This window comes from Physella acuta, unplaced genomic scaffold, assembly GCF_028476545.2.
Source record: "Physella acuta isolate Inbredline_101_S28 unplaced genomic scaffold, ASM2847654v3 ptg000669l, whole genome shotgun sequence".
Classification (NCBI taxonomy): domain Eukaryota; kingdom Metazoa; phylum Mollusca; class Gastropoda; family Physidae; genus Physella; species Physella acuta.
In genome coordinates, this window is record NW_026732188.1 from 15,428 (window position 1) to 303,376 (window position 287,949).

At 37.9% G+C, this 287,949-nt stretch overlaps 25 protein-coding genes and 2 long non-coding RNA genes across 44 annotated transcripts; 8 read left to right on the top strand and 19 right to left on the bottom strand.

Moving 5' to 3' along the window:
- The first annotated feature begins 9,570 nt into the window (after positions 1 to 9,570).
- LOC131949017 (fucolectin-5-like) lies at positions 9,571 to 16,539 on the top strand. Its single transcript, XM_059310773.1, has 4 exons — positions 9,571 to 9,726; positions 10,757 to 10,945; positions 15,595 to 15,834; positions 16,457 to 16,539. Exons 2-4 carry the CDS (start codon positions 10,765 to 10,767, stop codon positions 16,537 to 16,539), a joined length of 504 nt encoding a protein of 167 aa, XP_059166756.1. The 5' UTR covers positions 9,571 to 9,726; positions 10,757 to 10,764.
- A 54-nt stretch (positions 16,540 to 16,593) lies between these two features.
- On the top strand, positions 16,594 to 20,401 carry LOC131949001 (multiple epidermal growth factor-like domains protein 6). The gene is made up of 7 exons (XM_059310752.1): positions 16,594 to 16,658; positions 16,879 to 17,084; positions 18,030 to 18,173; positions 18,472 to 18,606; positions 18,920 to 19,054; positions 19,353 to 19,508; positions 20,093 to 20,401. Exons 1-7 carry the CDS (start codon positions 16,594 to 16,596, stop codon positions 20,191 to 20,193), a joined length of 942 nt encoding a protein of 313 aa, XP_059166735.1. The 3' UTR covers positions 20,194 to 20,401.
- Positions 20,402 to 27,325: 6,924 nt separating this feature from the next.
- LOC131949003 (fucolectin-1-like) lies at positions 27,326 to 28,946 on the top strand. Its single transcript, XM_059310753.1, has 3 exons — positions 27,326 to 27,458; positions 27,803 to 27,988; positions 28,666 to 28,946. Exons 1-3 carry the CDS (start codon positions 27,401 to 27,403, stop codon positions 28,944 to 28,946), a joined length of 525 nt encoding a protein of 174 aa, XP_059166736.1. The 5' UTR covers positions 27,326 to 27,400.
- Positions 28,947 to 29,530: 584 nt separating this feature from the next.
- Positions 29,531 to 45,095, top strand: LOC131949004 (uncharacterized). Its single transcript, XM_059310754.1, has 24 exons — positions 29,531 to 29,722; positions 29,986 to 30,129; positions 30,642 to 30,776; positions 31,034 to 31,168; positions 31,342 to 31,479; positions 31,900 to 31,993; positions 32,310 to 32,416; positions 33,292 to 33,443; positions 33,734 to 33,821; positions 34,307 to 34,383; positions 35,582 to 35,618; positions 36,290 to 36,378; positions 36,686 to 36,805; positions 37,239 to 37,384; positions 37,918 to 38,053; positions 38,499 to 38,645; positions 39,419 to 39,812; positions 40,194 to 40,261; positions 40,429 to 40,563; positions 40,655 to 40,798; positions 41,130 to 41,260; positions 41,940 to 42,075; positions 43,470 to 43,643; positions 43,926 to 45,095. The coding sequence occupies exons 1-24, from the start codon at positions 29,560 to 29,562 to the stop codon at positions 43,953 to 43,955; spliced, it is 3,120 nt and encodes a 1,039-aa protein (XP_059166737.1). The 5' UTR covers positions 29,531 to 29,559; the 3' UTR covers positions 43,956 to 45,095.
- A 4,038-nt stretch (positions 45,096 to 49,133) lies between these two features.
- LOC131949005 (uncharacterized) lies at positions 49,134 to 54,256 on the top strand. The gene is made up of 7 exons (XM_059310755.1): positions 49,134 to 49,422; positions 49,863 to 49,947; positions 50,928 to 51,056; positions 51,328 to 51,465; positions 51,723 to 51,914; positions 53,688 to 53,906; positions 54,252 to 54,256. The coding sequence occupies exons 2-7, from the start codon at positions 49,863 to 49,865 to the stop codon at positions 54,254 to 54,256; spliced, it is 768 nt and encodes a 255-aa protein (XP_059166738.1). The 5' UTR covers positions 49,134 to 49,422.
- Positions 54,257 to 58,126: 3,870 nt separating this feature from the next.
- On the top strand, positions 58,127 to 64,053 carry LOC131949006 (receptor-type tyrosine-protein phosphatase alpha-like). Its single transcript, XM_059310757.1, has 8 exons — positions 58,127 to 58,196; positions 60,904 to 60,940; positions 61,044 to 61,132; positions 61,515 to 61,634; positions 62,359 to 62,504; positions 62,730 to 62,865; positions 63,296 to 63,442; positions 63,886 to 64,053. The coding sequence occupies exons 3-8, from the start codon at positions 61,079 to 61,081 to the stop codon at positions 64,051 to 64,053; spliced, it is 771 nt and encodes a 256-aa protein (XP_059166740.1). The 5' UTR covers positions 58,127 to 58,196; positions 60,904 to 60,940; positions 61,044 to 61,078.
- Positions 64,054 to 66,114: 2,061 nt separating this feature from the next.
- Positions 66,115 to 72,137, top strand: LOC131949019 (tyrosine-protein phosphatase non-receptor type 23-like). The gene is made up of 6 exons (XM_059310777.1): positions 66,115 to 66,243; positions 66,335 to 66,478; positions 66,781 to 66,911; positions 67,709 to 67,844; positions 68,550 to 68,723; positions 71,526 to 72,137. The coding sequence occupies exons 1-6, from the start codon at positions 66,133 to 66,135 to the stop codon at positions 71,538 to 71,540; spliced, it is 711 nt and encodes a 236-aa protein (XP_059166760.1). The 5' UTR covers positions 66,115 to 66,132; the 3' UTR covers positions 71,541 to 72,137.
- Positions 72,138 to 74,674: 2,537 nt separating this feature from the next.
- Positions 74,675 to 78,183, bottom strand: LOC131949026 (uncharacterized). Its single transcript, XR_009388106.1, has 3 exons — positions 78,087 to 78,183; positions 76,177 to 76,368; positions 74,675 to 75,103 (listed from the first exon to the last, which is right to left on the bottom strand). It is a non-coding gene; the product is annotated as an uncharacterized LOC131949026 (long non-coding RNA).
- A 1,878-nt stretch (positions 78,184 to 80,061) lies between these two features.
- Positions 80,062 to 83,000, bottom strand: LOC131949021 (uncharacterized). Its single transcript, XR_009388104.1, has 3 exons — positions 82,764 to 83,000; positions 81,199 to 81,543; positions 80,062 to 80,315 (listed from the first exon to the last, which is right to left on the bottom strand). It is a non-coding gene; the product is annotated as an uncharacterized LOC131949021 (long non-coding RNA).
- Positions 83,001 to 84,951: 1,951 nt separating this feature from the next.
- On the bottom strand, positions 84,952 to 90,527 carry LOC131948998 (protein Gawky). The gene is made up of 3 exons (XM_059310748.1): positions 90,413 to 90,527; positions 87,192 to 87,871; positions 84,952 to 85,808 (listed from the first exon to the last, which is right to left on the bottom strand). The coding sequence occupies exons 2-3, from the start codon at positions 87,851 to 87,853 to the stop codon at positions 85,676 to 85,678; spliced, it is 795 nt and encodes a 264-aa protein (XP_059166731.1). The 5' UTR covers positions 87,854 to 87,871; positions 90,413 to 90,527; the 3' UTR covers positions 84,952 to 85,675.
- A 226-nt stretch (positions 90,528 to 90,753) lies between these two features.
- Positions 90,754 to 91,914, bottom strand: LOC131949007 (uncharacterized protein DDB_G0290685-like). The gene has a single exon (XM_059310758.1). The coding sequence runs from the start codon at positions 91,912 to 91,914 to the stop codon at positions 90,754 to 90,756; it is 1,161 nt and encodes a 386-aa protein (XP_059166741.1).
- A 10,277-nt stretch (positions 91,915 to 102,191) lies between these two features.
- Positions 102,192 to 107,979, bottom strand: LOC131949025 (uncharacterized). The gene is made up of 5 exons (XM_059310784.1): positions 107,855 to 107,979; positions 106,999 to 107,175; positions 105,914 to 106,071; positions 104,071 to 104,217; positions 102,192 to 102,622 (listed from the first exon to the last, which is right to left on the bottom strand). Exons 1-5 carry the CDS (start codon positions 107,855 to 107,857, stop codon positions 102,604 to 102,606), a joined length of 504 nt encoding a protein of 167 aa, XP_059166767.1. The 5' UTR covers positions 107,858 to 107,979; the 3' UTR covers positions 102,192 to 102,603.
- A 2,092-nt stretch (positions 107,980 to 110,071) lies between these two features.
- On the bottom strand, positions 110,072 to 114,221 carry LOC131949027 (mucin-7). 5 transcript variants are annotated; one of them, XM_059310788.1, is made up of 3 exons: positions 114,138 to 114,221; positions 112,084 to 113,005; positions 110,072 to 110,911 (listed from the first exon to the last, which is right to left on the bottom strand). In XM_059310788.1, exons 2-3 carry the CDS (start codon positions 113,001 to 113,003, stop codon positions 110,836 to 110,838), a joined length of 996 nt encoding a protein of 331 aa, XP_059166771.1. In that variant the 5' UTR covers positions 113,004 to 113,005; positions 114,138 to 114,221; the 3' UTR covers positions 110,072 to 110,835. The 5 variants fall into 5 exon arrangements, with proteins under 5 accessions (XP_059166771.1, XP_059166770.1, XP_059166769.1 ...); XM_059310787.1 differs by having other exon boundaries at positions 112,084 to 113,041; positions 114,138 to 114,206; XM_059310786.1 differs by having other exon boundaries at positions 112,084 to 113,041; positions 114,079 to 114,158.
- An 833-nt stretch (positions 114,222 to 115,054) lies between these two features.
- On the bottom strand, positions 115,055 to 119,279 carry LOC131949016 (uncharacterized). The gene is made up of 3 exons (XM_059310772.1): positions 119,195 to 119,279; positions 117,075 to 117,199; positions 115,055 to 116,276 (listed from the first exon to the last, which is right to left on the bottom strand). The coding sequence occupies exons 2-3, from the start codon at positions 117,109 to 117,111 to the stop codon at positions 115,930 to 115,932; spliced, it is 384 nt and encodes a 127-aa protein (XP_059166755.1). The 5' UTR covers positions 117,112 to 117,199; positions 119,195 to 119,279; the 3' UTR covers positions 115,055 to 115,929.
- Positions 119,280 to 120,889: 1,610 nt separating this feature from the next.
- Positions 120,890 to 124,700, bottom strand: LOC131949015 (circumsporozoite protein-like). 2 transcript variants are annotated; one of them, XM_059310770.1, is made up of 3 exons: positions 124,645 to 124,700; positions 123,003 to 123,761; positions 120,890 to 121,163 (listed from the first exon to the last, which is right to left on the bottom strand). In XM_059310770.1, exons 2-3 carry the CDS (start codon positions 123,722 to 123,724, stop codon positions 121,100 to 121,102), a joined length of 786 nt encoding a protein of 261 aa, XP_059166753.1. In that variant the 5' UTR covers positions 123,725 to 123,761; positions 124,645 to 124,700; the 3' UTR covers positions 120,890 to 121,099. The 2 variants fall into 2 exon arrangements, with proteins under 2 accessions (XP_059166753.1, XP_059166754.1); XM_059310771.1 differs by having other exon boundaries at positions 123,003 to 123,734; positions 124,645 to 124,689.
- Positions 124,701 to 126,030: 1,330 nt separating this feature from the next.
- On the bottom strand, positions 126,031 to 127,068 carry LOC131949008 (cysteinyl leukotriene receptor 1-like). The gene has a single exon (XM_059310759.1). It carries the CDS (start codon positions 127,066 to 127,068, stop codon positions 126,031 to 126,033), a length of 1,038 nt encoding a protein of 345 aa, XP_059166742.1.
- Positions 127,069 to 130,186: 3,118 nt separating this feature from the next.
- LOC131949029 (putative leucine-rich repeat-containing protein DDB_G0290503) lies at positions 130,187 to 132,754 on the bottom strand. 3 transcript variants are annotated; one of them, XM_059310792.1, is made up of 2 exons: positions 132,676 to 132,754; positions 130,187 to 131,553 (listed from the first exon to the last, which is right to left on the bottom strand). In XM_059310792.1, exon 2 carries the CDS (start codon positions 131,539 to 131,541, stop codon positions 130,408 to 130,410), a length of 1,134 nt encoding a protein of 377 aa, XP_059166775.1. In that variant the 5' UTR covers positions 131,542 to 131,553; positions 132,676 to 132,754; the 3' UTR covers positions 130,187 to 130,407. The 3 variants fall into 3 exon arrangements, with proteins under 3 accessions (XP_059166775.1, XP_059166774.1, XP_059166773.1); XM_059310791.1 differs by having other exon boundaries at positions 130,187 to 131,556; XM_059310790.1 differs by having other exon boundaries at positions 130,187 to 131,556; positions 132,633 to 132,754.
- A 2,504-nt stretch (positions 132,755 to 135,258) lies between these two features.
- LOC131949011 (uncharacterized) lies at positions 135,259 to 139,035 on the bottom strand. The gene is made up of 3 exons (XM_059310762.1): positions 138,936 to 139,035; positions 137,443 to 137,707; positions 135,259 to 136,439 (listed from the first exon to the last, which is right to left on the bottom strand). Exons 2-3 carry the CDS (start codon positions 137,660 to 137,662, stop codon positions 135,838 to 135,840), a joined length of 822 nt encoding a protein of 273 aa, XP_059166745.1. The 5' UTR covers positions 137,663 to 137,707; positions 138,936 to 139,035; the 3' UTR covers positions 135,259 to 135,837.
- Positions 139,036 to 140,830: 1,795 nt separating this feature from the next.
- LOC131949012 (uncharacterized) lies at positions 140,831 to 152,022 on the top strand. Of its 4 annotated transcripts, none has more exons than XM_059310763.1 (14): positions 140,831 to 141,040; positions 142,141 to 142,271; positions 143,524 to 143,643; positions 144,021 to 144,143; positions 145,265 to 145,368; positions 145,575 to 145,624; positions 145,715 to 145,935; positions 146,941 to 146,998; positions 147,382 to 147,549; positions 148,383 to 148,481; positions 149,899 to 150,101; positions 150,237 to 150,399; positions 151,033 to 151,218; positions 151,404 to 152,022. In XM_059310763.1, the coding sequence occupies exons 1-14, from the start codon at positions 141,013 to 141,015 to the stop codon at positions 151,430 to 151,432; spliced, it is 1,683 nt and encodes a 560-aa protein (XP_059166746.1). In that variant the 5' UTR covers positions 140,831 to 141,012; the 3' UTR covers positions 151,433 to 152,022. The 4 variants fall into 4 exon arrangements, with proteins under 4 accessions (XP_059166746.1, XP_059166748.1, XP_059166747.1 ...); XM_059310765.1 differs by having other exon boundaries at positions 145,766 to 145,935; XM_059310764.1 differs by having other exon boundaries at positions 143,527 to 143,643.
- Positions 152,023 to 164,330: 12,308 nt separating this feature from the next.
- On the bottom strand, positions 164,331 to 168,597 carry LOC131949014 (uncharacterized). Of its 2 annotated transcripts, none has more exons than XM_059310767.1 (4): positions 168,505 to 168,597; positions 166,277 to 166,376; positions 165,584 to 165,821; positions 164,331 to 165,258 (listed from the first exon to the last, which is right to left on the bottom strand). In XM_059310767.1, exons 3-4 carry the CDS (start codon positions 165,783 to 165,785, stop codon positions 164,936 to 164,938), a joined length of 525 nt encoding a protein of 174 aa, XP_059166750.1. In that variant the 5' UTR covers positions 165,786 to 165,821; positions 166,277 to 166,376; positions 168,505 to 168,597; the 3' UTR covers positions 164,331 to 164,935. The 2 variants fall into 2 exon arrangements, with proteins under 2 accessions (XP_059166750.1, XP_059166751.1); XM_059310768.1 differs by having other exon boundaries at positions 168,473 to 168,597.
- A 2,544-nt stretch (positions 168,598 to 171,141) lies between these two features.
- On the bottom strand, positions 171,142 to 177,991 carry LOC131949000 (uncharacterized). Of its 2 annotated transcripts, none has more exons than XM_059310750.1 (3): positions 177,915 to 177,991; positions 173,219 to 174,145; positions 171,142 to 171,338 (listed from the first exon to the last, which is right to left on the bottom strand). In XM_059310750.1, exons 1-3 carry the CDS (start codon positions 177,929 to 177,931, stop codon positions 171,221 to 171,223), a joined length of 1,062 nt encoding a protein of 353 aa, XP_059166733.1. In that variant the 5' UTR covers positions 177,932 to 177,991; the 3' UTR covers positions 171,142 to 171,220. The 2 variants fall into 2 exon arrangements, with proteins under 2 accessions (XP_059166733.1, XP_059166734.1); XM_059310751.1 differs by lacking the exon at positions 177,915 to 177,991 and adding an exon at positions 175,237 to 175,294.
- Positions 177,992 to 180,336: 2,345 nt separating this feature from the next.
- LOC131949009 (histone H3.v1) lies at positions 180,337 to 183,806 on the bottom strand. Its single transcript, XM_059310760.1, has 3 exons — positions 183,427 to 183,806; positions 182,222 to 183,019; positions 180,337 to 181,045 (listed from the first exon to the last, which is right to left on the bottom strand). The coding sequence occupies exons 1-2, from the start codon at positions 183,804 to 183,806 to the stop codon at positions 182,224 to 182,226; spliced, it is 1,176 nt and encodes a 391-aa protein (XP_059166743.1). The 3' UTR covers positions 180,337 to 181,045; positions 182,222 to 182,223.
- Positions 183,807 to 196,370: 12,564 nt separating this feature from the next.
- Positions 196,371 to 199,557, bottom strand: LOC131948999 (uncharacterized). The gene is made up of 3 exons (XM_059310749.1): positions 199,457 to 199,557; positions 198,827 to 199,266; positions 196,371 to 197,214 (listed from the first exon to the last, which is right to left on the bottom strand). The coding sequence occupies exons 2-3, from the start codon at positions 199,225 to 199,227 to the stop codon at positions 196,710 to 196,712; spliced, it is 906 nt and encodes a 301-aa protein (XP_059166732.1). The 5' UTR covers positions 199,228 to 199,266; positions 199,457 to 199,557; the 3' UTR covers positions 196,371 to 196,709.
- Positions 199,558 to 208,152: 8,595 nt separating this feature from the next.
- Positions 208,153 to 211,571, bottom strand: LOC131949018 (uncharacterized). Of its 3 annotated transcripts, none has more exons than XM_059310775.1 (3): positions 211,514 to 211,571; positions 210,480 to 210,691; positions 208,153 to 209,547 (listed from the first exon to the last, which is right to left on the bottom strand). In XM_059310775.1, exons 2-3 carry the CDS (start codon positions 210,683 to 210,685, stop codon positions 209,157 to 209,159), a joined length of 597 nt encoding a protein of 198 aa, XP_059166758.1. In that variant the 5' UTR covers positions 210,686 to 210,691; positions 211,514 to 211,571; the 3' UTR covers positions 208,153 to 209,156. The 3 variants fall into 3 exon arrangements, with proteins under 3 accessions (XP_059166758.1, XP_059166759.1, XP_059166757.1); XM_059310776.1 differs by having other exon boundaries at positions 210,480 to 210,659; positions 211,514 to 211,560; XM_059310774.1 differs by lacking the exon at positions 211,514 to 211,571 and having other exon boundaries at positions 210,480 to 210,714.
- A 7,026-nt stretch (positions 211,572 to 218,597) lies between these two features.
- Positions 218,598 to 224,206, bottom strand: LOC131948996 (nucleoprotein TPR). 2 transcript variants are annotated; one of them, XM_059310744.1, is made up of 4 exons: positions 224,125 to 224,206; positions 221,163 to 221,614; positions 219,536 to 220,118; positions 218,598 to 219,068 (listed from the first exon to the last, which is right to left on the bottom strand). In XM_059310744.1, the coding sequence occupies exons 2-3, from the start codon at positions 221,576 to 221,578 to the stop codon at positions 219,557 to 219,559; spliced, it is 978 nt and encodes a 325-aa protein (XP_059166727.1). In that variant the 5' UTR covers positions 221,579 to 221,614; positions 224,125 to 224,206; the 3' UTR covers positions 218,598 to 219,068; positions 219,536 to 219,556. The 2 variants fall into 2 exon arrangements, with proteins under 2 accessions (XP_059166727.1, XP_059166729.1); XM_059310746.1 differs by lacking the exon at positions 224,125 to 224,206 and adding an exon at positions 223,999 to 224,086.
- Positions 224,207 to 233,222: 9,016 nt separating this feature from the next.
- On the bottom strand, positions 233,223 to 236,163 carry LOC131949030 (uncharacterized). Of its 2 annotated transcripts, none has more exons than XM_059310794.1 (3): positions 236,120 to 236,163; positions 234,481 to 234,813; positions 233,223 to 233,632 (listed from the first exon to the last, which is right to left on the bottom strand). In XM_059310794.1, the coding sequence occupies exons 2-3, from the start codon at positions 234,774 to 234,776 to the stop codon at positions 233,248 to 233,250; spliced, it is 681 nt and encodes a 226-aa protein (XP_059166777.1). In that variant the 5' UTR covers positions 234,777 to 234,813; positions 236,120 to 236,163; the 3' UTR covers positions 233,223 to 233,247. The 2 variants fall into 2 exon arrangements, with proteins under 2 accessions (XP_059166777.1, XP_059166778.1); XM_059310795.1 differs by lacking the exon at positions 236,120 to 236,163 and adding an exon at positions 236,070 to 236,115.
- Positions 236,164 to 239,026: 2,863 nt separating this feature from the next.
- LOC131949024 (uncharacterized protein DDB_G0288805) lies at positions 239,027 to 245,145 on the bottom strand. Of its 2 annotated transcripts, none has more exons than XM_059310782.1 (4): positions 245,098 to 245,145; positions 242,341 to 242,966; positions 240,901 to 241,495; positions 239,027 to 239,601 (listed from the first exon to the last, which is right to left on the bottom strand). In XM_059310782.1, the coding sequence occupies exons 2-3, from the start codon at positions 242,925 to 242,927 to the stop codon at positions 240,907 to 240,909; spliced, it is 1,176 nt and encodes a 391-aa protein (XP_059166765.1). In that variant the 5' UTR covers positions 242,928 to 242,966; positions 245,098 to 245,145; the 3' UTR covers positions 239,027 to 239,601; positions 240,901 to 240,906. The 2 variants fall into 2 exon arrangements, with proteins under 2 accessions (XP_059166765.1, XP_059166766.1); XM_059310783.1 differs by lacking the exon at positions 245,098 to 245,145 and adding an exon at positions 244,987 to 245,050.
- Positions 245,146 to 287,949: the final 42,804 nt, after the last annotated feature.

Here is a 287,949-nt window from a genome sequence, read left to right on the forward strand (position 1 = left end):
AACCTGGTTCGATAGTCGGAGTAGAGTTCATATTTCCTACAACCACCAAGCCCTACCGTTATAAAAAATATCGAGGTACACTTTTATATAGTTTTAAACAGATAGAGCGAATACTGCATAGACGCTACTCACTGATATATTTTTTCTTAAGAACACGTTTGTCGAAAAAATGTGTTAATTTAATGTGAAGTTGAGACCATCTTAGTCGGGTCGGCAAAACTTAAGATTGCTAAAAAGTATCGAGTTCGAACCCCGGGCAGACGAGGCTCGATACCTGGGTGCAGCAACTAGAAAACAACTGCTGCCTTGTAGATTGTTCTTTGATGGACAAAAGCTATGGACGCTATTCCTGAAGAAAAACAGGCTGAAATCGGAGGCAACGGTCTATATGGCACATAACATGTTGACACGTAACACGTAATTGTGTTGGAGGATATCCCGTCAAAAATTACAATTATGAATGAAGGAGAAGAATGTTATGTACCATCATTACAGGAAAAAAGTGTAAGAGAATTGTTCTTTAGTAATCGAAGTAAGTGTAACTGATTCTTTGAATCGATACTAAATTGACAAGTGTGAGATATATTTGAAACTAATTGGAAACTGTTTGACCGAAATGGGGTCGGGCTGGGTTACATGACAGAGTAGGCAATAACGTTGGACACGGAGTTACCTAGTAAAGCGGGACAATAAAGTGGGAGTATTACCTCGTAAGTGGAGACAATAAGAGTGAAGGGAGACAATAAATTGGGACGAGACTTTACTTAGTAAGGGGAGAAAATAAAGTCGAACAAGGCGTTACCTAGTAACATTGCCCGAACTGTAAATGCCGTGTAAATGGATCCAATCGATTTACAGCAACGTGACACCGGCCACCGTTTCCTGCCATTTAATTATCTCCCTTTGTTCTAGGAACTGAAAACGAGATTAACACTAACTTGTCTCAGCAGTCGGCACGTGAGTTGTAAAGTAGCGTGAAGCGATTTATATCACGTAACTACAGTTAAATAGTCTGGTTAATTAACTTAATTGGTATGTCTCATATATATATATATATATATATATATATATATATATATATATTTGTATGTATCTTTGTATATATATATATATGTTATATGTATATACACACACATATATATATAGGCCTATATATGTATATATATATATATATATATATATATATATATATATATATATATATATATATATATATATATATATATATCAATGTGTTTGTAAGCTTACAGCGTATGTTTTGTCTATGTGGCAAACAGATTTAACAATATCTTAACGTAAAACCTTCGTTGTTCTTCTGTTGAATAGTAGTTCTTTGTGGTTTTAACGGTTACCTTTTAAAGCTGAACCTACAACAGAGAAGTTTTTAAAAAAAGATACAAACACTACCTGTATCAGAACTTTTGATACAATGTGATACACGGGACTGTAATTGTATTCGACGACAGACATACACACTATATACATTAGTGGTTGAATGGACATAAGAATGGACGTGAATAATTGTATTGTAGACGTTAAACACGACTTAGTGACTTGATCTGGGACGCTGAGATTTTTCAACCTTTTCCTAAAGGTAAAGTAAGTGCCATAGAAACTTTTTTGTCTTGCAAATAGTATAATTAATAGAATCAACCTGGCAGCCACGCATATACGTATATATATATATATATATATATATATATATATATATATATATATATATATATATATATATATATATATATATATATATATATATATATATATAAATATATATATATATATATATATATATATATATATATATATATATATATATATATAAACATGTACTTGTACATTGAATGACACTAAACAGGCTAAATCAAGTGCCAGAACAAATGTTTTATAAGAAACGAATTTTCTCAAAGGATACATTTTCACAAGAATTAATGCCCTAAGCGAACCGAAGCTTCCAAAAAAATAAATGCCTACATTGAACAACCCCTCACATGAACTTATTCCTTAAATGAACAACTGCTCACATAAACAAATGCCGACATGGACATAAAAAAAACATACTCACATGTAGCGCTAGAAATAAAAAGCAGAGGATGAGAGGAGTTGTGGCCCTTGAGATAACTCACTCGTGTAACCGCTTTTGTTGACAGGCAGGGGCAGACAACCAGCTGACGACCTGCAGACGACCAGCCGCTCTCGCGCGTGCTGTGACGTCTTGTTCCACCAGCAGTTCCAGGATCTGGCAGAGTCCATGACGTCAGAAGATTTAAGATGGCGGGGTTGTTGTCCTGTCGCAACATGGTATAGGCGGGCTAATTAGTCAGGTGTCCTACAGGACTGGGTGGACGGTATAGGACACGGAGGAATGTAGTAGACACCATCTTATGGTAAAGGCTGACGTACTACTGCCCAACCCGGAACCAGTTTCTCTCTGGCATCTCTTCTCTGCCACGAATATAGCTGCCTGAAGTATGTCAACTAATTCCAGAGTAAATATCACATGATGATATTCGATGTGAAACAGTAGCGAACAATACTTTGACCGAGTAAAATAAAACGTCGATCTCCTTATTTTAAATACCTATACATCTAAGCATTAATAGTTATAAATAGTTTTAACATACAACGTAATATCTACAGTGGTGTGGAGATAGACAGTAGTTAAAACAGAATTTGAAGACACCAAAATTATGGGGGCTTGCAGGTTGATCATGGAGCTTCTGCTGACCACACTCCACAATGAAATATATTTATTTAGTACTGCTTAAGCTCAGGTTAAAATTCAATTTTACCATTGTGACAAAATAATATCATTCGTGTATCTTACACCTATACTAAACTAGTTAGAAATATTAATGACTCTAAAAATATAATACAGCGATATTGTCAGTGATATTATCAGTGATATTGATGGTGATATTGACAGTGATATTGGCAAAACTACTGACATTGACCAATACTTAAGGGTCGGCGTGTCTCGAGTTCGAATCCTCGGGCAGATGAGGCTCGTTAGCTGGGGGCAGCCACTCTTCTAGGAGAGACAACTCCAAAATCAATCAACTGCTGCCTTGTAGTTTGTTCTTGGATGGACAAAGGCATGGAAGCAAATCCAAAAAGAAAAGCAGGCTGAAATCGGAGTCAATGGCCTCAATGGCGCATAACAAGTTGACACGTATCCTTAATTGTGTTGGAGGCGTGGTCGAGTCGGCAAAAGCTCATGGTTGATAAATTCGAAAAAAGTCTCGAGTTCAAACCCTCTGGCAGATAGACTCGATCCCTTCCAACACTAAAAATTAAGAACGAAGAAGAAGAAGAGGAAAGAAGACCAATACTATATGCATGGAATTCACCAAGTTACCTAGTCATTGTTTTCCTCAGAGAAGATGTTTGTGCACTTTCCACGTATTCTAGGACCTTGAAGCAAACAACCTGTGTAGGAGTAGGGGACAAAAAACCGACATCCAAAAGGCCGACAAGATAAAAGGCCGACATCAACAAAAGACTGATAAAAAAAGGCCAAACCATATGGCCAAAAAACCCACATGGACGACACACATACACACATTAAAATACTGATATAGAAAAATAAGGGCTACTTCATAGCTCCTCTCTTGACAACCATCGAAGAACGAAGTCAATGGCTGGCGCATTATCGCCCACATTCAAGTGAAGAGTGAAGAAACGATGGTAAATTATAAGACGAACAATTGGGTCCATGCTCTCCTTATAAGGTGGACACCAAAATATGTCATATGTCATATTCAACCCACCTTCAACGCCTTAATATTATATTATAGTACGATGTTTAAAGCGTTGAAAGTGGGTAGGGGAAGGAGGGGCTAGTTGACGCAAGCAAAGGGTAAAAAAGTACCAAAGCTGCTACAGTGTTTTTATTTCTCTTATTTAAAATAAAAAATTTTTTTTAGCTTGTTTAATGTAAAGTACATTACTCATTTCACAAGTTCTTTCAATGAGTTTATCGTTCACATTTTCATAACATATACGAAGGTAAACTGCTCTATGACATTTACAACCGATTTTTTTTTCTTCAAAACAATTAGGAATAAACAGGTTTTAAGCAATATTTGCATGACCTGTATAGCTGCTGTCTTCTGACCTACAATACTAATCACTACAGGGAAAATGTAACGACAGCTTTCACAGTTTTAGTATATGAACCAAAAAAGAAATAGCAAGAGTTACACGGTAAAATAATGTTTTTGTCAATAAAAGTAACACTTCTAGACTCAAATGTTACGAAGGCAGATGTTAGCCTTATGCAGGACCACCATTCTGGAGTCCAAGGTTTTTCTTTCTTTCGGTTATCTCCCTTAATCTCGATGTATCAATTTTATTACTCCCCTTTGTCCGATCATTTCATTTTGTGAATTTCTTCAGTCAACTTTCTAGTTTCGGTGATTTCAAACAGAAGACGTAAAAACACGGGGGGGGGGGGGGGGGGGGGAGGAGGGGGAGGGAAGGGGGGTGGTAATCGGGCACGCCAAATGCTACGCTTGCATACGCTTCTTGTTGTTCAGCAGTATCAATATGTGGTTTATTTACAGCATGTATACGTCTAGTCAAGTGTCATACAGGACTGGGCGGGACATTGGCGAATTGTGCATGCGTACGTTTACCACACAATAAAACAAAAATGTTTCGAAAACAGCAATAATCACAAACCATATAGAGTTATTTCACTATGACGTTAAATAACCAAACATCGATTTGTACAGTCGAGAAGTTTCAATGATGCATTAAAAACCCTGCTGTAGTTTTACCAGCACTTATGTTAAGACTCCAGAATTTAATAGTGTAATAAAAACATGTTTTTAGTATGGCTTGCAACTACACTTTAAAAATTAATAATTGTAAACACGCTGATAAAAAAATCAGTGGCGTGCCTTGAAATCCCACCAAGAAAAGGCCATGGGGTCTGAGGTGAAGTCCTTTCCCCAAACGATTTCCAGCATAATCAGTTACTACCAAACTGAAGAATAAAACAGGCAAACGACGAGGAAATCGGGATGTATAACAATTTTGAAGCTATCCAAAACACAACAGAGCTGCTGATCACAAGTTGCTGACAAGGCTGTTTGACTGCAAAGAAAAAACATTTACATTGACGAACCCGCAGCTAACGGGATGGATGTCATGCTCCCCACTCAGCCACCACATTACATATCAATCTATATAAAATGAATTTTAAATCGCGACCCGGCTACAGTGGTTGATGGTGCGGTCTCCTGCAAAACGTATTGGTGGGAAACAGATTGCGGGATTGAGTTTACCCCGGTTTAAAAAAAAAATTTCTTCCAGTTATTCCTGAGTTAAGTACACTCATTGAACGCCAAAATGCTCTAAAACACACAGTGTGGAGATTGTGGAGGGATTTCGGTCGATTCTAATTGAAACTGCATATAACTGCACACTGAAAACAGACGGTGTAGAAAGTAAGGGAAGCAAAGCAAGGCTCCAAGTCCTGAGACCAGATAATCAACCGAATAGAGAAAAGTAATTTCAATAGCAGGTGGAACTGACGGTTAGTTCCTCTTGTGAAGAGAGGTAAAATTAATACTCGTGTTGGATTAGCCTAGTCCCCCGTGCCTACGGTCGGCACGCCACTGAAATAACACTCAGATAGTGTTTATATTGCCCGGAATATGACAATCTAGGCATAGCTTTACATTTGTTTCTGAAAGTAATGTTAATGGGTATGGTTTAAATATTCTAAGTTCTAAACAACCATCAGATGGCGCTGTTTAAATATGTGTGGGTATTTTATGTCGCCTTGTGCTACAATATGTTCATTACAGACGGTAAGATAATTAGAGAAGATGTGGTACTGTCATTTACTTTTTTATACGTCTTTAGGTCATCACTAGAGTGTTGTCATAGGAGGCGTACGGGCGTGTTTGCTAGTTACTCATACTGTAAACTTTCCATAGGTTGTCGATCAATGTGTATTTCATTATCGTGTTACAAGACTTTCAAAAAGAGAAAAATTTGATTTCATTTGAAATCAACTACTAACTATATTTCAAACAATTTTTGTTTAAAGCAAAGAGAGAGAGAGAGAGAGAGAGAGAGAGAGAGAGAGAGAGAGAGAGAGAGAGAGAGAGAGAGAGAGAGAGAGAGAGAGAGAGAGGAGGGGAAGAGGTTAATATAAAACGGTTATTAGCACATGTGAACACTCAGATATTTGTATTATTTATACAAGTAATAGGCATACTGTATACAAGTAATAGGCATACTGTCTAGCTTCGCTTAGGTTTTCAAAAAAGTTGTGAAATTGAATGATTAATTAATAGGTGATTTGCTGTTATGTGAAATGCTTAGGGCCTGAATTTATTCAGTGGGGTACTTTTATTGTAGCCATAAATTGATGGAATATTCGCAAACTTATTACTCGCAAGGTTATTAGAACTGAAAGGGCCTTCATAAAAATTATCAATCAAATATTATACTAAATTACTTTTACAATTAATTTTACAATTTTAATACAATACAAAGCTTAAGTTATAACAAAATATCCATTTAAAACAATGCTACACTTTATGATTTTTGTTTTTTCTTAAAAAGAGTATACAAAATATTAAAAAATTGTTACATTAAAAAGTTACCTCCCCTGTTCATAGACCAAATGACCAGATCTCGTATAATGAGAATTTCACTCGCAGTCATTTTTAGCCCTCTTAGACGGCTTTGATACTGACCAACAGTTTTTCCATACGGCCCAGTCATCTATAGAGGTGTATGCAAAAAATTAGCCAGTTATACAAAGAGTAAGTACCCTAAAATTTGTGTAGAAATTACCCTGTTTTCCCCATAAAATACAAAATTTATATAGGGAAATACAACTGGTCAGTTTTGACCCCTTTGCGAAGTTTTCCCAGATATGCCGAGTTTTTTGCGACACCCCAAGGCGTTCTCCTACCACCTCACAAAATTTCAAGGGGGGTCGTCGTCGGAATTTTTTTTTCGTAATAGAGATCATATAAAGAGAATTTCACTCGCGGTCACTTTTTAGCCCTCGTCGAGGGCTTTGAGTCAAACCGACATGTCTGTCCTACGGCTAAGCCATTTACCTATAAGCATGCCAAAAATTAGCCAGATGTAAAGAGGGTAAGTGCCCTAAATTCCGTTTTGAAATTACCCTCTGTTTTTCCTATAAAATACAAAGATTATATAGGAAAATACGACTGGTCAGTTTTGACCCATTTCCCGATTTTTCCCGGACATGGCGAGTTTTTTTTGACACCCCAAGGCGTTCTCCTACCACCTCACAAAATATCAAGGGGGGTCGTCGGAGGAATTTTTTTTTCGAAATAGAGCTCATATAAAGAGAATTTCACTCGCGGTCACTTTTTAGCCCTCGTCGAGGGCTTTGAGTGAACCCTACATGTCTTCCCTACGGCCAAGCCATTTATATATAAGCATGCCAAAAATTAGCCAGATATACTGAGTTTAAGTACCCTAAAGTCTGCGTTGAAATGACCCTATGTTTTTCCCATAAAATACAAAGATTATATAGGGAAATACAACTGGTCAGTTTTGACCCCTTTACGAAGTTTTCCCAGATATGCCGAGTTTTTTGTGACACCCCAAGGCGTTCTCCTACCACCTCACAAAATATCAAAGGGGGTCGTCGGAGGAAATTTTTTTTCGTAATAGAGATCATATAAAGAGAATTTCACTCGCGGTCACTTTTTAGCCCTCGTCGAGGGCGTTGGGTGAACCCGACAGATCTGCCCTACGGCCAAGCCATTTACCTATAAGCATGCCAAAAATTAGCCAGATATACGGAGTTAAAGTACCCAATAGTCTGCGTTGAAATGACCCTCTGTTTTCCCATAAAATACAAAGATTATATAGGGAAATACAACTGGTCAGTTTTGACCCCTTTATGAAGTTTTCCCAGATATGCCGAGTTTCAAGGGGGGTCGTCGGAGGAAATTTTTTTTCGTACTATAGCCCATATAAGGCGCCGGTCAGTCGAGGTCAGTTATGACCCCCTCCCCGTGGACTTTTCGGCAGACCGTCACCGTCCCTCGTGTTCTAACGCCCCGAGGCACCATCGTGCCAAATTTGACGCGCCTGCGGCGCCGGGAAGTGCCCTATCAGGCACTTGACCATTTTGCTTTATATATATATAGATGTTAGCATAAGTTAGGAAGAATATATATATATATATATATATATATATATATATATATATATATATATATATATATATATATATCTTATAAAACAGCTTGTCAGAACCGATGGTTCGGACCCAACTTGGAGTACAAATGTCACTGCACCAACAACAGTTGTGACTGTGCCGGCAGATGTACCGGCGGTGCTATATGTAGCAGAGGATGGTTTGGTCCAGCTTGTCAGTACCGTACGTATGTAGCTCGCTCACTCACTCACTCACTCACTCACTCACTCACTCACTCACTCACTCACTCACTCACTCACTCACTCACTCACTCACTCACTCACTCACTCACTCACTCACTCACTCACTCACTCACTCACTCACTCACTCACTCACTCACTCACTCACTCACTCACTCACTCACTCACTCACTCACTCACTCACTCACTCACTCACTCACTCACTCACTCACTCACTCACTCACTCACTCACTCACTCACTCACTCACTCACTCACTCACTCACTCACTCACTCACTCACTCACTCACTCACTCACTCACTCACTCACTCACTCACTCACTCACTCACTCACTCACTCACTCACTCACTCACTCACTCACTCACTCACTCACTCACTCACTCACTCACTCACTCACTCACTCACTCACTCACTCACTCACTCACTCACTCACTCACTCACTCACTCACTCACTCACTCACTCACTCACTCACTCACTCACTCACTCACTCACTCACTCACTCACTCACTCACTCACTCACTCACTCACTCACTCACTCACTCACTCACTCACTCACTCACTCACTCACTCACTCACTCACTCACTCACTCACTCACTCACTCACTCACTCACTCACTCACTCACTCACTCACTCACTCACTCACTCACTCACTCACTCACTCACTCACTCACTCACTCACTCACTCACTCACTCACTCACTCACTCACTCACTCACTCACTCACTCACTCACTCACTCACTCACTCACTCACTCACTCTCACTCTCTCTCTCTCCCTCTCTCTCTGTATATATATATATATATATATATATATATATATATATATATATATATCTTGTAAGTCTATTAGTATAAATATATTTATCTAGCATGTTATTTTACGGAAAGACAGTAAAAGGTCTTTTCGCGTTATTAGGTTCGTTTTAGTTTTTCTGACATCGCTAAATTTGACATTATTTTAAATTCTTATTTAATTTAAAATCGTATTTAATCTGTTTCATATTTGTAAATAAATTTTATTAGCTTGTTAATTACTGAGTATTGTTTATTTGTTATAGTTCTATATTAGGTTAAAACCATTTTGCTTTTCTACACCGATCAAGTTGTGTTCAAGGGAAGTTGGGTTCTAATTAGATATATCTCAACACCTTTTGTCCAGAGGACTTGTCTGTGTTGGCCGACATTACTGCTGACAGCACAAAAGACACAAGTGTTTTGGTAGATGGAGATATTGATACTTGTGTTACGGCGACTACGATAAATGTTACATGGAGTCGAGCCTATCCCATCACATGGATACGTGTACAAAGTTTCGATCAGTGTAAGTTTACGTTTATAGTATAAAATACTTGAGTATAAGCTTTAATTCAAAGCACATACACATACACACATGCAAGCACAAACAAACATTGATTAGAATCGCACGTGTAGCAAATTGAATAAGTTAAGAATATAAAATGTATGTCTGATGACGTAAAGAGAGTGAATGTACGTGTGGAAAAAGTTAGTAATATATGGATAATACTGTAGATATTCGCAATAAATGTTGTCTTACCTTAGCAATAAATTTACTATACCTATGTCTGTTTTTTTTTGTGTACTCAAATTTCTAGAATTCTATAATAACATTGTGGTAAAGGGGGTCAACACTAGAACTTTAAAAGCAAGAGTGGAGTAGTTGAGGCTAAGTTGTCCGGAAAATAAATAGCAGCGTTCCCCTCCCGACACATTTTTATATTGCGTTATCTTTCATCAAAGACTGGGGATCGTTGCCTATAAAATCACGGATCGCAATTTATAATTGTAATATGCACAAAAAAAAAAAAAAAAAAAAAAAATCGGAACAGTCAATTAAAAAACAATATCGGACGACGTGGTCGAATGGTAGGAGTCTCGAGTTCAAATCCCGGTTCCAGGTTCAAGGCCGTAGATCTTCCGTGAGTTGACCTAGCTGCTCTAATGGGTACCTAGCTTACGTTAGAGAAAGTAAAGGCGGCCTCTGCTGATCACAGTATCTCTTCATAAGTTGAGATCACAGAAAAGATGAATTTTACTTCCTATGACCCATCAGTTTCTAAAGGGTACTTTACTTATTACTTACCTAATTAAATAAAATCATTAAAAAATCAGTCCACCCCTGTTTAAAGCAATAAAATCTTGTTTTACTGTATTATCCCACACAATTACAGCAATAAATAATAACACATGTATTAAATATCTCTTAACAACTAGCTTCTAAATGCAATAAAATAAAATACATTTTCTATCCTGAGTTGTAATTGTAAAGAATGGTGGTCGTTGAAATGTATTGAAGATGCTTCACGAGAGAAACTCATTTTTACAAAACTTAGCTCACAGTATGGCTGTGAAGTTCAAGAAAAGCTCTAGCGATTTCACGCTGATCACTTGTGATAAAGAAACAGTTTACAAGTCAGATAATGGAACGGTGGATTTTGTCTGCGAATTACAATTTCCCGTAGTGGCTATGTCTGTCTCATTCACAGCTAGCACTGTGGTCTGTTCTATTTACATCAGTGGAGGTGAGTACGTTATGATGATCACATTGTCTTTTGTTAATTTGGAAATTTCATTATAATAAACAATATACTTACACTTTTCAAAACGTTGCCGCTGACAATGCAATCATACCATTGCAAAAAAGTGTACCTTGAGATATTTTTCTTAGAATACATTCTCTGAGATATTTAGACAGAGATATTTAGTTTGATATATTTTGTCTTAAAATATATTGTTTGTGATATTTTATCGTATAACGTATCTGAGATATTTATTCTTTAGAATTCGATTTAAATTAAATCAGGTTGGAAATACGATATTTTTGCATTCTTATTAGAAAGAATGCGCTGTATTAGAAATGGGTTAACACTGAACAACATGATTCAACTACAACCCAGCCGCATATTGACATTGCGACCTAAGAAATGCTTGTAAAAATTAAACGGGAGTGATCGCCTCCAACCTTTCGAGTGTATTAATTCTATTTTAAAATTCGCGTAGACAAAAAATAATTGGACAAAACTGAACGCAAACAAAGTGTGTATAATAGAGCGGAATATTAGGTATTTGTAAAGAAAATATTGATTCATTTAAAAAAAGTTTATATAATTAACTAATAAAGTAATACTTATGTCACAATGCATTGTCTTAGATTCTTGACCTTCGTAAAAAAGTTTGAAAGAAATCAAACCTGTAGAAGAGATCGCAAATCAGCTAGACCGAAGAATCACGATACAAAAATTCTTTAGAGCCCATGACGTGCTTTCAGGTGACTTGACGCACCATGGGTCCCCCGTGAGCATCAAAGCGCCAACATTAGTTTTAAAGAGAACTCTACACTAGGAACACGGAGTCAGACGTTAACCGATAATTTAACCTAACAGGGGTCATACCCAGCGCCCCTGCGGCAGAGGCGGAACTAGAAAAAACAGGCCCCCCCGCAGAATTTTTTTTTGGGCCCCTATATATATATATATATATATATATATATATATATATATATATATATATATATATATATATATATATATATATATATATATATATATATATATATATATATATATATATATATATATATATATATATATATATATGGAAAACATGGGTCGCTTTAAATTAAAAAAAAATTCCATCTGGTACACGAATAAATCAGAGGTTTTCCAACACACGAGCTGGCCCCTTTCAGTTTTCCAAGTGAGAAGCACAAACTCTCTAAATCTAGTCCAACACACCAAACTGAGGCTTTCATCAAAACGTTACCAACCGTGTGCCCTGTTTTCCAGAAGTTGAATTAAATGTTAACAATGTCGGCAGTTCATTTCTTGGATCTTAGGGCTCGGGTTTGTCCACACTACCAACTAGACACGCCAAGGCATGCTGTAAGTCCCTCGGCGACGGCCCAGGTGTCAGGGGAGTCACGGGGCTCTTGGAGCTACCGGTTACATTACTGCACGGGTGATGGGTGCAACACATTGTTTCTTCCGGCAGAGCTCCCCCCCCCCTCCCCTCCCCCGAAAACAGTCTACCCTGGAAGAAACATTGGTGCGACACCTAATTAGATTTAGTCATCGAGTGTTGTAGCGAGACTTATTCCTAGTGTTGTGGGAACTTTTAATCGACTGTCTGTGGGGGCCAACTTGATCATATGTGATGCGCTCAGGATGACACTGCCGCCGGTTGTATTCAAGTAGTACATCCGCTTATGCAGGATCTTCGGGCGTTAAATCACATATTTCCGTTAGGCGTCCGCACTCCAATATGGGGTCATCCATAAATGACGTCACGCTTTTTTTGACGATTTTTACCTCCCCCTCCCCCTCCCCTCCGTCACACGTCGTCACAAAAAGCCAGACCCCCCCCCCCTAAAATGACGTCACGCCTCAACCTACAATCCCCCTCAAAATTGCAGTTGAATTTTTTTAAAACATCGATATTTTTCCAAAATCTTGTCTAAACTATTACAATTTATTAAAACAGTTATCTAAAACGCGAAATAACGTCTAAAATTCGTATTCTAACATTGCTTTTTATAATGCAAAAATGTGACGTCGCAACATCTGAACCCCCCCCCCCCTCGCCCTCATCACACATCGTCACAAAATTACGGACCCCCCCCCCCCCTCCCCCCTACGAGTGTGACGTCATTTATGGATGACCCCTATGTACAAATGTTAGGCCTATGACAGAAACCTTTGCGGGGCTGTACTCAACAGCTTCCCAAGTTTTCATGGCGATTGGGTGAATGATGCAGTAATGCATAATAGACAGAAAAATGTTTTTCACATGTACAACTGTATGTGGCCAGGTCACGCGTTGGATAACCTTCTGATTTAGGGGAGGGGGGGGGGACTAACAAAAAGCCAGACCCTCACACACCCCCACCTCAATGACGTCATTTATAAATAGTAATTGACTATTAATAATGTTCAATTAATTCTAAACGTTCTAATTAATTTCTAAATAATTATATAAATATATATAAAAAATAATCTTACCTGCCCTGTTTTGTGAATTAGATGTGCCTAATACTATGAAAGTAAATTAATGTCTGTTGACTAGATCTAGTGCTGTCTAGTGTCTGACAAAATGTGCTGAAGTGGTGAATCGTACGGTTAGGAAGTAGTTCATAAACGATACATTTATCTCCTCGATACTTGTGAGGTTGAGAAAGAGGGATGGGATAGGGTTCGGCTCGGGAAAAAACTTGAAAGAGACAACAAAATGCCGCAAAGAAAAACCGCGCATCATGAAAGCCCACTTCATGTGTAGCGGCTTTTCGTGCTATGGACTTTGTTGTTTTTTAAAAAGAATTTTGCCGGCGACAGCGTGTGTTTGATTGTAGGGAAATAGAACTCGGCCTTGACGATGGTTAAAAAATACAACTATAAATAACTCTTTTAAATATGTAAAAAATGTGTCGACAATTTTTTAACCCCCTTTTTGGTCCCCATCCCCTGCCCCACCCGCCACAGTACACTTTGGATGATCGGTCAAACAGTTACGTGTCCTCTATTTAGCTATTAAAAGGGGGGGGGGGGGGAACGAGTCAAAGAAGTCATTCAAATTTGAAGAGTTACCTATATTTTACACTAGTTTGTGTAATGGATTTTATCTTTTGCGGAAGAGCGTGTATAGTGACTGTAAAATAAAGATAATCGTACCGCAGCTACAGTGTTTTTCTTTTACAAACCAAATATTAAGGCAAAAAATGCACGAAAATTAAATTCAAAATTTTTAAAAATATTAATTTTAATCAGCCGTGGGCCCCTAAACGGCTTGCCCCCCCCCCCCCCCCCCTGCCGCGCATTGCGGGGTCTGGCGGGACTGTAGTTCCGCCCCTGTTCATCAGGTAAATGAACAACTACTGACTAGTGTCTTTAACAAAATGTGCAGAAGTGGTCAGTTTACAGTTCAGTAGTTCATAGACGGTTCGTTAATCTATGCATTACATCTTATTGTAAGAGTAAGGGTGTGGTGAGGGGTAGAGGGGAGGGGTAGGGGTAGGGGTGAGAGGGGGGGGGGGAAGGGGAGAGAGTTGGGAAGGTTCACTGGAAGGGGACAAGAAAGCGCCGATAAACATCTACATCAATAGTGCCGACTTTTTCCGGTCGTCTAGAAGACCAGGATAGTCGCCGCAACATTTCCCCAGCCCGATTTCAAAGCGTGCCGGCACAGTCAAATTTCAGATGTTTCGCTACAAGTTTATTGATACAGTTGTTAAAGTAAAAATGAACGCAATTATAAATGTATGAGATCGAAATAAATAATTATATTTTTTGTAGAATTCAGGCCAGTAGTTTAAACACACAATCATAGATATGTATTTTAATAATGTAAACAATATAACAATGCTTTTTTGTTCTCCTAATCGACGCCACTAAAAAGAACGGTAGGCTACGTCTTTGAAGTTGTCTATATGTCTGGCCGTCTCTCGAGCTATAGTCTGTGCATTTTTCTCAAAGACGTTTGCCGACTATCGTGTTTGTTTGTAACTGTAGAAGAAAGATAACTCGACCTCCACCTAATTTTTTTTTAAATTTTTTAAATTTTTTTTAAAATAATTTAGCCAGGATTTTTGGGCCCCCAATCGGTCTGGGCCCCCCCGCATTGCGGGGTCTGGCGGCACTGTAGTTCCGCCCCTGCCCTGCGGTAGTGTAACAGGGGGCTCCAGGAAGCGCACCGCGAAGTCCTTCACGCCTGATTGGTCGTCGTGGTGTGTTCTATCTCACTATTACGCAGGGTGATTAACCTACACTCACGGCTTTCATACAGCATGTCTAGAAGCAGGGGCGTAGCGAGGGGGGGGGGGGTCGGGGGTGCGGACCGCACCGGGTGACACCATTTAGGGGGGTGACACCAAGGCAAAAAATAGCAAAATATATAGAGAAAAACTCGAGGGGGGGTGCAAATCGAAAGTTTGAGGGGGGGGGGTGCAAATCTAAAATTTGAAAGTTTGTCCCTGGGAAGGGTCTCTATGCCTCTGGGGGGGGGGGGGGGGGGTGACACCATTAAGTGCCGCACCGGGTGACACCCGACCTCGCTACGCCACTGTCTAGAAGTCATTGTGACTCACTTACAAGCCCTATTATGAATAACCATTCTCCATCACATTTTAGCACACATTTTTTATAATTCAAACAATGACATTTGAAAACACTCCCTCACCCAGGAAGAAATGTGGCACTGAAGCAGCCTGCCGAACAGTCTAGCCTCTACACGGGTCTCTACAGGCAAGGAATCTACGGCCTGGCACCGTATGCCGTAGACGGCAACACCAACAGTTCCTGGAACAGCAGTTCCTGCACTCACACATCAGACGATGACCTTAATCCGTACTGGAAGGTCACGTTTATAAAACCTTATCTGGTCAACAGATATGTTATATTCAACCGATTCGACCCGTTGCCAGGTGAATGTCTTAATTACAATTTTAATATAAGAAATTTTGTTTTCTCCGTAATTTATTTCTTCACATTTTTTTATTCATACTTAGCACGGTCTTTTGGTGCAATAATATATATATATATATATATATATATATATATATATATATATATATATATATATATATATATATATATATATATATATATATATATATATATATATGCGTATATTTTATTAACAGGGTATTTTACCCACTCAACATCTGATGTGACATTAAATAATTTAATAATATTTTCAAATATCACTGTCACCATTATAACATTTATAGGAGCTTCTAAAAAAAATATGTCATAATTAAGTGAGGCAAAAATTGTAGGGATTGTCTATAAATTATGGAAATCACAATATTTGTTTATATATAAATAATTGGTTACATATTCATTTAAATAAAACAAATGTTAAAAGAAAGAATATGTAAGCTAATGGTGTCAAGGTATTCATTCAACCATTTCAAAAGCAGAAACTTTAAAAAAATCAAACCAAATTAAAAAAAATTATAAACCATTTTTAATTCATGCATGCTATATAACGCACATAATTCCGAAATACTGTCACAACTGTCTCGTTCTGGCTGACAATTGAAGCTAATGACTCTAATCCAAACGTCTTTAAGTTGGGATCCCGGGCTCAGATCTGTAAGGAGTCCCTCACTCCACCCAGCTCTTAGAGTTAGGGAAAGTAAAGGCGGGTGGTCATAGCACTGAACACATTATCCCCTAGTATGCCGAGGTCACTGAAACAGATGAACTCTACTTCATTTTTCCCCATGTGTATTGGGAACGAAAGGTGAAAGAGGAAGATAAATTATGCTAAAGACAAGTGTTCCTCATCAAGACATCTGGTCTTCCTATTTCACAGCATAATCCACTAAAACATCGTTATAAAAATAGTTCATTGGAAGTTCTCTCGATTCTTTTAAAGCCCGAATATTTCCATATACAATAATTCCGTTTAAGCATAGCCAGGATAAACTGTAATTTCTCATAGACGGCCAAAACAACACAAGATGCTGCCATCAACGGCTTCAAGGATTTTCGCTTCAAACTGTATCGTCCGACAACTCGACCGTGTTTAGCTTTAGAGACACGGAGCCGGAGCCGCAGCTTGTGTACACTGTGACCGGCTCTCCCCATAAAGCTGGAGCCGTGTGGATACAGCCGAGGTCTGCCCCCAGAAGAATTCTCACACTGTGTGAGGTCCAGGTCTTTGGAGGTACTCATCTTTGCTCTTGACATGTTTTTCCATTATACTTAGTTTCTTTTTTATTGGATGTGATATTACTACATATATTATGACTGCTGAGTGTAATACTATGTATGTATATGTATGTATAGCTCCTTTTGCTACTCGTGAATAAATGAATTTGCGCCCAGAGATTGAGATAATACTTTCTTTTGTAAAATTATAGTGTTTAAACTAATTTCTTACCCACAATGATATGTCTTTTAATTAAAATATAATATGAAAGAAAGTTAGTAATTTCAGAATTCTGCTAATTTCTCGTGTTTGTTAATTATATTTCTGTGTTGTTTCAGACGTGCTGCCTTTAATGAGTTATAATACCCTGAGCATGTATTATTCATACACCGCCTAGGTGTAGCTTTATGTCTCAAAAATTATCTTATAGACCAACTGTGCTCAATCATCATCACATTTGCCTGTCATTACCGCCAGATTAAGTTCTTTCCAGTTCCACCGGTCTTGGGCAACATTCCTTACAGTTAGTCCGGTTCTTGTCAGTTGTTGTCCTGCTGTTCGCCTCCACGTCTCACTTGGCATTCACTATCTACTTTTTCCTTGCAGTGTCAAATTCATCTCTGTGATATTATCTGATCTCATCCTTTATGCATGGCCTACCAAGATTTTACTTTGAATAGACTTTCATTTTCATTTCTATATGTAAAGCTGGAGAAGGTATTGGGGCTCTGAATTCTTTTTATTATTCACAGGCTCTTAGTTTAGAAGGAATCCAATGATCGGATAGTAACGTGGGTTGCTGCAGTCATTAGCATATTATATAAAACAACGGGCCTGATTTTCCTCTACTGCAGTTACTGATTCCATTGTCTTTAAATAAGAAAACCATTTTAAATAAAGATATGTAGTTTAAGCTATTAACAACATGGCTTCTATAAAAGCGCCCCCCCCACTCCCCAGATTCCTTGTGTGCCGCAGGTTACTATGGACTGGACTGTCAGCAACACTGTAACTGTGCTGGTCCAGCAAGTACATGTTTTATTGCCACTGGCTCATGTATGGACGGCTGTAGACCAGGGTACCAGGGCGAGGACTGTAGTCAGGGTGAGTAGACACGGGTAGATAGGCACTAGGCAACGTACGTACGTACTGGCTAATGTAAATAGGCACAAGTCAGAGTCCTGGAGTTAAATCAGACAACACTACCCTTAAAGATGTGTTGCAACTACTACGTTTTGGTGACATTACTATGAAGTTGGATATAGAAGTTTGGATGTCATGAAAAAAGTAATGTGAATAATAATTGATTAAATCTCCGCATATTATATAAATACTTCAATATCATAAAGATGACTAAGGTAAGAAGAATAATTCATTCATACATGAACCTTTCTTCATTTAGCCTGTAGACCTGGGCGGTGGGGAAAAGATTGTGCACAAATTTGCAGCTCTGCTTGTGCGGAACAGTCATGTGACCACGTAACAGGTGTGTGTGACAGGGGGTGTGTGGGGGCACTGCCTCCCCTCTGCGCCACAGGTAAGAAAGATTCGCTGTTTGGTGATCCTACAAAATCTGATATTATTATGTATTGCTCAAATCTAAATTTTTTCGGAAACTATTTACATTCACAAAGTCATAAAGCTAGCAACTTTTGTGCTCCCATTCAATAACCCTCTAAACATATTCACCCCCCCCCCCTCCATGCCCATTATCAATTTTTAATCGTCCACGGCATAAACCCCCTGGACATAAATCGACAACTGAGACCTACATACGGAAATCCAATTTTAATCTCTAATCCACCTATACCAAATTCACTGCATAGTCTTCTCCTCACCCCCTCCCCCAGAATGTGAACAAGGCTACTATGGAACCAACTGCACCCTCGAATGCCCGCCCCACTGTAAAGATGGCGCTTGCAACATGAGCTCAGGGTCGTGTCCCCACTGTGAGCCTGGCTACACGGGGGACTTCTGCACTCAAGGTTTTAAACATTCACATTTTATTACACACTAATCTTAGATCGGATCTGGTAAAATAAATAATAATAATTAAAAAAAAAACTGTTTAAAGGCATCCACAAAATGATTTTAAAAAATTGTTAAGTAATTCGCTCCGTTATGTAATGGAAGCACATCTTACACATAGAGCACGAAATTTTGTTTAGATTTTTAAGCTTGAAAGTAAGCAGGCCATTTTATTCATAGTTAAATTTGATACGACATGCGAAAATAAAATGTGCACTGAATCAAATTAAAAACTTTTCTAAAATATTTTATAAGTATGCCCAGATAAAATGTTTGGTCCGGCATGTTTACACCGGTGTAGTGACCACTGTCAGACTGACACTCTTGGACGACTGGAAGTTTGTCATCACGTGACAGGAACTTGCATTCTGGGATGTCATGATGGCTATGAAGGCTTCAATTGTACAAAAGGTATGCGGAGCCTCAAAATTAGGCATTTTCTCCGTTTTATAAACTTACTGCTATTTAAGTATACAATTACATACATTAAAAGCTACCCCCACGCTTGGTGAGTTTACATTTTATGTAGGCCTATATCGTTTTCTTTTGTTTTATAAAGTTGGATGTTAATACAATGCTAATACAATGCTAACATATAAATAATTTACTTAAAAACTTAAAAACTTAAAAAAGGGTTGTCTTTCCGAAACAACGTTTTTACCATTGTTTCCCGCTATCATATTATATTTTCATGCTATTAAAAAAGATGTTACTGGTGCGCGAGTTCCCATTTACGTCTGCTTCACAGTTTCTTCCAGCATTCCACCCCCCCCCCCCGTTAACAAAAAGGAATTCAGAAAGAAATATAACACTTAAACCAGTGTTCGCCCCCCCCCTCCTCGGAAAATTTAGTCCGCACCCCCCCCCCTCCTGAAAATATCAAGTGCCTTCCTGGACAAAAATGTCTGGAAGAAACACTGGTCTGCTTGCTACACAACTTTGGAAAAGTGATTTCAACTTAATTAAATGTGTAATTTACAATCTCTCATCAACAGCAACTGAGACACATCCCTTGACGTCTGTTTTTATTGGAGTCAGCGTCAGTGTAGGTGGCAGCGTCAGTACTGTGTTTAACACCAGTTGGCCTATAGGCTAATGATTAAAACCCACCGCAATGTACTGAATCAAGGATGACGAGATGGAATGTAAATAGAAAAATACAGCTACGAAACTTTCGGAAAGTTTAGAAATCTCAAAGATTAATTACTCGTGTGTTTTGATTTTCTTTTACAAATAATTTTACTTGGATCTGTGATACTCTTTAAATGTAATGTTGAGAATTATATCTCACTGTTGCTTATATCTTAACAAAAAAATAAATCACTGTTTAACCTTTTATAACTAAATAAAATATGTATTATTCCAATTTTTTCGGTTAAAGTATAAAGTTTAAATTTTGATGTTAAGAATAAAATAAAAACCCAAACATACTTAAAAATAAAATAATTTCGGCCATACACGTATAAATCTATATTAAAAAAACCCAGCAGGGTATGAAATATTTTCAAAAAATACTTACACTAACCCTCAATACTGACCACTACTGGACAACATGGATGACCAACTTGTGGTATACTTTGTAATATACCTGAGTACACTCTTAGAAACCTGGCTACAGAAAGCATTCATCATCATAGCGTATTGTATATAAAAAAAAAAAACACCTTTTAACTCAAATCATGATTTGTTTCTTAGGTGATCTCCCTTTGTCCAAACAAAGTATCACGCGTACGTCATAATTACGTCCCCATCTGAGTTGCATAATCACAAAATAAAAACAATAAATTAAAAAAACTCTAATTGTCATATATACATTAGATAAATTATAAAATCAATATGCTTGACGAGCAGTGTTTTCAACTAATATTGGCTCTATAGAATTCAACACCAACTGCTTTAATGCAGACCAGTGGCGTAGCTAGGATTTTTGGGCCCCTATGCAAAAAGTGTTAGGGGGCTTCTCAGAAGTGTAGCGACCCTTCCCGGCGACCGGGGACAAACTTTCGATTTGCACCCCCCCTCAGATTTTCGATTTGCACCCCCCTCCCTCAAACTTTCGATTTGCACCCCCCCTCAGACTTTCGAAAAAGGGCCCCTATTTGCCTTGGGCCCCTATGCCTTGCTTACGCTAGCTTTACGGTAGCTACGTCACTGATGCAGACATTACACTAGATACAAGTCACCAAATGAGCAACATATAAACACTTTGATTCTAATCTCTAACATTCGAAAATGGAACTTTGGACATAAAGAAAAGTTAGGTTTTCTATAAGCCCTATCTATTTGTCTGAAGAGCCCTCTGTGGCTCCGAGAGTTGGTACTTTCCCATTATTCTAGGAGAAGGGAAACTGATACACGCACTGATTTGACATCGTAAGCATAACTTATCAGCCGAAAAAAAAACACATACACGCCTATATATGTAAATATGTATATATATATATATATATATATATATATATATATATATATATATATATATATATATATATATATATATATATATATATATATATATATACATATATATAATGTGACAGGAAAAATGAGTACACACCAAGTGGCTAACCACGAATAACACATGAGTTGTGGTTTCAAGTGTTGAACCTTGTACATGCAGCCATACGGAAGTTGAATGAAGGACGGGCCACTGCATTACAGACTCTGTACTTAAGCATCCTTGCGATCACATTCTGTTACAAATTTACATCCTTTAACCTTTCATTCACTCTTTCTAACAACTCTGCTCACATTTACCCAAATAATGTTACAAAATGAGTTTAAAAATGTATATATATATATATATATATATATATATATATATATATATATATATATATATATATATATATATATATATATATAGTAGAAAGAAAACCCAGAAATAGTTCCAATCTAATATCCTGACTTTTTTTCATAGAATCCGGTTCAAACAACAATTATTTATTTTTGTTTTCTCGGTAAAAAAAAACCGCCGCATTTGTAATCGTGACTCGACTTTAGCGGTTTAACATTTGTTTTACTTACTTAAAACACAATTAGCAATGTCACATCACCCACTTGAACACATGAATTAATTACCTGACCTTGATAAATCCACCCCACCCAATCAAACACATGCATTAATAACTGGACATAGATTAAATTATAAAAATAAAACCTACAAATAACATCATTGGGAGAAAAAAAAACAGCGGCAATTTTCAACCTAAACAAATACAAATGTTCGTTTCAAAGTTTCTTAAAGAGCTCTACAAATTACCATAAGTTTAGTTGGATCTCGGACTGAAAGTCTCTAGAATCGAATCACTGGCTAGAGACACTACAGCGATCTATTGATTACCTAGCTCTGATTGATTTCTGTCTTAAGTCGGGAAAAGTAAACTGGAATAATAAATAGCTTGGTCGCCAGATTAATGTTACACTAAATCAATTTTTGGTCATTTTTTAGATTTTTGATCACTTAATCAACTTTTACTCACTTGTCTTTAGTTGTGCGTGTGAAGTTGCTATTTATAAACTGAATCATGCTTAGTGGATGTAGGTCTATTTATGAAAGATTAGGATGAACTAAAACAAGGAACTAAATTAAAGCAACGAAACAAAGAACTTTGAGTCTAGTTAAATGAGTTTCTGTTTCTGTCCCAACACACACACAACAGAAATCTCAAGTAGGTTGTTAATGATATATAGTGTGTAGCTGTTCTCCCACCCAGTGTGGTGTGTAGCTGTGTTACCCGAACTTACGTGTGTAGATGGGCTACCACCCGCTGGTGTTAGTAGCTAAAGTTTTGTGTGTGCTGTGTTGTTCAATAAACCTACAAAAAAATACTTTAAAATGGACTGTATAGAGTTGAATTAAGGGTGTGGTAGTCTACATTAATTCTAGGAAATTAGTTCTCGTTTCACCATTCTCCCCCCTCCCCTTAGTGCTGTTTGTGTTTGAGTACTTCGTGCATCGCACTAGATAACAAAAAGTGTTTCCGGTTTTTTAATGCGTTAAATAGATCTAGACGTTTTCGTGGACAGATAGGCAATCAGTGCGTGGAAATGTAGTAGTTTCATCTCTAAACAAAGCTGAACCTTTCATCGCTTGACGAAAGTTCTAAGAAAACTCGAGGGAGCGGCAGAACAGACTTGGCTGGTATCAGAAGACTGTTGCTTTCTTATAGTCATATCAAGTGGATGGAGCTATGGATTTTTGACTGTGTCAAGCGAATTCAATTGGATTGTTTAATTGTTTGTTTAATTTAGAGTAGGAAATTTTACATGCAACTTTTAGGTTACTTGTATGATTTAGTAAAAGTAAAGTTTCGCGTTCGGACACGGCGGTCAATAAAACAGGTGAAGTAGAGTTCATTTGTTTCCATGACATCGGCATATGAAGGGAGGCATGGTCAGTTATTTCCCGAGCCGCCTTTGCTTTTCTTACGTAAGTCAGGTACTCATCAAAGCTGAGTTGGCTCTGGGAAACAGTCGTGCCCGCTACCTACCGACAAACAAATTGAGTCATTAACAAGAACTCGGTGTTGTTTTCTTGTTGGGGTCTGGTGATTTACAGGTAATTAAGTAAGCGTCCGATTATTCAGTTTTATCCTGGTTTGTATATATATATATATATATATATATATATATATATATATATATATATATATATATATATATATATATGTATATATATATGTCCATTAGGTTGTCCGCCGATAATGAAAATAATTATGTCTACATTGCTGCTTTTTGTTCTGGCAACCAAGTTTGTGTATCTGGCTCTCGCTGGTGATATACGAGGTAAATAATAAAGTGACATTTTCACCCAGGTAAAGGTTGAAGTGACAATTTAATATAGGTAAATGATGAAGTGACAATTTAATCCGGGTAAATAAAAAGTGACAATTTAATCCAGGTAAATACACAGTGACAATTTAACCAGGTAAATAAAAGTGATAACTCTTTACTGATGGTGTCTCTTTTACCTATAGGGTGCCCGAGTGGTTGGTTTGGTGACACCTGTATGTACAAGTGCCACTGTCAGACAAAAGATACCTGTCACAAATGTGATAGCAACTGTGAAAAAGGCTGGTTCGGTCCAGCGTGCCAGTTTGGTATGTTGTCAGTCTTCATTTCATCATACGTTTATCATTCTTAGGTCATCAGTTTATCCATTCTCCGTCCATCATACGTTTATCATTCTTAGGTCATCAGTTTATCCATTCTCCGTCCATCATACGTTTATCATTCTTAAGTCATCAGTTTATCCATTCTCCGTCCATCATACGTTTATCATTCTTAAGTCATCAGTTTATCCATTCTCCGTCCATCATACGTTTATCATTCTTAAGTCATCAGTTTATCCATTCTCCGTCCATCATACGTTAATCATTCTTAAGTCATCAGTTTATCCATTCTCCGTCCATCATACGTTAATCATTCTTAAGTCATCAGTTTATCCATTCTCCGTCCATCATACGTTAATCATTCTTAAGTCATCAGTTTATCCATTCTCCGTCCATCATACGTTTATCATTCTTAAGTCATCAGTTTATCCATTCTCCGTCCATCATACGTTTATCATTCTTAAGTCATCAGTTTATCCATTCTCCGTCCATCATACGTTAATCATTCTTAAGTCATCAGTTTATCCATTCTCCGTCCATCATACGTTAATCATTCTTAAGTCATCAGTTTATCCATTCTCCGTCCATCATACGTTAATCATTCTTAAGTCATCAGTTTATCCATTCTCCGTCCATCATACGTTAATCATTCTTAAGTCATCAGTTTATCCATTCTCCGTCCATCATACGTTTATCATTCTTAAGTCATCAGTTTATCCATTCTCCGTCCATCATACGTTAATCATTCTTAAGTCATCAGTTTATCCATTCTCCGTCCATCATACGTTAATCATTCTTAAGTCATCAGTTTATCCATTCTCCGTCCATCATACGTTTATCATTCTTAAGTCATCAGTTTATCCATTCTCCGTCCATCATACGTTTATCATTCTTAAGTCATCAGTTTATCCATTCTCCGTCCATCATACGTTTATCATTCTTAAGTCGTCAGTTTATCCATTCTCCGTCCATCATACGTTTATCATTCTTAAGTGATCAGTTTATCCATTCTCCGTCCATCATACGTTTATCATTCTTAAGTGATCAGTTTATCCATTCTCCGTCCATCATACGTTTATCATTCTTAAGTCGTCAGTTTATCCATTCTCCGTCCATCATACGTTTATCATTCTTAAGTGATCAGTTTATCCATTCTCCGTCCATCATACGTTAATCATTCTTAAGTCGTCAGTTTATCCATTCTCCGTCCATCATACGTTTATCATTCTTAAGTGATCAGTTTATCCATTCTCCGTCCATCATACGTTTATCATTCTTAAGTCGTCAGTTTATCCATTCTCCGTCCATCATACGTTTATCATTCTTAAGTCGTCAGTTTATCCATTCTCCGTTCATCATACGTTTATCATTCTTAAGTGATCAGTTTATCCATTCTCCGTCCATCATACGTTTATCATTCTTAAGTCGTCAGTTTATCCATTCTCCGTCCATCATACGTTTATCATTCTTAAGTCATCAGTTTATCCATTCTCCGTCCATCATACGTTTATCATTCTTAAGTCATCAGTTTATCCATTCTCCGTCCATCATACGTTTATCATTCTTAAGTCGTCAGTTTATCCATTCTCCGTCCATCATACGTTTATCATTCTTAAGTCATCAGTTTATCCATTCTCCGTCCATCATACGTTTATCATTCTTAAGTCATCAGTTTATCCATTCTCCGTCCATCATACGTTAATCATTCTTAAGTCATCAGTTTATCCATTCTCCGTCCATCATACGTTAATCATTCTTAAGTCATCAGTTTATCCATTCTCCGTCCATCATACGTTAATCATTCTTAAGTCGTCAGTTTATCCATTCTCCGTCCATCATACGTTTATCATTCTTAAGTCATCAGTTTATCCATTCTCCGTCCATCATACGTTAATCATTCTTAAGTCGTCAGTTTATCCATTCTCCGTCCATCATACGTTTATCATTCTTAAGTCGTCAGTTTATCCATTCTCCGTCCATCATACGTTTATCATTCTTAAGTCGTCAGTTTATCCATTCTCCGTCCATCATACGTTTATCATTCTTAAGTCATCAGTTTATCCATTCTCCGTCCATCATACGTTTATCATTCTTAAGTCGTCAGTTTATCCATTCTCCGTCCATCATACGTTAATCATTCTTAAGTCGTCAGTTTATCCATTCTCCGTCCATCATACGTTTATCATTCTTAAGTCATCAGTTTATCCATTCTCCGTCCATCATACGTTTATCATTCTTAAGTCATCAGTTTATCCATTCTCCGTCCATCATACGTTAATCATTCTTAAGTCATCAGTTTATCCATTCTCCGTCCATCATACGTTTATCATTCTTAAGTCGTCAGCTTATCCATTCTCCGTCCATCATACGTTTATCATTCTTAAGTCGTCAGTTTATCCATTCTCCGTCCATCATACGTTTATCATTCTTAAGTCGTCAGTTTATCCATTCTCCGTCCATCATACGTTTATCATTCTTAAGTCGTCAGTTTATCCATTCTCCGTCCATCATACGTTAATCATTCTTAAGTCATCAGTTTATCCATTCTCCGTCCATCATACGTTTATCATTTTTAGGTTATCAGATTATCATCTGTCCATCACCTTTCAACTATGCGTCAATTATTTATCCATCTTACGTTCATTCTTCACCCATCGTATTTTCATCGTAAAGTGCCAACCGGCAAATCGGTAATCAATAACCTGTCATTAGTCAATTATCTTTGCGATTATTAACCAATCACTTGTATATATTGAAAAGTATTCAATCAACAAGTCGTCTTTCTGTCAGTCTTTAAGTTCTTTAACCCATTTTGAGTACATCCTTATTTCACAATCGTAAAGTGTCTAACCACATTTTACAATCGTAAAGTAACTGACCAAATTTCACACACATAAAGTGTCTAACCACATTTCACGAGTGTATAATCGCATTTCACGAACATAAAGTGTCTAATCGCATTTCACAATGACCAACCACATTTCACAATCATTAAGTATCTAGCCATATTTCACATAATTTAAAAATGCCAATATTAAATAGGACATTCAACTTTGATCAATTTTTTCCCGACGATCTTGATATTTTGACATTGTTACAGTGGACTTGGCTCAATCGGCGACAACACCACCTCAACCTACAGGGACAGCTGGAGACCAATGCAGTCATTCAGCTTTAAGGGACTTTACAATGCAATGGTCAACACCACAACGTTTCTCTTGGTTGAGACTGATCTTCAAACAAGGAGGTAACTAAAGCACTTTCGTTTTTAACTATGTTACTTTAACGATCTTCAAATAATAAAGATTACACTTCAACTTTAAAACCAGCCATACCCTGGGTGATATAGCATTTAGTATTTAATTAAATAATCATGAAACAAATATACTTTCTATAATCTTTGTAATTGAACATATTTTTATTTTATTTTTCAATACAAAAATATCATAATATCGTTCTAAATTTATATAGAGTCTCCAAAAGCATGTTTAATAGTGTACTGTTTTAGCACAGTTAGTAACCCTGATAGCTCAGTAGTAGTGACTGGTTAATTTCTCGTAGAAAAGTGTTGAACCGGGTCTAAAATTAAAGTTCCAGATTCTATCGACGACCTGAAGATCGTTTTTCGTCACTCACAAAACACCAACTGTCAGAATAGAAAGATGGCAGTAGTGAATGACAGGACGATTGACATTCACTGTGACACATGTCAGTTCCAAGAGCTTGTGTTCTCTGGGGCAGCATTGGTGGATCTGTGTAGAGTGCACATCAGTGGAGGTACTCATCTAGACACATGCACTTGAATATGTCTGTTTTAAGAGATTTTTGAACTCATAAAAACATCATTAATAACATTTTCACAAATGTTCTGACCCTTTAGAATTTGTTTCTATCATTTTATATGTGTGTCTGTTCTAACATCTTAGAATTTTTATAAAACATCGCATGCTTTATTTTATAAGAGTGTCTGTTCACACATCTATACAAGCTTGAGGGTTTAAAAAAATGAAAACAATTGTGAAACCTTATTTTGTTGAGTTTTTTCACCTTGAAAATTTAATTTATTCAAAATATGATTATGCAATATTTCATATTATAAATTTTAGAACTTAAATTTTTGTTTTTCACTGAAAAATATAACGTCACTTTATAAGCTAAAAAAGTTGAAATAATTATTTAAAAAAATTTAAAACCTGAACTCCAAAAAAAAATCATAATTTTAACCATTGAAATCCCAACACAGTGTACTAATTTTAACCCTTGTACTCCGTATACTGAGTACTATTAAACCTTTTACTCACAATACAGAGTCATAATTTTAGCTCTTGAACCTTCAGAACAGAGTACTAATGTTAACCCTTGAACCCAGAACCCCTGTCCTCCCAATACAGAGTACAAATTTTAACCCCTGAACTCCCAACAAAGATTACTAATTTAACCCTTGAACTCCCCAGGGCGAAACGTGGCCCTCAAGCAGCCGACATCACAAAGAAGCAACTACTCCGACAACGTGTGTAACGAAATGTGTTCCCTGTCGGGGAACGCTGTAGACGGGAACACAGACAGTAACTTGTACAGTCGGAGCTGTACTCACACGGACATCAGAGAGGCACGTCCATGGTGGAGGCTCGAGTTTACTCACCCCAAGGTCGTGACCAAGGTCGCGTTATACAACAGACATCGTAAGTTGGTTGTCTGGTGTGGTGGTGGCTCCGTGGTCGTGAGGTTGTTGTGATGAAGAGACAGTGGATTGTTTGTTTTTAGATATGTCTTTACGATAACGTAGAGAAAAAAAATAGCGTTGCAATGTGGCAAACGGTATTAGGTATAAAAAGGTCGACATTTGCTAGGATTGGATCACACATACATCTTATAACTTTAAATAATATAAAGACTGAAAAACTTTAGCAGGCTCACTTTAGGGAACTAAGGGTATATTGTTGACCACACTATCCCCCTGTATGTCTTGCAGTGTTTCTTTCAAACATTTTTCTTGGGGGGGGGGGGGGCACTTGATTAGCTGAGACGGAGGCAGGGGACATACCCCCCTCACCCAAGAAATGCCTGAAAGAAACCTTGATACCATGATCTTGAAACAAATGTACTCTACGACATCTGTCCCGTAAGTATTGGGTACCAACGGGAAAGAAGTTTAGCAGGAGCCGGTGTTGAATTGTGTTGTTGTAGCTCAAAGTCCTGTTGATGTGCTACGGCTGAACTGTGGGGGTTGTAAGTTAGCTATAGGAGCAGTGTAGACAAGGTATCAGTAAAACAAACCACGATAAAATTAATGTCATTTTTTTCACCTTATAGCACACGCGGAGCGGCTAGATAAGTTTTCGCTCTCGATGTTTACCAAAGAAAATCAGGCGATATTTAACTACACAGAGACTAGACAAGGATCTGCACCATCCTACACTGTATTGACCCCCGGGATTACACCTGTATCGTCCGCTAAAATCACGGCCTCTGGGAAAATTTTAACACTGTGTGAGGTAGAAGTGTTTGGAGGTTTGTGGATGGGTTGGACCCCATATCTTAAACTTTCATGTTATTAAAACCGTTATTAAAGCTAGCAACCTACTGGGTGAGCTTCAAACCTTTAATGTAATTAAAACCTCTTAAAAATTAAAATCTAAAACCTTCTGTTAAAACCATAAGTAACCATTCAAATAAGCCCAGTAAACTCATGAACACAACGTTAAGCAAATTAGGTTTTGTTAAAGTTTTCATTCAAACTTGATAATAAACAAAACATGAACCATTTGTACCAGATTCGGTGTGTCAACACGGACGGTTTGGTCGAGAGTGTGAACACACCTGCAACTGTGCCAACCAATCAGAAACCTGCTTTGTCAGTACCGGCGGATGTCCTTCTGGTTGTGCGGAAGGGTTTGTGGGTGAGAGGTGTGACGTAGGTGAGTTCTACATTTAATTAGCAATTATTTTGTAGAATGTGTAGGGCATACAAATATGACAACATAGAAACCTAGTGTCAGCCTGAGCTTTTGTGTTTAGGCTCAGCTGATCTACATAACAGAAATTAAGTAAATGTAACCCATATAACAGCAGAGGATAAGGTAAACTTAACCTATTTGCAACTAATGGAGACAGGAGTATAGGTGCGATATATATGAATCACTGAACGTGATATATTCAATCAACACGTGTATAGGGTGAGTACAGCTCACAAATTAGTAAAAGAGAGGATGTCTGGAAATAGAAGGTAACTCACCAAAACACAACGCATCTTGCTGAACACAACGCATCTTGCTGCGACAATTTTAACGACACGAGACCACTCTAATGAAGAATCTAACACTGTATTTAAACGTCTGACAGTATAAGTCAACTTACCAAAACAGAACGTATGTAATTGAGACAGACCACCCTAATGCAGACTCAACACTGTATTTAACTACATTTACAGCATGTGCTGACAGATTCTATGGCCCTCAGTGCAAGAACAGCTGCAGTGATTTATGTCTGGACAACAAGTGTCATCATGTCAATGGCAGCTGTCATGCATGTCATGTTGGCAAGCAAGGGGACGCCTGTAACCGCAGTAAGGATCCTGTTAACAAATCTTACACTCCTGACAGCGTTGTCTGTATATAAAGACACATCACATCATCACATAAAGCACAACTAGCTAACAGTTATATCCCAATGCTATGTTGTTTTTATTTACACTGAATATACTTGAAATAAAGTAGCATTCAATTAGTATCCGATCCCTAATGATAAACTGGTTTGGACTATGTTGTATCGTAGACCCCTAGAGGAAGGTCATGCTGACCAGGTACCTGTTTGACCTTTCAGATTGTGATGATTCTTTCTACGGCGTGAACTGTGCCCAGAGATGTACTGAGGCATGCAAGAACCGGCTGTGTGACACCATCAGTGGACACTGTAGGGACTGTCCTGCGGGGAGGCATGGGGACCTTTGTCAACATGGTCAGCAAGATATATATATGTATATATATATATAAATATATATATATATATATATATATATATATATATATATATATATATATATATATATATATATATATATATATATATATACATATAAATATAAATATCGTTCTTCTGTTAACTGATCTAGTTTCTTGTGATCTGAACAGAATGTGATGAAGGTACATACGGCGACAACTGCAGCCAAAACTGTAGCTCTAGATGCCGACACGGACACTGTGACCACACCAACGGGACCTGTCTCAGCGGGTGCTTGTCTGGGTTTCAGGGAGACTTTTGTGACCGGGGTACTGGACCTAAGTTTGTTTTAATTAGCGTTCATTAAGCTGATTGGAATATGGCTACTAGAACAATTACTTAACGGACACAATTAAAATGATGACATGGTGTTTCAGCCAGCACTAAGTGAACACCATACTTTCAGAGTAATTCAATACAACACGATTGAACTGATCACGTAAAATAATTAAACAAATACGGGTTTCGAGCTTTGTTAATTTGTTTATTTAAAAATAATTGCTTCATACTTTGCTATTTTTCTGCTTCATACTTCACCCATAGTACTGTTTTATAATTTACCACTGTTCTGCATCAAACTTTACCATACATCTGCTTCATACTTTACAATTGTTCTGCTTTATACTTTACCATTGTTATGGGAAAAGTTGTGATAACTGAATGTTTTTTTTTTAAAAATCTATTTTCAGCTGTATCCGCTGATCCGTTCATAATGCTGTTAATATTTGGTGGCTCAATCAGCGGCTTAATCCTAATCCTAACAGTATCGTTAATCACCTGCTGGTAACTCATTTTTCAATATTCCCTCTCGTGGTTTCATCCTAATCCTTACAGCTACAGTCATAACCCGCTAGATACTAAACCTTCTAGACTTTGTGTGTGTGTGTGTGTTTGTGTGTGTGTGTGTGTTTGTGTGTGTGTGAGTGTGTGTGTGTGTGTGTGAGTATGTGTGTGAGTATGTGTGCGTGTGTGTTTTACAAACGATACAAGCCACTGGTCAAACTTGATAAAGGTTTGAACAACAAATTCCATGCACCCCTCGAGCCGTACAATGGTGTAAACGTCAACTTTTATATCATGTTCTTGTCTTGTACGCTAGGAGGTGCAGGAGAATGAGACAGACGAAGAAAGACAAGTCTCTACTACAGGACATGGAACTAACTGATCTCAATGTCTCCATGAGACACAAGACCAAACACGTTCGAGGTAAACTTTTGTTACATATTGTATTATGTAAATGTTTGTTACTGTTGTTAAAGGTAAACTTTTGTTACAGTTTGGTGGTAAACATTTGTTACACATTGTCATAGGTAAATGTTTGTAGCAACTGTTCGAGGTAAACATTTGTTACACATAATTGTCATAGGTAAATGTTTGTAGCAACTGTTAGAGGTAAACATTTGAAACTTATCTCGTCTAACTCACCTTGCCATCCTTACCGTACGACTAATTCTAACCGGAGCCCAACCAACAGCTGCACCGTTCTGTTACTATCCTCTACGATCTAAAAAGGACCTGACACAGGCATTGAATTTCATAATTATAACAGAAAACGGTGTCTTTTACTTTCAAAGTTTTTTACAATATTAAGTTATGTGGTCTCTTATTTGTCGTTGTTCCACTGCGTGGGCACACATCTTTCAATCCTTTAGGCTCTACATTCAACGGAGGGATTTTGGTGCCTGAATCACTACTTTCCACCCAGGCTTATTATCTGTTTTTCGCCACGTCTGGTGTAGGTCAATCTCCACGTCAAAAAGCCGTCTTAGTCTAGACCCGTCTTGTGGTATTTTACGTTTGTGTTACGCTATGGACAGGGGTCTGAGTGTTATTTCTAAAACTTTGAATCATTTCCTTGGAGGTGAATTCAAGAGGCCCACAAAACTCATTGTTTTGTCACAATGTAGTATATCGAAAAAGATTTTAGGTGACTATTTTCAACCAATAGCTGTTTCACTTATTGCTACTAATTCCGTTTCCTTAAACAACATATACAGATATATTTTGTAAAGAACTAACTAATATGAGAGTATTAAAATGAATATTTAGCAGTGCCAACCGTTTGTGTCTACCTAATTTAGTGTTACCAGAAAAATCGTCTAAAGATTCCAGCCAAAGTGCCTTGGACCACGCTAACAGTGCCATACAGTATGGTGCAACAGCAATACACATGGACAGCTTCAACAGCTACATGCTGACTCACAATAAGGACTTTTTGGTCACACAATTTGAGGTAATGTCGCCTTTCACTCAATGTAAGGTAATGTCGTCTTTCTCACAATTTGAGGTAATGTCGCCTTTCTCACAATTTGAGGTAATGTCATTTATCTCACAAAATCAGAACGCTAAAGCGCTGGTTCGAATACACGCTGGTTCTCTGTTAAATAATGCAGAAAAATAACATTTCCACAAATCTTCGTCTTCATTTTGTGAGCCAAATAAAGTTTTTGAGAAGGCCTATCTCCCCCCCCCCCCCACCTAATATACCCCTCTGGTTTCGAACCCTGACCTTGTTTGTTCCAGAACATCCCACAGAACGTGACGGCCACGACAAATGTTGGACTGAGCAGTGAGAACAGGGGCAAGAACTTCACGAGAAACATCTGTGCTTGTGAGTACTGTCATTAGATGACATGTTGACATTTCTCAAGATGACATCTGGACATTTCTCAAGATGCCATATAGAGATTTTAAGGGGCTGTATTTTATTAAATGACATAATGACATTAGCTTAGAGTCTTTTTTAACGACATTTTGAAGTTTTCATGAGGACATTTTCGTTACAAAATATGTTTACGTATATTTTACACTGGAGAGTTGTTAGTTTTACGTCCTCCCCCACTCTATCTATACATGGGAATACTTATGTGTGCCTGTGTGTGTATGTGTGTGTGTGTATGTGATTGTATGTGTTTAGAAATTCAGCCATATAAAACACAGAATTAACCATGACACTAACCATGCCTTTAACCAAACACGCGGTGTGTTAACTCTAACCAATTCCTAACTTTAACCAAACACGCGGTGTGTTAACTCTAACCAATTCCTAACTTTAACCAAACACGCGGTGTGTTAACTCTAACCAATTCCTAACAGACGACCACTCCCGTGTTAAACTCAAGACCAAAAATGACAAGAAAAAATCTGATTACATCAACGCTTCTTACATACAGGTAAGCGTTTTTTTTTGTTTGAATGTAAGCAATAATGACCTACCTAAACTCTACTGACCTACAAATATTTGAGAACAACATATTGTAATATTTATCGCGAGAACAATTCGTTTTACTGCGCTAAAGTACGTGTCCACAGATAATTAAAACATTAAATACGGCAACAAATTGGTAGGATTGCAGACTGGACACCTGCAATTCGAAAGTCGCTAGTTAGGACCTCAGGCCAACAAGAAAGTAATGCCCGACTGTCAATCAGATATTCCCGTGGGGGTCAGGGCTATGACAGCACACCCAGGAATATGTCCTGACATAACGGGTAGACACGGAATAAAAATAAGTTAATAAAAAGTCTAGTGACAATTTAAGCGCAATTTCCTTATGTTATCTAAAAATAGATATAATGCTGGGGTGCATTCAAGCTAGGAGAACGATCGGTTTGTAGGTGTTTATGTAATTTAAAAAAATTGTTAGTAACCGAACGAAAGAATATTTTTGAAAACTTTCTTCAGCAATATTGTTCTAAATTATGGCAGGAATCGATTGGTAAATGTTTCAAGTCGCTAAGTGGTCTGGTTGCCAAGATATGGGCCAAAAACTGCATTTTTTCGAGTTTTTTTGGCTTTTCTGGGAAATCCAGGAAGGAATTCCGGGAATTTTTTGACCCACAATCATCCTCGGAACTTGCTTAACATATTTGCTTTTGGAACTAGTCCTCGATATAGCTTCGTTGAGGAGGAGATACCACTTAAAGCTGCGGACACACATCCATCCATTCATACATCCAGAAATGACGAGTTAATAATCGCAATTGTTCGTATGGAAATTGCGCTAAAAATCATGTTGGAAAAAAAACGACATTGATGGACATTACAGCTTAGGACACACAAGACATGATTTAATTATTGTTTTATTGTTGCCTGTTTTGTTTCAAGCGTAATGACTTTATCAGATATTAGAGTAACTGTATCAGGTAATATAGTGACTTTATCAGATATTATAGTGATTATATCAAATATTATAGTGACTTTATCAGATATTGTTATTATCACTTTTTAAAACTTTTTTCGCTTAACTTCACATACAATATTTGGTATATCAGAAGCTAAATATCTCGGAAAAAAGACAATTAGTTACGGTGTATTTTTAGACAAAAATTGTAAACGGTTGCAGTAGTAATGTTCCTGTTTTGTTTTAGAGTTCATCGAACAAATCAATCTACATCGCCTCTCAAGGTAATCCAAATTTTATTTTAATCAAAAGCATGAAGCATGACTAGTCTGTAGTTTAATGCGATTTAATTTACCTAATTTAATAAATAACTACAGCATGTACCGAACTTTCCTTTTCCATTGATAACATCATCTGTACCCTGATATATGGGCAACATCTGTCTGTGATGTACATTCAGGGGCGTAGCGAGGGGGGGGGCGGGGGGTGCGGACCGCACCGGGTGACACCATTTAGGGGGGTGACACCAAGGCAAAAAATAGCAAAATATATAGAGAAAAACTCGAGGGGGGGGGGTGCAAATCGAAAGTTTGAGGGGGGGGGGGTGCAAATCGAAAACTTGAGGGGGGTGCAAATCGAAAGTTTGAGGGGGGGGGGGGTGAAAATCGAAAATTTGAAAGTTTGTCCCTGGGAAGGGTATCTATGCCTCTGGGGGGGGGGGGGGGGGGTGACACCATTAAGTGCCGCACCGGGTGACACCCAACCTCGCTACGCCACTGTGTACATTGCTTATAGTTCCAGTAATAAATTGTTTAATACAAGTTAGATGAACATTGTATGTAGTCCCAGTATTAAATCGTTTAATACAAGTTAGATGTACATTGTTTATAGTCCCAGTATTAAATCGTTCAATACAAGTTAGAAGGACAATCATAAGAGTTGTTTCCCCTCACAGCCCCCACCAAAACCAGCGTCATAGAGTTTGTACGGATGTTGTGGGAACAGAAGGTGGAGAAGGTTGTCATGTTGGTCTCTGAGCATCACGTGAGTACTGGCTGATGTCATTCAGGTGACGTCAGTTTTCATGGGCGGGGACATGCTGTCGATGACTGTCAAGTGGTTTTGATTGCGCTTAATTCTATCACAAAACGTTTGATTTCTCGACATTTGACATTAGAAGACGATAATACCTAAACCTAATTTAGATGGGGAATAGTTTTGATTAAAAGAAACGAAGAATCGCTAAATTTACGTGAAATTGCGTTTCTGATATTTCTAAACATGTATAATATGTTGAGTGATGCTGTATTGAATGGTATGACGTCATGCTAATTACCTGTGATGACCTCAGGAAAAATTAGAGAAGTACTGGCGTGATGACGGGGACATTGTGTTTGGTGACGTCAGAGTCAGGCTAGCCAGTAGCCAGGTCTTTGCTGACTTTACTGTCCGTAGGCTGGAGCTTAATAAGGTAAGTAATGGAGTTTAATGGGAGCTTAATAAGGTAGGCAATGGAGCTTAGTGGGAGCTTAATAAGGTAGGAAATGGAGTTTAGTGGGAGCTTAATCGGTAGGCAATGGAGTTTAGTATTAGCTTATTAGGAGCTTAATAAGGTAGGCAATGGAGCTTAGCGGGACCTTAATAAGGTAGGAAATGGAGTTTAGTGGGAGCTTAATAAGATAGCCAATGGAGTTTAGTGGAAGCTTAATAAGGTAGGCGATGAGGTCAATTGGGAGCTTAATAAGGTAGGCAATGGACTTTAGTGAACTTAGGCTGAAGCTTAATAAGGTAGGCAATAGAGTTTAGTGGGAGCTTAATAATTAGGATAATTAGATCTTTTTAAAGCATTAAAAATTTATACCTACGTGTCTTGTATTTTTAACGCGCATGCATCAACGACACAGAGAGAGAAGCCGCTTCACATTGTCCTACAATATCACTACACCGCCTGGCCGGATAAAGGAATCCCGCCATCTTTGTGGAGTCTGGTCGATTTCCAGCAGAGAGTGACGTCATATCCGTCATGTAGGCCAACCCTGGTTCACTGCAGGTGAGTTGAGTCAAACAAAATATTTCCCACTAAACAGTGGCGTAGCTAGGGTTCCTTCTATCTCCTGCTGACCTGCTTGGGTGCGTTAACCAAGTGACCACCGCATGCATGAAACGTCCTCTAGAAAACTCGTTGAATTCAGACTACTTTTATAAAAAAAAATGATAAAAGAATAAAGTAATATATATCCTTATTCCACTTTCCTTCTCTTGTGCCAATAAGCTTACAGAGCAGGTTATTTAATACTGGAATTGGAATATGGGGATGGAGTTGAGACATTTGTTAGTAAACTCAGCTGGTTTAAAACTGAAAATTATTGGACTACACAGATTTTGGGAGATTAACGCAAATAATCTAAGAGATTATGAAAAAATGTTTTAAAATAATCTTCTCGCAAAATGATAAATCGCTACATCTTAATGAGTATTTATTCAACATGGTTATAAACGAAAATCTTAAAGTCATGTTAAGAGAGTTTAGATTAAAGTAGATAAAAAACCACAATGTATGTTTGTTCTTTGGTTTCTTTATAGTGGGGGCGTGGCCAACACAGGGACGTTTATCGCCCTTGAACTGATCCTACACGACATTAAGTCCACTGGCTACATGGACTTCTTCAACACAATATGGCGGCTACGTCAGGACCGGATGCACATGGTACAAACTGCGGTGAGTCTATAACGACAGATCTGACGAGAAGAGATATCACCCTTTCATTTTGTCGCCGTATTTAAAAAAAAAATCTTTATGGGTAATAAATTACAGTATTACATCAACGCTAGCTGGCAGGAGAGGAAAGGTAAGATATTCACATAAAAATAATTGTGGACTTGAGGTTCAATCTAAACTTCAAAGTTCACCACGCTAGGATCAAATTGTTGACCCATAAAATACAAATGATTAATTTAGAAGATAAAGCACCACGAGCTATTGACCACGTGAGGTCTGGGTAATGACAAGCACTTACAATACACATTTACGTACATCTTCTTCCATAAGGTTCTACAGATAAACACACTAACCCATACCCTAACAGATAAACACACTAACCCTAACAGATACACACACTAACCCTAACAGATACACACACTAACCCTAACCCCACTTACCACAGGAGCAGTACATCTTCCTCCATAAGGTGGTACAGGTGGCCGTGTTGTGTGCCGGTACAAATGTCCAGACAGAAGATGTCCAAGACAGGACATCAAGAATGGACATGAGGACATTCTCAGGACTGACCTACGCCGAGAAGGAGTTTACGGTAAACATTCCAATTTCAAGTTCTAATGAAAATATTTAATTTGAAAGCTATTTCAATCACAAAATAAAAATAAAATACCCTTCTAAACCAGAAGGTGGGGGATGGGGGGGGGGGGGACGAGGGACGGATGGGTTGGGCAGACGAGTTTGATAGCCAACCTCCAAAGTCCTTAGTTCGGTCCTCGGACAGATGAGATCGATAGCTGAGACGACAACTTATCTTTGGAGAGACAACTCCACCATCAAACAACTATTGCCCTGCATCTTGTTCTTGGTTAGACAATGGCTGTGGTAGCAAATACAAAAAGAAAAGCAGGCTGAAGTCGGAGTCAATGGTGGAAATGGCGCTTAACAAGTTGCCACGTAATTGTTGAGGAGGAAATCTTCGGCATTATATAATTCAGAACGAAGAAGAAGGAAAACTAGACGGCCCGGGAGAGTGTGGGGTGAAGTAGAGTCCAAATGTGTTTCTAGCCTCGGTGTATGAAAGGATACTGTGGACAGCACCAGTCTCAGTCACCCGGACTGGAGTCAAGCACTTTTTATTTCTAGTATCGGTCTTCATTAAACATATACGTCAAGGCTTCACAACGACCAGTACACAACTATATGGCACACTGTTAGAACCGAATTTTAAAACTCCACTTTTGTATTAGAATATAATCACGCTAGGTACGGGAATAAAACTAAATATTTTTAGTTACGGTTCTAAAATATCGCTGGTGATTATCTACACAGGCGGTGTGTAACTGTATCATAGATTTTGTTCCACAGGCGGTGTGTAACTGTATCATAGACGGCAGCAACTACCTGAAAGGCAACAGAAAAAGTCGGATCAGCCGTTACCTGCATCAGCTGGTGGATGAGACAAGTTTACACGGCAGGTCTTACACCCAGGCACAAGGTAATCAGTTTACACCCAGGCACAAGGTAATCTGTTTACACGGCAGGCTTTACACTCAGGCACCAGGTAACCAGTTTACACCCAGGCACAAGGTAATCAGTTTACACGGCAGGCTTTACACTCAGGCACCAGGTAACCAGTTTACACCCAGGCACAAGGTAATCAGTTTACACGGCAGGCTTTACACTCAGGCACCAGGTAACCAGTTTACACCCAGGCACAAGGTAATCAGTTTACACGGCAGGCTTTACACTCAGGCACCAGGTAACCAGTTTACACAGGAGGGCTTGCACTCAAGGTAACCAGTTTACACTCAGGCACCATGTAATCAGTTTACACCCTGGCACCAGGTAACCAGTTTATATAAGCTGTTTACCAAATTTACCTGTAAAATAAAGTGAACTGCATGCATGACTACGTTGTCACAGTTAAGCTCGTTTGTTTCTTACAACACAAATAAAACAAAATATTCAAATTAGATTCAATAGACAAAAACCGTGAAAAACGATTTTAATATTTACCTATACTGAAAGCGTAAACATAATATTTCACTATAAATATTTCAATATTCATACTACAAAGAAATGGTTTATACAATACTATATTTTTTTTTTACTTCTAATGAATAAACCTTCAATTTGGCAGGGTATAAAGTAAATTTGTCTGGCCAATACCGAAAAAGTGCAGATAACAAGAGCGTGATTCTACTTCCGGTAAGAAGAGTCGTGTTGTCAGGGATAAAGTGGGTTGAGGGGGATGTGGGGTGTGAACAGCGGATGAATGGAATTCGTTATCAGAGTATGCCTACGTCACACATATGGGTGTGAATAAAATTAAACCATTCCCGTGGTCAATGATACAAATATTAACTTTTGAACAGAGCTTAACCAAACCAAATCAGCATATGTTAACACCTTTACCTGTGGACACACCTGTGACAAACTTCTGGACGCTGGTGCTACAGCATCGGATCACGGTCATCATAGCGTTCGAACCTCGAGACTCGGACAAACAGGTGACGTCACCTTCTTGTAACTATGGAAACACAATGTTGTCTGGTAAATTACATTGTAAAATACTTATATTTGATTGACTGTGTTAATTAGGTGGTCAGTCACTATCTGCCGGCCAGCAAGAACGAGGTCATCCACTGCGACCAAATGGACGTGGAGGCAGGAACGATAACCACAGGTCCCTACTGGCAGGAACACAAACTGACCATCACATTACGTCACAAGAAAAAAACAAAGGTCTGATCACTGTGTCCATGTCTGATTATAAATATAGTGTCAATGTTATATTTTATGCACTAAAACATTCTCGAGATTTAGAAAATAAAGGTCTGATCATTCTGTTAATGGGGAACTGAGTGGCACAGCGATAGAGAGCTAGACTGCTAACCTGAAAGTTAGAATCCGGGTTCAAGTCAGTTGACCAAGCTTTGATGGGTACTCACGTTAAGGAAAGTAAAGACGACTGGGCATAGTGCTGACCACAATATCCCTTCATATGCCGAGGTCACACAAACAGGTTAACTCTCACGAAACGTCTTTTAAATAAACGTAGTCTTTCTCTCACCAGGCATATGACAAGTACCACGTGACCCACTACAAATACACAGACGACATCTTCAACCCTGAGAGTGTTCTGGCATTCATTGAACGCGTGAGGCTGGGTTCGGATCAACATGAGAAGATCATGTTCACTGGTCTGTGAGTAGATGTTAAGAAAAACATTGTCTTGAATTAACTTCTCTCTGTTCCTACTTTAGTTCTTTCGTGTTCTTCTTCGTTCTAAATTCTAGTGTTGGAAAAGTTTCCCCTCCAACACAATTAAGTGTATGCGCCATATAGGCCGTTGACTCCGATTTCAGCCTGCTTTTCTTTTGGGATTTCCTTCCATAGCCTTCGTCCACCTACAACAGTTGTTTAATTTTGGAGTTGTCTCTTCCAGAAGAGTTGCTGTACCCAGCTATCAAGCCTCATCTGCCCAAGGGTTCGAACTCGAGACTTCGGTTTAGCAACCATGAGCTTTACCGACTCGACCACTCCGACCCTGATCTTTCATCGTTTTAAGACAATGTTTTACAAAGCCTGGGTAGAACAAAAAAGTTTCAATGTTTTCCTCTGTAGACATCATAGTCTGATCAGGTACTTGAATGTTTCCCTCTGTAGACATCATAGTCTGATCAGGTACTTGAATGTTTCCCTCTGTAGACATCATAGTCTGATCAGGTACTTGAATGTTTCCCTCTGTAGACATCATAGTCTGATCAGGTACTTGAATGTTTCCCTCTGTAGACATCATAGTCTGATCAGGTACTTGAATGTTTCCCTCTGTAGACATCATAGTTAGATCGGTTACTTGAATGTTTCCCTCTGTGACTTCCAGGAGCGGAGCAGAAGAGAGCGGCCTGTTGTATGTGCTGACCTCCTTACTGGACCGGCTGGACAACGACAACTGTATCAACATCCCCCTGCTGGTTGGTGCCGTCAAGTCGTGTCATCTACAGGTCATTCCCACGCTGGTAAGGTCTTTATCTAGGTCAGCAGGTCATTCCCACGCTGGTAAGGTCTTTATCCAGGTCAGTAGGTCATTCCCACGCTGGTAAGGTCTTTCTCTAGGTCAGTAGGTCATTCCCACGCTCGTAAGGTCTTTATCTAGGTCAGTAGGTCATTCCCACGCTGGTAAGGTCTTTCTCTAGGTCAGAAGGTCATTCCCACGCTGGTAAGGTCTTTCTCTAGGTCAACAGGTCATTCCCACGCTCGTAAGGTCTTTCTTTAGGTCAACAGGTCATTCCCACGCTGGTAAGGTCTTTATCTAGGTCAGTAGGTCATTCCCACACTGGTAAGGTCTTTCTCTAGGTCAACAGGTCATTCCCACACTGGTAAGGTCTTTATCTAGGTCAGCAGGTCATTCCCACACTGGTAAGGTCTTTATCTAGGTCTAGGTCAGCAGGTCATTCCCACGATGGTAAGGTCTTTCTCTAGGTCAACAGGTCATTCCCACGCTGGTAAGGTATTTATCTAGGTCAGCAGGTCATTTCCACGCTGGTAAGGTCTTTATCTAGGTCAGCAGGTCATTCCCACGCTGGTAAGGTCTTTCTCTAGCTCAACTAGTCACATTGGCAAGGTCTTTTGTTTGGCCAGTATTCTAAAGTCATAATAAAAAATAAAATCTTTCTCTAGTTCAATATTCTAGCCTCAAATAAACATTGATAAGGTCTTTTTCTAGGTCATACCTGAGCAGGTATTTTTATCTAGGTCTGCAGATTATACTCAATCTAATGAGGTCTTTATCTAAGTCAGTTATTTAAAGTTATATCCAAGTTGGTAAGGTCTTCTTTTCGGCTACATTTTAAGGTAGTGAGGTCTTTTTCTAGACCAACAGGTCATATTTCTTCCAACTGCAGCTAAACGTTTTGGAAGCGGTACCTTTTAATTAAGGTCATAACCATGGCTGTGAGGTCTTTCGTCAGGTTAACCCCAACCTTTTTAGGTCATAACCAGCTTAGGTCATAACCAAACTGCTCTCCATTTTTATGATAGTCAATATAATCAGTGGCGTAGGCAGAGGGGGGGTTAGGGGGGGTCATAACCCCCCCCCCCATAGACCCCTCGGTATAGATATATAAAGTATGAAGGGGGTGTAAATCGAAAGTTTGAGGGGGGGGGGTGCAAATCGAAAGTTTGAGTGGGGGGTGCAAATCGAAAGTTTGAGGGGGGGGGGATGCAAATCGAAAGTTTGAGGGGGGGGGGGGTGCAAATCGAAAGTTTGAGGGGGGGGGGATGCAAATCGAAAGTTTGTCCCCGGGTAAAAATTGGAACCCCCCCCCCCCCCCCCCCCCCTTGAGACGATCCTGGCTACGCCACTGAATATAATATTAAAACATACCAGTATAGTTCTATGTCTTTTTTCTAGGACTACTACAAAGTACTGTACAAGGTGGTCAACTTGTATGTTGAGAGCCTGTTGTCCAGCAGTGGACAGTCGTGTCGACCAGTGAGTGCCTACATTCAGATGACGTCACCCGTGTGGAACTTGAGACCGCCAGAGACAGAAAATATTTACGCCAACACGGAACCTGTGTACATGGTAAAATATTCTCGGCATTCATAGAAAATATTTACGCCAACACGGAACCTGTGTACATGGTAAAATATTCTCGGCATTCACTGTATGAGTTATGTTTGGTGGAGTGATTGCTATTTACGCCAACACGGAACCTGTGTACATGGTAAAATATTCTCGGCATTCACTGTATGAGTTTTGTTTGGTAGAGTGGCTTCAATGAGGCTAATTTTTAAGTTGAACAATACATCTAACATTATATGACTTAAGATTGTATTGAAAAAACTTTACAATTTCTTTTTATAGACTGCTGGGTGTCCTGTGGTGCGAATTTGAGAACTGGTGAAGAACTTTTCATGCCATTCAGTGTTGGATTTATAAGAGGGCCATCCAGTGTTGGATTTATAAGAGGACTACCCAATGTTGGATTTATAAGAGGGCCATCCAATGTTTGATTTATAAGAGGGCCATCCAGTGGTTGATTTATAAGAGGGCCATCCAGTGTTGGATTTATAAGAGGGCCATCCAGTAGTTGATTTACAAAAGGGACATTCATTATTGGATGTGAAAGAGGACATTTGTGGATCGTCATCAAACTTATTGGCGGCCATCCTATGGTAGAGACAACCGGGGCCATCCTGTGTTGCGTATACTTGGGGCCACCCGTGTTTGTTTAATGTGCTCGGGGCCATTCCGTTTTACATTTACTTGGCGCTATCCCTTGTTGCGAGTACTCGCATTAAGAAATATATAGGAATACAGGAGTAGCCTAGGTAGTGCACTAAACTAGGAGCTAAACTAGGAGCCAGCAGAAGTGTCACATACCTATGTTCCAGTTACCGTACCATGATGAATACACTCTGAACTCTTCCATTTTGAATAGAGGGTAGCGTGTTCGAGTCGGTAAAGCTCATGGTTGCTAAACCGATGTCTCGAGTTCGAACCTTCGGGCAGATGAGGCTTAATAACTTGGGACAGCCACTCTTCTAGAAGAGACAAATCCAAAATCAAACAACTGCTGCCTTGTAGTTTGTTCTTGGTTGGACAAGGGCTATGGAAGCAAAGCCAAAAAGAAAAGCAGGCTCAAATTGGAGTCAACGGCCTTTAAGATGCATAGATCAGTTGACAGGTAATACTTAATTGTGTTGGAGGGAATCCCTTCCTATACTTAAAGTAAGTACAAAGAAGAAGAAGATTGAATCACGACTGTCAAATGTTCCAATGTGTTCGTTTTTAGCAAGTTTTGTTTTCTTACAAATTTCTGTTTTTTAATTTTTTGAATTAAGAAAAGTACATTTTCATGAGTGGCTGGACAGCACAAAATTGCCGACTCTCAAAGTTAAACCTGTGTGCTGAATCCTCTGGTACAAGATACTTGTGGTAAAGATACCCAGTCATTAGTTGTCTCAAGACTGCAGATATTTTTGTTCGATTGTAATGTAACTGATACATTTATTATTTCAATATGATGATGAATTGAACTTTTTGTCATACTTGTAAAATAAAATAAATTAAAATGCCCTTTGTTTTTTATTACTTAAATTACAAAGCTCTAAAAACTAAATATAACTGAATATTTAAGTAAGTTAGTTCTAATAAAAAAAAGCAAAATTAATCATAACTTAGAAAACAATTTAATCAATTAAAGAAATACATGTCCCTGTTGAACGTATGTTCCCTGACAGTTTGAACGTATGTTCCCTGACAGTTTGAACGTATGTTCCCTGACAGTTTGAACGAATGTTCCCTGACAGTGCAATCTTTAGGGATACTTGAACTAGAGGCGTTAGGGACATCAGCTGTGTGCTATCACCCGACACGGTAATCAAGTACAACACACTCAAGCTATATATCTGGAGCTAGTGATCGCAATCATAATTAAACATATACATAGATCTAGCACATATAAATATAAATCATGCTAACTAGACTGATTTGTAAAGTTCCATTTTCGAACCAGACGGTCCATGAAATAGACTTCACCTTTTCTATAGCATCGGTAAATGAAGGGGTAGCATTGTCAGCACTATGCCAAGCCGCCTTTACTTTCCTTAACGTGGGTCAGGTACTCATTAGAGCTGGTTAGACTCAGTGACGTTATACTGACTTGAACCTGGATTCGAACTCGATACTTTCGGGTTAGCAGTCTAGCGCTCTATCCAGAGGCCGCGGAGAAAGGGAATGAATTTGTAAAGTTTCATCTACAAGACACCTAAAACACCTGTGTTTGAATAAGGAAATTGAAAAATTATACATTCACACACATATAAACTCACACATACACACGAACACACACACACGAACACACACATGCATGTATCTAAGTTCCCTCAAAGATGAGCTTTCACTTTCTGTGAGTTCAAGGATCATAATCAAAGTAATTATATCATCAAGTTGGCTACACTTCAGCTTAAAACAGTTTGGTGAGTCATTAGTATCGTTTCCTACATGCTACCCACAGACCGAAACTCATTCAAACACAACAGAGTGGTATTGAAGTGTTCCACATCTGTTTTTTTATTTGGTTCGTTTCAGATGTAAAGGGTTAAAGTCTCAAGGATGTTTTAGATAGTAATGTAAAGATGAATTGTCGGTTGTTTATATTTAAAATCGTGCAACATCATCACGGGTAGCTGGAGTTATGAAATCAATTTTAGCGTGTATTTGGATGTATTAGGTCAAGTTTTAGCGAGTATTTGGATGTCTTTAGTCAAGTTTTAGCGTGTATTTGGGTATTAAGTCAATTTTTAGCGTGTGTATTTGGATTTATTAGGTCAAGTTTTAGCGTGTATTTGGATGTATTAAGTCAAGTTTTAGCGTGTATTTGGGTATTAAGTCAATTTTTAGCGTGTGTATTTGGATTTATTAGGTCAAGTTTTAGCGTGTATTTGGATGTATTAAGTCAAGTTTTAGCGTGTATTTGGGTATTAAGTCAAGTTTTAGCGTGTATTTGGGTATTAAGTCAATTTTAGCGTGTGTATTTGGATGTATTAGGTCAAGTTTTAGCGTGTATTTAGATGTATTAAGTCAAGTTTTAGCGTGTATTTGGATGTATTAAGTCAAGTTTTAGCGTGTATTTGGATGTATTAGGTCAAATTTTAGCGTGTGTATTTGGATGTATTAGGTCAAGTTTTAGCGTGTATTTAGATGTATTAAGTCAAGTTTTAGCGTGTATTTGGATGTATTAAGTCAAGTTTTAGCGTGTATTTGGGTATTAAGTCAAGTTTTAGCGTGTATTTGGATGTATTAAGTCAAGTTTTAGCGTGTATTTGGGTATTAAGTCAATTTTAGCGTGTGTATTTGGATGTATTAGGTCAAGTTTTAGCGTGTATTTAGATGTATTAAGTCAAGTTTTAGCGTGTATTTGGATGTATTAAGTCAAGTTTTAGCGTGTATTTGGATGTATTAGGTCAAGTTTTAGCGTGTGTATTTGGATGTATTAAGTCAGGTTTTAGCGTGTATTTGGGTGTATTAAGTAGTCAAGTTTTAGCGTGTATTTGGGTGTATTAAGTCAAGTTTTAGCGTGTGTATTTGGATGTATTAAGTCAGGTTTAGCGTGTAACCTAGTTGGATGTATTAAGTCAGTTTTAGCGTGTATTTGGATGTATTAAGTCAAGTTTTAACGTGTTTATTCGAATGTATTACGTCAAGTTTTAGCGTGTGTATTTGGATGTATTACGTCAAGTTTTAGCGTGTTTGGGTGTATTAAGTTAAGTTTTAGCGTGTATTTGGATGTATTACGTCAAGTTTTAGCGTGTATTTGGATGTATTAGGTCGTTTTAGCGTGTATTTGGATGTATTAAGTCAAGTGTTAGCGTGTATTTGGGTGTATTTAGTCAAGTTTTAGCGTGTATTTGTGTGTATTAAGTCAAATTTTAGTGTGTATTTAGATGTATTAAGTCATGTTTTAGCTTTTTGTTGAGATATTTACTTTTAATATATGAATTCCCCAGTCCTGGAAATGTCTGTTTTGTGAACATTTCTTTTTGTTAGTAACTTTATTCACCTATTGATAAATAACGTCTTTAAAAAAAAAGTTTGTACCTAACCTCGCTGGTTTAACGGTCGACTGAAAGCCAAACAAACAAGATTTTGGTTTTAAATAACGCTGTGATTGGCACACATCAAAGAAGGAAATAAAACAAATTTCCAAGAAATTTACAGCTGGATTCATGCGTAGTCGTGAAAAAACGTTCCACTTTCTATAACGGAACATGTCTTACAACTAGAACATTACATCTGACGCCGTGTGTGGATGAGTAGCCGTTTTTAGTTTGTCAGTTTATTTGTTTGTGGATTTGTGGCAAATCTGGTAACTCAATTTTAGACCATTTGTATTAAATAACATTTTAAATTCTTCAGATACCTTCTTCTTCAATGACAATGCAAGATTATCTAATTTGTAATCTAATCAGATCGACAATTTAATTTTAAAATTACTGCATAAAATAATAAAAGGGGAGATAAGATATAAACAGTGGCGTCGCTAGGTGGGGTGTCACCCTGTGCTGCACTTCGTGGTGTCACCCCCCCCCAAGAAACAATATATACATATATATATATATATATATGTATATATATATATATATATATATATATATATATATATATATATATGCAACTGGCAACAAGCATTTTTCTTCTGTACTTTTTGCTATTTTTGCCATGGCGTAACCCCTCTAAATGGTGTCTACCGGTGCGGTCCGCACCCCCCCCCCCCCCGCCCCGCCGTCGCTACGCCTCTGGATATAAAACTAGCGGGCAATCGTTTGATCAGTTGACTTTCGTGGGTGAACTGTTCGTCACGGTTGGCTGATTTCTTGCCCTACCGTCAACCACGAGCTTAGTTGAGACGAATAACTAAATAACTAAAATTATTGGTAAATTGGTTTAGTAAATATTTTTATGTCGTTGTCTATGCAGTGTCAACTTCATTTTGAATAAATGACTAAAAAGTGGAAAATGAAACAATTATTACAAAGAACTTTATAATAACAAGCTTTTAAATGCTTTGAAAATAAAAAAATATAACTAACGTGGATTTATAGACAATCACGATCCGACATGTATGAAATAACAGGACCGCATAATTTGCTTTCGTTAATAAAAGCTTTGGTCGTTAAAATATTTAATAGATCTCACTTTCTTTAATAAAATCTTTCGCTAAAATTTGTAAGCGATCTCACGAGCTACCAAATATTTTATAAAGAAAGCAAATTTAAAATTATAATCGCATTTTAAAGCTTGTCATTAAGTTTTTAAATAATTGTTTTATTAATGGTTTTCTTTGTACCAGCGTAAGTAGGTCTGGGTGGGAACATACTCAAGTGGATTTTAAAAGCGGAAATAAATTAAATTAATAGCACGACGTAGACCTTGTAGTTTCTGGTAAAGCATTTATTTTAAGAATCAACTAAGGCGTGTTGTAAGTAACTACAAATTACACTACAAAACACTGCATGATAGCACGTAGTAAACCACAAAGCACGCATTATCTTTTCAGATATTTAAAAATAAAGATGTGTTGTTATAGATATGATGAAGATTTCACAATAGAACACTTGTTTTCTTAACACAAGTATAAAGACTTTCATAAAGCTAAGTTAACATTGAGAGTAAAGTGTCAGTCTAGCAGAAAACTGATGGATACACACTGGATGAGTGGATTATTTGTGGATATACACTCGGAGTCTAATAATACACAAGGCAGTGATCAAATCATGAAAGATATAAAGTGACGCTGGAATATGTATTGGATCAAATTATCAAAGATATAAAGTGACGCCTGAAATAAATTCAAAAGGTAAATGTTTGAACACTGTTTTTTTTTTAAATTTTGCTTTTCAAAATTCGATCTTTCAGCTGGATATAAGAACAGTATTTTCAGTATACATTGACAAGAAAGAACAGGTAAGAGGGTCACTTCTTACCCACCCTACGTGCCCGACACCCGACCTTGACATTGGTACTACTGACCATGACTTGCCCATCTCTTTTCTTCTCTCATACAATATAGTAAAATAAGATACAACATGATAAAATATGATAAAACATGATACAACATAATAAAATATTATAAAACAGGATATTCATTTGTTACAACAGGAAACGATGCGATACTCTGATACACTATGATACAATAAAATACATCATACAACATGATATAACTGGTATTATATAGAAGGATACATAACTACCCCTTGTTTAGGCTCCTTACTGTACATGGTCTCAGCTATTTTGCAGATGGTACTCCCGACGCCAACAGATGTTTTAGTCTCTGTCCTCACCTGCTATCTCCTGTCTGTGGCTATTGCAGGGCAACTATCAGGTACATTTTAGGAACTTTTTACAGTGGTAACAGTTAACGATTAGATAGTTAATCTATAGAGGTATTGTCGATTGTGGTGTTGCCAATAGTGGTATTTCCAATGGTGGTATTTCCAATGGTGGTATTTTCAATGGTATTGCACATTGTGGTATTGCCTATGGTAGTATTGCAGATGACGTATTACCTATGGTGGTATTGCCTATGGTGGTATTTCCAATGGTAGTATTGCCTATGGTGGTATTGCCTATGGTGGTATTTAGAATGGTGTTATTTCCAATGGTATTACCGATAGTGGTATTTCCAATGGTGGTATTTCCAATGGTGGTATTGTCAATGGTAGTGTTGCATATGGTTGTATTGCCTATGATAGTATTGCAGATGATGTATTGCCAATGGTAGTATTGACAACGGTGGTATTGCCAATGGTGGTATTATATCTATATAAAAATGTTTTTGTAATACCGGTTGTTGTGATTACACCAATAACTTTAGAAAGATACCTAAGATTTGATTTAAATATAAACTAAAATCTTCCAAAGCAAAAGTCTTCAAGGGGACAGAGTGGTATAGCGGTAGAGAGCTGGACTTCTAACCGTATGTCTCGAGTTCGAATCCGAGTTTAAGTCAGTAGACCGTCCCTGAGTCCACCCAACTCAGATGGGTACTAACTCACGTTAGGGAAAGTAAAGGTGGCGGGGCATAGTGCTGACCACACTATATCTTCATATGCCGAGGTCACAGAAACAAGTGAACTCTACTTCATTTTCCCTATATGCCGTCAGGTTTGCAAAGGGAACTTTACTTTTTTTAAAAGTCTTCAAAGTACTTGAAACTTTAAAACTAGTTTAACAAAGTCTGTAAAACAAAATACCATTGAATAAGACATGTTCGTAACTTGAAGCATGCGAACATAGAAACAAATTGATTAAGCTAAAGTTGATCCTTGAAATTTTGCCTGACCGTTCACTGTGTCATGTCAGGTGTGTGTCAGTACGGCTGGTTCGGTCAGGCGTGTCAGTACAAATGTCACTGTCAAAAAGACGAATGTCACAACGGCTACTGCCCTCTGGGCTGTGGGAAGGGATGGTTCGGTCCGCAATGTCAGTTTGGTAAGTTGACCATTTGTTGAGGCCCACAATGTCAGTTTAATAAGTTGACCAGATGTGTAGTTACATTATATCAGATGTAATTACATTACATCAGACGTAGTTAGATTATACCAAATGTAATTAGATTATACCAGATGTAATTAAATTATACCAGATGTGGTTAGATTACACCAGATGTAATTACACGATACCAAACTTTCTACTTCGGTTTGTTAATCGAATATGTAAAGTACCGCTAACTGGTCATGTGACCAATATTTTTCAACAACAGCTGACTTGCTCCAGACAGCAACTGACCAGTACTGGGCCACTGACAGATGTCCTGTAGATAAACTTTTTGAAAATGTCAGCATTCGATGGAATAGGACGCAAACATTCTCGTGGTTAAGGTTAATGTTTAGGTTCAAAGGTAACGTATTAAAATAATTTGCTCTATCTGGTAGTTGTGTTTTTTTACTAAAAAAGTTCAACTTTGCGATGTGCTTTAGAGTGTAAATTTAACACGCATCATTAGCTACATTTATAGAAACTTAATCATATCTTACTTAAGTAACATTTGTTATAGTTCAGTCAATATTTGTGTAAATTACTGCCAGTCTTTAAGCATGAGGACTACTATACATTACCTGGGCATGTTTTGTCTAGAACCTTCTAATCATCTTGAAGTTCCAGATTCAATTGGCGATTTGCAGATCGTTTTCAATCAGACATCGAACAGTGCCACCGGCTGCCAGGATAAGAAGATGTCAAAAGTGAATGACAGGACGATTGACATCTACTGTGACATCAGCATTGTTGATGACATTGTTGTATCAGGGGAGGGGCTGGAGGATCTGTGTAGAGTTTACATAAGTGGAGGTACCAATGATCATTTGCTGCTCAAGCCTTTATAACAACATATGTTGTTAAATGAAAGCTCTTTTTAAATAGTTAAAAAAAAATTAACTTAAAAAAAATAGTGTTTTTACTTTTTTAAGATTTAAAAAAACTTTTTCAATTTAACCATCTTTATTGTTATTCCCACTAAACAATCCTCTAAATTTTCTTTTAAAACTAATGTTTTCTTACTGGGGCAATCATGATTGATAAAATTCAAAGTCCTGAGTTCGAACCTCGGGTAGACGATGGTTGATTGCTGTTGACAGGAACCCATCTAGGGGAGAAACTAAAAATGTCAATTAACTAATGCCCGATTGTTAGTTGTTCCATGGACAAAAACTACTGAAGCATTGCAAAAATTAAGCATTACTTAATGTGCTTTTATCTCGGCCGTTTTATTGTCGGCTCGAAATTATGGGATAGCAAGATCGAAGATGATTCACGTGACGATAAGTAATTTTCGATAAAACCTTTAGGTTGTCCAAGTAGTATCCCACTCACATAATTTGAAACCTTTGACTTAAGTACGTCTTCAGTCATACGAAAAGTAGACTCAATAACTTTTTAAATAAATCAGTTTAACTTTTTTTACTTTCTCGTATATACGAAGTATAGAGAAAGTATTGTATTAGTGCACAAAAATCACTTGAAATTTTAACAATTTTCACCGTATTACACCTCAGTCCTTCATCACATCCGAAGTATAGAGGACTTATTTTAATCGGGCAAAAATTATCAATCCAGATTTATCAAAATTAAGAGGTTTTATGCGTAATCCAGTCTGAAAAACTGGGCTTTGCAATTCTGTCCGTATGTCTGTGTGTCTGTTTGTCTGTGTGTGTCTGTGTGTAAACACGATTACTTGAGTACCGTTACAGCTAGGTTGATGAAATTTCATATATAAGTATTTTATCAAAATCGTAGATCCGTATCAACATTTGAGCGATTTCCGATAACCGGAAGTGGTACTTTTTCTACTTTGAATTTTTCAAAAGCCTATAACTCGAGTACTATTTCAGATAGATAAATGAAATTTCACATGTAAGTATAAGATCTAATTCTCTACTTTCTGGTAAATTTTGAGTAATTTCCGTTGACCGGAAGTAGTAATTTACGCTACTTCCGATTTCTCAAAAAACGAATGTAAATTTTTAAAGTACTAATAATATTGCGCACTATTATGCACCTTTTTTATTTGGCGTAAGATGAATAACTGCAGGCACAATTTTGGTGTAGCATTCACCATTCATACCCAAACGTAAAATTGATTGACTTTTCTAGAATAGATTTTCAACACTATTCTCCGATTGAAAACAAAATTAAGAAATTAATTGAATGTTGATAATAACATAGGGTGGCGTTAACAAAACCTTAACAGGGAGTGTTTGGTAAATAGCATGCAATTTTACTCATTGTATTAAAACATTTATCAAGAGTAGTTCATAAGTAAGTCTCCTAGAACATCTTATTTTAGTGCTTATTAATTTCCATACTAATATCGGCTTTTTAATTCTATGGGGGTCGCGGGTCACTGGCCTAGTTCATAAGTAAGTCTCCTAGAACATCTTATTTTAGTGCTTATTAATTTCCATACTAATATCGGCTTTTTAATTCTATGGGGGTCGCGGGTCACTAACATTTTATAAAAGGGGATCGCCACTCGAAAAAGTTTAGGAACCACTGCTTTAGAAGGCACATGTAGATAAGTTACCTTTGTGACTAGACTTTAGGACGTACCCGCCAATTCACCAGGCCGAAATCTGGCGCTCAGGCAGATGACGTCACAGATATCCAACTACACTAGTCCAGTTCACACATCTGTGGCCGCCAACTCCGTAGACGGCAACCTAGCGAATAGCTTCTTCTCCAACAGCTGCAGCCATACCATGGAGAATACATGGAACCCCTGGTGGAGGGTGGAGTTTCCCCACCCCGGGGTGGTGACCCGGGTAGTGGTGTACAACAGGGATGGTGAGTTGTTTTTTTTAACTTTTTGGTGGTGAGATAGGGATAGTTTTTTTAATTTGTGGTGGTAGGCGATAGGGATAGTGGTTGTTTTTTTTTTAAGTTTGTGGTTGTAGGTGATAGGGACGGTGAATTGAGGAAAAACATATTACTTAAGTTACTAACTTATTGATTTTATTAGGTTTAACTTGAATGCAAATTTAAAAACAGTGTACACGGATTCTATTTTAGTAATGTAAGTGGATTTAGAAACGCTGGAACATATGGGGGTGGTAGGATTGGGGTTGTACACTTGTGAGGATTGTATGATTGTGGCTGTAAAGTGTGATGATTGTATGATTGTTGCTACAGAGTGATAGGCCTGTATGCTTGGTGTTGAAGCGTGGATCTGGATCCGGTGAATTTATAACTTACTACATTCTGTAGTACACTCGACATTACATCTGTATCCCCCCCCCCTCCAGAGTACCCGGAGCGGCTAGATAATTTTGCGCTATCGATGTTTACCAAAGAGAATCAGGCGATATTTAACTACACAGAGACTAGACAAGGATCTGCACCATCCTACACTGTATTGACCCCCGGGATTAAACCCGTATCGTCCGCTAAAATCACAGCCGCTGGGAACATTTTAACACTGTGTGAGGTCGAGATTTTTGGAGGTTTGTGGATTAGTCTCAGCAAGCTAATTAATTGTTAAACTTTCGCTTTTTTAATTAAAAAAATAGGTAAAAACAACATTAAAAAATAAAAACTACAAAACAATGGTAAAATAAAATCTTTATCATTTTCTATCTTAGTTTCATTTTCTAATCTGGCTAAAATTTCAGTTAATAACATCATTACTTTAATTTACATTAAAACAAAATACATTACTGTACATTAAAACCACATACATTAATGCACATTAAAACATTTATGTTAAACAAAATACATTAGAGTAAAACAACATACATTAATATACATTAAAACAAAATACATTAATGTAAAACAAAATTCATTACTTACATTTAAACAAATTAATGAGAGTTGTAACTATTAAAACCTAGCTACACATGAGTGCATAATTTCATTATATACAGTATTGCATATAAACTTCTTTGGAACTCGAGGTCCATGATGGAGTACAGTTCATATTTTTCTTGACCCCAGCATATATTAAAGGGAAATGTGATCAGCACTTCGCAAAGCGCATTTCCTTCTCCTAGCACAACTTAGGTACCCATTAGAACTGGGTGGACTCAGGGACGTTCTACTGAATTGGACCCGGATTTGAACTCGAGACTTTCGTGATACGAGACTAGCGTTCTACCGCTTAGACCACGCAGTCCCATAATTCCAATTCCAGTCAAATATTTACAACCATTTGTACCAGATTCAGTGTGTCGCCATGGACGGTTTGGTCGAGACTGTGAACACACCTGCAACTGTGCCAACCAATCAGAAACCTGCTTTGTCAGTACCGGCGGATGTCTTTCTGGTTGTGCGGATGGGTTTGTGGGTGAGAGGTGTGACGTAGGTGAGTGACGTCATGTCAGTAGAGTGCCCTACCTGTACGGCCTAACATTTTTTTATCACGTTCCTAAAAATTAATTTGTGAAACGTTATACTGCAGTTAAAATAAAGACTCAAAATACATGTATTGATTGGGCTTTTGTTTGGCTATTATTTCATGAAATACGTTGAAACCCATGTATTCAAGACAAAATACCATGAGGCATATAATGTGTCATAAAATGTTACCTGAAAATTAGACTTTATCGGGAATGACTACTTGAATAGTTTGCCTGTTTTCAACACCAACTTACCTACCGTCAATAATGAGTAGTTTGACTGTTTTCAACACCAACTTACCTACCCTCAATATTTTAATTTCAGCTATACCAATCCAACTGATACATCTCATTGTGATAGTTGGTATTTCCACATGTGGCCTAATCCTAACCATAACGGCCATAATCTTAATCCACTGGTAATTATACATCTCTTTCTATAATCTCTAACACGACAAATACAAACCCTAAATAACCGCCAGTTTCAACACATTTTATATTGATTTAAGAGAATGTCTTGTACGCTAGGCGGTGCAGGAGAATGAGACAGATGAAGAAAGACAAGTCTCTACTACAGGACATTGAACTCACTGATCTCAATGTCTCCATGAGACACACGACGAAACGTGTTCGAGGTAAACTTTTGATGCACAATGTCATAGGTAAAATTTTGTTACACATTGTCACAGGTGAAATTTTGTTACACATTGTCACAGGTAAACTTTTGTTACACATTGTCACAGGCTAACTTTTGTTACTTACTGTCACAGGTAAACTTTTGTTACACATTGTCACAGGCTAACTTTTGTTACTTACTGTCACAGGTAAAATTTTGTTACACATTGTCACATGTAAACATTTGTTACAAATTGTCACAGGTAAGCTTTTGTTACACATTGTCACAGGTTAACTGTTGTTACACAATGTCACATGTAAACTTTTGTTACAAAATGTCACATGTAAACTTTTGTTACAAAATGTCACAGGTAAACTTTTGTTACACATTGTCACAGGTAAGCTTTTGTTACACATTGTCACAGGTTAACTGTTGTTACACAATGTCACATGTAAACTTTTGTTACAAAATGTCACAGGTAAACTTTTGTTACACTTTGTCACAAGTAAACATTTGTTACAGAGGTAGTTAGGTGGTAAACTTTGTAACAGAAGTTAGTGATAAATATCGTCAGATTTTATTGTTAAATATTGTCACAGTAGTTGGTGGTAAAATGAGTACCAAAAGTTGTAGGTAAACTTGACAACACTCTAGCTTAGTTTAATTGATACTCGAATAAATGAGAACCAGCACAGCTAAGCTTCTAACATCCGTCTTCGCACACACACACACACACATACACACACATACATGACAAAGATATGAGTTTCACATATTGCATTGAACCTGGGGGTAGGCCAATATTAAACCCAGCCTTATTTTCTGAAACTACAGCTTTGAACACAAGAGTATGGTTATACAAATGTGAATAAAGTTAACTTTATAATACAGAGTATGGCAAATGTAGGACTATATCTATTCACACAAAAATATTAAATTAACTTTTATAATGGATTGTAAAGAATTTTTTTCCCAACTTCAGTGTTGCCGGAAAGACCGCCTGAAGATTCCAGCCAAAGTACCGTGGACCACGCCATCACCACCACACAGTTTGGTGCTACAGCAATACACAAGGACAGCTTCAACAGCTACATGCTGACTCACAATAAGGACTTTTTGGTCACACAATTTGAGGTAATGTCGTCTTTCTCACGATTTGAGGTTATGTCGTCTTTCTCACAATTTGAGGTTATGTCGTCTTTATCACAATTTGAGGTAATGTCATCTTTATCACAATTTGAGGTAATGTCGTCTTTCTAACAATTTGAGGTAATGTCGCCTTTCTCACAATTTAAGGTAATGTCTTCATTATCATAATTTAAGGTAATGTCGTCTTTCTCACAATTTGAGGTAATGTCGTCTTTTTCACGATTTGAGGTAATGTCGTCTTTCTCACAATTTGAGGTAATTTATTTCCCCACAATGTGAAATAGTTTTAAAACAACCACCGTCGAACATGTGTTGGATTTAAAATTTTTCAAATTGACACTTCGTCTTATGACCTAATGTTCAAAGCACAATAGAAAGCCTGAAAAAAAACAACTAGCCACACTACTACGCCCCAAGTGGTTTCGAACCCCGACCTTGTTTGTTCCAGAACATCCCACAGAACGTGACGGCCACGACAAATGTTGGACTGAGCAGTGAGAACAGGAGCAAGAACTTCACGCGAAACATCTGTGCTTGTGAGTACTGTCATTAGATGACATGTTGACATTTCTTTAGATGACATCTGGACATTAATTTCTTTACATGACATGTTGACATTTCTTTAGATGACATGTTGACATTATCATAGGTAATTCTTGTAGAAGAGATCTTGACATTGCAATTGAGACAGTTACATAGTAAAAGAAAAATTCAACTAGGAACATTTACAATAGAAGAAATGTTCAGGGTTGCATACGAGAGCACATGACAAATACTTCATTGAACTAAACACAAGTTCAGATAATCAATTAAATCAATCAAATCAATTAAATCAATTAAATCAATTAAATCAATTAAATCAATTAAATCAATCAAATCATTCAAATCCTGTCCATTACAGACGACCACTCCCGTGTAAAACTCAAGACAAAAAATGACAAGAAAAAATCTGATTACATTAACGCTTCTTACATACAGGTAAGTGGTTTTTCATATAAAAATCTAGGATTAGTAATTTAATTATCTTAAATATACAATTATGTCCAGATAATATTTCCATTTTGCAACACCGGATCATTAAATACACGAACAAATTTTCTGCGTTAGAAACATATTAGCGAATTACATGAAATCTACTTTTTTAGCAAGGTTAAATAAAAATAAAAATTAAATTGTAAAAAGCAAATTTCATTTTTTTACTTTTTGATGTACATGTTAATAGTGTATTTAAGAAAAAAAAAAGACTGATAAGACAAATTTAATTTAACCATTAAAAATAATATTTTCATAGACTCTGATAATTTTAATTACACTACAATTTATCAACAGTAAAATTAAATTTAGCTCAAATAAATCGTTAGAAGAAAGAATTAATAATAAAAATTGTTGTTTTGAAATTAAAATTTTACACTTAAATTGAAAGAATTATTTTAAATTTATTGTCGTACGGTATTAAATTCCTGTTTAAATTTAAAACAAAATATATGGTCAAAGGGGGACAAACATTAAATTGTCTCAGGTCATGGTTACTATGCTTTAAATATTTTGAATCATGGTTATCCATCTTCAAATTTTAAAACAGAAAATATACGGTCAAAGGGGGACAACCATGAAATTGTCTCATAAAATAGTTTAGTCGTGGTTACTTCGCTTAAACATTTTGATTTGTATTTCGGGGAGGGGGGGGGGGGGAGAGTTATTTATAGAATTAAGCACAATACTCAATGAATATCACATAATTAGATTTAGATAATCTCATTTTACTCTTAACAACTTTTACTCTTAACACTCAGAGAGTGCTAAACCTAAATAATAATTAACCTTTAATGTTAAACAAAAAATAGTACAGAAAATTTAATTTTTTAAAGACATTACAGACTGATCGAAAATAATTATTAACGTCAGAAATATTTATGTTGGCTGTTGGGGGCGACGGTCCATTAAAAAAAATTTAAAACCACCTTAGAATCTTTTTACTCAATCCTTATTTTAAGGCCTCACAATTTTAAAAAATGCTTATGGTTAACAATAAGATAAATCTAAATTCTGCTTTATGTTGACTATAAATAGTTAGTTTTTTCTTCAAGAAAAATTTATCAGTTTTGATATTTGTTTTGATATTCATAAAAAAAACTTTAATGAGCGAGATAACCTAGGTTTTCCTGCGGTGGAAATTAATTTCATGTTTGTTCCCCTTTGACCACAAAATTGTGTTTTATTTCTTTTTTCCGCAACGAAGATAATACAATAAAAACATGATTATTTATGAGAGCAAAACAGCATCTTTCAGGTTTTGACATTTGTTTTGATATTCATATGAAAAAAAATCTTTAATAAGCGAGATAACCTCGGCTTTCCTGCTATTGAAAATAATTTCCTGTTTGTTCCCCTTTGACCAATCATATGAAAACAAAAATCTTTAATAAGCGAGATAACCTCGGCATTCTTGCGATTAAAAATAATTTCATATTTGTTCCCCTTTGACCACAAAATAGTGTTTTATTTCTTTTTCCGCAAAGATGATAATACAATAAAAACATGATTATTTATGTGAGCAAAACAGCATCTTTCAGGTTTTGATATTTGTTTTGATATTCATATGACATAAAAAAAAAATCTGCAATAAGCGAGATAACCTCGGCTTTCCTGTGATTGAAAATAATTCCATGTTTGTTCCCCTTTGACCACACAATTGTGTTTTATTTCTTTTCCGCAAAGACGATATAATACAATAAAAATACGATACAACAAAAACATGAATATTTATGTGAGCAAAACAGCATCTTTCAGGTTTTGATATTTGTTTTGATATTCATATGACAAAAAAAAATCTTCAATAAGCGAGATAACCTCGGCGTTCCTGCGATGGAAAATAATTTCATGTTTGTTCCCCTTTGACCACAAAATTGTGTTTTATTTCTTGTTCCGCAGAGACGATAAAAACATGATTATTTATGTGAACAAAGCAAAACTTGTGTTTTATTTCTTTTCCGCAAGGACGATATAATACAATAAAAATACGATACAACAAAAACATGAATATTTGTGTGAGCAAAACAGCATCTTTCAGGTTTTGATATTTGTTTTGATATTCATATGACAAAGAAAAAAAAATCTGTAATAACCGAGATAATCTCGGCTTTCCTGTGATGGAAAATAATTTCATGCTTGTTTCCCTTTGACCACAAAATTGTGTTATTTCTTTTTTTCGCAGAGACTATAAACATGATTATTTATCTTACCAAAACAGCATCCGCCAGGCTAATTTAAAAAATTAAAGAAATAAGAATGTATGAAAATCTAGAATGTACATTAATCACAATTTGCATATGTGAGCTTGAACACTTCTCCAGGTGTTTGGGGGTTTCGCAATTTAATGAAACGTCGTTTTTGTAATATATTTGCCATCTCCTTTTTTTAAAAATGTATTATTGATCTCAATTTTTTAGAAACTATAATTGTGAGCATGAAATACATTTTGATAGGTAATTAATTAAATTAAATAACAGTTCTAAATATATATTATTATTACTTTATTAGGGGGTCATCCATAAATGAAGCACTGATTTTAATGACGTGTCAACATTATTTTTTTGGCTGATTATTTTTTTAGTACTATATTATATCCCTACATTTTTTTAATTCTATATCCTCTTATAATTTTGTAGTCTGATTTACTTTTCAGGCCTCCTCAAATAAAATAGCTTACATCGCTTCACAAGGTAAAAGATTTTAGACTGCTTTCCCCGTTACTGTTTGTTTTGTTTGGTTATACATTGATTGAACTGTGTTTGGAATACATAGAAGAGTTGTTTCCCCTTCCAGCCCCCACCAAAACCAGCGTCATAGAGTTTGTACGGATGTTGTGGGAGCAGAAGGTGGAGAAGGTTGTCATGTTGGTCTCTGAGCATCACGTGAGTACTGGGTGACGTCATTCATGTAAACATTGTATACGTTCTGATAGACACTGAGACAAAACTGCTATTGTTTTAGTTGTCAGTTTATTCAGTGATTTGATAAACTTTTTAAACTTTCGTTAATAAACTTATGCGCAAACCTATAAAACATCGAAAGGATCGTAAACAGCTATCGCTAGAAGAATCATGTTTCAAATATTTTTCTTCTTAGAAATTTTATTATGCTAAGGAAAAATTCATAATTTATATTTTAACTTTTAAAATACATTATGGTTAAAAAATCGAAATTTAACAAAAAACTTGCAAAACATTAGTTTACGAGTTAGTGATGCTGTATTGAATGGTATGACGTCATGCTAATTACCTGTGATGACCTCAGGAAAAATTAGAGAAGTACTGGCGTGATGACGGGGACATTGTGTTTGGTGACGTCAGAGTCAGGCTAGCCAGTAGCCAGGTCTTTGCTGACTTTACTGTCCGTAGGCTGGAGCTTAATAAGGTAGGCAATGGAGTTTAATGGGAGCTTAATAAGGTAGGCAATGGAGTTTAGTGGGAGTTTAATAAGGTAGGCAATGGAGTTTAGTTGGAGCTTAATAAGGTAGGCAGTGGAGCTTAGTGGGAGCTTAATTAAGGTAGGCAATGGAGTTTAGTGTGAGCATAACAAGGTAGGAAATGGACCTTAGTCGGAGCTTAATAAGGTAGGCAATGGATTTTACTGGGAGCTTTATAAGGTAGGCCATGGAGTTTAGTGGGAGCTTAATAAGGTAGGCAATGGAGTTTAGTGGGAGCTTAATAAGGTAGGTAAGGGAGTTTATTGGGAGCTTAAATAGGTTGACGCTGGAGTTTATTGAGAGCTTAACAAGGTAGGTTATGTAATTTATAGGAAGCTTAACAATGTAGGTAATGGACTACATGGAGCTTAGCAGCATAGGCTATTAGTTTTATTAGGAGCTTTACAAGGTTTGCGTTGACGTATATTGGGAGTTTAATTAAAGGTGGAGGAAATTGAAAATGGAGTTTACTGTGGGTTAAACAACGTTGGCGATACATTTCTTGTGGGAGCTTAATGAAAATATTATTCGTTTCACGAGGACCTTCGTGTGTTAATATTTAAGTATGTTTTTCAATGTCCGGCTAAAACCAACAAATATTTTAAACTAAAGCTAATACAACACATCTCACTAATTCTAAACATGTGTAACACGCTTTCGTCTATGTGGTAGAGAGAGAAGCCGCTTCACACTGTCCTACAATATCACTACACCGCCTGGCCGGATAAGGAAGTCCCGCCATCTTTGTGGAGTCTGGTCGATTTCCAGCAGAGAGTGACGTCATATCCGTCATGTAGGCCTACCCTAGTTCACTGCGGGTGAGTAGAGGTGCCAGAATCCCAAACTATAGCGGAAGTGGGTTATGGCTTCTGAAGCAGTATTTGGGGTGGTGTTGGAAGAGGTGTTTAATTTGAAGTGGGTAGGGCGAATACTCGAGGTTTTTTTTTTCTCTTTTTTTAAAAATAAGCAATAGGCCTACCTCTCTTAACTTGTTTTTAAAATATGTATTTTCATTCAAAAAGAAATACATTTATTTTATTTAGTGGGGGCGTGGCCAACACAGGCACGTTTATCGCCCTTGAACTGATCCTACACGACATTAAGTCCACTGGCTACATGGACTTCTTCAACACAATATGGCGGCTACGTCAGGACCGGATGCACATGGTACACACCGCGGTGAGTCTATAACGACAGATCTGATTGGATGAATTCCCTTAATATATGGGATTAATTAATTAACAGATAAACACACTAAACCTTACAGATAAACACACTAACCCTAACAGATAAACACACTAACCCTAACAGGTAAACACACTAACCCTAACAGATAAACACACTAACCCTAACAGATAAACACACTAACCCTAACAGATAAACACACTAACCCTATAAGATAAACACACTAACCCTAACAGGTAAACACACTAACCTTAACAGATAAACACACTAACCCTAACAGATAAACACACTAACCCTAACATATAAACACACTAACCCTAACAGATAAACACACTAACCCTAACATATAAACACACTAACCCTAACAGATAAACACACTAACCCTAACAGATACACACACTAACCCTAACCCCACTTACCACAGGAGCAGTACATCTTCCTCCATAAGGTGGTACAGGTCGCCGTGTTGTGTGCCGGTACAAATGTCCAGACAGAAGATGTCCAGGACAGGACATCAAGGCTGGACATGAGGACATTCTCCGGATTGACCTACGCCGAGAAGGAGTTTACGGTAAACATTCCAATTTCAAGACGCACACACAAAGCCTTTTTCTTGAAAATAATTTCACGTATAAAAGTTCAGTTCCCTTCTCAGATAAGACATTCAAAATGGCAGGGTGAGTTCATCTGTTTTTCTGTGCACGGCGGCGCATGAAAGTATAGTGTGGGTAGAAGCATGTCTTGCTGTCTTTATTTTTCCAGAGTTAAGGCCCATTATTTTATTACTTGCAGCACAGTGTCTTCTAGAAACCATTTTATTTCGGGGTCACAGGGTTAGGTAACCTTTCATTTTAGGCCCCACAAATATCTGGGTATACGATATATAACAAAGTTGTTCCATCTGTTATTAACTTTAATCACACGTTTTGAAAAATTATTGAAGTGATGCCATTGTTCAATGTTTTTGTTTACTATGGTAAAGAATTTTGTCTTACAATGTATTTTGTTCCACAGGCGGTGTGTAACTGTATCATAGACGGCAGCAACTACTTGAAAGGCAACAGAAAAAGTCGGGTCAGCCGTTACCTGCATCAGCTGGTGGATGAAACCAGTTTACACGGCAGGTCTTACACTCAGGCACCAGGTAACCAGTTTACACGGCAGGTCTTACACTCAAGGTAACCAGTTTACACGGCAGGTCTTACACTCAGGCATCAGGTAACCAGTTTACACGGCAGGTCTTACACTCAGGCATCAGGTAACCAGTTTACATGGCAGGTTTTACACTCAGGCATCAAGTAATTTAGTTTACACTAAGACATCAGGTAATCAGTTTACACTCAGGCACCAGGTAATCCACCTACAGAATCTGTAAATGTAAAGTAATATACTCACAGATTCTGTAAGTGTAAGCTAAAATACCCACACCTGTAAGTGTAAGATAATCTTCCTACATAATCTGAGTACTACATTTAGCTATGTAGTCGGCAGGGCTTAACTCGACTATAATGTAGATATTTACTCTGTATTAAACCAACAACAGTGCAGATATTTACTGTGTATTAAACAAAGCCATCAATATGTCGCTATTTTAACACCTCAAAAACTGGCACAGTTGCTACACATTTGGTATATTCACTAATGTTTTAGGGGTCGGCGTGGTCGAGTCGGTAAACCAAAATGACTCGAGTTCGAACCCTCAGGCAGATGAGGCTCGTTAGCTGGGGACAGCCACTCTTCTAGGAGAGACAACTCCAAAATTAAAACAACTGCTGCCTTGTAGTTTGTTCTTGGTTGGACAAAGGCTATGGAAGCAAATCCAAAAAGAAAAGCAGGCTGAAATCGGAGTCAATGGCCTCAATGGCGCATAACCAGTTGACACGTAACGCTTAATTGTGTTGGAGGTGTGGTCGAGTCGGCAAAAAGCTCATGGTTGATAAATTCGAACAAAGTCTCGAGTTCAAACCCACTGGCAGATAAATCTCGATCCCCTTCAACACTAATAATTAAGAACGAAGAAGAAGAAAGAAGACTAATGTTTTTCTCAAGTATGAGGTTTTTCTTTTTTTCTTTTTTTTTTTTTTGGAAAATGGCAGCTCTGTATTGTAGTTTTTTTATTTTTGTTTTTAATTTTAAATTTTGACAAGAATTGACGTCGGTGCTTTCAAATACTTTTCGTCGATTCGAAACAAATCTTACAAATGTAATATAATTACTGTCTGGTATTCTTGAAGAGTTTTACTGTAAAACTATTGTTTTGTTTATGTGTCAGGTTGTTTTTAACATCTGCCAAATTGTTTTACCGTAAAACTTTAATGTTTTGTATATCTACCAAGTTGTTTCACCTTAAAACTTCGATGTTTTGTATATCTGTCAAGTTGTTTCACTTTAAAACTTCGATGTTTTGTATATCTGCCAAGTTGTTTCACCTTAAAACTTCGATGTTTTGTATATCTGTCAAGTTGTTTCACTTTAAAACTTCGATGTTTTGTATATCTGCCAAGTTGTTTCACCTTAAAACTTCGATGTTTTGTATATCTGTCAAGTTGTTTCACTTTAAAACTTCGATGTTTTGTATATCTGCCAAGTTGTTTCACCTTAAAACTTCGATGTTTTGTATATCTGTCAAGTTGTTTCACTTTAAAACTTCGATGTTTTGTATATCTACCAAGTTGTTTCACCTTAAAACTTCGATGTTTTGTATATCTGTCAAGTTGTTTCACTTTAAAACTTCGATGTTTTGTATATCTGCCAAGTTGTTTCACCTTAAAACTTCGATGTTTTGTATATCTGTCAAGTTGTTTCACTTTAAAACTTCGATGTTTTGTATATCTGCCAAGTTGTTTCACCTTAAAACTTCGATGTTTTGTATATCTAGCAGGTTGTACGCGATCCAAAGTATCTTGGAGCGGTAGAAAAAGTGGAGGTAACTGCAACATCATTCTACTTTCGGTAAGTGCGGCGTTAGAGTTTAATGGGGGTTTTGTGGTAAAGGGGAGTGGTATTTTTAAAGTGGTTTGTAATGGCGACAGTTTTGTAATGATTGGGTTTGTGTTTAAATTATAGTGATAGTATTGTAGTGATTAGATTTTTGTTTAAATTATGGTGACAGTATTGTAATGATTAGATTTGTGTTTAAATTATGGAGACAGTTTTGTAATGATTAGATTTGTGTTTAAATTATGGCGACAGTATTATATTTGTGTTTAAATTTTGCTATTGTATTTTTGCCTAAAGAGCTTAACCAGGCCGAATCAGCATATGTTAACACCTTTACCTGTGGACACACCTGTGACAAACTTCTGGACACTGGTGCTACAGCACCGGGTTACGGTCATCATAGCGTTCGAACCTCGAGACTCGGACAAACAGGTGACGTCACACTCTTGTAACTATGGAAACACAATGTCGTCTGGGAAATTACATTGTAAAATACTTATATTTGATTGACTGTGTTAATTAGGTGGTCAGTCACTATCTGCCGGCCAGCAAGAACGAGGTCATCCACTGCGACCAAATGGACGTGGAGGCAGGAACGATAACCACAGGTCCCTACTGGCAGGAACACAAACTGACCATCATATTACGTCACAAGAAAAAAACAAAGGTCTGATCACTATGTCCATGTTATATTCTATGCACTAATACATCCTTTAGATTTTAAGTATTGTGTTAAAATTAAAAGTCTTGAAAACGAAGTAAAGCCAAAGGAGATTTATCTTGAAAGATCTGAACTAAACACCACAAACAATCACATTACGTAATAAATAGAAAGTAAAAGGTCTAATCTTTGTGTTTATATGGTTTTATATCTATCAAACATTCTTATATTTTCAAATAACGTGTTAGTAATACATAAGCAAATCGCTAAATAATTTTAACACTACTGTTTTAATAAACTGTTCCCAGGCGTATGACAAGTACCACGTGACCCACTACAAATACACAGACGACATCTTCAACCCTGAGAGTGTTCTGGCATTCATTCAACGCGTGAGACTGGGTTCGGATCAACATGAGAAGATCATGTTCACTTGTCTGTGAGTCCATATCGTCCGTTTAGCGTGGTTTAGCGTGGTTTAACGTTAGTTTTATTTTAAGGGTAAGGTGTCAATGACCATCACTGCATGTCAATAGGTGTGGACTGGCTGTGCCCAAGAGGCCCAGGGAAGTTTGTTTAAGGTGCCCCCAACCCCAGATTGAAATTTTCATTGTGCATTTTTTTTTCTCCACCCAAGCCTAAATGTTACGCCTTACAAGCGATTAAAAACAATTCAAAAATTTAATAGAACTATTACAGCACCTTTACTGTTGGCTCACCGAGATTTTTTCCTGGAAGAAAGGCGGCAAGTCCAGAGCTAAATAGCAAATACATATTTAATCATTGCGCCCCCCTTATATGAGTAACTCTTCACTACAGGAAAGCGAAAATGCATCATACTATTTCAAATTTCAAATTTTCATAAGGTTATACATGGAATCTCCATTTATATTCCATTATAGATAGATATTATATCATGATACAAAAAATATCCAACAGGGGGTGTGGCGCCCCTCTGACACTCTCCCTAGCTGCGCCACTGATTAACATTCACACGTTAAGCTTATCCCCCTCTGTAGACATCATAGTCTGATCGGTTACTTGAATGTTTCACTCTGTAGACATCAGAGTCTGATCAGGTACTTCAATGTTTCCCTCTGTAGACATCATAGTCTGATCAGGTACTTCAATGTTTCCCTCTGTAGACATCATAGTCTGATCAGGTACTTCAATGTTTCCCTCTGTAGACATCATAGTCTGATCAGGTACTTGAATGTTTCCCTCTGTGACTTCCAGGAGTGGAGCAGAAGAGAGCGGCCTGTTGTATGTGCTGACCTCCTTACTGGACCGGCTGGACAACGACAACTGTATCAACATCCCCCTGCTGGTTGGTGCCGTCAAGTCGTCTCATCTACAGGTCATTCCCACGCTGGTAAGGTCTTTATCTAGGTCAGCAGGTCATATTCCCACGCTGGTAAGGTCTTTCTCTAGGTCAACAGGTCATATTCCCACGCTGGTAAGGTCTTTCTCTAGGTCAGTAGGTCATTCCCACGCTGGTAAGGTCTTTATCTAGGTCAGCAGGTCATTCCCACGCTGGTAAGGTCTTTATCTAGGTCAACAGGTCATTCCCACGCTGGTAAGGTCTTTCTCTAGGTCAACAGGTCATTCCCACGCTGGTAAGGTCTTTCTCTAGGTCAGCAGGTCATTCCCAAGCTGGTAAGGTCTTTATCTAGGTCAGCAGGTCATTCCCACGCTGGTAAGGTCTTTTGTTTGGTCTGTATTCTAAAAACATAATCAAAATGGTAAGACATTATTAGGTCATCAACGCTGATAAAAACAGGTTTTCTCTGACCAAAAGGTTATTATTTCAGCCAACATTAATTTATGCCATTAATGTGGATGTTTTATCCAACCAATTAAGACATGTGTACTTCGACTTTGTCCCATTATTGGCCATTTTTAAATGGCGTTACGAACCTCGTGAAGTAGTGTTCCCCTGCATTTGTGACCTTGGTTTATAATGGGATTGTGCGGCCATTACAAGATCCGAACTCGAGAATTTCATGTTAGCAGTTGAACGCTCTACCATTTGACCACTCCGTCCCTATGTTTGTATCAAAACGTGTTTCATCGTCAGGACTACTACAAAGTACTGTACAAGGTGGTCAACCTGTATGTCGAGAGCCTGTTGTCCAGCAGTGGTCAGTCGTGCCGGGCTGTCAGCACCTACATCCAGATGACGTCACCATTGTACGACCAGAGACCGCACGAGACAGAAAACATTTACGCCAACATCCAATCCATTTACGCGGTAAGACATTCTCTTGTTGGACTGTTGGAGACATCTAGACATTCTCTTGTTGGACTGTAGGAGACATCTAGACATTCTCTTGTTGGACTGTAGGAGACATCTAGACATTCTCTTGTTGGACTGTAGGAGACATCTAGACATTCTATTGTTGGACTGTTGGAGACATCTAGACATTCTATTGTTGGACTGTTGGAGACATCTAGACATTCTCTTGTTGGACTGTAGGAGACATCTAGACATTCTCTTGTTGGACTGTTGGAGACATCTAGACATTCTCTTGTTGGACTGTAGGAGACATCTAAACATTCTCTTGTTGGACTGTAGGAGACATCTAGACATTCTATTGTTGGACTGTTGGAGACATCTAGACATTCTCTTGTTGGACTGTTGGAGACATCTAGACATTCTCTTTTTGATCTGCTGGAGACATCTAGACATTCTCTTGTTGGACTGTTGGAGACATCTAGACATTCTCTTGTTGGACTGCTGGAGACATCTAGACATTCTCTTGTTGGACTGTAGGAGACATCTAGACATTCTATTGTTGGACTGTTGGAGACATCTAGACATTCTCTTGTTGGACTGTTGGAGACATCTAGACATTCTCTTTTTGATCTGCTGGAGACATCTAGACATTCTCTTGTTGGACTGTTGGAGACATCTAGACATTCTCTTTTTGATCTGCTGGAGACATCTAGACATTCTCTTGTTGGACTGCTGGAGACATCTAGACTTTCTCTTGTTGGACTGTTGGAGACATCTAGACATTCTCTTTTTGATCTGCTGGAGACATCTAGACATTCTCTTGTTGGACTGTAGGAGACATCTAGACATTCTCTTTTTGATCTGCTGGAGACATCTAGACATTCTCTTGTTGGACTGCTGGAGACATCTAGACTTTCTCTTGTTGGACTGTTGGAGACATCTAGACATTCTCTTTTTGATCTGCTGGAGACATCTAGACATTCTCTTGTTGGACTGTTGGAGACATCTAGACATTCTCTTTTTGATCTGCTGGAGACATCTAGACATTCTCTTGTTGGACTGTTGGAGACATCTAGACATTCTCTTTTTGATCTGCTGGAGACATCTAGACATTCTCTTGTTGGACTGCTGGAGACATCTAGACATTCTTTTGTTGGACTGCTGGAGACATCTAGACATTCTCTTGTTGGACTGTTGGAGACATCTAGACATTCTCTTTTTGATCTGCTGGAGACATCTAGACATTCTCTTGTTGGACTGCTGGAGACATCTAGACATTCTTTTGTTGGACTGCTGGAGACATCTAGACATTCTCTTGTTGGACTGTAGGAGACATCTAGACATTCTATTGTTGGACTGTTGGAGACATCTAGACATTCTCTTGTTGGACTGTTGGAGACATCTAGACATTCTCTTTTTGATCTGCTGGAGACATCTAGACATTCTCTTGTTGGACTGTTGGAGACATCTAGACATTCTCTTTTTGATCTGCTGGAGACATCTAGACATTCTCTTGTTGGACTGCTGGAGACATCTAGACTTTCTCTTGTTGGACTGTTGGAGACATCTAGACATTCTCTTTTTGATCTGCTGGAGACATCTAGACATTCTCTTGTTGGACTGTTGGAGACATCTAGACATTCTCTTTTTGATCTGCTGGAGACATCTAGACATTCTCTTGTTGGACTGTTGGAGACATCTAGACATTCTCTTTTTGATCTGCTGGAGACATCTAGACTTTCTCTTGTTGGACTGTTGGAGACATCTAGACATTCTCTTTTTGATCTGCTGGAGACATCTAGACATTCTCTTGTTGGACTGTTGGAGACATCTAGACATTCTCTTTTTGATCTGCTGGAGACATCTAGACATTCTCTTGTTGGACTGTTGGAGACATCTAGACATTCTCTTTTTGATCTGCTGGAGACATCTAGACATTCTCTTGTTGGACTGCTGGAGACATCTAGATATTCTTTTGTTGGACTGCTGGAGACATCTAGACATTCTCTTGTTGGACTGTTGGAGACATCTAGACATTCTCTTTTTGATCTGCTGGAGACATCTAGACATTCTCTTGTTGGACTGCTGGAGACATCTAGACATTCTTTTGTTGGACTGCTGGAGACATCTAGACATTCTCTTGTTGGACTGCTGGAGACATCTAGACATTCTCTTGTTGGACTGCTGGAGACATCTAGACATTCTCTTGTTGGACTGCTGGAGACAGACATTCTTGCACTCTTGTTTAGTGCAAATATAGGGAGAATGTATTGTAAAGAATATAAATGTTTTAACTTTATGTAATGCAATATTTTGGCTACCGTTGTTAAAATCTACATATAAAGATTTACAAGGGCTGAAAAAAAAAATTAATTTATAAGTGCTGGCAGTTGAAAGTCCTGGTGAAGTAGAGTTCACTTGTTATTTTGATCTGCTCATACTGGTATTGTGTGGTCAGAACAATTCTATCTTAATTAAATTATCTAGCTCGACTCAGGTACTCATTGAAGCTGAGTCGGCTCATGGGCGGACTACGGGGTTAGCTCGGGGGGCAAACTCGTCTATCTTTTAAAAAATTGACGAATCAGTGAAAAGTTTACACATTTAAACATATTTATACATAATGGCGTAATTAAAATGACAAGTGACTTAATTTACTCTTTACGTTTAACTTTAATTATAGGAAATACAAGTAATTTGGAAAGTACATCGTATACATTATTGACAGCATTAACCTTCTTGTTCTAACTAGTAGTCTCACGTTTCAGACTTCTAGAAAGAGCTTTAGTCTAAATTGTATTTCTTATTTTGTTTTAGACTCCAACACAATAGATTCAGGGCAATAGACTGATTGAGGTTGATGAAGAAACAAATCAAAACAAAAACCAACAAAAGCCTGCTGCAAACTTCAACCTACAACCTCGCCTATTGTCTTTTCCATTTATAGTTACAAGTGACTTTTTAAAAATTCAATAATGAGTTGTTTTTTTACTACGTATAATTCTTAATGGGCACATGTTTAGCATGAATTAATAAAAGGGACGTGAATAGTAAGGCATCTTTTGATCATTCTCTCTGATTAAATATCATATACATATTACAAATAAAGTAGTTAAATCATTAAATTATAAATAACCTGTAGCAGACCCCCCCCCAACTTGCCCACCAGCTAAATGCTTAGTTTGTAAAGCTAGTCTTTAGAAAGCTTTTGGATGGGAAGCGTTTAATGAAATATGCATCTTAAAAATGAACGACTCTCCTTCAAGTGTAGTTGTTGCACAAAGGTCAGCACTTCTATTTATTATTTTGTCTTACCTAGTTCGATCTTCTCTAGATACTTATTCGACTTCTGTTTGCCGCGATATTTGCTCTTCTAATTGCTTCGCTATCGATTCGTTAATTGAATGAAAATGATTTTACTATAATTAAAACTGGAATTAAATCGAGGAATACTTGGGTTTTGTTTTTGTTATTTACTAAAACAGGTGGGCTGTAAGTGTATGCTTGTGTGCCTACGTGCGTGGGTATGACTGTGTATGTGTATGAGTGGACGACAGTAAAAGCGTATACCTACCTTTGTTACGCCAGGACTTATATGACTGTGTGTGTGTGTGTGAGTGGACGTGAGTAAAAGCGTATACCTACCTTTGTTACGCCAGGCCTTATATGACTGTGTGTGTGTGTGAGTGGACGACAGTAAAAGCGTATACCTACCTTTGTTACGCCAGGCCTTATATGACTGTATGTGTGTGTGTGAGTGGACGACAGTAAAAGCGTATACCTACCTTTGTTACGCCAGGCCTTATATGACTGTGTGTGTGTGTGAGTGGACGACAGTAAAAGCGTATACCTACCTTTGTTACGCCAGGCCTTATATGACTGTGTGTGTGTGTGAGTGGACGACAGTAAAAGCGTATACCTACCTTTGTTACGCCAGGCCTTATAACCACCCCAGTACAACCAATAGTTTGGATGTGAAGGTCAGTTCATCGGGGTCTCTTCTAGGTCTTGTCCCTCTAGAACAGATCGGTTCAGTTCTAAAATGGTGCTTGAGTTGTCATGGAACAGCATAACTTTCTAGTCTACTAGACAGTCTAGTCCAGCGGTTTGTCTAGTCTAACTTGGTGGTCAAGTCTAGCTTCAACGTGTCTAGTCTAGTCTCAATGTGTCAAGTCTAGTCTCAGTGTGTCTAGCCTAGTCTCAATGTGTCAAGTCTAGTCTCAGTGTAGTCTAGTCTCAGTGTGTCTAGTCTAGTCTCAGTGTGTCTAGTCTAGTCTCAGTGTGTCTAGTCTAGTCTCAGTGCGTCTAGTCTAACTTGGTGGTCAAGTCTAGCCTCAACGTGTCTAGTCTAGTCTCAATGTGTCAAGTCTAGTCTCAGTGTGTCAAGTCTAGTCTCAGTGTGTCTAGTCTAGTCTCAGTGTGTCTAGTCTAGTCTCAGTGCGTCTAGTCTAACTTGGTGGTCAAGTCTAGCCTCAACGTGTCTAGTCTAGTCTCAATGTGTCAAGTCTAGTCTCAGTGTGTCAAGTCTAGTCTCAGTGCGTCTAGTCTAACTTGGTGGTCAAGTCTAGCCTCAACGTGTCTAGTCTAGTCTCAATGTGTCAAGTCTAGTCTCAGTGTGTCTAGCCTAGTCTCAATGTGTCAAGTCTAGTCTCAGTGTGTCAAGTCTAGTCTCAGTGTGTCTAGTCTAGTCTCAGTGTGTCAAGTCTAGTCTCAGTGTGTCAAGTCTAGTCTCAGTGTGTCTAGCCTAGTCTCAATGTGTCAAGTCTAGTCTCAGTGTGTCTAGTCTAGTCTCAGTGTGTCTAGTCTCAGTGTGTCATGTCTAGTCTCAGTGTGTCTAGTCTAGTCTCAGTGTGTCTAGTCTCAGTGTGTCAAGTCTAGTCTCAGTGTGTCTAGTCTCAGTGTGTCATGTCTAGTCTCAGTGTGTCAAGTCTAGTCTCAGTGTGTCAAGTCTAGTCTCAGTGTGTCTAGTCTAGTCTCAGTGTGTCAAGTCTAGTCTCATTGTGTCTAGTCTCAGTGTGTCATGTCTAGTCTCAATGTGTCAAGTCTAGTCTCAGTGTGTCAAGTCTAGTCTCAGTGTGTCTAGTCTCAGTGTGTCATGTCTAGTCTCAATGTGTCAAGTCTAGTCTCAGTGTGTCAAGTCTAGTCTCAGTGTGTCTAGTCTAGTCTCAGTGTGTCTAGTCTCAGTGTGTCAAGTCTAGTCTCAGTGTGTCTAGTCTCAGTGTGTCATGTCTAGTCTCAGTGTGTCAAGTCTAGTCTCAGTGTGTCAAGTCTAGTCTCAGTGTGTCTAGTCTCAGTGTGTCAAGTCTAGTCTCAGTGTGTCAAGTCTAGTCTCAGTGTGTCATGTCTAGTCTCAGTGTGTCAAGTCTAGTCTCAGTGTGTCAAGTCTAGTCTCAGTGTGTCTAGTCTAGTCTCAGTGTGTCAAGTCTAGTCTCAGTGTGTCTAGTCTAGTCTCAGTGTGTCAAGTCTAGTCTCAGTGTGTCTAGTCTCAGTGTGTCATGTCTAGTCTCAGTGTGTCAAGTCTAGTCTCAGTGTGTCAAGTCTAGTCTCAGTGTGTCATGTCTAGTCTCAGTGTGTCTAGTCTCAGTGTGTCGTGTCTAGTCTCAGTGTGTCAAGTCTAGTCTCAGTGTGTCAAGTCTAGTCTCAGTGTGTCAAGTCTAGTCTCAGTGTGTCTAGTCTCAGTGTGTCATGTCTAGTCTCAGTGTGTCAAGTCTAGTCTCAGTGTGTCAAGTCTAGTCTCAATGTGTCAAGTCTAGTCTCAGTGTGTCTAGTCTCAGTGTGTCTAGTCTAGTCTCAGTGTGTCATGTCTAGTCTCAGTGTGTCAAGTCTAGTCTCGGTGTGTCCAGTCTAACCTGGTGGTCAAGTCATGACCTGGTCTGTCAAAGTCAATCAGATGTCCACGTGACCGTCATCCCTACAAACATTTCAAAAGAAAACAATCACTCAAACACTATTGTATTAACGTCAAGTTTTATTTTGACAAGTGATGGAACAGATTACTGTCAAAATACACGACTTAAATCTGAAGTCTGCACGACACATTATTTTAGCATGGTCTAGCCTATACCCTCACCATATTCGGTTACCTAGAATTACATACCAATTGGTAGACATTTGTTATCGTCGGTGTGTGTTCATTTGTGCGTGTATCTGTATGCGTTTGTATGTGCGTCTGTGTCGGTCAGCGTGTGCGTCTATATGTGTTTCTATGAATGTGTCTGTGTACATACATATATTATAAAAAAAAATATATCAACATTTATAGAGTAGAATGCATCCAAAAGAACGAGCAGATGAACCTTGACCCATCAACCAAAGGTCCTTAGTTCGAGCCTCCATGACCGTCATTCCTTGTCTTCTTGTTATAGGTTTCACTTTCATCATCACATGGATGTTGTCTGGTGGGTGGGGGGGGGGGGGGGGTAGGAGAGGACAAAACATCAATTAGAAATTATGGTATGGGTAGTACAATGTTTGGTTGGAGACAATGGAACTGTATTACAAGGGTGTGTAAAGCGCCTGGTCTGACGTAAGTAATTGACACATGGCTAACACACTCGAGCTTGAGTACCCATGCAGGGTATAAAATTAACAGAAAGATTGATGGTTTTATAAGTATAAACTAATAGAAAAAACAACCATTAGGTGCGGAAACGCGATTAAATCTAAGGTTAATGTAAACAGCAATAACCCAGCAGCAAACCCAACACACCAACACCAGCACCAACCCAACACACCAACACCAGCACCAACACCAACACCAGCACCAACCCAACACACCAACACCAGCACCAACCCAACACACCAACACCAGCACCAACCCAACACACCAACACCAGCACCAACCCAACACACCAACACCAGCACCAACACCAGCACCAACACCAACACCAGCACCAACCCAACACACCAACACCAGCACCAACCCAACACATCAAATCCAGCACCAACCCAACACATCAACATCAGCACCAACCCAACACATCAACACCAGCACCAACCCAACACATCAACACCAGCACCAACCCAACACATCAACACCAGCACCAACACCAGCACCAGCACCAACCCAACACGTCAAATCCAGCACCAACCCAACACATCAACACCTCTATGGTGTGAGCTGCCTTTTTCTGGTCGTGGCTTGTCTGGGGTGGGTGTGTGAACTTCCTTTTTCTGGGCGTGGCTTGTCTAGGGTGGGTGTGTGAGCTGCCTTTTTCTGGGCGTGGCTTGTCTGGGGTGGGTGTGTGAACTTCCTTTTTCTGGGCGTGGCTTGTCTGGGGTGGGTGTATGAGCTGCCTTTTTCTGGTCGTGGCTTGTCTAGGGTGGGTGTGTGAGCTGCCTATTTCTGGTCGTGGCTTGTCTGGGGTGGGTGTGTGAGCTGTCTTTTTCTGGGCGTGGCTTGTTTGGGGTGGGTGTGTGAGGTACCTTTTTCTTGGCGTGGCTTATCTGGGGTGGGTGTGTAAGGTACCTTTTTCTGGGCGGGGCTTGTCTGGGGTGGGAGCCAGAAAGGGGGGTGTCCCCGTGGTTGCCGCCGTTGATGTAGGTCGTCTTGCCGTCGTTGACAAACACAACATCAGGACCTTTAGAATGTTCTGGAGCTGCTTCACATGACCCGACCATTTCGTTCGCTTGCACTTCAAAGATCCACAATCTTGTAAAACTATCAATATATACTGATATAATCATAAATATATATATATATATATATATATATATATATATATATATATATATATATATATATATATATAATTTCCATATTATTTCGTTTACCCCACCCCAACTCCCTCTCCTGCTAGTTGCACTAATTAAACTTATTGGTTGGTTTCAACGTCATACTTCAAAAGACCTTGTAGCATCTACAACACTTATTCAAAATACATAATACAGTGTGTGTGTCTGTGATCCTTGATTAAAGTGAATTCATAAGGTAAGCAAACAGCAAGCTTTAAAACGCCCGAGCTAGAATTGCCAACTGAAAATGTCGAGATATAGGCCTAGCCTCTATTGGCACTGTAAAGCTGTATCAAACAGGTACTGGATATGAAACCTCCACTCTTTGACGCAAGGTTTAGCACTAATGTATGGTTCTTCTCTTGTCTCATCTAAGTCAAACTTTATCTGCCTCAAGGATTATAAATGAAGTGGGATAAAAGGGTCCTAAATTACGCTATCCAATACAAGTTTCAAACACAACAACATAAATAAAACATTTGCTGTAAAAATACTTGTTCTGAATTAAAGGAAACAAAACAGAACATAGCTAAAACAGATATTCCCCCCCCCCCCAACAGTCCAGTTTTTTCTTATAATACTGAAATTCCATAGTCTCAATTGTTCTTCACAATATACTTGCAATAACATTGTGGTTTTTTATTTTATTTTCAGATAACATAAACGTAGCAATAGTTGAAAAAAAAAGGTAAAAGTGTTTTGTTTTGTTGTATTTAGCAAAAAATTCCCTGTTATGAAAACATAAATGCGAGAAAGAAAATATCGTAGAGAGTTTTCCGGTGGCGGAATTTTAAATACTTTCGACAGTATATGTGCGCGAGATGCGTTTCTTTCATTGTTTTCTGCCGTGTTTTACCTCAGTCGTCATTCCCTTGTCACCTTTGTCATTACCGTCAGACATCATCCCTGCCATTAAACCCTGCCAATAAACCCTGACATTAAACCCTGACAATAAACCCTGCCAATAAACCCTAACATTAAACCCTGCCATTAAACCCTGCCATTAAACCCTGCCATTAAACCCTGCAATTAAACCCTGCAATTAAACCCTACAATTAAACCCTGCAATTAAACCCTGCAATTAAACCCTTTTATTAAACCCTGCCATTAAACCCTGCCTTTAAACCCGGCCATTAAACCCTAACATTAAATCCTACCATTAAACCCTGCGATTAAACCCTGCCATTAAACCCTGCCATTAAACCCTGCCATTAAACCCTGACATTAAACCCTGACATTAAACCCTGAAATTTATCCTTGACACTACTCATGACATTGCACATTTACACTACCCCCTAATGTTTGTCACAATCTCCCTTTCACTAACTACCCCTGATACCTGTTACAATCCCCTGTCACAACCCCTGATATCTGTTACAATCCCCTGTCACAACCCCTGAATTAGCTGTCTTCTACTACCCACAGATATAGTTTATACAAGGCACTAATAGCTGAGGGTATAGCAAGGAAAAAAACACAGTGTTAACGTCGCTTGACTTCCAGCCATGATATAAACACCACCCCAACCAAGAACATGCCATTTGGTAAAGACAATTACATAATCACAATTTTAAAACGTACTTGTCGTTCCAATATTGTTAACAAACAAACTAAGAGTTTATACATTCAACACAACAAGCTTACTTTATAATCGTTTCATTGTAAACAACTGTAAAACAGAACTATTTCCGTCTATCAGAAATTTTTTGTCGTCATGTCTTTTGTGTGCGCAATTGGTGCGCTTTGTTTTCCAACAAACACATTTACATTCCTGCACATTCATTTCAAACAAGTTAGACACCCACATGGGATAACTATCTATAGTAACATTTTTGGTTATTAATTTTTTAAGTAAACCCAATTTTTAAATAGACAAAAAAGGGTTGGTTGTTCGCAGTCGAGCATTTTAAAAACGGCGGAAATTCAAAATTCATACACCAGATAAAGCGCGAGTGAGCTTCCATTAATTTTCTCTTTTATTCGTACATTCTTATATAACGGTATGGTTTGTTCCATACTTCTATACACCTCTGGCAACATTCCACTGGAAATACCATCCCAAACATTGCTGTTACTTGAGAATATTTATCTGTGTCAAGTTCTGTTGACTAGCCCCCGAGTTATGCCAAATCTAGCCCCGAGTGATCCCAAATCTAGCCTTGAGTTATGCCAAATCTAGCCTTGAGTTATCCCAAATCTAGCCTTGAGTTATGCCAAATCTAGCCTTGAGTTATCCCAAATCTAGCCAAGAGTTATCCCAAATCTAGCCAAGAGTTATCCCAAATCTAGCCTTGGATTATCCCAAATCTAGTCCCGAGTTATCCCAAATCTAGCCCCGAGTTATCCCAAATCTAGCCCCGAGTTATCCTAAATCTAGCCTCGAGTTATCCCAAATCTAGCCCCGAGTTATCCCAAATCTAGCCACAAGTTATCCCAAATCTAGCCTTGAGTTATGCCAAATCTAGCCTCGAGTTATCCCAAATCTAGCCCCGAGTTATTCCAAATCTAGCCCCAAGTTATCCCAACATCTAGCCTTGAGTTATGCCAAATCTAGCCCCGAGTTATCCCAAATCTAGCCTCGAGTTATCCCAAATCTAGCCTTGAGTTATGCCAAATCTAGCCTTGAGTTATCCCAAATCTAGCCCCGAGTTATCCCAAATCTAGCCCCGAGTTATCCCAAATTTAGCCTTGAGTTATCCCAAATCTAGCCTTGAATTATGCCAAATCTAGCCTTGAGTTATGCCAAATCTAGCCTCGAGTTATCCCAAATCTAGCCCCGAGTTATGCCAAATCTAGCCCCGAGTTATCCCAAATCTAGCCCCGAGTTATCCCAAATCTAGCCCCGAGTTATCCCAAATCTAGCCCCGAGTTATCCCAAATCTAGCCTTGAGTTATCCCAAATCTAGCCCCGAGTTATCCCAAATCTAGCTAAGAGTTATCCCAAATCTAGCCTTGAGTTATGCCAAATCTAGCCCCGAGTTATCCCAAATCTAGCCCCGAGTTATCCCAAATCTAGCCTTGAGTTATGCCAAATCTAGCCTTGAGTTATCCCAAATCTAGCCCCGAGTTATCCCAAATCTAGCCCCGAGTTATCCCAAATCTAGCCTCGAGTTATGCCAAATCTAGCCTTGAGTTATCCTAAATCTAGCCTTGAGTTATGCCAAATCTAGCCCCGAGTTATCCCAAATCTAGCCTTGAGTTATCCCAAATCTAGCCTTGAGTTATGCCAAATCTAGCCTTGAGTTATCCCAAACCTTGGCCCCAGTTATCTCAAATCTAGTACCTAGTTATTCCAAATCTAGCCTTGAGTTATCCCAAGCCTAGCCTAGAGTTATGTCACATCCAGCTTGTTATGCCAATTCTAGCTCCGAGCGGTAGAGCGTGCCACTGCTAACCTTAACGTCTCGAGTTCGAATCACCGGCCCGAGTCCGTAGGTTGCACCTTAGTCATTCTCTCTGACCACACTATCTCCTCTTATGCCGAGGTCACAGAAACAGGTGAGCTCTACTTCATCTTCCCCTCGGATCACCAAATGTGAAACTGTAACTACCAGCCTGGGTTCAGACACACATATAAAGACACAAATCTATACATTTTATTCATGGATTTATTTTTTATATCAAATGTTTTTATCTTTTACAGTTTCTGAAGGGGGTGAAATGTGCGTACGACTATGTGTCAATGTTTATCTGTGAATGAGACTGTATATACATCTGCATGTTTGTGCCTGTGTCTGTGTACGCGTAGGTGTACAAGCGTACACAAAAATATCAACATTTTAGAGTAGAATGCATCCAACAGATAGAGCAGATTAACCTTGACCCTTCAACCAATTGTCCTTAGCTCGAGCCTCCATGACCGTCGTTCCTCGTCTGCTTGTTGTATGTGGAGTAGAGGAGGACAACAAATAATTAGACATTTTTGACAGTACAATGTACAGAGTGAGAGAATAGAACTATTTTATTAGATAGTGTTATGTAGGTCTACCAGATCTGCTGTAAGTAATTGACAAAAGACAGAAAAGCGCGCCGTTTTGCTGTAAAAGGTCTAACAAGGATAAGTGGCGTCTGCATTACTGAGGTCATGATAGAATATGAAACACGTTTTGTGACAGTTCTATGTGACAGTTCTATGTGACAGTTGTATGTGACAGTTCTATGTGGCAGTTCTATGTGGCAGTTCTATGTGACAGTTCTATGTGACAGTTGTGACAGTTCTATGTGACAGTTCTATGTGACAGTTCTATGTGACAGTTCTATGTGACAGTTCTATGTGACAGTTCTATGTGACAGTTCTATGTGACAGTTCTATGTGACAGTTCTATGTGGCAACTGCAGCTTTTGGGTCTGGTCGCTAGAAATGTGTAGGTAGATATTGTTAGAGGCAATCTTTGTTTTCATAATGTATAATATACAACGTTAGAGATGTGCAAAGACATAATTTTATAGGCGATCTTTGTTTTCAGAATTTAAAATATACATGGTTAGAAAGACATATAATGTTATCTGCTATCTTTGTTATGAGAATTTAAAAATATACAAATATACAAAGCGAAGAACTACGCATATTTGACACATAATACATATAATGAAATATTAAACTACAAGTATTGTTAAAGAAACTTGTCTTTTACTTTAAAGTAAAACAGACAGACGAACAGACAGACGGGCGGACCTACGGACGGACGGACGGAACAAAAAGCATTAAAAACAGAAAGGCAGAAAAACAGTAATGAAAATGTTTTTCTTTACGTACGTTGATGTTAACGGTACAAGGCGCCCCGTTGATGATGTTGGAGAAGATACTCGCATGTACCCGGCTGTTGTTTTCAGCCCTTGGATGGGACGCGTGGGCATCATCGTCAACAACAAATGTAGTCTGCCCATCATTGATGAACACATTCTTCTTTGGATCTGGTTTAGGTACACTGGTTTTCATAGCATTTAATCCGGCCCTAAGCCCCGCCTCCATTGGCCTAAGCCCCGCCTCCATTGCTCTGAGCCCCGCCTCCATTGGCCTAAGCCCAGCCTTCAGTACTCTTAATCCCGCCTTCATTTGCCTGAATTCCGGCTCCATTCTACTTGTTCCGAAACTATTAAACTTTCGAGAAAATACATTTCTGTTAATTCATGCATAAACTATCTGTGTATTTAACGTTAGTAATATTTAAGTTATGTAGGAAGTATTTAGAAAATACAAAAATCTTTGTGAATAAAACACATTTTTTAAAATATCAATAAGGCAATAGTGTAACGTAAAAGTAAGGTTTGTAACTTGAATTTTTAAAAGTTATTACTGGGTTTAAGAATTCAATTAGGATAGGGTCATGATTAGAATCACAGAGTGGAGGGAAATGCCGGGATTTGGGTTTACAGTATGTCTCAGTGAGGGATTTTCAAGGTCAAGACGTTTGCTAAATTTACTATTTTAATTAAGGTTTTGAGTTTTCAATTGTAATACCTTTTGCAGAAAATGGCTGCTGAAAAGAAGAACAGGGTAACGCCGGGCTAGTGATTATTCATCTGTTAAGATGAATCATGGGCATTAACTCATGACACTACCCAACATTAATTACACAAAACGACTTTGACTCATCTTAATCTACTCATTATGGAACGGCGTGGCCTAGAGCTCTAGACATCTAAGCCCGAAAGTCTCAAGTTCGAATACGGGTTCGTCAGTGGAACGCCCCTGAGTCCACACAGCTCTGATGGGTACCTAACTCCGGTTTTAGAAAGTAAAGACGAATGGGCATAGTGTTGACCACATTATCACTTCATATACTGAGGTCAAGAAACCTTTGAACTCTACTTTATCTGCCCAATGGATCTTTAGGTCTAAAGTGGTATCTCTAACATCTCATTACTCCAAACAGAGGGTCATGACATTACCCTCTCTTTTGAAAGACTACCCACTCCTCGTCACATACGGCCCTACCGAATACCACGATTACTTCTTATGCTTCTTGTAACACCATATGGAAATAATTTAAAAATAACTAGATCTACATTCAAAAGATTTTCAGTCTCCATTGTAAAGGCTCGACCTTTGGGTCTGTCTCAGTATCTAGTTCAACCGTCGGTTTAGTTCGACCTTCGTGTCTGCCTCAGGATCTAGTTCAACCGTCGGTTTAGTTCGACCGTTGTGTCTCGAAGTGTGAGTGAGAGGGTAATGCCTTGACCCAGTCACCCAACATTGCGAAAAGACAAGACCCATGATTTTCTTACTGTGAAACAACAACTCCTCCCTCACCAATTACTTAACTACTGTAACAAACTAAATATTTGTGTCACGATTCCTGAAAATAAAACATACCCTACCATTCAAGAAATTTGGTTTGCTTTCTCAAACACGGTGTATGAAGCCACTAGGTTGATGCATTTCTCGTGCGTTTCTTTACAAGACTTTCTGGTGCGTTTATTTACAAACGGTTTATGGTGGGTTTATTTACACACGGTTTATGGTGCGTTTATTTACAAACGGTTTATGGTGGGTTTATTTACTAACGGTTTATGTTGCGTTTCTATACAAGACTTTCTGGTGCGTTTATTTACAAACGGTTTATTGTGCGTTTCTTTACAAGACTTTCTGGTGCGTTTATTTACAAACGGTTTATGGTGCGTTTCTTTACAAGACTTTCTGGAGCGTTTATTTACAAGCAGTTTCTGGTGCGTTTATTTACAAGCAGTTTCTGGTGCGTTTATTTACAAACGGTTTATGGTGCGTTTCTTTACAAGACTTTCTGATGCGTTTATTTACAAACGGTTTATGGTCTGTTTATTTATAAGCGTTTCTGGTGCGTTTATTTACAAGCATTTCTAGCAGTGATGTAGGTCTAGTCAAATCTAGAACGTATGTGTCTATGGCAGGGGTCGGCAACCTTTTGAGACGGAAGAGCCATATGTTACAATTTTCAAAATTTCTCAGTTTTTAAAGAGCCACTAACATTTTTTCCAATATTTTATTATTTGATTAGGGTTAGGTAAATAAATTTGATTATTTATTTAAAATAAATATCTTTAAATATGAAATAATATTTCATCACATAAAAACATACACTTATTTTGCCAGAATAATGACATCAGTAATTAAAAAACAAAAATATAGAACTATCCCAATCCACTTGAGAAGCAGTTGACTTTTTTTTATACGGACATCACCGGCTCAGGGAGTGTATCCTATTAGTCAGGCAGGCCTCAACACGGCAAACTCCGACTAAGTGGCTTGAATATCGGTTTGATTGCCGTGTATCTGTCGCTTCTGTCCTTTGGTTCTCACCAGGCTTATCTTCCACCCCACTGAACGCAGGGTAAACTCATGCCCCACCGTCCAGTATCCGGCTCGACAGTAGGTAGCTAATAGCTAAAAAAACTACGTCACTCACGCCAAATTAATGATTATGCATTCTGAATAAGCTAACATTCCCCATTAATGGTATTCGAAAAAGTCGGCACTTGGGCGGTGGCAAGCATGGAATAGTTGCCACGGGGCTCGCTACAGCGAGGCTGTGAGCTGGACTTAGTGCCCAAGTGACTGTCCGTATACTTTCTACTGCACATATTCTCTCTGCTCTCTGATGAGTTTTTTTTTCTTCTGTTTAAACTTGTGTTTCTTTACTGATATGTGACTAGTCTATGTGCCTAGTTTTCACTGATATGTGACTAGTCTATCACTTCTTCATCTTCGTCTTCGTTCTTAATTATTAGCGTTGAAGGGGATCGAGAGTTATCTGCCAGTGGATTTGAACTCGAGACTTTTTCGAATTTATCAACCATGAGCTTTTTGCCGACTCGACCACGCCTTCAATACAATTAAGCGTTACGTGTCAACTGGTTATGCGCAATTGAGGCCATTGACTCCGATTTCAGCCTGCTTTTCTTTTTGGATTTGCTTCCATAGCCTTTGTCCAACCAAGAACAAGCTACAGGGCAGCAGTTGTTTGATTTTGGAGTTGTCTCTCCTAGAAGAGTGGCTGTTCCCAGCTAACGAGCATCATCTACCCGTGGGATCGAACTCGAGACTTTTCGGTTTAGCAACCATGAGCTTTACCGACTCGACCACGCCGACCCCTAGTTTTCACTGATATGTGACTAGTCTGCCTAATTTTCACTATGTGACTAAACTATGTGCCTGGTTTCACTGATATGTGACTAGACTATGTGCATAGTTTTTACTGATATGTGACTAGTCTACATTGTTTCTTCCAGGCATCACTTCCTTGAAGAAAGAATACCCCCCCCCCCACCAAACGAAATGGAAATTTATATAGAAAAAAAATATTTTTACAAAATGTCCCCCATCACCGAAAATATCAAGTGCCCCCCCCCCCCCGGAGAAAAAAAGGCTGGAAAAAACACTGCTAGTCTCTGTTTCTAGTATAAACTTATCTGGCACTGTTTCTATTCTAAACAAATCTATCAACAAATGATGAGTATAGTATTAAGAAATCTCACATTCATCAGAACAGTCAGTGATACAAAAAAATCACATAAGAAATGTTAGGTTCACGTACAGTTTAATTTATGACGGGAGGTGGAACAGACCACAAGCAGGCATACACACATTCCCACCTCGCACGCGTGACCGAATTATTTTTGTAATAATTAGGCTTGACTTTCAGCATGGTATGTGCATTGTAATAATTAAGCAAGCCATGCTAGTGTAGTCAGTATGTAAATTTAACACATGGTTCAGCCGGAGAATGCGTCAGTGTATGTGTATATAAGCCTGTGTTTATTATTATGTGTGTCTGTATGCATGTGCATGAATCTGTATCCACGTCCGACTAAGCTTGTACGCGTACTTGTAAGTGTATATGAATTTGTCTGTTTGGGTGTCCATCCCTATGTGTGTCTGTATGTGTGTCTGTTGTGTGTCTGTATGTGTGTCTGTTTGGGTGTCCGTATGTGTGCTAGATGTGTGTCTAGATGTGTATCCTTATATGTGTCTGTGTGTGTGTCTGTATATGTGTCTGTAAGTGTGTTTGTATATGTGTCTAGATGTGCGTCTAAATGTGTATCCTTATATGTGTCTATGTTTATATGTGTGTCTGTATATGTGTCTAGATGTGCGTCTAAATGTATATCCTTATGTGTCTGTATGTGTGTCTACATGTGTGTCTGTATATTTTTCTGTATGTGTCTAAGTATGCGAGTCTGTGAGCTTGTATGTGAGTCTAGTCGCTGTGTGTCTATGTGCGTGAATGTCTGGATGAGCTACTACTGGCACGAGTTTATGAAAGGTTAAACATAGACAGCCAATCATCCGAATACTCTTCCGAGGAGTCAGACTGCCAGTAGTTCCCGTTAGTGTCCACTCTGGTTCTCTTGGCACTTGATTCACTCTGGGCCTGGTTGGTCGAGGGTCTGGTCAGGTTGAAGGATTGGAAAAAAACAACAAAAAAATAATCATACACATCGGAAGATAAGAGTTTTTGTATGTTGTATTGGTCATTATGCGATGTGCATGATATTCTATTAAAGAATGATCAATGGTAAGCAATATGTGGCCGCAGATCTTCACTCTAGAACTCTAGACGCTACTAGATCATAAGTCATACAAGACCACACGATCTCAGCATAAACAATGTCAAAATATCCTACTCACATATCTCAAGGGTAAGAATCTTTTCAAAAGTTTCATTTTTATTTTAATTCAATATTTTGTGTAAAACAGAATCGAGAGCATCTGTTTAAATGTATACATTGATTCAAAGTAACATATTATTTTCTACAACAATTTTCATAAATGAACAATGTTTTGGACATATTTTTAAAACAGAAATATAAAGGTAGGAAAAGAAAGGGCTTCTACAGGGGAAAGCACTAAGTAAGATAAAATGATCAAAATAATAAAATCGGTTGCCTCCTCTTGGCTAAACTGCCACCACTTATCAACAAAATGACTGTAAACAAACAGCAGATTAAAGTAGATAACCTACGTCTAGAAATTCTACAATATCTTTTCAGACCTATCGTTCGATAGTAAAGATGAAGTCGAGTTGACCTGTTTGAATGAGATGCATGTAATAATGTTTTGACTTACTCCGTTCAAGTGATTTCATGTATATATTATTTAGGGAATTTCAGAATGTACCCCATGAAAAATATGTAAACAATAGAAAAAGGAAACAACGTCGGCCATTGCTGCATGGTCTTGTTTCAAAAACATTTTCTATCTCGTGAAATAACTCATTAAAAAAAAAGAAAGAAAAATGAACGAACAGATAGACAAACATATTGCACGGGCAGACAGGCAAACAGGCTGACAGGCAGACAGCCGGACAGTCAGGCAGGCAGTCAGACAGCCGGACAGTCAGGCAGGCAGTCAGATAGCCGGACTGTCGGACAGGCAGTCAGACAGCCGGACAGTCAGACAGGCAGTCAGACAGCCGGAAGTCAGGCAGGCAGTCAGACAGCCGGACAGTCAGGCAGGCAGAGAGTCAGGCAGGCAGTCAGACAGGCAGTCAGACAGCCGGACAGTCGGACAGGCAGTCAGACAGCCGGACAGTTAGGCAGGCAGTCAGACAGCCGGACAGTCAGGCAGGCAGTCAGACAGCCGGACAGTCAGGCAGGCAGTCAGACAGCCGGACAGTCAGGCAGGCAGTCAGACAGCCGGACAGTCAGACAGGCAGAGAGTCAGGCAGGCTGACGGACAGGCTCAACAGACGGACGGACAGGCAGACAGGTAGACGGCAGGATCGATGAAGGAGAGACAGATATACAGACTGACAAAATTCTGTTACCTACCTCTTCGTCCCACTGTTCACAACAGTCACATTTCCGGTGCCGGTGCTATAAATAGAAGTATCATTTTCGTCACAGTAAATGACAGTCTTGCCTCCGGTCTGGATGATACTGCAGCTACCTCTATTATTGACAACTGTCATGTTTCTTCCGTTGTTGAAAATGCTCCCCATTCCTGGTACATTGATATTGACACATTGGGTGCCTGCGCCAAAATTGTTGAAAGATGTACCATTTCCTGAGGTGGTGTAGGTAAATTGGGCAGATGGAGAAGTGCCGGTTCCCGCGCCACTATAGGATGTGTAAATCCCCGAAAAGTTTTGTCCGTTGGTGAAAGATTTACCGTTTCCTGATGTGGTGTAGGTAAATTGGCCAGGTCGAAAAGTGCCGGCGCGTGCACCATCATGGGTTATTTTAATCCCCGAAAAGGTGAAAGATTTCCCGTTTCCCGATCCAGGCTTGGTATAGGTAGATTTGTCGCTTTGAGCGGTGCCGTCGACTGGGTCGCTGTCGTTTGGTTTGCGTTTAATGTGCGATGTTTTGCCGTCGTTGACAAACGTCATCGAATTAGGTGCCAGATCTCCTCTCATAGACGCGGAAGCCGCTCTCTTGGCCCTTGCACGTGCTTCCATTGACCGCGTGCCAGATTTAATTGAATCTTCCATTATACCTGCAATGTAAACCTAAAAAACACACCAATACATCAAAAATCAATATATAGGCTGTTATTAAAAAATGCGATGATGTATTGTACCACAATATTTACAATATTTATTTATTCAACAGATGTTTACGACAGATTCTTAAGATACAATAGCCAGAAATTTTTTAAATAAATGCCTGGGGCAAACAACAAGCCAACAGCTTATTGACAGAGACATTTGAGCCAGCTAATGGGGATGGATGGGGCATGCCAGGAGAAGGGGAGATGATAACATCGAGAGGCTAGTGTTAGTCTGGAACAAGGGTTCCCTGGAGAGGGTCACTTGACAGAGAGGCTAGGGGTGCTGTGTTGACGCGGGCACAACTACAAAGATTTGTCTAGTGGGGAGGTGTGGCTACAGGACTTTGCTCTTCATGAGCCTAACGGAAAAAGTCAAGTCAATTATAAGGAGATATCAAAGTTAAGAAACATTACCAGAATTATATGATTATGCCAAATAAAAAAGTATGAAAAACACAAAAAGTTTTTTTTTGTTGCATTGCCGTTACAATATAATTTGGAACAGGGTAAAGGCCGTAGTTAAGATAAGGTCTAGGAGTGGTTTGTGTCGTGGTTAGGGTCAAAGTCTAGGAGTGGTTTGTGTCATGGTTAGGGTCAAGGTCTAGGAGTGGTTTGTGTCGTGGTTAGGGTCAAGGTCTAGGAGTGGGTTGTGTCGTGGTTAGGGTCAAGGTCTAGGAGTGGTTTGTGTCATGGTTAGGGTCAAGGTCTAGGAGTGGTTTGTGTCATGGTTAGGGTCAAGGTCTAGGAGTGGTTAGTGTCGTGGTTAGGGTCAAGGTCCAGGAGTGGTTTGTGTCGTGGTTAGGGTCAAGGTCTAGGAGTGGTTTGTGTCAAGATAAGGTCTAGGAGTGGTTTGTGTCGTGGTAAGGGTCAAGGTCTAGGAGTGGTTTGTGTCAAGATAAGGACTAGGAGTGGTTTGTGTCAAGATAAGATCTAGGAGTGGTTTGTGTCAAGATATGGTCTAGGAGTGGTTTGTGTCGTGGTAAGGGTCAAGGTCTAGGAGTGGTTTGTGTCAAGATAAGGACTAGGAGTGGTTTGTGTCAAGATAAGGACTAGGAGTGGTTTGTGTCAAGATAAGATCTAGGAGTGGTTTGTGTCAAGATAAGGTCTAGGAGTGGTTTGTGTCATGGTTAGGGTCAAGGTCTAGGAGTGGTTTGTGTCGTGGTTAGGGTCAAGGTCTAGGAGTGGTTTGTGTCGTGGTTAGGGTCAAGGTCTAGGAGTGGTTTGTGTCGTGGTTAGGGTCAAGGTCTAGGAGTGGTTTGTGTCAAGATAAGTCTAGGAGTGGTTTGTGTCAAGATAAGGTCTAGGAGTGGTTTGTGTCAAGATAAGGTCTAGGAGTGGTTTGTGTCATGGTTAGGGTCAAGGTCTAGGAGTGGTTTGTGTCAAGATAAGGTCTAGGTGTGGTTTTTGTCGTGGTTAGGGTCAAGGTCTAGGAGTGGTTTGTGTCGTGGTTATGGTCAAGGTCTAGGAGTGGTTTGTGTCCATATATGGATTGTTTGAACACATTCCTTTGTAGAGCAATGATGGAAGCAGTGCCATCAAATAACCTTCTGTTATTACCCCCTGATTTCCCGCTTTCATTAACCTTAAGTGAACATCAATTAACCTTCTGATATCACTCAAAAAATTACCTGTTTTAATTAACCTTAGGTGAGTGTAGAGTAGGTTAGTGTAGGGTAGGTTAGTGTAGTGTAGGTTAGTGTAGTGTAGGTTAGTGTAGGTTAGTGTAGTGTAGGTTATTGTTGGGTAGGTTAGTGTAAGGGTAGGTTAGTGTAAGTTAGCGTAGGTTAGCGTAGATTAGTGTAGAGTAGTTTAGTGTAGTGTAGGTGAGTGTAGTGTAGTGTAGGTTAGTGCAATGTAGGTTAGTGTAGTGTAGGTTGGTGTAGTGTAGGTTAGTGTAGTGTAGGTTAGTGTAGTGTAGGTTAGTGTATTGTAGGTTGGTGTAGTGTAGGTTAGTGTAGTGTAGGTGAGTGTAGTGTAGTGTAGTGTAGGTTAGTGTTGTGTAGGTTAGTGCGGTGTAGGTTAGTGTAGTGTAGGTTATACCGTGTTGTGTAGTTCTGTAGCCACCGTATGCTATATATATGTCTACATGTGTCACTTATTTAGAATAGACTGTGTTTAGTGTGTGTGAATAGTTTTTACAGCCTTTAAATTTCGATCTAATGTTGCCTGAGTCTTCTATTTTGTAACCACTTTGTGGTGTCTGTCTTATATGTTTCTCAGCACATTAGAAAACTCGTAAAGACGTGTCCGTGTGTTCACAACAGTGTTATAGATAGCCTCTATCTACAGCTAGATCTAGATCTAGATCTATATGGTTATAAATATAATAGTGGGAGTTTGGGTAAACATGAAGTATAAGGACAAGGTCACAAGGAGGGCAGTGTGGATAATATTTTAAAGATAACTATAAAAAAAAAGCACTGCACCCACCTACGACATATTTTATTTTTGAAAAATCCCTTAAATATTTAGTGTAACAGTTCCCAAAAAGAATACTTACTTTAAAATCTATATACCAAATTGCAGGGAAGTAACATCTGGTTTCAATACTATTTGTATAATGACGTCATGTTCATAATGTGTTCCTGTCGCATATTCTGGTGCGCTTTCTTAACATCACACTTTGGTGCACTTTCTTAACATCACACTTTGGTGCACTTTCTTAACATCACACTCTCGATGCACTTTTTTTTACACGAACACCCATCTCTGGTACTCACCATCATTCACAATTTATTGCCTACTCATTAATTAAGTTAGAGCAGCACATTAGAATAATACGATATTTGGATATCATGAGTCATGGAGGTGTGTCCAGCTTTGTCTAAGGTGTGTCCATCTTTAAGTGTGCTGTGTCCATCTTTTTCTGATGTGTATCCATCTTTTACTCAGATGTGTCTTTGTCTGATGTGTGTCTATCATTGTCTGATTGTGTCCGGCTTTGTCTGATGTGTGTCCATATTTGCCAGATGTGTGTCCATCATTGCTTGATATGTGTCCAGCTTTGTCATTGGTGTGTTGATCTTTGTCTGGTGTGTGTCCATATTTGCCAGACGTGTGTCCATCTTTGTCATCCTTGTGTCCATCTTTGTCTGAGATGTGTCCATCTTTGTCATTGGTGTGTCTAGCTTTGTCATTGGTGTGTTCGTCTTTGTCATTGGTGTGTTCATCTTTGTCTAAGGTGTGTCCATTTTTGTTAGAGGTGTGTCCATCTTTGTCATTGGTGTGTCCATCTTTGTCATCCTTGTGTCCATCTTTGTCTGAGATGTGTCCATCTTTGTCATTGGTGTGTCTAGCTTTGTCATTGGTGTGTTCATCTTTGTCATCCTTGTGTCCATCTTTGTCTGAGATGTGTCCATCTTTGTCATTGTTGTGTCCATCTGTGTCATTGGTGTGTTCATCTTTGTCATTGGTGTGTTCATGTTTGTCTGAGGTGTGTCCTTCTTTGTTAGAGGTGTGTCCATCTTTGTCATTGGTGTGTCCATCTTTGTCATTGGTGTGTCCATCTTTGTCAGAGGTGTCCTTTGTCATTGGTGTGTCCATCTTTGTCATTGGTGTGTCCATCTTTGTCAGAGTTGTGTCCAGGTTTGTCATTGGTGTGTCCATCTGTGTCATTGGTGTGTTCATCTTTGTAATTGGTGTGTTCATCTTTGTCTGAGGTGTGTCCATCTTTGTTAGAGGTGTGTCCATCTTTGTCATTGGTGTGTCCATCTTTGTCATTGGTGTGTCCATCTTTGTCAGAGGTGTGTCCTTTGTCATTGGTGTGTCCATCTTTGTCATTGGTGTGTCCATCTTTGTTAGAGGTGTGTCCATCTTTGTCATTGGTGTGTCTATCTTTGTCATTGGTGTGTCCATCTTTGTTAGAGGTGTGTCCATCTTTGTCATTGGTGTTTCCACCTTTGTCAGAGGTGTGTCCAGCTTTGTCATTGGTGTTTCCACCTTTGTCATTGGTGTGTCCATCTTTGTTAGAGGTGTGTCCATCTTTGTCATTGGTGTGTCCATCTTTGTCAGAGGTGTGTCTAGCTTTGTCTGATGTGTGTTCATATTTGTCTGTGGTGTGTCCAGCTTTATCTAAGGTGTTTTCATCTTTGTGTGTGCTGTCTCCAGCTTTGTCTGAGGTGTGTCCAGCTTTGAGGTGTGTCCAGATTTGTCTGATGTGTGTCCATCTTTGTCTCAGGTGTTACCATTTTTTTCTCAGAAGTGTCCAGTTTTGTCCGAAGTGTGTCTATTTTTTTTTCTCATGTGTCCAGCTTTGTCAGAGTTGTGTTCATCTTTGTCTGAGGCGTGTCCAGCTTTTCCTGACGTGTGTCCAGCTTTGTCAGATTTGTCTTAAGTGTGTCCAGCTATGTCATTGGTGTGTCCAGATTTGTCCTATGTGTATCTAATTTAATCCTTGGTGTTTCCAGATTTAACCTAGGTGTGTCCATCTTTGTCTGAGGTGTGTCCAGCTGTCTGATGTGTGTCCATCATTGTCTGATGTGTGTCCAGCTTTGTCTGGGGAGTGTCCATCTTTGCCAGACGCGTGTCCAACTTTGTCTCGGGTGTGTCCATTTTTTCTCAGACGTCTCCAGTTTTGTCTGAAGTGTGCCCAATGTTTTCTCAGATGTGTCCATCTTTTTGTGAGGTGCGTCAATTTTTGTCTGAGGTGTTTCCATCTTTGTCAGAGGTGTGTCCATCATTTTGTGAAGTGTGTCCATCTTTTTTTGAGGTGTCCAGCTTTCTTTGAGGTTTTTCCAGCATTGTTAAAGATGCGTCCGTTTAGTCCAAGATGTATCCATCTTTCACCGGCGGGATAAACCTACACGATACACGCCTCTATTCAACACGTTTGAAAAAAAAATCAGCCAAAAGATATGCTTTATTTATAGTTTATTTTGATATGAGATGAAATGAATGACAAACAATGTATTGGACTCTCAATTTAATATAAGCTGTGTCTTTCGCCCTACCATTCTGTTTTCCAGCCCATTCATCTTTTATTTAGTCGGTGTGTGTGTGTTTGTCTAAGTGCAAGTCTTAATGTGAATCAAACTAGACAGTGATGTAAATATACGAGACACGTATGCGTCACTGATCAGAGGAGTCATCAGAGGAGCCTTCATTTCTTGCACCACTTGTAAACTGCCTGGTTTCGTAAAATAGTGGGGTGGGGGGAGGTAACAGGAAAACAATTATTTTAGAGATGTGTTTTGTGTTTGAGAAAATAAAACAGTTAAAAAGGCAAGGATAAAAAGACAAATAGACAAGCAAACAACAAGCAGTTAAGCAACTATTTACACATACCGATCTTGTTTATTACAGTCGAACGACAGGTTCCCTGGGCCAGTGATTTCTTCGACGTACGTCCCGATGTGGTTGACGTGAATACCTTTACTTGCTAAGCGCTTCTTTAGGTTAGGGGAGGGGGGTCCATTAATTACCCTGATCTTTCGTGAAGAGCTCGACTTGGTTTGTTTGTCGTTTGAGCTGGTTGGGAGAACACGTAATTTTTTTTTGACAATTTGAAAGGTTGGTCTTTTGATTCTCAGGGTATGCCCCATCCATCCCCATTGGCTGGCTTTAATGTCTCTGTTGGCTTGTTGTTTGCCACAGGTAGGTCTTTTAATTTTTTTGGTAAGGATAGGTAAGTGTGATAAGGCAAGATTTAAATAAAGGTCGTAATATAGGCCAGAGGTAAAATAGTGTAGGTCAGCTAGACATTGGTCAAGCAGAACCAATAGAATGAAAGCGAAACGAAATAACCGCTCACGTGAGACGGTCAGCTGTCCACGGAAGCGTCAGTTGGCTCTAGAATTTGGACATTGGAACGTGCAGGGGAAAGTCGAGAATTAGCAGCAGCGTAGTTAGATAGTTAAGTGTAGAAAGCATTTGCAGTCGGAGTAGAGATCAAGGATTGTTCGGAGATAGTTCAAATAGTTGAAGTTATGTAGAGTATGGTAGGGTAGGAGATTGATTATGCGCAAATAAAGAAATATTATAGTATATTTTAAAATGGATTTGTGATTAATTTAACACACTGTGCCAGGCTAAAGAGGATTTTAATAAGGCGATCCCCGGAACAAGAATATATTATAGTACACATTACGATGTCTGAATAATATATATCAAAATTACGGCACCACTTTAAAAAACTGCTAGATTGAATGGTAGAGCGTACCACTGCTATGGTAGAGCGTACCACTGCTATGGTAGAGTGTACCACTGCTATGGTAGAGCGTACCACTGCTATGGTAGAGTGTACCACTGCTATGGTAGAGCGTACCACTGCTATGGTAGAGCGTACCACTGCTATGGTAGAGTGTACCACTGCTATGGTAGTACCACTTCTATGGTAGAGTATACCACTGCTATGGTAGTACCACTGCTATGGTAGAGCGTACCACTGCTATGGTAGAGCGTACCACTGCTATGGTAGAGTGTACCACTGCTATGGTAGTACCACTTCTATGGTAGAGTATACCACTGCTATGGTAGTACCACTGCTATGGTAGAGCGTACCACTGCTATGGTAGAGCGTACCACTGCTATGGTAGAGCGTACCACTGCTATGGTAGAGCGTACCACTGCTAAGGTAGTACCACTGCTATGGTAGAGCGTACCACTGCTATGGTAGAGCGTACCACTGCTATGGTAGAGCGTACCACTGCTATGGTAGAGCGTACCACTGCTATGGTAGAGTGTACCACTGCTATGGTAGTACCACTGCTATGGTAGAGCGTACCACTGCTATGGTAGAGCGTACCACTGCTATGGTAGAGTGTACCACTGCTATGGTAGAGCGTACCACTGCTATGGTAGAGCGTACCACTGCTATGGTAGAGCGTACCACTGCTATGGTAGAGTGTACCACTGCTATGGTAGAGCGTACCACTGCTATGGTAGAGTGTACCACTGCTATGGTAGAGCGTACCACTGCTATGGTAGAGTGTACCACTGCTATGGTAGAGCGTACCACTGCTATGGTAGAGTGTACCACTGCTATGGTAGAGCGTACCACTGCTATGGTAGAGCGTACCACTGCTATGGTAGAGCGTACCACTGCTATGGTAGAGTGTACCACTGCTATGGTAGTACCACTGCTATGGTAGAGCGTACCACTGCTATGGTAGAGCGTACCACTGCTATGGTAGAGTGTACCACTGCTATGGTAGAGCGTACCACTGCTATGGTAGAGTGTACCACTGCTATGGTAGTACCACTGCTATGGTAGAGCGTACCACTGCTATGGTAGAGCGTACCACTGCTATGGTAGAGTGTACCACTGCTATGGTAGAGCGTACCACTGCTATGGTAGAGCGTACCACTGCTATGGTAGAGTGTACCACTGCTATGGTAGAGCGTACCACTGCTATGGTAGAGCGTACCACTGCTATGGTAGAGCGTACCACTGCTATGGTAGAGTGTACCACTGCTATGGTAGAGCGTACCACTGCTATGGTAGTACCACTGCTATGGTAGTACCACTGCTATGGTTGTACCACTGCTATGGTAGAGTGTACCACTGCTATGGTAGTACCACTGCTATGGTAGAGTGTACCACTGCTATGGTAGAGCGTACCACTGCTATGGTAGAGCGTACCACTGCTATGGTAGAGTGTACCACTGCTATGGTAGTACCACTGCTATGGTAGTACCACTGCTATGGTTGTACCACTGCTATGGTAGAGTGTACCACTGCTATGGTAGTACCACTGCTATGGTTGTACCACTGCTATGGTAGAGTGTACCACTGCTATGGTAGTACCACTGCTATGGTAGTACCACTGCTATGGTAGAGTGTACCACTGCTATGGTAGAGCGTACCACTGCTATGGTAGAGTGTACTACTGCTATGGTAGAGCGTACCACTGCTATGGTAGAGTGTACCACTGCTATGGTAGTACCACTGCTATGGTAGTACCACTGCTATGGTAGTACCACTGCTATGGTAGTACCATTGCTATGGTAGAGCGTACCACTGCTATGGTAGAGCGTACCACTGCTATGGTAGAGCGTACCACTGCTATGGTAGAGTGTACCACTGCTATGGTAGTACCACTGCTATGGTAGTACCACTGCTATGGTAGTACCACTGCTATGGTAGTACCACTGCTATGGTAGTACCACTGCTATGGTAGAGCGTACCACTGCTATGGTAGAGCGTACCACTGCTATGGTAGAGCGTACCACTGCTATGGTAGAGTGTACCACTGCTATGGTAGTACCACTGCTATGGTAGAGCGTACCACTGCTATGGTAGAGCGTACCACTGCTATGGTAGTACCACTGCTATGGTAGAGTGTACCACTGCTATGGTAGTACCAATGCTATGGTAGAGCGTACCACTGCTATGGTAGAGCGTACCACTGCTATGGTTGTACCACTGCTATGGTAGAGCGTACCACTGCTAAGGTAGTACTACTTCTATGGTAGAGCGTACCACTGCTATGGTAGAGTGTACCACTGCTATGGTAGAGCGTACCACTGCTATGGTAGTACCACTTCTATGGTAGAGTATACCACTGCTATGGTAGAGCGTACCACTGCTATGGTAGAGCGTACCACTGCTATGGTAGAGTGTACCACTGCTATGGTAGTACCACTGCTATGGTAGAGTGTACCACTGCTATGGTAGAGTGTACCACTGCTATGGTAGAGCGTACCACTGCTATGGTAGTACCACTGCTATGCTAGTACCATTGCTATGGTAGAGCGTACCACTGCTATGGTAGTACCACTGCTATGGTAGAGCGTACCACTGCTATGGTAGAGTGTACCACTGCTATGGTAGAGCGTACCACTGCTATGGTAGAGCGTACCACTGCTATGGTAGAGTGTACCACTGCTATGGTAGTACCACTGCTATGGTAGAGTGTACCACTGCTATGGTAGAGTGTACCACTGCTATGGTAGAGCGTACCACTGCTATGGTAGAGTGTACCACTGCTATGGTAGTGCGTGCCACTGCTATGGTTGTACCACTGCTATGGTAGTACCACTGCTATGGTAGAGCTTACCACTGCTATGGTAGAGCGTACCACTGCTAAACTGAAAGTGTGGATCCCGATCTCGCTTCCGTTTGCATGATGTCTCATAGTCCACTCAGCTCTGATGGGTACCTGACCACGTTAGACCCTACGGACTTATACCGCATCTAAACAAACAGACAGACAGACCGACCAACATTTTAAAACCTACCGTCTTATACTTATACCGCCGGAGCCCATTGTAACAGTTCCACCTGCGACGTGTTCAATGTAATTTCCTACTCGGCCAAAATTCATGGTGACTCGCGGAGTCGGTCTGGCACGTAGAGTGGGACCTTCATAAGACTCTAGTCTCATTTTCTTCGGTCCAGTTTTTTGTTTCGTTTCATCTAGGGACCTAGTGGATTAGTCAAGAAAACGTAAACATAATTCGATACTCTGTTGATAATTACCTTTCAAGTAAAAAGAGAACATGTAACTCATATTGAAACATTTCAACGCAGTCAGAAACAGAGTTACTGTTGTTGGATTTTTTTTTAATCAAGAAAACAAAATATAAAAGAACGACGAATCTTTTGAAATTCTACGATCAAATCTAAATATTATGAAAAGAGTAGAGACAATATAATATTTATTTTATTTACAGTGTTTTTTTTTAAACAGAACATGGCATTTTAAATTATATGTTACGTCAGTTTCACAAAAACGATACACTTGAAGTGAAGAAATGAGCAGAAACTATCGATTGTTAACAGCAAGCAAGATGCTGCAATTATATCGGGCACAGTATAATTCGTTATAAACCAAAGGTGACGAAAGATTTTGTACATACTATTGTTAAAATAAACGTAACCCTATTATCCAATTAAAGTACAGCACCAGTGATTGCTAGTAATGTTTTTTAACAGTGATTATGTGAAGTGATTTAAACGTCAAAGTACACTTTAGTTCCAGACTAGTAAAGTTTAACCGTGTCTTGTTTACCTGGGTTTATGAAAGTAAGGTCACCACTATGCCCTGTACCCTTCACTTTATTAAAGTACGTTTTAAAGCTGAATGGGCTCAGTGAAGATGGAACTACCAAAAATCTTCTTCTTTTTTGCCTTTATCAACTCCTAACGGAGCAAAGACCATTTTAAACATACTTCCATGCTTGTATGTCCTTTGCTTTATTTCTCCATTTGTTTGCAACTCGTTCCAATAACATCCCGTCTTTTTTTCAATCCCCCTACACCATTTGCTTTTGGTTCTCCAGCTTTGTCTGTGGGTCCTATGGCATACCTTGTCTAATACTTGTTGACTGTTGCATGAACGTATATGCCTACCAAATTCTTGTCTCCTATGCCAAAGTCCTTGCTCCAATTTGATTACCCTTTCGAAAATGTTGATGAACAAGTTTACATTTTCTTGTAGCCGTAAGCAGCCAGTTGTAAAAAAAAAAAAAAAAAAAAAAACTCTTGTCCAAGTCGCCATTTTTAAATCGCTCCCTTTCAGATTTTTCTAAGACCAAAAACCATTATCTACTCTCATTAGCTAGGCTTATTTCCCTATCAGATTTTTCTAAGACCAAAAACCATTATCTTCTCTCATTAGTTAGGCTTATTTCCCTAGAGCACCAAATATTTTTAAGCGAAGAGAACGCTTGACCTTCTGTAATGTTGTTTTGATTTACTTTAGCGATAAATTAGAAAGGCCATGGAACCGACAGCGTGGCTATCACAGCACTTGACCCAGAAGCTAGGGAATACAGACAGACACACGGACAGACACACGGGCAGACGCACAGACAGAAACACAGACAGACGCACACACAGACAGACACACAGACAGACAGACACACAGACAGACGCACAGACAGACAGACAGACACACACATCCGTACCTTTTCCGGGATGCTGAGCTATTTCTGATAATACGATCATACGTGGCCGCTGCGGCGCTATCGCTAACAAATGTCGTTTGTCCATCATTGACAAAAACCTTGTGAGCCTCGGTACCATCAGAAGGTGCCGCTGCCGGGGCGTCGCTAAGGTCTGTCGTGGACCTTGATGTCTTGGAGGATCCTTCCATCTCGCTTAGAAAAACAAAAGTAACAAATTATTTAACAATCAAAATGGTTTGCTTGTTACTACTAATTAAGAGAGCTACTTAGTATATGGAAGCAAGTCTAAAGAATTGACTGAATGGTATAAAAACGATGAACAGCATAAAGACTGTGAATAGTATATTGCTGTGAATTATATATATATATATATATATATATATATATATATATATATATATATATATATACTGTATACTGTATACTGTGAATGGCCTAAAGACTATGAATGGCATAATTTTTGCGAATAGCGAAAAGACTGAATAGTGATAGAGACTGTGAATAGTGAAAAGACTGTGTAGTATAAAGACTGATGATGGAAATGACGGAATAGCAAAAAGACTGAGAATAGCATAAAGACTTAAAATTGGAAAAAAAACCTGTAAATAGCATAAATACTGTGATTAGCATATGGACATTGAATAGTATAAAGACGTTATACAGACACCTAGCGGTAGAGCAAAAAGCAAGTGTCGAGTTCGAATCCGGGTTCAAGTTATTAGAACGTCCCTGTGTCCACCCAGCTCTGAAGGGTACCTAACTTACATAAAAGAAAGTAAAGGCGGCTGGGCGTAGTGCTGACAACCTTATCTGTTCACATGCCGAGGTCACAGAAAGACGTGAACTCTACTTCACTTGATCTAGATCTAGATTTACTTCTAGTTTTCTAGATCTAGATCTAGATTCTAGATCTAGATCTAGAGATCTAGATTCTAGATCTAGATCTAATAGTAGATAATCTAGAACTAGACCTAGACTATATCTAACTAGATCTAGATAGCAAGTGGGGGGGGGGATTTTTCAGTCAGTGCAGTAATGTTGATATGTTTATCGTTTTGATAAACACAACAATGTTTGTAGATCTACATCCAACTATTATGAAAACAAACACAAACTTACTTTGTTTTCCTTCAACTTTCCGATCGTTCAGGGTTGATGTACGACGTCATCGTGTTCATTAAGCGTCGTTTTATTTGGTGCGCTTTCTGGATCGCACAATTCATTTCGTGTGCATTGATAAATTAAAGGCATCTGACTTGTTGAACTCTCGAAAAGGGGGGGGGGGGGGGGGGGTATATGGTTTGATAAAATCGTGTGCAGTTGTATTGAATAAATTATGATAGTCAGTAAGTTGTAAGAATACAAACATGATTCTGGCTGTTTTATCAGTGTTGAACAATTTTCAATATTTTTTGAGTAATTAATATTTTAGTCTACAGTGTGTAAAGCAATGTCCCCAATAGTGTCCTCAGTGTGTCAATGCCCATATGTGTGTCCTCACATTGTGTCAAGCAATGTCCCCAAATCTGTCCTCACTGTGTCAATGTCCTTATGTGTGTCCTCACAGTGTGTCGCTGGTGTCTTTAGTGTGTCCTCAATGTGTCCGGCTTTATCAAGCATTAACCCCCCTCCCCCACACTTCTTTTTTTTTCACTCACAACCTCCCATTCACTCACCACACCCCATTCACTCACCACACCCCGTTCACTCTCCTCACCCCATTCACTCTCCACACCCCATTCACTCTCCACACCCCTTCACACACCACACCCCATTCACACACCACACCCCATTCACTCACCACACCCCATTCACTCTCTACACCCCATTCACTCACCACACCCCATTCACTCACCACACCCCATTCACTCACCACACCCCATTCACTCTCCACACCCCATTCACTCACCACACCCCATTCACTCACTACACCCCATTCACTCACCACATCCCATTCACTCACCACACCCCATTCACTCACCACACCCCATTCACTCACCACACCCCATTCACTCACCACACCCCATTCACTCACCACACCTTCATTCACTCACCACACCCCATTCACTCTCCACACCCCATTCACTCACCACACCCCATTCACTCACCACACCCCATTCACTCTCCACACCCCATTCACTCACCACACCTTCATTCACTCACAACACCCCATTCACTCACCACACCCCATTCACTCACCACACCTTCATTCACTCACCACACCCCATTCACTCATCACACCTTCATTCACTCACAACACCCCATTCACTCACCACTCCCCATTCACTCACCACACCCCATTCACTCACCACACCTTCATTCACTCACAACACCCCATTCACTCACCACACCCCATTCACTCACCACACCTTCGTTCACTCACCACACCTTCATTCACTCACCACACCCCATTCACTAACCACGCCTTCATTCACTCACCACACCCCATTCACTCACCACACCCCATTCACTCACCACACCCCATTCACTCACCAAACCCCATTCACTCACTACACCCCATTCACTCACCACACCTTCATTCACTTACCACGCCTTCATTCACTCACCACACCCCATTCACTCACCACGGCCCATTCACTCACAACACCCCATTCACTCACCAAACCCCATTCACTCACTACACCCCATTCACTCACCACACCTTCATTCACTTACCACGCCTTCATTCACTCACCACACCCCATTCACTCACCACACCCCATTCACTCACCACAATTTCATTCACTTACCACGCCTTCATTCACTCACCACACTTTCATTCACTTACCACGCCTTCATTCACTCACCACACCTTCATTCACTTACCACACCTTCATTCACTTACCACGCCTTCATTCACTCACCACACCTTCATTCACTTACCACGCCTTCATTCACTCACCACACCCCATTCATTCACCACACCTTCATTCACTTACCACGCCTTCATTCACTCACCACACCTTCATTCACTTACCACGCCTTCATTCACTCACCACACCCCATTCACTCACCACACCCCATTCACTCACCACACCCCATTCACTCACCACATCCCATTCACTCACCACACCCCATTCACTCACCACACCCCATTCACTCACCACACCCCATTCACTCACCACACCCCATTCACTCACCACACCTTTATTCACTCACCACACCTTCATTCACTCACCACACCTTCATTCACTCACCACACCTTCATTCACTCACCACACCCCATTCACTCACCACACCCCATTCATTCACCACACCTTCATTCACTCACCACACCTTCATTCACTCACCACACCCCATTCACTCACCACACCCCATTCATTCACCACACCCCATTCACTCACCACGCCACCATTCGCACCATTGAAAAATTAAAACAATCCAAAATACACATGTTTTATTCACAGTTTTTTTTGACGTGAGATGGCATTGTCCACATTCAAATAAACATTCACATTTTTATTGCCTCTGCCTAGACCTTTAGTTCTCATTTTCTGCCTCTTCGTCATCTACTCTTGTTTTAGCACCATTTTCTCTTCACATTCATTTCACTACGATACATTAATTTTGAGTTAATTGCAAGCCTGCCAATCACAATAATCTCTCAACCAGAGAATTAAAATATTGTGGGTATATGAAAGTAACTAGTCTAACTCTAACCAAACAAGACACGTTTTCTCTATAATGGTCTTGTGATGGTGCGCATACATCTCTGACACTGGTAGCTCAAAGAAATGGGTCTTATATGTTTCTAGGTTCTTGAAATTTCGGCGAAATGATTAGATAACCATCTCAAACTGCAGAATATTTTATTCTCTGGGCTACAGTGGATGCAGAGAATATCTACAAGAATGGCTTTGTTCTGTGAATAGAAATAGAGACAAGAAAAACTTTTCAATTACTAGGTACTAGGCGTGAAAAAAAAGTTTCTTTCAAGCATATCTTGAGGCAGATGGGAAGGGGAGCACTCCCCCCTCCCGTCGGTATAGAATTTATATAACCAATATATACTTCAACGGGAAATTGAAGTCCATTCCCCTAAAAGTTTTAAATGCTTTTGCATCCCCCCTACAAAAATGTCAGAAAGAAACATCTTTTGTGTTTATCTGTTAACATTGTAACATTGGATTAACTAAACTTACATGATAACACGCATTTTATTTACACCTTGTTCTCTAAGTGTTAACACATGTATTAACTCACCAGCCAATGAAAATCGAATCGTTTAGGCTTGCTTAAAGCGTTTAGCACTTAGACTAATACACATAGGTAGATGTTACTATTATATACGTGTATTACCGACTACAAATATGACAGTACCGGCTACGTTTGTGTGAGAATTTTTACCACCTACGTGAATAATGTAGTACCGCCTTCCAGAGTTTTTTCCAGGCATCTCCTCGTGGGGGAGGGGCAGAGCCCACCCCGAAAAACATTTACCGCCCTTCCCCCGAACAAAATAGAATTTAAATATATACTTTTACCAGTGTCCCGCCTCCACCTCCACCCTCTCTTCCCCCCCCCCCTTCCCCAAAGTTTCAAGTACCCTCGCTCGGAGAAAGAAGTCTACGTGTGAGTGGGTGTTTATGTATGCGTGTGCATGTGTACGTGTATATGTGTGTGTGTAAGAACTAGTACGACTCGTATACTTGTATGGGGAACACGACATTGCCCCCGGAGAAATAACCCGCCTGTCAATTACCCACCACCCAGTAGGACATTACCCCCTCTCCCCCCCCCCCCCGGACAGGTTTAGGGTTAGAGTTAGGGCTATGGCTATGGCTAGAATAAGGGCTAGGGTTAGGGTTAGGCTTAAACCAATGTCTAGCGTTGGTTTTGGTTGTGTGTTAAGTTTTAGGCTGATGTGAATGCTTAGGTTTTGGTCTTTTTCTTAAAGTTAGGATTAAAGTAGTATATAGGTATAGAATCCTAGTTAGAGTTAGGAGGGGGGTGGGGGTATTTTACAGGGTGGTAATTGACAGGGGGTAATTGCTCCGGGGGTAAATACTGTGGAGGGGGGAAGTCCGGGGAGGAGGTAATGTCCTGCAGCCCTCGCATGTTGCACTTAGTACCGCCCATATATCCGTGTGACTTAGTACTATCTGACCTGACAACTTTTACGGATGTATATATATATATATATATATATATATATATATATATATATATATATATATGTGTGTGTGTGTGTGTGTGTGACTGAGAAGGCTGCGTGTAGGTGTTAGTGCGACATAGTACCGCCTATGTGTGTAGTCTTGTACCCCTACGTATATATTCTAGTACTTCCTATGTGTGTGGGTGAGCACGTACCTATACAAGTAGATGGAGTGAGACATCAAGCCTAAGGCTAGCAGCAGCTTCAAGACGTCCCGGAATGAAAACAGCTGACCATGGCTTAAAGTGGTTGTGATATAGGCCATCACACTGGGCAAGGCGTAAAAGATGGGCACCCAGACACTGACAGAGAGACATGACACATCATAGACTTACAGCCAAATACTGACAGAGAGACATGACACATCATAGAATCGACTTAGATGAACAGCCAAATACTGACAGAGAGACATGACACATCATAGAATCGACATAGATGGGCAGCCAAATACTGACAGAGAGACATGACACATCATAGAATCGACATAGATGGACAGCCAAATACTGACAGAGAGACATGACACATCATAGAATCGACATAGATGGACAGCCAAATACTGACAGAGAGACATGACACATCATAGAATCGACATAGATGGGCAGCCAAATACTGACAGAGAGACATGACACATCATAAAATCGACATAGATGAACAGCCAAATACTGACAGAGAGATATGACACATCATAGAATCGACATAGATGGACAGCCAAATACTGACAGAGAGACATGACACATCATAGAATCGACATAGATGGACAGCCAAATACTGACAGAGAGACATGACACATCATAGAAACGACATAGATGGACAGCCAAATACTGACAGAGAGACATGACACATCATAGAAACGACATAGATGGACAGCCAAATACTGACAGAGAGACATGACACATCATATAATCGACATAGATGAACAGCCAGACACTGACAGAGAGACATGACACATCATAGAATCGACTTAGATGAAAAGTCAGACACTGATAGAGTGACATGACACATCATAGACTTACAGCCAAATACTGACAGAGAGACATGACACATCATAGAATCGACATAGATGGACAGCCAAATACTGATAAAATGGCTCAAAATAATATGGCCATTTGGTTATTGTGCTTTGAAAATCCAAGCACATAGCAGCAAAATATGAAGAACCAAATGTTGCCGATGTATCAGATTCCCTCTCTCCACACACCTGATGTACCCAAGGGCAGGGGCGTAGCGAGGGGGGGGGGGGGGGCGGGGGGTGCGGACCGCACCGGGTGACACCATTTAGGGGGGTGACACCAAGGCAAAAAATAGCAAAATATATAGAGAAAAACTTGGGGGGGGGGGTGCAAATCGAAAGTTTGAGGGGTGGGGGTGCAAATCGAAAACTTGAAAGTTTGTCCCCGGGAAGGGTCGCAACGCCTCTGAAGAGGTGACACCATTAAGTGCCGCACCGGGTGACACCCGACCTCGCTACGCCACTGCCCAAGGGACAGGACGTTACCTGTACAGCTTGGAATCAGCTATATCGCAGAAGCTGTCGTAAGGAAACCAGAGCGGGTAATCCTATCGCCCAAATGGGCTACAATCCTGTTTGGTTTCAGAGTTCTCTCTTTGATGGGTTGCTGTCCCAAGCTAATGAGCTTTATCTGCCCGGAGTTTTTTTACTCACGACTTAGGAGTCAGCAACCATGCGCTTACCCGCCCAAACACGTCAACTAAAGGCATTGACAGAGTGACAAAGAAACACGGTACGTCGCACATTGCCTGTCCCCCCCCCCTCCCCACCCCCCCCCCCCCCCCCGACACTGAAACTATAATGCAATAAGTGTGCACCCGCCAAAAGAGTTGGACTAAACATTGACCTTTTTACTGTGTCACTCATTTCTATGAGATCATTATCTGACAGAATTTAATGGTCACAATACAACACCACTATCACTATCAGTCATGAAATGACATTCTGATTACCGTACTTCATCATGGTCTGGTAAATCATCAACTTACAACATCATGAAGAGGATGGGTACGGCGTAGAAGAACGTGAAGACGACAAGAGTCTTCAGAAATGACTCGTCAAACATCCGGTACCACGCCCAGCGTCGCAGCATCTTCTCGACCCACATCATAAGGAAGATGGTGTCCGTCCAGGCTAGTATCGGGTACTGGGAATGGTGGAGTGGTGGGATGGTGGATTCAACACTAACAGCGTTACACATGTATATTGACTGTAGCAGATACACGTAGAAAAAGGAACTTATATTATACTAAATCACATCCACTCATATGCAGCTACACACACCGTGTGGTACTCACGGTCACACGTGCATGTGAACACATACGCACATCTATATTCGCATACATAAACGTGTGAACACCTACACTAATGCAAATACGTGTGCACGCATACGATCATTGTCCTTCGAACATTCAAGAGCTTAAATACGCACATTAATCTGTGCTCACACAAGAAAATACGCACTCACTTTAACCTATGCACACTTGTACACACATACGCACAATAACTTAATCACACGTGCAAATTAAACTATACGCACATGTGCAAGTATACGCACATTAAGCCTCGCACACACACATATGCACACATACACATATTAACTTACGCACACATACGCAAATTAAACTGCACACACATGTGTATGCATACGCGCATTAAGCCTCGCACACAAATGTGCACTTTAACGGACATTAACTTCCGCACACATGTATACACACAAACGCACATAAATGACACGTATGCACACAAACGCACATAAATGACACGTATGCACAAAAACGCACATAAATAACACGTATGCACACAAACGCACATATATGACACGTATGCACACAAACGCACATAAATGACACGTACGCACAGAAACGCACATAAATGACACGTATGCTCACAAACGCACATAAATGACACGTATGCACACAAACGCACATAAATGACACGTATGCACACAAACGCACATAAATGACACGTATGCACATAAACGCACATAAATGACACGTATGCACAGAAACGCACAGAAATGACACGTATGCACACAAACGCGCATAAACCACACGTATGCACACAAACGCACGTAAACGACGTAGCCGATGATGTGCGGGTTGATGCAGAGAGCGATGATGAGGCCCAGCTCGTACGTTCTGATACCCAACTTCTCGATGGTCAACAGGAGGGTCAGCGGCGCCACCAGGTTCCAGAACACAGCAGACATGCTAGGCGTCTGGGGCGTCACCAGGCCAGGGCTCGGCACCTTACGAGGGGGGTGGGGAGTGGACGGATGAGGAGGGAGGGGTTACAGGAATGTGAGCACATTTTGGAGAGTTTATGGATCACAGGTGTGTTATATAGGGTTAACTCGTATGTTGTGTAGGGTTAACTCGTGTGTTGTGTAGGGTCACTGGTGTGTTGTGTAGTGTCACTGGTGTGTTGTGTAGTGTCACTGGTGTGTTGTGTAGGGTCACTGGTGTGTTGTGTAGGGGTCATTGGGGTGTCGCTGGTGATAGATCAGTCATTAGCTAAACCTACATATTAGTATTATTACCTACATGTAACCACTACCCAGACCATGTAACCACTTTCCTAACCATATAATCACTACGCTAACCCTGTAGTTAAACCAGCCCGACCTAAACTTAAATCCACTCCTCACAACAACCCGCCATATATAATCTGACCATCATGGGTTGCAAGTCTGCAGCATAGTACAATGACGTTATAGTCCTGAATCATTACCTCACTGTTATTTCTTAGCGATTTCATTTCCTTTACATTTATGTTTATGAAGGTAGTATTACGCTTAAAGGTAATTTAACCTCAAATCTATTCTAAACTCTCAGTCTCACCCAATCCCACTAACCAAATCATCAATATCAAATGTCAGTTTATTATTTATGAAAAAGTTTAAATTGATCTAGTCAGCTGAACATTACCATCTTGACCCTAGAGATGTATTTTTTCCTTTGTTTCCTTAAAAATATGTAATGTTCCACGGTTTATTTGTTCAACAATTTCTCCCAATAATTTGTCTTACGCGGATGGCACTATTTCTTAAACCGGAAATCTGTCTGTAACTTAAAATTGAGTAGTAAAAAAAAGAAAGGAACAAAAAAGATCTTAATTGATCATTACATTAAGTTTCTTTTTATTCCAGCACTATTGAATATATTTTACTAATAACGGTTTAAAAATTCAAATTTCAATATTTATTAACTTGCTTTTTATGATTTATTTCGCTTTAAACATACAACCATAATATATGCGCCCCTTGGTGCATTTCGGTGCTTATTTCCTAAATATTGCGTTGAACATTTATTTTTAAACATAAGACGCAGTCGCCGCGTAAAATTTATAGTAAAACATCGATCAAATAAAGTTTATTGTAAAATAAAATAATCCTATACAGTGTTTTGTAAAAAAAAAAATATCCAATATAAGTTATAAACATTATAATAAATATGTTTATATATGTACGATTCATTGCGTAATTTTTGTTGCACTATCTCACCCCCCTCCCCAATTACAGTGCATGTACATGTATGTACACATCATGAACGGCGTGTTGTACTCTCAAATAAGAGAATATTTTCAAACACTTCTACACTGGTATATAGAACCATAACCTAATAGTCGATAGGTCAAAACTAAAAAACGCACATCGTAAAAGCAAACAAATACTGGCTTGGCACATTAAAAGGCACACAAACAGTGGCGTAGGCAGGGAGGGGTTAGGGGGGGGGGGTCATAAAATCGAAAGTTTGAGAGGGGTGCAAATCGAAAGTTTGAGGGGGGGTGCAAATCGAAAGTTTGAGGGGGGGGGGTGCAAATCGAAAGTTTGAGGGGGGGGGGGTGCAAATCGAAAGTTTGTCCCCGGGTAAAAATTGGAACCCCTCCCCCCCTTGAGACGATCCTGGCTACGCCACTGCACACAAATGACTGACGTGACACATTGAAAAACAAATGACTGACGTGACACCACATTGAAAAGCAAACAAATGACGTGACACATTAAAAAGTAAACAAATGACGTGACACATTGAAAAGTAAACAAATGACGTGACACATTGAAAAGTAAACAAATGACGTGACACATTGAAAAGTAAACAAATGACGTGACACGTTGAAAAGCAAACAAATGACTGACGTGACACATTGAAAAAACAAACAAATCATTGACGTGACACATTGAAAAACAAACAAATCACTGACGTGACGCATTGAAAAACAAACAAATCACTGACGTGACACATTGAAAAACAAATGACTGACGTGACACATATTTACGCTTACTTAATACTAAACCCACACAAAGTTGCACCGACACAAAGGTAGGACAACACGAACTTAAACCCCCACATATTTAAACCCCCACAAATTTAAACCCACTTAAAAATACATACCAGTTACACATTATTTTACTTTTTAGTAATGTAAGTGGATTGAAAAAAACGGCAGTTGATAGATGTAGTAGTGAATCTTCTTTTTCTTAATTCTAATGATGGAATATTCCCTCCAACACAAGTATTACGTGTCAACTGGTTATGCGTCTTATAGGCCGTTGACTCCGATTTCAGCCTGTTTTTCTTTTTAGATTTGCTTCCATAGCCTTTGTCCAACTAAGAACAAACTACACGGCAACAGTTATTTGATTTTTTAGTTGTCCCTCCTAGAAGAGTTGCTGTCCCCAGTTATCGAACCTCATCTGATCGGGGGTTCAAACTCGGAAATTTTCGGTTCAGCAACCACGTTTTTTTTTTACATTTGATGCAGCTTTTGTCCCCCCCCCCCCCCCCCCACTTTGATTTGGAACTTAAGGTCGCCATGGTCCCAGAGTAAGCTCAACTCTATTTTGTGCCCTATTCAACGTCAGGTAATTAGGGCACTTGACAGCTAGACCGAAAGTCTCGAGTTCGGATCTCGGTTCCGACTTGTAATTGTAGGTTGTCCCTGAGTCCACTCAGCTCTGATGGATACCTGACCCACGTTAGAGAAAAATAAAGGCATCTGGACAGTACTTACCTCAACATCCCTTCACATGCCGAGGTAAATAAAAATGTGAACTATACTTCAGTAGCCCTATAGCTCGCTAGGTCTAAGATAGGAACATTACGTAACAAATATAATAATTAACAAAAACATTATAAAAATAAATTGGTTTTATTTTCTATTATTTCATATAAAATTAAGATAAAATATAAAAGATAAAAATAAAATTGAAAATGTTTTTAGGTGTATAGAAGTCTATAAATTGTACGCGTAGTCGTCTTGTCGTAGCATACAACGATTTTTGTACCTACATCTTTAGCTGTCTTTTACCTCTAAATAAATTACATTGTGACTAGTCTTTACCACGCTCTTTATCATGCACAATTGTTGAAGTTATTTTAAGCAACAGGGAATACATGTAGGGCACAGTGTATTTATCAACGTGAGACTGTGGGCGAGTGTATCGGTGCGTGTGTATATGTACGTGTGTATAGGTGTGTATAGGTGTGTGTATTTGTGTGTATAGGTGTGTGTATCTGTGTGTATAGGTGTGTGTATAGGTTCGGTGTGTGTATAGGTACAGGAGTATAAGTGGGTGCATAGGTGTTTGTATGTGTGGGTATAGGTGTGGGTATAGACGCGTGTATTTCTTTGTGTATGTGTGTGTGTATATGTGGATATAGGTGTGTAGGTGTATATGCGTGCATTTAAGCAGGTGCATAAAATTATGTGTGTGTGTGTGTGGGGGGGGGGGGTGACTGACTATTATCCACTAAGCATCAGGCAGCAGAAGCATAAATTATACATGTGTCACTTAAAGCACAATGGATAATACAGTTATCACATATTTATGTAATAAACTAAGCTCTAAGACGACTGTCCTACTATCTGTCTGTATCCATTTGAATATCTGTAGCACTTGACTCTTTTATAGTCCATCGTGTCGTGTCCTCTTTGAACCCAGCGAGCCAGTGGTGTCCTTACCCTCCTGATTTGAGAGTAATCTGCTTGTTTGGGACATTAGCACAGGGGGGGGGGGGAGTTAAAAATGGTATAGGTAAACATTTTGAGAAAATCGGATTATGTACTTTGTAGTACTCTGTTTACATCTGAAAAATCAAATATAATTTGTTTGGGAAATCTAGGGACGGTGTGGTTGAAGGGTAAAGCTTACGATTGCTAACCCAAAAGTCTTGAGTTCAGATCCCCGGCTCATGTTTGTAGTACGACCCTGAGAGCACCCAGCTCTGATTGGTTCCTGACTCACGTTAGGGAAACTAAGGCGGCTGGGCATAGTGCTCACACTATCTCTAGGTATGCCGAGGTCATTGAAACAAATAGAATCAGCTTATTCTGCCCCATGTGCCTTGGGCATGATTGGGAGGCGAGGTTCATCAGAAAAATAACAAGTATATTATTGGCAGCATCAAGGATTTTGTCAGCGGTATCTTACAAATAACAAGTCTTTTGTCAGCGGTATCTTACAAATAACAAGTCTTTTGTCAGCGGTATTTTACAAATGACAAGCCTTTTATCAGCTGTATCTTACAAATTAAAAGTCTTTTGTTGTCAGTATCAGAAAAAATGACAGGTTAAAACGATTTTATAAATGCCACTTTTGTTTATCGCGACACATTATAAATCTTTAATGTTTTAATTTTAAAAAATTCTCTACATAAGAAGTATAGGCTATGCTTGACTAATACACACAATTTTACACATAGAACTTTTAATATTTGATGCTAATGTTGTCACCCGCGTGGCTTGCTAATTAGTTCTTTTAATCAGCACTAGACCCCATGACCTTATGTTGTAATGATGTTAATTTTCCATAACAAAATAATTTAGAATGACTATTTAACTGACATTCGGGTTAGACTGGGATAAGTTAGCATATCCCAACTACGAAATCCCAACACTAGGTTATAGAGCGAACAATGAGACACACGGAGTGGCATAGCGGTAGGTCTCGAGTTCGAATCCCTGAGTCTACCCAGCTCTGATGGGTACCTAACTCACGTTAGGGAAAGTAAAGCGGCTGGGCATAGTGCTGACCACACTATCTCTTCATATGCCGAGGTCACCGAAACAAGTGAACTCTACCTCACTTGCCCCATAAACCGTCAGGTTTGAAAGGGATCTTTTTAATGAGACACACAAGAAATTATAAACATACCTCTTTCTACTGTCTCCGGTAGACTCTTCGTCGTCGTGTCGTACGCCTTCAATACGTGTGCTGGAGAAATTTCCCGCGTTGCTCACCAATGTATTGCTGGAATTTCCGACGCCCTTAATAACAGTTTTATTGAAATTTCCGGTTCCACTGACGTAAGTGTTGCTACCACATCCCGTGCCACTGATCATGGTGGTGTTGAAATTACCACAGCTGTTGATGAGGGTGTTGTTCACATCGCCGTTGCCGTTATCGTAAATGTTTTCAAAATTCCCGGAAGCATTGATTTCAATTTTGCAATTACTCTTTGAGCCGCTGATAAAAATGTAGTTGAAGTTCCCGCTGCAGCGGATATAAATGGTGTTGCCGCTCCCAGAGCCGTCGACTATCACTTTGTTGAAGTTACCACTGCCGCTTAAGTAGATGGTGTTGTTCGTTCCCGTGCCTTTGAAGCAGGTGGTGTTGAAATTTCCGGTTTCCCGGTGAACTATGGTGTTCTTCCCGGCGACGGTCTTAACTGTATTGGCATTTTGTTGTGTTGCTGGCATTTGGAGCGGCGTCGCCGATGAAAGTGCTATGGACATGGGAAGTGGTGCCGTATTTTTCAGTGCTGTTGACATGGGTGGTGGTGCCGTATTTTTCAGTGCTGTTGACATGGCCGGTGGTGCTGTAGCTTTCAGCGCTGTGGACATGGGTTGCGGTGCCGTATTTTTCAGTGCTGTTGACATGGGTGGTGGTGCTGTAGTTTTCAGTGCTACTGGTGGTGGTGCTGCTTTAAGTGCAGAAGACGCTAGCAGTACTGTTGTAAGACCAGTAGACATAGGTGGTTGTGTCACATCTGATGCGTTCGATACTCCTGGTGGTGCCGTTGTTAAGTGTGGTGGGGCCACATCTTGTTCCGTTGTTATATTTCGTATTTTCATCTCTGTAGAGTTGATAGCAAATGTTCCACCACAGTAATCTAAAATATTATATATATATATGATTATATATTGAGCAATAAAATTTGTAGTTTTTATTAAATATATAATGAAACTTTCTACTAGCAGAAAACAAACAGCTGTTTTATTAAACCATCCTATCAGTGAAAATGACATGATCCAGACTTGTAGGCTTATCCTTTCGAGCCATCGTCTCCATTTGTTGTGATGGCTAAGAGGTTCTTTACCGAGTTATAGAAATTGGGAGATTATATAATTAGGGTTAAAACTATTTTTTTTTAAAAATGTGATGCATTTTATTTAAATATAAATTAGGGTTACATATAGATATTCGGCAGAGTAATGTAAAAATGTAAATGTAATGTAAAAATATTTTGATTTTTCTTATATACAGTGCACACTGATACATAAACTAGACGGCACAATTTGTTATCGATGTTTGGAGTGGATTTGTGTTAGGGTCAGGATAGGATTAGGGTTAGTGCAGATCAGAGCTTAACTTAGAGCTTAGGACTGGATGCCTATGGTTAATGATGTTCAAGCAGTCCGAACAAAACTGGTTTCAGAAGTTAAAGCCTATTTAATTCTGTATTTCAAAATATTCCAATAACTAATTTCTAAAACTTCAACTATAGTTTAATTTAGTACGATTTTTAAAAAGTTTTAGTTTACGTTATGAGCCTAGTCAATAGCCAATAGTCTGACCATGAGAGAGAATCTAGATCTAGATCTAGAATCTAGTTTCTGCTACATTTAATCACGCTTTTCTATCCAATCAAGAACATGTATTTAATTTTAATTTTTAACATGTTTTCATTTTAGCTATTTAAACTGAAAAGGAAAGGCATATTTCGTTAAAAATCTCTCTTAAAATTTAAGTTGAAACACTTTACTTAAACGATACTAAAACGAAATAACCTAAATCTAGATCTACTTATCTACAAACAAATACTAAAACCAAATAACCTACTTATCTAGAAGATGAATCCATTGCCTTGTACAAACAATTTAATACTAAAACCAAAGAACCTTCTTATCTAGAAGATGAATCCATTACCTTGTAGAAACAAATACTAAAACCAAAGAATCTACTTATCTAGAAGATGAAGCCATTACCTTGTAGAAACAACTGGTTGCTCCCTTACGTCAACAAGTTGAAATCAGCTTCAAGACGCGCTAACGGTGCCATTTGGTGCGATTTGGTGCGATTTTCACATCTTGGGTAGACTAGAATCTGTGAAGGCTACTGTACTTATCTAAATGACAAGAATAGAAAACTTAAGATTGTCACGTTTACACGATTTTGACCGGACACAGTCAATCACTTCTACCGGACCAATTTCTTAAAACTTTTCACATGTGAAGACTCGATGACAACGCAATATGACATAGTGATTATGGAAGCCGAAACGAAGAATAACGAAGACATTAGAACAGTTTAGAGCAGTGGTTCTTAACCTGGGTTCGATCGAGCCCCAGGGGTTTGGCGAGTCAGTCTCAGGGCTTAGGCGTAGGTTAAGACACACACCCGACTCATATGATTCACTATCGGATTTTTGTCAGTGTTGACATACTATTAAGAAGGGTTCGATGTATGCGTATATGTTTGTGATGGGATTCGTTACCCTTACCTTAACCCTATAACTACCACTACCACTACCCCTAACTATAACTATAACTATAACCCTAACTCTAACCGTAACCCTAACCCTAACCCTAACACTAACCCTTACTCTAACACTAACCCTATCTCTAACCGTAACTCTAACCCTAACCCTAACACTAACCCTATCTCTAACCGTAACCCCGTTTTCTGATGTAGTTTGCCCACATACGAACAGACCCGTGTCCTCCCTAACCTCCCCGCCCTATTATATTCCTGACACTACTGAATGAACCTACACAACATTGACTTGAACATCACTCAGACTACTTCATTAAGCATTAATCAGCATGAAATCAACAGAAAATCTAAACAATAATTAAACAAGATTTAAATAGAACTCGAAAAAAGACCCTGCAAATTTCGAGTTTTTACTTTTTATTGCTGAATCAACAGTTAGTCATAGGGAGAAACAGTTTTTATTTAGTAAACTTGTTTGGGAGAAAAGGTTTTTTCTTAGTGAACTTGTTTGGGAGAAACAGTTTTTTCTTAGTGAACTTGTTTGGGAGAAACAGTTTTTACTTAGTGAACTTTTTGAGAAACAGTTTTACTTAGTGAACTTTGGGAGTAACAGTTTTTACTTAGTCAACTTTGGGAGAAACAGTTTTTAATTAGTGAACTTGTTTGGGAGAAACAGTTTTTATTTAGTTAACTTGTTTGGGAGAAACAGTTTTTACTTAGAGAATTTGTTTGGGAGAAATAGTTTTTATTTAATGAACTTGTTTGGGAGACACAGTTTTTCCTTTAGTAATTCGTTTCTGAACCCCAAAGACATTTTTGTTAAAAGATGTATTACTACTTCAGCATCACTCCCCAAAACTTTCGATAATTACCTAACTAGAAATTGGTTTTTACAAATTATTTCACTAGAGTACAGCAATCTAGTTTTCAGCAGATTACAATTAACTTATCTTTCTGGACAGCTAGTTACGTGTAGAGGATGCCTTAGTTTTAAACACAAGAAAAATTCTTTTTGTATACCCCTGTTAAAACACCAGAAAGGTTGTTTATGTGTTTATATTAAAATTTAGTTGCAGTGGCGTCATAAGGCTCACTGGTGTAACTTACGGCATTCAGGATTATCAGTGCTAATCCGGTAGTGTTCATCTTATTTAAACCGTGTAGGTTGTGAAAATCCTGACCTTTATGGTACACTACACGTTGGGGTGGGGGGTGGGGGTGGAGATAATCCTTGTTTTGTTATAATGTTTACAATGTGAGTGCTATCTGAACCAAATATGATATTTACAAGTTATTAAGCGCTTGTAACATCATAACCAGGCCCGCTATCATGCTGAACAACATCAATGCTATAGCAAAAACATCTGCAAGCGTGTACACCGGATAGAAGTCACTGGAGCAGGCGGTGTTTCTGTCGTTAATGATGCTGATGTTGATTGGTATGCTGGTGCATGCAGGAGGTCTGGCAGCTGGTAACTGGGCTTTGGAGTTGACTTGTGGCGCTGGGGCCAAGTCTTGATAGATGGCGTCCACTTCTTGCATTAGGTTTTCCATTTGTCGTAGAGTCTTTTCTACCAAGTCTTCCATCTGCTGCATGCGTTTATCCAAAGATGTCTTCATTTTACGTGTGGCTGAAAGTTATTTATAAACATTAACATTTGAAGCAGTATGTTCTGTTATACTCGTACATGTACTCTTGCACCTGCACCTGCACCTGTGCATACGCCTACGAATACGCCTACGCCTACGCCAACGCCTACACGTACATCTGCACCTGCACCTATACATGCTCATGCACGTACACGTACACTTACACTTGCACTTACACTTACACTTGCACTTGCACTTGCACTTGCACTTGCACTTACACTTACACTTACACTCACACTCACACTCACACTCACACTCACACTCACACTCACACTCACACTCACACTCACACTCACACTCACACATACACTCACACTCACACTCACACTCACACTCACACTCACACTCACACTCACACTCACACTCACACTCACACTCACACTCACACTCACACTCACACTCACACTCACACTCACACTCACACTCACACTTACACTTACACTTTCACTTACACTTACACTTACACTTACTTAATAAGAGTATTATTTCTTTTATTAGGGACTGAACGAAGTGTGCACAAAAAAAATCCACTTTATATCAACAATAAATAAGTTTTACACAAATATAGTATGTGGCAGGGACGTAGTGGGGTGTTAGATTGCACGAAAGTTCAAGTCTTTGTTTAGAGACACCAGGGATGCTGAAGCTCGCTTGTCCGGGATATCTGCTATTTAGTGGCGGGGTAGGACCTCCGTAACCAAGCAACTTGCTGCTTTGCAGATTTTCGTACCTAGTCAGCTGGTATACGCCATAAGCTAGAATATTTAAATCAAGCTCACCTTTCTTGGTTGGTTTGGTTCGTTTTGAAGTCTGCATGTTTTCAGGTACCTGCAACGGGTTGTGGGACTTCGGTAAGTGGACCAAGATATTGACTGTCACACTAAACACAGGAATCTTCTAGAATCTGAGGGGAAACAATTCAGGTGGTCTAAAACAGAAACACTGGCCAGGCTTTGTTTACTTTATTAAACGTCTTTTACTGACTGTCTATTGAACTAGAAATTTGTTAAATAGTCTAATGTTTAAAAGACTGTTAAATAGACTATACGAACAAAACCACAAAGAAATTAAGGTATTCTTTTAAACAAAGAGGTCAGTAAGGAGATGAAGTAGAGTTTATTTTAATCTATGACCTTGACATATTAAGGACTAATTTGGTCAGTTCGATTTGTGGGGGGGGGGGGGGGTGAAAGTTGTCTAAAACAGAAACACTGGCCAGGCTTTGTTTACTTTAAAGGTCTTTTACTGACTATTGAACTAGAAATTTGTTATATAGACTCTACGAGCTAAACCACAAAGACATTAAGTTCTTTTTTTTTTACACTCATAGGTCACTAAGGCGGTGAAGTAGAGTTCATCCTAATCTATGACCATGGAAATTTGGTCAGTTCGAATTCTAGGGGGGGGGGGGGAGTGGTTGAAAACTGTAGACCTATAACACGGGAATTCTCGAGGTCGATTACCGTAATTGATAGTGTTGGGCAGAGGCGTCGTGAGGCGGGGGAGGGGGGGATGCAGACCGCGCCGGGTGACACCATTGGGGGGGGGGGGTGACACAAAGACAAAAAAAATTGCAAGATAAATAGAATAAGTGTTTTTCACCAGTTCGACGAATGGTTAGAGTTTAAGAACACCATGACATTAACATTCAAACTCCAGAGAAAACAATGATACAACTAGCTGTTTTAACATAGTATTAAATGTGAACGCATTAAAGCAGGGGTGGGGGAGTGTAACACCAACTGCAAAATTTACGGGAAAAAAGGTGGATGGGGGGTGACACCATAAGGTGCCGCACAAGATGACACCCGACCTAGCTACGCCACTGATGTAGGGTGATCTTAGTCCTACCGACCTGTGATGGGTGTCTGACTTAAAATCTATGCGAACCCTACATTTAATCCTGATACACACCGTTCACAAAGAAACTGTCCCACGCTTTGTATTTTATAAACACTCAAAATTAAAACGATTCAGTGTGTTGTTGTCAGCGTTTGTTTTTCTAATACAAAATCCGATGTTTCTTTACGCGATCATTAGGAGCAGCTCCGACTTCGACCATGACAAAACCAGTCTCATGGGTCGTTAGTGTTGACATGGATAAAAATGTTTTATTATATTTTGTAATCAAAGCGACCGTAAAAAAACGTGTCTGAAAATAATTCAGAAGTTTAATATTTGTTATAAAAGATGCAACCCTTGAAAATAACTTGTTACGGTTAGGGTTATATTTCATTTTATCTATTTAAAACCTGAAGTTTCATTTTTGTAAAAAAACAACAACATTGATTGGCTGTGCTAGAACTCGTGATTGATTTTCTGAATAACTCCACCTCATAAAAAACTCATGGTAATTTTAAACTCGAAACATTTCCAATACAGTTGTAAGTAAAATTAATTTTTAATCACAATACCTAGTTTAGACTTTAAAAAAAATTATGTGATATATAGATCTATAATCAAACAATTGTTTCTCGATTTTCTTTATAAAGTTTGTATAATTGCTGAAATAACTAAAAACACGAAATATATCCAATCTTTAGTAAAGTCCAACAAAAATCAAAACACTCAGATTTGCATAACTATATGTATTTAAATAACATCGTACTTGATTTTTAAAATATTCTATGGGCCTTTCGAAAAGTTCTGCGACTATTCTCGATTGGGTCCATTCAAGCCGTACTTCCGGCATGCCTTGGATATACGTAAACAAACCCGGAAATTGCTTAAACAAATGCCATTGTAAAAGTAGAACGCCGTTTTAACTAGAGTCGAGATCTTATTAACTATGTTTTTTGTTAATTAAGTGAAGAACGCATTTTAAATATCATGCATTTAGACCTAAATTCCCAATTACACAAATAATATCACGGTGATTTTATTAGAAAACAGCGCTTACTTTATGTTAATTCAGCTTCAGGAAAAGAAACTTTGGACTTGAAAATTCCCCCCAACCCTAATAAACTACAGCAAGGTTTGTGACATCATGTTCACTATGCGGTCTTGTTGCACTTTTTCCCGATAAAAACTTTTATTCACATTAAAATTTAAAGATTAGGGAAAACATGGCTCTCTTTAACGTGTATTAAATATTTCAAATGATTATTGTTTATTTTAAAATATAAATAGGCACAAAAATTTAAGTTAAGAACCGATTAATATAATAAGTCTATATACGACAGTACATAAATATAACTAGAAGTAAATACTATTAATATATCTTAATAATAGAATACACTAATTTATAATATTTGAATAGGGACATACGCAGTTATTAAAAGTTATAAAAACAGCAGTATATTAATAGGCCTTTATTTTATAAATTCATTTTATTTTCTTGTCTTTAGTACATAGCTTATAAAAACCTTGTTCTCATTCACGATTTTGTTTTATATTATTTTAACAAATCGCATATGTAAAGAAATGATCCATTAATTCCATTAAACTGTTTGGATTCTCGAAGTAGAGGTATGGATTGAATTCAGAGTTTTTAAACTAGTATCTATGATCTTAATATAACTTTATATATATATATATATATATATATATATATATATATATATATATATATATATATATATATATATATATATATATATATATATATATGTGTGTGTGTGTGTGTGTGTGTCTGCATGTCCAAGCTTAAGCTATAAAATGATATTGTCGAGCTTGCCTCACGGCTCTAGTTTACGACCCATTGATTTTTTTAAGTGTCTAAAATATTTTGTATCTCAACATTCTACCCACATTGACAGACATACATGCAGAGTTAAAATAACAGCTTGAAAAACATACAAAGATACCAGCATCTTAAAATATACTTGTAGATGATAATATTAGAAATGTAAATCTGTGTTTTTGACAAAACCCTCCCCCATTCCACTACGTTTTCTTCTTCCGACCACTCCCCCACAACACATTGATTCCAGAATAAGCATAAAGACTGCGTGCTCGAGTAGTATAGCGCACGACAGCTTCCGCAACATTATGGTGTTCGGATCCGGGGGTGGGGTTCCTAAGACGTCATAACATAGCGTTGATTATTACATGACTCATCTTAGGGTCAGCGAAATAAAGTTAGTTGGGCCTAATACTGCCAATAATCCTTCATTTGCCGAGATTACAGTCATATGCGAACTCTACTTTACCTGCCACATAGGCCACTATGTTTGAAAGGATAGCTTTCCTTTTCTTACATTATACAATTCATGGTGGAGATGTAGAACACATGCCCAGTGTCCACCTTAAAGCAACATGGTACTTAAAAAGTCGTTCAAAATAACTTTCTATCTTGCTAAACGTATGAAAAAATTGATAAAATAAATACACGCATCGTATGAATATATTATAAAATGATTTATTTGCACATTTTTCCTTATTAAATTGAGATAAACGTGAATTAAAAAGAATGTTGTGTGTGTAAATGAATTCATAAGTTGTAAATGTCGTCGTCTAGTCGTTGTATGCAACTATCCTTGTCCTTACCGTTGTACAATGATTGCTCCAGGCCAACTACACTACATTAGTGACTTGTAATCACACAGCTATCTTTTTTCTTTAAAATAAAAATACCAAATGTACGCATCTGTTTATTTTATTTCTTTTCATGGCTAAAATGTATCCCCTCAGCATTATGTAGAGACATAACATGTTATTTGGAGCAATACAATTTTACAATGAGCATGCGACATGTTTAAATCTCTAAGACGACCTTCCTACCAATCTGTCTGTCTAAATGAACGGGATGAATGTTTGCACGCCTTGACTCTACTGCAGCATCTAGAAGCTTCTATCTGTCAGGTCAGTCTTGCCGTGTCCGCTTTGACCCCTCACTGGTGTCCTTCCACTCCAGCTCTGCGAGTGATCTGTTTGGTTGGGGAGATATGTACAGGGGGAGGGGGTGGGTGGGGGGGGACGTAATTAATTAGATGGTATAGGTAATAGATTTTCTATAAAGTGAATTATACATTTGTGATATTATGTTAACCTCTAAAATAAACAAGTGTTTTTTGGCAGTAAATGTCAAATGACATTGTTTCGCTGGTGGTAAATAACGAAGGTAGACAAGTCATCTGATGGGTAGAAAATAACAAATGACATGTCTTTTGTTGGGAGTATATGACAAATGACACATTGTATGACAATGTTTACCTTATTGACATTTAAGTTGCTATTTAGTTCAAAAGCCTGAATTTTATTGAAAATATTTATCTTTCTAACGTAATTTTTAATAATTTTAAGGATACGTGTTTTGTTGGATCACAAAAACTATTACATACACGACACCAGACAACGATAAAATCTGGGCTTGTAATCTGTCACCTTAATGTGATTAGCAGACATACTTGAGATTTAATTAATCTCGATTAAACAAAACAAGAATGGTTGCAACCAACAATGAAACAATCTCACACTCATAATATACAAAAGTAACCATTATGATTACATTTTGTTTAAGCTTAGACAATTAATTTACAGCATCAGTTTGCCTTGCAATGTTCGCTGTAGTATCACAGTATTCATCATCGGTTTGTAAGTACTGATACAGATTTATAATTACTGTGTGAACTATTATAATACGAAATATTACATAACGCTAAATCTTGACCACTTTATCAAACAAACAAAAAATTAAATAACCAAATCAAGACGATAAACTTTAAGATACTTTAGTCAAGTTTGAATTATTTGGGTTTCAAAATCTTCGGTCTAAAATATCAAGTATGTAAAATACACTTGATTCTTCAACGACACGTTTTATGAAATCTTTTTTAACAAACTTATTTTGATGAGTTCAAGTAGAATCAGGAACAAATAAACAACGTATGGTCAATAGCACTGGTCAATACTTTTCAAATATGGGTACCGTCTCTCTCCTAAAAAATCATTGCTGGGAATGCTATTTCTCCTTTAAACATTGGTGCCGTTTCTGATTAGTCTTATGAGTCTGGGCAAATAAGTCCGTAAGTGTTAAATTTATCATGCTCTAAATTATATACACAAACGTGTCAATTGTAGAAAGCAAAACGTTGGCATTTTGAAAATGTAAACAACGCCTAAGGGTTGAATGAATTAAGTGTCGAATTAGCTTGTTCGTTTTAGTGAAGTTCGCAATATTAGGACATTTTTACCCAAACACTGTAAACGACAGCAGTGTTAGTGTTACCTTAAAATAGAGGGACTCGTGGTTCTAGCCTAGCTTGCCCAAGATTGGAAAGTGAGTTCAAGTCAAACTTAAACCAAGGTTAAAACGATTTAAGTGCTTGGAGGAAAACAACTTCTATACACCCACATATTTTGGTCTTACTCTAATCCTCAACTCTAAACCCCAACCCTAATATTAATGATAGATCTAAGTACAACTCTAAACCTCGTTCTAAATTTAAATCTAGACCAACACCTGACCCAAATTATACCCTTGTACATTTCTAAAATAAAAGTATATGTTTCTAGTTTGAAACCTTGAGTCACCTTGAGTCCCTGTGACCTTACTACTAACATACTTAAACACACACATCTCGTCACACACAAGCATGACACCACACACATTTCCACACACACACATTCAGTTTGACTCTCCCTTTGAAATATCTCACCCACCTTAAAGAGACTTGCCTTAAACAGGTCATCTCGTATCTCCCCAGTTACAGGTAACCATAGAGTTCAGATCCAGCAACGCGACACAGAAGACAGAAACCACGTACCTTTTTCTGGAGCCGTTTGTGGCTGTCGTGTCTTGTCGACTGCTGCCATTTCCTGTGTTGCCGTTTCCTGTCGTGTTCTGGCTCCCTATCCCCTTGATCATGGTGTCATTGCATGATCCGCTGGTGGCGATGATGGTTTTGTTGGAATTCCCCCCGGCTTTGATCACGGTGTCGTTACAGCTTCCCCGCGCGCTGATAAGAGTTTTGTTGGCATTCCCCGCGGCGTTGATCCTGGTATCATTGCAACTCCCCCCGGCGGTGATTAAGGTGTTGTTCGCACTCCCTAAAGCATTAATCACGGTGTCGTTGCAGCTGCCTTTGCTGGTGATGTAGGTGTTGTTGGCGTTTCCGCCGGCGGTGACCACCGTGTCGTTACAACTGCCGTTGCTGTTGACAACGATGTTGTTACCTTTTCCGCTGACGTTGGCGCAGATGTCATGACAACTTCCCCTGACATTGACAGTGATGGTGCAGTCTTGACACGTCCCTTTGATGTAGATGTCGTTGCAGCTCCCGTAGCAGTTGATGTAGATGGTGTTACCACTCCCTGAGCCATAGACTTTAACGTCATTACAACTTCCCGATCCACTGAAATAAATGGTGTTATTAGTTCCAGTGCCTTTGAAGCGACAGGTGTTGCAGCTACCTGATTCTCTGTGGACGATGGCGTTTGATCCATTACGGCTGGCGTTTTCTTTTGCCATTGATAAATATGACGCCATCTTGCGTAAACTGTCAACAGATAGCAACCTTCCAAATCTATTATATATAGAAAAAAGTATATATATATATATATATATATATATATATATATATATATATATATATATATATATATATATATATATATATATATATATATAATACTACCAGGTGAGTAAGAAAACATTGTTTACATTTTTATTTAGCATCATAGTATTCATAGAAAACAATTATATGAGATGTTTGAAAACAACCAGCTTATTTTTTAAAGACAAAAAATGTTTAGGATATAGATCTAGGTTAAACGAATATCACGTAGGATTAGCATATGGGTAAATTTATTTCTTCTCCCTCTCCCCAAATCATAAAACACCTATTGTAGCCAGATAAGGGTTAGGGTTAGGGTTAGGATTAAGGCTAGGGCTAAGGCTAGGGTTAGGGCTAGGGCTAGGGCTAGGGCTAACAATGAATCCTGCCTCGATACGTGTCACTTATAAAAAAGGGAAATTCACATAAAAGTATGCCCTATGTTTATATAATTAATATACGTAACAATAATAAGCCAATGTTTATGATAAAAATAATACTCAACACAATTTCCTTGTAAACATTATTGTTCTAGTTTTAAAAGTAAAGTTTAAAACTCTACTTCACAACTCGTCTTATTACTATCAATGAGTACAAGTAGATCTAGAATCTAGATCTATATTAAGATAGCAAATGTTATCGCGGCGCAAAAAAAAATGGCCATTGAAAAAGAATTCTGATATCTTTACAAAGAGATTAAAACAGCATAGATCTAGATCTACGAATTATTACATTATTACAATATTCGTTAAAACATTGCTTTATAATGATTAAATCAAAACATTTAAACTACACAAAAACCAAATAAGATACATTTTATAAGATAATTAACATAAGATAATTAATTGATTACCTTGTAGAAAATTAGGTTGCTGTCTTACGTCAACAATCTGAACGCGGTTTGTAAACAAACGCATGGTGCGTTTTGGTGCGGTTTTCCCATTCATTCTTACACTTTTACATGCTGAAGGTGGTGTATAATTCAATAGTTACAATAATATTCCAATAGATAGGAATGTGATTGAGATCCGTAGACGTCCACCTAGATGTATCCACAGCCCCCCCCCTCCCCGAACGAAAAACAACTTATATAGAAAATATATTCTTTTAAGTGTCCGCTAGATCTAGCGTGTTTTAAAACGAAGCAACAACAGCTGCAGACTGTATCTATACTAGGTTCATCTGACTCAACTCTACTGGGAAATAAATTAAAAACAAAACAAGAACCAGAAAACAAACAAAAAACAGTAAAACCTATACTGAAACAAACAACTTAAAAAATAACTCAAAAATTATATTACTAATATTGTTTATTGGTACTAGTTAAAAACAGTTGGAGTTTTATTTAGAAGAAACACATTAAAAATTGTTTTATTTTAAAGAATACATAAAAGCATACATTATTAGCTAGAGAGATACACACTTCAGGATAAAGTTCTAGCATGATAGCCACTCCCAGTGTAGGCCACAGACATGAGCTGCCCCTGCGGATTCCAGTTCAACAGGCACTGGGATAGTGCATGGCATGGCATATGCCATAGTAGCCTTACAAACAGGCAGATAACTGACCAGAGCCCATGGCAGAACACGCGACTATTTTCTTCCTGGACCTTGTGTGACTTGTACTGATCTTCCAACTTGCCGTTTTTCTTCAGAACAGTAGGTGGCGGGGGTGGGAGGGGGTGGAGGGTGGTGAGGGGGTGGAGGGTTGTGTGGGGGTGAAAGGTGGTGAGGGGGTGAAAGGGTATCAGGGGGTGGAGGGTGGTGTGGGGGTGGAGGTTGATGAGGGAGTGGAGTATTGTGAAGGGGTGGAGGGTGGTGAGGGAGTTGAGGGTGGTAAGGGGGTGGTGAGGGAGTGGAGGGTGGTGTGGGGGTGGAGGTTGATGAGGGAGTGGGGTGTGGGGTGTGGTGAGGTGGTAGAGGGTGGTGAGGGGATGAAAGGGTATCAGGGGGTGGAGGGTGGTGCATTTATGCAAAATGTATTCCCTTATTTTGTATAGCTTATTACATCAAGATTTTATTAGTTGAATGTATATGCATATACATAAAAACATGCATATATGTATATATATATATATATATATATATATATATATATATATATATATATATATATATATATAGTTTATATATATATATATATATATATATATATATATATATATATATATATATATATATATATATATATAGTTTAGGTGCGGGAAGTGGGTAACACCCTACCTTGCGCCGCCACTGCTCATGTATTAGTAAAGAAGCATGAAAAACTGGGTTTGAACCTGGTTCTGTAGTTGGTGCTCATGCTATAGTAAGGAAACACATGCAGGCTGGAGTTGAGCGATTCCATCAAGAAAGAAAAAGAAAAGGCCACTTTGAAGAAGTTACTGTTGAATCCCGTGGCGCTGAAGCCTGGATCACATGCAATCCAGACGGTGAAGATTATAGTCGGGGTAAAGGTGACGATGAAGATTAAAGCCAAGAGTGACGTCAGTTTAATTATCTTAATCTTTTTTCTAGTAATCCGCTGAAACTTATCTGTAGCAACGGAGAGCTGTTTGGTGTGATGTTTGTGAAATGTTTTCGAGCTGATGAGCCCGATAGATAGAAAGACGGTGCTGAGGAGGACTATAGAGAAAGACGCGATAGCTGGGAAAACATTCCCGATGATGAAGCTCATGTGATCGAGGACAACACGGTGATCTGTGTCCATCAGGATTAGATAACTGCTGTTCATGTGAGGGAGGTAACTCCAGTTGTAGTAAGTCGTGTAGTAGGTCGGTGCCAGACACGAGAAACTGAAAATATAAATCGCTATGACGACAAAAGTGACACGTCTTTTGGTGACCGCTGACCTGACGTGTAGAGGCAGGGTCACACAAAGACAACGCTCAAATGTTATAAACGCCGTCAGCCAACCCGTTACTCTGACAAAAGCCAAATGCAGGGTCCCTGTCGTTACGTATGTGATCTCATCAGAAAATAAAGCGACGCCGAAGAGTTTTAAGGCTATAAAAAACACGAGATTTGGGATCGAGTTGACCATCAGTGCCATCATGTCAGACACGGCCAGGGCCAGTAGAGTGATGGTGACCTGCTCACTGAAGCCTTGACGCAAGAAAATCAAAATATTGACCCCATTGGTCAACATCCCAAACAAAGACACCAGGACAGTTAGGCTGTTGGCGCTGATGTCAACGAGGATGACGTATAAATCGTCGTCAATGATAGGACCGTCATGTAACCTGGACATGTTCCCTACACTAGCGATCAAACTCATGGTTTCACTGACTCCAATGGTCTCGCTATAATCCAAACTTCAAACAACTAGCACGCGACGCCTTTAGTAATGATGTAAGTTTATCACCGCCAAACAAATTTTACATCTATTTTAAAAACAAGTTCTGATCTCGACGTCGCTGATAATTACCTTACACGTCTATTAAAAATTAAAAATTAAAACTTAAAATTGATTGAAAATTAAAAAATACTTGGTAAAAAACTAAACGGCATTTTCAGGGAAAAATTTGTGAAAACAAGAAAACTTTTATGTAAAAAAAAAAAGTTAATAACATGAAACGAATTACAAATCAATAAATATCAAAGCCCAAACACAAAGAGCTAGACTGTTACAATTATAAAATACCCAGACATACTAATAGTCTAAACAATTACTCTAAAAAAATAATAATTCGAGGATTAAAATAATGAGTGTAATCACCCATGGTAAGCTTCCATTAATTGCGTACTAACCACTGCTCTGTTCATTAAACTTTCAGTAATTATTTTATTAGCAGTGTTTTGAACTTTTGAGGTATTAAATTTACAAAAGCTTATTTGTTATGACGAAATAAATTTCATGATTAGCTTTATTTTGAAATACGTATTGATTTAAAAAAGTGAGATCACATTGAAACATATTACAGCGGGAAAAACTTCATCATTAAGGAAATGCGTATGTTTAAACATATTATTGCGCTAGTAAAGTTGAATACAAGGCTCCAGTCTGTAGGAAGTCACTGAGCCAACTCAGCTCTGATAAGTACCTGACTCCTGTAACGGAAACATACGACTGGGCAAAGTGCTGACAACACCATTCCCTTGTATGCCGAGTTCATTGAAACAGATGAACTCTACTTCATCTGCCCAATATATCTTTGGTAGAAACGGGAAAAGACGATGAGTGATTAACATTGCTTAAAACGTCAGTTAAATAATAACGTCACGTATGTTCATTTACACTGATTTCAAGTTAATGTTGAGCCACGTATCCATCTTTAGCTGAAAGGCTAGCTGAGTGAAACTCTATTTTGTCAGTAAATGTAACATTTGACTTTGCCGTCATCCATCCAAATAGTGTCAGTAGTCTCGTACCCTACCTCCCGACAAGCACCTTCCAACCCACACCTTCCAACCCACACCTTCCAACCCACACCTTCCAACCCACACCTTCCAACCCACACCTTCCAACCCACACCTTCCAACCCACACCTTCCAACCCACACCTTCCAACCCACACCTTCCAACCCACACCTTCCAACCCACACCTTCCAACCCACACCTTCCAACCCACACCTTCCAACCCACACCTTCCAACCCACACCTTCCAACCCACACCTTCCAACCCACACCTTCCAACCCACACCTCCCAACCCACACCTTCCAACCCACACCACCCAACCCACACCTTCCAACCCACACCTTCTAACCCACACCTTCCAACCCACACCTCTCAACCCACACCTTTCAGCCCACACCTTCCAACCCATACCTCTCAACCCACACCTTCCAACCCATACCTCCCAACCCGCACCTTCCAACCTACACCTCTCAACCCGCACCTTCCAACCCACACCTTCCAACCCACACCTCTCAACCCGCACCTTCCAACCCACACCTTCCAACTCACACCTTCCAACCCACACCTTCCAACCCACACCTCTCAACCCGCACCTTCCAACCCACACCTTCCAACCCACACCTCTCAACCCACATCTTTCAACCCACACCTTCCAACCCACACCTCCCAACCCACACCTTCCAACCCACACCTCTCAACCCACACCTCCCAACCCACACCTCTAAACCCACACCTTCCAACCCACACCTTCCAACCCACACCTCCCAACCCGCACCTTCCAACCCACACCTCTCAACCCACACCTTCCAACCCACACCTTCCAACCCACACCTTCCAACCCACACCTTTCAACCCACACCTTCCAACCCACACCTTCCAACCCACACCTTCCAACCCACACCTTCCAACCCACACCTTCCAACCCACACCTTTCAGCCCACACCTTCCAGCCCACACCTTTCAGCCCACACCTTCCAACCCACACCTTCCAACCCACACCTTCCAACCCACACCTTCCAACCCACACCTTCCAACCCACACCTCTCAACCCGCACCTTCCAACCCACACCACCCAACCCACACCTTCCAACCCACACCTCCCAACCCACACCTCTCAAACCACACCTTCCAACCCACACCTCCCAACAACATCTCTTATTTGACTGATTTCTCCTTTACTAGTTGGGTTGCCATTAAAACTATTTCACTCAACTCTAATCAACACATTGAAAAACAAACCCAACTTTAGACAAACACAAGATATTCTATACCCCATTGCAGTTTTATTTCATTAAAATCTCTCCGCTTTCAACATGATTTCCCATACACAATCTATTTTCTTTAAGGATATACGTCTCATTATTTTACTCTTACGTCAATTTGATATCAGCCTTTCTTGACAGCTTTTTTATCTCACATACAAGGATAATGATTTAAAGTAAGAAAAATAATTTGCTTTAATTTGTTTCGTTTTTTAAGTGACCATTTCAACAGCCGCCAGAGTTCATTTTGTTTTTGTACTTAAAGTCCAAAGTGTTCAGTGTTCAGTGTTTATGTTGTAAACATATGGTCCAACATTGGTCAGTCAAGTCGAGCTATGAGCACTTCACATAAAACTGGACATTTTTACACCAAAACCGAGCCTGTGTATCCGTACGTCAAATGTTTTTGTTACATAGCTGATAAGATATGGCTAGTGCTAGAAAAGTCCGGCAGAATCTATATTTCACAACACAAGGAAAATATTATACTGTTTATGAATGAATCACGTAAGTCGACGTTTCAATTTTTTTCTAAAACCGGTAATACATGATCCGTTTTTTGGAATATGAAAATTCATACTCTTTAGTTGAAAAAACTCTGGAGGTTGATTGATATCCTTTCGAATTCAGGATTAGTATACCTGATTTTGATTTTTTACAGTATTATTTTAAAGTGTTGTTCGTCAACCCATTTCATTTATTGTATAAAGCAAACTTTCATTAATACATTTTTAGTTGTTTATTTACTAGTTGGTTGATGTTTTGTATCTTAACTTGAAAATTCATACTCTTTAGTTGAAAAAACTCTGGAGGTTGATTGATATCCTTTCGAATTCAGGATTAGTATACCTGATTTTGATTTTTTACAGTATTATTTTAAAGTGTTGTTCGTCAACCCATTTCATTTATTGTATAAAGCAAACTTTCATTAATACATTTTTAGTTGTTTATTTACTAGTTGGTTGATGTTTTGTATCTTAACTTGAAGTTGTAGAGCTTACACGCGGAGGGACAAAACAACTGTTACTAGGGCCAAGACCCACACAGTGAGCCAAAAATTGAACCCAAGACTGGTGCGATTACGTGTGGTTAATGCCACGGCTGGGGCTGTAGTAAGGGGCGTCTCCAAACCATCGTTTACAGTTTGAGAGTCATCTTGTCGGGCTGTTTCCTGGGATTGGACGTCGGCTGCGATCGCTGGTAGAGTATGCCCCAAAGCTTCTGACCTGCATCGGATAATTTTATTATTCGCCTCATCCATATGATCTGACGTCATTCGCATACATTCGTCCATCGGACTCTGAGACATTTCGAATGGTGGCTCAATTTCCTCCACGAATTCGAACATTTCTTGACTGCTTTCAAATGACGAATCCGCTTTGCACATTGATTCGTCCATTTCCTGATGACTGCTGTCAAATGACGAATCCGTCTTGCATATTGATGTGTCCGTTTCCTGACTGCTTTCAAATGAAGAATCCACTTTCTCCATTGATTCGTCCATTTCCTCTTGACCGCTTTCAAATAATGACTCCATTTTCTCCATTGATTCGTACATTTCCTCTTGACAGTTTTCGAATGCTGACCACATACATTCATCCATATCCTGATTACTGTTTTCAAATAATGACTCTATTTTCTCCATTGATTCGTCCATTTCATTTTGACAGTTTTCGAATGATAACCACATTTTCCCCAGACATTCGTCCATTTCATATTGACAGTTTTCGATAGAGAACCACATTTTGTTTATTGATTCATCCCTTACGGGTAGGCTGCTTTCAAATGATGGCCCCATTTTCTCCATTGATTCGTACATATTCTTTCGACAGTTGTCAAATAACGACGTCATTTTTTCCATCGATTCGTACATTTCCTTTAGACAGTGTTCAAATGAAGACCACATTTTCTTTACTGATTTATCCATCTCATGTTGACTGCTTTTAAAGAACGACACGATTTTCTCCATTGAATCTTTCATTTCACTTTGACAATTTTCGAATGCTGACGATATTTTCCTTATAGATTGGTCCATTTCCTGTTGACTTCTTTCGAATAATGACCACATATTCGTCATATATTCGTCCATTTCCGGTTGACCTCTTTTGAATGATGACCACCTATTCCCCATAGATTCGTCTATCTGCTGATGACAGTATAAAAATAATAATCAAATACCTCGCATGAATTGCTCCACCTGCTCTTTATAAAATGCGAACAAATATTTTGCATTATTTTGTCTGTTCTTGACGGCTTTCGAATTTTGTATATAAATGACTGTTAGTATATTATATATATATATATACATATACATGTGTATGTGTATGTGTATGTGTATGTGTATGTGTATGTGTATGTGTATGTGTATGTGTATGTGTATGTGTATGTGTATGTGTATGTGTATGTGTATGTGTATGTGTATGTGTATGTGTATGTGTATGTGTATGTGTATGTGTATGTGTATGTGTATGTGTATGTGTATGTGTATGTGTATGTGTATGTGTATGTGTATGTGTATGTGTATGTGTATGTGTATGTGTATGTGTATGTGTATGTGTATGTGTATGTGTATGTGTATGTGTATGTGTATGTGTATGTGTATGTGTATGTGTATGTGTATGTGTATGTGTATGTGTATGTGTATGTGTATGTGTATGTGTATGTGTATGTGTATGTGTATGTGTATGTGCATGTGTATGTGTATGTGCATGTGCATGCGCATGTGCATGTGCATGTGTATGTGCATGTAATTTTAGGATTTACAGCTACATATAGGGCTAAGATTAGTGACATTGCTGCGGTCAGATTTTACAGCTAGAGAGAGGGCTAAGATCAGTAACATTGATGCGGTCAGAGAGAAGTTTACAGTATCGGCATTTAGTTTCATTATCTCAACTAACAAAACACGATTTTGTATAGTATTTACAAAAAATAAAATATCATATCCAACAACGAATACTATTCAACATCGTCGCTTATAATTAGAAGAAAATACGCATCCCTCCCAGACGATTAGGTCAATGCCATTAACTGAAAAAATAGTAGACGTGAAGTTACTGCACCTATCTAGTGGTCGACGGAATAAACGAACTTCTAACCTGAATGGAACGTAAACTGTTGTAAACAAACCAAAAGGGAAGTTACAACTAACAAAAAAAAGACATTAATTTGGACTAAAATTAGATCTACTGTGAAATAGGATACTTCTTGCATTTCTATCACCTCATTAATATCAAAATGGCTCTAATTTAAAAGGAGCACTCACTTTTAACAAATTCAACAACAGAGAAATAATAACGAAAGCCGACTAAAACATTGACCCACAATGCAACTTCCGGCTCCCTGTTATTGTGTTGTGTTCATTACGCGTTTTTTGTGCACTTTCTCCCGCCACAAGTTCTTTATTTTTGATGCACTTTCCCACATCACAAGTTCTATGTATTTGGTGCACTTTCCTTCATCACAAGTTCTGTTTTTTTGGTGCACTTTCCCCCATCACAAGGTTTATGTATTAGGTGCACTTTCCCCACACATGTTTTATGTATTTGGTGCACTTTCCCCCATCACAAGTTCTATGTATTTGGTGCACTTTCCTTCATCACGCTCTTTTTTTTAAATTCACTTTTCCCGTCACAAGGTTTATGTATTTGGTGCACTTTCACCTTCACAAGGTTTATGTATTTGGTGCACTTTCCCCATCACAAGTTCTATGTTTTTGGTGCACTTTCCTTCATCACAAGTTCTATGTTTTTTGGTGCACTTTCCCCCATCACAAGTTCTATGTATTTGGTGCACTTTCCCCCATCACAAGTTCTATGTATTTGGTGCACTTTCCCCCATCACAAGTTCTTTCCTCAACAGCTTTTGAATATTAGGATATTTTTGGTTGAAGATGTTTCATAGTAAATGATGCATTAAAAAGCTCATAACAACTAGGCTGGCCTCAGTGCACAAAAAAATACTAATATAATACCATTTTTTCCTTGAGATATAATAATGCACCATTATTTACATAACCATAAACAAGTTAGCATTAAAAAATATTAACGACTTTAGGTGTTTTCTAAAATTAAAAGTCTGCGAATGATTGTATACAGAGTAATATTTATGTTAGGTTTGCCTGACGCCCCTTCTGTGACATAAGCTAATCTCTCCAACAGTCCTCATGTTTATCCAATCGTCTTGCTGTCTTCTTCAAGGTCACGTCTCCAGGTCTTTCTTGGCCGGCCTCTTTTCCTTTGTTGATTCCAGGTTTGGCCTTGTCTTGTTATGCTGGATACAGCTTCCTGAGTGTACGGCAAATCCAGTTCCATTTTCTCTGCAGGTTCTCTTTAAGGGGCAGTTGATTTGTCCGTTGCCATAGTACCTCAAGTAATATTCTTAGTTTATACTTAAATAGACCAGTACACAGCTATTTTTAGTGGACATTTTAGTTACTTTCCTTTCAATAACTTACGCTAATTGTAGACCAGCTTTTAATGAATTTAGAAAGATTATTGTGATTATAACAATCTTGGATATTCACCACTTGTGTTAAGGGTTTGTATGAAATCTTTTCAGTAGCTTTTACTTTCGCACACAAAATTGTTCAGTAATTTGTGATTTTGTTGAAACAGTATGTTGAAACAGTCTGACCCAAGGGTTAACCTTTTCTTTCCACAGCATTTTATCCAGCAGTGGGGTCAGCCTTGTTGGACTGTGAGCAGTGACATGAATGATGATAGCACCGATGTAGGACCACGAGACCGATAAACAAACATTCCAACCCAAACTGCTACCTGTACAATATCACATATTTTGGCGACATAGCTAGAAATTCTGCCTAGTGATGGTTCTATTGCTGGTCAGTGGCGTAGCGAGGTCGGGTGTCACCCGGTGCGGCACTTAATGCCGTCACCCCCCAAAAACTGTAGCGACTTCCCGTGGACAAATTTTCAATTTGCACCCATTCCCTCAAGTTTTTCTCTATATATTATGCTATTTTTTTGCCTTGGTGTCACCCCCCTAAATGGTGTCACCCGATGCGGTCTGCACCCCCCCCTCCCTACGCCTCTGTTGCTGGTAGAGGCTACACTATGTAAACAACGAATAAAGTTGTCTATAAAAACAATACATTTGTAAGTATTCCAACTTCTTTTTAACTAGTCTTACACGTTTAGTTTTAGATTTCTCTTGACATATTTTGTTTTAAATTCACAGTATTATTCTAACATTCTTCTGACTTAAGGATAAGAAGGTTTAATTTGATTGCCTAATCTAGTGTTTTTATCTTGCTATGCGGACTAAAATTCCCGCGGGGGGGGGGGGGGGGGCAGACACTGTTAAAAGTATATATAAATTCCATTTCGTTTGGGGGGGGGGTAGACTTTCTTCCCCGATGAGATAGCTGGAAGAAACTCTGCTTACCCGTCTCAAACAATTTGAACCAGGTGTTACCCACATGCTTTAAACTAAAAATTAAACGATCTCGTCCCAGTTCAAAGCACCCCCCCCCCCTTGCCCCAAGCACACATTTCAGTGTCGGACTAGGTAATCGTTATTAAAGATGACGTGTTAGTCATTTATTAATCGACGATCTTTTTGAATGAAGACTGTTGTCCACATTTTAGTAACTTTATCATAACCCACCATAATTGTGCCAACAGATGCGGCTGTCAATACTTACTTACCCCTCTACCTTTCTGACACAACTGAATTCACAACAAACTACGTTGAGTTTTATTATCATACAGACTATTCCATCAAATATTAACCAACATAACATAACAATAACATTATTGCAACAAAAAAACAGAAATTAAACGCATGAAGTTTAAGAAAAACAAAATAATTTTCAATATGTTTTTTTTTTCATCAACGCATAGTCAAGACATGCCCATACATTCTCGTTGGCTTACACAAGACATATGACACACAATTGTCGAATAAGTTGACCTGTATGCGATGACACACAATCGTCTAATTAGCGGACCTGTATGTCATGTCATCTTCTAGTCACGTGGTAAGAGAACACCCATGTCCAGGTGACCTCGCCAATGGTGACGGGAGACCAAACGAGATAACGAGGTAAATATCTGGCTAGCGTGCTAGACAAGTTGGGCAGCTTGTTTTGTTTTGGTACTAGCTAGTTGACTCATGGTTTTTGTTTTCGTTTGTATTTGTAATTGTGTTAGCGTTATGTTTGCGTTTTGTTGGTTTGGTTGGTTGTGGTTTGGGTGGACAATGCCGGGTTTATGATGATTACTAAGCACACAGGTAATGGTCTTTAACAGAAAGGTTTTTCACAGAAGCCAGAGCAGGGTTTGGCCGGGACGGCTAGTATATATATATATATATATATATATATATATATATATATATATATATATATATATATATATATATATATATATATATATATATATATATATATATATATGCACATATATTACATATCTAGAAGCAAATATAAGCTGTAAACGCAGATTATGAATGAGGTCATCATTATAGCAAGAAACAATTTCTCCAAACAAGTACACCGCGTAGTGTTGATGGCATTGTTGTATGGTGTACTGATGTTGCCAATGTTGCATGGTGCACTAAAGATTTCATTATTGTATGGTGTACTGACACCATTAATGAATGGTGTACTGACACCATTAATGAATGGTGTAGTGCCACCATTATTGAATGGTGAGCTGACGTTGCCAGTGTTGGATGGTGACCCTACGGTGGCATGGTTTGATGGAGATGGGTTGTTGGAATAATCAGACGGAGACGGGATGTTGTCGTGGTTAGATGGCGTGCTAGAGTTTGTGAAGCTGTCGCGCCTGTCGACCGCTATCTTAACGCTGTAGGGTTTACGGAGGTGGAAGTCCATACTGTTTTGTGTTAACACTGTTTTCATGCTGATTTCCTGGATAGTACCACTTCCCTTCAAGGTTGCGTTCATTTCTTTTTGTACAGTTTTGATTTGTTTAGAAAGCTTTTTCATGGAATTTTCCATCTTCGTCATTCGTTTATCCAGAGATGCCAGCTTCTTCCGTGCCGCTGCAATGTGTATAACAATATTACATGTGTGAGAGTATGGGCGGTTTTATACTTGACGTAGACGTACATGTACTCGTAAACTTAAATTTAGACGCACACGCAAGCTCATTAACATTCACATGCTGCAATCAGAGTTTCTTCCAGGCATCTCTTCGGGGGGGGGGGGGGGGGGGGGGGGGAGCGAAGCCCCCCCGAAATTTTTTTACCGCCCCCCCCCCCCCCCCCGAACGAAATGAAATTTATATAATTTTATAGAAAATTTTATAGAAAATATATACTTTTAACAGTGCCCCCCCTCCCGAAGAAAGTCTACCGCCCCCCCCCCCCCCCCGAAAATTTCAAGTGCTCCCCCGGAGAAAAAAGTCTGGAAGAAACACTGGCTGCCAGTGGCGTAGGCAGGGGGGGAGGTTAGGGGGTCATAACCCCCCCATAGACCCCTCGGTATATATAAAAAGTATGAGGGGGGGGTGCAAATCGAAAGTTTGAGGGGGGGGGGGTGCAAATCGAAAGTTTGACCCCGGGTAAAAATAGGAACCCCCCCCCCCCTTGAGACGATCCTGGCTACGCCACTGCTGGCTGCAATGTGGATAACAATACTAAATGTGTGAGAGTATGGTCGGTTTTATACTTGACGTACACGTACATGTACTCGTTAATTTAAATGTAGACGCACACGCAAGCTCTCGCATTCACATTCAGATTCACATTCACACTAACACTCCACTCATGCTCACACTGACACTAACACTCACTCATACTAACAAACACTAACACTCACTCACACTCACACTAACAAACACTAACACTCACATTAACACTCACTCACACTCGCTCACACTAACTAACACTAACACTCACATTAACACTAACACTAACACACTAACACGCACACAGTTACACTCTCACTCATACTCACAACGCCACTCACCTACACACTCACACACACACACACACAACACCACTCCTACTTACAGATACACTAAACGCCTGTCTTCACACTTACCTGTAAATAGTTTTTTCGGTTTGGCCTGATGTTCTTCTTGAGGGTCCGGACTTTCTTCAACATCTTCTTGAGTCTCGGGATTTGCTTTTCTATTTCTCAGAGCTTCAAGATTATCTTCTGCGTCTTCCAGTCTTTCGTGGTTGCTTTGTGGTTCTTCATCTTCTTGCTGATAGTCACTGTCTATGTCTTGCATTAACCCATCCGTGTCCAGAAAAGCCATCTCCGTCAAGTTTTTCGTCCAACGCTGACAACAGTCTCTGTGTAGCTGCAATGGGTATAACGTTTGAAAAGTATACTTTATTATTAGTTATATATGTTATGTACACATGCACGCAATCATACCCGTGCACAAGTACATCTACACATATACACGTAAATACGCATATACATACGTAGACGTCTGTATGCACATATGTACAAACACGTACACATTCGCATAAACTATAAACGATGGTACATATGTCATATGAAGTAGCATGTGCACAGAGAGACGGGTAAAATCACGATATAGCGTCGGAAATTATTGGGTAATGTTCGTTGAGTTTCGGTAACATTCGTTACTGTAAACCATACTTTATTTGACCGGTGAAAGAAAAATAAAGTCAAGTGCATTAAATTAATGTTTTAACTTAATTTAATGTTTAACTGACAAAAAATTAGCAACAATTAGTAAATCTAAATATTATTAATATTATTAGTCGAGTGTAGTAATTAATGTTTTTTTTAAGAAACAGAAAAAACCTGCAGAAGATTTGCAACAACCAGCTCTAGTTCTGTTAGTAAATAAGACGATTAGATTTACTAAAGTTAAAAGTAGTAAGAATAACTAGAATAATGTTTAGTAGCAGCAATAATTGGCACATACACTTAAAATAATTAGAAATACAAAATAATTAGCAAAACAGTATTTAAAATGCAACTAAAATCAATCCTTGCACATTTTTAAACATTATGTACGAAAAATAATATGGCGGCAAATAAATTATGGTTTACAGTATTTCCGGTGGTTTCCGGAACGGCTCGACAGACTACGCCATGGTTTTACTGTTTTTTACTGCTGTACAGTTCCGGAATAATAACCGACGCTATATCGTGATTTTACCGAGAGACGGACCCCCCCCCTTCCAACTAAGAGTTTGACGTCATTTATGGACTGTGCCAAAGCCATAGAACGAATATAATATGGACATGTAGGTATGATTTACTAAAATCTATCAACTACTAAACACTGACTTTTAGCTCTCTGATGTTGAGTTCAGTCTAGCGTATCAGCCACATTACAACAAAGGCCTACTTGTCTTTCTATGTGATAACACGGCTACAAATGAACCCGGAAGTTGACAAAAAACAAACGCCATTAAGATAGTGGAATACTGTTACAACTCACAACAAAATAATGAAGTGACGAACGAATATATAACATGACCGTTCTTAAAATTTATTAAAGTTATGCTAAGCGTAAGAACAAGACTGTTATTTAAAACAACACTTACTTTAAAGGAAATACGTGCAACTGAAGAAAAAGAAAAGCAAATATGGACTTAAAATTTGGTTTGGTACTCGAAAAACAACAGCTGCTTTGCCTGTTACGTCATCACATTCATTACGCGTACTTGGTGCGCTTTTCCCCCGATTCATTCCATTCGCAGAAACAATCTATTTATAGACAACTTATGAGTACAAACAAACTAGCTATCCTGAACGTGTTGCGGCGGTCCTAGGTGCTTTGACCACAGGTGCTTTTACCATAGGGGGTTTGACCACAGCGGAGCTTTGACCATAGGGGGTTTGACCATAGGGGGTTTGACCACAGCGGGGCTTTGACCACAGGGGGGATTTGACCATAGGGGGTTTGACCATAGGGGCTTTGACCATAGGGGGTTTACCACAGCGGGGCTTTGACCACAGAGGGGGGTTAACCATACTATATAGATTTTAAAATAGATATTATAAAGTGTTATTTCGTTTAAATGTGTGATACATCATACGATTTTATACATGTTTCCTGGGAGTCCATTAATAGAAATTAACGTACTAAAGAAAAGTTAAGAACGATATTTTAGTCTCCACATAAAGGCTGGTGCTTCGCCTCATAGAATTTATTTATTTTAAATATAAATGGAACATAAATAATGCGACATATAACAAGTTTCACAAATAAATAATGTGGATGTACTTGAAAATACATAAATAGAAATGATAACAAAGGATAAAAAAACATGCCAACAGTGTAGTCAAAGAAGTAATAATTGTATGGTTTAGATGACGTGTATTTATATAATAAAAATGATGAATTAACATATTATTTAAAATAAATCATTACAATATATGGACTGCGCTTATTATCTAACGCCAGCATAGGACAAACCACCTGTGATCAAAGACCCTACATGGAAACTAGTCATCGATATTGCTTCGTTGAGGAGGAGATACGACTTAAAGCTGCGGACACACATTCATCCATCCATTCATCCATCCAGAAATGACGGGTTAAAAAACGCAATTCTCCAGAATGGAAATTGCGCTAAAAACACCTGTGTTTAAAGCTGGACACAGCGCATGAGATAAAACACACGTTGACAAACCACCTGTGACCAAAGACCCTATGGTCAAACCCCCTATGGTCAAAGCTCCGTTATGGTCAAAGCCCCGCTGTGGTCAAACCCCTTATGGTCAAACCCCCTATGATCAAAGCTCCGCTGTGGTCAAACCCCCTATGGTCAAATCTAGATCTAGGGTCTATATGACTTAAGCCTTTTGATGAGTTTGTGTAGTGAGGAACGTTCTCGTAATTTGATTTTCTAAATGACAAAATTATGAAAACTTGCCAATTTTGTACACCGGCATATCATGCCGCTTATCAGTGGCGTAGCGAGGTCGGGTGTCACCCGGTGCGGCACTTAATGGTGTCACCCCCCAGAGGCATAGAGACCCTTCCCAGGGACAAACGTTCAAATTTTCGATTTGCACCCCCCTCAAACTTTCGATTTGCACCCCCCCCCTCAAGTTTTCGATTTGCACCCCCCCCCTCAAACATTCAATTTGCACCCCCCCCCTCGAGTTTTTCTCTATATATTTTGCTATTTTTTACCTTGGTGTCACCCCCCTAAATGGTGTCACCCGGTGCGGTCCGCACCCCCGCCCCCCCCCCCCCTCGCTCCGCCCATGCCGCTTATAATTATAGTCTGTGGCTTGTAGTTGTAGTGTATGGGTGGAACTTCATGACATTTTATTGAGCTTAGCACCACAGACTACAATCGCGCAATCACATAGATAATTTGCATGACAATGTGTGTATTGGGCCTAGGCTTAGAGAGAAAATCTTTTTTTTTTAAAACTCGTACGTAAAAGTGTTACCAAAGCATCAAAAGCATCACCGGAAAAGAAACGAAACGAAATTGTTTTGCCTAATCACATAACTATTATAACGGCTGCAGTAACATCAATATTAGAATCTACAATAAATGTGTACAGTAAACAAACCAAAGTGAAAAGTAGATTCTAGATCTAATCTAGAATCTAGATCTAGACTAGATCTCTTATTCCTGTCATTAAGATTTTTAAAAAAAAATGACTTCCTTTGCACAAGTGGAAAGCGGTATGTCTGAAAACTTTTATGATAATCACTTCAATAAAAGACTCGTTTAAGTATTTATTATTTATTTATTTAGGAGGTTTTTAACTCTGTCAGTGTTCCCTGAATTCTTCTGAACTATTCCAACTTCTCCTAAATTTTATGAAAAGGCCTAACTTACTTGATTTTACTTTATTTTTGGTTTTGCTAACGTCCTAATGATAGTCATTGAATGAGTTGATCATAAGACATAAAATGTGTCTTCTGTGGATATTGCTAAAGTACACTGAACTTCACCAGCCAATGAATGGGAGGGGGGGGGGGGGGAGTTTCTTGATGAATCCTGTTGTCCTACATAACATGCATAGGTATATCCAAAATACTCCATCCGATTCATAAGATAGATATCTAGATTCCCTAGTAGAACAAGACCTCAGCCAATCAATGTGCTTGTTACATTGAGTTAAATATATAATATAATATAAGCTCAAAACATTAATAACAGTCATGTGCTTGTTGCATAGAGTTAAATTTATAAGCTAAAAAACAATCTCATTATGTAGGCCTATACATACTAGTTTTATAATTAGGTTGTCTTACAAATGTTTAAAGTAATTTTTCATTTTATAAAACATACTCTAATGCTTAGAAACTATAGGCCTATCTATTAATTTTAAATACAACACAACATTGCATGCCCAATCCCTCTCTTCCCACCACACACACGCATCTCCCACCCTCACATTTACCACATCACTCACATGTACTGTACATAAGCTGATTTCATTTTCAAATAAAAAACTATTTTTATAGTATATAGATATCATCATAATATATGCATGCTCCTTTAATCCTTAAATTAAAGTTACAATAGTTATTGAATAGGAGGGTATATCCAATCAATTTAGGTTATGCTAATGCCATTTACGTTGTTGAAAATTGTAAATAAATATCTTAATATCTTTCCATTTAATTGAAATTTTCAAAAACTAAAATATAGGGCCATTCACTTTAATTTATTATATTATACAACTAGAATATATTTACTTGTTGATTGTTAGTTCACAACAAAAAGTGATGCAGTATAATTTTATTTTAAAATTTTCCAACTATCTTTTTTCCAGCTCTTGTCAAGCAAGTATTCTGGCGTATTAGATCTGCTGAAAGTGATGAACAGTTTCAGATGCCTTTTGGCAAATTTTTAGCTCCCTTAATTTTAAAGTTGAATAGCTCAGATGAAGCAGTCAGATCCAAGGTATTCTCATTATTAATAAGATTGTTGTGTTTCTAACTTTCTTTTGGAATAAGTGGAATCAAAATATGCTATTGAGACGTCAATCTGTATCATATAATTCAACTAAATGATCTTAGAAGTACAGATGAGACTTGTTTCATTGTGAAAATAATTTGTCATATCAAAATCAGAAATACAAGTATTTTTTCACTTTAAATTTAAAGAATGTATACAATTTCTTTAGATTTTTAGCTATTAAATTTCAAAACAACACAATTCTTAAGATATTTTTTTCCCCAAAATATGAAGTTATGAAGTGTAGTAAAATTATTTTCATCTGAAATTATAGTTGGCTGGTTTTATTTTTAAAAATTGTTGTTCCACTTAGGTACTTAAGCTTCTTGCTCACATTAAAATTAGACTAAAAAGCAAGAGTCAAGTAGAAAATGAAGTTAATTTTTTGGAGGATTAAGTTCTTTTTTTTTTAAGATCTATTTTAAATGCTAGTGATATTCTATTTATTTTTATTTCCACTAAAGATGTATTTCAGGAGCATTGTGGGTCCACTGTCATGATTGTTTCATCAATAAAGAGCTTCCTATTAAATTTGCTTTTTAGAAAAAATATTTCTTTAGGCATTTATGGTCAATAAAGACTGTATACCATAATAGAAAATAACTTTTCTATAAGTCTTTTTAACTGCTTGAACTGATCCCAAAAAGCTAGCATTTTTTTCTAAATTTTCAATCTCATTCTTATAAAACAGTCAACCACTCTCTGCTTTGTAGTTTTGTGTTTCCTGTTAGAGTATTATGTTTACCTTGGTTATTGCTCAGTACAGACACAGGAAGTAGCTCAACTTGTCTTAGGATTTCTTTAGCTACTTATTAAAAGACTTATTTTTTCTTTACATTTATCAAATGAGCTGTATTGAGATTTTTTTATGTTGAAAGTAATGCAACAACAAAAAAGTAAAATTCTTCATTAACTATCACTCCCAGAAGAGAAGTTAGAAATTGCTTGTTAACCAAATAAAACTACACACAAATAACCAGCAGTACATACATTGTGAATTTGTTGGATAAAACTGTTTGTTTGTTGGATAAGACTAACAATGTCTTTAAAAGTAAATTTTAATTATTTGCAGGAGATTTTTAGAAAGTAAAGGATGGTGACTTAAAATTTTGTAAATTTAGTTAAAATATTAGACATAATTTAGTGCACTAGTTCTTTTTAAAAAATGTAATAATATTGCACATACAAATCTTATCAGCAGGATGTTAAACTGAGAAGTCTGGTCTTTGTTGCTGTAGGCAAAATTACAAGATGTTCATCTAATAAGTTGACCAAAGATATTCAAGCGCTACAAATTTTCTTTGATTACATGTGCCAGGCAAGAATATATTACTTTAGTATAACTTTATTTTTAACAATTAGGCCATTATATTCAATATGAGTTCTTTTATTTTCAAGAACTGTTTGGTTTCCTAAATCACTTTTCAAATCTGATTTACATATTTAGTATGTTTAAAATTGTGATTTACCTACATCACTTTTTATATGATTAAAATGATTGACTATTTTTAGAAAATAAATATACTTGAAAATATACTTCATGTTAGATCTTTTATCCACCTTGTGTTTATTTAAAGTAAAATACAAAACTCTGCTGTTGTTAACATTATCACTAAAAAAAATATATAAACCACTCCAGTTTCTTTAGTCTCATGTTTATGTTTTTAATAAGCCATTTTCTCTTTTAAATGACAGGAAGAGGGAGACACACAATTGGCAGTACAAGAAGCTTTGTCCTTGATGTCCCAGGCTTACTGTAATCTGGATGATACCAACAGACAACTTTTAGAAGCTTTACTGCTTCACAATGTTGACAAGGTATTTTTAGTTGAGCTGTAGTTATGCTGATGTAGTTTTTTATATTCTTTTGTTTTGATATTAAGGGCTGAAATGCCAGATCATGTTACTAGAGATGTATATTTTCATATTTTGGTACATGCTATTTTTATTAAGATTTTCTGCTGATTATTTTGATTTACAGAATTTTTACTTATTGTAAATTGTAGTAATATTTTTTTGTGTGTGTCACAGACTGTATTATTATGTATCTTTATTATATTGTGTTTTGCATGAATGAAGAGTACCTGGCTAGCGGAAGGACTGTCTGAGCTATCGTCATGTGTTTTTTCATGTTTTTGGGTGAGATCGCTCATGTACGTAAGGGGAGAGAATGGACCGTATAAAAGGGAGAAAAAAAGGTGAACGGGTGTTGTGTGCTAGGACTTGGGACTTGAACTGTGGCAGTGAATGTAAGATGTCTCCATGACTTGGAGTCGTGACTGTGACTGTACTTGTTGAGTATCTTCTAATATGGATTTACCATGAATAACTATGGATTTATCATTCTCACTGTATATAGTGTAAATAAAGTCATCATTTGAAGTTGCCACTATTGCTTGTATTCCTGTGTGAAAACTAACCCACAACAACAAAGAATTCATGTTGTTACAGTGTGCATCAGTTTCTAATTTGGCACATAATTTTGCTCATCATAGTAATGACTGTTTGCCAATGGTGTTTAATTAGACTGTTGTTTAAAGCAAAAAATGTACCAATGCATATCAGATTTGATATTTTAACATGTTAAGTCCCACAATTTAGTAAATCTCTGTTAGTAAAGCAAAACAAGATTAGTCTTTTGTCTTTAATAAGAATAATAGAATATGAACACAATATTTCTGATGTATAATAGAAGCTTGTACAATATCCAGTAGCTCTGTAGTCCCTTATATTTTCTACTTACTGCAGGTTGTGCATATCTAAGTGATCTTTCAGTGGCTATTAATATACTGCTCTGATCCTTGACCAGACCTAATACTGCTCCAATATATAATCCTTGCCCAATCTCTTATCATGACTCTAATGATATAGGAAGAAAAAAAAATGTTACTTTGTTGAAGTGAGTCCCTTTCTTTATTTCTAATGCTTTATCTGTCCAGGATGAGCCTCAAGTGCTAGTGGTGACCATTCAGCATGGAGTTACTGTATTTTCTAGTGACCACATTCCATCAAGAAGCATCCTTAAGCTGGGGGCAGGAGACTTGTAAGTTTCAAATGTAGGCTACATCACACCAATCTTTTACCTAGTGGTATAGCTACATTTTAATCTTCACTGTCTAATGCTTTTAGATTTATATACACTTAATACACCCAGACCTATTCTTGTGACCAGAGCATGTTTACTAAGTTATTATTGGTTAAAACCTAAACATATCCTGCAAATAATATCTTTACTTTTTTCTATTACAGAATTTCAGGCAATCCAAGCATAGCTAAGGAAAAATGTGTAACAACCATTGGTAAAGTATTTTTAAATGAAGCTACAAGTTTGTTTTTCTTCTATCGCTTATGTAGCAAAATTTCAAATTAATTTTTCCAATGTTTTACAGCCACACTTCTTACTGATGAAAACTTATCTAAAACATCCTTTGCCTGCTTAGCACTGGGAGAAAATGGACGAAAAGGTCCACTGCCATTGTTGCCAGGAAGTGAGCAGTTTCCAGAGACGGAAGTGAAACATGAAGTGGATTTTAAGGATCAGGACATCACCAAAACATGGCTGGTCCGCAACCTGGTAGCCATGTTCAAAACCAGTAATGGGTCCAGCAAGGTCAGTTTCTTTTAGGGAGTGTTTATTGAATATAGGCTACTATCCACGAAAATGTCGATCTGCGGAAAAATGACAATTATTTTTCCAAGCAGAAAATTTCAGATATTTTCCGGCAGAAAAAATATCTGCAATGGAAAAAGCAATCATCTCTTGAGTTTTGCTGATTTTTTGCTTGGAATTAACACTTTTTAAATCAATTTCAATATTTTATCGATTTCAAGCCATTTCAGCTCAAATCGGCATCATGTCATTCTGAGTAATTTCTAGGGAGATCAATTTAGATCTAAATTAAGTACATTTGATTATTGAACTGACAACTTAATTTTCATTTTTTGATGGGCACACCAAAAATGAACCGGATCTATAGTGATTACGTACGCAAACGGAAATACTTGATAAATATAGCCATAGGCTATAGTTTACTATACCATTTACAATATAGAATCTAGAGGCCTAGCCTAATTAAGAGTTTTTCAGGAAAAAAAAGGGTTATTCATGCGCCAGCTAATTTTTTTTACTTAAGTCTTTCTAACAGAGCATACAACTTCTAGGTTAATTTTACATGGTTGGTAGTGGACCGTGAATTCTTGAAAAAGCATTGAATTCAGAAAAAAAACTCAACGCTTTGAAAAAGCCTTGAATTCCAGCCGCAAATGGATTAAACCGTGAATTGTATCATAAAACCTTGAAAACCATGCGTAAACCAACATTCACTTAAATTCCAATAAAAAAAGTAATTTTTTTTCTGCCCTAGTTCTGCCTATAGCTTTCTATTTCCAACCCGCTCTTTCACTGGGAACTCAACCTGACCCTATTACAGTTTAAAAATATAAATGTTTATTTAAAGGATATATATATATGTATATATATATATATATATATATATATATATATATATATATATATATATATATATATATATATATATATATATATATATATATACATATATATATATATGTGTGTGTGTGTGTGTATCTGTATATTTATAAAATACTTTTGCAGATGTTGTCTTCTGTTCTAAAGACATTTATATTCCTGACACTACTCTGTGCAACAAATGGTAATTTCTTTTGAAAATATTTTTTTTAAGGCTAATCATCTAATTTGATAATGAAATCCAAACATAGGAGGTATGTGTAATAATTCTCACGTAAAAGCAAATGAAGCAAAAAGGTGTTTGCTGTTCTTTTTTTATATTCACAAATCAAAACAATGTATTATTAAAAAACAGCTTTTTTTCCTTTTATTTTTGTGAGAATTATTTTCCATTTTTTTAATCACCCGCTCTGAATCAAGTTTAAACTGTATAGGCTAGGACTACAAATATTTGCTTTAAAATCTGTCTAGTATAAATATATAATAGGCCAAACTAGATAAATACAAAACCAGTCTATTACACCTTTATAGTATACAGCTGAACATGTGTGTACGTCTTATCTCTAGGTTTGGAAAGATTTGAACTGGTAGATTGTATTGATTATCCAGGAGGCAGAACTGTGTGTAAAATAAAACAACAGGAAACTACACAAACTACTACACAAACTACTACACAAACCCATTACAACAAGATAATATTCTTCCTTGTGGTTATTGCCATAGCTGTCATATCTGGTAAGGTGCACTATCATTTAATTAATGTTAAGCTTATTGGATTTAATCAGATTGTAGTTGTTATATTTTAGAGGAGCAGATACTGAACTATCATTTCTATAATGTTTGCTGGTATTCTGTTGTTTATTCTTAAGGGAAATATTACTTTGGTTGCTTATTAAAGGGGGCTTAGGTGACTAGGTGCTAGTTACAAACACCATTTTACAACCACCCAAGGGATTAGCCTGTGGCCAGATGTTTGTACCAGTGGCCTGATGTCTTGTTCTTGTGGCCAAATGTTTGTACCAGTAGCCTGATGCCTTGTTCTTGTGGCCAGATGTTTGTACCAGTGGCCTGATGTTTTGTTCTTGTGGCCAAATGTTTGTACCCATGGCCTGATGTCTTGTTCTTGTGGCCAGATGTTTGTACCAGTGGCCTGATGTTTTGTTCTTGTGGCCAAATGTTTGTACCAGTGGCCATATGTCTTGTTCCTGTGGCCAGTTGTTGTACCCATGGCCTGATGTCTTGTTCTTGTGGCCAGATGTTTGTACCAGTGGCCTGATGCCTTGTTCTTGTGGCCAAATGTTTGTACCAGTGGCCATATGTCTTGTTCCTGTGGCCAGTTGTTGTACCCATGGCCTGATGTCTTGTTCCTGTGGCCAGATGTTTGTACCCATGGCCTAATGTCTTGTTCTTGTGGCCAGATGTTTGTACCAGTGGCCTGATGTCTTGTTCTTGTGGCCAAATGTTTGTACCAGTGGCCATATGTCTTGTTCCTGTGGCCAGATGTTTGTATCAGTGGCCTGATGCCTTGTTCCTTTATTTGACCAAAACATTGTTTAATCCATATAAAGGATATTGCCTATGGAAGCGCACTGTCCAGTTTCGAAGGGAAATTGGAGCAAGATTTGTTAATGGCAGAGGCATAAGGCATTTGGGAATTGCTGATATAGGTAAAGTTCTTTAAACTAATCTCTGCACATTTGGGTGAATCCTATTAATTAAAAGAAAGCAGTTAACTTTAGTATTAGGAACGGCTGCCTACTTGTACGGTTTTGCCCGTATCTTTATGATTTTGAAACCCAGGTTACGGAATTATGATTATGCCGCAAAGGTTTTGCTTTCAGTAGAGATCAAAATAGACTTAGCGATGAAATTTGTTGTTTCTTGTGGCAAAACTTAATGTTACCGGTCTGAGTTTTAGTTTTAATCTATATTTAGCTAGTTAAAATTTCAGCTGTGTTATTTCAAGCATCTTCTGTATCAGTCCCCCTCCCTTCACGTAATGTCATGTTGGGTGGTAGTTGTAGGGTCTATGTTGTGAAGTTTATTGGCCCCGTGAATGGTCTGTGGTCTTGCCTTGATCATTGGTTTCTGGTTTCACATGGAAAATATCTCTATTAAAATTAAAACTATATCTAGATCTACTCTTTATTTTTCAGGAAGTTTAAATCATCAAATAATAAATTATGAGAGCGTAGGTTTATATTTATTTTAAAAAATTTCTGGGTGTGGGTAAAATGCGAAGCATAGCTGGGGTGGAATTATGGGTAAAAATAGTTTTTTTACTAAACAACTAGATCTAGGCCCATCTAGATCAATCATGGATCATTTTTTTAAAATAACCTTTTCTTCCAGATATTACCTAGATAAAATGTCGATTTTCAATTTCTTTCAACAAATATGCTAATTCTAAACATCATAACCCGCCGTGTCATCGGCCTCTCTTGTTTTCTCATGAGCGGTAAAAATATCCTGACACGGTTGAGCGGTCACTGAGTTCACATCGGTTTAGATATCGGTAGTGAAGGCCCATAGCATACGTCAGACTACTCATAGCAAGAACAGTTGCTACTTTAGATTTTCCATTGTCGCCTTACACGCTGAATTTTGCTCTGTTTTTTTTTAAATTAGTCAATTTCTTTGAAATAAAAAGCATGCATACCGTAACCTCACAGAGTGCCATCATCACGCTTATAAGTTTTGTGATAATATAAAATTGGTCTTATTTAAATTGTATTAAAAATGTAAAGAAATACTGAAAGTTACGGACAGTATCCTATTATTACGGAAAATCTATGCTCTCCTTAAGGAAATAATTTTTTTTTTGGGTAGGCAGCCTAGAGTCCTATACTTTGTTGCAGGATGACGCACTATTTTAAGATGATCGTGTATATTTAGAAGCAGTGAACTTGTTTACTAGTAGAAAGTGAGACATGGTCTTTTAAACTTAAATATTTGTAAGACGACTGTATATTTTTAAAAATTGTCTGGATAAGTCAGGAATATGTTTTCACATCAATTATAATTTTGTTTTTAATTTACTAATGTTTATAATGAATTTTTCTATTTACAAACTTTTTTATGTAGATGCAGATGCTCTTTTCATCATTGAATCATCAAAAAGCATTCCCTGTGTTCACTACAACAAAATTCTACGTCTAACCTCTCTAATAGTTTTCAAATTTCCTACCCGGGAATCACAATTAAGAACTTCCTCAATAATCTTTAGTTCTGAAACTCATTTAATGTCAGCATTCAACGGAGATTTGACAAGAGATGAAGCAGTTTCTGTAAGAAAAATATATTTTTAAATTATGAATTATTAAAGATAAATCTGCTGCTATTATTGGTTGTGAATAGATGTATAGAAAATGGTGCATCTATAATTTATAAATGTGATATTATTTGATAATCTCAATCCACAGGACATTTTACAATTCAATCATCTCCAACAAGGTTCACAAACTGATAGAGCCCTTCAGTTTATAATCAATGAGGACTTGTTTTCTGAGGAGAAAGGGGCAAGGCGAAATTCAGTAAAAATCATGTTCTTGATCACCTATTTGCTGCCTGACCCTCTCACCTCATGTAAGCTTCTTGTGTCTATTGGTCTCTTATTACAGCATTGTCATTTGTATTTGGTTCAGATTCAATTATTTTTAAAACCATGTAAAAAATTGTTTTGCAGCAAAAGTTTTAGGTCCCTATAACTAACTGACTAACTTTTTAAAAGTGCTATATTTTTTCTAAAATCATAACAGTAAAACATTGAAATGCTATATTATATTATGAAGTGTGATACCTCATATATTTGCCTGAAAATTTTTGAAATGAAAAAATTAGTTTTTCTCCTGTAAAATATAGATTTATGGAGTTAGTTGGTTATCAAAGAAAACAATCGTTTCTATTCAGTGGCGTAGCCAGGATCGTCTCATGGGGGGGGTTTCCAATTTTTACCCGGGGACAAACTTTCGATTTGCACCCCCCCCCCCTCAAACTTTCGATTTGCACCCCCCCCCCTCAAACTTTCGATTTGCACCCCCCTCATACTTTTTATATATATACCGAGGGGTTATGACCCCCCCTAACCCCCCCCCTGCATACGCCACTGTTTCTATTTTGCTGTAAGTAATATTAAGTATTATTAAGTAATAATGTTTAAAATATGAAATATAGTGAATGGCTGAGAATTTTAAAACTGTGTTTTTTGTTTCGATTTAGGTAAAAGAATTGCAGCTACCATTCGTAGTCAGAGAATAAACATTATCTGTGTTGGAATTGGTGAACAGGTCAATCTTCTTGGAGAGCTCACAGAAATAGCTGGAAGTGACAAGAATGTTTTTATTTCTAGAACCTTTGATACCTTGCCTTATCTGGATGATGAAATACTGGCCAGAGTCTATGCCCGTAAGATAACATTTATGTGATTTCTACTTTAGTTATTTTATTTTGGTTTTTTGGGGTGTCAAATAGACCCCTTTCTGCCTAATAGCAAACTTATTTGCATCACATTCCTTAAAAAAATTTACATTCAGTTTAATTTCATTTTGAAACGAAAGGGTAACTAGTTTTTTTTTTTTTTATACTTGCAGTGTGTCTAGAAGGAAAAAACGCCAACTAGTGGATTAAAGGTGACGGAAAGGACCAGTTCTAAAGAAGTCGTTTGGATTTATAGATATGTATTTTGTTACATATTTTTTTTTAAAACATCAGTGGTTGATAATCTAGCTGAGGAAATTCCCATCTAACCTGACTAGTAACCAGGTGTTTGTACCATTGATCTCTAATTTAGGCATAATTTAGTATATAATATAAGATGCATTGCTGATGTTGATAACTGATCCACCCAGACTCTTGCAAGCAGCAGTTTGGTGTAGAAAAGTTGTTAAGTTGTACATGGCAAACCATTTTGTTGCTTTACCAACATTTAAAGTATTTGGTGCTTATCTTTGTTAGTTTCAATGTATTCAGAGCTATGATAAATATTAAACATATGATAGATGTTTAAATCATGTGAACATTTTGCTTTTGTAAATCGAAGTTCTCTATCAGGAACTGTAACATGTGTACATTTGTACAGGAAATAACAATTTTCGCATAGATCTGCACCATGTTTACATTCCTACTGGACTGAAATTTGTTTGCATTCTTACAGGAATTTTAAAACTTTCCTATTTTTTAAACTTTCAGAATAAATTTCAAAGTATCAATTTTTAATGTTATAGTTTTGATATCACAAACATAAAACTGAAAATATAGGCTGTTAAATTTCAAAACATCATTTTTCTATTTAAAAACACAATACTTGATATAAAAAAGAAAGATATTGTTTATTTTAAAAGATCATCATTAAATAAGTAATATTAAAATAACATAAAATGAGATTTCTAAATACATTCAAAATTTTGTAAAACAAATTAACCCATACTTATGTTTATTACAGGATTTCTAGGGTTCATTTGTTAATGGAGTTTTAAAAAACAACTATAGAAAGATTATTAAATTTTGTTTAAGAGTAAAAAATAAGTGTTATTAAGTGCTGTTTCGATAATATGTAAACATCAAAGAAAAAAGAATAAAATATATTTAGCAAAACAAATGTCAAATCATTAAATTAATTTATTTTCAATTACAATTATGTATTTGTTTTGAAATGTTTTGTGATATATAGGCATACATAAAATGTGGATGTAAACATCAAAGAAAAAGAATAAAATATATTCAACAAAACAAATTTCAAATCAATAAATTAATTTATTTTCAAATACAATTATGTTTTTTTTTGTAATGTTTTGTAATGTATAGGCATACATAAAATGTGGATGACTTTTGAAAATTTCTAAATCAACACATAATACCTGCTTAAAAGTTTCCTACAAATAAAAAAAAATATTTATATTTTTTTTTACTTTTTAAAAACTAATTAGAATAAATTAAAAGATGCTTTTAAGCTTCGTAACAATTTTGCCATGCACCTTTTATTGATCCAGAAAATCATTTTCAAAAAACTTTTGAAAGAAAATAAAACATCATTGTTAATCAAAATAACATGGCAAAATTGACTTGTGGCAGACATTTTTAATTATTAGATTCTAATTTGTAAATAAAAATTTTTATCCTGAGAATGCAGTTTACTTTCAGCATTGTCTTGTAGTTGATAAAAATATGGAGTTTATGATGAAAATTATTTTGACTATTATAAGTAAAACTTAATTTCCTCACCAATCAAACAATCTTTCAGTGTAATTCCCAAATCTACTTAAAATTATATCAAGAAATGAGTAAACAAAAGGAAGTTTCATAGACAGACTCCCTGCATCAGCTGTTAGCTGAGAACTCACTTTGATGTCCAATCAGTTCGCCTTGGACCTAGTCCATAATTTGAGGATCCTGTAGGTTTTTTGTTAGCTCCAACAGCTGGGAGTGGCACCCCCTTTTTCCAACGTTACCCTTATGCAGCACCTGAAAATTTAATTTGTAAACATTTTTTACAATGTATGTAATGATAATATATAAAAATTAAAATGTATGGTTAGGAAAACTTTTCTTTAAACCATTAATAGCCAAAAAGTATTTTTTAAAATACAAGATTTACATAAACATTGTTTCAGTATTTACATAACATTCTCACATCTTTTGCTTATACTCTATATTTGAGAAATACAATTTGAATTTAATTTGTGAGGTTTTTTTTTATAATCTTAAAAAAATGTTTTCTTATTAATGTTAAGAAGTAAATAATTATAAAAAAAACTTATTTTAGAGTCAGGCAGCAAAAGAAAACAATTTAGAACTGGTTCATATTATAAAAATTGAAAGTAAATCTTATAATTATTTGAAAAGACAGCTTAGGTTTAGGACTGGACTGGAATTCTGCAACAAAGGCTTTACCCTTGGGACTGCACTGTCTCGCCTGGTACAGTTCTTGGGATTAATAATTATAATTATTTATGATGAAAATTGCTACAACTATTTAGAGGTAATCCAAAAGATGCAACCCTTTGTGTACTTTTGGTCTCTTTCTTTCATCACACATCCCCACAGAAAAGTCAGTCCTTTCCAAAACATGCCCATAAAATAGCTTTGCCACAAATTACAAAAATTGTTTCAAAACATACAAAAAATTAACTGCTGAATTTATTTTTAACTTAATTCTCTAACAAAAAAAAAAAACTAAACATTAACTTTGAATAACTTAAGTTCTTAAACTAAAGTTAAAATTAAAATTATGAAAAGTAGATAAACTTTTATTTTTATATAAAATTGTCTTACCTGACAAATACCTTGCTTTACTGATGTAATATTGTAATGTTGTTTGGCTGAAGATGCTGAAGACCTACCAGTGTTTTGGTGGTTGATTCATTTTTGGTAAGATGCTTCTGTAGAGGTAAGTTGGGTTGATGTAGATGAATCTTTGCTATTTATTCTCAGTATTCAATTGTTTAAAATCAACACTTCTCTAGACAAATTATTGTAAGGCTTTTAAAATTAAAATACTTACAGGCATTAAAAGTAAAATTCAAAATTTTGTAAAAATGTAAGTTTATATCAAATAGAAATGTCTCTATATTTAAAAAGCATTTACACTTACGCTAAGAGATTATCTTCCTCATTATTGCTTTCTTTCCTTAAAGTGTTGTTATTATTTTTGGGAGGAACTGGCACTTTCTTAACGGTTTTATTGGGGAGGTTATCAAACTCAGTCCAGGCATCCCGTGTGTCAGACAGTCCAGGCATCCCATGTGTCAGACAGTCCAGGCATCCCATGTGTCAGACAGTCCAGGCATCCCGTGTGTCAGACAGTCCAGGCATCCCGTGTGTCAGACAGTCCAGGCATCCCATGTGTCAGACAGTCCAGGCATCCCGTGTGTCAGACAGTCCAGGCATCCCATGTGTCAGACAGTCCAGGCATCCCATGTGTCAGATAGTCCAGGCATCACATGTGTCAGACAGTCCAGGCATGAGGCATCCCATGTGTCAGACAGTCCAGGCATCCCTTGTGTCAGACAGTCCAGGCATCCCATGTGTCAGACAGTCCAGGCATGAGGCATCCCATGTGTCAGACAGTCCAGGCATCCCGTGTGTCAGACAGTCCAGGCATCACGTGTGTCAGACAGTCCAGGCATCACGTGTGTCAGACAGTCCAGGCATCCCGTGTGTCAGACAGTCCAGGCATCCCATGTGTCAGACAGTCCAGGCATCCCATGTGTCAGACAGTCCAGGCATCCCATGTGTCAGACAGTCCAGGCATCCCATGTGTCAGACAGTCCAGGCATCCCATGTGTCAGACAGTCCAGGCATCCCGTGTGTCAGACAGTCCAGGCATCCCGTGTGTCAGACAGTCCAGGCATCCCATGTGTCAGACAGTCCAGGCATCCCGTGTGTCAGACAGTCCAGGCATCACGTGTGTCAGACAGTCCAGGCATCCCGTGTGTCAGACAGTCCAGGCATCCCGTGTGTCAGACAGTCCAGGCATCACATGTGTCAGACAGTCCAGGCATGAGGCATCCCATGTGTCAGACAGTCCAGGCATCCCGTGTGTCAGACAGTCCAGGCATCCCATGTGTCAGACAGTCCAGGCATCCCATGTGTCAGATAGTCCAGGCATCACATGTGTCAGACAGTCCAGGCATCACATGTGTCAGACAGTCCAGGCATACCATGTGTCAGACAGTCCAGGCATCACATGTGTCAGACAGTCCAGGCATCACATGTGTCAGACAGTCCAGGCATCCTATGTGTCAGACAGTCCAGGCATCACATGTGTCAGACAGTCCAGGCATCCCATGTGTCAGACAGTCCAGGCATCCCGTGTGTCAGACAGTCCAGGCATCCCATGTGTCAGACAGTCCAGGCATCCCATGTGTCAGACAGTCCAGGCATCCCATGTGTCAGACAGTCCAGGCATCCCATGTGTCAGATAGTCCAGGCATCACATGTGTCAGACAGTCCAGGCATCCCATGTCAGACAGTCCAGGCATCACGTGTGTCAGACAGTCCAGGCATCCCGTGTGTCAGACAGTCCAGGCATCCCATGTGTCAGACAGTCCAGGCATCCCATGTGTCAGACAGTCCAGGCATCCCATGTGTCAGACAGTCCAGGCATCCCATGTGTCAGACAGTCCAGGCATCCCATGTGTCAGACAGTCCAGGCATCCCATGTGTCAGATAGTCCAGGCATCACATGTGTCAGACAGTCCAGGCATCCCATGTGTCAGACAGTCCAGGCATCCCATGTCAGACAGCCCAGGCATCCCATGTGTCAGACAGTCCAGGCATCCCATGTGTATCACATGTGTCAGACAGTCCAGCACTCTACTGCTCCTTACTAACAGTCACTGAAAAAATTTCCTAGGAAAATAATTGGATTGGTTACAAAGTAAAGCAACTCAATATCTTTCAGGATCATCAGATGTCGGTTACTGCCCTTTGTCAATAAATGAGCTGTCACCTACAAGTCTTTGGGCAAAAACATAGTGCTGGTTTCACACATTAAACACAATGGAACGTACTTGGTGGTATCGACTCTATGGCTTTACTGAGCTGTTGTCTTATTAATAAGAGATGGATTAGTATATTTTTGATTTACTTGTGTTATTGAAGCCCCAAGTCCTAAATTATATAATATATCTTTATAACTTAAAATAAATTAAGTGGGTCTAATGTAAAGTTAAGGAGTGAGTGTTTCAACTACTAACCCAGAAGTCTCGAGTCCACCTAGCCCTCAAGTAGACTCATATTACAGAAAGTAAAGGCGACTGGGGATACCTACATTATTATGCCGATGAATGTTTATAAATAATTATAATACTAAAGACCTGTAAACAAACTATGCTAAGTAAAGAAAACCGGGTGTTTGAGTCACTTTGATGGCATCTTTTTTCATTTTATGGGACGCCGTGGCCTAGCGGTAGAGAACTAGACTACTAACCCGAAAGTCTCAAGCCAGTAGAATCTCCCTGACTCCACCAGAGGCGTAGCTAGGGGAGGGCGGGTGGGGTGCCCCGGGCGCCGACCTTAAATCGGCTAGAAAAAAATAAAATAACACGCTTATTCCGAACTTCATTACTGTCAAACTTAAGAAAATAGAAAGCTACTTGGTTCTACGGAGGGCTTTCGACAAATTATTTGTGATACGGGGGAAAAAAACTATTAACGGTGACTGATGTGTGGTGTGTGTGGGGGGGGGGGGGGTCCTTTTTCACTAAACGTGAATAAAGATATGAATGGGTATGCTACGCACCTGGACTCCACCCTGCTCTGATGGGTCTCTAACTTACGTTAGGGAAACAAAGGCGGCTGGGCATAGTGCAGACCACACTATAACTTCAAATGCCGAGGTCTCCGAAGGAGACGAACTCTATTACATCTGCCCCATGTGTCTTAGGAACGAACGGGAAAAGATGATTGTTTATTTTCTGAAGCGAACTAAGTTCAATGTAACATGAACCTAAGTAACTGGGCGTGGCCTATATCATGTTTACAGCAACATAACCTCTGACCCCTTTGTGAGGCAACTCTCGATGCCGCACAGCAGAAGTCTATCCACCGGTATGAGTATTGAGTCGTGTGCGCTCTTGCGAGTTACAGGTTACAAGACAGCATAAATGTAGATGTAGGCCAATGCGAGACGATACTACCATAAAATATGTTTCCTTGGTAGAAAAATAATTGCAATTCTACGCTCTTGTTTTTTTTTTTAATTATCAACATGCTGCTTACATTTTTATGAAGTGAGATATACTTTTACCAGTGTCCGCCACCCCCCCCCCCCGAAAAAAGTTGCCCCCCCCCCCCCGGAAATATCAAGTCGTCGTCCCCCCCCCCCCCCCCCCGGAGTAAAATTATTCTGGAAGAAACATTATGGCCTGTGTTATTAAAAAACCCCACGACAATCTATGTATTTTTGCTTACATAAGCGATAAGCAAACGTAGAAAAAGCCCATCTTTCTATACTCAGCTTTAAACTACAAATAAAAAGCCCTTTGTAATATTGGTAACGACGCAACTCATCATTAGATAGCCTTTACTTAATCATAGTTAACATTCCTACTAAGATGCTATTTTTAAAACTCCCATAATGTTTGAGTTGTGTTGTAAAAATACAAACAATGAACTAAATAAAAATTTAAACGATTTCGATTACTTAAATACGTATTTTAAAAATTTCATTTTAGACACACTCAAAAGATTACCTGGGTTCGGCTACCTCAGTTTCTAAGTAAGCTAACATACACATTTCTAAACAACACGTACATTTTCTTTCACTAGTTTTTTTTCCTTCATTTCTCAAATATTTTATGAAAGGCAACAATACATTTAAAAATTCCTGTCAATATCCAATGAGAACTTCATCTCTCATACAGGTAACCAAGAAACAATCATATTTATTTTGAACGATTTTATTTTAACAGCTTGCACATTTTTATTTTGTTAGGGCCAGTTGATATTTTCCTTTGCATATAAACGCGCTATTGTATTTTACATTCTTAAATATAAAGATTAGTAGGTAGGCTTATATTTGACAGTGTAAGTTATAGCCTATATTGAATATTGGTATTACAATTCATATTCATTATTATTATCCAATCCATTATTCAAGCTACTTCAAAATTACAAAACATGTTTTTTAGATATATAAATAAAATAATATTTGTAATTATTGCAAGGAAAATAGGCACCACACAATCAGAAGGTAAGGGGCTGTGGATGGAGACTGGCATTGAGAGTGATGGTACCCGGATACATTCATGGAAGCGCTTTCGCACACGCTATTAAACACGCGCACACACAGGCAAACACACACGCACTCACACAAGCACATGCGGCAGGAGAATTGGTCCTGCACTCACACATACACGTTTCAGTAGGCGTACGTCGAACAACTTGCTGTACCGGTGCTGTATGTCTGGCTGCTTGCTGTACCGGTGCTGTATGTCTGGCTGCCTGCTGTACCGGTGTTGTATGTCTGGCTGCTAAATTTTGCTGAGCTGTATGATACACTTGGGTGACTCTTGTAGCTACAAAGTAACTTTCTGTTGGTTTCTTTTGGCCATGAATCCCTCTTTGTATTTCTTGGAGCTTCACTTCTTCATGACCACTTTCCATCCTCCACAGCTTCTTATCCACACCTATCCACTTATCCACACCTATCCACCTATCCACACCTATCCAAGTAGCTGCAAAATGTGTTACATTTTAAGTTAATCATATGCTCAGTTATAAAAGCGTATGTCTACGTACACGTAGCCCTATTTGAATATATGTGCAACTACACATGTACACTTACGCGTAATAATGTACACATTAACATACATGCGTACACGTAAACATGATTTGTTCGAACAGTTCGGGGAAGCGTTGACATGTACACAAACAGGTATCAATATACATGTATTTGTATTTATGTATATCTATGTGTATCTATTTATATATGTGTATAATATATATATATATATATATATATATATATATATATATATATATATATATATATATATATATATATATATGTATATATATATATATATATGTATATATACATAAATATATACATATATGTATATATATATATATATATATATATATATATATATATATATATATATAATATTATGGATATATATATACGTATATATATAATATAATATATAATATATATATGTATATATTTCTGTATATATACATTCATATTGAATATATACATTCATAGTGAATATATATATATATATATATATATATATATATATATATATATATATATATATATATATATATATATATATATATATATGTTTACCAGTTAAAAACAAAGTTATTGGTGCTTTAGCAACTCGCAGTCGAAACATTGTTTTACCTTTTAAATGGATTTAAATGATTGATTTTTATGTGTACTGACCAGAAAATTTACTCTGATGATTAAGATGTGTGTCTTAGAGTGGACATTCTTCAGACATTTCAGAAAAAACACAACAGACTAAATTTACCAAAATTTTTATTTTTACACAACTTCATGAATGGAGGTTTATTGGCACCTTATGTAGCATCCCAAGGACGATACTCATAAATTGACACGACTATGCTCATAGACATGATAAAAATTGAAAAAAATGAAACAATCGAAAAAAATAACTGATTACAAAGCATAAATCGTATGTATGGTGACAAAACCTTTTGAATCCCCCCTCCCCCACACACACCACAGATAGAGAGAGAGAGAGAGAGAGAGAAAGTGAGAGAGATATAGAGAGACAGAGAGAAAGAATGGTCACACAACTGTTTTTCTACCACTCAGGAAGGTATGACTTGATTTTTTTGCAGGATTACAATACTTACTATATACTACTACAAGCAGATTCAAAATAGAAAAATAAAATTGGCCAATCAAAAAAAAGCTTGAATGTACTGTATTTTGGGATGGACTGAATCTTTAGATAGAATAACGTTAATCACCGAAGACCACCAACATTAAATTGTCGGATTTGTTAGAAATTTAGCCATCAAGTTGAAAATAATATTTAAAAATCTCCATTAAAAATTCATAAACATTAATTCCTAAACAACCTTTCATTTGTATAGTTTTTACAGAGTAAGGTAGAAGATAAAATGAAACAAAAATACACCCTTCTAAGCAGACAAGGCTTATTCATTGAACATACGGGAAGCAGTTATGATTAGTAACATCGAGAGCCTACTATACAATTTTTTAGCCCCCAGAAGCTCTCGGTAATTATAATGGATGAAATTGTATTACGTGATTCAAACTTCAGTCAACTGTAAACAATCAAACCCGGAAGTTGACAAATCAAATGCCTTGATATAAGTGGAATACTGATCAAACTAACAGAACCATCCCACTGAGGAATTAAAAAGCAAATCAATGTGACTAGGCCTATACTAAAAAAAAAACAACACCTAGACCTACTTTAATGTAGGAAATAGACTCGAAGGCAGAAAACCCAGACTTTAAATATTCTCGATTACCCAAACAAACAATGGTCAATCACGTCATCGTGTTCACCCCCATCTTTGGTGCGGTTTTCCCGATCACAAGTTCTTTTTCATCCTAACACTCAAGGCAGAAAACTAACATTTGTGTTAACTTTTCAATAACACGACTCAAATTTATACCTTATTATATTCACTAAAAATAAACATATACAATTATTTTCTTCAAATTTAGTATTGCACCAGTAGGTCTATTTACGTAACAATGAAGTACAGTGTAAATTACAAAAATATTTGAACAGTTTTAGGTATATTTAAGCGTAAAAACAACAACCGATTAGGCCTACAAAACAGAACACTGTACTTAGACAATATTTAAATGGACGATTAAATACTTAAGAAGGTAATTTTTTTAAGTTGATTTTTTTAAGTTGATTAAAAATAAGAAACTCTTTTGTTTAGAGCAGGGGCGTAGCGAGGGGGGGGGGGGGCGGGGGGTGCGGACCGCACCGGGTGACACCATTTAGGGGGGTGACACCAAGGCAAAAACTAGTAAAATATATAGAGAAAAACTTGAGGGGGGTGCAAAACGAAAACTTGAGGGGGGGGGGGTGCAAATCGAAAACTTGAGGGGGGGGGGGTGCAAATCGAAAGTTTGAGGGGGAGTGCAAATCGAAAACTTGATGGGGGGGGGGGTGCAAATCGAAAATTTGTCCCCGGGAAGGGTCGTTACGCCTCTGGGGGGTGACACCATTAAGCGCCGCACCGGGTGACACCCGACCTCGCTACGCCACTGGTTTAGAGTTATTTTAAAATTTAAAAATTATATTCATAAAATTCAATACATTGTCTATCTGTAATGCATAAATAAAACTTGTTTTTATAAACGATATATATATATATATATATATATATATATATATATATATATATATATATTGTGGCATGAAAACTCGTAAAACCCTGTTCAATGAAGGCAGGAAATCAGCTGTGCCTCGAAAGCGAATTCTAACATATCAACAACATTTAAAGTAGTGTTATTTACATTTGGTCATGAAAAACTGATAAAGCTATTTTAATTTTTTTATTTATTTGGATTGTTTTTGTTTTATTTTGAAAAAAAAATTCGGCAAATAAATAAAAACAGAAACGCCAAAAAACCCACAACAAACCAATGGACACGAGCGAGAAAAGTCTCAAAGGTATTTGAGAGGTGCATAAATTAATTTAAAAATCTTGCACGGCGTAGTTACAATTAATATGGTTATAAAATCCTGTCTTTCTGGTTATTTTTGGACTTTACTAAAGATTGGACGTATTTGATGTTTTTAATATTTTCGGTAACTAAATAAAATTTAAAAAAAAACAAAAACAATTTGGTTTTCACGTGTAATGGCGACATAAACAATGGCATCCTGCTATTGGATAGGCCGGCATAAATTGTATTGTATACATTGTAAGCTAAAAATAGAAAACTAGGTCATGGGGTTTTAATTTGCATTGTTATTTAAAAACTTGATCTGCAAAGTTTTGTAAACAAATAGTTATCGATCACTAAGTTACTTTACAACCAATCAATATTTGTCTTACGAAAGTGAAACATCCGGTTATAACTTAGGCTTGATGAAAATAAATAGAAATGTAGCCTTAAACTCAACAAATTATTTTCAAGTTCTCTGGATTTGCAACTTTTATAGCATTTATTCTAAAAATATAAAATTTCTAAATTAATTTTAGGCTTAAGTTTTATTTTTTTATTTTTTTTTACGGTCTAAATCTAAAAAGCACGTTTTTACTCCATGTCAACAACATTATAGAAGGAATCTCGTCAACTCGCTCGCCTCCCTTAGATTTATGTTTATCCTTTACTGATATGTCAAAAAATCTTAACGATTTGAGAATTTTGTATTACTCTCGTTAAGAACAAGTCAGCTTTGTGTTTAAATGAATCCATTGGAAGTGCCATCCCAATTCTTACTTTTATCTAAGTAGATCCACCATAGTTTAATGAATCCACTAGGAGTACCATTCCAATTTATACTTTTATAGAAGTTAATGCATCAAAGTTTAATGAAGCTCACTAAGGTTGTGTTGCAAAGTGCAACCTCCACCGATCATGTTCTCTTGGCTTAAGCCACGATAGGTCAAGTTAATTCTCCTTGAAGTCTTGTTTTTAAATATTAATCATAGTATAAATAAACTTTATAAAAACACAAACGATAAACTAAAAGAAAAAAAAAGAGTCAAATGCTTATTTCTGAAACACCGTGGTCAAGACCCACTAAAAAATTGACCTCGGTACGAAACGACTAACACACTGTCTTATGTAGCTAACAGATACATTTCTTAAATAGAAGTTAGTTTTCTTTCAGTCATCTTTTTTAATTTCTCAAACATACATTTAAAAAAAATACATTTTAAAATTTCTATCAATGTCATACGAGAGCCTTATCTCCTATACTGGTGCCATATTAACATTTTTATAATGTTTGATAATACCCGTCTTAAATATGCAATATTTTAAGAAATTTGTGAATGATTATTTTTTTCCTGGTTTAAAAGCTTTTATTTTTACATCCCCAATGTTTCGTGTTTAATAGAATAACGTTTTGTTAAATAATGTTCTCTGCTGGTCAGCATAATACATGTTGTCCTGCAGCGGTCCGGCAGATATAAAGATGACCTCACCTATGTATGACCAAACACAGCATGAGGCAAAATTTACTTCCGCAAAGAAGTCTTGCACGATGTAAAATGTATGGAAGATACAACTTTTTGAAAACAACAAGCAATTTTTGTATCTGTGTCCATTTCCCCAAGGTCCATTTGTGTCCATTTTCCCAAGGTCCATCTGTGTCCATTTTCCCAAGGTCCACCTGTGTCCATTTCCCCAAGGTCCATCTGTGTCCATTTTCCCAAGGTCCATCTGTGTCCATTTTCCCAAGGTCCATCTGTGTCCATTTCCCCAAGGTCCATCTATGTCCATTTCGCCAAGGTCCACCTGTGTCCATTTCCCTAAGGTCCATCTGTGTCCATTTCCCCCAATGTTCCATTTCGTAAAGATTAAACTATTTATTTTACAGCTCATACGTACTTAGCTGTTCTTAAATTCCTTGGCATTTTCCTTTGTCTCAAAAAACTATTGTGTTTTTACATCCTTCAGATTAAAAGATTTATAGGACAGATTTGATAGTCCACCTAATATAGTGTTATTTAAATTCGTTAATGACAATATGCTATCCAATTAAAATTTACAAACGTTTTATTTATCACGAGATCCAAAACAAATGTTTCATACAGAAATTTTTTTCCATATTATAACTATCGACTTCCTAAATTCTGCCCACCTTATGTGCCGGGATGTGTCTCCCCCCCCCCCCCCTTCACGCCCCCTCTGATACAACCAAATTATACTACACCATATTGAGTTGATTAACCTGAGTTCTAATTCATTTAACAAAAACTTAAAATATTAAAATAATATCTTGATAGTTTGGAAACAGAAAGAAAAAAATTACAATAAAAACATAAAGTTTATGAAGAGCAGAAAACTGATCCATTTTTTTCTTCTTTATTTTTGCGTAGTCAAGACATGCCCATACGTTCTCGTTGGCTTACACAAGACATATAACATACAACCGTCCAATCAGTTACCTGTATGTGATGATATACTATCGTCCAATATTGACCTGTATGTGATGACATACTATCGTCCAATATTGACCTGTATGTGATGACATACTATCGTCCAATATTGACCTGTATGTGATGCCATACTATCGTCCAATATTGACCTGTATGTGATGACATACTATCGTCCAATATTGACCTGTATGTGATGACATACTATCGTCCAATATTGACCTGTATGTGATGACATACTATCGTCCAATATTGACCTGTATGTGATGACATACTGTCGTCCAATATTGACCTGTATGTTATAACATACACTCGCCCGATTAGTTGACCTGTATGTGATGACACACAATCGTCCAATTAGCGGACCTGTATGTCATGTCATCTTCTAGTCACGTGGTAAGAGAACACCCATGTCCAGGTGACCTCGCCAATGGTGACGGGAGACCAAACGAGATAACGAGGTAAATATCTGGCTAGCGTGCTAGACAAGTTGGGCAGCTTGTTTTGTTTTGGTACTAGCTAGTTGAATCATGGTTTAGAAATTAGATGCATCCAAAAAAAATATAAATAAAACACACATCAGAAACAAATAAGTTATTCCCGATCCAATACTAACGGCTGTTAACAAATCAAACGGAAAGCTGTGGCGGGCAACGTGGACATACTGGATGCGTTGGGTGTTGTATTGTGAGTACACTCTAGTAGTTCTTGGCAGAGTTTGAGTGTTGACGGCAGTTTCAGTTGCCTGCAAGTTACCGTCAGTTCTGTTGAGAGATGGCTGTGCCGTTGTTGTAGAATTCATCGAGTTCTCTAAGGCGGTCAAACGTTGGTCCATAGATGTTATTAGGGCACGTGTAGCTGTAAATATTTTTAAAAACCATTTGAAATTTATATTGTTATGTTTAGATTACAAGTACGCTTATACTCAACCGCATATTCACACGTACACGTACACGTACACGTACACGTACACGTACACGTACACGTACACGTACACGTACACGTACACGTACACGTACACAAACACAAACACAAACACAAACACGTACACAAACACGTACACAAACACGTACACAAACACGTACACAAACACGTACACAAACACGTACACAAACACGTACACAAACACGTACACAAAAACATACACTTACGCTAATGCGCACACGCGCACACCTAAACGTACCTGCAAGTAATGTTTCAAGGTTCTGGTCAAGCGTGTCTGTGTTGACCTCTGCATCTCCAGGAGCTGGGTTATTGGCCTCATCACCATCATCCTCTTCCATATCATCGTATCCGTCATTTTCGTATTCTCCTTGGAGATCTACGTTCATTTGATGCATCAACATTTCTACATCTTGAATAGTCCTTTCAAAAATATTATCCATATTCCCGTTCCAAAGATGACAACAGCTATAGAGTAGCTGCAATTAGTTTTGTACATTTTAAATGCATCAAATGTTCGACTATGCATGTACATTTCAAAGTGTACGGAAACATGTTCGTATGCACCTCATCTACACATGTACGCGTGTACACACTTACACATGCATGTGAACGAATACATGTACACACATACACGCATATTGAGACGAAACACCAAGAATTTGTTCACAATTGTTTTAAATATCTTTGGAATTTCAGCAGCCTTAATTGAAGCCTGAATTATCTTTAAAGCAAATAATTTTGGATTAATTCACATAACCAGCGATATAGAGCAGTTTAATGACTATGCGTGATATAGTTTTATATAGATACCCCGGTGCTTAAATAGATATGATAGATATAGATAGTATAGGAAAATAGAGAAAAATCGGATGTCTAATCTAAATAAACTAAATTACGGCAGAAACAAATCTAAATATAGACTCATATTTACCTTTATATTTTAGGTTTTACAACAGATTGTGCTGTTTTAAACTTTTTGCAGAGATTAATTGTCTAAATAACAGAAGTGTTTCTTTAAAAGATTTAACAAGCTGTGGAAATAAAGGAACGTAGAAAAACAGTTACTTTTGCAATCAATCTAATTCTAATGTTTTAAATAGAAAATAACTTATGTTTTCATATTGAAGTTAGTATTTACCTTACCTTTGTATAAATAAATACATAAATAAATATGTGTGTGTATGTGTGTTTATGTGTGTTTGTATGTATGTATGCTTGTGTGTGTGTGTGGGGGGGGGAGGAGGTCCGAACTATTGAATTTAAAAAAAGCATGAATTAACTTTTCGAATAAAAAAACCACACTACCTATTCAATAAATAACAATACGATAAACGATTTTCAAATTTTCACCGCGTCTTGCTATTTTACGCACAGTAAATTAAAATATGATTTAATAACGTCCCAAGTCGCTATTCATTTACATACAAGATTTTAAAGTTGCCATTTAAAGTGTTCGCGGGACGTTATTATATTAAAAATGTAATCAGAAATATTATCAGAAATAATAGAAGATATATTTTCAGATATATTATCAGATATAGTATCAGATAAAGTATCAGATATAGTATCAGATATAGTATCAGACATAATATCAGATATAGTATCAGATATAGTATTAGATAAAGTATCAGATATTTTATCAGATATAATATCAGATATATTATAAGAGAGAGTATCAGATATAGTATTAGATATAGTATCAGATAAAGTACCAGATATAGTATCAGATATAATATCAGATATATTATCAGATATAGTATCAGGTATATTATCAGATATAGTATCAGATATAGTATCAGATATAGTATCAGATATAGTATCAGATATAGTATCAGAAATAGATCAATACAGTTTCGATCCAGAAATTTTAAAAAGGGGTATGTATAAAATCTGGCGCATGCTTTAAAAAAATTATGAGACTTAAAAAACAATATTTTATGTGTTTTTTTTTTTTGCTTTTGCACAATTTCGTTGAACTTTTTATATTACTAATATAGGCAACTAAAAGAAATTCGATAAAATAACGAAGAGAATATTGTTAATTGGTTCCGTGTAGTTAAGGCAATAACAGATGCTGATATTAATTTGTATAATTTAATGACAATTACTGCCAATAAACACTTACGTATATATATTTTTTAAATATATTTTTGAAATTAAAAAAAATAGCTGATTTATTAAAACATACTCTTTTAATAGTCATAACACTGACGTCACATTAGAGTTGCCAGTGTAGTGTGATAGAAAAAGGGAGGGGGGAGGAAATATGTCATAGCGTCATTTATAACAGACGTACTTTGATATATATATATAATGTCGAATACAGATATGGATCTAGAAATAAAGTAGAAACACTTTTCCAGTTTCCCTCACGTGCAAATAGAAAAGCAGGCTCTTAACGTATGTACTTTTTAAGCTATGATTTTAAATAATTTTTTAAGTAAAGGCAGAAAAAAACGTTGAGACACAACGGGCTGGGCCAATAACAACTGAATACAGTCAATATAGTGTGGACCAACAGTTATAGGTATAATATAACTAAAATTGACCTATTCTACTAGCTTTTTTATAATTACTTGGTGCATATTGAGATAATAATGGAAGTAAATATTTAATATATTTTTGCTTTTGTCGGATGTGTAAATAAACGATATGGTTCTTGTTTTAGTCGGATGTATTTTAGTCATGTATAAATGAACAGTATGGTACTTGCTTTAGTCGGATGTATAAATGAACAGTATGGTACTTGCTTTAGTCGGATGTATAAATGAACAGTATGGTACTTGCTTTAGTCGGATGTATAAATGAACAGTATGGTTCTTGCTTTAGTCGGATGTATAAATGAACAGTATGGTACTTGCTTTAGTCGGATGTATAAATGAACAGTATGGTACTTGCTTTAGTCGGATGTATAAATTAACAGTATGGTTCTTGCTTTAGTCGGATGTATAAATGAACAGTATGGTTCTTGCTTTAGACGGATGTATACATAAACAAATCAGGAAGCTGACGAACCAAACGCCATGATAAAAGTGGAATGCTCGACAGTAAATTTTACTGAAATAACACTAGTTAATACAAGGACGAATTCAACATAATTAACTTCTTAAATATTAATTACTCTAACCTTAATAAAACAATGTTCTTTGAAAAACTTACTTCATAAAATTCAGCTGCAGAAAATACCGAAATAAAAAAAAAAAGTGGACGTAAAAATATCTATGGTACCTAAACAAAACAACTGCCTAGTCTATGAATACAGCACGTTTATTAACAGTGGTGTTTGGTGCAGATTTTCCCGATTGACAATTCTATTTATTCTTTTAAAACATCTAAAACCAGCAGATAGCTAATTTATTTATTATTTTATATACTAATAAAGGTATTGAAAGTGCTCTAAATAATAATGAATGTAGAAAAATGTTTATAATAACTATCCTATTTATTCACTAAAAGTAAATTTATAAAATTGTTTTCTTTCAATATAATAACACACTGCAATTAACATTACATAAAATCACATCGTGGATTGAAAAAGTATGTCAGTTTAATTAAAGTATTTTCTATAGATACAAAATATAACACTCGATTATTTACAGTGATATACTTAGCCTAAAGATGAATAGAACAGCACACATTTCTTGTTGTAAGTGGAAATAGCTATTTTACTCAAGTTGGTCACCCAAATATTTTAAAACTCAGTTCTATTTATAGATATATTAAATATAAATAACAAATGATTAAAAAATATAAATGTATATATATATATATAATATAAATCTGTAGAATATTTATCTTTTAAAATATATAAATTAAATGCGTTCATCAAAGCTGTTTATCATAAACAGTTCATCTATTTTTTACCTCATACTAATCCCCTTCTGGGACATAGGCCGCTGACAAGAGCTTTCCAGGCATCTCTGTCCCGGGCTAGTCTCTCCACCTCTCCCAAAGAGCAGAGGCGTAACGACCCTTCCCGGCGCCCGGGGACAAACTTTCGATTTGCACCCCTCCCTCAAACTATCAATTTGGCGCCCTCCCCCCTAAGGTAGGCGCCCGGGGACATATGTCCCCCCTCCCCCCCCCCTCGCTACGCCTCTGCCCAGGTGTACCCAATCTTCTTGGTATCAGGCCTCTCTGTCCTGGGCTAGTCTCTCCAACTGTCCCCAGATGTCCTGGGCTAGTCTCTCCAACTGTCCCCAGATGTCCTGGGCTAGTCTCTCCAACTGTCTCCAGGTGTCCTGGGCTAGTCTCTCCAACTGTCCCCAGGTGTCCTGGGCTAGTCTCTCCAACTGTCCCCAGATGTCCTGGGCTAGTCTCTCCAACTGTCCCCAGATGTCCTGGGCTAGTCTCTCCAACTGTCCACAGGTGTACCCAATCTACTTGGTATCAGGCCTCTCTGTCCTGGGCTAGTCTCTCCAACTGTCCACAGGTGTACCCAATCTACTTGGTATCAGGCCTCTCTGTCCTGGGCTAGTCTCTCCAACTGTCCCCAGATGTCCTGGGCTAGTCTCTCCAACTGTCCCCAGGTGTATCCTGTCCTGGGCTAGTCTCTCCAACTGTCCACAGGTGTAATCTACTTGGTATCAGACCTCTCTGTCCTGGGCTAGTCTCTCCAACTGTCCACAGGTGTACCCAATCTATATGGTATCAGGCCTCTCTGTCCTGGGCTAGTCTCTCCAACTGTCCACAGGTGTACCCAATCTACTTGGTATCAGGCCTCTCTGTCCTGGGCTAGTCTCTCCAACTGTCCACAGGTGTTTCCAATCTTCTTCCAGGTCACGTCTCCAGGTCTTTCTTTGTCGGCCTCTTTTCATTTTGCTCTGTGGATTCCAGGTAAGGGCCTGTCTTGTTATGCTGGATTCAGGCTTCCTGAGTGTGTGGCCAATCCAGTTCCATTTTAATTGTCTCTGGGGGATCTCTACTTCCACTGGCAGTTGATTTGTCCGTTGCCATAGTACCTTATTTCTGATGGTTTCATGCCAGCGTATTCGAATGATTTTTCTAAGGCATTGGTGTCAATGCTTTAATAGTTATTTAAACTGCTCTTACAAATTTAATGGTTTTTTTCTGGGGCTTCTTCACAAAAACATAGATTTAAAAAAAAAATTCACTGTATTATTTTAACATCCGTCTAATTTCAGGAGTAATTGATAGTCTGCCAGTGTAGTGCAGTGGCGTAGCGAGGTCGGGTGTCACCCGGTGCGGCACTTAATGGTGTCACCCTTCAGAGGCGTAGCGATTTGCACCCCCCTTCAAGTTTTCGATTTGCACCCCCCCCCTTTCAAACTTTCGATTTGCGCCCCCCTCAAGTTTTTCTCTATATCTATGTTTGGCCTTGGTGTCACCCCCCCCCCCCCCCTAAATGGTGTCACCCGGTGCGGTCCGCACCCCCCCCCCTCCCTCTCGCTACGCCTCTGGTGTAGTGTTATTGAAATTGTAATACTTCAATACATTATTCGAGTTAACTTAAACTACACGTTTTATCCCCACAAGACTTGAATAAAATATTTACTTCCGTCTTTACAAATTGAAATAACATCATTTCAAAGTAAGTTTCAGAGGTGTTTATTTTGTTTTGGTATTTGAAAGTGGACATATTTTGTGATGTATAAGATTATGTGTGGGTCCCGGATGGTTAGCGGATCTTGTGTGTGTGATGGGGTGGTAGGTGGGGGAGTTAGTGTTGTTTATTGAGTGTATATTGTGCTTGACTTTAGCTTCATAAAACACATATTTTTTGCAAACTCATTATAACTAACAGGACCTGAATGTAATTAAGATATCAAATAGTGTCCCGTATAACACGAGAGTTGTGTGCCAACAAAGAGGAACTTTTTGTGTGTGCTATTGAACACACTATTGTGCGTATCTTTCACTCCTCGGGAGAATCCGGGTTGTCATGGCAACCATTCTTCGACCTCTTTGAACTTTGTTCATCATCTTCGTGTTGTCGTTTGCGTGTTCCAGTTTGTGTGTCCTGTTGGACTGACCTGCATGGAAGGGGGGGGGGGGAGGGGTGGAGAAAAAAACGAGACACTTAAAATATAGTTAAATTCTTTTTTAATTGTTTTATAATTATACGTGATTTGCTAGATCTCTCATAATCAACTACAAACGACTGGGTAAAGTATATATACATGACATGTCATATGTCATTAAATGACACATGGCATGTATGTCTGGAAAGTAACTCGTGCTGACCCAACTAAAGTTTTTTCTACTGTCCTTTTGTACAAAGGTAAATTAGTGAAAGTCCCTACTTTACATGTCAATATATTCTGATTTACAATGTATAAATAGTTCAGATATTAATCAAATCCGGAAACACTGAGTATTATATAACTTCTTAAAAGGGGAAAGCATCGTGTATTAACACTAGTTAAATATAAAATAAACAGTTGTCACCAACACCCCCCCCCCTTCCATCCCTTTCTGATGAGACCACAATAAAACATGAACAACATGACGACAAATGTTGGGTTTAAACCTTAAATTCCCTCTCAGACCGCCTAGTTCACAGGAAGGATGACACCAGCATAGGGTTAGAATTTTATCATCATTTTATTAGTCGCCTATACTTTACCCAATTCAAGCCAGGTACCTCTTATAACTGAGTAGGCTCTGGGGCGTATTACTGCCTTGCTTACGGATACTTTACTCGAGATTTTCTAGTTAGTGTTCTTGTGATTTAATTAACACTCGGCCACGCTATTAATTCATCAATCATCGTGGTAACTTCTGCTAACAAGACAAACAGTACAAATCAGAAGTGTTTGTCCACGCACGAGCAGGTGGTGAAAATACATTTTCATTATAATCAGGCATGACTTTATTTGTATTATTCTCGTTTCATTTTAACATAATCACCATTTAAAACAACAAATTACTTAGCAATTTTTTTAAAAAGACGTTTTTACAGTCGAAATTAAAGTGTTTAATTAAGATTAACACTGACGGCTGAAATTAGTGGGTCGTGCATAAATAGCATTACACAGCTAGAGGGAGGGAATTTGAGGTTGTAGTGGCAAGGTGGGGGTCGATAAATGTAACGCATTAAAGTTTTTACATGGAGAACCAACTGGTACTTCAGTTAGAAATATGACAGAGCGTTGTAGAGAGGTGTGTGTGTGTGGGTGGGGGGGGGGGTAGTACATTGTGTCGATAGGGAGAAGGAATCTGGATTTAAGTGATGACGTGGGCCTAATCAAGCCTCGCCTTTCTAATGTAAACACTATTTATTTCTTTTTATCTTATATAACATAAATTAATCTAAATATATAATTCTCTTCTGGGAGACGCTAGAAAACAAGCTGCAAACTGCGCCTTGCAGTCCCCTCTCTTCCTCTCTATCACTACCACCCCCCCCCCCCATCCCACATGGTCTGGTGAGCGGTGTTCACTCTAAATGTTTACATTTGTATAGCCGAGTTTAGTGACGGCTATTAGGGGCAGATAATTTAGTTTGAAACGATTTTAAACTTAGAGGAGGAAACTAAGAGGAGGCCGCTTTCAGGGGGGGGGGGGGGGGTTAAAGGGTAGGGGTTGAGGGAAAGGGGGGGGGGATAGTGTTTTAAAGCAAATTAATATTTTCAGTGGCAGCATTGGTACTGTCGAATTCACAAATTATGAATTACTGAAAAGTAGAAAATAAAACCACTAAATAGCGGATCGGCTCGTATATTATATTTTGAAAAAGAATTAGTATTTAGGAGATATTATAGTTGTTTTTTTAAATAAGGTATACCATAACTTTTGTCTATAGTCTATTGTATGTTAATAACAAACGTTTCATCAGCTACCTTTGTATTTATCTTTTCGACAGAGATCAAACGAATAGACAAAGATTAAAAAAAACAACTTGATCACATACCTGTTTGTCCAACTTTGTATAACGGTAGATTTCCCGTCGCTGTTGATGATATTGATCTTACCACAGTGTCTCACACGATCATTAGGTAGAAGCCCGTCGGCGTAGTGGTTGATGATGTCGAATTTAGGGCAGCTCCCCGCTAGAAAAAGTGTGGAGATCCCGGGGATGTTAAAATTAATGTTACCGCAGGAATCCACACGAACATATGGTGGAAGAACGTCAGCAGGGATGTCGGTACCCTTGCCGGTGAAAATGTTGATGTTACCGCAGGAATCCACACGATCATTGGGTGGAAGCACGTCAGCAGAGATGCTGGCACCATCGTCGGTGGTGATGTTACCGCAGGAATCCACACGAACATTGGGTGGAAGCAAGTCAGCAGAGATGCTGGCACCATCGCCGTTGATGATGTTACCGTTACCGCAGGAATCCACACGATCATTGGGTGGAAGCACGTCAGCAGAGATGCTGGCACCATCGTCGTTGATGATGTTACTTTCAGAATCCACACGATTATAGGGTGGAAGCACGTCAGCAGAGATGCTGGCACCATCACCGGTGATGATGGTGATGTTACCGCAGGAATCCACACGATCATTGGGTGGAAGCACGTCAGCAGAGATGCCAGTATCATCGCCGTTGATGACCGTGACGGTCGTGGGTCCGCTGATGTTTGTGGTCGATCCGTTATTGACAAACGTGATCAGATTGCTCACTACCTCAGCTGTAGAGAGCGCTGCCTCCATCCCCTGTGAGCTTGCTTGTAGACTTTCACCCATGGCTGTCATTGAGGTCTCTAAAGCCTGCGAGCCTAACGCCAAAGATCGATTCATCTCCTCCATGGATGTCGCCAAGTGTCTAGAGCTCTCCTGCATGGTTTGTTCCATCTGCCTCATACTTGTTTCAAATAGCGACCACATTTTCCTGCTGATGATGGTTGTATAACTGAGTTAATATTTTATGTATATATATATATATATATATATATATATATATATATATATATATATATATATATATATATATATATATATATATATATATATATATATATATATACAAATATATAGCTTGTTTTGTTTGTTTTGTTGGAGTATTTTTTTTAATTGGTTGATTGATTTGTTCATTCGTTAAAATTACTAATTCACTGGATCACTGGTTGAGTGACTCCTTGATCGATTCATTGATTCATTGATTGACTTATTGATTTATTGATTCATTCATTGATTCGTTCATTTATGTATTGACTCATTCATTGATATAATGAATATAAATTAGAAGATGAAATGTACAAAAACACGTCTAGTCTCGGTTCTGGCCTATTTTAACAAAAAATACCTGCCATCTCTCTGCCAACTGAGACATTGACTAATTAACCAATTATACTATGGACGGCTATTTCTATTACTAAACTTGACGGGTTGCCACTAACTCATTAAATTTAGCCCTCCAGTGATTAACTAAACAGAGAATGGATAACAGTTTATTAGATATACGTATTTCTGGAGCCTGTATATCTAGACATAACGATCATAAAGAAATAAACGTAGCAATTCACGAACCTAATGGTCTAACTAGATCTAGAAAGAAATCTAGATCTACATCTTGATCTAGAGTCTAGATTCTATATTTAAAACATACTAATCTAGATCTAGATATAAGTCTATATATTTTGGTCTAACTAGATCTAGAAAGAAATCTAGATCTACATCTTGATCTAGAGTCTAGATTCTATATTTAAAACATACTAATCTAGATCTAGATATAAGTCTATATATTTTGGTCTAACTAGATCTAGAAAGAAATCTAGATCTACATCTTGATCTAGAGACTAGATTCTATATTTAAAACATACTAATCTAGATCTAGATATAAGTCTATATATTTTGGTTATTGATCTAAGGTCCCAATAAATCGAACTGCAACTCCTCTGCTAATAAGAAAACACACCTGATATCTGGATTAAATAATGTTACCCACATAGTATAAACCTGACCATTGTTTGAACAAAGACTTACTTATCAACCGGCTGTGAAATGAATAAAAATTCCGACTTTATTATTATCCTCTTGGTCAATGACGTCATACAGTTCAATATGCGGTTTTTGCGTGCTTTATCTAGATCTCAAGTTTTGTTTACTTTCTTATACGAAGTATAGAATCTAGAGAAAGTATTGTAATCGTGCAAAAAAAAATCTAGATTTTTTCAAATCTCGACGCTTTACACCTCCCTGAGTCGGAAAAACATAGTTTTGCAATCTTGTCCGTATGTCTCTGTGTGAGTGTGTATGTGTGTGTGTGTGTGTGTGTGTGTGTGTGTGTGTGTGTGTGTGTGTGTGTGTGTGTGTGTGTGTGTGTGTGCAAACACGATAACTTGAGTACCGTTACAGCTAGGTTGATAAAATTTCATATATAAGTATTATATCAAAATCATAGATCAGTAACAAATTTTGAGCGATTTCCAATAACCGGAAGTGGAACTTTTTCTACTTTGCATCTTTCAAAAGCCTGTAACTTGAGTACTATTTCAGATAGATAAATACAATTTCACATGTAAGTAAAAGATCGAATTTTCTGCCTTCTGACAAATTTTGAGTAATTTCCGTTGACCGTAAGTCGTAATTGTCACTATTTCCGATTTCTCAAAAACAAAACTCATGTGAATTTATAAAGTACTAATAATATTCCGCACTATTATACACATCTTTATTCGCAGAGTTTCTTCCAGGCATCTCTTCGGGGGTGGGGGGTGGGGTGGGCGGTGCCCCCTCCGCCCGAAGAAATTCTACCGCCCCCCGAACGAGATGGATTTTATATAGTAAACATACACTTTTACTAGTGTCCGCCCCCCCCCCCCCCGAAAAATGTTGACCGCCCCCCCCCCCCCTCAAAATTTCAAAAGCCCCCCCGGAGATAAAAGTCTGGAAGAAACACTGTAAATTACTCGGCGTTCGCTTGGTGCGCAATTCTTTTTTCTATGAGATTTTATTCTATTTTAAAAAGTTTAAGTATTTAAAATGGATTAAAAATTATAACTATATCCCGAGTTCCCATCCCCAGTTGTTTTATACAAGAATGTTCGAGAAAGTTTAGGGGAGTTCACTCCCGGTTTATTTTTTATTTTTTCAGACAGGACTACATTAATTTTGCAGTTCTTTATTAATCGTATAGAGAACTGCAAAATTAATGTAGTCCTGTCTGAAAAAATTAACAAAAAATAACAAGATTTTATGCACTAAAAAGTAGGAAGTAAATGATTTTCTAAATAATATAATAATGGACTACTTTTAAAATAATTATAAAGAAACGTGTGGGTCGCATTCTAAATTTTCGTAAAGGTATTCGCTTTTTTATAGCTATTTAAACAAAATCATTTATTTTCTACCTTTCAGTGCATTGTTATCTGAAAGCGTGTTATTAAAACAGTTTTATGTTTTTTAAATTTAAAAATTTCGATACTTTAAATTTTTTTATTATATATAAATGTATTACTAAAAACGTAGGCTATTATATTGGGGAAAAAATACCCTAAATTAGAAAGCGTAATTAATTATTTAGAAATTAATTAAGCATCCAAATAAGTTAAATTTGCTGTAACATGCCCTTTACCATAATTTAGTTGCAATAGATCACAGGGCGCTAGGTAAATGAATGCCTAATAAAACGTTACATTTGTGTCTTGCTATTATTTGTTTGAAATATAGACATTGGTGCCATTGAATAATGTGACGCATCCGGACGTTTGATGAACATATCACAATAGGTGGGAATGTGGGCAGGGCTGTAACGAATATGGCGGGGCGGTTTGATAGCAAACCCAACAGTCAGACCAACCCGTCAGTGTCAGGCTGACATCAGACCAACCCGTGCCAGGCTGACATCAGACCAACCCGTGTCAGGCTGACATTAGTCAGACCAACCCTTGTCAGGCTGACATCAGTCAGACCAACCCGTCAGTGTCAGTTTGACATCAGACCAACCGTGCCAGGCTGACATCAGACCAACCCGTGTCAGGCTGACATTAGTCAGACCAACCCCGTGAGTTGGGTTTCAAAAATTCACGTTCACTGATGTCCTTTGACCATACAGAACTCAGTTATTTGTACTCAAAAATTTGCCGATACATTTTTTTAAAATCATTATATTTAAACCAAAGTATCTTGTTTAGCCTTTTTCTCAATTTCTGTGATAAATGTAAACAATTAAATTTAAATTGCTTTTAGCTTTCTTTAAAAAAGAAATTAATAATAAAAACTTAGGTTGCATCCAATCTTCAGTAAAGCCCAACAAAAATCGAACAGTCAGATTTTTATAAACATATTTATTTAAATAACATCGTACATGATTTTTTAAATATTGAATGGGCGTTTCGAATAATTTTGAGACTATTCTATTTTGAGTCCATTGAATGTCGTACAAACGCAAACTGTTGTCTATAAATAGAAAGTCTAAGAGACCGGAAGTTATTTATAGGAAAAGTTTCGTCACAGGATAAAAATAAAACAGGAAGTCAACTAAATGTAAACATATGCCTAGGACGAAGCTTTCTAGAAGGATCGCGAATTTTAATATGTTTTCGATTTAAACTTTTACATTTGCTTAATTATAGAGATGGTGTAGCCTAACTTAAGGCTCATTGTCAAACTCCTTAGTAATTACCAGTGGTAGATTTGTGAGGCATTTTAAACCGTTTTACCTGTCGTTAGCAGGCATCTAGGCTGTAAGCGTCAGGCGGACATTTTAAAAGTCGACGTCCAGTCACCCACAGATAACTGCTACAGGGCCCTTGACTAAATACTTCGACCGTGTTCTATAAGCCTAGTGGAGCGGAACGTAAATTGTTCTATAAGCCTAGTGGAGCGGAACGTATTATCTAGGCCTGCGAGAACAGGCATCATCTGTGTTTTACTGCTGTAGCAGTGTCAAGATCGTGTATCTGTGGATTCGAATTAGTTGAATACCCTGATAAGTTTTCTCTCGTGAGCAGCGCAGGCCTCATATCCTGCAACTGGTCAGACGGAACTACCTTATTCAAGAAGGATTTTCAAAGGCCGCCACGGCCGCTAAAAGGGCACTTGAGATTTTGTACCCCAAAGCTCTTAGTGTCTGTCTATGGCATGGAGAATCCATATAAGTCCCCTGGTGTTGATCATTCGCTCCGATGAATTTTGGTCCCTTTGATTTGATCAGGATTCTTATATAAAAGGATATTTGACCGCCCACTGATTGGGGGTCGTTCATTGATTTCAAGCTTCAGTTAAGAAATGATATACGGACAACCCCCGCGAAATCAAGGAGAACGGTACATCCTTGACAGAACACTGAGTGTCGGACTCAGCCTAGGGTACGTTGAAGACGTCAGCTCCGACACTACCACTGCCATGTGGCCATGGTTCGTTAAGTGTCGGACGTCACTTCTCGTGTGGAGTTACTTGTGATCTCCCATGGTTCGTTAAGTGTTGGACGTCACTTCTCGTGTGGAGTTACTTGTGATCTCCCATGGTTCGTTAAGTGTCGGACGTCACTTCTCGTGTGGAGTTACTTGTGATCTCCCATGGTTCGTTAAGTGTTGGACGTCACTTCTCGTGTGGAGTTACTTGTGATCTCCCATGGTTCGTTAAGTGTCGGACGTCACTTCTCGTGTGGAGTTACTTGTGATCTCCCATCGAGCGCCTCCACGGGCGTGTGTATGTGTGTGGTTGGGAGGGGGGGGGGGGGTTATTCCCAATAGGGCTGGTAAGTAGGTCAATAAACAGTTATATGGCTCATCCAGGTTTTATTGAGCCCTAGAACTGGTTGGTGACTTACTTACCAGCCCTATTATGTTTCGATGAATAAGCCATGAGAATTTAGAAAAGTTAACAAAGACAGTAAAATGATTGCCTACTATAAAAAAAAACACGTTGCGTTCATACATATTCTGTTGACATAGAATATGTAAATCTGTTGACACAAAATATGTAATACCACAGTAGGTCTTGTAGGTTCCATAAATTTATTTTTTGTGTGTGCTGTGTTACATGGGTTTAAAAACGTGATTTGTCGAACTTCACAAGATTCGATGTATGTGATGTTTGTATTGTTTTCGAGTCAGGGGACGACGTGGTTTAGCGCTAACTGAGCTGAAAGTCACAAGTTCAGTACCTGACTAATAAACGATTACATTTTCTGTTAGAAATGAGATATTTTCTAATATTAAACAGAACTTGAAACAAAACCCACCAAATAATGTGGTTTTTACTCATTTCCTGAATAGTATGCCAATAATGCAAATGTCATTATAATAAAATCCTAAACAATTTAGTTGCCATAACAAAAACACTCTACAGTATTCAAAAACTATTCCGATTGAAAATCGAACTTTTTTGCGTCATGAGTATTGTAAACTACAGTGTTTACAAAATGTGCATATATTTTATCAATTGTGTTTTGCAATCATCACACTTATCTTCTGTACACCAGGGGTTTGCTGTCTATAACACTTTATCATGTATGCTACACGTTATTATAATACAGATTTTGCAGAGATTTTCAAATATTGTTTAGTTTATATAGTTTAGTTTAGGTAAATTAAAGAATAAGGAATCCTCTTCAGGCAGCGATGCATTTGGTAGATGAAGAAGAGTCAAAATGTTTCTTGACCCTGGCAAAAAGAAAGGGTAACGTTGTCAGCACTATGCCCAGCCGTCTTTGCTCTCCCGAATGGACGTTCAACTGACTTGAAAACGGATTTGAACTCGAGACTCTCGGGTGAGGAGTCTAGCGCTAGACCACACTGTTCCACTATATCTTAAATAGATAATTAAATTGTTAACAGTAGAAGAAAAAAAACAAAAGGACTGGATGCTTCAGTTACAAACACGCTTTCTTGTTGGCAGGTCGCCTTTTAATTTGGACATGTCCATTTGAAGCGAATAAAAATCCTGTCTTAATCGCCAGCTAATGACGTGCAGTCAGGATTAACCTGATAAATGTAATCACAATAGCGACCACACTTCCTCCTTCCCACACACCCACGGCCACTCACACACATTCTTTCTCTCTCTCTCCTGCGTATAAAAAACGTCTAGATAAGTTTACGAACATTTTGTATAATTCAAATAGATATTACATGTAAAAACAAAGTTTTATTTCCAATATTTTCTCATTCTTGACAGGGTGATGTTAACATTACATCCCTACCGTACATTTCTTGTTTTCTTACAAAAATATTCAACACATATTTTAGACTTTTTAACTAAAAGTTATACCAGAGTTTATTTCTTAATAGAAACACCGAGTGTGTGTTTGTGTGTGTGTTTTTGTGTGTGTGTGTATTGTAAATTTGCGTGTGTGCAGTAATATATATGATGTGAGTGTTCTTGAATATATATTATTCATATGGGCGTGAGTGTGCCTGTGTGCGCGCGTGCCTGTGTGAAGTATGTGTGTGTGTGTTGTGAGAGTACATCAATGTGTGTGCAAATGTGTGTGTGTGTGTGTGTACATGATTTGTGTGAGTAGCGAAGTAGGGGAGCAAGGGGTTGGGGAAAGTCGACCTTTTAAGCTCCTGACTACAATGGTCTCCACTGATAGAAGGTAATGCATTACATTTTAAAATATTCATAAGTTAATTAGTAACATATTTTGTAACGTTGGCTGATTAGTTGGAAAAGGCCGGACAAGCCGGACCATGATGGGAAACACAAAATCACGGGCCATGATGGACTGTATAGAGTTCCGAGCTTGGAATGAGGACACACACATTAGAGGCCCGCAGTAAACATGATGCGACTCATTTATTCACCTGTTTCATTATTGCAGCTTTGTCTTTATTGAAAACCAAAACTGAAATACAAGTAAAGTATCTCTGGTGAATTCGGCGCCTGGTTTTGTTTGAAGATTGTTGGGAGTGGATGAAGGAATTCACCGCCTGGTTTTGTTTGAAGGTTTGTTGGGAGTGGATGAAGGAATTCACCGCCTGGTTTTGTTTGAAGGTTGTTGGGAGTGGATGAAGGAATTCACCGCCTGGTTTTGTTTGAAGGTTGTTGGGAGTGGATGAAGGAATTCACCGCCTGGTTTTGTTTGAAGGTTGTTGGGAGTGGATGAAGGAATTCACCGCCTGGTTTTGTTTGAAGATTGTTGGGAGTGGATGAAGGAATTCACCGCCTGGTTTTGTTTGAAGGTTGTTGGGAGTGGATGAAGGAATTCACCGCCTGGTTTTGTTTGAAGGTTGTTGGGAGTGGATGAAGGAATTCACCGCCTGGTTTTGTTTGAAGATTTGTTGGGAGTGGATGAAGGAATTCACCGCCTGGTTTTGTTTGAAGGTTGTTGGGAGTGGATGAAGGAATTTACCGCCGTGTTTTGTTTGAAGGTTGTTGGGAGTGGATGAAGGAATTTACCGCCGTGTTTTGTTTGAAGGTTGTTGGGAGTGGATGAAGGAATTCACCGCCGTGTTTTGTTTGAAGGTTGTTGGGAGTGGATGAAGGAATTCACCGCCTGGTTTTGTTTGAAGATTTGTTGGGAGTGGATGAAGGATATTTGGAGGAGAACATAAGAATAACATTTTAAAATTGTAGTTATTATATTTTTTAATGCTTTAAGTGCTTTTCTAATACCGTTTGAATGTTTTGTTTAGTATATACTTAAACACCATAGTTGACAGGCAGACAGATTAACATACAGACAGGCGAAGAGACGGACAGACTGACAGCTAAACAAACAAAAAGACAAAATGACGAACAGACAGACGGACGGACAAACAGACAGACGGACAAATAGACGGACAGAATAGCAGAAGAACGAACGGATGTGCAGACTGACGGGCATAACACATGGACAGACTGACGGGCATAACACATGGACAGACTGACGGGCATAAAACATGGACAGACTGACGGGCATAACACATGGACAGACTGACGGGCATAACACATGGACAGACTGACGGGCATAAAACATGGACAGACTGACGGGCATAAAACATGGGCAGACTGACGGGCATAAAACATGGACAGATTTTACTTTCAATTGAAGATTATTTGACTTCCTCCATTGATGACGTTCATGTTGCCCTGTAGACCGACAGTTTGTCCGTCGACCGTCACTGACGTACCGTTGACAACTACTGTGTTACTGATACCAGTGTGGAAATAATTCCACTGGTAGGGCGCGGTGCTGGTGATATTAGCACTGTTGACTACTGTGTTACTGGTGCCGTTGACAGCCACTGTGTTAGTGCTACCATTGAGGAAATAATTCAACTGGTAGGGCGCGCTGCTGGTGATATTCACACCGTTGACAACCACTGTGTTAGTGCTACCACTGGGGAAATAATTCGAAAAGTACGGCACGGGCATCCTGGTGATGTCAGCACCGTAGATGTTGACGGTGTTATAGCCTTCTGCAGTTTCAGATACTTCTCCTGTCTCTTCCTCCTCAGTTGGATCTCCGTTCTCTTCTTCCTCCTCTTCATTTTCCTCTCCATTGTCTTCTTCCTCCTCTTCATTTTCCTCTCCATTATCTTCCTCTTCTTCAGATTCCATACCCTCCTCTTCATCTGATATCACCTCTTCACTCACTTCCGCTAACCTTGACTGTCGGGTTGCGTCTATTACACGTGCCCTTGCTTGCCTGGCTGACTCATACACCCTTGACCTTAAACCTTCTCTGATGGACAACATCAGTGACCTCGTCTGCTTGACCGACTTCAACGCCTTCAACACTTCCAGACTTGCGTCTCTCAACGCTCTTACTTTTTCCTCCCGCGTACCATCCAATATCCGTAAAGATGACACTCTGGAACCTCCGACATTTATTGACCTACAGAGGACAAATTATTTTAAATAATTTTTTAAACACTGGAATGTTTTAAAATAAATTTCAACAAGTTTTTGTTTTACATTAGGAATCCACTTCTTTTAATATTCAACTGCTGTATTTTGTCATGATAAAAGCACCCGTGAATTGACCTAACGATTGTAGCCAGTAGAGTGACCTACTAATCCAATATGGGGTAAAAAATGACTTGAAATCCCAAGATTAATTTCGAAATTTTCCACTTATACTATAATTATTTTAAAATTGGGATCGTGTATACATTTTGTTTTCAAAGAAATTTCAATTTAATTTTTAAACGAATCTTAATTTTTTTTTTTTTGCTGTAGTTTTCTGTTTGAAAAAAAAAACGCAGTTGATCAAAGAATTTTTAAAAAGAGGTTGTGTAGTACCCTATTGTGCCGCTGTTGAAGATGAAGAAGCCATCGTTGCTGTAGTAGGTCGAGAAAAGCTGAGCCGTATCAGGGACACGCTTGACCTGTGGTTTACCGTCACCACCGAACGTTATCTCGTAACAGTTGGAACTGCCAAGTCCTTGTGTGCTTTGCTGGGCTATCAAACCTGCTGGTACGGCAACGGAGCCGGCATTCTGGGAGGTCGTACCTGCAGGTACAGCCACGGAGCCGGCATTCTGGGAGGTCGCACCTGCAGGTACGGCAACGGAGCCGGCATTCTGGGAGATCGCACCTTCTGGCTCCAACATGTTCGAGGATGATGTCGAAATTTCATCCATGGCTGGAGAATCTGATTCAATCTCCCCGATGATTGCCATGTTTACAGTGCACTGTTAAATAAATCAACCTTGACCTTATTTTCTGCAATTGAAGGTTAAAAAAATATATGTATATATATATATATATATATATATATATATATATATATGGTCAATGCTTTGATCGAGACGTTTAATAGCCATATGTAGATTTAAATGTTAAAGCAGATATGTATGTTTACAAAAGATTTTAAGAAAAAATAAAGTGCAATGCATAAAGCTCCCCTCCTAACCGCAACATGTACACTTAAAGGTCATTCTAACAATTATCTGACACATCAACTGCCGCTCATCAATATGCCGTTTTGTTACTCGAATATACTACCTACTAACCCTCGGAGTCAAATCTTTAAACATAAACTCTCTTGTTACTTACTTTCCCTCTCCTATTGAGCAACAACCCTATACAATACAATTAAAAAATACAAGAATAAAATATCGGAATCATACCATGTAAGAGTAAATAGCTTTAAATTCCCTCAAAGGAAATAATTGCTAAGCCTATCATAGACGTAAACGTCCTCACCATTACCACAGCCCTCACCTTTAACCCTTACTGTTACCTTAACACTAACCGATGGGTAGATCTAGCTCTACATCTTTCTTTCATATAAACTACAGTTTATTTTGTTTTAGATGTTAGCTCTAGATCTAGCTCTACATCTTTCTTTCATATAAACTACAGTTTATTTTGTTTTAGATGTTAGCTCTAGATCTAGCTCTACATCTTTCTTTCATATAAACTACAGTTTATTTTGTTTTAGATGTTAGCTCTAGATCTAGCTCTACATCTTTCTTTCATATAAACTACAGTTTATTTTGTTTTAGATGTTAGCTCTAGATCTAGCTCTACATCTTTCTTTCATATAAACTACAGTTTATTTTGTTTTAGATGTTAGCTCTAGATCTAGCTCTACATCTTTCTTTCATATAAACTACAGTTTATTTTGTTTTAGATGTTAGCTCTAGATCTAGCTCTACATCTTTCTTTCATATAAACTACAGTTTATTTTGTTTTAGATGTTAGCTCTAGATCTAGCTCTACATCTTTCTTTCATATAAACTACAGTTTATTTTGTTTTAGATGTTAGCTCTAGATCTAGCTCTACATCTTTCTTTCATATAAACTACAGTTTATTTTGTTTTAGATGTTAGCTCTAGATCTAGATCTACATTTTTCTTTCATAGAAACTACGCTGAATTTAGTTACAGATTTTAGATTTTAGCTCTAGATCTACATTTTTTTCTTTATATAAACTACACTTAATTTAGTTATAGATTTTAGCTCTAGATCTAGATCTAGATCTACATTTTTCTTTCATATAAACTGCACTTAATTTAGTTTTAGATTTTAGATCTAGAATATAGATTTAGATCTAGATCTACATTTTTCTTTCATAGAAACTACGCTGAATTTAGTTACAGATTTTAGATTTTAGCTCTAGATCTACATTTTTTTCTTTATATAAACTACACTTAATTTAGTTATAGATTTTAGCTCTAGATCTAGATCTAGATCTACATTTTTCTTTCATATAAACTGCACTTAATTTAGTTTTAGATTTTAGATCTAGAATATAGATTTAGATCTAGATCTACATTTTTCTTTCATATAAACTACATTTAATTTAGTTATAGATTTTAGATCAAGATCTAGATCTAGATCTCTATATCTATCTAATCTAGATCAAGGTCTGTTGTCTATGCTAAAATATTCCTTATGGTAACATTACTTGAAGTAACATTGAAAAAAACTAAAGATTTCAAGCTTCTCAGAGTAAAACAAATCTTTGAAACAAAACTTACTCTGCATCAAATCAAATCTACGGCAGTAAAAAAATTAAACTCTGGAATGTCGTGATGTTTACACTTTGATCTCAACCATATTGATTGATCTACAGCTTACGTTCATTATGGGTTATTTTCGGTGCACGTTTTATATTCACAAAATGTATCGACTCCTAACATGCAGATTGCTTTTCTGTTCCTAAACACATGTTTATAATAGGAACAATATTTAAACCTTCACATAAAATATAAATGAAGACAGATTCGACAAAAGATTTCCTTTAGTTGTTGGTAGACCACCGTACTTTCCTGCGTATGAGGTCTGCAAAATCTGCACATGGTTAATTGGGCCTTGTAATTTTGACAACTTTTAATACAGAAATTAAATGTTACAATGATTTGTATAATAAACTTTGCCTCTGTGTTTGCAAACAAAAGTAAATATTTTACTTTACAATAAACAACCATCGGGTAATCTTGCAATTCATTGCCGTAACTATATTAAAAAAAAATTTCTGCCACTCCCTTTTTATTAAATAAAAAGTTAAGTACCCCTTTCGAAATGACTGCCCATGGAGCAGGCGAAGTGGAATACACCAGTACTCTTACCTCCTCTTGGCTTAGGAAAGGGTATTGTGGTCGCATTCTCATCAGTTTTTAAAACTCCTTAATTTAAGTGTTTTTCTGTGTCTTGTATATACATAAAGGTAAATGTGTTTCTAGAGGTAACTGTGTTTATAGAGGTAACTGAGGTTATCGAGGTGACTGTGTTTATACAAGTAACTGTGTTACAGAGTTAAATGTTTATAGAGGTCACTGTGTTTATAGAGGTAACTGTGTTTATCGAGGTATTTGAGTTTATCGAGGTAACTAAGTTTTTACCACATTCGAAAAATATATTTTCAGTCTTGCACTTGACACTGTAATTACAAGCTAACACACCCCTCAGTGATGTGCTTACACACCCCGTAGTGATGTCGTGCTTACACACCCATTAGTGATGTCGTGCTTACACACCCCTCAGTGATGTCGTGCTTACACACACTCTCAGTGATGTGCTTACACACCCCTCGGTGATGCCGTGCTTACACACCCCTTAGTGATGTCGTGCTTACACACACTCTCAGTGATGTGCTTACACACCCCTCGGTGATGCCGTGCTTACACACCCCTTAGTGATGTCGTGCTTACACACTCCTTAGTGATGTCGTGCTTACACACCCCTTAGTGATGTCGTGCTTACACACCCCTTAGTGATATCGTGCTTACACACTCCTTAGTGATATCGTGCTTACACACCCCTCAATAATGTCGTCCCTACATACACACAAAAAACAAACAAGAAAAAACAACAACAAAAACAGGATAAATCTTATATAATATAATTATTTATTTCGGATATTTTGTATCAAATATAAATGTAGACACATTAAAAAGTCATTGTTGGTATTAAAATATGCTGGAAATGGTTTGTCGCTAATTAGTAGACTGCACTAATTTCTTTTCTAAAATTGTTCATGCTGTCTTATGTTTTGTGTTCGTATAAGTTATGTGCGTGTAATTGTGTATGTGTAATCATGTATGACTTAACATCAGTACATTCAATAACCAGAACATTTTCAAAAAATTAATAGATTTAGCTGCTAAAATTTGTCAGTGTAAAAAAATGTCTGTATCCCTCCTTTCATCTCAAGCAGCTGACAGCATCCATAGGTCCTGTCCGTCACACATTGTCTGCTGTAGCCTACTGCAAACATACCTGGTTGGTGGATGTCGATTGTGTCATACTGGGGAGAGGGTGAAAAAAAAAACACCTAATTAAACTTCAGTTCAAAACATTACAATTTTAAGTAAAACTATAACAGCATGTTAACATCTGACAAATAAAAGATACACACGACTTGTTATTTACAGCAAAGTGACAATAATGTAACAGTAGAGCTGCTCATAAAAAATATTTGTAACTTTTTTTTTCGTTTTTATTTTACTCGATTTTGATGAAAGGCATGGGCGTGTGGTCAGTATCAAATCAGCCAAAATGCTTCTAAGCCTAATGCTACCATATTTAGCATATAGTTATAACTCAAGAAGTTAATCATCAAAATAAAAATGGCCGAAAAATTTCCTGCCATGGTGATTAACTGACATATTAAATGATGTCATTTATCAAAGTATTGGCAAATAAACTATATTAGTTAACTGTTATTAATACTTGATAAATTGCTTCTACCACTGTATTGTATGTATAATGCATAAACAAAAAATGCACATGTACAGGGCAAGTATGAGCACTTAATTCTGTATTAAAATGTGTAGTCGATCGATTAGTCTACTTACCAAAACGTTTAATTTTACAAGTGCTAAATTAAATTTAAAAGTTGCTCATACTGCTAAAACTATTTGTGCTATCACTTTTTCTATCACAACTCCCTTCAAGTAAAATAAAAGTTTAATGTTTTTCATTTCATTTCAAACTACGTATGTTGAGGTATGGACGTCTAGTGGTAGAGTGCACGACTGGCAACACAAAGGCTTGAGTTCGGTTCCTGGACTGTGGTATGTAAGACGACCCTGAGTCCACTAGCTAGTATTGGTACCTGTCTCAAGAAGTTACACGTACCTTGTCTAGATGTGTGAACCACGTACCTTGTCTAGATCTGTGAACCACGTACCTTGTCTAGATGTGTGAACCACGTACCTTGTCTAGATGTGTGAACCACGTACCTTGTCTAGATCTGTGAACCACGTACCTTGTCTAGATCTGTGAACCACGTACCTTGTATAGATCTGTGAACACAGTACTTTGTTCAGATCTGTGAACCACATACCTTGTTCAGATCTGTGAACCACATACCTTGTTCAGATCTGTGAACCTAGTATTTTGTTCAGCTGTGTGAACCACGTACCTTGTCTAGATTTGTGAACCATGTATCTAGCTCCGTGAACCATGTACTTTGTTCAGATCTGTGAACCACGTACCTTGTCTAGATGTGTGAACCACGTACCTTGTCTAGATGTGTAAACCACGTACCTTGTCTAGATGTGTGAACCACGTACCTTGTCTAGATCTGTGAACCACGTACCTTGTCTAGATCTGTAAACCACGTACCTTGTCTAGATCTGTAAACCACGTACCTTGTCTAGATGTGTGAACCACGTACCGTGTCTAGATGTGTGAACCACGTACCTTGTCTAGATCTGTAAACCACGTACCTTGTCTAGATGTGTGAACCACGTACCTTGTCTAGATGTGTAAACCACGTACCTTGTCTATATGTGTGAACCACGTACCTTGTCTAGATGTGTGAACCACGTACCGTGTCTAGATGTGTGAACCACGTACCTAGTCTAGATGTGTGAACCATGTATCTAGATCTGTGAACCACGTACCTTGTCTAGATGTGTGAACCACGTACCGTGTCTAGATGTGTGAACCACGTACCTTGTCTAGATCTGTAAACCACGTACCTTGTCTAGATGTGTGAACCACGTACCTTGTCTAGATGTGTAAACCACGTACCTTGTCTATATGTGTGAACCACGTACCTTGTCTAGATGTGTGAACCACGTACCGTGTCTAGATGTGTGAACCACGTACCTTGTCTAGATGTGTGAACCACGTACCTTGTCTAGATGTGTGAACCACGTACCTTGTCTAGATCTGTGAACCACGTACCTTGTCTAGATCTGTGAACCACGTACCTTGTCTAGATCTGTGAACCACGTACCTTGTCTAGATGTGTGAACCACGTACCTTGTCTAGGTGTGTGAACCACATACCTTGTCTAGATGTGTGAACCACGTACCTTGTCTAGATGTGTGAACCACGTACCTTGTCTAGATCTGCGAACCATGGTTTCCTGTGATATAACTGTTCCCTTGGTGGCCGGAACTGACGTAGTTGATAACAAATGCTGGACCAGGGCCGTAGTGGTTGACCCACACTGGGCCGCCGTGACCGTAGTTGCCTGGGATACAATTGGTCTGGAATTGCCAGGGGTTGCCGACGCTGTTGACAACCATGAGGGGACCGGGACCGTAGTGGTTGACAACCACTGGGCCGCCGTGCACGTTTCCTGGGGTGGTCATGGAACTGTTGTACCCTGGGGTGGTCATGGAACTGTTGTACCCTGGGGTGGTCATGGAACTGTTGTACCCTGGGGTGGTATTGTAACTGCTGTACCCTGGGGTGGTATTGTAACTGCTGTACCCTGTGGTGGTATTGTAACTGCTGTACCCTGTGGTGGTATTGTAACTGCTGTACCCCGTGGTGGTATTGTAACTGCTGTACCCCGTGGTAGTATTGAAACTGCTGTTCCCTGGGGTGGCCATAGAACTGCTGTACCCTGAGGGGATCACGGACCGACTGGTCACGCTAGCGTTGATGAGTGTGGGGTCAGACTCTTCTTCTTCCTCTGTCTGTGTCTCGTCCACTGCCTGTATCCTGTTCTGGCGACGCTTCTCCATAGCCTGTGACTTTTTACGTTTACTTTTCTCTAACAGCTTGGCCAGTTCCCCTTGCGATCTTTCCTTTGTGCGCGCATGTGTTCGCTCTGAAGCATCTAATCGACGTGACCCTGCCCTCTGAACTGGTCCAACTCTTCGAGATGCGCTAAAGCATTGGGAGAAAAAAATGTTTTTCACATGTTAAAGACTTTTTTAAAAAATACTAGGGATTATAGCATACCACAGTATGCCTAATTAGCTGTTGTGTTTTGTACCCAGTGATCAGTTAAATAATGCATATTTTGTGAATGAGATAATTGAATGTTAAATGCTAGTGTGGTCAGTCAAGTAATCTGCTAATTATAGTTAAATAGTCCAATAAGAGCCAAGTTGACAAATCCCGACAAGGGTGGTTGGAGGTTGGGTGTGTGGTGGGGGGGGGGGGCAGACAACATGATGGCTAACGATATAGTAATCCCAGCCGTATTAATAACCTACTAGATAAACATCGTTAGTATTATGTGTGTACAGTTTAAAGCTATCACATTTGCCTGAGGAAAAAGCTTTTGTTAAGAATTGTTATAACTGATATGTCAATCGAGTACTGGGATGGGGTGACACCAAATTTAATAATTTTCTTCAATGATTTTTCCACTTGAATTAATAACTGTTAGAATTAGGCACCTCAATGCTTTTTCTAAGCGGAGTAATATTAAGTTAACGCCACTCGACAAAAAAGTAGGGGGTGACACCAAACACACCGTCCACCGAAGTGGATTGGTGTGAAACCACATTGGAAATGTACACACTATATATTAATAGGCAATAAAAAGCGAGCAACAGATAAATAGAACTGGATGACTTGCAATTGACACATTTTGCAACTTTTCTTATCAAGCTAAAAAAGAAAAGTGCATTTAATAGGTGCAATCAACGTTCACGAGATCCTAAACAAGAATAACACAAGCAGCGAACAGACCAACATTTGCAACGTACCTGTTCTTGGCACCTTTGGTTTTTTTAGCAACGGCGTTGATCGACGTGCCACGCCTAGGGGTTGTACCACAGCTGTTATATGTGTCACCACTAGCGGTTGTACCACGGCTGTTATATGTGTCACCACTGCCGGCTGTACTAGAGCTATTGCTGACATTGTATACAAATCCACTGGGCACGTTGTTTACTGTACAGTTGATGTAATCGTCTGGAGACCGCGTACGTCACCATCCAGACCAACGTTATGGACGGTGCAGTTGACGAATGTGTTGCTGACCACTCCCCCGCCCCCGTAAGACGTGGCACCGTCCCCCCAGTTACACGCACTGTAGAAATATCCAGCACCACAGTAAGTCGCCGTGTGGGTTACACTCTGGACCAATGTACTGTCGAACGTTGCTGGACCGTCGTAAGACGCGGTGTTATATTGTACAGTGTGGCTGATTGTGTTGCTGGCATTATGCTGTGGGGCGGCGTCATACCAGGGTGATGAATGGGCTGATACTGTATGCCCTCTTGTGGAGTCTTGCGTCACATGATTGTTCTCTGACTCTCGTCTTGCTGCCATTGTACGTCAAGTTGACAACGGATGGTTTACTATAAATCTAGATAGACAAAATATCAAATAATACACACACATATATATATATATATATATATATATATATATATATATATATATATATATATATATAAGTATGTGTGTATGCGTATGAAACAGAGGGGGAGGAGTGGGAAATATAATTTATTACTTTTCAATTTTTCAAGAAATTAAGCATTATAATTAAAATAATATTCGATCAGAACTGATAGTATTTTACGATTCTCTTTACGGTGCACTATCAAACAATATATGTCAGACCACATCAAAGGTGATGGAACGATTGTTGCTTCACGTTTATATAACATCAAAATATTTCCTGTTGTGAACGCGATCTCAATACAACGTATTTGGTTTTAGGGGATCAGTTAAAGTTGTGTCCAGCTCGTGCATAATATGGTTATAGAATGACATCTAAAATGTGCTAAAGATGACACATAGCTACAAATATAAAACGCAGCTAAACCTTTGTGAGGATAATAAAGACCCTTACGTTAACCCTAATATTACAGCTGAACTAAAACAATATCGACCTTGTAATAGAGCACGTAGATCTACATCTAGCTCAAGAAATTCAAAAATTAAACTTAATGGAAAAAAGATCAGGTGGTGCTCATTACTTTTGCAAAATCTATGAATTCCATTTACATATGAATTCCATTTTTAAATAATTCATGTATTAAATCTTAAACTTTGATTTAAAATGTTACTCTACTCAAAAGACAGCATTGCTAAATGACATATGCTCTCTTCCACATTATGCTTTAACATAGAGGTCGATAAACAAATGATTTTTTCAGGTCTCATCGATTCATGCTTGAAGATGCCATTAAAAGAGAACGTGTGAAAGTTTCACATGTGTTTAATTAAAATAACTTGAACAGAAATGTAATGTCACTTTTCGTTGAAACAATTAGTATTTACTAATTAGTCTAAACACTAAAAGCACGAAACAATAAAAAAGGGTAATTAAAATTGTACTTGCTTCGTTACCTTCTAAAAATGTCTGCCATTCGTTACGTCATCATAGTGAACGCTTTGTTCAATGCGCCTTTTGGTGCGCTGTTTTCTCTACGAGATATTTCATTACATCATGATTATAAGCCTGTATTTGATATTACATCTTGATTACAAGCATGTATTTGATATTACATCTTGATTACAAGCATGTATTTGATATTACATCTCGATTACAAGCATGTATTTGATATTACATCTTGATTAAAATATAGTATGTGATATTACATCTTGATTACAAGCCTGTACTTGATATTAAAATTGGATTACAAACATGTATTTGATATTACATCTTGATTACAAGCATGTATTTGATATTACATCTTGATTAAAATATAATATTTGATATTACAATTGGATTACAAGCCTGTACTTGATATTACAATTGGATTACAAGCATGTATTTGATATTATATCTTGATTACAATATAGTATTTGATATTACATCTTGATTACAAGCATGTGTTTGATATTACGTATTGATCACAATATAGTATTTGATATTACATCATGATTACCAGTGGCGTAGCCAGGATCGTCTCAAGTGGGGGGGGGGGGTTCCAATTTTTACCCGGGGACAAACTTTCGATTTGCACCCCCCCCCCTCAAACTTTCGAATTGCACCCCCCCCCCCCTCAAACTTTTGATTTGCACCCCCCTCAAACTTTCGATTTGCACCCCCCCCTCAAACTTTCGATCTGCACCCCCCCCCCCCCTCAAACTTTCGATTTGCACACCCCCCTCATACTTTTTCTATATACCGAGGGGTCTATGGGGGGGGGCTATGACCCCCCCAAATCCCCCTGCCTACGCCACTGATGATTACAAGCCTGTATTTGATATTACAATAGGAGTACACGTATGTATTTGATATTACATCTTGATTCCAGCCTGTATTTATTATTACATCTGGATTGTAAGCATATATTTGATATTACATCTTGATTGCAATATAGTATTTGATATTACATCTGGATTACAGACCTGTATCTGATTTAAACAGCTGTTCAATATTCAATTAGACCACATATCAAGGAAACAAATAGTGAAACTGAAGAATGCTTAGACAAGAATAATTTAATTTGTTTCGAAAGTGCTGGGAATACATGTTTTATGGGCTATTGTTATTGAGATATCTTAACATCTCTTTGTCAGAATGTAGTGAAATGTGTACATTAATTACAATACTTGTTTATCTATAACCTTATAGAAGGTATGAAAGACACCTTTGTTTTTTTATGATTTTAAAAAATATATATCTCTTCATAAAAGGCTTATTTTTTAATTAGTTCACATTTTAATAAAAACATTTTAAAAACTGGTGCTATATCTGGAAATCTTTCTATAAGTTTATTCTATACCAACATCAAATGTGACTGTTGGCTTATGTTTTATTATATTTTGTAGTTATTGGGGCTTATAATGCACACAAATGTATTTCAACTCAATATTTTGTGTGTTATTTTTTTTTCTTTACCTGTTTAAAATAAGCTACATTACTAACAATTTTTGTTTTAGATGTGTAAATAATGTTAAAATAGCTTATTTTGAAAATATTAAATATTGCCACCCCCCCCCCCCCCCCCCTTAACTTGTCATTTCTGTATATGTACTTCTCCTATAATAAAAGTATAATTTAGATTAGACGCACACTGTTCCCTCATTACAAAATCTTTTTTTTCCCCATACATTACATTGAAAACAATTTCTAATTAGTACCTAAGTGATTCATGGGACGGAGTGGTCTCGGTCTAGCGGTAGAGAGCTGGACTACTAACCCGTAAGTCTCGAGTTAGAATCCGGGTTCAAGTCAATAGACCGTCCCTGAGTCCACCCAACTCTGATGGGTACCTAACTCACGTTAGGGGAAGTAAAGGCGACTGGGCATAGTGCTGACTACACTATCTCTTCATATACCGAGGTCACAGAAACAAGTGAACTCTACTTCACTTGCCCCATAAACCGTCAGGTTTGAAAAGGGAACTTTACTTACTTTACATAAGTGATTCAATAGTACAATATACACATTCGTCATATAAATATTAACACTGCCATAAATGCCATAAATGTCTAATGAGTAAAAGTTATTTTTAGATGCTGTGTGTTGTTTATGTGTGATTGTGTCAAAGTAGCCTAAATATGTAAAAATCGGTACTTCATTAAGAGTAATTAGCCAGGACAATCCCAAAATCTCCTTCACCAATACCAAGTTTAAAAAAAAGTTCGTCTGGGCATTTTCTTTATATGGCCTAGCTTTAAACCCTTCAAATGAAATCTAATCAATACTCTGAAATCAGTAGATATGGATGTAAATAACAAATTATGTTTAGCGATATTTCCAAAAGTTTTCGAAACAATTCGTAATTATTTTTTTTTTTGTGTTGCAAATTTATTAAGCGAATGAAGATGCTGCAATATTTCTTTGTGGGCAAATAAAGAAATTTTTGTTATAAATTGTAACAAGTAACATATTACTTTTTTTTTACTTACAATTTAATAAAATACCACAGCTAAAAAAAGTTGTATCATATTAATTTATAGAATAGTCCAGATAGCTTATATTAAAAGTCTAACAAGTTTTGGTTGTATTATATGTTTCATTAGTTGTTGTTGTGTATTTTTTAAGAAGTAAAATGAGTTTGTATTTTTATTCACTATTATAAGGTTTTTGAGGGATTTTGATAGGTAACTTTATGGTGCACACCTTTTGACATGTTTCATGTTTGTACCTGGTCAGTCAGACTACTCAAGGTCACAGTGTGAGTACCAAAATAACTCATTTCAGCATGTCTAATATACAGGTACGCGCAACGTGTTTGTTGACACCGTCTCTTCTTATCTAACAGTACGGGAGATGGCACTTTCAGCGGAAACTACTAATTTATTATGAAACTGTAATTAAAATGTGACTTAATTAGGTGTGTAATTAACTTTCAGAAATTTAATGTCACCGTGCATTTTCATCGAGTATAATATCTTAAACGGATATATGAAATTTTATACACATGTACCTTTTAAGGTGGAAGAAATTTCAAATATAGGTATAAGGATTTTATTCGAAAGTATATCTCTACTTAAACAATTTCAACTAACTGGAAGTTTTATTTTACTATTTCCGAGAAAACACGATAACTTTAGTGCTATTTCAGTTTTTATAGACACAGTCTATAGAGGGGCCTACTTGGATAACTCTCATTTTTTGTGTAACCTCCGATATTTGGGAGTGGCACTCTATTTCCGGTTTCTAAAAATACAACGTATGTAACGTTTCAGTTAGGTAAACGAAATTGTATACATAAGCCCTAAGATCTTATTCTCAAAATGCCATCAAATTTTTAATGATTTTCAGTGACCGGAAGTAGTACTAAACGCTATTTTCGTTTTCTCAAACATTAAAACTTCTACTGGGCTGCTTACTTTTAAACATTTTACGTAGGTCATGCACTCGATGACGGTATACTGTGGAATCAAACTTCACTTAATTTGTTGTTTAATTAGCTTTTAAAACAACAATCAAGGTTTTCATTATAAAGTACGAATTTAGCGCTTTATTAACACACGTTGTTAGTATTCATCTGGTGCGCAGTTCAGATTTCTATGCGATTCTATTCTATTTAAAAAAAAATAGTATTGAAAAATGAAAAAAAAAAAACAAGACTATAGCCTGATTGCACTGGAAGTACCTCTTACTTTTTAGTGTGATGTAAGAATATACGAGAACTTTTAGAGGAGATAACTCCCGCTTTATTATTCAATGATATCCAACACATCTTCTACACAATCAAAACTTTAATTAATATATACACATGTGTTTGGTTACTAAATTTATTTTTCTCAAACTACAATTCTTTTACTTTAACCATACCAAAGCGGCATTGGTAATGTGGATGTCAAGACAGAGACAGACACACACAGACAGACAGGCAGGCAGACAGAAAACGAGGGTAGACCGAGGCGCTGACGTATGCGTGTGGGTGGGTGGGTTGTGAGTGAAGCAGCAAGATAGATCGACATGGGAAGGGATAAGTTGTCTGGCAACAAAGTGTTACACAATTTTACATCCTAAAATTCATTATGTGCATACCTTCTACAACTATACTGCAGTTAGGACCGAATGTGTCGAGGCATGTCTGGTTAAAGTTATGTAAGTTGAAATCTGTTAAGGTTATGTGTCTAGCGTCATTAGCTGGTGTGATGCGAATTATATTCTTATGTGCTGGGGTGTTAGGACTTTTGTTTTCATTTGCTGGGGTCCTGCGACTCATCTTCTCCTTTGCTGGGGTACTGGTTGCTTGTTCACCGTGACTTGTGCTGCTAACATTTTCTGCGGTGCTGCTACAGGGGTCGCTAGCAGCGTCTCTACTCGTGGTGCCAGACCCTGACGCCGGAGCAGATTTTCCCCGCACGGCCCGAGAGAAACGTGCGGCATCAACGACTTTTGATCTGGACTGCCGCTTCGCCTCCGCAGCCCCTTTCCTTGTCAACTCGATGAACTCATCCCAGGTCATGTGTGTTACTTTGGTTCCAGATGTTTGAGCCTGGTGGGCCGCTTCAAATGACCTAGACAAGATACATTCTTGTTAAAAAAAACTTCAAGTGACCTAGACAAGATACATTTTAGTTAAAAAAAAAACTTCAAGTGACCTAGACAAGATACATTTTTGTTAAAAAATTATTTTTGTTAAAAAAACTTCAAAAGACCTAGACAAGATACATTTTTGTTAAAAAAAAAAAACTTCAAGTGACCTAGACAAGATACATTCTTGTTAAAAAAAACTTCAAGTGACCTAGACAAGATACATTCTTGTTAAAAAAACTTCAAGTGACCTAGACAAGATACATTCTTGTTAAAAAAACTTCAAGTGACCTAGACAAGATACATTTTTGTTAAAAAAAAAAAAACTTCAAGTGACCTAGACAAGATACATTCTTGTTAAAGAAACTTCAAGTGACCTAGACAAGATACATTCTTGTTAAAAAAAACTTCAAGTGACCTAGACAAGATACATTCTTGTTTTAAAAAAAACTTAAAATTTTAACATGTGTAAACTAATTTCAAATAGTTTTTTCCTTCATCGGATAGGCGCTGTATGAAGGTAGAGCACTTGCAGATAAAAATAATTAAAGGAAGAATTATGGTGTGTTCCAATCAAATGTAAAAGCTTTTTTCTTATTTCTCGTTGTCATTGTTATTACTTGTTTACACTTTAAAATTATCTACAAGTAGGACTATTACAAAAATATATTAGTAAGCTGATAATTACTTTTTGAAAATAAATCTTTTTCGTCTGTCAACTATCAACACCGCACACAACTAAAAATGTTGATCTAAAACCGGATCATTAGTTTTGCTTTATATAACTCTAGCCGCTTATATATTCCACATGAGTCCGTCTCAGTTTTCAGTAGTGTCCAGCGCCTATATCGAATTTAGTAACGTTTAAATTTATTTTCGAAAACAAATTGTATATCACATTACATTGGAATGTAGACGCACACTTTGATTTGTGTGGACGAACACAAATGTGCACAAAAACTGAGTTACAAAATGTAATCACCAGTTGACTACTAGACCAATGGCTTGACCTAAGAAAAGTAATACAAGAAATATACAAACAAGAATTACAATAATACAAACAATATAGAAACAATAATACAATAATACAAACAATATTCAAACAATAATACAATAATACAAACAATATACAAACAATAATACAAACAATATACAAACAATAATACAATAATACAAACAATATTCAAACAATAATACAATAATACAAACAATAATACAAACAATATACAAACAATAATACAATAATACAAACAATATACAATAATACAAACAATATACAAACAATAATACAAACAATATACAAACAATAATACAAACAATATACAAACAATAATACAATAATACAAACAATATACAAACAATTATACAATAATACAAATAATACATAAATGGTCTGACAAGTATTAGCTGTAACATTTGTTACTAGATCTAGACCTAGTCTACCTGTTTTTCTTTTTATTTGAACTCACATCCACTAATAGTCGAAGCGAAAACTAATTCCAACTGATTTTGAAAACAATAATTACTAAATCGCCAAATTAAAATTGTTAATCGTACAGACCAAAACGAGCAGAGACACATACAATTCCCACTTACTTTTTTCTATCACCATGTATAAAAACGGTATTACTGTTGGTAGAAACTTTTTCTGTGCCGTTGCGGAAAATGTTCTCACCATTTCCCGTGACGCTGATACGAGAAGTTTCCCCATTGTTCAAGGAATTCAAGAAAATCTTGTTCCCATCGCCGGAGAATTCAATAGTGGTCGTACTCCCGTTCACAATTCCGTTTACAAAAACCTTGTTAAAACTTCCAGCCCCGCTAAAAATGACGCTGTTGTTGCTGCCGGGACCGTTGAAAAAACAGCTGTTGAATTTTCCTGTTCCTCTGAAAGACGCCGTGTTGTTTAGGCCGATGCCGTTATTAAATGTTTGGTTGCCGTGTTTGTCTGAGGCACCTTCCAGTGAAGCGGGTGTATAAGCGGGTGTATTAGGCATTTCCGTGTCTGTCAATGTAGTTTTGGTTTATTCGTATGCCTGTAGAGTTGATTACAGCTTAGGTTATACACCCACATACAAAACACACACACACACACATATAATATTGTTATCTAAGAATATACGAGACATTTAAAGAAGATACTCTTTCTTGTTTTAATGTATACAATTTTATCTTCAGGTTTGGTAATAGATCATGAATAACACAATTCTCTATAGCATCACTTACTTTAAAATGTAATACGTCAAACGACAGCCACATAAATTAGGAGAAGTTAATGTTTAAGTAATAAACTGTAAACATACTCCATTTCCTTTCCAACAATTGATTGGTCTAAAGTACGATTGTGTTCATTATGCGTTTTGGGTGCATTTTTTTTCCCGACAATTTGTTTACTCTTAAAGAACGGATAGATATGTTATTTTTAAACATCAATCATTTAAAATCTAAATAATATTGAATAAAATATACTAAATAAAAACACATAGGCTCATTTGATACATAGCACGCTAATTAGTTTTACTCGTTTATCTGGTGCATGTTTTGTTAGGTGATAAGTCTACTAGATGTTTTTATGTTAATTTAGGCGATATGTCTACTAGGTTTTTTTATGTCACGTTAGGCGATAATTCTACTGGATTTCGTCCTGTGATTCCTTAATTATGAGGCTAATTTGTAAAAAAAAATTCCGACAGTAATTTATCCCTCATTAATGTCATGAATGAACGTGTCTAGAGTTATATAGAAATGGCGACGATCACAACAGCCGACAAAATCACACAATGGTACGCTGGTTCAAATCATAGACTCGAGTTTGAAACCAAGGTTAGATTCATCAGGTCTTTTAGCCCCTTCAGCTCTGATTGGTAACATTAAAAGCTGACCACATTATCCCTTTCTATGCCGGCGTAAAATCTATTTGAACTAAGTTTCGAAAGGATATTAGTCAATATGGAGGCAGGCAGAGTTAAAGAAAATGAGACATACAACCAGATGGGCATGTAGAATGTCGTAAAGTCGCATAAACAGAATTAAAGAATGATAAACCAACAGCAAGACAAAGAAATATAGCTAAACAGACAGACTTACACAATGACAGACAAAATGGCAAACTGCTAGAAAGAAGGACGGACACAAATTGTGAAAAACGAGTTCTTAGAGCTGTACGTCCTTTCACATCATTGATGTGAACATCTACATTGATTCTGAGAGGCCTACACGTCGTGCTAGCGTTGTATGCTACTAGATATAACAAGATTTAAGACTCTGGTCAGTGATGTGAACATCTACATTGATTCTGAGAGGCCTACACGTCGTGCTAGCGTTGTATGCTACTAGATATAACAAGATTTAAGACTCTGGTCAGTGATGTGAACATCTACATGGATTCTGATAGGCCTACACGTCGTGCTAGCGTTGTATGCTACTAGATATAACAAGATTTAAGACTCTGGTCAGTAGCGGTTTCCCCCACTTGTGGCGGACTTAGCGGTGAGAAAGAAAAGTAACGAAGACAGAAACAAGTTTTTGTACTCAGTTTGAAAGTTAGATGCGTTAGTAACAAAGTTTTAAATACATGATAAACCACGATTGGAACATGAAAATGGTGAATTTTTATTAAATGCTGTTGAGTGTTCACAACATCATCAGCTATGATATCACACATATCAAATTGATAACATGGTTGTATTGTATCTGCTCAAGAGTGAAATTTTTTTGGTTTGTTTTAGATTTTGCCGTCAAATCAGCCAAAGAAAACATCTGAAAACTGAAAATTATTCTGAAATTTAATCTTTTTAGAATCAATGTTATAAAAGTCGCAGATAATTGTCGTTTAGAGAATTCAAGCTATTTATGTGGTTGTAACCCAAATACCTTCAGCCAATGCCTTCACTAAAAGCGTTGGTTGCTTATGAGATCTCTTACATATTTAAGCGACCAATGCTTTTAATAAAGAAAGCAAATGAGCTTTTTTTTTCGATACTTTTCTCGAAGTGACGACACGAGTCATGGCGACATGGCAGTGGAGCTGAAGTCCTTAACGTACCCTAGGCTGAGTCCGACACTTAGTGTTCTGTCAAGGGTGTACCTCCTCCTTGATTTCGCGGGGGTTTTCCATATATTATTTCTCAACTGAAGCGTGAAATCAATGGACGACCCCCAATCAGTGGCCGATAGATACCCTTTTATGTAAGAAGCCGGATACTATCCTCGGGAGGCGTTGTTCATCCACGACCGACAACAGCTATAAAGAACTCTAAACCACAAACAGAAAGTAAGAGTTCTGGAATGCTAATTCTCGAGTGCCCTTATAGCGGCCACTGCGGCCTGTGAACATACTTCCTAGATTGACTGCTCACTCTCACCAGTTGCAGTAGAAATGGCCGATACATATCCTTTTATGTAGAAGCCTTACTACAACCTTAAGAGGCTTGGTTTCAAGGCCGACAAAGGCGTATTCAACATCTTATATGGATACTCCAAACCACAGACAGAAACTAAGAGCTCACGAGATACAAAATCTCAAGTGCCCTTGTAGCTGCCATGGTGGCCTATAAACATCCGTTCTTGAATAAGTTGTTCCGTCTGACCAGTTGCAGGATGTGTGGCCTGCGCTGGTCACGAGAGAAAACTTATCAGGGTATACAACTAATTCGCATCCACAGATACACGACCTTGACACTGCTACAGCAGTAAAACACAGAGCATGCCTGTTCTCGCAGGCCTAGATAATACGTTCCGCTCCACTTGGCTTATAGAACAATTTACGTTCCGCTCCACTAGGTTTATAGAACACGGTCAAAGTATTTAGTCAAGGGCCCTGTAGCAGTTATCTGTGGGTGACCGGACGTCGACTTTTAAAATGTCCGCCTGACGCTTACAGCCTAGATGCCTGCTAACGACAGGTAAAACGGTTTAAAATGCCTCACAAATCTACCACTGGTAATTACTAAGGAGTTTGACAATGAGCCTTAATTTAGGCTACACCATCTCTATAATAAAGAAAATGTAAAAATTTAAATCGACAAGTATGATGAACTTCGCGATCCTCCAAGAGAGCTTTGTCCTTGACATTTGTTAACATTTAGTAGACTTCCTGTTTTATTTTTACTCTATGATGCCGAGGAAACTTTTCAAAATAATAGCATCCGGTCTATTAGGCTTTCTATATATATCACAAAAGTTGCGGTGGTCTGACTTTCAATAGGCTCAACCGAGAATTATTTCAAAATTATTTGATTTTTAAAAAAAATCATGTACAATGTTTTTTAAATAAATATGGGTATACACATCTATTTGATTTTTGTTAGACTTTACTAAAGATTGGATGTTATTGATGTTTTAAGTATTATCGTTAACCAAATACATTTTTTTACATTTGTTTACATTTATCACAGAAATTGAAAACGGTTAAACTAGGTCATGTGTTTTTTTTTTAAATTAAATTTTCTTTAAAAACTATAAAGACTATAAGAATTTTTTTTAATCGATCAGGCAGTTTCTGTATTGTCAAGAAATGTTTGCCTTACGAAAGTAAACCTTAAGGTTACAATAATAATATAGGCTTGATGAAAATAAATAGAAATATAGCTTTAAAAGACTTATTTTCAACTTCTCAGGATTTGCAACTTACATAACATCGATTCTAAAAATATATTTCTGAATTATTTTTATGCTCAACTTTGTTTTTAAATTAATTCTTTTAAGCTCGCTTTAATTGCAAAATTGCCTAAAAAATTACGTTTTTTTAAAATCCATGTTAACAGTAATGAAAGGATTTTCGTCAGCGCGGCCATGTTCCTTACGAAGCAATCACACCAAGAACACAATACACAATATGTCGTTTCGCTGTTCCATGCTTGTCACAGTACAAGTTGATAAAATGAGAAAGTAATGACAACTATGTCTATTTAAAACAAATAATGAACAATATGCGATGTTTTGGTTGGCATTTCAACATTTTATCTTGGCACATGTTAAAACAATGGTTATACATCATTTTGGGTATTTGGGTATTTAGAGTCGGACAAACTAAAAAGTTAAGCTTAATTAAGGGCAAGGGTATTGTTTGGAATATTAATAATATAATAAGACAAGTCAATCCGTTTCTTTCTTCCTCTTTTGGAGAGGGTCACTGTGCCCTCTCTCTCCAAACGAAAAAAAATCATTTGTAAAGAAAATCTACACTTTAAATAGAGAAGCCCACGCGAAATTTTAAGTGCGACCCCATCCCGGAAGTTTAAAGTACCCCCTCCCACACTGGAGAAATGTTTGTCAAATATTGAATAATTTCCGCTAACCGGAAGTAGTACTTTAAGGTTTTTCCTACTTCTAGAAAAATATCACTTCTACTGGATCTATTTGTTTCAAGATTTTAATCGATTAAAATGAACTGCGACATAAAAGGTGACTTAATTATAGGTTATATAAGCTTTTAAAAAATGTATAAATGTTTCTGTTTATAAAGTACTTCCTTCCTTCCTTCCTTATACGCAAACCGGCTCAGGAGTTTGGCTCCCATTAGCCAGGCAAACCTCAGTGTAGCAAACCCCGACCACGAGAGTTTCCTACACATCGGTCGCTACTTCCGTCGGCTCTCACCGGGCTTTCCTTCCCCACCCACCAGACTCGGGACATCGTCCTACCGCCTGGTACCCGGCTTGATCGTGGGGGGGGGGGGGGGGGGCATTCGGCCAGATCAAAAACCTCTAGCTGCTGTTGGCTACTATAGCCATTCCGCACCCACTAGGGGGGTCATGAGTTTGATCCAACTAATGGCACTCTTCCGAAGCCACGTGAAGGTCGCAGCTTAAAGTCAAAATATCTGATTAGTGTCGAAAGTAGACCCCTTTTGGTTCCCGGCAGTCTTGCACCTCTCCTCCCAAACGCTATAATGTAGGGGACTTGGGAGTCCGACATACCAGGCTGTTCGGAATTATAAAGTACTAATATTCCCGGCAGAATCTGTTAAAATAGCAAAAACACGTTTTTCTGTTCGGGAAATTTAAGCCAATTTTATATTTATTTTCATCAGGCTTAAATAATAATCTACAGTTTCATTTTCGTAAGACAAGCACTGATTGGCTGTACAAAAATAATTAGGGGATCGATCTTCAGAAAACCCATCCTTGTTGTAATGTAAACTCAAAATTTTGCCGATACAATTTTAAAATAAAATTTAACTTTTTTAAATAAAAAAACCACATGACTTGGTTCTGGCATGTGTATTTCCATTTTCAGCTAAACAAAGAAAAAATTTTGTTTTGCTAAGCTAACGAAAACTACTAAAAACAAAAAAAAAATGTTACCTTTAGTAATTTCAAAAACAACATCACAATAACGTTTTTACAAACACATTTAAACCATAAGCCTAACCGACCCGACCACGCCGACACCGCTATTGTCGATAAATTATTCAAACATCAAGACATCATTAAAAACTTTATTGTCACAAAATTATTCAAACATCAAGACATCATTAAAAACTTTATTGTCACAAAATTATTCAAACATCAAGACATCATTAAAAACTTTATTGTCGATAAATTATTCAAACATCAAGACATCATTAAAAACTTTATTGTCGATAAATTATTCAAACATCAAGACATCATTAAAAACTTTATTGTCGATAAATTATTCAAACATCAAGACATCATTAAAAACTTTATTGTCGATAAATTATTCAAACATCAAGACATCATTAAAAACTTTATTGTCGATAAATTATTCAAACATCAAGACATCATTAAAAACTTTATTGTCGATAAATTATTCAAACATCAAGACATCATTAAAAACTTTATTGTCGATAAATTATTCAAACATCAAGACATCATTAAAAACTTTATTGTCGATAAATTATTCAAACATCAAGACATCATTAAAAACTTTATTCTCAATAAACTATTCAAACATCAATACATCATTAAAAAATTTACTGTCGATAAATTATTCAAACATCAAGACATCATTAAAAACTTTATTGTCGATAAACTATTCAAACATCCATACATCATTAAAAACTTTGTCGATAAACTATTCAAACATCAAGACATCATTAAAACTTTATTGTCGATAAATTATGCAAACATCAAGACATCATTAAAACCTTTACTGACGATAAATTATTCAAACATCAAGACATCATTAAAAACTTTACTGTCGATAAATTATTCAAACATCAAGACATCATTAAAAACTTTACTGTCGCTAAATTATTCAAACATCCATACATCATTAAAAACTTTACTGTCGCTAAATTATTCAAACATCAAAACATCATTAAAAACTTTACTGTCGCTAAATTATTCAAACATCAAGAAATCATTAAGAACTTTATTCTCAATAATTTATACAAACATCAAGACATCTTAAAAAATTTTTTAATCTAAAATAATTCAAACATCAAGACATCATTAAAAACTTTATTGTCGATAAATTATTCAAACATCCAGACATCATTAAAAACTTTATTGTCGCTAAATTATTCAAACATCAAGACATCATTAAAAACTTTATTGTCGATAAATTATTCAAACATCCAGACATCATTAAAAACTTTATTGTCGCTAAATTATTCAAACATCAAGACATCATTAAAAACTTTATTGTCGATAAATTATTCAAACATCAAGACATAAATAAAAAACTTTATTGTCGATAAACTATTGAAACATCAAAATATCATAAAAACTTTGTTGTCGATAAATAATTCATATTTATCTTAGATGAAGAAAGATGTCACATTTAAGAGCCTTTTCCACACTTTAAACATCTATTCATAAATTACCTAATTAACATTATCAGAAAAAACTAACCACACGCCATGGATGATGCTAAAAACAACAAAATACAGTACACAACGCAGTACGCGTTATTGAGAAAACGACAGTATTGCTGACGGTCCGGTTGCTTGTTCTGTACGAGGACGAAGCGGCGTTGATTCAACACCCAAAACCCAATAAGTATTCCAGACATATATGAATCTAGTTACTGTAAAAAAATAATAACCGAGATCCTCTAAGCATTCTCGTAAATTTTGATTTAAAAGTAAGGGGGGTAACACTTTTTGTGCAATCTGGCTAGAGAATATTTTTTGATACTATTTTTAAAAAAATCGAATAGAATGTACGTTAACAACGGGTGCATACTTGAGAGAAAAATTATTACTTTAAGAAGGAAACTTCCATTGAAATTAAAAAGTTAATTAGACTTTTTGATTAAGTCACTTTTCAAGTCACAGTGCATCGAGCATTGAAAAACCTGAAAACTGTGACATTAATCAGTTCAGTAGAAGATCCTTTTAGAGAAAATCGGAAATATTGAAAGAACTAATTTCAGTCCCCGGAAATCACTCAAAATTGGAAAGAATTAAAACAAAATATCACGTGATACGAATGTAACAATTTGGTCGATTTAAACGGTACTGGTGTTATTTATATCTTATCACTTCTATTTATCAATTAAAATGTGCTAAGTAAATTGGCTTGTTCCAAAACCTCCCCTTCCCTGCGTGCTAAGTAAATTGACTTGTTCCAAAACCTCTCATTCCCTGCGTGCTAAGTAAATTGACTTGTTCCAAAACCTCTCCTTCCCTGCGTGCTAAGTAAATTGACTTGTTCCAAAACCTCTCCTTCCCTGCGTGCTAAGTAAATTGGCTTGTTCCAAAACCTCCCCTTCCCTGCGTGCTAAGTAAATTGACTTGTTCCAAAACCTCTCCTTCCCTGCGTGCTAAGTAAATTGACTTGTTCCAAAACCTCTCCTTCCCTGCGTGCTAAGTAAATTGACTTGTTCCAAAACCTCTCCTTCCCTGCGTGCTAAGTAAACTGACTTGTTCCAAAACCTCTCCTTCCCTGCGTGCTAAGTAAATTGACTTGTTCCAAAACCTCTCCTTCCCTGCGTGCTAAGTAAATTGACTTGTTCCAAAACCTCTCCTTCCCTGCGTGCTAAGTAAACTGACTTGTTCCAAAACCTCTCCTTCCCTGCGTGCTAAGTAAATTGACTTGTTCCAAAACCTCTCCTTCCCTGCGTGCTAAGTAAATTGACTTGTTCCAAAACCTCTCCTTCCCTGCGTGCTAAGTAAACTGACTTGTTCCAAAAGCTCACGGTCTGAGACATGAGACATCACACTTGACTCCAGTATGAGTTGTAGACAGCGAAAGGGAAAATACTTTCAACCTTTGACCTTTTCGACCAGACTCTAAACTGTTTTGTTCCTGATGTGGACTGTTTGTGGGGTTGGGGTGTGACTTTCGTCAGGTACGCTATAGCGCTGAGTGAACTCATGGACGTCTGACTTTAGCCCGCGAAATGAAACACAAGTTTGTTCTACTCCTATCCTAAGCATCGATACAAGTAATGTTTTTTTTTTTAAATGTCGTGTTTCAATATGGCCTTTAATCGTTACAAGACTGCTATTTGGGAGTGTTTTGCTGTAGTTATCTGAAGTAAATTAGATTTTTTTTAAATGTTATAATTCAATTGTTATTAAAACAAAATTAATGTGACACTTTATCTACAAGATAATGCACTATAATTTTACAAAAAATAAAGAGAAACAAATTGGTGCAGATGTTTTTAAAAAGGTAGAAGTTCAACAATCTTGCTGGTTGTGCTGTATTCAATTTTCAGTTGTTTTTTTTTTATATTAGCACTAGTGAAAAAATAAATTAGCTTAAATAATTTAGTGAATTGTCACAATACTAGTCAGTACAACCTACGTCTCCTAACTCTCTCTCTCTCTCTCTCTCACCCCCTCCCCCACACACACTCCTACCACACCACCCACACCAATCCTAAATTACTGTCTAATATACAGTTGTGCAAAATATGTTTGCGGAAAATCTACAGAAAAAAAACAAAAATACGAAATGTAAAAATAAAATACTTTAATCCTAAAGTAGTTGTATAATAATGCAACACAAAATGAGCGTAGGTTTAAATTATAAAAGGTAAAAATCACTTAGAAATCAGAGTAAAAAAAATAAATAAAGAAATACTCCATGTATTTCTTTCGGATCACAACTATCCCAAGAATCGTGATGCAAGCGGCGGCCAGTCTTGTCCATTATATGTCAAGTCATTTTGTCTACTGCAAGCATCCTAACTTTGTTCCTATTGTGGACCGCTTGAGGGGTTGAGGAGTGAGTTTTGTCAGGTACCCAATAGCGCTGAGTGAACTCATGGACGTCCTACAGACTTTAGCCGCCAATAGGGACACAACTTTGTTCTACTCCTATCATAAGTATCGATTAAAGCACATAAGAATATAAAATATACCCAAAATAATGCTATGTAACCACGTGTTTAAAAAAAAAATATTGACCCACTTATCTAGTTTACCTATGGTACTCTGTTAACAGTTTTACGATGATTGTATGTATTTATTCATTTACAAATTACGCACGAGAAACTAGCTTTGATAGCAAGTTAAGTGAAACGATAGATCAGTTCTCCTAGTTAAACATTTTATATTATCTAAATTGCGAAAACGTCGTGTGTTGTTACTTGTCTTACTAAACTTTGGATTAAAATTTTTTAAAGTGAATCCTCTACAATAAAATCCATGTCCTATTAACTATTTTATGTTTTTAATGCACGACTGAATTAAAATCCCGGCTGGGTCCCGATGACTTCCATGAGTACACCCTTCTCTTACAGGTTCGAAAGTTCAGCATTATATAAAGACCAGTCAGCTTACACGTATAGTTTTATATCTATAACATATTTTCCCATCTTAAAACAGTAGAGGTAATTTTAACAGCTTTCTTTTCGTTATCAGAATTTAAAGTCATGTATTAGCAAACAATCAGAGAGACGGGCATATCCTAATACAGTCCAGTAAATAATGAATTATCAAGTAGACAGACACATAGACATGTATACAAATCCTAATATACACCTTATTGTAGAAACGCCCAACTCCTTAATCCCCAGTAATAACTGTAGCCGGAACATTTCTGTGGCTGTCAACAGGTACACTTGTGATGTTATCACATACGGAGCTAAGCCATTCCTCTTCATCGGACCGTCCCACTCTCAAAGCTCTTAGCCCAGACTGTCGAGCTATTTCAATAGCCCGGGATCTTTCTCGTTCAGCTCTCTCTGATGCGATGGTCCTTTCTCGCTCTGTACGTTCAGTTTCCAGGGCTCGCAACCGCTGATAAGCTCTTATTGCTGTTAACTTGAAGAACATGTGTAGATGTGCCCTTTTCCTCAGGGCAACGTCGGCATCTTTCAAAGTCTTTGACCTCTTGGCGACTTCACTTTGTGCAAGTGACCTTGCCCGCTGTGCAGCCTCAAAAGCTCGCGACATACTAAAGAGTAGGAAACAAACGTTTTAATTTTTAACGTCTTAGATACTTTAAGAGTAACCGTACTTTATCTTTTATTTATCTAACTTTTCTTCATTCTAACGCGGAAATAGTCATCTATCTAGTGTTGCTGTACGATACATAATTATCTGTCGATACAGCATTTTATGTTGTTTTTATTTACTGAAACTATTTGTCAACTTAGCGGATGTTAGCTTTTTAATGAATATATACTCAGTAGATTGACCTTCCAATGAATCAATTTATACTGCCGACACTAAAGTGATTATAATTAATCGTAGTATCGTGTATTATAATGCCTCTTTCTTCTCTTATACAGTTATAACGTAGTTATATTTCTTAAGTATTTTGTGTATCGTAATTACATTATGATATATGAAGCAACAATTTTTTTTATTCGCCTAACCAGCGATACCTTCGAAATTACGGGAATAAAAATCAAACAGAAACGAACTATAATTTAAAGAAGATTTAACCTAGAGTTGTATCTAGAAACCTTTTCATAATGTGTGTTTCCTGATAACCGCCAACACAAAATGTTTTCTTTTAAATTAATTCTATCAGTTAAAATTTTATTTTAAAAACGTTTAGAATAAAACCCGCTAGAGGCAAGCCCGTGTTACATCATTGGCCCCATGTATCATACAGTCTACACACTTACATACATAGATACATACATACCGCCACTTCAGTTTTACGTTAATTAGTATTTAGTCAGTATTTAATTTTAGAATCTCTAATCCGTCGAGGAAAGTAATACACCTAATCAGAGGCGTCGCGAGGCGGGGGGCGTTGGGTGCGGACCGCATCGGGTTATACCCGGCCTAGCGACGCCATTGTACCTGATATCAAACATTGTGAAATCAGAGCCATAGGTGTTAAAGCCAACTCATAAATAAGCTTTAACTACGTACCTAGTCTGACTACCGTTGATCACAGTACTGTCCAGTCTGTAGTTGATAAACGTTCTGACATCTCCACCGTTGACCATCCCTGATTCCCCGTCAGCAGTGTCATGTGAGGTACGCCTAGGTACCAGTTCCGTGGCTGGCAGAGAACGAGAGGTCACAGGAACACGACTTGATTCCATTTTACTTCCAGTTAGCAGTGGATGATACATGTAAATCTTATTAGATACATGTAGAATTGTACGCTCTGTATACACAGACATGTCTTATAGATGCTCGTAGGAATATATATATATATATATATATATATATATATATATATATATATATATATATATATATATATATATATATATATATATATATATATATATATATATATATATATAAATATAAATATAAATATATATATATATATATATATATATATATATATATATATATATATATATATATATATATATATATGTATATATATATATATATATATATATATATATATATATATATTTATATTTATATTTATATATATATATATATATATATATATATATATATATATATATATATATATATATATATATATATATATATATACAATATGTGTATATAAATATATATAAATATATTTATATATATTTATAGAGAGAGGGAGAGAGAGAGAGAGAAAGAGAGAGAGAGAGACAGACAGAGAAAGAAAGATTGTGAGAAAAAGACGTAGAAAAATTGTCGCAATTATCTTCATTATTATTGATACTTTTAATATAATTAAAGGTCACAAAATTTAATTGAAAGCCCAACATATTTGCAAATCGCAACTTTTGCAATTGTTAAAATGAACTTAGATCAATGTTTAGATCTAGACATTGATTTAAAACTTAAAATACAATGTTATGCTTTATTAGTTAATAAATTAAAATGAATATCACGTTTCGTTGAAAAAACTTATTCTTGTAACTTTTGTATTCCAAATGCAACATAAAAACAGTAATAGAAAATTTCAATTCGGAAAGAAAATTCAAATAATATTTGTTGGTTACCTTGTAAAATAAACGTAGCTTTGATATGTCGTGTCAGCATAATCAACATGGATGCAAAACACATCCGGGTGCGGTTTGGTGCACTCGATACTAGTCTAACTCTATTTTATTCTAAGCCTAAATTTGAATCACTTTGCAGCTAATTATTAGTAGTTTAAACTTTTATTTAACTTGATTCCTGGATCCTAAGTTTTAAGTGTTTCGACGAGTTGTCACAAAGCTGGTCAGTACAAATGTCACAAAGCTGGTCAGTACAAATGTCACAAAGTTGGTCAGTACAAATGTCACAAAGCTGGTCAGTACAAATGTCACAAAGCTGGTCAGTACAAATGTCACAAAGCTGGTCAGTACAAATGTCACAAAGCTGTTCAGTACAAATGTCACAAAGCTGGTCAGTACAAATGTCACAAAGCTGGTCAGTACAAATGTCACAAAGCTGGTCAGTACAAATGTCACAAAGCTGGTCAGTACAAATGTCACAAAGCTGGTCAGTACACAAAGCTGGTCTTTTCAAATGTCACAAAGCTGGTCAGTACAAATGTCACAAAGCTGGTCAGTACAAATGTCACAAAGCTGGTCAGTACAAATGTCACAAAGCTGGTCAGTACAAATGTCACAAAGCTGGTCTGTACAAATGTCACAAAGCTGGTCAGTACACAAAGCTGGTCTTTTCAAATGTCACAAAGCTGGTCAGTACAAATGTCACAAAGCTGGTCAGTACAAATGTCACAAAGCTGGTCAGTACAAATGTCACAAAGCTGGTCAGTACAAATGTCACAAAGCTGGTCAGTTCAAACGTCACAAAGCTGGTCAGTACAAATGTCACAAAGCTGGTCAGTACACAAAGCTGGTCTTTTCAAATGTCACAAAGCTGGTCAGTACAAATGTCACAAAGCTGGTCAGTACAAATGTCACAAAGCTGGTCAGTACAAATGTCACAAAGCTGGTCAGTTCAAACGTCACAAAGCTGGTCAGTACAAATGTCACAAAGCTGGTCAGTACAAATGTCACAAAGCTGGTCAGTACAAATGTCACAAAGCTGGTCAGTACAAATGTCACAAAGCTGGTCAGTACAAATGTCACAAAGCTGGTCAGTGCAAATGTCACAAAGCTGGTCAGTACAAATGTCACAAAGCTGGTCAGTACAAATGTCACAAAGCTAGACAGTACAAATGTCACAAAGCTGGTCAGTACAAATGTCACAAAGCTGGTCAGTACAAATGTCACAAAGCTTTAGGGGTAAGGCAACAACTATATCTAGTAAGCAACTTCGTGTAGATCAAGCTTAAAGTCGATTAAAATTTCAATTCTGGATAAAAATCTGTTTTCCATGTCATTTTTCGTTTCTGGATCAATTTGAAGTTAAGGTGGTGATTTCGGTTTAGAGAAAATAAACAACACTGTCAACCTAGTGCCCGTTGTATCTCTCCCTCAACGGGCCATTTTTCTAGTTCTCAATAATGGAATTAAGCCGCTAGCAAGGGGAGAGCACAACGTTACAAAAATTGTTGTTAGAAATAAATGGGTTACCATCCATTGCAATGATTGCCATTCATTTAAAAGTTGACTGATTCGACCTCTAGCCTTGCCGAGAATAGAAGAAGCAGAGTTCACCAGTTACTGTGTTATCGACAGAATATCTGCCATAATTTCACCCCCATTTAGACAGACTTCGACATGTACTGAGTGCACTCAATGCCATAAGCCTGGGTAGGACGAGACTCTCTAGGTGAGTAATCGTGTGCTCTATCCGCCGCTCGCGTCAATGATACCATCAATATGCGTGCTAGGTACATGTGCTACACCCATTAAAAAATAATTTAAATACTATAGTTTAGCGAAGTGCTTTTAAGTAACACTGAATAATCATCTGTTATTTCTGTAAAAAAAAACCATGTCTGTTTCTAGATCATTGTGTAGGTTTTATTCAATGAAAAAATACACAGATAGGAGTGCGAATAAAAATGTATTTGTTCTGTCATATTCTGGACAGTTGTTCTTGCTAAGTAAAAAGTTTATATTTCCCAATTGAAATAAAAAATAGCCTATACACCAATAATCATCACTGCAAATACTTTTCCAGATAAAATTCCAATTCCAATTGTTGTATGTTAATCCAGTAAATTTTGTATTTATCCATATCTATAGTAAATCATTATACGATGAGTTATGGTACGGCGATGCAATAGTCGCAGCGCTCGACTGCTAACTTTTAAAGGCTTGAGTTCGATTGCCGGATGGGGCTTGTCGGATGACGCTTGGTCCACCTAACTCAGATGTGTACCTGACTAAACAGGTAGAGTGAAAACGGACTGGGAATAGAACTGTATGTCATTCATTAGCCAACGTCACCGATACAGATGAACTCTACTTGTTCCAAAGAGCAATATTACATAATTATCTGAGGTATGCTTAGCAAAAACGTCTAAATTTAATAACTTATATGCTAGATCTATATCATTTTGTCTATGTAAAAGCAATGTGGCTTTTAATCGGTATATTGTCGATATCTATTATATGAAGGTAGATTTAAGCTAACAAGCAGACGGAGAAGCTAGTGTACACAAGACTGATACATACCTACATATAGTGTACACGGCTGATGCATACGTACATATAGTGTACACACGACTGATACATAGGCCTACCTACATATAGTGTACACACGACTGATACATATCTAAATATAGTGTACACACACGGCTGATATATACTTACATATAGTGTACACACACGACTGGTACATACCTACATATAGTGTACACACACGGCTGATATATACCTACATATAGTGTACACACACGACTGATACATACCTACATATAGTGTACACACTGTTGATACCTACATACATACAGCATAACTACACAACGATGCAATGTCTCCACGTAAATATAGAAATATTAAAGAAAACAGAAGTTTAAAGACAACCACGTTTGAAAAAATAACTCAACGCAACAGACATAGGATCTAAATCTAGATCGAGATTTACGAATAGAAAATTTTCATGCGGAAACTACGCTAATAGTATTTATTTAGAATTTAGAAAGATGGCCGTGCTTTGCATTTTTGGAGATTCTGCTAGGATCTACATCAGAATCTAGAACTATAATCTAGATCTAATATTAACTTCAGCGGGATCTCACCAAGTGTTTCTACCAGACTTTTTTCTCCGGAGTGGGGGGGGGGGGGGGGGGGGGGAGGACGACTTGATATTTTCGGGGGGGGGGGGAGGGAGGGGCGGTCAACATGTTTGGGGGGAGGACACTGGTAAAAGTATATATTTTCGGCCAATTTAAACATTTCGCCTCAAAATATATAATGAATTCTAGATCTACGGGCTAATGATGCGATGTTTTCAAAGTCGTCGGCGCAAAGGCTAGATTAAATGTGTCTTTCTTCTGTTACCTTACTGGTAACTAAAAAATAGATCTAGTAGATTCTAGACTCTAGATCTAGATCTAGATCTACCATAATAGATACTATGCCTGTAGATTTATATAAATATAATATATTTTTATAGATCTAATATCATGCTTTTTTTAATGGTTTAGGCCTTGTTCATCTCAACTGGTATCTTCTAGATCTAGTTACTGGTACACATCCCTTTTTTTTATCCCACTCCATGTCTTGATGCAACGACATTTGCATTATTATCTATAATATGGGGCCGTCTATACATGACTTCACAGGGGGGGGGGGGGGGGGTATCTGGCTGTTTGTTATGGTGGGGAGGAGGGAGGCAAAAATATAAAAAAATAGTGTATTTTATGGATGACCCATATGAGTGGTGGCATTGTGTTGAAAGTCTGCGAGCATAAAACTTCTGTGATCTTAAGTTAGCACAGGTATTTAAAAGAAGAGGAATGATAAGCGTGTGCGTTAGCATATAACCTAAACAGCCTTTCTAGATAGCTCATTTAGGCGTTGTACTTCATGCGTGCAAATGCTCGTAGGTCCTCCACTGTAAAAGCTAGCCTGAGTACATATGTAAGTCTTAACTCAACTTCACAGATACCATTACTCATAATGCATAAATCTTTGCTTCTGGCACAAAGTTGAGGTAAAAACATCCTGTCTGATGGAATTGACCAAGGACAAGTTTGTTGCTGTCTGAGCAGTTTGGAAGATCTAGTTAGTATTGATTCTGCATTGACTGCTGTATAAAACCTTAAGGACCAGTCTAGATTCATTTAAGGATATACTCCAAGCCAATGTGTTGATGCTATCCTGTCTTCCTGCAGTGTAAGACTGAGAACAAATGCAGTTCTAGCAATGAACCTCGAGGGTGTAAGAGCGGATGTTTTGTTTAACTCGCCGTTGTCTGGTCTCAAGTCCAGGATGAGAAAGTAGGAGGGGACAAATTGCAGAGGCATAGCGACCTTCCCGGCGCCCGGGGACATGTCTCCCCCCCCCCCCCCCCCCCGCACCCCTCCCCTCGCTACGCCTCTAACAAATTGAATACATTAGTAAATGCAAGTAGTGGTTACATCATGCCAGAGCTTCTTACAGGCATTTCTACCGCATTCCCCCCCCCCCCAGAAATTGTTGTCGTCCCTCCTCCCCCCCCCCCTGCGGAGAAAAAAGTCTGGAAGAAACACTGCATGTTGTATGCTAGTTACGTAGCATTGCTATGCTGTTAATGGCATTTAGGCTTATGTTTGTTTTTACAAGCTTTTATTTAGATCGCAATGTCTATTTGTTTGTGGGGTTTATAGCAAATCTTGTAACTTAATTTTGACTCACTTCAAACTTTACAGGTACGTTCCACTTTGATAACAATACAAGTCTATTTTTTTATTTCAGCTCTGGTTAGTTAGCATGACATCCCTTGAGCTTTTTTAAAGACTCTACCAGATCTTTTCACCAGGGACTCCCCTTCTCCAGCTATTAGACTCAAATAGAGAGCTATGCATATTGTCTTGTATTTAAGAGCTGTAAGTTTAGGTTGCTACAGAAAAGAAAAATGTTTTCATAGATCCCCATCATAACTGTATACTGACAATCAGATTTTAAAATTATTTTAGTTATGTTGCAATTTAGCACATTTAGCAAAAAACATTTAGCACTTAAAAGATGTTAAAATGAAATGATGTGTTTTAAAATGCTGGTCAATACAAATGTCACAAAACTGGTCAATACAAATGTCACAAAACTGGTCAATACAAATGTCACAAAACTGGTCAATACAAATGTCACAAAACTGGTCAGTTCAAATGTCTCGGATCTAGATATAAAATTAGCTTCAGCGTGATTTCACCAGTACGGCCAAGTTTAACATTTCGCCACAAAATATACCTAGTACTGTATAATGATCTAGAATTCTAGATCTAGATCTACGAGCTAATGATTTAATGATGCCGATGTTTTCCAAGTGGTCGGCGCAAAGGCCATATATGTGTATTTCTTACACATGTGTTATGGCTGTTTTATGTATGGCCCCTTAGAGTTGTGGCATCGTGCTGGAAGTCTGCGAGCACAAAACTTAAAAAGTGTTCAAACGGTTGCACAGTTAATAAGGAAGAATAATAAGCGTGTACGTTAGTATATAACCTAAAGAGCCTTTCTAGAGGACTCATTTAGGCGTTGTACTGCATGCGTGCAAATGCTCGTAGGTCCTCCACTGTAAAAGTTAGCCCGAGAACACATGTAAGTCTAACTCAACTTCACAGATGCCATTACTCATTATGCATAAATCTTTGCCTGTTTGGCACAAAGTCGGGGTAAAAACATCCTGTCTGATGGAATTGACCAAGGACAAGTTTGTTTCTGTCTGCGCAGTTTAAAAATTTAATTAGATGTTTAATTAGTCTTTAAAAATTAATTTAACAGTGTTGAGACTAAGCGGAGATGACAAAATTAAATAACTCGATATTGGCTTGCTTTAGAGTAAGATCATTTGTTGGGTTACTGTTGTTATAAATTGTGTGTTGGTCTATTAGACACTCAAGGAAAATGGCCTGTTTTTCTCTTGTCTTACATGAAATCCTTATCAAAGATTCATGTTAGTTTCTGTATAGACTGCTAATCCTATGAACATTTGAAACATTTCAACTCTGGTTAGTTAGCTTGACATTCCTTGAGCTTTTTAAGACTCTACCAGATCTTTTCCCTCGGGACTCCCATTCTGTTTTTAGACTCAACTAGAGAGCTATGTATATTGTCAAGTGTTTAGGAGCTGTAAGTATAGGTTGCTACAGAAAAGAAAAATGTTTTGATAGATCAACATCATAACTGTATACTGACAATCAGATTTTAAAATTATTTTAGTTATGTTGCCAGTTAGCACAATAAGCAAAAAACATTTAGCACATGATACAATAACTTAAAAGACAATACAAATATTGTCACAAAGCTGGTCAGTTCAAATGTCACAAAGCTGGTCAGTACAAATGTCACAAAACTGGTCAGTTCAAATGTCACAAAGCTGGTCAGTACAAATGTCACAAAGCTGGTCAGTTCAAATGTCACAAAGCTGATCAGTACAAATGTCACAAAGCTGGTCAGTACAAATGTCACAAAGCTGGTCAGTACAAATGTCACAAAACTGGTCAGTACAAATGTCACAAAGCTGGCCAGTACAAATGTCACAAAGCTGGTTAGTACAAATTTCACAAAGCTGGTCAGTACAAATATTCTCACAAAGCTGGTCAGTACAAATATTGTCACAAAGCTGGTCAGTACAAATGTCACAAAGCTGGCCAGTATAAATATTGTCACAAAGCTGGTCAGTACAAATATTGTCACAAAGCTGGTCAATACAAATATTGTCACAAAGCTGGTCAATACAAATATCGTCACAAAGCTGGCCAGTACAAATGTCACAAAGCTGGTCAGTATAAATATTGTCACAACGCTGGTCAGTACAAATATTGTCACAAAGCTGGTCAATAAAATATTGTCACAAAGCTGGTCAATACAAATATTGTCACAAAGCTGGTCAATACGAATATTGTCACAAAGCTAGTCAATACAAATATTGTCACAAAGCTGGTCAATACAAATATTGCCACAAAGCTGCACTTTACGAAGTTTTGAGTTTTCACAAAACTAGTCATTGTAAAGTAAAAAAAAATACAACCTATTCAAATACAATACTTTAATTTTTAAAATTTTCATATTAAATTAATAAAAATTGTACAATAAATAAAAAAAAAAATATTCAAAGTGTATACAACATGCTGAAAATAATTAGTCTTGAGGCAACCTAAAAACAGTATGTCTCCTATCTAAAATTTGTCTTTCCCTAAATGTTCAATAATTATAAAATTTTAAAATGTTTTTATGTGCCTTACTTCCTAACTGTGTTGGTCTACGTGTATGTGTTACGGGTGCCTACGTTTCTATTTGTACTAAACTGACCCATTGCCACGAAGTATTTTAGTAACACCGCTCGCTAAATTCATGCACATGATCCGGACACATTGTTTTTTTAAATAAAAACCTCCTCCCAAAAAAAGCAATCATCGTCTTAATGTAGGCGATGCAGTCATGGTTTCCTTCCATCAGAATCATCTGTCTATCATAATCTGTCTTGTCCATGAATTTAGACCTTCTGGGGAGAAAATCATTAACTTGTATTTAGCAAATTAAATAATTAATTATAGTGTGAACCTCCACCTAAGAACCTAAGAGGAAAAAAGATGAACTTTGACGATATTAAAAATGGAATTGTCTTGATGGGATTAAATGGGGTGTCACGACATTTTATCTAATTACTTAACATTCTACGAATTTTCTTTTAAAGATCATGTTGACAATCTGTTTGGGAATACATTGCGTTTTGTCAGTGTGCAAGGGGGAGCATTACGTTAAAAAATGTTGTGAGAAATAAAGGAGTTATCGCCCATTGCAACCTATTACTAGTCGACCAGAAATGTCATCCAACCAGTGTTTCTTCCAGACTTTTTTCTCCGGAAGACGAGATGCCTAGAAGAAAATGCATCCAACACTACCTTCTGGCAGTGGCGGAGAATAGACTGATACATACCTACATATAGTGTACACACGATTGATACATACCTTCTAGAATATGTCACGTGATCATTGAGGGATGATGTAATAATCCACCCCGTCAACGTTGATGGTGTCAAACTCCTCCGCTTCCCAGCCTTCTTCATCCTGTTTGTATTCCTCATCTTCATCATCTTCATCATCCTCTGATTCGTCATCGTCGTCATCATCATCATCATCATCATCATCATCCTCATCGTCATCGTCATCCAATTCCTCTTGTCCCTCGATGTAGTCTTCATCTTCCTCGTCCTCGTCATCTTCTTCCTTCTTCTCCAAACTTTCCCCTTTGTTCTCCACCGGTTTACGCTCAACAGTCGCCTTCACGTCATCCCCAACCAGTTGATTAAAGATGTCATCCACAAACTGAATCCCCTCAAGCGCCAACATACCGGCCTGACGCTGTTCTTCCACTATGCGGGCCCTTTCTTCTTTAGCTCTCTCCAACGCCTCTGCCCTCGCTCGCTGCACCCTCTCCACCGCTTTGTCTTTGATCCACTTGGCCGACTGGTAGAATTTTGTCAGGGCCCACTTGCCGGTCTCCATCACCGTGGACACCACCCTTTGACTGCCTTCTATCGCCAGCATCGCCCTACAGTCAAACAAATATAACATTATTTCAGGTGTTGACTACCATTTAAACAATAGCATAACCATTCTAATCGAATGTCTTTTTATCAGAGATTTGTTAAGTTATTTTTTCACTTCAACTCGACGTTTTAGAGTATGTGATTCAATGTTCAATTATCATTTGATCAATTCACTCACAAGCTAATCAAGCTGATATTTTAAACAAAAATGGTTATAACACAAATCAAATTCCTCGACAGAAAATTATAATGTTTATGTTTAAGCGATTGTATTTCTTGTGTTACTTCGTATAGGATCACTAAATTCTCAATAAAACAAAATTCTTTCTTTTTTTGTTGTTATTGAAGCCAGCGACGTCATAAAAGTAAACGAAAAAGAAACTATAACACAAGCTATAACAATATTAAATTAGCTTATACATATAACTTTCAAATAAACGTAATTAGTCTAAATAAGTTTCCAACCAGAGGTTACCTCATTTCAACTAAAAAATGTGCTAAACCTTCTGTCATTTGGCGAAGAATATACATAGCAGCGAGATACTTACACAATTACATACATACATAGGATATATACAAACACCTCGGCATGATGCATGCATACATTCATCTCAAACACAGACATACATAGATACAAATATACAGACACAGAAGTTTGATTGTACATGGCATTAAACAGTATTGCTTCGGTCAATCGATGTAAGAAAAATGTTCCAATCGGGTAACACTAGAGATTTTGATATCTCTAAGCAAAGATGGAAGATACAACACACTGGTCTTTCTTCTTCTTCGTTCTTAATTATTAGTGTTGAAGGGGATCGAGATTGATCTGCCAGTGGGTTTGAACTCTAGACTTTGTTCGAATTTATCAACCATAAACTTTTTGCCGACTCGACCACGCCTCCAACACAATTAAGCGTTACGTGTCAACTGGTTATGCGCCATGGAGGCCATTGACTCCGATTTCAGCCTGCTTTTCAGCCTGATTTTGATATCTCTAAGCAAAGATAATAGATACACCTCACTGGCTAACATTAGCTACTTACGTGTTCGTGCGTCCGTTCACAACCGCGTTGTTAAGCGTGGGGTTGAAGACATTTTCCGCCATCCCCCAGTTGTTGGCTGCACTCGGTACGAATCCACTGGGCATGTTGTTGACAACGCAGTTGAAGTAGTTGTTCTTGATGTTTTTCGGCGTGTCCGGCACCCCACACACGTGACAGTTTCTACCACCGTTGGATGGACCCGCGTTGCAGGGACCCACATTGTTCACCACACAGTTCACAAAGTTGCTGCTGACCATTCCAGCACCGCCGTCATTAGGTGGGGCTATCACAGGGGGGACCAGGGGGGCCGTTAAAGTACCGGGGACATTCAATGCGGGGGTAATGTTGTCCACAGTTCGGCACACAGTATTTTGTGCTGCTGTGGGGACCGCTGGTACCAAGCTCCGTAGTTCCATATCAGAATCAGACAAAGATAGATGCACCGGATAAATCTAGAAAAGAAATTATATATATATATATATATATATATATATATATATATATATATATATATATATATATGTGTGTGTGTGTGTGTGTGTGTGTGTGTGTGTGTGTGTGTGTTTAGGTGTGAGTTACATATGTGTGTACTTATATAAGTCAAGAGTTATGATCGAGAAATGAGGAAAGCTTTCTTTCAGTCGATTTGATCCAAAAGGAAGTCAATATGTAAATTAGTATACACAATTAATTGGCAATTCATCTGGATATCTTTGAATATTTAACTTTTTATATTGTTTAAAATATTGAATTCAAAAGACGAAGAAATATGTTCACTCGGTGAAGACAATGAATTATTTTTAAAGTGTTAATGTATTTTTAAATACCAATTTTTTAAATACTGAATGCGTAAATATTGTTTATACTAGTTAGTTCAAATTCACCGTTACTTATTACAACATTATCAGCGGGAAACAGCTAAAAAATATGTCTATTTTTATCGTCTACACTTAACTCCAACTGTAAAAAATACGAGGTTTGTTAGGACTAAAACCAACCTGGAATTAACCTTAAAACGAAACTCCCAACTGAGTACAATGTTTCGAAGTTACAAAATGTAGCAACGATTTAGTACAACTATGTCAGTGTTAACATGGAATTGATACCAACAAGGTATTGATGTCATAAGATGGTCGGGATATTGTTGCAACTACAGCAGGTCTGTTAAAAGACCAAAGTACAGCAGGTCAGACCAAAGTACAGCAGGTCTGTTAAAAGACCAAAGTACAGCAGGTCAGACCAAACTACAGCAGGTCAGACCAAAGTACAGCAGGTCAGACCAAAGTACAGCAGGTCTGTTAAAAGACCAAAGTACAGCAGGTCAGACCAAAGTACAGCAGGTTAGACCAAAGTACAGCAGGTCTGTTAAAAGACCAAAGTACAGCAGGTCAGACCAAAGTACAGCAGGTCAGACCAAAGTACAGCAGGTCTGTTAAAAGACCAAAGTACAGCAGGTCAGACCAAAGTACAGCAGGTCTGTTAAAAGACCAAAGTACAGCAGGTCAGACCAAAGTACAGCAGGTCAGACCAAAGTACAGCAGGTCAGACCAAAGTACAGCAGGTCTGTTAAAAGACCAAAGTACAGCAGGTCAGACCAAACTACAGCAGGTCTGTTAAAAGACCAAAGTACAGCAGGTCAGACCAAAGTACAGCAGGTCAGACCAAAGTACAGCAGGTCTGTTAAAAGACCAAAGTACAGCAGGTCAGACCAAAGTACAGCAGGTCTGTTAAAAGACCAAAGTACAGCAGGTCAGACCAAAGTACAGCAGGTCAGACCAAAGTACAGCAGGTCAGACCAAAGTACAGCAGGTCTGTTAAAAGACCAAAGTACAGCAGGTCAGACCAAACTACAGCAGGTCTGTTAAAAGACCAAAGTACAGCAGGTCTGTTAAAAGACCAAAGTACAGCAGGTCTGTTAAAAGACCAAAGTACAGCAGGTCAGACCAAAGTACAGCAGGTCAGACCAAACTACAGCAGGTCTGTTAAAAGACCAAAGTACAGCAGGTCAGACCAAAGTACAGCAGGTCAGACCAAAGTACAGCAGGTCTGTTAAAAGACCAAAGTACAGCAGGTCAGACCAAAGTACAGCAGGTCTGTTAAAAGACCAAAGTACAGCAGGTCAGACCAAAGTACAGCAGGTCAGACCAAAGTACAGCAGGTCAGACCAAAGTACAGCAGGTCTGTTAAAAGACCAAAGTACAGCAGGTCAGACCAAAGTACAGCAGGTCTGTTACAAGACCAAAGTACAGCAGGTCAGACCAAAGTACAGCAGGTCTGTTAAAAGACCAAAGTACAGCAGGTCAGACCAAAGTACAGCAGGTCAGACCAAACTACAGCAGGTCTGTTAAAAGACCAAAGTACAGCATTTTACTATTTTAGTGCCTGTTTTTATTGCACATCATTTTAATAGCTAATCATATACTGATCTAATTGTTGCTTATTTTCTGCATGGTAATTTTATTTGTTTATGTAAGTAAAATAAACTTAAACTGAATATTAATATTACCGACGATTTATGGAGGTTTTAACCAGTGTTTCTTCCAGACTTTTTCTCCGGGGGGGGGGCACTTGAAATCTTCGGGGGGGAGGGGGCGGTAAACTTTCTTCGGGGGGGCGGACACTGTTAAAAGTATATATTTTCTATATAAATTATATACATTTCATTTCGTTCGGGGGGGGGGGGGGGAGGGGGGTAAAAAAATTTCGGGGGGGGGGGGGGGAGATGCCTGGAAGAAACTCTGGTTTTAACTTAAAGTCTACTTTCAAGCTTAAAAATGGATAAAGTTAGTGATTCTTCCGTTTGGACTAAAAGTTTGAGTAAATGAATCATTTAGACCTATAACATGTTTGACAACTGTTTCGTTGAAAACTTTTAACAGAGCTGTAATTTCACATTAGATTTAGATCTAGGTGAAACATTGAATCTTTAACAACATAGTCTAAATTATATTTGCTTTATTACCTTTTTACCTTATTAGCTTTTTTTTACAAAAATATCCTTGTTGATATGTTACGTCACTGTGTTGTACGTAGGTGTTCAAAACATGTGCATTGCGCTTTGTGGTGCGCTTTTGTAGTGCGCTTTTGTGGTGCGCTTTTCCCATTCTTATTCTACATTTAATGATTGCGCAGCTCGGGCGCTTTTAAACATCATTGAATACAAAAGTATGTTTGTTTTTTGCAGAGCAATACATACAATAACTGAAAAAAAAACAGTTTATTAACTAATATGCTAGAATAACAGACAGTATGACCTATCCACCGTTTCTGTCTTTCTGTCTTAAATAACCATATCCGTAATTTGGTAAGAAAACGTGTTTGTGCCAAGTTTTTTTTTTTTTTTTTGGGGGGGGGGGGGGGGGGCAGAAGTACTTCATGTAGCATTTACTTTGAGCAATCATTTATTAATATTTTGCAAATTAATTCAACTTACAACTAAGTTGAATTTATCATAACGCTCGAACTACGTAAAAAAATTAGACAAAGGACAAAAGTTGTAAGCTTAAAGACAAAAGACGGAAGAGAAATCAATTTAACATTTAAAATAAATGCTTATAAATTGACACAAGCACGTACAAGGAATAAAGTTAAATAAAAGTTTGTAAAACGACGATCATGATCCTAGTCTAAATTCTAGCCTTGGCTGACTAGTGTCGACATGAACGATTATCATTCAATCAATACCGTTTACAAGTTAGACTAGACTAGTAACTAAATTCAGCCAGTTAGACTAGACTGTTCCCTAACTTCAAGCATTTAGACTAGACTGTTCCCTAGTTTAAGCCATTTAGACTAGACTGTTCCCTAACTTCGAGCATTTAGACTAGACTGTTCCCTAGTTTAAGCCAGTTAGACTAGCCTGTTCCCTAACTTCAAACAGTTAGACTAGACTGTTCCCTAACTTCAAACAGTTAGACTGGACTGTTCCCTAACTTCAAGCATTTAGACTAGACTGTTCCCTAACTTCGAGCATTTAGACTACTGTTCCCTAGTTTAAGCCCGTTAGACTAGACTGTTCCCTAACTTCAAGCATTTAGACTAGACTGTTCCCTAGTTTAAGCCATTTAGACTAGACTGTTCCCTAACTTCGAGCATTTAGACTAGACTGTTCCCTAGTTTAAGCCAGTTAGACTAGCCTGTTCCCTAACTTCAAACAGTTAGACTAGACTGTTCCCTAACTTCAAACAGTTAGACTGGACTGTCTCCTAACTTCAAGCATTTAGACTAGACTGTTCCCTAACTTCGACCATTTAGACTAGACTGTTCCCTAGTTTAAGCCCGTTAGACTAGACTGTTCCCTAACTTCAAGCATTTAGACTAGACTGTTCCCTAGTTTAAGCCAGTTAGACTAGACTGTTCACTAACTTCAAGCAGTTAGACTAGACTGTTCCCTAACTTCAAGCATTTAGACTAGACTGTTCCCTAACTTCAAGCAGTTAGACTAGACTGTTCCCTAACTTCAAGCATTTAGACTAGACTGTTCCCTAACTCCAAGCATTTTGACTAGACTGTTGCCTAATTTCAAGCAGTTAGACTAGACTGTTCCCTAGTTTAAGCTAGTTAGACTAGACTGTTCCCTAACTTAAAGCAGTTAGACTAGACTGTTCCCTAACTTCAAGCATTTAGACTAGACTGTTGCCTAATTTCAAGCAGTTAGACTAGACTGTTCCCTAGTTTAAGCTAGTTAGACTAGACTGTTTCCTAACTTCAAGCATTTAGACTAGACTGTTCCCTAACTTCGACCATTTAGACTAGACTGTTCCCTAGTTTAAGCCAGTTGGACTAGCCTGTTCCCTAACTTCAAACAGTTAGATTAGACTGTTCCCTAACTTCAAACAGTTAGACTGGACTGTTCACTAACTTCAAGCAGTTAGACTAGACTGTTCCCTAACTTCAAGCATTTAGACTAGACTGTTCCCTAACTTCAAGCAGTTAGACTAGACTGTTCCCTAACTTCAAGCATTTAGACTAAACTGTTCCCTAATTCCAAGCATTTTGACTAGACTGTTGCCTAATTTCAAGCAGTTAGACTAGACTGTTCCCTAGTTTAAGCTAGTTAGGCTAGACTGTTCCCTAACTTAAAGCAGTTAGACTAGACTGTTCCCTAACTTCAAGCATTTAGACTAGACTGTTCCCTAACTTCAAGCATTTTGACTAGACTGTTGCCTAATTTCAAGCAGTTAGACTAGACTGTTCCCTAGTTTAAGCTAGTTAGACTAGACTGTTCCCTAACTTAAAGCAGTTAGACTAGACTGTTCCCTAACTTCAAGCATTTAGACTAGACTGTTGCCTAATTTCAAGCAGTTAGACTAGACTGTTCCCTAGTTTAAGCTAGTTAGACTAGACTGTTTCCTAACTTCAAGCATTTAGACTAGACTGTTCCCTAACTTCGACCATTTAGACTAGACTGTTCCCTAGTTTAAGCCAGTTGGACTAGCCTGTTCCCTAACTTCAAACAGTTAGATTAGACTGTTCCCTAACTTCAAACAGTTAGACTGGACTGTTCACTAACTTCAAGCAGTTAGACTAGACTGTTCCCTAACTTCAAGCATTTAGACTAGACTGTTCCCTAACTTCAAGCAGTTAGACTAGACTGTTCCCTAACTTCAAGCATTTAGACTAAACTGTTCCCTAATTCCAAGCATTTTGACTAGACTGTTGCCTAATTTCAAGCAGTTAGACTAGACTGTTCCCTAGTTTAAGCTAGTTAGGCTAGACTGTTCCCTAACTTAAAGCAGTTAGACTAGACTGTTCCCTAACTTCAAGCATTTAGACTAGACTGTTCCCTAACTTCAAGCATTTTGACTAGACTGTTGCCTAATTTCAAGCAGTTAGACTAGACTGTTCCCTAGTTTAAGCTAGTTAGACTAGACTGTTCCCTAACTTCAAGCAGTTAGACTAGACTGTTCCCTAACTTCAAGCATTTAGACTAGACTGTTGCCTAATTTCAAGCAGTTAGACTAGACTGTTCCCTAGTTTAAGCTAGTTAGACTAGACTGTTTCCTAACTTCAAGCATTTAGACTAGACTGTTCCCTAACTTCGACCATTTAGACTAGACTGTTCCCTAGTTTAAGCCATTTAGACTAGACTGTTCCCTAACTTCGAGCATTTAGACTAGACTGTTCCCTAGTTTAAGCCAGTTAGACTAGCCTGTTCCCTAACTTCAAACAGTTAGACTAGACTGTTCCCTAACTTCAAACAGTTAGACTGGACTGTCTCCTAACTTCAAGCATTTAGACTAGACTGTTCCCTAACTTCGACCATTTAGACTAGACTGTTCCCTAGTTTAAGCCCGTTAGACTAGACTGTTCCCTAACTTCAAGCATTTAGACTAGACTGTTCCCTAGTTTAAGCCAGTTAGACTAGACTGTTCACTAACTTCAAGCAGTTAGACTAGACTGTTCCCTAACTTCAAGCATTTAGACTAGACTGTTCCCTAACTTTAAGCATTTAGACTAGACTGTTCCCTAACTTTAAGCATTTAGACTAGACTGTTCCCTAACTTCAAGCATTTAGACTAGACTGTTCCCTAGTTTAAACCATTTAGACTAGACTGTTCCCTAACTTCGAGCATTTAGACTAGACTGTTCCCTAGTTTAAGCCAGTTAGACTAGCCTGTTCCCTAACTTCAAACAGTTAGATTAGACTGTTCCCTAACTTCAAACAGTTAGACTGGACTGTTTCCTAACTTCAAGCATTTAGACTAGACTGTTCCCTAACTTCGACATTTAGAGTAGACTGTTCCCTAGTTTAAGCCCGATAGACTAGAATGTTCCCTAACTTCAAGCATTTAGACTAGACTGTTCCCTAGTTTAAGCCAGTTAGACTAGACTGTTCACTAACTTCAAGCAGTTAGACTAGACTGTTCCCTAACTTCAAGCATTTAGACTAGACTGTTCCCTAACTTCAAGCAGTTAGACTAGACTGTTCCCTAACTTCAAGCATTTAGACTAGACTGTTCCCTAACTCCAAGCATTTTGACTAGACTGTTGGCTTATTTCAAGCAGTTAGACTAGACTGTTCCCTAGTTTAAGCTAGTTAGACTAGACTGTTCCCTAACTTAAAGCAGTTAGGCTAGACTGTTCCCTAACTTCAAGCATTTAGACTAGACTGTTCCCTAACTTCAAGCATTTTGACTAGACTGTTGCCTAATTTCAAGCAGTTAGACTAGACTGTTCCCTAGTTTAAGCTAGTTAGACTAGACTGTTCCCTAACTTCAAGCAGTTAGACTGGACTGTTCCCTAACTTCAAGCAGTTAGACTAGACTGTTGCCTAACTTCAAGCAGTTAGATTAGACTGTTCCCTAGTTTAAGCCAGTTAGACTAGACTGTTCCCTAACTTCAAGCATTTAGACTAGACTGTTCCCTAACTTTAAGCATTTACACTAGACTGTTCCCTAACTTTAAGCATTTAGACTAGACTGTTCCCTAACTTTAAGCAGTTAGACTAGACTGTTCCCTAACTTTAAGCATTTAGTCTAGACTGTTCCATAGTTTAAGCCAGTTAGACTAGACTGTTCCCTATCTTTAAGCATTTAGACTAGACTGTTCCCTAACTCCAAGCAGTTAGACTAGACTGTTCCCTAACTTCAAGCAGTTAGACTAGACTGTTCCCTAACTTCAAGCAGTTAAACTAGACTGTTTCCTAACTTCAAGCTTTTAGACTAGACTGCTCCCTAGTTTAAGCCAGTCAGACTAGACTTTTCCATAACTTCAAGCATTTAGACTTGACTGTTCCCTAACTTCAAGCAGTTAGACTAGACTGTTGCCTAACTTCAAGCAGTTAGACTAGACTGTTCCCTAGTTTAAGCCAGTTAGACTAGACTGTTCCCTAACTTCAAGCATTTAGACTAGACTGTTCCCTAACTTTAAGCATTTACACTAGACTGTTCCCTAACTTTAAGCATTTAGACTAGACTGTTCCCTAACTTTAAGCAGTTAGACTAGACTGTTCCCTAACTTTAAGCATTTAGACTAGACTGTTCCCGAACTTCAAGCATTTAGACTAGACTGTTCCATAGTTTAAGCCATTTAGACTAGACTGTTACCTAACTCCAAGCAGTTAGACTAGACTGTTCCCTAACTTCAAGCAGTTAGACTAGACTGTTCCCTAACTTCAAGCAGTTAGACTAGACTGTTCCCTAACTTCAAGCTTTTAGACTAGACTGCTCCCTAGTTTAAGCCAGTCAGACTAGACTTTTCCATAACTTCAAGCATTTAGACTAGACTGTTCCCTAACTTCAAGCAGTTAGACTAGACTGTTCCCTAACTCCAAGCAGTTAGACTAGACTGTTCCCTAACTTCAAGCAGTTAGACTAGACTGTTCCCTAACTTCAAGCAGTTAGACTAGACTGTTCTCTAACTTCAAGCAGTTAGACTAAACTGTTCCCTAACTTCAAGCACTTAGACTAGACTGTTCCCTAACTTCAAGCAGTTAGACTAGACTGTTCTCTAACTTCAAGCAGTTAGACTAAACTGTTCCCTAACTTCAAGCATTTAGACTAGACTGTTCCCTAACTCCAAGCAGTCATACTAAATTATCCCTAGATCTAGACGAGTTCTTTAGCTTAATATTTAAAATTAGACAATACTGCTAATATCAGTTTAGTTAGCTTTGCCTTGTAAATCCAGAGTTTAGACCTCAGACTTTTTCAGGTTTTATCATAATCGATCAGCTTACGTTTTCCTATTTTTAGAAAATAGTCTATAAGCTTCACAAAAATCATGATTAATTCTTTTCAGGATTAATATTGTTTACTAATAATCAGTTCAGTACAAGTTAACTGGCACAGATCTTGTCAGTACACATGTCACAGAGCTTGTCAGTACAAATGTCACAGATCTTGTCAGTACACATGTGACAATTGTTGTCAGTACAAGTGTCACAGAGCTTGTCAGTACAAATGTCACAGATCTTGTCAGTACACATGTGACAATTGTTGTCAGTACAAGTGTCACAGAGCTTGTCAGTACAAATGTCACAGATCTTGTCAGTACAAATGTCACAGATCTTGTCAGTACAAATGTCACAGATCTTGTCAGTACAAACATATTAGTCAACACAAATCCTGTCACAAAGCTGTTCAATTGAGTACAATTGTTGAGTTTTCACAAAGCTGGTTAGAACAAGTGTCGAGCTATCAAAAAGCTGTAAGTACACACCACCCCACTACTAAACCTCTTACTACACAGTTACACATAGTGTAATTTTGGACAAGAAAAACTTCAAGGTACATCATTTTAATTTGAAATATTTATTAACGTTCATATTACATCTCTATAAAATTTGAATTGTATTTTAAATAATTTATAGCGCATGTATTTTAATGTAGCGTATGCTGTTTGATATAAGTTCATGTAAAATACGATGTTTGATGTAAGTTAATGTTTATTGTTAGTTAATGTAACATAATATGCTGTATGTAGAGGCACAGTGGCTATCGTTTGTTTCCTTACATTAGCACGATGATTTTTACCAACCATAATGAATTGATATTTTAGTTAGTTTAAGCCATGTTATTAACATTTTTTATTTGTGAGGAAATGTATCAAAATATATGACAAAACATCATTAAAATATGAGAACGTGTGAGATGGAGATGGATGCCACATTTATCAGCATCGGGATGCTATTTCTCATCATAGCTTTCAATCACTTGATACTACACTATACATTTTAAAATCAACCAATGTCCAAATACACGCGCATCGATGTATTAGCATCTTGGAACATCCACCTGTCTTGTCCATCACAACGTGTCTTCTGCTGTCTTCTAGAATAATCTCAGGTCGGTCGGTAATGTGAGCGGTTTGTGGGGTTGGCGGGGGGGGGGGGGGGAATCCTGTAAAAAAATTGGTAGCTGTGTCAAATACACGTTTCATTTTTTAAAAAGTCTAAAACAAAGACATATAATGAAGATGAAACCGGCAATGAAAAAACTAACGAGGTCGACCAAGAAAGACCTGGTAGCTGACACCATCAAGATGAGCCAGACCTGGAGTGAAGATAAGAAAATGACACAAGACATGGGATTCTGGAGAGTCTTGATGGGTGATGGGCATTGGTGGGGCATTGGTGTGATGAAACTATATTTGTTGCATTTTTACAATTGTCAAAACATTTTTTCTATCTCTCAATAGGTAGGAAAAGTCTATGTAATCATACAAAAATAAAAAAAAAATCTTTTTAAAAATATGGTAAGCGATAAAATTATAGTTACATTTGTAAAAATTAAAGCGTTTTGGGAACCATCGATTACACACATTTTCGTATTTTCGTATCGAATATAAGCCGTTGAAAAGCCTTTTAGAATTATTTTATCAACTCATATATATTTTTAAAAACTGCCCTCAACCTCTCCTTGAAGTCTACCGGAATGGCCAGGGAGAGTAAACAAAAAAAGTCAGAACAGTTGTTCTCCATGATAAATAGTGATCTATGATAGCTTAGTATTGTATTTAAATAATATAGCATCCCCAATCACCACAACACTATTTCTAGCCTTATCGAAACCGGAAGTAATTTTGAACTTATTACACAAATGTTATAAAATATTCAGTTTGGTTGAAGAATTTGCTGTCTGGCAACACAAATTTGGAACCATTTAGAACCAGTTTTTCATGTCTATTATTGCGTTTTTTTTACAACATAACAATAATAATGTCTGGTTTGCAACTATATGAGGAAACCCTTGTGCAATGTCGCGTTGATTTAGTGTGAGTCAGTGCTTCTTACATTGGTACCAGTATGTGGTCAGTGCTTCTCACATTGGTACCAGTATGTGGTCAGTGCTTCTCACATTGGTACCAGTATGTGGTCAGTGCTTCTCACATTGGTACCAGTATGTGGTCAGTGCTTCTCACATTGGTACCAGTATGTGGTCAGTGCTTCTCACATTGGTACCAGTATGTGAGTCAGTGCTTCTTACATTGGTACCAGTATGTGGTCAGTGCTTCTCACATTGGTACCAGTATGTGGTCAGTGCTTCTCACATTGGTACCAGTATGTGAGTCAGTGCTTCTCACATTGGTATTAGTATGTGGTCAGTGCTTCTTACATTGGTACCAGTATGTGGTCAGCTATCTACAAGCACTCAAACTTAGTAAATTAAAACAAGGCTTACGCTAGTTGAGAATATTTTCGTTGGTTATTGTTCAATCCCTAAACTTTGAATTTATTGTCAGAAAGGGGAGAACACTACGATACATTTTAGAAGACATTTGAATTTCTCAACTTGTATCCATCAATAAGCTTACTGAGGCCATAGTGAGTTGAACCACTACAATCGGTTAGTCACGGGAATGGTGACAAAGAGTTTATTAGTTTCGACATAATATGCAGCCATATCTACCCTCCCCAATTCTAGTGCTGAGTGGACTCAGGGACATCAAGCCTGGGTATAATAGATAAAATCTCGGGTGAGTAATCCTGTGCTCTACACTCCGCTCAAGGCGACGATACCTACTATATGGGTGCTAGATATATATGGCATACAAAACTAAATGATTAAAATTATATGATGGAACAAAGTGTTTGAAATAATATCTGTTTTCAACACAAGATATGTGATTATATGTTTCTACATGATCAATATAGACATAAGCTTTTGTGTTATGTTATTTACGTATGGGCTCTGTATGAATCCAGTATGAGATTGTAATGGCGGGCTTAAGTAGAACTTTCCAAATTATCCCATCATAAGCCAAACTAACAAAAACAGATGAACTCTACTTCAACTGTGTTGTCAACCAAAAAAGTCAATAAGTTCAGCATTGATTAAAGTATTGTTTCATCAATACTTCTGAGTATAATACTTTGATATTGTTTCATCAATACTTCTGACTATAATACTTTGATATTGTTTCATCAATACTTCTGACTATAACAATTTGAAATTGTTTCATCAATATTTATGGCAATAACACTTTGTTTCCCTGTCTAAGAAAATATAACCTTTAATTTGAATATCGCCGTTGTATGTAATGTTAGGGTAGATACAACAAGCAGACAAACAGCTGTACAAGCGGCTGATACATACCTTGTTGTGCAACCAAGTAACGACAATCCACTTATTTCATGGGGTTGTCAGAACAGATCTGAGAAGTAACTCATGAAGCCAAGACCGTTGGAAGATAAGGCGCTGAAATCATCTTCCATGTCGTCGTCCTCATCATCATCCACGTCATCATCATCGTCATCGTCGCCATCCTCTACTTCCACAGCTACCGCCATTATCCTTGTCTTTCTCGACGCTGCAACAACCTTGGCTCTGCTAAGTTTGGCCCGACCCCTGGCCTTGGCCCTGGCACGTTTGACTCTGTCCACTGCTCTAGTCTTCAGACGCTGGGCTGCCTGCAAAGTCCTTGACATGGCCCAGTGGCCGGTTCTAAACATCTGGGTCAGAGCCCGTTGGCCAGCTTTCAGTGTCTGGTTCAAGGCCTGATGCCCTGCTCCAAACGCATTTGACACGCTAAAGAGAAAAAAAATTAACATTATTTTAACGTAATAAATGATTTCAAACATTATTTTGTAATAGGCATCCACGCTTTTAAAAGTATGTCTTTCAATGACAGAATTAATGGTTCATTATTTCACACGACGATATCGAGCACGATTATCACAGTTATGTGAAATAATTATCCAGGTCTGTCAATTGATTTGATAAGTGAACAGTGGTCATTAGCATAACTAGAGAACTTATAAATAAATTGTGCAACCCCGGCCGAAAGCTGCAAGGTGTTTTTTTTTTTAATTTAATGCAGTTATATTTTAAAGTAGATCTTCTAATTCTAATTCATCAATAAATCAACAATCTTTTTTTTTTATTCACGAAACAAGCGATACAATAAGTATATCCGAAAGAAGACTAAATTTGCATACAGGGCCATATATCTACAATCTTTACCATAACCATTTAATAACAAATATTCTACACATAGCTTCTAAATTAAGCTGCATTATTGCCTTAAATCAATCAGTAAAAAATGATTTTCCTCTTAATTATTTTTTTTAGTGAAATAGCAGAGATTATATAGATGACCGAGAAACATATCGGGCACAATGCTACGCATACATACATACATCACAAACAAATACATTCTTACGTTCTTACATGTATACATAGACTATATAGAAACACAAATACCTACACTCATACATAAACACTTGGATTTTATTAAATTTGGTACTAAGGCAGTTTTTAATTTCTAAATTCTTTGATCAATCTAGAAAAATAATGGACCTCAAACATGTAATACTAACGTTTAAGAGATCTTTACCGTAGAAGTTGAAACATGCAGCGAAACGTGAGTTACGTACCTTGCCAAACTGCCGCTGATGACTTTTCTGCTGAAGGTGTAACTGACCAATCGGCTGCCGTTCCTCGACTTGACCATTCGGCTACTCCAGCTGTTGAGAGTACCCAGACCGAATCTGTTCAGTGTCATCCTGGTCGTTGCCCCCTGGATAATGGTGACACCACCCCCACCCCCACGGGCGTTGGTCTGGTTGACAGTGACATTGACTGTCATATTGACAGATGGAGCACTTCGTGACGTCGAGCTCCTTTTAACGACGACAGTCTGAGAAGATTTAGCACGTGTTCCGGGTGCCATTTCCAGTTGTAGTATCAGGTCGATAACTGATGGAAATCTAAACAGAAACATATCAATCTTGATATATATATATATATATATATATATATATATATATATATATATATATATATATATATATATATATATATATATATATATTTATGTATGTATGTGTGAATGTGTGTTTGTGTGTGTGTGTGCGTGTGTGTGTGTGTGTGAACAAATAATGTTAAAGTCGTTTGTTTGGAGATAGAGAGCCATTTTGATGCAGTATAAGGTGGGTATATATAAAAAAAACAACAACATGAGAAACGCTCTCATTCCCCGTTATTACTAATTGATATACTCAATAGCATTACATATTCTGGATCACAAACAATATAAAATGAGGATGTTACAAAGGTCTGGCTATAGGGCGGGTGTCAAGATTTGATCAGTGGCACCTCAGAACATGAGAGGACATCAGAAGTGCTCAACTCTCCTCCTACAAACGAGTTCAAGCTTGACTTGAGTTAATCCTGTGTGGTCCCAGGGGAGCAAACGTCTGCAACCACACCTCTCCACCGGTATCAGATTTGGGCCTTTGCCTCTTCTTCTACCGTTCTTCTTCATGATCTCATTGGCTGGCCAACCTTCCTTCTTCCCTGGGGATTCCAGTCGATAGATGTCTTTGCAGTCTTATCTTTTCCCTTCTAAGGGTATGTCCGATCCATCCCTATGTAAACATTTGATGACCTTGTCCTTTGGCTTTTGTTTTGTTTTGCCACATGTCTTTAAATACACCAACCGCTACCAAACCAACGTCAATTTGGAGCTCAAGCTAGAAATAAGGAGAATATGCATTTCTCTTGTCATATAGCAATTGTATTTTCTAAAGGTGCTCCTTATACGTTGTATGATAACTGTTATTTACGTAACATTCAATGGCGCTGACTGATGCTGGGTTTGAGAGCTAGTTAAAAAACTTTGCCTCAAATGTAATAGTTCCTAGATATCTAGATCTAGATAATCTATTGTAATGTAAAGTGCCAGCGTCTATCCTATAATTATAAATGCACTTACTATAAATTGGAAGTCTACTTCAAATAGAACTTGATAACACATTTGTTTTTGCTAAATCTATAGTAACAGATAAATATGGCTCATTGTTTTAGCCTAAATCTAGAGCTTAGAATGCCCTAGATTGGCTTAAGATGCCATTGAAATACAAATTTTAAACGTTGTATACATGTTTCAATAATACTTCCAACAGAAAAATAAATACACGTTTTTTTTTCATTACAAATTAGTCGAAAAAATACATTAACCCACCACAAAAACAATTAAAATATCGACACAAAAAGAAAGAAGTACTTCGTTACCTTGTTTAAAAATGGTTGATCTGTTACGTCATCATATTGTAAATGGTTTACAAACAAGTTCGTACCGCATTTTTGGTGCGCTTAATTTGAGTGTGCTTTTTTGAGTGTGCATTTTATTTTCTCATTCCTTACTAATAATTTATTTAATTTAATCTTGTTGAACTGCTAGTCTAGGACACTTTCAACGGTTATTAAACATCAAGGTCACCCGATTGATTGATAAATGGATATTGGCTTTAATATTCTAAACCTAACACATTTTTATTTTAGAACTAAATTCCACAGATGTTTACTCGAAGACTACTGGACTGGATGGATTCTTTAATTATAATTTATATCACAGTATGACGAAATGATAATTATGTGTATGTGAAGTGGTCTCCTTCGGTATTTTCAAATCGTGGAAATAAACCCGCTCCGTCCCCCCCCCCCCCCCCCCCCCCCACCGCCTCTATTGTTTGAACTTGCCGATTTGTAAGGACCATCAAAAGATTATAGTTAGTTAAAAGTTTGATGGGGCAGCGTGGTCAATTGGTAGAGATTTGGCTGCTGGCGAGTTCAGATCTCATCTTGGTTCGGACTGTAGACCGTCACAAAGCTGGTCAGTACAATTTTAATAAAGCTGGTCAGTGTAAATGTCACAAAGCTGGTCAGTACAAATGTCACAAAGCTGGTCAGTACAAATGTCACAAAGTTGGTCAGTACAAATGTCACAAAGCTGGTCAGTACAAATGTCACAAAGTTGGTCAGTACAAATGTCACAAAGTTGGTCAGTACAAATGTCACAAAGCTGGTCAGCACAAATGTCACAAAGCTGGTCAGTACAAATGTCACAAAGTTGGTCAGTACAAATGTCACAAAGCTGGTCAGCACAAATGTCACAAAGCTGGTCAGTATAAATATTGTCACAAAGCTGGTCAGTACAAATGTCACAAAGCTGGTCAGCACAAATGTCACAAAACTGGTCAGTACAAATGTCACAAAGCTGGTCAGTACAAATATTGTCACAAAGCTGGTCAGTACAAATGTCATAAAGCTGGTCAGTACAAATATTGTCACAAAGCTGGTCAGTACAAATATTGTCACAAAGCTGGTCAGTACAAATGTCACAAAGCTGGTCAGTACAAATGTCACAAAGCTGGTCAGTACAAATGTCACAAAACTGGTCAGTACAAATGTCACAAAGCTGGTCAGTACAAATATTGTCATAAAGCTGGTCAGTACAAATATTGTCACAAAGCTGGTCAGAACAAATATTGTCACAAAGCTGGTCAGTACAAATGTCACAAAGCTGGTCAGTACAAATCTCATAAAGCTGGTCAGTACAAATATTGTCACAAAGCTGGTCAGTACAAATATTGTCACAAAGCTGGTCAGTACAAATGTCACAAAGCTGGTCAGTACAAATGTCACAAAGCTGGTCAGTACAAATATTGTCATAAAGCTGGTCAGTACAAATATTGTCACAAAGCTGGTCAGTACAAATATTGTCACAAAGCTGGTCAGTACAAATGTCAAAAAACTGGTCAGCACAAATGTCAAAAAGCTGGTCAGTAGAAATGTCACAAAGCTGGACAGTACAAATGTCACAAAGCTGGTCAGTACAAATGTCACAAAGTTGGTCAGTACAAATGTCACAAAGTTGGTCAGTACAAATGTCACAAAGCTGGTCAGCACAAATGTCACAAAGCTGGTCAGTACAAATGTCACAAAGTTGGTCAGTACAAATGTCACAAAGCTGGTCAGCACAAATGTCACAAAACTGGTCAGTACAAATGTCACAAAGCTGGTCAGTACAAATGTCACAAAGCTGGTCAGCACAAATGTCACAAAACTGGTCAGTACAAATGTCACAAAGCTGGTCAGTACAAATATTGTCACAAAGCTGGTCAGTACAAATGTCATAAAGCTGGTCAGTACAAATATTGTCACAAAGCTGGTCAGTACAAATATTGTCACAAAGCTGGTCAGTACAAATGTCACAAAGCTGGTCAGTACAAATATTGTCATAAAGCTGGTCAGTACAAATATTGTCACAAAGCTGGTCAGAACAAATATTGTCACAAAGCTGGTCAGTACAAATGTCACAAAGCTGGTCAGTACAAATCTCATAAAGCTGGTCAGTACAAATATTGTCACAAAGCTGGTCAGTACAAATATTGTCACAAAGCTGGTCAGTACAAATGTCACAAAGCTGGTCAGTACAAATGTCACAAAGCTGGTCAGTACAAATATTGTCATAAAGCTGGTCAGTACAAATATTGTCACAAAGCTGGTCAGTACAAATATTGTCACAAAGCTGGTCAGTACAAATGTCAAAAAACTGGTCAGCACAAATGTCAAAAAGCTGGTCAGTAGAAATGTCACAAAGCTGGACAGTACAAATGTCACAAAGCTGGTCAGTACAAATGTCACAAAGCTGGTCAGCACAAATGTCACAAAGCTGGTCAATACAAATGACACAAAGCTGGTCAGCACAAATGTCACAAAACTGGTCAATACAAATGTCACAAAGCTGGTCAGTACAAATGTCATAAAGCTGGTCAGTACAAATGTCACAAAACTGGTCAGCACAAATGTCACAAAGCTGGTCAGTACAAATGTCACAAAGCTGGTCAGCACAAATGTCACAAAGCTGGTCAGTACAAATGTCATAAAGCTGGTCAGTACAAATGTCACAAAACTGGTCAGCACAAATGTCACAAAGCTGGTCAGTACAAATGTCACAAAGCTGGTCAGCACAAATGTCACAAAGCTGGTCAGTACAAATGTCACAAAGCTGGTCAGCACAAATGTCACAAAGCTGGTCAGTATAAATATTGTCACAAAGCTGGTCAGTACAAATGTCACAAAGCTGGTCAGTACAAATGTCAGCACAATAAAGAGAAATCAAGATAGAACGTAAAAATAAATTATTTTATTACCAAATTGTTCGTATACGTAAGGATAAATTACTGAATAAATGCATAAAATATTTGTGAGTATAAATTATATATCCTATAAAAAGAATATTTTTTTCGTTGAAATAACATAAGGTTCGTTAACGTTATATGTTTCAACATTTTATGAGATTTATTGCTCTTTTTTTTTGTACATACCGGCCATTAAAATAACATTTATTTTGATTTGGTAATGACTAGAAACATACATGTATGTGTGAGTGACAAATACAATGGGTACGCAAATTTTAATCTACGTGTACATTTATCTTTGTGTACGATGAGGCTAGAATTAGAGTTGGTTTATTCGAATGTGGATGTACATTTTCCGCGAAGAATTCAGTAACGCACTTCTTGAAAATCTCGTAGATTTATGCATTATATACGAGCACAATTTTTTAAATAAAAAGTTTACAACATGTGAATATCAAAGTCCAAATAAAAGCAATGTATATCTGTATCCCCTCACTCTTGTAAAGAATCGTGTAGCACCAGGTTAGACCGTCCCTCCTGCCGTGTCTTCTGCCTAGTTCAAACTGTGGACTGTGGGTAGGGAATAAGAGGGACAAACAAAATTACAATCTCTTTAAAATCTTAATTTTTTTTAAGAAACAGATTTTTTACTATCGTATTTTAACCTTATACAACATATTAACAGCCTTCAAAAGCTGTTACTTTGAGGAGTTGTATTTTTAAAAAACAACTTTTGTGTTTTAAACGATGTTTTATATATGTTGCTCTCGATTGTAGCGTTAGTTTTGATAGAAAAAACTTATAATCGAATTAGGAAGTAGCTTTGGCTTGCCGCTACCATTCATTCAACCAGCTAGCGAGCAGCAGCTTTGCAGATCAGGAAATTAACCCCACGTTACCCACAGCAAAGATGAAGTAGAGTTCACCTGCTTATGTGTCCTCAGCGGAGTGTTCAACCAACTTTACTTTTTCTGGCTCTAGTCAGGTACTCATTAGTACTGAGTGAACTCAGGGACTTGTACCTTGGTATGGCAAGCAAGTCTCTCAGGTGAGAAATTGAGTACTCTACCCCCCCCCCCCTTCCGCTCACGTCAACGTTAACCACCTATAAGGGAGTTAATTACATATGCTACATATACTTAAATATATTTTACATGATTTTAATAACACAAAGAGTATAGTCTGGTATAAAAATATGATAAGTAATTGATTGTTTTTTTTTCATTTTCTTTTTTTTTTGTTTAACTCATTTACATAACATATGCATGCACTGAGCGGGTGAGAGGATATAATGGTTTATCATACTGTGGTCAATAGACTGGCTTGATAATTTAACAACTTCATTTCCTAAATTACTTAATTTTAAAAGTAATCAATTTGACCAAAAATAGCTGCACGATTAGGTACTTTTCCCATACAAATGTCCATTGTGTATGTAACTGTTGTCTAATACTATTCAAAATGTATGCCCTAATCGGGAGACGGACGTTTTCCCAAAAGACACTTGCCGGAATGCGACAATGTGTTTACGGGGTATTAGAGTGCATGACTGCTAAGGAGAAAGGCTCGAGTTCGTTTTCAGGAACTCTAAAAGGTACCAGACTAATTTGGAACCTTAAAGACTGCTGGAACTAGAACTCTCAACACCTTACACATCTCCTTTTATAAACCAACTTCACAGAAATAGATGAACTCTACTTCATCTGGTTTACCGACCGACAGATACATTCATACGAAGTTATTACGTCTGACTATATCTTTTTCACTCTCCAATCAATGGATTGTTCAACTTTGACATTGCTGTTATCTAAAATACAAAGGTAGAAATTAGCAACCAAGTAGACGTATATAAAAAAGGCTGATACACACCTTGTTCTAATTCCGTATAACTGCAGCATTGTCTCCTGAAATCACCGTGGTCACAACACTCCCCTGGCCTCTGACAGATCTACTGGTGATGTTCACGCCGTTGATGACTATGGTGCTAGAATATTCTTCTTCTTCGTCATCATCTTCTTCTTCGTCATCATCTTCTTCTTCATCATCTTCCACCCCTAACGCTCGAAGCCTCAACTGTCGAACTCTCTCCACTGTCAAGGACCTTGCTCGCTTAGCTCTTTCCAATGCTCGGGCCCTTTCTTGTCTAGCTCTTTCTAATGCTGCCCGTGACCTTTCTCGTTCAGCTAATGCCCTTGACCTTTCTCGTTCAGCTGCTTCTAGTGCTCGTGACCTTTCTCGATGAGCTATCTCCAATACCCGGTATCTCTCTCGCTGTGCTCTTTCGAATGCCCGTTCTCGTAAACTCTGGGCAGCTTCCAAAGCCCGGGACCTTGCCCGATCTGCAGCTTCCAAAGCACGTGATCTTGCCTCTTGTGCGGCTTCCAAAGCACGTGATCTTGCCTCTTGTGCGGCTTCCAAAACGTCAGCCCTCGACTGTTCTGCTGCTTCAAAGTCTCGTGCAACACTAGTGATTGAGACAAGCATAAGTTTATTTAAAGTGTCAGATACTTTCAAATAGTATTCGGTATTAGGGGCATACACATCTTTACGTAAACGGTTTTAGCAACGACAAGTATCAGCTTTTTTTCTCCCCCCGGAGAAAAAAGTCTGACAGAAACACTGAATGAAATCTAACAAAAATCTATACAGAATTTTTACCTCAACCTAGGTCTTCATTATTAATATCCATGAATATTATAAACACGTTTTCAAATGTCACCAATGCTGTTTTCATCAAACCCATTACCAAAAAGTGCTTAACCGAAAAATTTGACAAAACGTTTAGATCAACAGCTGATTACATACGTACACAAATGAAGACACATTAATAGCATATATACATGCATACATCATCAACAATCACACATAAACACCTTACATGCATACAAATATACATATAATACTGAGGTTTTACAGTATAATCATCATCAAATCCCAAATATGCCTGAGATACCAGAGGCAGAATGAAGTAGAGTTCGTCTATTTTAATGATCGCATAATAAGGGGGTGGGGGCGGTGTGAAGTCACTACTAAGCCCAGCCTCATTTGTTTCCCTAACGTGAGCCAGGTACCAATCAGAGCTGAGCGTGCTCAAGTAGATCCTTCAGACTCGAGCCCGGGATCCGAACTCTCGGGTTAGCAGTCGTGAGTTCAACCACCCGACCACGTCGTTCCCATTCATTATTAATTACTAATGCGACATTTAATTTTGCAATAAAAGAAAAAACCTACAACGGATTAAGTCTTATATTACGAAATCTAAACCGCAGATAAGAAAAAAAAACATACAGAGAATCGTTATCTACTCACCTTGTAATAGTACTGCAGCCTCCAGTATTGTTAAAGCTGTAATCGACTATCGCATTCCCATTCCCAGATACGATTAAGCTGTTGCAGATGTTGTTGCCGCTACAGACATAGTTTCCAGAGCCGTTGATAATGACGCTGTTACCACCACAACTGAAGCTACTGTTTCGAGATCCGTTGATAATGACGCTGTTACCACCACAGCTGATACTACTGTTTCCAGGTCCGTTAATGATGGCGGTACTGTTTCCAAAGCAGTTGATATTTCCAAATGAGGTAATCGTGCCCCCACAGCCGTTGATAACTACGTTGCTATTTCCGAATGAGTTAATCGTGCCCCCACAGTTGTTGATAATAACGCCGTTTTTCCCATAGCTGATAAAGCTGGTTCCTCCTCCAGTTTGGCCACTGACATACACGCCGTTTCGAAAAGCAGTGTTGAAGACTCCGGCGCCCCAGTCGGACCCGGTGTTGTAGTACACTGTACGAGTGGTGTAGGCGTTGTCAGCGTTGTCTCGTGAGGCATCATCCTGGGAGTCTGAGGAACGTGCTGACCCAAGGTCGGTCACTGATGCACGTCTTTCTTCCATTTTACTTCAAGTTGAGAACGGATGTTGAACCAAGTCAATCTAGGTAGATAAAATGCCACATATATATATAGGAACATATATATATATATATATATATATATATATATATATATATATATATATATATAGGAACATATATATATATATATATATATATATATATATATATATATATATATATATATATATATAACGTCATCATTTTGAACGAGGATTTAAAACAAAGTGCATTTTGGTGCTCTTTTCAAGATTTATTTAAGGAAATAAACGTATATATGGGCTAAGTATTTATTTTTTTTATAAGTAATATATTCGATGATGTGTTCTTTTGACGAAAGGTGGGGGTTGGCAATTTTTCTTTTTTCAGATGTCAATTAAAGAAAATCACAAAATGAACTATTGTTTAAAATTGTTTGCAATTTCTAACAATTGAAATAGTAAATTTTGGCATGTTCGGTATCTTACATCCTAATACTAGTTTAATTAGGAAGATTAAAAAGACACGAGCCGACCCGCGGCATATCATACGCCGCTATTTAGTTGTTTTTTTTTTCTACTTTTCAGTAATTCATAATTTGTGAATTCGACAGTACCAATGCTGCCACTGAAAATATGTGCTTTAAAACACTAACCCCCCCCCCCCCCCGTGAAAGCCGCCTCCTCTTAGTTACCACCTCTAATTTTAAAATCGTTTCAAACTAAATTATCTGCCCCTAATAGCCGTCACCAAACCCGGCTCTATGATTGTAAAATGTAAAAATTTAGAGTGAACTACAACTCACCAGGCCATGTAGGGGTGGTGGTGGGGGTGGGGGGGGGGGGGTAGCGATAGAGAGGAAGAGAGGGGACTGCAAAGGCGCGCTTGCAGCTTGTTTTCTAACGGCTCCCAGAAGAGAATTATATATTAAAAAGACATAAGTGTGGTGATGTAATGTGTATGAATGGTGTGTACGTGGGACTGATCACTGCGTGTGTATATGTATCATGTATTCTATAGCGAGACGTGAGGACGTGTGTGTTTACGTGTATGTTATTGTACGGAGTGAACGAGGGTAACAAGGGAAGCGAATGGTCGAGTGACAGCAAGTGTGTCGACGTGTATGTTGTTGTACGGATTGAACGAGGGTAACAAGGGAAGCGAATGGTCGAGTGACAGCAAGTGTGTCGACGTGTATGTTGTTGTACGGATTGAACGAGGGTAACAAGGGAAGCGACTGGTTGAGTGACAGCGGGTGTGTTGTGAGCGAGAGAAAGGAGGTGTGTAGGAATGAATGCGGAAGACAGTTGAAGGTCGGGGTAGACAGGTTGATGTGGAACTGGAAAGGCGATTGAGGAAAATAAAAGAGACTGTTATACCTAGCCTTAATGTGTTGTTACTGTATGGTATGAGATTCCTGACGCCCTCTTACATCCTAATACTATTTTAAAATTGAAGGCTCCTAAAAAAGACTAAAGGAATAATGCTTACGTACTCCCTGGAGAGGACCTAAACTTATTTTAATTGCCCTTATCTTTTATTATAAATAAATCGCTTCAATTGTATATAGATCTAAATTGATTGTGTAATTGTATAGCATGGTGTGCAAGTACAGTGATTCAAATTGCTTAGACATTGAAACATTTTCTGCGGTAAAAAAAAAAGCTAATTGTTTGGTTACTTTGATCGTTCACACGTATCAACAAAGTTAAAAACAAAGATGTGTGCAGTTAGGGCCAGAGTTTCTTCCAGGCATCTCTGCTGAGGAGGGGGGTGGAATTTATATAGAAAATATATACTTTAACAGTGTCCGCCCCAACCCCGGAAATTTTATTCCCCCCCCCCCCCCCCAGGAAGAAAAAAAACTCTGGAAGAAACACTGGTTAGGGTATACAGCGACCTGGCGTTAACCTAGTTAATTAACAGTTAACATTAACCCATTGTATTAGATCTAGATCTCTAATTCATTTCGTAAAAGTTCAAATCATAATTAATGAATTTAAAACGAATTTAAAAAGACGAAGTTAGATCTAATGGCTTATCAATATATTCCAAATCATTTATTATACTGCATCATACCACCTTAGATATGCAATAGATAGATCTAGAAGAAATAGATTTCTAGACCCTAGATGTAGAATTTAAATTGCCTTAGACTGAGACACACAATATAAAAACAATAAAAATACTTGCTTTGATACCGTCGACAAAATGGCGCTTGGTATGTTACGTCATCATTTTAAACCGTGGTGCGTTTTGGTGCTTTTGTCAAACTGACGCGTGCAATCTTGAACTGACACATGTATTGTAATATTGACCCGTGCAATCTTGAACTGACCCATTTCTAGTCATACTGACCATTTGGCAGCGAGCATACACCCTTTTGCTAAGACTACGCTTGGATAGAATCAGTTTAGATCTCACGCGCCAATGGACGTTGAGATTTGATGTCACGTGATATGATGCGGTTTACACATTTATCACTAAAACAAATCGAACACAAACTCCAAATTAAACATACTTGTCTTGAGTCAGTAAATAAAATTGTAAAAAACTATTCGTAAAATAGCGAGGGGAACGAACTCTGGTATTACTATTTTACTAAAAATTGAGACCGCTTACCTCTGCTTGATCACAACACCAATCAATATAAAAAGGATGACCAGAGTTTCTTCCAGCCCCCCCCCCCCCCCGAACGCATTGAAATTTATATAATTTATATAGAAAATATATACTTTTAATAGTGTCCCCCCCCCCCCCGTAGAAAGTCTACCGCCCCCCCCCCCAAAAATTTCAAGTGCCCCCCCCCCGGGGAAAAAAGTCTGGGAGAAACACTGAGGATGACAAGGATGGCTGAGCCAGTGGTGGCACCAATATAGAATCATAAGATCCTCTTGTCTGGGACTAAATCATTAGCAACAAATCTAACATGACTTAATGTATCAACGATTATTGATATCATGCTATCACACGGAACTTCTATTGTACTAACTAGATATTATAGTAAATTACACAACCTTTTAATTATCATCAACAATAGTTAGTCGTTTGGAGAAAAATACCTCCTTTATTATTATAAAATTAGGGTGTCGGCGTGGTCGAGTCGGTAAAGCTCATGGTTGCTAAACCGAAAAAGCCTCGAGTTTGAACCCTTGGATGAGGCTCGTTAGCCACTGGGGACAGCCACTCTTCTAGGAGAGACAACTCCAAAATCAAACAGCTGCTGCCTTGTAGTTTGTTCTTGGCAAATCCAATGGCGCATAACCAGTTGACACGTATACTTAATTGTGTAGGAGGCGTGGTCGGGTCGGCAAAGCTCATGGTTTTAAATTCGAAAGGAAGTCACGAGTTCAAACCTTCTGGCAGGTAAGGGGTCATCCATAAATAACGTCACGCTTTTTTGGACGATTTTTACCTCCCCCCTCTCCCCTCCGTCACACATCGTCACAAAAAGCCAGACCCCCCCCTAAAATGACGTCTCACCTCAGCCTACACCCCCCCCCCCTTAAAATAGCAGTTCAATTTTTCTTTAAACATCGATATTTTTCCAAAATCTTGTCTGAACTCTGTCAAAATAGAGTATTTTAATCAATTCCCATTGCAATTTATTAAATCAGTTTTCTAAAACGCGAAATAACGTCTAAAATTCGTTTTCTAACATTGCTTTTTTATAATGCAAAAGTGTGACGTCGCACCATCTGAACCCCCCCCCCTCCCCCTCGTCACACATCGTCACAAAATTACGGACCCCCCACCCCCTGTGAGTGTGACGTCATTTATGGACGACCCCTAAGGCTCGATCCCTTCCAACACAAAAGATTAAGAACGCAGACGAAGAACAAGATTTTAAAATCAACGTTCAACAACAAATTGAGGACGACATTGACATACATAAATACATTTTTATTACTGACTGTTAATTCTGTTTGAACCCCGCCCCATAGTAATATGACTCTGTATGCTTCGCTGCACAACATAAGACCAAGTCACGCATATTTGGCAGTTTGAATAGTTTATGCTAACGAGGCCAGTTACTTGACTTCCTGATTCAAGAGTATGTAAATGTAGTACAGTTGGTTTTTCACTGTTGCTATATTTAAATCTACAGTGGTGTTGAAAAGGTATTGTGTTTTATTATGAAAACAAAATACCAAAGGAAAAGGGAGGGAATAGCTGATACGAATGAATTTTTTAAAAACAAAAATAGATACCTTCAAACTAGGGTTCGGGTTGGGGTATAGATTAGAGCTTAGGATTACGTCTTAGGTTATAGACTAGGTGTTTATAGGCTTGGTTTAACGACTGGATATTTTAGGGTTTGGGTTATGGTCTGTGTGCTTACGGGCTTGGGTTATAAACAGTGTTTTACGGGCTTGGGTTATGGATTGTGTGTTTCCGGGCTTGGGTTATGGATTGTGTGTCTTCAGGCTTGGGTTATAAACGGTGTGTTTATGGGCTTGAGTTAAGGATTGTGTCTTCAGGCTTGGATTATAAACAGTGTGTTTATGGGCTTGGGTTAAGGATTGTGTCTTCAGGCTTGGATTATAAACAGTGTGTTTATGGGCTTGGGTTAAGGATTGTGTGTCTTCAGGCTTGGATTATAAACAGTGTGTTTATGGGCTTGAGTTAAGGATTGTGTCTTCAGGCTTGGATTATAAACAGTGTGTTTATGGGCTTGAGTTAAGGATTGTGTCTTCAGGCTTGGATTATAAACAGTGTGTTTATGGGCTTGAGTTAAGGATTGTGTCTTCAGGCTTGGATTATAAACAGTGTGTTTATGGGCTTGGGTTAAGGATTGTGTCTTCAGGCTTGGATTATAAACAGTGTGTTTATGGGCTTGAGTTAAGGATTGTGTATTTTCAGGCTTGGGTTATAAATAGTGTGTTTATGGGCCTGTGTTATGGTATGTGTGTTTATGGGCTAATGTTATAAACAGTATGTTTAGGGGCGTGAGTTATAAAAAGTATGTTCATGGGCTTGGGTTATTGATTGTGTGTTGGGTTGTGACTGACTGGATTAGGGCTATGGTTATGTAGCCTGCAGCTAATGAATCACATAGGTGTCGTCATATGAGTCAGTAAATTGAAGTTGAGCCCATCCGTTTCTCTGAACTCTCCCTAAAATGGAACAGTGTGGTAAGTTGTATACCCACATATACCACTATATGCCAGGTACCCATTAGAGCTGAGTTGACTCATTGACAACCCATGGACTTTAACTCGTTAGTCGAGCTCAAGACTTAAGGGTGAGTCATCATGCGCTCCATCTCACGGCCACACCAAAATAAATTACGAAAACATTATTAACATATAGATTTAATAAATATCTTGTGATGTTTTCACATTATTTATATACAGTTAATTTTTGCATAGGTTGACTTACAGTTCATTCAAGAAAACACAAAACATTATTTATACAAAAATGACTTTAAGGAGAAAATAATTTGTGTCAAGTGACTTATTTACTCATGACGCATGAAATTTCCCGTTCTACTTGTGGACGTAAAGTTTGCCCTATAGTTCAACCCCATACAAAATTCATACGATTGGTCACATTTTGTCAACAATTTTCTCACAAAATGTAACAACATAAACAAAATGTTTGTCATAAATGGAATGTACATTAATGTATAACCATGTGACAAGTGTGTAAAACATAACATTGTGTAAAACATAACATTATGTAAAACAACATTGTGTAAACCATAACATTATGTAAAACATAACATTATGTAAAAGATAACAATATGTAAAACATAACATTAGCGGAATGTAAATCAGTTGTGTTTAGTATGTATTTCATATCACTCGTTTTTAATTGTGCTTTTCCCTGGGGTGTCTCGCTAATTAAATGAGTCGTCAATTAATCGATCTAACAGATAGTTGAAGAGATTAATGAAGATGATTAATGAAGAGATGATTGATTTATTGATGAGGATCCCCATTTGAGTAGGACAAAACACAAAGACTAAACCTTATAGATTTAAATTAGAGCGCACCCTTCCCATTTGTTTATAAAGTCTAGTTATTCAAGTTGGCGATAAAAGCACCCCCCCCCCCACAAACACACATTTTGAAAGGTTGGGTGCATTTTACACTAGTCCTTGTACCTTAAGAGTTTTTAGTAGGATGTCACAAAACTGATTTTTAAAACAGTTAAATAAGTCAGAAAAACCAAGTAGCAATCTATTTTCTCAACTTTGAATGTGTATAATTCACTAAAGCAGCTCAGAATGAGTTTTTTTTCTGCCCTGCTTGAGTTTCCGGGGCTGCCGTTCACCCGCCCTCCCCTATATACGCTTCTCTGTGAAGGGAGTACAGTTTGACATGAAAAAAACCCACCTGAAGCAAATATTTAAACCGATAGAGCTCGGCCCGGTATCAAGAGAAAGCTACAATCAAATCTGAGAAAAATGTTTGGAAAACAAAACACCTACAAATATAGTCTTTTTTTTTAAATTTCTGCTAAGTAATATAATTGAGCAAATGACCACAGAGGAGACTGTTATTAGGGTCTTTACGGTAGCGTCGTACAAGCAGGACTAGTTGTATCAAGCTCTCGTCAAGACTAGATAAAATAAACCAAAAAACAAAATTGGCAACGCTGCAGCAGATTCAAACATTGTAAAATAGAAAAAAAAATTAGCTAAACCGTGCATCATACAGTCAATAAGGCAATTTGTGAAGGGTGGGCTAACATTAGCTGCAAATAAGGCGATTTGGGGTGGGTGGGCTAAAATTTACAGCTGCAAATAAGGCAATTTGGGGTGGGTGGGCTAAAATTTACAGCTACAAATAAGGCAATTTGGGGTGGGTGGGCTAAAATTTACAGCTGCAAATAAGGCAATTTGGGGTGGGTGGGCTAAAATTTACAGCTGCAAATAAGGCAATTTGGGGTGGGTGGGCTAAAATTTACAGCTACAAATAAGGCAATTTGGGGGTGGGTGGGCTAAAATTTACAGCTACAAATAAGGCGGTGGGCTAACATTAACAGCTTGTAATGAAAGTAAACAAAGACACATCGGTCATTAAGAAAAAAAAAATATTTAAAAATAATACGCACAACCTGTAATAAGGTTTTTCCCACAAATTCGAGATTCACTTAACTGTACAGTGTTTATGAAAATAACCATTTCTAAAACGAAAACATACTTTAAAACTAACGTGAGTCATTACAATGTGTTTACACAACGTTAAACGCGAAACTTAGAGACATTTAGGATAATTCTGAGCAAGTCTCCAAAGCAAACCCCATTGTATTAGTTAAACTACATGGCAATATAAGAGTAAAAACTATGGCAGTGTAATGTTTAGAGTAACAAATCCAATGGGCGCAAACACTTTTTTTTTGGCAAACAGAAGCAATAATGTTCGTCTTTCTTGAAGACTTGCATTATACTTAAAAACTCTGGACGGCTATACTATAACTAAAACAGAAGCAACAAAAACTAAACATTTAGCAGTTTCTATGGGAACAATAACAACTAAGAATTTAGCCGCACTGCTGTGAAAGATGTTTTCATTTCATTTTAGCCATTTCCCAGTCTTCATTCAGTGGTAATCTTTTATAACCATGGCTGGCCATTTTAGTAAACTTTCCGAATAGGTTGAGACCTTGGCATCTCCGAATACTTTTGTGGTGCCAGAGTGGGGGTAGAGGGGGGGGGGGTCGGAGAGGATAAATATACATTAGACATTACAAAGCATCAAATAAATTTTATTGAATAGTATAATAAATACTTTTAAAAAATTAATAAATAATAATAAATAATGTTTGGAATAAAAATGTTTGGTCCAACACTATCCTCCCAACAGATCGTACATCTAACCCTATTGCTTTAACCTATCCTCTTTAGCTCCAACCTATCCCTATTGCTTTAATCTATCCTCTTTAGCTCTAACATATCCCTATTGCTTTAACCTATCCTCTTTAGCTCCAACATATCCCTATTGCTTTAATCTATCCTCTTTAGCTCTAACATATCCCTATTGCTTTAACCTATCCTCTTTAGTTCCAACATATCCCTATTGCTTTAACCTATCCTCTTTAGCTCCAACCTATACTATATTGCATCAACCTATTCCCAATGCTCCAACCTATACCCTATTGCTCCAACCTATCCTCTTTAGCTCCAACCTATACTATATTGCATCAACCTATTCCCAATGCTCCAACATATACCCTATTGCTCCAACCTATACCCTATTGCTCCAACCTATCAGTGTTTCTTTCTTTCTTTCATTTTATCTTATAACTAAAAGTTTACTTTCAATCCTCTACTTTCAACAAATGAGAGCACCTAATTATTAAAAAAAAACACAAGTTACCTCCACCTGAGCAACACCAACAACACAACAGCAGCAACAACACAGCCGAATATTAGAGCCGTGTAGTCTCCACTTTCAGGTACTAAATCATTCATAAAGGTGGAGTTTAGAGAGGGCACACGTCTATACTTTATACAACTTTAATTAATACTTACCTGGTTTTCATTAAAGCCAGTAGGTCTAGTATCAACATTAGTCAGTACAGGTCTAGTATCAACATCAGTCAGTACATGTCTAGTATCAACATCAGTCAGTACAGGTCTAGTATCAACATCAGTCAGTACAGGTCTAGTATCAACATCAGTACAGGTCTAGTATCAACATCAGTCAGTACAGGTCTAGTATCAACATCAGTCAGTAAAGGTCTAGTATCAACATCAGTCAGTACAGGTCTAGTATCAACATCAGTCAGTACAGGTCTAGTATCAACATCAGTCAGTACAGGTCTAGTATCAACATCAGTCAGTAGAGGTCTAGTATCAACATCAGTACAGGTCTAGTATCAACATCTGTCAGTAAAGGTCTAGTATCAACATCAGTCAATACAGGTCTAGTATCAACATCAGTACAGGTCTAGTATCAACATCTGTCAGTAAAGGTCTAGTATCAACATCAGTCAGTACAGGTCTAGTATCAACATCAGTCAGTAGAGGTCTAGTATCAACATCAGTCAGTAGAGGTATAGTATCAACATCAGTCAGTAGAGGTATAGTATCAACATCAGTACAGGTCTAGTATCAACATCAGTCAGTACAGGTCTACTATCAACATCAGTACAGGTCTAGTATCAACATCAGTCAGTACAGGTCTAGTATCAACATCAGTCAGTACAGGTCTACTATCAACATCAGTACAGGTCTAGTATCAACATCAGTCAGTACAGGTCTAGTATCAACATCAGTCAGTACAGGTCTAGTATCAACATCAGTCAGTAAAGGTCTAGTATCAACATCAGTCAATACAGGTCTAGTATCAACATCAGTCAATACAGGTCTAGTATCAACATCAGTCAGTACAGGTCTAGTATCAACATCAGTCAGTACAGGTCTAGTACCAACATCAGTCAGACAGGTCTAGTATCAACATCAGTACAGGTCTAGTATCAACATCAGTCAGTACAGGTCTAGTATCAACATCAGTCAGTACAGGTCTAGTATCAACATCAGTCAGTACAGGTCTAGTATCAACATCAGTCAGTACAGGTCTAGTATCAACATCAGTCAGTACAGGTCTAGTATCAACATCAGTCAGTAGAGGTCTAGTATCAACATCAGTCAGTACAGGTCTAGTATCAACATCAGTCAGTAAAGGTCTAGTATCAACATCAGTCAGTACAGGTCTAGTATCAACATCAGTCAGTAAAGGTCTAGTATCAACATCAGTCAGTAGAGGTATAGTATCAACATCAGTCAGTAGAGGTATAGTATCAACATCAGTCAGTAGAGGTATAGTATCAACATCAGTCAGTACAGGTCTAGTATCAACATCAGTCAGTACAGGTCTAGTATCAACATCAGTCAGTACAGGTCTAGTATCAACATCAGTCAGTACAGGTCTAGTATCAACATCAGTCAGTACAGGTCTAGTATCAACATCAGTCAGTACAGGTCTACTATCAACATCAGTCAGTACAGGTCTAGTATCAACATCAGTCAGTACAGGTCTAGTATCAACATCAGTCAGTACAGGTCTAGTATCAACATCAGTCAGTACAGGTCTAGTATCAACATCAGTCAGTACAGGTCTAGTATCAACATCAGTCAGTACAGGTCTAGTATCAACATCAGTCAGTACAGGTCTAGTATCAACATCAGTCAGTACAGGTCTAGTATCAACATCAGTCAGTACAGGTCTAGTATCAACATCAGTCAGTAAAGGTCTAGTATCAACATCAGTCAGTACAGGTCTAGTATCAACATCAGTCAATACAGGTCTAGTATCAACATCAGTCAGTACAGGTCTAGCATCAACATCAGTCAGTACAGGTCTAGTATCAACATCAGTCAGTACAGGTCTAGTATCAACATCAGTCAGTACAGGTCTAGTATCAACATCAGTCAGTACAGGTCTAGTATCAACATCAGTCAGTACAGGTCAAGTATCAACATCAGTCAGTACAGGTCTAGTATCAACATCAGTCAGTACAGGTCGAATATCAACATCAGTCAGTACAGGTCTAGTATCAACATCAGTCAGTACAGGTCTAGTATCAACATCAGTCAGTAGAGATCTAGTATCAACATCAGTCAGTAGAGATCTAGTATCAACATCAGTCAGTAAAGGTCTAGTATCAACATCACTCAGTACAGGTCTAGTATCAACATCAGTCAGTACAGGTCTAGTATCAACATCAGTCAGTACAGGTCTAATATCAACATCAGTCAGTAAAGGTCTAGTATCAACATCACTCAGTACAGGTCTAGTATCAACATCAGTCAGTACAGGTCTAGTATCAACATCACTCAAGACAGGTCTAGTATCAACATCAGTCAGTAGAGGTCTAGTATCAACATCACTCAGTACAGGTCTAGTATCAACATCAGGCAGTACAGGTCTAGCATCAACATCAGGCAGTACAGGTCTAGTATCAACATCAGGCAGTACAGGTCTAGTATCAACATCAGTCAGTACAGGTCTAGTATCAACATCAGTCAGTAGAGATCTAGTATCAACATCAGTCAGTAGAAATCTAGTATCAACATCAGTCAGTACAGGTCTAGTATCAACATCAGTCAGTACAGGTCTAGTATCAACATCAGTCAGTACAGGTCTAATATCAACATCAGTCAGTAAAGATCTAGTATCAACATCACTCAGTACAGGTCTAGTATCAACATCAGTCAGTACAGGTCTAGTATCAACATCACTCAGTACAGGTCTAGTATCAACATCAGTCAGTAGAGGTCTAGTATCAACATCACTCAGTACAGGTCTAGTATCAACATCAGTCAGTACAGGTCTAGTATCAACATCAGTCAGTACAGGTCTAGTATCAACATCAGTCAGTACATGTCTAGTATCAACATCAGTCAGTAGAGGTCTAGTATCAACATCAGTCAGTACAGGTCTAGTATCAACATCAGTCAGTACAGGTCTAGTATCAACATCAGTCAGTACAGGTCCAGTATCAACATCAGTCAGTACAGGTTTAGTATCAACATCAGGCAGTACAGGTCTAGTATCAACATCAGTCAGTACAGGTCTAGTATCAACATCAGTACAGGTCTATTATCAACATCAGTCAGTACAGGTCGAGTATCAACATCAGTCAGTACAGGTCTAGTATCAACATCAGGCAGTACAGGTCTAGTATCAACATCAGTCAGTACAGGTCTAATATCAACATCAGTCAGTAAAGGTCTAGTATCAACATCACTCAGTACAGGTCTAGTATCAACATCAGTCAGTAGATGTAGTATCAACATCAGTCAGTACAGGTCTAGTATCAACATTAGTCAGTACAGGTCTAGTATCAACATCACTCAGTACAGGTCTAGTATCAACATCAGTCAGTACAGGTCTAGTATCAACATCAGTCAGTACAGGTCTAGTATCAACATCAGTCAGTACAGGTCTAGTATCAACATCAGTCAGTACAGGTCTAGTATCAACATCAGTCAGTACAGGTCTAGTATCAACATCAGTCAGTACAGGTCTAGTATCAACATCAGTCAGTACAGGTCTAGTATCAACATCAGTCAGTACAGGTCTAGTATCAACATCAGTCAGTACAGGTCTAGTATCAACATCAGTCAGTACAGGTCTAGTATCAACATCAGTCAGTACAGGTCTAGTATCAACATCAGTCAGACAGGCCTAGTATCAACATCAGTCAGTACAGGTCTAGTATCAACATCAGTCAGTACAGGTCTAGTATCAACATCAGTCAGTACAGGTCTAGTATCAACATCAGTCAGTACAGGTCTAGTATCAACATCAGTCAGTACAGGTCTAGTATCAACATCAGTCAGTACAGGTCTAGTATCAACATCAGTCAGTACAGGTCTAGTATCAACATCAGTCAGTACAGGTCTAGTATCAACATCAGTCAGTACAGGTCTAGTATCAACATCAGTACAGGTCTAGTATCAACATCAGTCAGTACAGGTCTAGTATCAACATCAGTCAGTACAGGTCTAGTATCAACATCAGTCAGTACAGGTCTAATATCAACATCAGTCAGTAAAGGTCTAGTATCAACATCACTCAGTACAGGTCTAGTATCAACATCAGTCAGTACAGGTCTAGTATCAACATCACTCAGTACAGGTCTAGTATCAACATCAGTCAGTAGAGGTCTAGTATCAACATCACTCAGTACAGGTCTAGTATCAACATCAGTCAGTACAGGTCTAGTATCAACATCAGTCAGTACAGGTCTAGTATCAACATCAGTCAGTACATGTCTAGTATCAACATCAGTCAGTAGAGGTCTAGTATCAACATCAGTCAGTACAGGTCTAGTATCAACATCAGTCAGTACAGGTCTAGTATCAACATCAGTCAGTAGAGGTCTAGTATCAACATCAGTCAGTACAGGTCTAGTATCAACATCAGTCAGACAGGTCTAGTATCAACATCAGTACAGGTCTAGTATCAACATCAGTCAGTACAGGTCTAGTATCAACATCAGTCAGTACAGGTCTAGTATCAACATCAGTCAGTACAGGTCTAGTATCAACATCAGTCAGTACAGGTCTAGTATCAACATCAGTCAGTACAGGTCTAGTATCAACATCAGTCAGTAGAGGTCTAGTATCAACATCAGTCAGTACAGGTCTAGTATCAACATCAGTCAGTAGAGATCTAGTATCAACATCAGTCAGTAGAGATCTAGTATCAACATCAGTCAGTAAAGGTCTAGTATCAACATCACTCAGTACAGGTCTAGTATCAACATCAGTCAGTACAGGTCTAGTATCAACATCAGTCAGTACAGGTCTAATATCAACATCAGTCAGTAAAGGTCTAGTATCAACATCACTCAGTACAGGTCTAGTATCAACATCAGTCAGTACAGGTCTAGTATCAACATCACTCAAGACAGGTCTAGTATCAACATCAGTCAGTAGAGGTCTAGTATCAACATCACTCAGTACAGGTCTAGTATCAACATCAGGCAGTACAGGTCTAGCATCAACATCAGGCAGTACAGGTCTAGTATCAACATCAGGCAGTACAGGTCTAGTATCAACATCAGTCAGTACAGGTCTAGTATCAACATCAGTCAGTAGAGATCTAGTATCAACATCAGTCAGTAGAAATCTAGTATCAACATCAGTCAGTACAGGTCTAGTATCAACATCAGTCAGTACAGGTCTAGTATCAACATCAGTCAGTACAGGTCTAATATCAACATCAGTCAGTAAAGGTCTAGTATCAACATCACTCAGTACAGGTCTAGTATCAACATCAGTCAGTACAGGTCTAGTATCAACATCACTCAGTACAGGTCTAGTATCAACATCAGTCAGTAGAGGTCTAGTATCAACATCACTCAGTACAGGTCTAGTATCAACATCAGTCAGTACAGGTCTAGTATCAACATCAGTCAGTACAGGTCTAGTATCAACATCAGTCAGTACATGTCTAGTATCAACATCAGTCAGTAGAGGTCTAGTATCAACATCAGTCAGTACAGGTCTAGTATCAACATCAGTCAGTACAGGTCTAGTATCAACATCAGTCAGTACAGGTCCAGTATCAACATCAGTCAGTACAGGTTTAGTATCAACATCAGGCAGTACAGGTCTAGTATCAACATCAGTACAGGTCTATTATCAACATCAGTCAGTACAGGTCGAGTATCAACATCAGTCAGTACAGGTCTAGTATCAACATCAGGCAGTACAGGTCTAGTATCAACATCAGTCAGTACAGGTCTAATATCAACATCAGTCAGTAAAGGTCTAGTATCAACATCACTCAGTACAGGTCTAGTATCAACATCAGTCAGTAGATGTAGTATCAACATCAGTCAGTACAGGTCTAGTATCAACATTAGTCAGTACAGGTCTAGTATCAACATCACTCAGTACAGGTCTAGTATCAACATCAGTCAGTACAGGTCTAGTATCAACATCAGTCAGTACAGGTCTAGTATCAACATCAGTCAGTACAGGTCTAGTATCAACATCAGTCAGTACAGGTCTAGTATCAACATCAGTCAGTACAGGTCTAGTATCAACATCAGTCAGTACAGGTCTAGTATCAACATCAGTCAGTACAGGTCTAGTATCAACATCAGTCAGTACAGGTCTAGTATCAACATCAGTCAGTACAGGTCTAGTATCAACATCAGTCAGTACAGGTCTAGTATCAACATCAGTCAGTACAGGTCTAGTATCAACATCAGTCAGACAGGCCTAGTATCAACATCAGTCAGTACAGGTCTAGTATCAACATCAGTCAGTACAGGTCTAGTATCAACATCAGTCAGTACAGGTCTAGTATCAACATCAGTCAGTACAGGTCTAGTATCAACATCAGTCAGTACAGGTCTAGTATCAACATCAGTCAGTACAGGTCTAGTATCAACATCAGTCAGTACAGGTCTAGTATCAACATCAGTCAGTACAGGTCTAGTATCAACATCAGTCAGTACAGGTCTAGTATCAACATCAGTACAGGTCTAGTATCAACATCAGTCAGTACAGGTCTAGTATCAACATCAGTCAGTACAGGTCTAGTATCAACATCAGTCAGTACAGGTCTAATATCAACATCAGTCAGTAAAGGTCTAGTATCAACATCACTCAGTACAGGTCTAGTATCAACATCAGTCAGTACAGGTCTAGTATCAACATCACTCAGTACAGGTCTAGTATCAACATCAGTCAGTAGAGGTCTAGTATCAACATCACTCAGTACAGGTCTAGTATCAACATCAGTCAGTACAGGTCTAGTAACAACATCAATCAGTACAGGTCTAGTATCAACATCAGTCAGTACATGTCTAGTATCAACATCAGTCAGTAGAGGTCTAGTATCAACATCAGTCAGTACAGGTCTAGTATCAACATCAGTCAGTACAGGTCTAGTATCAACATCAGTCAGTAGAGGTCTAGTATCAACATCAGTCAGTACAGGTCTAGTATCAACATCAGTCAGACAGGTCTAGTATCAACATCAGTACAGGTCTAGTATCAACATCAGTCAGTACAGGTCTAGTATCAACATCAGTCAGTACAGGTCTAGTATCAACATCAGTCAGTACAGGTCTAGTATCAACATCAGTCAGTACAGGTCTAGTATCAACATCAGTCAGTACAGGTCTAGTATCAACATCAGTCAGTACAGGTCTAGTATCAACATCAGTACAGGTCTAGTATCAACATCAGTCAGTACAGGTCTAGTATCAACATCAGTCAGTACAGGTCTAGTATCAACATCAGTCAGTAGAGATCTAGTATCAACATCAGTCAGTAGAAATCTAGTATCAACATCAGTCAGTACAGGTCTAGTATCAACATCAGTCAGTACAGGTCTAGTATCAACATCAGTCAGTACAGGTCTAATATCAACATCAGTCAGTAAAGGTCTAGTATCAACATCACTCAGTACAGGTCTAGTATCAACATCAGTCAGTACAGGTCTAGTATCAACATCACTCAGTACAGGTCTAGTATCAACATCAGTCAGTAGAGGTCTAGTATCAACATCACTCAGTACAGGTCTAGTATCAACATCAGTCAGTACAGGTCTAGTATCAACATCAGTCAGTACAGGTCTAGTATCAACATCAGTCAGTACATGTCTAGTATCAACATCAGTCAGTAGAGGTCTAGTATCAACATCAGTCAGTACAGGTCTAGTATCAACATCAGTCAGTACAGGTCTAGTATCAACATCAGTCAGTACAGGTCCAGTATCAACATCAGTCAGTACAGGTTTAGTATCAACATCAGGCAGTACAGGTCTAGTATCAACATCAGTCAGTACAGGTCTAGTATCAACATCAGTACAGGTCTATTATCAACATCAGTCAGTACAGGTCGAGTATCAACATCAGTCAGTACAGGTCTAGTATCAACATCAGGCAGTACAGGTCTAGTATCAACATCAGTCAGTACAGGTCTAATATCAACATCAGTCAGTAAAGGTCTAGTATCAACATCACTCAGTACAGGTCTAGTATCAACATCAGTCAGTAGATGTAGTATCAACATCAGTCAGTACAGGTCTAGTATCAACATTAGTCAGTACAGGTCTAGTATCAACATCACTCAGTACAGGTCTAGTATCAACATCAGTCAGTACAGGTCTAGTATCAACATCAGTCAGTACAGGTCTAGTATCAACATCAGTCAGTACAGGTCTAGTATCAACATCAGTCAGTACAGGTCTAGTATCAACATCAGTCAGTACAGGTCTAGTATCAACATCAGTCAGTACAGGTCTAGTATCAACATCAGTCAGTACAGGTCTAGTATCAACATCAGTCAGTACAGGTCTAGTATCAACATCAGTCAGTACAGGTCTAGTATCAACATCAGTCAGTACAGGTCTAGTATCAACATCAGTCAGTACAGGTCTAGTATCAACATCAGTCAGACAGGCCTAGTATCAACATCAGTCAGTACAGGTCTAGTATCAACATCAGTCAGTACAGGTCTAGTATCAACATCAGTCAGTACAGGTCTAGTATCAACATCAGTCAGTACAGGTCTAGTATCAACATCAGTCAGTACAGGTCTAGTATCAACATCAGTCAGTACAGGTCTAGTATCAACATCAGTCAGTACAGGTCTAGTATCAACATCAGTCAGTACAGGTCTAGTATCAACATCAGTCAGTACAGGTCTAGTATCAACATCAGTACAGGTCTAGTATCAACATCAGTCAGTACAGGTCTAGTATCAACATCAGTCAGTACAGGTCTAGTATCAACATCAGTCAGTACAGGTCTAATATCAACATCAGTCAGTAAAGGTCTAGTATCAACATCACTCAGTACAGGTCTAGTATCAACATCAGTCAGTACAGGTCTAGTATCAACATCAGTCAGTACAGGTCTAGTATCAACATCAGTCAGTAAAGGTCTAGTATCAACATCAGTCAGTACAGGTCTAGTATCAACATCAGTCAATACAGGTCTAGTATCAACATCAGTCAGTACAGGTCTAGCATCAACATCAGTCAGTACAGGTCTAGTATCAACATCAGTCAGTACAGGTCTAGTATCAACATCAGTCAGTACAGGTCAAGTATCAACATCAGTCAGTACAGGTCTAGTATCAACATCAGTCAGTACAGGTCGAATATCAACATCAGTCAGTACAGGTCTAGTATCAACATCAGTCAGTACAGGTCTAGTATCAACATCAGTCAGTAGAGATCTAGTATCAACATCAGTCAGTAGAGATCTAGTATCAACATCAGTCAGTAAAGGTCTAGTATCAACATCACTCAGTACAGGTCTAGTATCAACATCAGTCAGTACAGGTCTAGTATCAACATCAGTCAGTACAGGTCTAATATCAACATCAGTCAGTAAAGGTCTAGTATCAACATCACTCAGTACAGGTCTAGTATCAACATCAGTCAGTACAGGTCTAGTATCAACATCAGTCAGTACAGGTCTAGTATCAACATCAGTCAGTAGAGGTCTAGTATCAACATCAGTCAGTACAGGTCTAGTATCAACATCAGTCAGTACAGGTCTAGTATCAACATCAGGCAGTACAGGTCTAGTACCAACATCATTCAGTACAGAGCTAGTATCAACATCAGTCAGTACAGGTCTAGTATCAACATCAGGCAGTACAGGTCTAGTATCAACATCAGTCAGTACAGGTCTAGTATCAACATCAGTCAGTACAGGTCTAGTATCAACATCAGTCAGTAGAGGTCTAGTATCAACATCAGTCAGTACAGGTCTAGTATCAACATCAGTCAGTACAGGTCTAGTATCAACATCAGTCAGTACAGGTCTAGTATCAACATCAGTCAGAACAGGCAGTGGCGTAGCGAGCTCGGGTGTCACCTGGTGCGGCACTAACGATTTGTATTTATATTCGGTTATAATTTCATCTGGATGTGGCATGTTTTCTTTACCATTAGCAGATTTACGTCATGGTGCCCCCAACCCTTCCCCCCCCCCCTAACCCCACCCATGTCGGGATTCGTCCACTTTGCTCTCAAAAGACTATTTAATTCACTCTAATTAATCATTTAATTAAGTAAAATTATCATTTCTCTGTATATATTTTGCTTATTTTTGCCTTGGTGTCACCCACCTAAATGGTGTCACCCGGTGCGGTCAATAATACTAATGAAATGTTTTATTATATGCAACAATTATACACGCCTCTAATTGACTTATCATTTATCTAAATTAAAATACAATCGTTCTGTCGCTCGGTTTTTTAAAGGTAGATATTTAGACATTAGACTTAGCTTGCGTAACAAGATCTGAAATTAGTCATTTTATTTCAACTAAAGGCTATTTTATATATATACTAGCCGTCCCGGCCAGGCCCTGCTATATATATATATATATATATATATATATATATATATATATATATATATATATATATATATATATATATGCATGTGTGTGTGTTAATGTATGTGTGTGATTGCATCGGACAACACTAACACTAAAAAGAAAACAAAGTGAGAGAATATAAACTGCACGTTGGTTTAAACAACAACAATACATTCCAGCTGTCAGTTTATGTAGTCAATCCGCGGGGATTGTGGGTAACTGTGTGCGGGGGTGGGGTGACAGATAGTGGAGGTGTGAAGTGATGTTTCATATGACGTGTGTGCACATCCTGCTTTCAGGTGTGACACAGTGCATGCTGGAGAAAACGTGTAGCAACAATAAAAATTACAACAGTTTTTGGCGGGAATTTTGTGAGCATAAGTAAAGAAAGCTGGTGTATATTTACCTGTAATATCATCAATCGTCTGACTAAGAGTGGTCGCTTCCTTAGAATTGACGTCTTTCGCACCAGCTGGATAAGTAGATATAGATATTGAGATACATACAGAAGATATAGATACAGATACAGATGTAGACACAGGCACAGAGACACAAGATACGCATACGCACACACACACACACACACACACACACACACACACACATACACATACACATACACATACACATACACATACACATACACATACACATACACATACACATACACATACACATACACATACACATACACATACACATACACATACACATACACATACACATACACATACACATACACATACACATACACATACACATACACATACACATACACATACACATACACATACACATACACATACACATACACATACACATACACATACACATACACATACACATACACATACAGTAGATGTAGATACAGTAAATATAGATACATCGTGAGATCAATAAAAGCAGGGATGGTGTGGCTTTTGTACAGCAGTAAGAATGAAGCCTAACTGTGTTCCTTAAGCTGGTTTCAATCGAACCCCAATGGTTCGGTTAGTCAATCGCAGATTCGGCGCAGGTTTAGGCACACAACCAACTCATATGATAAATTATTGGATTTTTCAGTGCGGACGATAGAAGTTAGAACTGTTAAGAAGGGTTTGGTGAATGCGCATCTGAAACTGTGCGGTTCGGTACCTCCAAAAGGGTTACGAACCACTGTTTCATAGAAAAAATAAAGATTGTTTACAAGCTTTTATTTAACTTACTGTCTCTGTCGTCATTCTAGATCGAAACGCCGAGCGAAATTTCGGGGCACTTCTAACTGACAGATTCGGTTCACAATTGCCACGAGGATAAAGACAATGCAATCTGACATTAAATTTGATTTAATTGGATGCCTAATTAATTTAGATAGAAGGCTAGGGGGTATCAAAAACATATCTTCACTAGACAACAAATACCCTAGGTGCTTGTTGTAAACGAGACAAACATGTATGCAGACAATAACAAGACAAAATGCAGACATATTGACAGACAAATAAGCAAACATACAGAAAAACTGTTCAGACAAGCATACAGGGCCACGATTGCAACGATTGCTACTTACGTTTTTCAAAAGCGGTTTTTCCAGTTGCGTTACCTTCTCCCGTGTTGTTTGTAATAGTTGTGGTATTGGTTGCTGTGCTATTGGTAGTCGTGGTGGTGTTGGTGGTGTCCTTTCCTAGGGTCTTGGTAACTGGAGCGTTATCGGTTCCTGGGCTCTTGGTGAGAGGGATCTTATTGTTTATTGTGGTGTTGGTTGTAGTGGTGTCATTCTTCGCTGTGGTGGTGGTAGTGGCGGTGGCGGTGGTGGTGTTCACGTGGGTGTTTGTAGTAGTGGTGGCATCGTGTACTGTGGTTTTGGCAGTAGTGGTGTCACTCTTCGCTGTGGTGGTGGTAGTGGCGGTGGCGGTGGTGGTAGTGGCTGCGGTGGAGGTGGTGGTGGTAGTGGCGGCGGTGGAGGTGGTGGTGGTAGTGGCGGCGGTGGTGGTGTTATTCACTGTGGTGTTGGTATTAGTGGCTGCTGTGGTATTTGTAATAGTGGTGTCACTGATTACTATGGTGGGTACAGTGCTATTTAGTATGAGGGTGGTGTCACTGATTACTGTAATGCTGGTAGTGGTGCTGCTGTTCCCTGTGGTGTTGAGTGCAGAGCTATTTGGTGTGGTGCACGTGCCGTTGACACACGTCGTATTACAACTCTCAGTGCAGTTTTTGACTGGGCTTACGGTAGTAGTCACTGTCGATAAAACCAAAAAAACATCATAAAAAGATGTGTTAGTTATCGAGCTTGGTTCGTATGACAAGCTTACAGTTATAAATAGATAAGCACTACAAGGCGACCAAGCGATCTCCCACAGGATACTTCACAGAAGGAAGAGCTAAGTTTTATAATAGATAAAACGATCATAAAAGAAGGCAGCTTGACTTACACGCTTAAATGGTATGCATATATATATAACAAGCTTAATGTATGTATGTATTGCTTCCAATGAATCAGACAGTTTTAACTCCATTTCAATTTGTTTTCGAAATGTACGCACCCTAATGTTCTAAATTCAAAAGGGCATCATGGTAGAAAAAAACATTTTGGCTTTATTTTTCACCATCATTACACAAGTGTTAAGTGCTCAATATAGAATGTCAAGGAAAGCATAACAATTAAGCCGTGTTGCGAACAATTTTGAAAAATGGAGTAAGAACAGTAGTTATGTGGACTCGATAAATATGTAAATATATAATATTATATATATATATATATATATATATATATATATATATATATATATATATATATATATATATATATATATATAAATATGTATATATATATATATATGAGTGTATATGTATATGCATGTGTTGATTGTCTGGGAATGTGTTTGTTTAATGTGTATGGTGTGTGTGATGTATGTGAACGGGATATTTGTACGTGCTATGTTTGGTGTGCGTGATATGCGTGTGTGTGTATGCTGTATGTATATATGATATGTGTACGTGTATGAGCGTGTGTGTACTTGTAAGGACACTGACACACCCACAGAAGGTCGACACACACGCACATATTTTTTTTACTTACTCGGTGCTCCAGCCGCCTGACTGACGTAGAAAGACACAACAGCAACAATCGTCAACACGACGTTGACTGGTGTCAAATAGTTGACTGATGACTTCATGACTGGACTGTGGCTAGTCCCAACTAAAACAGCGGGCTAGTCGATGTCATATAATAGAAGTGTGACCTCCCTCTTCTACACACCGCCCAATATGACTCCCCCCACACAACTCCTAACCTTTCCAAGAAACAACGCTAGGTACACGCTCGTGTTGTGAAGTGTGTTGCATAAAAACACGTGTCCCAGTTCACTGAGGCCCAACCAAAACAACAACACCCCCGACACACTTCCGGGTAGGAAAAACTATTCCCAAAGGGCGGGAACTAGATCTATGTTTACTTCACGAGGTGTTTTTTTCCTTAACATCGATCTTCAGCGCATTATAAATAGTTCAGGTAAATCCCCTTTATAATAACAAGCTTTAAAGCATAATTTAATTAAATGAAAACATTTGTATATGGCAATATAGATCTATTTATTGCAAATAGGATGGGCCTTTTGTTATCTTTCCTTTGATTAGCTACCTCTCCAACACATTGTAGCTACGAACATAGATCACGCAATGTAAACAAACAAAATGGGAATCGTCCCATTTGGGAACGGTTGGGTACTATCAGGGACGGAGCTTGCAGTGGTTGCACGAAACGCTGCAATCGCTGCAAAATAACTAAACATTGATACGTTAGTCAAACCCCCAATAATTATGGGACACTGAAATAACAAATATACAGTGGCGTAGCGAGGTCGGGTGTCACCCGGTGGCGGCACTTAATGGTGTCACACCCCCCCCCCCAGAGGCGTAGCGACCCTTCCCGGGGACAAACTTTCAAATTTTCGATTTGCACCCCCCCCCCCCTCGAACTTTCGATATGCACCCCCCCCTCAAGTTTTTCTCTATATATTTTGCTATTTTTGCCTTGGTTTCACCCCCCTAAATGGTGTCACCCGGTGCGATCCGCTCCCCCCCCCCTCGCTACGCATCTGATACAATTGATAGCAAACGTTTACAACAAATTAGCCTCTCTCCATAATCTTAAACAGATCTCACCCATCGACCTCCCTGTTGTTCTGACGAATACAATACGTTCTAAAAATAGAACTTCTAAAATTAGAACAGTAATGTTTCGGTTCCAAAGGGGAAACAACCAATAAATAAGAAGAAAAAAATTATCTACAGATAACAATTTTCAAGCTCTTGAGCAGAAAACATCGCTTTATTCTGAAAACATACACTGGCCGAGCGTATAGGCTAATTGCTAGTGTGTTGCACACAGCAAACACACAAACCTCACACAATCTTACTACACATTGTTTACAATAAGCACTTTCGCTCACACAAAAAACCCCGTCACCACACCCACCAGTTTCTAATGTCACCAGCCACCACTGTATGTATATGTTAGTTTTTATGTGCTTCATTTTTTGTTTTATTTAAACGGAAATATACTTTTTGAAGTAACTAGAATTATAGATCTAAAATTTTCCTTTTGTAACTTTTTTTTTATAAGGTACAAAAAAAAACAATACGCTTCAATTGTAATTCTCATTGTTTTGTTTCTAGTGATAGACAGGTGTATTTTTTCAAACCTTTCTGACATGTTTATTATGTACAGGTCACAAAAAAGCTACATTAACCTGATGCAATTCACTTTGTTCTTGAAGACAAACATACATATTTTGGCCTAAGCAGATAATGAACAGTACGTATATAAGTTAATAACCCCACCCCTCCCGAGTTTCTTCCAGATATCTCTTTGGGGGGGGGGGGTCGGCAAAGCGGATAGAACTTTGTAAAAGCACATTTAAAGGGCGATAAATATATAATGTATGCTAATTACAAACAATTACAATTAATTGTAGTTATTAAAACGAAAAAACACATAAAAGCACTTGGGGTTGGATAACTTAAAAGAGAGCGTTATTTTAAAAATTATAGTTGTTTATTGTAAATGCTCATGATTAATTTGTTTTCAGTAATTCGGTAATGATACAAAAAAAACAGTGTAACTAACTTATTGTAAACAAATTGCCGAATTAATGGAGTAAAATTAATGCCAGTTTTATGGAGAAAACGAAAATAGTTTTAAAAGATCTATAACCAAGGCAGGGCTTAAACCGCAAAATAGAAGAGAGGTAGCGTCCCTTTATTGCGCCTTACAACAGATTGTTTATACTCCTTAGGCCTACCGGTCAAAATTTAGACCGTTGCTGCTGACACGTTCTGCGGAGTGTAGGTGGCATTGCAGAATTCCTAATAGGACTATGGACATGGTGACATCACAATCACGAACCTTACAGCTAAAATCCTAACCTTTCTTTCATTGTTCAAACATGAAGTTTCGTCTTAAGACTGAGCTAGTAACTTATTAGGAATATAAATCTAGTCATCATCATCATTCCTTTGTGGCCCCTGGGAAGCAAAAGGCTGCAACTACACATTTCATATACATCTAGTAGGTTTCTTAAATATAAACATTTTGCCATTAGGCCTTTTTATCACGACATTTTATCATAGTTCTGAGTTAGTGCTTATAGTCTTAGGCTTCTTTTAGTATTTATTTATTCTACCCTCCAGCTACTAGGAACAACCCCATGTAATTTATATTCATTTGTCCAGCTTAGTAATGTAGGCTAACGAGATATATGATCGACACATATCAAATAACATTGGCGAAACTAAAAGATTATAGTAGGCCCATGTACAAATTCTTTACATTTTAGATAGGGGTCATCCATAAATGACGTCACGACCTTTTTGACGATTTTTACCTCCCACCCCCTCCCCTCCGCCACACTTCGTCACAAAAATCCAGACCCCCCCCTAAAATGACGTCACATCTCAGCCTACAACCCCCCTCAAAATTGCAGTTGAATTTTTCTAAAACATCGATATCTTTCTAAAATCTTGTCTGAACTCTGTCAAAATAGAGTATTTTAATCAATTCATATTACAATTTATTTTTTTTAAAAACCGTTTTCTAAAACGCGAAATAACGTCTAAAATTTGTTTTCTAAGATTGCTTTTTTATAACGCAAAAGTGCGGCGTCGCACCACCTGAACCCCCCCCCCCCCTTTCCCCCACATCACACACCCTCACAAAATTACCGACCCCCCTCCTCCCTACGAGTGTGACGTCTTTTATGGACGACCCCATAGCAGAATTTGATAGCAAAAGTGACTGTTCTTGAAAAAAGTCTGCAATAGTTTCTTTTACTCGTGTCTCACTTTTTGTTCAACCATTTATTATGGATGCAGAGATGGGAGAATTCTTGAAAGCGATGTACTGCAATAAAAGGAAACTATAAAAATATAGGCAGTCATAATTTTAAACTGCTCTGTTAATGGATAGCTCTGTTAATAATTGTTTTTAAAAGATGCCTGAAAGAAACTCTGAACCCGAAGAGAATATCTCACTAGTTCGTATAACGGTGCCTAGCAGAGTCTGCCATTTCTTATCTCTTATCAGAACACAACACCATTCTGTATTTAGCACTTCTGTTTATAAGCAACCTTAAATAAACAATTTTTAAAAACATTCACATTTTAAAAATTGAGAGTGGAAAGAACGAGATGCTATCATGTAGATGTTCACAATTCTGCAGCACCCAGCAGTTCCATATTACCGTCGTCATCACAGACATTTGTGTTCAGATATTTAAACCCATTGTAGTTCCGTTCGTAGCGTTGGCAGCGCCTGCTTGGTAAATCGGAAAGAAAACACAATAATCATCCATTTTTTAAACAATACAGTTTCATCAGTGGGTAAGGAATGAAAATTACTTTATAATAGAATCGTGTAGGTTCTGTCTTAGGAAGTGGCTTAAATTATGCCAGTAAACTGTGAGTAAAAATTTAAATAGAGAAGGCCTTTGTCAATAAATAACACTGTCAAATGACTCCGGTAGAGCCTATTGCATCATCTACATCTAACATATATGGGGGAAAGGGTTAATAAGATCTTAATAATATTAGTCAGTTTAATAGCAAGAAAAGGGTGTAATTTAGAATTTATTATTATTATTTCTATTAGATAGACAGCTTACCTCCATTTAAGTACAGCGTAAATCATTACCAACATTATGACAAGCAGGCCGGAGCCAACTAGGACACCAATATAGATCTGCTTATCTGGGGGTAATCAGTAGAAACAAACTTAATATAATAAATAAACAAATATTCGCAGCATAATACGTATGGGGCCGATGAAGTGGAGTTTATTTGATGTTGAGATGCGGCTTTCTAGCTCCTTGCACAAATATTACTTGTTACATTATTTCATTTTTAAAACACATAACAAATATTAAAGAACTTTAAACAGGTTAAAAACACTCATCAGACAACAGTGAGAATAGGTGAGACAGCTGACAGCCACTTGGGCACCTGGCCCAGACCCACGGCCGTTCTGTGGACAGCACCGTGGCAACAATTCCATGCTTTTAACTAAAAAATCAAATTTATTTACCAAATCCTAATCAAATACCATAATTTTGAAATAATAATGTCGCTCTTTATAAACTGGGACATTTTGTAAATTGTAACTTTTGGCTCTTCCGGCTCAAAAGGTTGCCGACCCCTGGACTAGGCTGTTGACTTTCTGATTCAAGAGCTTGTAAAATAAAGTAAAAGTTATACCATGTGTTTTTATTTCATTACATTCCACCATTGATCATTGTTGTACCGTGTGTTTTATTCCTGCTACATTTCTGCTCCCTCGAGGGAGAGGGGGACAGAGAGAGAGAACTACCTATCCGATCACGCATTATTACATAGGGCCTGCATAGCATTTAAAAATGAGAAATATTTTCTTCTTAATTTATGTAATGTTTTCGTAGAACTTAACTGTTGAATCAAGTAGTTCACCTGACCCAACCTGATCATTTGTCTCTCCTAGAAGAGTGGCTGTACTTGAGGGTTCGAACTCGAGACTTTTCGGTTTAGCAACCATGAGCTTTACCGACTCGACCACGCCGACCCCTTAGCAAACGATTAAAAATAAAACGTGGGAGGCAGCATTCCATTACATTCCAGCTGTCAGTTAATTTGACAATAACCGACACTTGCGTGTAATGGAGTGCGGGCAGACGTTTTCCTCTAGGGGGGGGGGGGGAGGGGAGGGAGTCACATGAAATTTCAGTAGGACTTAATTTTCATGGTGGGGGGGGGGGGGGGTAAAGTATATTATTATATATTTTCTGTATAAATTCTATTTTATTCTGGGGCTGTATACATTCTTCGGGGAGGCTCCACCCCCCCCTCCATCCAAATAGATGCCTGAAAGAAACTATGTGCATGCACAAAGTGATGTGACTTACGAGGACATGACGAGTTTACTCTTTTGACGCGTTTGACACGACGTGTAACAAAAACAAACTACAGCAATTTTTTGCCTGGCTAATTTTAGCTTTCATCACCGAAGGCGAGTTCTATCTCTACCTGAATATTCTATAAACAATAGTGTAGGGAGGTAAATAAATTTGCGAAATTGGTCAAAATCTCATTCTATTTTCAAGCAGGACTACAATACATTGCCTATATCTATATTATGTATACGAGAAAGAAAAGAATTATTAATAAGCAGATATACAGCCTGACAAATGAACTAGATAACAAACAGACACATGCTAAATACTGACAATCAAATAAGCAGCAATGCAAGGAGAATAAGCAGACATACACACATACAGACCAACGATTGTTACGTACCAGTTTCGTTGACAGCTTCTCCAGTGACATTCATTATGGTTGTGTTTTCTTTCCCTGGGTTGATTACAACAGTGCTGTTGTCTGCCACTGTTACGGTGCTGTTAATGTTTACTGGTATCATGGTAAAACTGGTGCTATGGTTGATTGGCGTCATGGTAACAGTGGTGTTATGGTTCATTGACGTCACGGTAACAGTGGTGTTATGGTTCATTTGTATCTTGGTAGCACTGGTGCTATGGTTGATTGGCGTCATGGTAACAGTGGTGCTATGGTTGGTTGGCATCTTGGTAGCACTGGTGCTATGGTTGATTGGCGTCATGGTAACAGTGGTACTATGGTTCATTGACATCTTGGTAACACTGGTGCTATGGTTCATTGGCCGAATGGTAACCGTGAGGTTATGGTTTATTGGCATCTTGGTAGCACTGGTGCTATAGTTGACTGGCGTCATGGTAACAGGGATGCTATGGTTGACTGGCTTCATCGCAATAGTGGTGTGATGGTTAATTGGCGTCATGGTAACACCTAATTTATCTGTAACTGTGCTCTTGAAAGAATTTGTTCCTTGCTGTATTGCAGTAACCGCTTTCGATGAAAGAAAAAGCATCGATAAAGAGAATTATCTATTATAGAGGTCGCTTTGTAAGACGAACCTAAAAGAACACAACTATCCCATATTCTGCTTCCATCCTACATATGGGACACTTGTAAAAAAGATTGCTAAAATATATTAACAACTGTTTAAAAACAAATTATGTTTTATTGTATTTGGAAATAGTTAGACTGCTGAATTTGTATGTGTTTTGCAAAAATATTTAATTAACACTAAATTACACTATTGTTAAACTTCTATTTCTCTAGCCAGTTTTGTTAAAATTTTCGAATTTAAGCGATTAGTTATTTGTAGATTATGCATTAATTAATTGCTTTATTTTCTAAGTTAAAAAAAAAATGTAGCTATTCACTTATCCGGAGTTTGTGTTTGTTTTTAAGTTGTGTTGAGAGGATAGATTCAATTTTTGAACGTCCTAATGGACCCTAACACACCTGTCCACTCTCATCCACTAAAATCACTAATCTCGCCCCCCCCCCCTCCCCTTTCTGTGCGGTCGTCATACATGGGTGACCCCTCTGGCACGCCGATAAATTGGGAATTCCATCACGTGCGCTGGTAGAGACAGTTTTGCCACATAGGTCTCAGAAGGCGTAGCGGGCTCTATTAATTCTTGCTGACAAGATCCTTATATAGACAACATCTTTTTTAAGATATATATCCTGTAATAAATTAAAAACACACGACTTATTCATATTCAAATCGCGATAAAAATCAAACCGGAATTCAAGAACACAAGATGTGACAATCTACAAAATCAGATTCGGCCAATAATACTGAATAGAACAGTATCGCCTGTTTTAAAACTTGAATATGTTATTATTAGCAGAGTTTCTTCCAGGCATCTCTAGAAAGTCTACCGCACCCCCCACCCCCAACGAAATGGAATTTATATAGAAAATATATACTTTTAACAGTGTCCGCCGCCACCCCCCCCCCCCCCCCGTACAAAAAAGTCTGGATGAAACACTGATTATTAGAGCCTAACACATGAAAGAACGGAGTAGGGGCGTATCCCCCATCCCCGGGCTATTCTTGAGTGTTACTAGTAAAGTTAATACAAGCTTCAACTAGTACAAACAAAAAACAAATAAATACGATCGATTCGTAATCACCACATCATCATACACTGGCTTGGAGAAAGTTAAAAGAATACAGGTTCTTCAAATCCTAAAGTGGATGTCATTAGATTAATACATTCGATCCGTAAATAAGATTAAGGTTTTGATCGACAACGATTTTCAAGTTTTTTGAGTCAATGTCCCTTGGATTACGTTCCTTGGGATTTCAGAAGTTTGACTTGCAGCGGATAAGTCTTTTCTTCGATAAACGCTCGGACAGCGTGCGATTTGCTGCCACCGGCTAGACTGTGGGCACTATGCGTTTATGTTTGCATTTAAGTTGTGTTTATGTTATGAGTGTAGTGTTTTTTTTTCGTTTGTGTTCTTTTTTGCGTTTGCATTTGTGTTTGTATTTGCATTTGTGTTTGCATTGTGTTTGTGTTTTCATTTGTGTTTTTATTTGCGTTTGTTTTTTCTTTTGTGTTTGTGTGTTGCGTTTGTGTTTTTGTTTGTATTCGCAATGTATTTGTGTTTTCTTTTGTGTTTATGTTGTATTTGTATTTTCTTTTTTGTTTGTGATGCATTTGTTTTTTTTCTTTTGTGTCTGTGTTTGTGTGTTGCGTTTGTATTTTCGTTTGTGTTTGCATTGTGTTTGTGTTTTGTTTTGGGTTTGTGTTGTGTTTAGTTTTGTTCTGTTCCCAAGTTGGTACATTCAAAAAAGATTTACCGTGGCGGATCACAGGTATGCAGTTTATATATATACATATATATACATATATATATATATATGTATATATACATATATATATATGTATATATACACACACATTACATATATATATATATGTATATATACACACACACATATATATATATATATATATATATATATATATATATATATATATATATATATATATATATATATGTATATATATAGGCTATATATCACTATTTTTAAAAAGTTGGGATACTAAATTATGCCTCCAAAACAATTCCTAAAATTCTAAAAACATCTAGATCTACATTTCTATAAGCTATCTGAAACTTTATAATTTTTAAACACAGTTAAAACAAGCAGAGCTTGAAGGTATTTATCGATACTCATAATGAAACTGTTGCATAAATAATTAAGATGCCACCAAACCAAATGTTACTTCATTCACACACACACACACACATATATATATATATATATATATATATATATATATATATATATATATATATAATTATGTATATATATATATATAATGTATATATAATACATATACTAGTGAAAGAGTATGTATACGTGTACTAGCAGAAGCTTAGCACAAAAAGACCTGTATTACTTACGTTGTGTTCGACCAACGTAGAAAGACAAAAGAGCAACCGCTAACGAAAAGTTGATTGGTGACTTCATGATTAATTAAAGTATGACTAGCCCTATAGGAGAGATCTTGCTGCTTGAGGTCAAGTTATTAAAGTTTAACCTTCCTCCTTCACACGTCTGCCATCCCGCGCAACAGCGCTAAATCAGTACACAGGCGCTCGTGTTGTGAAGTGCAGTGTATCAAAACATGTCCCAAGTTCAAGGAATTGTAGGCGGATTCAAGAGTCACGTCATCATTTGGCTACTAAGTCTCCAGGATTTGAGTTAGCCAATTGTGTTGCTGGGTGGTAGTGTTAGCTAGTGCTGTAGATATGTGGTAGTGTTAGCTAGTGGCGTAGATGTGGTAGTGTTAGCCAGTGACGTAGATATGTGGTAGTGTTAGCTAGTGGCGTAGATATGTGGTAGTGTTAGCTAGTGGCGTAGATGTGGTAGTGTTAGCCAGTGACGTAGATATGTGGTAGTGTTAGCTAGTGGCGTAGCTGGGTGGTAGTGTAAGCTAGTGGCGTAGATGTGGTAGTGTTAGCCAGTGGCGTAGATATGTGGTAGTGTTAGCTAGTGGCGTAGATATGTGGTAGTGGTGGGCTAGTGGCGTAGCTGGTTGGTAGTGTTAGCTAGTGGCGTAGCTGGTTGGTAGTGTTAGCTAGTGGCGTAGATATGTGTTAGTTTTAGCTAGTGGCGTAGCTGGATGGTAGTGTAAGCTAGTGGCGTAGATATGTGGTAGTGTTAGCCAGTGGCGTAGCTGGGTGGTAGTGTTAGCTAATGGCGTAGCTGGGTGGTCTTAGCTTGTGGCGTAGATATGTGGTAGTGTTAGCTAGTGGCGTAGCTGGGTGATAGTGTTAGCTAGTGGCGTAGCTGGGTGGTAGTGTTAGCTAGTGGCGTAGCTAGGTGGAAGTGTTAGCTAGTGGCGTAGCTAGGTGGTAGTGTTAGCTAGTGACGTAGCTAGGTGGTAGTGTTAGCTAGTGGCGTAGCTAGGTGGTAGTGTTAGCTAGTGGCGTAGCTAGGTGGTAGTGTTAGCTAGTGACGTAGCTGGGTGGTAGTGTTAGCTAGTGGCGTAGCTAGGTGGTAGTGTTAGCTAGTGGCGTAGCTAGGTGGTAGCTAGGTGGTAGTGTTAGCTAGTGGCGTAGCTGGGTGGTAGTGTTAGCCAGTGGCGTAGATATGTGGTAGTGTTAGCTAGTGGCGTAGCTGGGTGGTAGTGTTAGCTAGTGACGTAGCTGGGTGGTAGTGTTAGCTAGTGGCGTAGCTAGGTGGTAGTGTTAGCTAGTGGCGTAGCTAGGTGGTAGTGTTAGCTAGTGGCGTAGCTAGGTGGTAATAAACGATTGTGTAGAAGTAGCCGTTAAAATAAAAAAAAGCAATATCCTACTGATTTGGTGACCGTTAAATATCGCTCACCAGTTTTTACTAGATGTTGAATGGGGAAGGGGGGGGGGGGGGGGGGGGGCTTTTTCGCTAACAATAATTGGAAGGATTTACACCGGAATGATGAGTAGATAAATATAATTTCAACACTTAGAAAGAAAGCAATTGTATTAAGTGTAGCCAGTGTTGTTAAGAAATGACGCTTCGATTTTCTTTACTTTTCTCTCAAATGCATTTTGGAGACTTTTATTTGGTTGCAATAAATATTTTCTAAATTATAAATACTTTGTATTAGATTTACAGCCTACAATAACAGAGGAAGTGGTACTATGACAATACAATACGAAAATCACACAAAAGATTGCATTTTTTATTTTTTTGTAAATACACAATTAAAATCTTACAAGAAGATTATATGTTGAACATGTGTGTCAATGAATTATAATGTAATTTACCAGAGGCTTTTAATCTGCACAGTATAGGATATATATATATATATATATATATATATATATATATATATATATATATATATATATATATATATATATATATACATATATATATATATATATATATATACATATATATATATATATATATATACATAGTATATATACATATATATATACATATATATATATATATATGTATATATATATATATATATATATATATATATATATATATATATATATATATATATATATATATATATATATACATATATATATATATATATATAAGTTCAAACACGTTTAGCACTTTACACTTTACATATATCATATCATAAGTTTTTTAACAAGAGCATGACAGTATAAATTATGCTTTGAATATATATGGTAGTGACAACATATTTCTGAGAAAAAAATATTTCTAAAAAATTCACTTAGGGCTTAGTTTAAAAGTTTAAACAACCTCCCCCCCCCCCTTCAGAGTTTCTTCCAGGTATCTCTGGGGGGGGGGTGGATTTTATATAGAAAATATATATATACTTTTACTTGTGTCCTCCCCCCCTCCCGGAAAATTTAATCTGTCCGTCGAACCCCCCCCCCCCCCACGAAAATATAAAGTACCCCCCTCTCTCCATGCGGGAGAAAAAAAGTATGAAAGAAACACAGCTCACACTTCTTACACACTTTTTTTCTTTTGCTAAATTGAGCGTTTGCATTCAGTAAGGGGATCTAATCAAGTTCATTTGATATTGTACAAAACATGAATGGAGTAGTCTAGATTTAAATTTGGAAAACGAAATCAAATGGAGTACTAAAATTCAAATACATACCATACAGTAGCTCAAGTAGTTTACGGACAAGACCGGGGGAGTAGGTAGAAATTTTTAAAAGCACATTTAAAGTGCGATAAATATATCATGTAAGTTAATTTTAAAGAATTAGAATTAACTGTAGTTATTGAAACGAAATAAGACATAAAAATACTTGGGTTCGATATCTTAAAAGAGAGCGTTATTTAAAAAAAAATATAGTAGTTTATTTTAAATGCTCATAATTAATTTGTTTTCAGTAATTCGGTTATGACAGTGTAACTAACTTATTGTAAACAAATTGCCTCATTAATGTAGTAAAATTAAATCCAGTTTTATAGAGTTAACGAAAATAGTTTTAAAAGATATATAACCAAGGCAGGACTTAAACCGCAAAATAGAAGAGGGTAGCGTCCCTTTATTGCGCTTGACAGCACATTGTTTATACTCATTACCTGTCAATATTTAGACCGTTACAGACGTCTGCGGTGTAGGTGGCATTGCAGAATTCCTAATAGGACTATGGACATGGTGACATCACAATCACGAATTTTACAGCTAAAATCCTCACGTTTCTTTCATTGTTCAAACATGAAGTTCATTCATAAGACTGAGCTAGTAACTAATTAAGAATTATATTTATGAAAACAACTAGATGTATATTCTCAGAACTATGATAAAATGTCGTCATAAAAAGGCCTAATGGGTTAATGTTTACTATTTAAGAAAACAACTAGATGTATAACATTAACCTATTCGGCCTTTTTATCACGACATTTTATCATAGTATTGAGTTAGTGCTTATAGTCTTATGTTTCTTTTAGTATTTATTTATTCTACCCTCCAGCTACTAGGAACAACCCCATGTAATTTATATTCATTTGTCCAGCTTAGTAATGTAAGCTAACGAGATATATGATCGACAAATATCAAATAACATTGGCGAAACGAAAAGTTTATAGTAGACCCATGTACACATTCCTTACACTTTAGATAGCGGAATTTGATGGCAAAAGTGACTGTTCTTGAATAAGGTCTGCAATAGTTTATTTTACTCGTGTCTTACTTTATGTTCAACCATCTATTATGGATGCAGAGATGGGAGAATTCTTGAAAGCGATGTACTGCAATAAAAGAAAACTAAAAATATAGGTAGTCATAATGTTAAACTGCTCTGTTAATGGATAGCTCTGTTAATAATTGTTTTTAAAAGATGCCTGAAAGAAACTCTGAACCCGGCCAGCATATCTCACTAGTTTGTATAACGGTGCCCAGCAGAGTCTGCCATTTCTAATCTCTTATCAGAACACAACACCGTTCTGTATTTAGCACTTCTCAAACATCAAACACACATGCACTAGAGCTCTGGGGAGATTTTAAATATATGGTACGGGGATACTCTATCAAAATAGCAAGGCAAGTAAACACAGATAGGAAAATTATGGAAGAACTACTAGACAGACAACTAGATACGTTAATCAGTCATAATGCATCGCAGGACAAAATTGAAAAAGTAGAATCAGAATTAAACAAAATACAAACACACAGACACAAGGGAGCGCTAATACGTAGTAGAATAGACATGATAGGCAACGCAGACCCCTCCCATTACAACACAATTTTGGAAAAAATACATTGCAACAGTAAACAGATATGTAGCATAATAGATGACGACGGGACTATAACAAATGACCTGGAAAGTATAAAACGTCAGTTTACTTTATACTATCAAAACCTCTTCAATAAGGAAGATACAGACTATGAAATACAAGAACATTATCTTAAGTACACAACAAGGCTAGATAACAATGACTGTACCAAAATCAACGCGCCAATTACTAAAGAGGAAATATCCAAGACTATAGACGGACTAAAACTAAATAAAGCTCCAGGACCAGACGGACTAACCAATGAATTTTATAAAACCTTCAAAAATGACGTAATACTCCTTTTACACGCTACATTTCAGGACATACATGAAAGAGAGGATTGCGCTACAGATTTTAACAGGGCATATATAACACTCATTCCCAAAAATGATACGGACAGGACAAAAATTATAAATTACAGACCTATATCTTTACTTAACAGTGATTATAAAATATTGACAAAAACTTTAGTTAAGAAACTCGAACCTTTCATATCTAAATTAATACACCCCGATCAGCAGTATAGTATACCAGGTAGAAACATACACAACCACACGCACTTAATCAGAGACATCATACATTATAGCACGCAGAAAGACACACAACTAGCGATTCTTAGCATCGACCAACAGAAAGCGTTCGACAGAGTAGATCATACATGGTTAATAAAAACAATATATGCTTACAACCTAGGACACTATTTTAAAACATGGATAAAAATAATATATAACAATGCACATAGTCATTTATTAATAAACAACAGTGTTACAAGCACTTTTCACATACAGAAGTCAGTTAGACAAGGTTGTCCTTTATCTCCCCTACTATACATCCTAAGCTTAGAACCCCTACTAGAAAACATTAGACAGGACAACTCGATTAAAGGACTGTACATTCCAAACACGGTAGGCAAGAAAATACTTGCATACGCAGACGACACTACTTTCTTAGTACAAACAGAAAAAGCAATACAGACTGTAATAGAAAGATTCAACAACTTTGGGAAAGGGAGCGGAGGTAAAATAAACGCAGAAAAATCAAAAGTAATGGGTATAGGTAAAGATAACTATCACATAGACATAACAATAACTGACAAACTCAAAATTTATGGAATAACCTATACTAGCAATCCCACAATAAACGACCAAGAAACTTGGACCACACTGAAAAATAAAATAAATCACAATCTGGAAAAATACCAATACTGCAATACAACCATGTTTGCCAGAGCTGCATTAGTAAACAGATATATCATTCCAAAAATAATTTCGTAGCGACGAACTCTACAATACCCAACTCATTTATTAAAAAAACAAACAAGCACATTAGAGAGTTCATTTTCAAAAATACGATTAGAAACATTAGCCACAAAACCTTAATACAAAATAAAATAAATGGAGGTATAGGGCTACACGACATTCAAACTAAAATAAACACCTTCCGATTAAAACACCTGGATAGAATAAGGATAGAACCACATTATCATCCATTAGCACAATACTACATTGGGTTAAACATAAAGAGCATTTTAAAATTAAACATCATAACACCACACTATGGGGGAAATGACATAGGCAGCTTTTATAAAGAAACGCTAGCAACATTCCAAGGAAACAAAAGCATTATTGGGGAAGACACAAAAAAAAATATACGACATCCTAATCAAACAACAAGCGACACCCTTATACATGAGAATTATTTGGGCCAGGGAACACAATATAATAGACATTAAAGATACATTTAGAAACCCACATAATAAACGCATTACACCAAAAGAAAGGGAAGTAGCATACAGACTGATTTTTAACACAACTCCAGTTTCACGAAATACAAAGTCAAATAAAAATGTTAAAATAACATGTCAAACGTGTAAACAAAATATACAAGAAACTGAGAAACACATTTATTTAGATTGTATATTAGTACAGAAAACAAAGCAAACACTTGCGAAAATATTAAACACCACCAATCAAACAGCCACAATAAATAAAGCATCACACTTAATTTAATTAACACGACTAGACAAAGAACAGAAGACGAAAACAGACTAGTAGCAACGGCTATTTATAGATCGACTATATGGCAAATTAGGAATAAAGTCAGATATTTTTTCACAAAATACACGGACATCGAGTTAAAAGAAATATTTCAAGCAAAGCTAAGACATAGACTGGGAACTCTCACTTAACTGAGAAAAAAAAGAAATATACAGGAAAGAAATAAATAAAGTATTAATTTTAATTTAGACAGTCTCAAGCCAAACATCACTCGATCAGCCCCCAAGTAAATTAACATTAGAACAGTCTTCTTTTTCCCGGGTTTTAAAATGCACAACCTGAATGGTAGAAAGAGATACCCACCTCAACCCCCCCCCCCCAACACACACACACACTTCCCCCCCCCCCCCCCCACTCAACCGGACTGGCGGACATTTCAAGGTAGCGTGCCCTCATTGCCAAGGGTCAATTTTATGTCATGGAAAGTTTTGGAATGATAGATCAGTACGTGATTACAGAGACACTTCTCCCACAGTCGTTTCTATTTCTGTCCATGGGTGGCTACAGTGTGAACTTTTGGCTCCGCAGCACACTAAACTAAGCAGTGAAGAGAAACCTAGTTTGCACACCTTATTTTAATCTAGTTCTTATGCCATTTTATTTTTTTCCCTTTGATTATTATATATGCAATTGATGTTCATTGTTCATGTCTTTGATGCTATGTAAAATCTATCAAATATATTATTATTACTGATTTAAATGTTTAAAACAATTGAATTAATAAAAATAAAAATTAAAAAAATCTACCCCCTCCTCTCTCCCCCTCTATCCACTTTACCCTCAGACATGATAACCCCACAATACCTTTAACTGTTCCAACGACCCCACCACCCACCGCAACATCAATATCCAGAACTTATTTAAAGTTCTAAATCTTGTCTCTTTCCCCTCATCTTTCACACTGCAACCTTTTGAAAACTCAATGCGACCACTACAACACCCTTTCAACTAGTCAACTTAAGTTGTTTCCCTAAATAGAAAATGCTTCACTGTCCCATTGACCCTCTCTGAAAAATTTCCTTTCCTCTCCCTTCACCCCTTTTACTGTCATCCTTTGCAATTTTTTTATAATCAAATACATGACATCATGTAAATATTCATTATGTACATTTGCAAAACCTTTCGTTTTCATTTGGTGTTCAAAATTATGTTAAAAAATTTGATGTTGATGTACTTGTTTTAATTGCAAATAAAAGTATTAAAAAAAAAAAAAAAAAAAAAATTAAAAAAAAAACAACAACAAAAATTAAATTATTTTACAATCAATATACCATTTTTGTATTTCTTTATATCTAATTACCTCCATTTGAATTGTTGATCAACACATCATCTTCTTAGTAATGTTCACCATTTTCTTCATGTAATAATACATTTTGTAAATATTTGAACTATGTTAAAGACTAACGCACACACTCCTTTGTATATGCTGATGTAATTGTTTCTATTTGAAAATAAAAGTATTTAAAAAAAATGTATTTAGCACTTCTGTTTATAAGCAACCTTAAATAAACATTTTTTTTTAAAAATCAAAACTTAAAAAATTGAGAGTGGAAACAACGAGATGTTATCATGTAGCTGTTCACAATTCTGAAACACCCAGCACCTCCATATTACCGTCGTCATCACAGACATTTCTGTTCAGATATTTATACCCTTTGCGGTTCCGTTCATAGCTTGGTAAATCGGAAGGAAAACACAATAATAATCCATTTTTTAAACAATACAGTTTCATCAGTGGGTAAGGAATGAAAATTACTTTATAATAGAATCGTTTATGTTCAGTTTTAGGAGGTAGCTTAAATTATGCCATTAGAGTGTGAGTAAAAATTAAAACCGAGAAGGCATTTGTCAATAAATAACACTGTCAAATTACACTGGTAGAGCCTATTGCATCACCGACAGCTAACATATATGGGGGAAAAGGTTAATAAGATCTTAATAATATTAGTAAGTTTAATAGCAAGAAAAGGGTATAACTTAGAATTTATTGTTATTATTATTTCTATTAGATAGACAACTTACCTCCATTTAAGTACTGCGTAAATCATTGGCAACATTATGACAAGCACGCCGGAGCCAACTATGACACCAATATAGATCTGCTTATCTGGGGATTATCAGTAAAAACAAACTTAAAATAATATATAAACAACTATTCACAGCATGCTTTCATAAGAGTTATCTATTATCGTGATCATATTTTCCTGTTGGTGCATAATACGTATGGGGCCGATGAAGTAGAGTTCATTTGTTATAATGACTTTGGCAAAGTGTGGTCAGCACTACACCCAGCCGTCCTAGTTTCTCTCAGTCAGGTCAGAACTGGGTGGACTTAAGGACGTCCTACTTTCTCTCAGTCAGGTCAGAACTGGGTGGACTTAAGGAATTCCAGGTTTCTCTCAGTGAGGTCAGAGCTGGGTGGACTTAAGGACGTCCTAGTTTCTCTCAGTCAGGTCAGAACTGGGTGGACTTAAAGACGTCCTAGTTTCTCTCAGTAGGTCAGGTCAGAACTGGGTGGACATAAGGACGTCCTAGTTTCTCTCAGTGGGTCAGGTCAGAACTGGGTGATCTTAAGGACGTCCTAGTTTCTCTCAGTCAGGTCAGAACTGGGTGGACATAAGAACGTCCTACTTTCTCTCAGTCAGGCCAGAACTGGGTGGACATAAGGTCGTCCTAGTTTCTCTCAGTCAGGTCAGAACTGGGTGGACATAAGAACGTCCTACTTTCTCTCAGTCAGGTCAGAACTGGGTGGACTTAAGGACGACCTAGTTTCTCTCAGTGAGTCAGGTCAGAACTGGGTGGACTTCAGGACGTCCTACTTTCTCTCAGTCAGATCAGAACTGGGTGGACTTAAGGACGTCCTAGTTTCTCTCAGTGGGTCAGGTCAGAACTGGGTGGACTTAAGGACGACCTAGTTTCTCTCAGTGAGGTCAGAGCTGGGTAGACATAATGACGTCCTAGTTTCTCTCAGTGGGTCAGAGCTGGGTGGACTTAAGGGCGTCCTACTTTCTCTCAGTCAGGTCAGAAATGGGTGGACTTAGTTTCTCTCAGTCAGGTCAGAACTGGGTGGACTTAATGACGTCCTACTTTCTCTCAGTAGGTCAGGTCAGAACTGGTTGGACTTAATGACGTCCTACTTTCTCTCAGTAGGTCAGGTCAGAACTGGGTGGACTTAATGACGTCCTAGTTTTTCTCAGTGGGTCAGGTCAGAGTTGGATGGACTTAAGGACGTCCTACTTTCTCTCAGTCAGATTAGAGTTAAAAAGCAGCCGTGAAAGCAATCATCCGTGACGATAGTTTACAGACGACAATAAAAAGATCAAACAGAACTTTTTATTACCTCCCCTTAGTTTCAAATCCTTTAAAAACTAAATTATCTGCCCCTAATAGCCGTCACTAATTCGACCCGTCTCTACGATTGTAAACATTTGGCGTGAACCACAGCTCACCAGACTGGAGAGCGAGAGAGGGGGAGGAAGGAGGGTTAGACTGTCAGCTTCCGTCGTGGTATCAATGAGGAGAATTATGTATAGGGCCTATAGATGATGAGACTAGACCAGGGCTCGGTAACCTGCGGCTCGCGAGCCGCATGCGGCTCTTTTGATGTTGAGATGCGGCTCTCTAGCTCCTTGCACAAATATTACTTGTTATATTATTTCATTTTTAAAACACATTACAAATATTAAAGAACTTTAAACAGGATAAAAACACTCATCAGACAACAGTGAGAATAGGTGAGGTAGCAAGTATACGGACAGCTGACAGCCACTTGGGCACCAGGCCCAGACCCACGGCCATTCTGTGGACAGCACCGTGGCAACAATTCCAGGCTTTTAACTATCAAATCAAATTTATTTACCAAATCCTAATCAAATACCATAATTTTGAAATAATAATGTGGCTCTTTATAAACTGGGACATTTTGTAAATTGTAACTTTTGGCTCTTCCGGCTCAAAAGGTTGCCGACCCCTGGACTAGGCTGTTGACTTTCTGATTCAAGAGCTTGTAAAATAAAGTAAATGTTATACCGTGTTTTTACACCTGCTACACTCAACCATTGATCATTGTTGTACCGTGTGTTTTATTCCTGCTACATTTCTGCTCCCTCGAGGGAGAGTGAGACTGAGAGAACTACCTATCCGATCACGCATTATTACATAGGGTCTGCATAGCATTTAAAAATGAGAAATATTTTCAGATTTCTTCGTAATTTATGAAATGTTTGGTAGAACTTAACTTAACTTGGCAAACGATTAAAAATAAAACGTGGGAGGCAGCATTCCATTACATTCCAGCTGTCAGTTAATTTGACAATAACCAACACTTGCGTGTAAAGGAGTGCGGGCAGACGTTTTCCTCTAGGGGGGAAGGGGAGGGAGTCACTTGAAATTTCAGCGGGACTTAATTTTCATGGTGAGGGGGGGGGGGGGCGAACTTTGATAAAAGTATATCATTATATATTTTCTATATAAATTCTATTTTGTTCGGGGGCGGTAGACATTCTTCGGGGAGGCTCCACCACCCCCCCCCCCCCATCCAAATAGATGCCTGAAAGAAACTATGTGCATGCACCAATTGATGTGACTTACGAGGACATGACGAGTTTACTCTTTTGACGCGATGCTCGTGTTTGACACGACGTGTAACAAAAACAAACTACAGCATTTTTTTGCCTGGCTAATTTTAGCTTTCATCACCGAAGGCGAGTTCTATATCTACCTGAATATTCTATAAACAATACAGTAGGGACGTAAATAAATTTGCGAAAATTGTCAAAATCTCATTCTATTTTCGAGTAGGACTACCATACATTGCCTATACCTATATTATGTATACGAGAAAGAAAAGAATTATTAATAAGCAGATATATACAGCCTGACAAATGAACTAGATAACAAACAGACACATGCAAAATACTGACAATCAAATAAGCAGCAATGCAAGGAGAATAAGCAGACATACACACATACAGACCAACGATTGTTACGTACCCGTTTTGTTGACAGCTTCTCCAGTGACATTCATTATGGTTGTGTTATCTTTCCCTGTTTTGATTACAACAGTGCTGTTGTCTGCCACCGTTACGGTGCTGTTAATGTTTACTAGTACCATGGTAACACTGATTTTATGGTCCATTGTCGTCATGGTAACAGTAGTGTTATGTTTGATTGGCGTCATGGTAACAGTGGTGTTATGGTTGATTGGCATCTTGGTAGCACTGGTGCTATGGTTCATTGTCGTCATGGTAACACTGGTGCTATGGTTGGTTGGCATCTTGGTAACAGTGATGCTATGGTTGACTGGCTTCATAGTGGTAATAGTAACACTAGTGTTATAGTTTATTGGCGTCAAGGTAACAGTGGCGTTATGGTTGACTGGCTTCATAGCAAAAGTGGTGTTATGGTTAATTGGCGTCATGGTAACACCTAATTTATCTGCAACTGTGCTCTTGAAAGAATTTGTTCCTCGCTGTATTGCAGTAACCGCTTTCGATGAAACAAAAAGTATCGATAAAGAGAATTATTTATTATTGAGTTCGTTTTGTAAGACAAACCTATAAGAAGACATTTATCCCATATCCTGCTTCCATCCTACATATGGGACACTTGTAAAACAATGCTAAAATATATTAACAACTATTTACAAACAAATTATGTTTTATTGTATTTGGAAATAGTTAGACTGTTGAATTTGTATGTGTTTTGCAAAAATATTTAATTAACACTAAATTACAGTGTTATTAAACTTTTCTATTTCTCTAGCCGGTTTTGTTAAAATTTACGAAATTAAGCGATTAGTTATTTGTTGATTATGCATTAATTATTGCTTTATTTTTTAAGTTTAAAAAAAAAGTAGCTATTCACTTATCCGGCGTTTGTGTTTGTTTTTAAGTTGTGTTTAGAGGATACATTCAATTTTTGGACTTCCTAATGGACCCTAACACACCTGTCCACTCGTGTCCATTAAAGTCATTAATCTCGCCCCCCCCCCCCTTTTGTGTGGTCGTCATACACGGATGACCTATCTGGTAAGCCGATAAATTGGGAATTCCATCACGTGCGCTGGTAGAGACAGTTTTGCCACATAGGTCTCAGAAGGCGTAGTGGGCTCTATTAATTCTTGTTGACAAGACCCTTATATAGACAACATCTTTTTTAAATGATGAATATATCCGCCAGATCAGAAGCGTAGCGAGGGGTGGGGGCGGTGGGGGGCGGGGCGGTCCGCACCGGGTGATACCATTTAGGGGGTGTGACACCAAGGCAAAAAATAGCAAAATATTTAGAGAAAAATGATAATTCCACTTAATTAAGTGATTAATTCGAGTGTTAAATAGGGTTTTAAGAGGTGCAAATCGAAAGTTAGAGGGGGGTGGGGTGCAAATCGATAGTTTGAGGGGGGGTGCAAATCGAAAATTGAAAGTTTGCCCCCCGGGAAGGGTCGCTACGCCTCTGGGGGGTGACACCATTTAGAGCCGCACCGGATGACACCTGACCTCGCTACGCCACCGCGCCAGAAGTTATTTGAAGACCCGGTAATAAATTAAAAACACACGACTTATTCATATTCAAAATCACGTTAAAAATCAAACCGGAATTCAAGAACACAAGATGTGACAATTTACAAAATCAGATTCGGCCAATAATGCTGAATACAACAATATCGCATGTTTTAAAACATTTATTAGCAGAGTTTCTTCCAGGTATCTCTTCGAAATGGAATTTATATAGAAAATATATACTTTTAACAGTGGCGCCCCCCCCCCCCCCCACGAAAATTTCAAGTGCCTCCCCGTAGAAAAATGTCTGGAAGAAACACAGATTATTAAAGCCCAACACATGAAAGAACGGAGTGGGGGCGTATCCCCCATCCCCGGGCTATTCTCGAGTGTTACTAGTAAAGTACAAGCTTCAACTAGTACAAACAAACAAAAAAGATACTACGATTAAATACGATTGATTCGTAATCACCAACATAATTATACCTTGCCTGGAAGAAAGTTAAAAGACTACAGGTTCTTCAAATCCTAAAGTTGATGTCAAAAGATTAGTACATTCGTTACGTATTTAGCGTTGACTATTCGCAATAAGGCTTTCATCGACTACGATTTTCACGTTTTTGAGTCAATGTCTGTTGGATTACGTTCCGTTGCATTTCAGCAGTTTGACTTCTAGCGGGTTAAGTCTTTTCTTCTATAAACGGCTACGGCTAAACTTAAAAACATGAATTTGTACCTGCCACAAAACCGTTTTCGTGTCTCAGATCAAATCTGTTATTTTCTTACGCTTGATAGTAGTTAACTTTTTAACAATTATTTTTTTAAATACAGTCGCTACTCTCAGAGATCGAGAACATTGCTAGGAAACTATAAACATATAACACAGGGTAGAATTGGGCTATCTGTACTGGTGTGCGATTAATAAAAGATTTGTTTATGTAAATGTTTGAGAATTAATAACGTGGTACTAATTACCCGATATATATATATATATATATATATATATATATATATATATATATATATATATATATATATATATATATATATATATATAATTATATATATATATATATATATATATATATATATATATATATATATATATATACATATACATATATATATATACACTTGTATATTCGCTTGTTTTAATTGTGTTTCGAAATTATAAAGTTTCAGATAGATTATACAAATTTAAATCTTTTTAGAATCTTAGGAATTGTTTTGAAGGCGTAATTAAGTGCCGCTAGCTTTTTAAACGTTTTTAAAATAGTGATGTATATAGAAACATATAATAGTGAAAGAGTATGTATACGTGTACTAGCAGAAGCTTAGCACAAAAAGACCTGTATTACTTACGTTGTGTTCGACCAACGTAGAAAAACAAAAGAGCAACCGCTAACGAAAAGTTGATTGGTGACTTCATCATAAATTAAAGTATGACTAGCCCTAAAGGATATATCGTGCTGATTGTGGTCAAGTTATTAAAGTTTAACCTTCCTCCTTCACACGTCTGCCATCCCGCGCAACAGCGCTAAATGAGTACACA

Excerpts from the sequence above, each read along its gene's own strand:
- LOC131949001 (XM_059310752.1), top strand. The coding sequence starts at position 16,594 with ATGCCGAGGTCACTGAAACAGATGAACTCTACTTCATTTTTCCCCATG. Across the intron at positions 16,659-16,878 it reads ATGTGTATTGGGAACGAAAG|ATGCTGCCATCAACGGCTTC; the intron begins GTGAAAGAGGAA and ends AAACAACACAAG. Across the intron at positions 17,085-18,029 it reads TGAGGTCCAGGTCTTTGGAG|ATTCCTTGTGTGCCGCAGGT; the intron begins GTACTCATCTTT and ends CCCACTCCCCAG.
- LOC131949009 (XM_059310760.1), bottom strand. The coding sequence starts at position 183,806 with ATGGCAATCATCGGGGAGATTGAATCAGATTCTCCAGCCATGGATGAA. Across the intron at positions 183,020-183,426 it reads TTCAACAGCGGCACAATAGG|GTCAATAAATGTCGGAGGTT; the intron begins GTACTACACAAC and ends TGTCCTCTGTAG.
- LOC131949011 (XM_059310762.1), bottom strand. The coding sequence starts at position 137,662 with ATGGCTTTTCTGGACACGGATGGGTTAATGCAAGACATAGACAGTGAC. Across the intron at positions 136,440-137,442 it reads ACCGAAAAAACTATTTACAG|CGGCACGGAAGAAGCTGGCA; the intron begins GTAAGTGTGAAG and ends TACACATTGCAG.
- LOC131949030 (XM_059310794.1), bottom strand. The coding sequence starts at position 234,776 with ATGGCACCCGGAACACGTGCTAAATCTTCTCAGACTGTCGTCGTTAAA. Across the intron at positions 233,633-234,480 it reads ATCAGCGGCAGTTTGGCAAG|CGTGTCAAATGCGTTTGGAG; the intron begins GTACGTAACTCA and ends TTTTCTCTTTAG.
- LOC131948998 (XM_059310748.1), bottom strand. The coding sequence starts at position 87,853 with ATGGAAGATTCAATTAAATCTGGCACGCGGTCAATGGAAGCACGTGCA. Across the intron at positions 85,809-87,191 it reads GTGAACAGTGGGACGAAGAG|ACCCTCGACCAACCAGGCCC; the intron begins GTAGGTAACAGA and ends CAACCTGACCAG.
- LOC131949015 (XM_059310770.1), bottom strand. The coding sequence starts at position 123,724 with ATGGCGTCATATTTATCAATGGCAAAAGAAAACGCCAGCCGTAATGGA. Across the intron at positions 121,164-123,002 it reads ACAAACGGCTCCAGAAAAAG|ATCACTCGCAGAGCTGGAGT; the intron begins GTACGTGGTTTC and ends CCAACCAAACAG.
- LOC131949005 (XM_059310755.1), top strand. The coding sequence starts at position 49,863 with ATGGTACTCCCGACGCCAACAGATGTTTTAGTCTCTGTCCTCACCTGC. Across the intron at positions 49,948-50,927 it reads TATTGCAGGGCAACTATCAG|GTGTGTGTCAGTACGGCTGG; the intron begins GTACATTTTAGG and ends GTGTCATGTCAG. Across the intron at positions 51,057-51,327 it reads CGGTCCGCAATGTCAGTTTG|CTGACTTGCTCCAGACAGCA; the intron begins GTAAGTTGACCA and ends TTTCAACAACAG.
- LOC131949016 (XM_059310772.1), bottom strand. The coding sequence starts at position 117,111 with ATGCAGACTTCAAAACGAACCAAACCAACCAAGAAAG. Across the intron at positions 116,277-117,074 it reads AACCAAACCAACCAAGAAAG|CCACACGTAAAATGAAGACA; the intron begins GTGAGCTTGATT and ends AATAACTTTCAG.
- LOC131949004 (XM_059310754.1), top strand. The coding sequence starts at position 29,560 with ATGTTTACCAAAGAAAATCAGGCGATATTTAACTACACAGAGACTAGA. Across the intron at positions 30,130-30,641 it reads GGGTGAGAGGTGTGACGTAG|CATGTGCTGACAGATTCTAT; the intron begins GTGAGTTCTACA and ends CTACATTTACAG. Across the intron at positions 36,806-37,238 it reads GTAGGCTGGAGCTTAATAAG|AGAGAGAAGCCGCTTCACAT; the intron begins GTAAGTAATGGA and ends TCAACGACACAG.
- LOC131949012 (XM_059310763.1), top strand. The coding sequence starts at position 141,013 with ATGACTTCCTTTGCACAAGTGGAAAGCG. Across the intron at positions 141,041-142,140 it reads CTTTGCACAAGTGGAAAGCG|CTCTTGTCAAGCAAGTATTC; the intron begins GTATGTCTGAAA and ends TCTTTTTTCCAG. Across the intron at positions 142,272-143,523 it reads ATGAAGCAGTCAGATCCAAG|CAGGATGTTAAACTGAGAAG; the intron begins GTATTCTCATTA and ends AAATCTTATCAG.
- LOC131948996 (XM_059310744.1), bottom strand. The coding sequence starts at position 221,578 with ATGGAACTACGGAGCTTGGTACCAGCGGTCCCCACAGCAGCACAAAAT. Across the intron at positions 220,119-221,162 it reads GTGAACGGACGCACGAACAC|GGCGATGCTGGCGATAGAAG; the intron begins GTAAGTAGCTAA and ends GTTTGACTGTAG.
- LOC131949025 (XM_059310784.1), bottom strand. Across the intron at positions 106,072-106,998 it reads TCATCGGCTACGTCGTTTAC|TACCCGATACTAGCCTGGAC; the intron begins GTGCGTTTGTGT and ends CACCATTCCCAG. Across the intron at positions 104,218-105,913 it reads CCCATCCTCTTCATGATGTT|TGTCTGGGTGCCCATCTTTT; the intron begins GTAAGTTGATGA and ends TCTCTCTGTCAG.
- LOC131949003 (XM_059310753.1), top strand. The coding sequence starts at position 27,401 with ATGCAATGGTCAACACCACAACGTTTCTCTTGGTTGAGACTGATCTTC. Across the intron at positions 27,459-27,802 it reads ACTGATCTTCAAACAAGGAG|TTCCAGATTCTATCGACGAC; the intron begins GTAACTAAAGCA and ends CTAAAATTAAAG. Across the intron at positions 27,989-28,665 it reads TAGAGTGCACATCAGTGGAG|GGCGAAACGTGGCCCTCAAG; the intron begins GTACTCATCTAG and ends TGAACTCCCCAG.
- LOC131949029 (XM_059310792.1), bottom strand. The coding sequence starts at position 131,541 with ATGGGGAATAGGTGGTCATCATTCAAAAGAGGTCAACCGGAAATGGAC.
- LOC131949019 (XM_059310777.1), top strand. The coding sequence starts at position 66,133 with ATGTTAACACCTTTACCTGTGGACACACCTGTGACAAACTTCTGGACA. Across the intron at positions 66,244-66,334 it reads CTCGAGACTCGGACAAACAG|GTGGTCAGTCACTATCTGCC; the intron begins GTGACGTCACAC and ends TGTGTTAATTAG. Across the intron at positions 66,479-66,780 it reads GTCACAAGAAAAAAACAAAG|GCGTATGACAAGTACCACGT; the intron begins GTCTGATCACTA and ends AACTGTTCCCAG.
- LOC131949017 (XM_059310773.1), top strand. The coding sequence starts at position 10,765 with ATGGCTGTGAAGTTCAAGAAAAGCTCTAGCGATTTCACGCTGATCACT. Across the intron at positions 10,946-15,594 it reads TTCTATTTACATCAGTGGAG|GAAGAAATGTGGCACTGAAG; the intron begins GTGAGTACGTTA and ends TCCCTCACCCAG. Across the intron at positions 15,835-16,456 it reads CCGATTCGACCCGTTGCCAG|CTAATGACTCTAATCCAAAC; the intron begins GTGAATGTCTTA and ends TGACAATTGAAG.
- LOC131949027 (XM_059310788.1), bottom strand. The coding sequence starts at position 113,003 with ATGAAAATACGAAATATAACAACGGAACAAGATGTGGCCCCACCACAC. Across the intron at positions 110,912-112,083 it reads ACCGGAGACAGTAGAAAGAG|ATTACTCTCAAATCAGGAGG; the intron begins GTATGTTTATAA and ends CCAAACAAGCAG.
- LOC131949000 (XM_059310750.1), bottom strand. Across the intron at positions 171,339-173,218 it reads ATACAAAGTTGGACAAACAG|GTCAGTCCAACAGGACACAC; the intron begins GTATGTGATCAA and ends CCTTCCATGCAG.
- LOC131949024 (XM_059310782.1), bottom strand. The coding sequence starts at position 242,927 with ATGGAAGAAAGACGTGCATCAGTGACCGACCTTGGGTCAGCACGTTCC. Across the intron at positions 241,496-242,340 it reads GGCTGCAGTACTATTACAAG|TGTTGCACGAGACTTTGAAG; the intron begins GTGAGTAGATAA and ends CTCAATCACTAG.
- LOC131949007 (XM_059310758.1), bottom strand. The coding sequence starts at position 91,914 with ATGGACACACCAATGACAAAGATGGACACACCTCTAACAAAGATGGAC.
- LOC131949014 (XM_059310767.1), bottom strand. The coding sequence starts at position 165,785 with ATGGATAATATTTTTGAAAGGACTATTCAAGATGTAGAAATGTTGATG. Across the intron at positions 165,259-165,583 it reads CCTTGAAACATTACTTGCAG|CTACACGTGCCCTAATAACA; the intron begins GTACGTTTAGGT and ends AAATATTTACAG.
- LOC131949008 (XM_059310759.1), bottom strand. The coding sequence starts at position 127,068 with ATGAGTTTGATCGCTAGTGTAGGGAACATGTCCAGGTTACATGACGGT.
- LOC131949006 (XM_059310757.1), top strand. The coding sequence starts at position 61,079 with ATGTTGTGGGAGCAGAAGGTGGAGAAGGTTGTCATGTTGGTCTCTGAG. Across the intron at positions 62,866-63,295 it reads TGCACATGGTACACACCGCG|GAGCAGTACATCTTCCTCCA; the intron begins GTGAGTCTATAA and ends CACTTACCACAG. Across the intron at positions 63,443-63,885 it reads ACGCCGAGAAGGAGTTTACG|GCGGTGTGTAACTGTATCAT; the intron begins GTAAACATTCCA and ends TTTGTTCCACAG.
- LOC131949018 (XM_059310775.1), bottom strand. The coding sequence starts at position 210,685 with ATGTATCATCCACTGCTAACTGGAAGTAAAATGGAATCAAGTCGTGTT. Across the intron at positions 209,548-210,479 it reads ATCAACGGTAGTCAGACTAG|TATGTCGCGAGCTTTTGAGG; the intron begins GTACGTAGTTAA and ends CCTACTCTTTAG.
- LOC131948999 (XM_059310749.1), bottom strand. The coding sequence starts at position 199,227 with ATGCCTAATACACCCGCTTATACACCCGCTTCACTGGAAGGTGCCTCA. Across the intron at positions 197,215-198,826 it reads ATACATGGTGATAGAAAAAA|GTCATTTGAAGCGGCCCACC; the intron begins GTAAGTGGGAAT and ends TATCTTGTCTAG.